This window comes from Melospiza melodia, chromosome 29, assembly GCF_035770615.1.
Source record: "Melospiza melodia melodia isolate bMelMel2 chromosome 29, bMelMel2.pri, whole genome shotgun sequence".
Classification (NCBI taxonomy): domain Eukaryota; kingdom Metazoa; phylum Chordata; class Aves; order Passeriformes; family Passerellidae; genus Melospiza; species Melospiza melodia.
Window position 1 is genome coordinate 7,660,773 of NC_086222.1, and position 285,213 is coordinate 7,945,985.

Consider the following 285,213-nt stretch of genomic DNA (forward strand, 5'->3'; position numbering starts at 1 on the left):
CTTCCCTGTGAGGGTGGCACAGGGTGCCCAGAGAAGCTGTGGCTGCCCCTGGATCCCTGGCAGTGCCCAGGGCCAGGGCCTTGGTTGGATGGGGTTTGGAGCAGCCTGGGACAGTGGAAAGTGTCCCTGCCCATGGTCACTTCCAACCCAAACCATTCCATAAACCTCTCCCATTTGTATCAGGCACGGAAATCTGCAGGGAACCATTGCTTCCTTCAGCACTCTCAGCACATCCCACCCTCACAAAGGAATTCAATAAAAACGTGGGGAAAGGGGCAAAAGTGAGGAACCAACACAAGGAATTTTGTTCCACAAATAGGGAAAGATCTTGAACATGCCACTGGCGTGTTGCTGCAGACAGCTTAAGCCGAGAGAAAATTCTTTGGCAGTGACATCAATTCAGCAGTAAGTAATGCATTTTCTAGGGCTGAGATTCAATTTAAGGTCTCTGCAGTGAATGGAATGTTTGAATGGTACTTGGAAAAAAAAATAATCTAACAAATGAGACTTATCGTTAAGCTATTGTCAGCCCGTAATTTAAAAGTGGAGGTTTTTACCCTCTTTTTCCACTTGAACTGTGGTTTATGTAATGAAGTCTGCTAGAACTGCCTTGAACTTGGTTTCTCTAGAAATCACCCCCATTCACCAAACATAGAAGTTGACAAGAATGGGTTTAGTGCTGGGTGACATCCAAGGCTCTGAGGATCTTCAGCCCCTCCACACTCACCCCTTTGACTTACATGCTGAGACCCAGTGGAAATTGCAGATTCACTGAGCACCAAGAAAAGGGACAATTTTGGGCTGTGCATCTTTGAGAAGTATGGCACGAACAGTGCTTTTTTTTTCCTTTTTCTGGTAAACTGCAGTTTTCAGCAGTCAGTGTTTTACAGCCTCCCTAAACTGAAATCTGCCTGCAGAGCTCCGGGTTTAATAACCCCAAGCAAATCTCTTCTCCAGAATTTGTCTCAATTTTTCCCTCTACAATTAAAAAAATTAGAAATTGATGTAATTTTACAAGGAGCTCTCACTGCCTATTAATTAAAAACTAGCCTGAATAATGCTCTGGCAAAAAGGCAGTAAAAAATAATTTTGTACTAGCAAGGCATGGGCTTGAAAGTTTATTTTCTTGCTGAGCAACTGGAGTTAGGCAAAGCCAATCCCCAAAGGTTTCCTTGCTGGTGATGCAGCTCTGAGGATTGCCAAGTACATACCCAACAGAGAACTACTTTTCTAAAAATAGTCCTTAGGTCATTAACTCTACTCCTGTGTCTTCATCCAAATAGTCTGGAGTGGTGGCAAAGGATGAGGGGATGCCACTGAGCACTTCTCACAGTTCTGTCCTCTTGTCTCCTGCAGATGAGGGCTTGGAGGGAACCTGCTGTCACCTATTGACACCATCATGTCCTCACTGTTAAATATGGTGTGGTTTAGGCAAAGGGGGGAAATGGGGAGGACCTCAGATTTGGGTTGTTTTGGGATGAATGCATGCATATGATTTTGGCGTTGGATTTGGAGAGTGTGCTGTGCCATGTGAGTAGCAAGAGTCCGCCTCTGGCTGGTAAATGGGGTTTCATCTCATTGCTGTTTGAAAATGAGTTCTTTAATTAAAACTGGTTGTCTTGACTGCAGCAAAGGGAGAGAGAAAGAGAGAGGTTAAGCCAGCAGCACATCCTGGGTCCGTGTGGCCACGGTGAGCTCATCCTTGGTGATGCTCTGTGGGTTTCACTCCCCTGGATGTCTGGTGGTAGATTGAGACAGGTTTGTAGCGGAGTCAGATGTTTTGAGGTGGTGTGCAAATGGATTGAGAGTAGGCACAAGGTGTGCTGGAGGCTTTCCCTCGGCAATCCCCAATTGTACAGCAACATCTCTGTCACTTGACCTCTGAGCAGTGTGAGACCTGGCTTCTGAAGGCTTCTGACCTTGCAAACTGTGCCTGAAAAATCCATAATCTTGGTCTAAGTCAGAACCAGAAGTCTTTCAGACAGGTTTCAGAGGGTCTGGTTCAGAGCCTCTGCCTTTGGAGAGGGTAATGTGAGGCACAGTTGGAATGATCTCTCCCAGACATGATCCTTCAGGCTGAGGTTGGAGCACTCCGTGGGACAGGACGTAGAAGCAGTTTCCACAGCTGAGCTGCAACCCACTCCCAACTCCCATCGTGCCTTATCTTCATCTCTCACTGTATCTATTCACATGCAATCAAAAGCAGAGGGGTTAGGGATTAAACCTGCTCTGACTTACCCTGGGGGAAGCAACAGCTGGGTGTAGAGTGTTTGTTTTGGATGTTTGTGCCATGGCAGAGAAAGGCTTCAATGTGAAGTGGCTGTGAGGTAAAGCACAACCCAGCTTCATGTCAGGGTTCGGCTTTGTTTGACAAATCATCTCACTTTGGCTGCTATGACCGCTGTAAGTGGAAATTCTGGGCAAAAATTATAATGCTACTGCCAGGCTTAGATCAAAATAAAATAGGAAAACCCAATTTAGGAATCAACCACCACTTGTTAATTCATCTTGTTGCCATGGACCCCATTTTTCCTGCCTTGTGCTTCAACAAATTAAATGTCCTGGTTTGCGGAATAGTTTGGATAAAAAGGGGATGGGATGAGGGAAGAAGTTTGTGTAAAAAGTAAGTCAAAGGCTCCAACATGTGTTCTTGGCCGGTTAAATTCAAGATGAGGGTTTTAGGCTTCCCCTGGGACCTCTCTTTCACAGCTCCCGCCTAATCCTCTGGAAATCGCCTGTTACCTACAGCTGTTGGGTCACCAGATGAACTATTTGTTCAATTATTCTTGGTCGTGCTGGCCCAGGCTGCCTCAAAGCTGCCGGCCCCGGCCCCCGGCCCACTTCAATCGCGTCCGGAGGAGCCCGGCCCGTTTGAAGCCGCGGTGCCGCTGCCGCCCCCGGCCCTTTTCATCCCGCCCCAGCCCCGCGCGGCCGCGCTGCTCCCGGCGTGCACCGCGGCCCCGCCGCCTCAGCGCCGGAGGAGAGCATAATTACCAATGAAAGAGAGAAGATTAGCAGAGGCTGCTGCGACAAATGCTGCCGAAATGGTTTCTGGAGCGCCGGCGGTCCCTTCTGACAGGAGCGATCGGCGGCAGCTGCCGTCCCTACGGCGATGCGGAGAAACGAGGGTCCCGCTGGGATCCCGGAATGAAAGCCGAAAACCGGGCAAATCGCAGCTCACGGGTATGAGATGACGGACCGGGGCAGCTTCACGTCATACTAATGGACTGGTAATTAACACCAATTTTTCCCCACCTTTGTGTGCCCCCTCTGCCTCCATCCCCGAGTCAGAAGTGTTCAAACCCACCTTATAAATGGATCACAGCTGCTGAAAGATGGCTCTTGCCTGGCTCTGGGAATCCTCAGAGTTCACATTGCAGGGGATCTGAATCTTCAGCCTGTCTGAGATGTCATGAAGTTCCTAAGTGGTTTGTCCTGGCTTCAGGAAAAGCCCCATTTCAGTTTGCCAAACTTCTGTCTATTTAACCAGGACAGCTAATCACAGTTATCCAGAAATTCTGGATGTACAGGACATACAGAAAAAAATGGTCTTTAGATGAGACCTGAAATTGTTGATTATTAATGGAAGGACAGGAGCTGGCTTTAGGAAGCCATGCCTGGTAGGTACAAGGCTGAAGGCATCCCACACCTTTTCCCCATGCATGGAGTATTTGGAGGTACAAGAAGCACATGGACAAGAAGAGTTGTTCTACATGAGGCTGTTCAACTCCTGGGGTGGCTGACTTGGAGGGTAAATGCACCACGATGGCCAAAGCAGTGGTACCACATAGTAAAGAAGAAGGTCACTGGGATGGATACACTGCTGAAGGTCACTGGGATGGATACACTGCAAAGCTAAATGTGGGAACCATGCAGGCAATGGGCTTTAGTGGCTTGCAGAGAAGTCATGGAAAATAGGGAGCTGGGTGATAGATCTGGAAGAGTTGCCCCAGCTGAGCATCCCCTTTTTAGCAGGCTGATGCCCCATGCCTGGAAGCGCCCAAGTTTGTATATGGCCTTGAGCAACCCAGTCCAGTGGAAGGTGTCTCTGTCCAGGGCAGGGAGGGGAATTAGATGATCTTTAAGGCCCCTTCTGAACCAAACCATTCTCTGGTTCTGTGATTGAGCTCTCCGTGACCATGCTGACCCTGGGAGGACAGTGCTGCTCACATGAAGGCAGAGCAGCAGAACAAGAAGAGGCCAAAATGACAACAGAATCCTTGTCTGAATCCTTTATGACTGAGAAGTCATAAAGCCCTTCACTAACCAGATGGAATGGCAGGTTGGGCCCTGATAATACTCCAATGATCAGCTCTTACATTAGAGGCAGCATCAAAGTTTTACCTCTTCTCCTGGAGCTATGGGGAAGCTCTGCCTGGATGGCCGTGGCATGGCCAAAGCTTGGTTATCCCATGGGACTGTGAGTTGTTAATGTTCCTCTCTTCTTCCAGACTCTGAGCTCTGCCCTGGTGAGCAGAGGTGTCACCTGTGTCACTGTCAGAAGTGGTACAGGACAAAAAGAAATATTTTGATGAGATGTGCTTCCCTTTGGGTTCTACAATAGAATCCTAAAGTGAATAGCTTGGGTTGGAAGGGACCTTAGAGATCATGTTCCAACTGCCTCCCCTGGACAGTGACACCTTCCACCAGCAGGGACACCTGCATGCTTCCACCAGCATCCCAGGATGCTCCAAGACCTGTGCAACCTGGCCTTGGATACTGGCCCAGCTCCTCTGGGCAACCTGTGCCATGGCCTCACCACCCTCACAGGAAAAAATTTCTTCCTAGTAGCCAATCTAATCTTCTCTCTTACAATTTGAAGCCTGTATTTCTCTGTTTGCCCAGTTTGGGACTTGCAGCGCCAGAGCTCAGGCACTGCAGCACTCCCTGCTTTGCTTTCTTCCCGCCCCAGTTTCTGAAGTCAAAAGAAATGTACAAGTTCGCCATGTCTGCATCCCCCTCCCCACTCCCCTCCTGCCTCCCACCCCTTCTCCCTCCATCATCCCCCGGTCTCTTCCAGCTGCTCCCCACATCTCCCGAATCCCAGCAATTGCTCCTGAAACATGTCAAAGCACCATTAGCCGGTCGCGGGCCGGCCTGGCTCCTTTCGCTGGTGGGGTGGCCAGGACAGCCTGGCGCTGTCACATCCCGCCCGGCGCTTTGAAGTGCCGCCCGCGCCCGGCGGGGACAGCTGGGCCGTGCCGCAATCCCCTCGGCCCTTTGGGCTAAGCCGGGCGTTTTAAAATAGTCCCCCCTCCCCTGCCGGCTGTGACAACTGCACAATTATTTCAGACGCTGTTTGTGGACCCGCGGCGTAACCGGAACCCGCGGAGGAGGAATGGAGGTGAGGGGGGAGAAGGCGGCAGCCCTAAGTGGGTTTCACCCTAATTAACTGCGCCTTGTTTCTCACCGTGCGCTTGAAAACTCATCTATGCACAGAAAATCTGCAGCAGCAAAGAGATCCGTGGTGAAAACTGGCATTTTGTCACAATCCTTAATTTTTAAAGGATGATTTCAACCCTTTGTGTTTGTTTCAGGGCTCCCCAAAAGGCAATTCTACCTCCTTTCTGGAAAAGAGATGCCGCCGGTGGGTTGGGAATCGCCTTGGGTAATGCCTCCCTTTTTGCCTCAGTTTTCCCAATGGCAAACCAGGGATGTGATGTCGGGTGTAACCCCGGGAAAGAGGGAGAAGGAACTGGGACAGAGCTGGTTTTCCTGAAACCAGGGCAGCTGCCCAGCTGCTGGCCAAGTGCCTTTGGAGAGGGAGGGAGGTGACAAAGTGACACAAGGAGCTTCTCATACCTGGGCTCCCAGCCAACCCCCAAATGGGGGTGCAGCCCCTGCCCTTTCCCCGCCCAGGCCTTCACCGTCGCACCCCGGAGCATCCTTGTGTGACAGAACGGGATCCGTTCCGTGAGCCCTCAGCACCACCTAGTGTTCCCAAACATCCGGGACGTGTCTGGTCCCCGAGGCTGGGGAGGCGCCCCGCATCCCTCCATCCACAATTAACCCTTCCAGCCCCAGTTCCCACCTCTCTTCAGCCGTTTAGCAGTACAAATCCCCAGTGCAAGCTCTCGGGTGTGAAGGCTGCTCCCAAAAACTTCAGCAACTGCTTCCCAAAGCATCCTCCTCTATGGGGATGAATTTATAGGGAAGGCTAGGTTGCTTTGACATCCAAAGTTGCTTCTGCAGAGAGTGGGGGAGATGCTGGTTTGCACCCTATCAGAGTCGTGTTTCCATTGCTTAAAGGTCAATAAACGGTGGGGTTTGAACTTGCTTTTCTTCCCTGACCCTAGGTATAGTTTTCCGTGGTATCTTTTTATGGTGGTTCAACTTTTTGGATTGAAAATTAAATTAAATGTAGCAGAAGTGATAAATGTTTACTTGGGAAATATAGTTGGAGCAGGAGTGCTGGAGAGAAGGATAAGAGGGAGGAAAATTGTGAAGATGATGACTACAAGAAAGAAAAACAATGAAGTATCAGTGTGAATGACACTTCCCAATTCTAATTTCAAAAGCAAAGGGCTCAGTGTTAACATGTCAAAATGATGAACTGATTTTCTCTCTTTTCAGATGAAATTACCCACCACATCTGAACCTTCTGGCTCCTCACAGCTTTATATCCCCAGTAATCTCACTGTCACTCAGAGACATTTCTTCCAGCTCCAGGTGTTGAAGATGAACGGATTCCTCTGCCCAAATTCCTCTTGTTTTATTAGGTGATCTGGGTATGAGTAGCAAGGCTGAGCCTGGCTGGGGAGGTGATATTCCTCCCTCTGCCACCGAGATGTGCCCTTGCTCCATCATTGCTGAATGGCAGCTGGATGGAGGGCAAAAATCCCCAAATCAAACCTCCCACATCAAACAGGATGTGAAGATTTAATTTTGTCTGGCTCCCAGAGACAATGTTGATGGAACAACCCTGAGGGTTGCCCAGCTCCCCTGCAGCTCTTCTGGATGGGTCACTCTCCATCTGAGGTGTTTTAAGGGCACATTTCCTTGTGTTCTCATTTATTTTTTTTAACTGCTCATCAGCTGTGAGTTATTTTTTTATCCTGTTAAAATTTCCCACAGGTTGGCCACTTTGTGCTTCTTTTTAGGTGCCGTTGTTTTCATCTTTAACCTTCACCACCTCTCCCTGAACCTCCCTCTCTGTTGCCTGTCACTGTTTTCTCATGCTCTGCCTTCTCTTTCTCATCCTCTTCTTTCAGCTGGCTACACAAATTTCCTTTTCTGTCCCTTATTAATGCTTTTGCCGTGTCCAAGCATGCTTCAATTCTGGCATCCAGCTGGGACTGATGCAGTTGGAATCACATCAGGGCTGAGCCCTCCCTGCTTTTATTTCATTCTTGCCTGTTCTTACCTAGCTGGGCTCTCATCACAGGGCTGTGAGAGAGACATTTCTGGGGTTGTCTTTGCTTACATCACCTTTCCTGCCCTGTTCTGCCCCTTTTCCTCCTGGCTGTGCACGGATGCTGTTTGCTCTCCACAGCTGCAGTTGTGCCATTATTGGATTTATTCACCTCCTCCTTTTGTCATCTGGCAAACTCCTTCCTCAACCTCTTTGCATGAGAACAGGGCATTTGCAAGAATTAGGTCACATTTTGGGGAGAGTCTGGTGGGTCCCTTGTCATCTCCCAGGGCACTTTTTTTACACTCCACATCTTTCTCTATGTGTGGACTGAAGTGGCCCATAGAAAGGAATGAATTTGAGTGATGGTACCATGGAGCAGCTGCAGGTCTCTGCCCCTTCCCCTGTTCCAAGGCACTTCAGCACCACTGGAAGTCTGGCTTGCACACGATGGGTTAGCACTCAGGTGACAAACAACACTGAGATGGGAGGATGCTGTGAGGGATCATTCCCTGGGTACCAGGAGGGCTTAGGGAGGTGCCACCACGAGGTGGCTTACTAAGAAATGGGAGCATCTAAGTACAAAACCTTTTGCCTTCATTACACAGGCAAGCTTTGTGGGTGCAGGAGGAGGAGAAGGAAAACGAGACATCATCGTTTTGATTGGAAAATACATCACTGTTCCAGCAAGGGCCCAGAGAAATGTCTGTGTGTGGCCAGTGTGCCAGCTTGCTTTCCCATTTTCCTGCCTCTTAAAACTGCAGGTAGCCTATGCAGCTCCTCTCTCAGGATATGTGGCCACGTGGCAAATGACTCTTTCCCCCGACCCCTCTGCCAACACAGGAGAATGCAGTAACTAATTTCCTGGCTCTGACACTCCATCATTTCCCCCATTTCTCTGAGCTGTTATTTCTGAGCTCCCTCTGAGCATCACTTCCACGGCACGCACCAGCCTGCATCCCAAGCTGCATCCATGGAGACTGCAGGTATTGTCTAACCAGACAGCATTCTGAGATGATTCCCAAAGAAGCAAACTCCTGTTTTCTTGGTCACTCCTACATTTGCATGTTGATGTGAAGAGATGTTCACATCAGGGTGAACACCAGGGTGTTCTTTGCTGCCGTATCTCCTGTGGATATGTTTAGAAGCTGCAGCTCTGTGTGAGATAAGCAGAGAGAAAATAGACATCGGAGGTGGAAAATTAGAGATCGGCAGAACACAGAAGAGCTTTTTTGAGGCCTCAAAAATTCCTAAAATAGGAATTCTGAAATTTTTTCAGGACTGATTTCATGGGAAGGCAAGATTGAGACAAGTTGCTGATCAGGACAGGTTTTACAGGCTGGATGCCCTGTGCTGGCCAGAATGCCCACCTCCAGTGGTAGCCCAGTGCCTGTGGACAGAGAGCCTGAACTGGACACGTGTCTGAAGATTTACAGCCTTTACCTGTGGTTTCAGGGCTGTCTAAGGAACTGTGAAGGTTTTAAGAGTGGCTGAGCTCTAGGAAGGAATGGGTATAAGGTGGAAATGACATCAGGTTTTGGTGTGTCTTCTCAGGAAATGACTTTTCAGGACCACTTGGAAATGAGACATTCTGCATAACCCCAGATCAGGGAGGATCTTTTCTACAATAAATACTCCCAGAGAGGTTATTTGTTTCCTTAGAGTAAGATCCACCCCCCTACACACCCATCATTTTGTTCTGCAAATATTTGAAGGTGCAAATTTCCTGGTAGCCAAGAAACACCAACATGACTCAGCAGAGCTTTGGGTGGGAGCAAGCTCCCATTTCAGAATCACATTTAACTAAAAGTTTTGTTTTTAGCTTAATTCAGTCTTATGTAACAGCAACAGCAACTTCATCACTCATGACTAAGACTTTTCAATGGCATTTTTTGGGTCTCATTGGTATTTTTGGACATCTCTCCGGGTTTTTTCATGAACTTGTAGCAACTTGAACCACTTGTAGCAATAATTTTTCATTTTTCCCAAGCCCTCCATCTCAACAGCTGTTTTCCTTCTCTTTATTCCTCAGTTTTGGGGGTAGTTTTCTGGGTAAATCGGGTAATTTCTAGTAAATCCTTCTATGTACCTGGAGCAGGGTGAGTGTAAACCCCTCAATTAATTCTGATTTATTCCAGGGTTTGTGGGATGCAAAATGTCATCAGGCTCCTGGGACATTTGTGAAGCAATTTAATGAAGAGATGAAAAATACCTGCAGCTTGGCTTTTGCCTCTAAAAAAATTAAATTCTCCCACCTGAAAAACACAGAGGGTTTGGGCATCCAACCCCATCACTGATAAAGGAGAGGATGACTGTGGGATGCTTCCTCCCTTCCAGCAGCACTTATCTCTCTGGGTGGTGAGAAAGATGGATTAATTGATAATTATTTATTATTTAAGAGCTCATCTGTTTAAACAACACTATGGGACAAGGAGAGGGAATAGATTTTATGTCAATGAATCAAAATAGTAATATTATAATAAAAGAAAAAGGGTTGGCAGACAGCTCTTCTAAACCTCAAGTCATTTATAAATCAGGGTGGATATATTAAAAAAAAATAAAATCCAGCTTTCTTACTACAAATTCCCTGTGGCAGGTGTAGTTGCTCTCAATGCTGTAAGTAACTGCACTGCTCGCTAAAAGTGAGTAAAACCCAGGGCTGGAGCACAGAAGGCCCTGTCAGAGCTTCCTTTACAAATAGCCATAATAACGCTTCTCTCCCTCCCAAGGGTGTCATGAGGGTTAATTATTTAACATTTGTAAAGCACTTGCAAGACTGGAGATGAAAGTGGAAAGTATTATTCAGGATAAACTCAGCTTTATAGGAGGCTTGGTCAGAAAATTGCATTTGGAGTTGAAATATGGGTTAGGAGTGGGTATCCTAGGAGAGGCATCCATCAAACCTGGGAAGCATGGAAAATGGAGAATGAAGTGCTTTGAAGGAGTTAATCCAGTTAATAATTAATGCAGTGTTTTAGGGATGAGGGGTGCAGGCACCTGGGAGTGGGGCGGGGACGTAATGCCCCACACAGCTCCCCTGTATCCCATCCTGCATGAGGGGGGAAATGGGGAACTCTCACTGAAGGAAATTTCATCATTATACAAAATCTGAGAAAATTAAGATCTGGAGAAGAAAGGCCTTGAGACAGCCAGAATTCAGCAAATCATGGATTACCTTTGTGGGAGAAAACTGCAAATTAAAGCACCTGGTGTGCCCAGGAGTGGGGTGTTTCTGTGCCCAGGTCACCTTTCCCTCCCCGCTGGGGTTTGGAGGCAGGGAGGAGGCAGGCGAGGCGGGTGCCACGGGCAGGGGAGGAGCACAGATCACCTGGGAGCCGGTGCAGCACCAGGATCACCGGGACAGGTAAGGCTCTGCTGCCATGGGCAGGGGGAGGTCACCCCACACCATGGCATGGGAAGGGGTCCCCTGGATCCCCTGCCTGCCCTTTATGGACCCTTTAATGCCATGGGGAGGGAAGAGAGGGATCAGGGTGAGTGTACCACTGCTTCCCTTAAGAAAGCCAGTTTGGGAGGGATTGAAGTGTTCTCAGCCCGCCGGGGGTTGCCCTGCCCTGAGGTCCCCGTGCAGGGGCTCACAGGGGACTGACTGCTGTCCCTGCTGGGCTGGGAGCCGATGGGACAGCCCAGAAAACCTGCAGCAACCTTTTACAAGGAGGAAGTTGAAAAATAAACATGATACGTGGGGCCCCAAAGCAGGCAGAGGTGAGAGCAGGGCAGCCTGGGCCAGCAGAGCCCCAAAACCCCCTTGCCACTCTGCAAGGAGCCCTTGCTGGCTCCCTGCTCCACTCCCAGCCAAATTAAATGCAAACCCTCTGCCTGAAAATTGCTGCTGCGTGCACTGAACCAAAAACTCCCTCCCCACTCCCTCCCCACCAAAAACTCCTCTACCCACATCAATGCCCAGAAAAGTCACTTCCAGTGCCTAAAACCTCACAGTTTGGATTTGTAGAGCTCCAGAATGGTTTGGGTTGGAAGGGACCTTAAAGCTCATCTCATGCCATCTCCCTTGCTGTGGGCAGGGCCACCTGTGCTGCAGAGAAAGGTTTTTTCCTTCCTTTTTCCATTCTTCCTACCAGCTTATCATTAAAAACTTACCAACCCTTCACCTTGGCAGGACAGGGTGTGACAGCTGAGGCTTGAGGAGCTTGTGGAGGGGGATGCTGGGGACCACAGCTCTGGGGTACCCAGAGACAAACTGTGGTACTTGGCAGGCTTAGGGTTATGTGTTTTATGGGTACTTTGGGTATATATTGCAATGGAAATGGTTTTAATCCTTTGTCTTGGATAGTTTTCCTGGAGGGATGTTGAAGACACACAGTGCTTAACACAGTGCTTAAAGGTGTCACATTGTGGGGCGATTGGAACAATTTGAGGACAAGCATTCATCTCCTCTTTGGAAAATGCCCAGAGAAGTTGTGGAGTCCTGCAAAATTGTGGCTCTCCCACCCCTGGAAGAGTTCAAGGCCAGGTTGGAGGGAACTTGGAGCAACCTCAGCTAGTACAAAGTGCCCCTGCCCATGGCAGGGGGTGGAACTGTATTATCTGGAAACTCCCCACAACCTAAACTGTTCTGTGATTCTAGGATTCTGGAAATACTGATTTTTGTTGCATTTTTGATGGTGATAATGCTGGGTTTGAGCTTATTTTGGGTTGGTACCTGTGAGGGGTTATTGGAGTCAGGGCTGCCCCATCACACATCATGGAGCAAGGGAGGCACTTCAGGGCACAGATGGCATCCACTCCTTTAGAAAGCATTTTAATATCTTTACCATCACAGAGAGGCAAAGAAAAATGGCTTTGGAGATGGTAAAGTGCATTTCCCCCAACAGGTAATTTTTAAAGTCAGACCTCACTGTCTTAAAATCACAAATAAACAAATGCAGGTCACAAAGGAGTGACAGTGCCTGTTCTGAGCCTCTGTAATTAGGCCTTGACTAATTTATTTTATTTCTCAGCTTTCTTTGCTGGGATGTAGCTTCTTGCTGCTTCCCTGATGCCAGGGCTCAGAGCAAGAATAGGGGTGGAGAATCCAAACCAGGGGCTTATAGAACAGGAGACAAATGGAGACAGCGTAAGGAAGAGGAAGCAGAGAGCTGTATAACCTGTCCATCATCAGTTTTTGTATCTCCCTCCCTCAGTGTCTCTTTCCAGGTGGATCCATTGTGTCTATTAAATAGACCTCTAGTCCAGCAGCCTGAATTTAAAACTTTCATCCCTGTTTGAACTTTCATGTTGAACTTTCTCATTTCAGGAGGATGGATTATCTCAGTTTGTGTTCTCTGTCTGCAGCCACTGCAGTACCTGATGGTCCTTCAGACACTTCCTGGCAATTGAGCCTAATAGTGTCCTATGATGATGATTTTCCAACCTAAGTCCAAGCGCCTTAAGGATCCTTTAGAGGCAGAAATGTTGCTTTCCTGCTTTTCCAGCAGCAGCTGAGCTCACCAGTATGAGGAAGATGATTGTTCAGTGTCACTGTTAACACTCCCTGGTGCGGGCAGAGACAGAGGGAAAAGAGAGCCCGACAATAATGAGATGAAATGGTTCAGAGTGGGGTTTTAGCCTGACATTAATGCATTAGAGATCCAGCTCCCGTGGGAGCTAATGGAAGTGCTGCTATGATTATGAGTGCCCGTGCAGACAAATAAGACAGTGCTGGTAATGAGTGAGGCAGCATAGGGTACAGGAGAGCTTATCACACTCAGTGATGCCTGTCCTGATACCTTTCAGGTGTGTCCTGCCATCTCTCTGTCCTCAGAGGCAGAGATGGCTCACTCCTGTGTCAGATGATAGCTCACTCACTGCCATCCCCATTGGGTTTGGGCAGTGGGTTATGTTGTATTCAGGGAGACACGCAGAGGACATGCAGGACAGGGAAGGGGCTGACTGAGGATGGTTTTTTGAGCACAGCACCTCAGCTGCTGTCAGTCTGTAGGTCTGGATTTGATGTACTCCTGCAACTGCAGATTCAACACAAGAGCCCCTCTGGAAGGCTGGAACTAGCTTTATTATTTCCAGATACACATCTCAGTGGCATTCCTCACCTCAGCCTGGGCTCAGCTTGGGTGGTTTCACCACAAGTCAAGACATTTGTCCTCTTCCCTGAGTCAGCCTTTCCCTGGGGACCATCCCTGTCACCCACATATGCTCTGAGACCCAAGGACAGGTGCAGTGAGCAAACCAGCTCTGGTGTGTCTGAACTGCCTGATTCACACAGGTTGAAGGGCAAAGTTAATTGTAGGGGTGATGGCTGTCAGCTCTGCCCACTGGTGAACTTTAGACTGTGATTTCCTAGTTGGGAAAATGGAAATGATGCCTTGACTGATAGACTATCAATGGACTAAAAAAAAATACAAAAAAAAAAAAAAAAAAAAAACAAAAAACCCACAAAAAAACCCCCAAAAAAACAAAAAAACAAACCAAACCAAAGCAAAAAAAAAAAAATCCCTCAGGAAACCAAATATTTGGAATAGTAAAATGGCCCAGGTTGTGGCTAAAAAGACAGCTTGTGGCTACCAGAATAGTGTGAGAAGAAGGAGGTGAAAGCCTAATTGGGCTGTCAGACTCCTTACCATCCTCCAGATGCCTCTCCTGGTAGTTGGGTGCATTAGCTATAAACCAAGGAAAACTCCTCTGGGAAGTGATAAGAGCAGATGAAACAGTAAATCATTAAGCAGACACAGTGTAGGGCACCATGATAAACAGGGGGCAAAGAGCATGAATGACAAGCCAGCAGGGACACAGGGGTGTTGCCAAACATTTCTGGGTGATGAGGGAAGGGACAAAGTCACATTCAGCAGGGATGCCCTGCTATGGTGGCTGTGGCCACCAACACCAGCACCCACTGGACCTTCAGCTTGTTCTTTTCCCTGCTGATTGTAAGCATGTCTCACTTCCTTTGGAGATACAGGGATAAACAAGAGCTGTTTGCCTCAGGGCACAACATAACTGTGGTTGGTTTTTCCCCTGTGCTTACCCATTGCATGTTTTTCAGAGGAGGAAGAGAAGCAGGAGAAATAGTTTTGTGGGTCACATGTCCCAGCTGAGCCATGTGCTCCCTGCTATAAGGCAGGAATGGAGACCAGCAACCACAAAAGAGTCCCCATGACCCCCTGAGCTCAGCCCAGATCACATAAGCACTGTAAGGTGGCTGTGCATACCCCCCTTAGCTGATCTTTTAATTGTGATTGATCGGTGTATCCTTCAGGTCATCTCAGTTTGACTGCATTGATCTCAGCTGGAAAACCACCAGGCCCCGCATTATATCAGCCTTTAATATGTAACTGCAAGGGCTACATCAGTTAAATATTTGAGTATATATTGCTATGGTCGTGTTATAATTGTAGCATTAATACAACAGGGTATGGTAGCAATCCTTCTTGTTGTGATATTCTGGGATAGGTTTGGTTCTGCTTCCAGTCATTACCCTGATATTTCACCCTCCCTCCTTGTTACTGATCTAAATTTCCCCTCTTTCATTTTAAAGCCATTACCCCCATTTCATGTATATGATGAGATTCTATACTTACCCAGAAAATACAGATTTTTTCAGCCCTCTCCATGGCTTGGGAATGCCGCTCCCTTAATCACAGGGAAACAGTTGGATGCTCCCATTTCCCAGTCACCCCTTTCAAAGGACTGCAGAAATGATTGTATTAACCCACTGGACTGTGCTAGCCCTGCTGGCAAACAGCATCTTGGTTTGATTTTCTGTTTAATTACCCAATGCACCCTTTGTCAATAAATCTTTGCTTTTAAGTCATGAAATAAGGCAGAACCCTGCACTGCTAATAGTGACCTGCAAAGCTGCCAGCTCATACCATGGCCTTTCCACGCACAGCTTTTCCATTCTTGGATTAAGTCCCCCCTAAATTCACCTTCATGAACCCACTGGGATAGGTTAGAGGTGCTTGGTGAGGACAGGATGGAAACCAGCCTGGTGGCACTGCAGGAACATCAGCCCCCTGTGCTGCCCTGTGTGGCTGCATCTACCAGGGTGATGTCTGCACATGGAGCCAATGTTTGCTTTGCTCGACCTGTTGGATTAGTTGTTTGGTTAAACCAGCTTGGATCGGTTGCAGGGGTTTAGGAGATCAGTTTTAACCCTGTGGATTTTCCTGCATGGGGACAGAGTCCTCTGGGAGATGGTATCTGCACCAGGCATGGACTTCCAGAGATGAAACAAGGTGTCCCTGGGAGAAACCAACCTGAAATTAGATAGTAATGAAGCCAAAGAAACAACTCCCTTTCTCCAAGGCTGACAGCAACAACTCATGTTTCACCCCACACACAAATTATCCCTTGTGCAACAGCAGAATAAGAATATTTTTGGTTTATATTTTCAGCAAGTGGGGACTGAAGCCCAAAATGCTGCTGGGGAGGGCAGTTTCAGGACAACCAGGATGTCTGGGATGGGGAGGTCAGATCCAGCACCAAACCATGCAACATCTGCTGTGTGGAGGGAGAGCATTCACTCCACAAGGGAGATGGTTTCTGCCCACGGTGATGTGTGGATTGTTACAGAGAAGCTACTAAACAGAGAAGGAAGTCCTGGGCACCAGCAGCACAGCCTTGTTATCAATTAAAACATTCCTAATTGCCCAGTCTGACACTACCTCGCACCAAGGCAGCCCTCAAACATGTGGTTGAGCCCACATGAAAGAGCTGATCATTTCTCAACCTAACTGAGCAAAGGGCAAACAGGAGCTGGCTGGGTTTAATTGCTGTAATTCTCCCAGGAAATGGGTCCCCCAGCATCCTGCAAACCAGAGTGCACAAACCACGTGTGTGTGCATACTCTGGCACAGAGGCTCCAGCAGCTTGGTGCAAGTCCTGGTTTAGGGATGCTCAGGAGAAGGAAGGAGTGTCAGCAGGTCAGGATGCAGGGAGCGACTTGATTGGTTTGCCCAAACCCACAATGTTTTGTTTCCAGCAGCTTTTAGGGTATTTTTGAAGGTATATTTTTAACAAAGTGCTTTGGTTTGTGGAATAGATGCAGGATTTTTTCACCTCTTCCGTGGCCTGAAATAATTCCAGAGATTTAAAACATTTTGGACTTAGCACACCACTTCTGTGGCTGTTCATGAAGCTAAAGAAACACTGCTGTTTACTCCTAGACATTCCTGTTTTCCCTATGTATTATCTCTCCTGCCTGGTCCTGAAAAGCCCTGGTCAGCAGCAGATCCTTACGCTAATACTTTCAGAAGAGCAAGAAAAGCAGGCCCTACTGCTGAGAGAGATCCTTGGAATTAAAGGTTCAGGCTGGGATGTGTCAGATACTGCAGAACATTTGGGGTTTTTTTGAAACAACTGTGGCTTTTTTTGACATTTCCTAATCTTGGGGCAAGGACCTCAGAGAGGTCCCAGGGGTTCCCTGTGCTCCTTCCTATTCCCATGTGCTTGGTCAAGCCCACTCCAGTCTTCCCTGAAAGGAAATCCTATTTTTTCCCAGTGTTATGCCAAATAACTTGTGTAAATTGAATAATTACATTGTTTTTCTTTGCCTTGTAGTCAGAAGAGGTTGACAGGATGGCAAATTTTAAGGGTCACGCGCTTCCAGGCAGCTTCTTCCTGCTCTTTGGACTCTGGTGGTCTGTGAAATACCCACTGCAGTATCTCAGCCAGAAAGTAAATAAAAAATCCCACAGGGCTTACTGTTTCCAGCGTGTGGATGCCATTGAAGGGGGAATCAAAATCTTCTTTTCTCTAACAGGTAAGGGTTGTATTTCACTTGCTATGTCAGTATTCACCTGGCCTGCACTGATGACTGTACAGGAGACCTGACTCCATAGAAACTGATCCAGATGTGGAAGGATCAGAGAATTTTTAAGGCTGGAAAAGACTTCTTATATCATTAAGTCCAACCACAAACCACTGCCACATCCACCATTAAACCATGAACCTGAGCACCCTATTCACGTATTTTTGAATCCTTGCGAGTATGGTGATTCCAGCACTCCCCTGGGCAGCCTGGATGCATCCTTGATGTCCATGTTGACGTGATCTCTGGTATAGTTTGATATGGGAAAGCAATTCTCACACAGCTTCCCAAAGCTGAGCTGCCATTAAGCACAGGCCTGATTTTTCCATCCGGTCTTTTCTCCCTAATGCAAACTCACCAGTTCCTGCTTCAGAACCCCCAGCAGCAAGGAGCAGTCTCAACCATTGCAAATGAAGCCCCAGAAACTGCATGCTCTTGGTGTCCTGCAGGGATGCTGGCGGAGCAGTTTGTCCCCGATGGTCCCCACCTGTACCTGTACAGCGGGGAGAAGCACGACTGGGTGAAGCTGATGAACTGGCAGCACACCACCATGTACCTCTTCTACGGCCTCTCCGGGGTGGTAGATGTCTTCACCTTCTTCTCCCAGCTGGTGCCGCAGGGTCTGGATCGCCTCATGTTGGCCGTGGCTGTGTTTGTTGAAGGTTTGTAGAAGGTGGTGCTTAATTAGGGGAAGGATATTGGGCACCAAGTCAGAGAAGAGCTAAAATTTGCCCGACTGAGATATGGTTCCAGATGCCTCTGGAGATAGGACACATTGTAGGGGATATATTATGGCAGGCTGGGATGGAATGAGATGAGAAATACAGGCATGGATAGGTTCTGGTTTGGGATTTCTGAAGCTACTGCAGTGCAAAGCAGCAGAATGAGGTTCCTCATTATAATAAATGGCTGGTGAACTCTGCATTCCTCTGCCATCCACAGGCTGTTCCCCTGCCCCATGTTCCCCTGAGAGCCATTAATTGCACTGCAGGCATCATTAGCCTCATCTCCTTGCATGGCACGTGGCAATTTGAAGTGATTTATTTCAGCTTCAGCACATCACAAATACCATTCTGTCCTCAGGCTGCCTTGCAAGTTGCCAGCCAGGATTCCAGACCCCTTTTGGATCATATAATCATATAAAGACTTGGTTTGGAAGGAAGCTTAAGAATCATCTAGTTCCAACACTCTCCTATGGGAAAAGAAGGTCTTGTTTATATAGAATCCTCCTTAATGAAGGCACGGCTCCTGTTAATTTTCCTTTCCTGATCACAGCAGTTTTTGAGGCGGCAGGGGCAGCTCCACATGCACATTTTGGCATGTATGACCAGGAAATCTATCATTTACAGCTCCCAAAAAATGATGAAATTTAGCAATAAGAAGGAAAGACACAGCAGAAGCCTGGCTAGAAGGGAAGGGTCATCTGAAGAGGTGACAGATGTAGGAAGAAAACTACCCTGTCCTTGGTCATTGTATTGTTCAGATCCTCCTGCCCCTGGTTGCCCCCAGGATGCTGGGATGCCAGGAGGCCTAGGGGATGGTGCTATGTGGAGTCCCCTCTTTCCATGATGGCCTGTCTCAATTTGCCATCCAGGCAGGTGATTCACTCAGCTCAGTGGCCATGGCTGCTGTTGTTAATGCTGCTCCAAGCAGGGCTCGTGTTTTGGCAGGTTGTCTCTTCTATTACCACGTCCTTCACCGCCCCATGTTGGATCAGCACATCCACTCCCTGCTGCTCATCACCATCTTTGCTGGGGCTGGAAGCATCCTGCTGGAGGTTTTCCTGCGTGACAACATTGTCCTGGAGATGTTCCGAGCCCTCTTGACCATCGTCCAGGGAACGTGGTTCTGGCAGGTCTGTTCTGCCTCCCCAGAGCAATGAAGCAAAGAGAAAAGAGGGGAACAAGTTATACATCACATATCAATCACACATCTCCCAAGGATTATTTTGCCAGGCTCACTTCATAAATAGCTCATAATCCAGAATGAAAATTTACTTATCACAGGTCATCTCTGATGGCTGCTCCTGCTGCAAGAGCTGTTTGTTTTGGCTTACTGCTTCTCCAGGGGGAAGAGAAAAAGCAAGTGAGCAACATTTTACAGTACCTAACAACCAAGTACTAATTGCTTAATGTGTCTAATGCTCCCTACAGCCCTCCCTCTGGTTTAGTGAAAAGATACAAACTCCACCAGCAATAAAACAGAGTTAAAATACCGCCAGCTGCTTACTTTGGTAGGAGTTGGAAAAGCAAAGAAATCAGTTGGAGATAATTGCTCTCAAAACTAAGCTATCAAAAAAAAAATCCAAACAAAAAAAGAAACCAAACCAAACCAACCAACCAACCAACCAACCAAAAATAAATAAAAAAACAACCAAATTAACAACCCCAAAACCAAACCACTTCCCTTCTCTTTTTCAAGGCTGTGCTTGCTCAAATCAGCCTTTGTTCAGAGGTAAGAAACTGGTCTGAGCTGGTAAAATACAAAATCTGGCGTTTTTAAAGGATGGCTTGGAGTTTGGAATGTTGAGGGAAAATTGTTCTGGATATTGAACAGAAAAAGACATATCTTGGGCACAGACTTACTTTGCAAAGATGAACTTCACTCTCAGCAAAAACATCTATCCTGGTCAGGGCTCAAGTTCCTCGGTCACCACATGAATAAAGGTAACTCTGTGAGGATGATGAGGCTCTGGCACAGGTTATTTAAGGTCCCTTCCTACCCAAACAATTCTGGCATTCTGGGATTCTATAATTTTTTTCCCAATGTAGTTGTTCCAGCAACTTCTTGTTCCACCCAGATCGGTGTTGTGCTGTTCCAGCCATGGGGAGGTCCCGTGTGGGATGAGAATGACCACAGCAACATCATGTTCCTCACAATGTGCTTCTTCTGGCACTGGGCAGCTGCTGTGGCCATCCTGGCCGTGAACTTCAGCCTCGCTTACTGGTATGGCTGGGACAGGGCTGGGACAGGGATGGGACAGGGATGGGACAGGGCTGGGACAGGGATGGGACAGGGATGGGACAGGGCTGGGACAGGGATGGGACAGGGATGGGACAGGGATGGGACAGGGCTGGGACAGGGATGGGAGAGGGATGGGACAGGGATGGGACAGGGATGGGACAGGGCTGGGAGAGGGACTGGGACAGGGATGGGACAGGGATGGGACAGGGTTGGGACAGGGGCTGGGACAGAGCTGGGACAGGGATGGGACAGGGCTGGGACAGGGGCTGGGACAGGGGCTGGGACAGAGCTGGGACAGGGCTGGGACAGGGGCTGGGACAGAGCTGGGACAGGGCTGGGACAGAGATGGGACAGGGATGGGACAGGGCTGGGACAGGGTTGGGACAGGGCTGGGACAGGGATGGGACAGGGGCTGGGACAGGGCTGGGACAGGGATGGGACAGGGGCTGGGACAGAGCTGGGACAGGGCTGGGACAGAGCTGGGACAGGGATGGGACAGGGCTGGGACAGGGCTGGGACAGGGATGGGACAGGGCTGGGACAGGGATGGGACAGGGATGGGACAGGGATGGGACAGGGATGGGACAGAGCTGGGACAGGGATGGGACAGGGACTGGGACAGGGATGGGACAGGGATGGGACAGGGATGGGACAGGGATGGGACAGAGCTGGGACAGGGATGGGACAGGGATGGGACAGGGATGGGACAGGGCTGGGACAGGGATGGGACTGGGCTGGGACAGGGCTGGGACAGGGATGGGACAGGGGCTGGGACAGGGATGGGACAGGGATGGGACAGAGCTGGGACAGGGATGGGACAGGGGCTGGGACAGGGATGGGACAGGGATGGGACAGGGCTGGGACAGGGATGGGACAGAGCTGGGACAGGGATGGGACAGGGGCTGGGACAGGGATGGGACAGGGATGGGACAGGGCTGGGACAGGGATGGGACAGAGCTGGGACAGGGCTGGGACAGGGATGGGACAGGGATGGGACAGGGCTGGGACAGGGATGGGACAGGGATGGGACAGGGTTGGGACAGGGCTGGGACAGGGATGGGACAGGGATGGGACAGGGCTGGGACAGGGTTGGGACAGGGCTGGGACAGGGCTGGGACAGGGATGGGACAGGGATGGGACAGGGCTGGGACAGGGATGGGACAGAGATGGGACAGGGATGGGACAGGGATGGGACAGGGCTGGGACAGAGCTGGGACAGGGCTGGGACAGGGATGGGACAGGGATGGGACAGGGTTGGGACAGAGATGGGACAGGGATGGGACAGGGCTGGGACAGAGCTGGGACAGGGCTGGGACAGGGATGGGACAGGGATGGGACAGAGATGGGACAGGGATGGGACAGGGATGGGACAGGGCTGGGACAGGGGCTGGGACAGGGATGGGACAGGGGCTGGGACAGGGGCTGGGACAGAGCTGGGACAGGGATGGGACAGGGATGGGACAGGGATGGGACAGGGTTGGGGTAGGCAGGCAGGGCGGGGTGTCTGTAGTGAGACAGGTGGAACCCAGCCCTTCCTGCAGTACAGAATCACAGCTGAACAAGCAGCCCCAGACTACTGCAGGTTTTAAGGCACAGTATTTGTTGAGTGTACAGAATGCAGAATAGTGTCAGCAAGAGGCATGGGCAGTAAATGGGAAGTCAAACAACTGAGTCCCTAGAGGTGCTCCTGGAAGTCACACTGCTTATTTTCCTCTGCAATGAATGCTGAAGTCAAACTTTAGTTTGACAGAGACATCAAAGCATTAGCAGGACCCCTGACACTTCATCCTCTGCCTTGCAAGGACTTCAAAGCGGTTGAAGGTCACTGAATTCTTAGAGGTACAAAAACTAAGACATTACCAGTCCCCAGTTTGGCTTTTCCAAGGGGATGAGAAGATTATCCCACTTTAAGGGATGTTCTGAGGGATGCTGTGTAAGCTACAGAATGGATAGTTCAGTCCATGCCATCAAATAGACTTTATTCAGAACAAAAACCACTCAATCCCCCATCAATAGCAATTAAGGTTCTGGTGAGTGGCATTAGGTAGGAGTTTTTCCTAATAATGATTCATTGCTCCTGTGCTGCAGCTGTCTCCAGAGGCTCCGCAGAGGCAGTGGAGAGCCCTACATCAGCCTGGGGCTCCGGCAGCAGAAGGGTGACAGCAGCTCCCAGGCTGCCTTCTTGAATGGCTCTGATGAAGAGTGAAGAGGATGCAAAACTCCTGCTCCAAACACATGAACAGTCCCTTTCTCAGAAGAAACAAATCTAATTAAATATTTTTTGTTTTGGACGAGAGGTGCCCCCATGGTGCTGCTGGGAGGAAAGCTGAGCACACAGGGGTGGCTGCCCTCCATCCATACCCAAATATCTCTGGCTCAGACATGGGCACAGCTTGAAGTGATTTTTAGCAGCAAAACAAAGCACAGAAATTCAGCATGGCGAGATTACTTCATCCTGTGGGCTCCCCTGTATGCTCCCATATGGATGGAGGGCATCTTTTGGCCAGCTGACTTTTCCAAGAGCCTGAAGGCTTTGACCTGCTGTGACTGAAGTCAGGGAAATCTCCAGGCTGAGGTCATGCACCTCTGGAGCAAGGCATCACCCCAAGGAAGACGAGTAAGAGAGTGCTGAATGTGAGATTATGGCAATTTTTGCAACACCAGGGCTTGATTGCACACAATTCAAATGTCATTTCTGAAGCTTTGAACTAAAGAGGGGTTTTGTTAATAATTTTCATGTTCACTTAAAGGCTAAGAGAGTAAATAAATGTAAAATAAAAATCCTTACTGAGCTGATATCCTTAAATTTAAGACTGATAAATTATAGAGTGTGTAATAATAGCTTGGAAAAATCCATCTCTCAGACCTGCAAAGCCTAAAGGACTGTAAGATACATGGCCATGGAGCAGGGATTCATGAAATGTCCCAGTTTTCCATTGAAAATAAATCCCCTCAGCTTGGAAAGCAAGATGAAACAAGCACATGGTTCATTTTAGGCTGCCTTTACTAGCTAATTTCTTGCAAAAAGTGACTGGAAATGTCATCTCCTAGACAGGAGGAAAATATGCTAGTACAGGGATTTAAAAAAATTGTATATATACATTTATATATATAAATATATAAAATAACCACCAGCACAAGGTAAATTACCATTCTTTATGTCTCAAACCCCATGGCTGGAAGGATGCTCTGCACTGAGATCTTCTCCCTTCTGTGTGGTGGGGGTTTTGCAAGAGATTTTTGTGCTCATGTTCATGACTACACAGGTCCAAGGGAAGGCAAAATTTGTCCTTTAACCCTTTTCCCCTTGTGCAAAGGGGCTGTCACAGACTATAGAGACTGCAGCCTGGATTTTATTGCTTATTAACTATGCCAAAAAGAGTAGCTTTCCTTGAATGCTAGCATTCCTGTATATCCACTTCCAAGCTGGTTTGTTTTGCAGGCCTGGACACGGGGAGGTGCAAACAGACTGGGCATGATGAGAATGAAGCAGCAGAGCTACATCTTCATAAATGCATCTCATAAACTCATGACTGGGTCTCATGAGTCATAACCACTGAACATGAGGAGCACTTTGTAGATATCTTTTTTTCTGCCAAGGCAGAATATTTTTTCCAAACATCACAAATTCCTCTGGCTGCTATGAGGAGACACAAACCACTCTGCAGTTGGCCCCTGCTAATGGCATAGACCCCCTCGCCCCCATGAGGAAGGGGACAAAGCAAGTGAGTGCTGCAGGACAGGCACGGGTCCATTGAAGAGCAAAAAGGCCTTCTGTGATGCTCTGAATTATTTCTGGTCTTTTGTGAATAATTGTCTTTTAGGAAACAGCCCAAGCATTGCCATTGCCATTAAACAGCCAGGGGAGGGCAGCAGCTGCTGTTGGACTGGGAATGGGTCCAAGCTGGATGCACTCATGTTCCTCCTACCCACCCTCGAAAGCCAGAGGTTTTTCCATTCCAGAGCACAATGAATGCACAGGGCACAAATAAAGGCTGACTTTGGTTTTAAAAGCGTTCTTTCCTTTTGGAATTGGGATAGGGTTTATTTAATTCTTCACAGCTCTTAAGTTGTTGTCTCCTTTCCCCCCTCCTTTCTTTGGTCCCTATCACTGTATGGCAATAAAACACCTTTTTCCTCCACAGCCCCGGTGTCTGGAATAGTTTCTGTTTGCCTCATTAACTCCCTGCTCCCACAAACATCCCAGGACTGTCAGCAAAGTGCTCACTAATTTGTTTTCCAGCTCTGGAGCACATTCTTTTCCAAGGTATGAAGGTCAGGAAAGGAGAGATCCAGCCTATGATTAAGGAAGGAAATACAGTTTGAGTTCATTTCTGCATGAGAATTAATGATTTTCATTTCAACTAAAACCAGTTTGTAAATAGTTAGGGTACTCAAACAAAGTATGAAGGTTTCTGGATCAGAGGTACAGAGATTATTTATTATATAGAAGTGCAACCTTAAGCCGTCCTCAAAATTATTTCATGAGTGATGGATATTTTAGAACAGTCCTAGACAGAGAGTTGCTTTTAATACAACATTAATATCAATCAGTTGTTCTGGATCATGTTTTTCAGCATACAATATTTGGACTTGATGATCTTGGAGGTTTTCTCCACCTGAACCATTCTATGATTCTATAAATTGAGTTAAAGTGTCTCTGTACTGGACCCATTGGCCACACAGCTGGTGTGGGCTGGGAGTGTGCTTGGATCCATATCCACACTGATTCAAAAAAGAGTGGGATCCCGAGGTGGTGTCTCAGGATGTTTTTTTCTTACAATGTAACTGTAAGATTACAGTCTGATGTTTGATTTTGTCACTCAGGTGTCCTGCTCATCCACGGCCGGAAGAAGCTGCTGATCCTGCCCTTCTCTTACAAAGGAGCCCAGACAACACCCCAAAGCACCCAAAGGTCCTGGCAGCTGCTCTTCCTACAGCTGGAGAGGCAAACCCTTCATCAGGAGCCAGCACAGCCCATCCATGAGCCACTCGTTCCTGGGCAGAGATAGGATCTCCTGCTGCCACCCGCACAGCCACTTTATGTGAGGCTGAAATGAAGGCGTAGCAGCAGAACAAGACCTGCCTCTGCTTTTACCACCTGCTTTACCTCCTGTTGCCTGTTTATGAAAGCTGGTGTCAGCATTCGTCATAATAACAATAATAATAATTATAATAATACCTTGCACTTCCCAAACAACCATCCATCTGCAGCACTCGAGCTGCTGGCAAACCTTTAATTAGATTGTGCCTCCCACCACCCCCAGGAAGGAGACAAACATTATCACATTTTTTCGTTAGCACTGAGGCTGATGATGAACCTTCAGGGAGAAGATGTTGCAGTTACAGCTGAGAGAAAGAGAACAAGTAAAAACCAAAAATACAAAATCAAATTCAATTCAGGGTTTAGCTTGAGGAGCTGGAGGGAGTTGGACACACTTCAGTCTTTTCCTAGGAGTAAGAAGGGGTATATTCCTAAAGAATTAAAATGGAATCACATCTATTTGTGCCAACAGTGATTTTAGCATGCATGGAGTTTCAGTGACCTCCTAGGGGATTTGTTATCTTTTCTCCCAACCGCCCATCAGAGTTAAATCCTCATTTTTCTCATGGGGATGGTTGAAAAGAAACTTCCTTTCCACAACTGTTTACGGCACTGAAAACTTCCTTCACTGTCTGCAACTTAACTTGCCCTTTTCAAAGAGTCTTTCTCTTTGGTCTTTACTCTTTACTGGCCCTTTATGGAAAAAGGCACATTGATCCTCTGTGTAGGTACTTTCCAGCTGGGCCTTGCTCTTCCCATCACTCTCCAGCTGCTGGACTCCCACTTCGTCTTTCCCCACTTTCTCCAAGGGCTTTACTCCTACAGCTTGGGAAGCAGCTTCTTGCACTTTGTGGCAGTGGTTTGTAGAGGTAGGTGGTTGCAGAAAGGAAATTTGAGCTCGAAGAGGTCTTCTTCAGCAGATGGTGCTGCTGCAAAAAGGTATGGTTCTCATCCTGCATTATTTTCAGGGGTAGGTCTGTAAGGAAGAACTCCCATGAGGGCTGTGTTTCTCCCTATGCTTGGATTTAATATTGAAACAAGTTCCTAAGCTTAGGCTTGGGTGAAGCTGCCATTTGTGGAAGCCCCTTTGCTGCTGTGAGCCTCCCAGGACCCTTTTACCCATCCCTGTTCCAGCCATCCTGCTTCTCAGGCACCGTTGGGAGTGAGCAGTGATGGGTGTACGGCACAACCTCTTGTTTTCCTTCCTTCCTCCCACTTGATATGAAGATAATGGGAATAAAAGGCTCCTGGATATGGCTTGGTGGTTTTTCTGCTGGACCACAGCCCATCACCCTGGGGAGGCTGCTTTGCTTCTGTACTGCTCCAGCCTTGGGTTCCTGTGGGTCACTGGCTCTGGGCAAGGCTGGTTCTGCAAGCTTGCTTGGAGTGGGTTTGGCAACATGAGTGAGAGAAATATTCAACTTCCTAGGAGAACTGCTGGTTTGGGAATGTGGCTGTGCCAGGGTCAGGGGCTTGAGCAGGGCTCTGGGGTGATGCTGAATGTTTCTGCACCATCACCTCAATGTTTTGGAAGGACATGAGGACACTCGGGTGGCCTGAGGTATTTATTTGGCTGTAGCACTTGCACTGCTCATCTCTGCAGTCATCAGGGAATGGGCAGCACTTCAAGGTGGCTTGTGTCTGTGGCTGCTTGGTGAAGGGCAGCGTTGTTGTATTAGAGAGGAAAAGGAGTGGAAACATGCTGCTGTGTCCTACCTGCCCATCTTTTGGGGGAGAGAGGGCCATGGCCCACATTTCTCAGCTGCTGTGGGCTGGGAGGGGAAGCTCACAAAGGCTCTGCTCTGGCTTGTGAACTTCTGGCCCAAAATCTCCTGTCCTCAGGCAACTTTTATAAGATTGGACCTCCTAAAAGGTTATCATGTCCCTGGCAGCCCAGCTCACAGACTTGCAGCAGAGCCCTGTCAGACCTTAGTGCTGCCTTCTCTGGGCTTGGCTCTTTCCCCAGCCATCCGCAGCCCCATCTAACAACTGAATACACAGGGTTGCCATGGGAACAGGAATTGGCTGCTTATTCTGATTTTTGTGGCAAACTCCAGGAGAGTTGTTGGCTGTTTTTTTAATAGCAGACAGGAGGTGGCCCAGGTTGTGAAAGGTGGTTGACTCAGGGTGCTTTGAACTGGCCCATGGAATGTTCAGCTCCAAACATCCTGTCTGAGGGGTACCTCCCCGTGGTGGCTTCTCCCTTTATCTGCCTCTTCTGAGTAATAACCTCCTTGCTGACACATCTGGAGAGGGAGGAGGACAGGCAGGAGTCACAGGTAAACTCTTCCATCTGTACATTGGCGAGCAGCTGTGCCATGGCTGCTGCAACTTGAAAAGAAGGAACATGGGGAGAACATCCATGAGAGACAAGGGTTGATTGTGATGACAGCTGTGGGTGAGGCTGGTGGAAGTGGTGCTGATGGTGCCAGAAATCTCTGGCTTTAGCCATTTTTTGGGGGGATTATTGTGTTTTGTAGCTGTGTGATAGCAGAGGATGGAAGTCGTTCAGCCTGAAGAGGAGATGGCTCTGGGGAGCCCTTGGAACCCTTTCCAGGGCCTGGAGGGGCCCCAAAAATCTGGAGAGGGACTCCTGGAGTGCCAGGACAGGGGGAATGGCTTCCCAGTGCCAGAGGGCAGGGATAGATGGGATATTGGAAAGGAATTCTTCCTTGTGAGGAAGGTGAGGCCCTGGCACAGGCTGCCCAGGGAAGCTGCCCCTGGATCCCTGGAAATGTCCAAGGATGGAGGAGGAGTTGCAAAGAGAAGACCCTCCCAAATGTCTGCAGCAGCCAGGTGCTGAGCTTGTCCTCTGCACACATGCTGGCTGTCCTGAAATGCTGATGGGTGCTTGTAGGGAGTGCTGGCACATCCAGAGGGACAGCAGCAATCCCCTGCACTAGAGCAGGTGGGGTCAAAATCATGGATGGTGATTGATCTGGAGCTGCAGTGGCTCCAGGGGAGAGCCTGGGAGCTGGGCAGGAATGCTGTCCTTCCCAAGCCAAGGCTGAGGAGTCTGTGAGCAGTCAGGCATGGCTCTGCAAGGACAGCAGGCAGCTCCCGGGGGTGACTGAGCAGGAGCATCACAGCCTGGAAGCTGTGGAGGGAGAAGGGCAGCTCAGGTAATGACTTCTGTCTGCTGCCATATTTCAAGTGCTCTGACAGACAGAGCAGTTCTCAGGAGGAATAAATAACCTGGTGTCTCTGCTCTTTGCTGGCTGCCACTTCCTTGGAGCTAAATGAGCTTTTATGTGAGCATGAGCTCCAAAGCTGGAGTGGGAAAGGCCGCTGGGTCAGGGGTGTCAGGGTTGGGCTTGTTGGGCTGCTGGAGGGGCTCTGTGAATGTGGGGGTTGTTTTTCTGTGCTTCAAATATGTGAGCTGTGCAAGTGGACTGTTGCTTGGAAACGTCTGGTTTTGCTGCAGAATAGTGGTTGTTTTATAAAAGGAGGTGGGATTTTTTTTTTTTTTTTTTTTTTTTTTTTTTGGTGAGCGAGCTACATGCAAAATGCAAACTTCTGCTTGTCTGATGGTGGTTTGGGCCATCTCTGCTACAAGAGGGATGCCCCAAGACATGACTGGATTCTTAGAAGTGTTAGAAGTGTTCAAGGCCAGGTTGGAAGGGGCTTGGAGCAACCTGGTCTAGTAGAACATGTCCCTGCCTATGGCAGGGATTTGTAAAGAGATGATCTCTAAGGTCCCTTCCAGCCCAAACCATTCTGGGATCTGTGGTGGCTGTTGAAGGGCTGTTTCCAGTTGCTGGGAAGCAAAGGAGACTCGTGCCAACTCCCCAGAGCCTTGCTGGATTGGGCTGCAGAGGTGTTGTGAAACAAGGGGGTCCCTGGAGCTGCAAGGAAGAGTGAGGCTGCTCTGCTGGGGAGAGGGATAGTCAGGGTGGGAGATTCCACGGACAGCTCTGAAACAGCAGTTTGGGTCTGCTGGTAACTCACACCAAGGGGGACACAGCAGGTGGATGTGGGGTGACAGACCCCCAGGTTAATCCTGGATGCTGGTGTGCCTTGGAGCAGCCTCTGGGGCTGCAGGTGGGACACGTTTGTCATTTCTGGACTCTGGGATGTCTCTGCTCTCCTTCTCTCCTCCACTTCATCATGCCAAATTAATGTTCCTCACATGTCTCTCAATCAGGGCGTACTCCAATTTCAGGCTGTTGCCCTTGCAGTCACAAGTAGGACAATGGTAAAATTTAGTTATGTATCATGCAGTTGTGCTATGCTTAAATGTGCTTTATTGTTAGACATTTCAGATGTAGATGTCTGTGCAAGGAAGAGAAGTGTCCTGGCTGGAGTGCCCAGGTTATAATCAAGAAAGATGTGGGTTCTGCTGGGGCATCAACCACCTCACCCTAATGCAGGCACCCCAAATAGAGCAGAGAGCCATACGTGATTCCCAGCTCCTGGATGGGTCATTTCTCACCTACTGGAAAGTCAGTTTAGTAATTTCCATCCTGAAAGGAAACCTTAGCATAGATTTGAGCCTTTCCCAGATTGCCTGTGTCCCAGAGATGCCAAGGATGACAATGGTTTCCACATTCCAACCCTGTGTTTGCCACACAGAGCTGAGCCAGTCTGACCCATGCCAGCTCTGCAGCCATAACCTGACCTGGAACGTCGTGCAGAGCTCTCCCTCACCTCAGGCACTTGCCATGCCACATCCTACCCTTGTTTTGCAGTGCCTAATTACTTTCTAGTGTGGGAGGACTCGGAGAACGTGCTGGGGTTGTTCATCCAGCCTTTGTAATTTGCTTTGGTATTTCTAAACACAGTTGAGGATGTGATCTGTGATGCAAGGGCAGGTCAGTGTGGAAGCCTTGGAATGTGTAATGCCTTCCTCTGTGCACATCCCAGCTGCAGAAAAGGACCGGAAAGCCCATGAGGAGGAGAACAGTGAGTCCTCATTAGGTGGTAGAAGCTTACAGAGAGCAAGGAGCTCAAGAGGTCTTTCTGGAGGGAATAAGACCATCCCCAGGTAAAACAATGCTAGAAACACTTTGATCATTATTTATTCCTTTCTGTACTTGCTACACTGGGATTTTTCTGAGGAATCTTTTTATGGCTGAAATACTTTGCAGGATATAAATTTGCTGTATCTTCGCTCCTCTCCATCCTACTTGGTTGGTACTCTGGCATTGGTTTGACTTGGTCAAGGCTTTCTTTATTCTTCTTCCTATGGAGAGGAAATCTCTTGTGTCAAATCATCACTTGTGTGCCACACAAAGGTTGTGTGGAATATGCATAAGGCTCTTTTCCAGATGTTAATGGTTCCTGGGTTGCCTCCTCCTGCACAGCCCAGAAAAGCCTTCACTGGCTGGAGCTCCTAATCCAGCACTGGATTCACACCCTGGTAATTGCCTAGTTTGGAGCAAGTTTATGGTCTAAGGAAATAATTGTCATGTTGCTTTTTATTAGTAAAAACTTTGTTGTGCTTCCTCTTCTAGTGCCTCTTTCTTGGGCACTACTGTATTGTTTTCTGGCATAAAGTTCTGTTGATTTTTTACGCAGCCACATAAATACATACATACACACATATACACAGTGGTGTGCAGTGGCAGTTTCCCTGTGCTGATTTCCCATTTCTGGTATTCCCTGTTTGCACCTCAGCCATGTGCACCTGCTCTGTCGTGCTGTGGATCCCTGGGGATGCTGAGCAGCCCAACAACTCCCTTGGGGAGCTTTTGGTTGGTCCTCAGGCACTGTTTGTCCTTGCAGGTCCAGAGAATGAGCCCAATGCCAACAACTTTTTTGGGCAGTGCTCTCCGGGGCACTTTCTTCTTCGCCTTTGGCCTGTGGTGGTCGGTGAGGTACCCCCTGAAGTACCTGAGGAGGAAAGGGGGCGCTGAGGGCCAGCCGGGCCGTGGGCACGCGGAGCTCTTCGAAGGCGCAGTCAAAGCTTTCTTTGCTCTAGTAGGTAAGAGAGAGTGATGGTGTCTGTGCCCCAATATCTGCTAGCGCAGCAGCAACTCTTCCACAACACTGGGCCTGTTTTAGTGGGACTTAGGAACATGCTTGTGGCACACCCTGGGACAAGGAGATTGCTGTCATTCTCCTGGGCAAACACCAGCAGAGGAATTTTACAGCTCCACACCTGCAAAGAAACATTACCTCAGGCTTGTAATTTCCCCATGTATAAGGAAAAGTGACCTTTTCTGTCTTTGTCCAGGGATACTGGTGGAGCAGTTTGTCCCCACCGGTCCCCACCTGCAGCTGTACAGCCCCAAGACGCACAGCTGGACTGACCTCACCCACTGGCACTACTCCACCATCTACCTCTTCTTCCTCCTCTCCGGCATCACAGACGTGGTCTCACACTCCCCACTCAAGCTGCCCCCCGGCTTAGACCGGCTCTCGCTGTCCCTGGCTCTGCTTGTGGAAGGTGAATTGTACCTGGTGCTGGGGGAAGACACAGAGTAGGGAACTGCTGCAGTGCTCATGGGTGTGACAGCTCCTGGGCAGTCTGGGGGCCACAAAGGCAGACCTGGAGGGAGTGTGGATGCACGATGACACTGGCTTTGTGACAGTCACCCCCCTCCCTGCTCCTCCTAAATATGGATCCAACCATAGCTGGATGCCACAGGGGATGCTTGAGGGATCTGTGCTTCTCCTGGTGGCCAGCAGCTCTCCCACCCTGAAGTTACAAAAAGGTGTCATCCCCCCACCTTGGTTGGATGCAGAGGGACAGATACAAAGCTCCCCAGCATCTTTTGAGCTCGAGGTGCCCATCCCTGTGCTCCTCCTGCAGCCCTGGCTGGGACACAGGGATCTCCCCAGGTAAAGGGGCTCGGAGACTCCCACAGGTACAGGGAGCAGAGCTGAGACAGTGCTGGGGCTGCCTGGTGGTAGCAGAGGGAAGGTGGTGACAGCAGCTGGTGGCTCTCTGGTTCTTTTCCCCAAGGCAGATCACGGCAAGGCCTGGAGCCTAAGAGTGAGTTTTCAGACGATTTTTAAGAGAAAACCCCAGAGTGTCCTTTGCTAACACAGGGTGGATCTTGGCAGGTTTGCTCTTCTGTTTCCGTGACTACAGCGATGCTGTGCTGGACCAGCACCTCCACTCCCTGCTGGCCATGGCCATCTTTGCTGGAGCCCTCTGTGCCCTCCTAGAGGTGTTCCACCGAGACCATATCATCCTGGAGACATTCAGGACTAGCTCCTTCCTGCTCCAGGGCTCTTGGCTTTGGCAGGTCAGTGTCTATCCAGCATTCTCCTCAGATCTTTGCACCTAGGAAGCTGAGTGGAGTGGAGTTGCCCCTGTAGGCACATCTGTTGGGGTTAAACTTCCAGGATGTTCAAATATCTTTGTAAATAAGAATAGGAAATGAGGCTCAGTGCCAGAGCTGCCATCGTGAAGTGCATGTGTAATGTAACAGCATGGACAGACCTGGAAATGAATGGAAAATGGAAATTGGAGCCCACAGGGGAAGGAAATCACAATCATGAAATTTTATTAATTTTATTAGGTCCATTTTCTTCCTCTGTGTGTTCCAAGTAACTGGAAACATCTGGAAATCGCTCATGTAATCTCCAATCTCTTGGTCTAGGGGGAAATGCACAGGCTGGCAATGACACTTTGTGGATGCTGCCCTTTTCCAGGATGCTGGGCTTGCACTGCAAGCCCTAAGGATTATCTGCAGAGAATCCATCCCCTCCTGACACCTTGTGTCAGTGGTTGGGGAAGCCAAGGGCAGTGTCGCAGGTGTTACTTGGGGTTACAGGGCTAGTCCACAGTCAGCTGCAGCAGGTAGGCTAAAATCAGGAGGAAAACAGGAGGGATGTGCTAAAGTCTGACTTCTCTTTCATCTGTGACCAGATTGGGTTTGTGTTGTCCCCTCCGTGGGGAGGACCAGGCTGGGACCAGAGCGACTCCAGCAACCTCTTGTTCCTCACCATGTGCTTCTGCTGGCACTACCTGGGTGCCCTCGCCGTGGTGGCCGCCAACGCTGCTGCATCCCGCTGGTACGAGGGGTCCTGGCACAGGGCACGGGCTGGGCGGCCACGAGCAGCACCCAGATCCAGCAGTGGGCTGGGAAATCCATGCACAGTGTGTCATGGGATAAGGAGTGTGGCTGTCCATATGTACACAAGCGTGGCTTGGCGTGAAGGAGTGGGCTCCGCGCTACCACAGAGCAGCCCTCCCACGCAGGGTAGGGTGAGCCAGTGGGTCTCACTACCCACGAGTCCTTGACCATTGTCACTGTCTCTCCTGCAGCTGCAATGAGTCCTGCCAGCTGAAATTTGGGGACATTGACGTGGAGTTGGACTGTGGCTTGTGCCTCCACAGAGGGAAGAAGAGCTCCGGTGGCGCCTTGCTGCCAGAGAGCATCTTGGATGACAAATGAGGCTGTGGTGGGCATGGAAATCTCTTCCCTGATGGTTTAGAGCTCTTGAGATGAAATTTTTAATTAGTCTTGATAAATTACAGCAGCACTTTACAGTGGAGCATCAGAAGTAGGAGGCAGGACCCTGAGGCAGAGCATGACAGGAGATGCCAAATCTTTCCTTGTGCATCCCTTTGGTAGACACGAGTTCTTAATTCTCTGAGCTGCAGCTCAGGCTGCAGACTGCGGGACTAGTTTGCTGTTGGAGTCCAACTGGAGTGGCAAACCAGACTATTTTTTCTAACATTTCCCTTCTGCTTCCTCAGAAGGGAGCCAAGCCAGCATTCAAAGCTCCTGGTGGCTGTCGTTCTCTCTGGGGTTAATGGAGAGGGTTTTGTACTAAGTTGAATGTACAGACTATCTGTGATCACCAATAAAGTGCTTTAACACTTCTCCTTCATGGATCTCTTGAACACCCTGCTGCAGGCTAAGGCAACGTTGGCTTCAAAATGGTTTAGGCAGTGGAGGAAATACCTGAAGGGTGGGACTGTGTATGATTTAATGTGGATAAATCTGCCCAGGGAAGGAGGGTGGCCAGTGGATGGAAAGGATGGAGGGCAGCTGCTCTCCTGCTTGTTTATCATCAGAAAATGGGTTAGGCACATGAGCCAGGGGTTTGGTGTTCCTGGGAGATGGGATGTTTGCTGAGAGAACCTTGAAGCAAAATGATGGTTCCAGCTGGCTGGGGGTGGGTGTATGGATGGTCTTGGGAAGTGTCTGAGAGCCCTGCAGTGATTTCAATCTTTCTCCAACACCTTTACTCCCTCCTTGGAGCCAGTCACTTCCAAAGGAAACCTTCCAGTTAGAGGGTGTCTGCCTTGCTGTTGGAGTCTCCTTTTGTTTGCAGCAGAACAGTGTGGGGAGATCCTTCCTGAGGAGAGATGGAGAACAAAACTGAATGTAAAAGATAGCATTAGGAGACTTAGTGAAAGAACATCACTAATCATCATCCAAAAGTTCATAATCAGCATCTAAAATGTTTGTGCCATGGCTGAGGGCTGGACTGGGTGAGCAGGGGAGCACCAGCAGCATTGATTTTATTATATTCCAAAACCTTTACTGTATTCCCCTAAGAAATGCAAGAGCCAGTTTAGTCTGAACACATCCCTGATGTGCTGCACAGTCTGGGAGGAAAGAAAAATTCCTCCTGCCTCAGACTAGTTGCAATTCCCAGCCCCATGGGAACTCCCTGGAAGAGTGAGTATTGTCTATTTAATTTTAAATTTTGCATTTTATTTTTATTTTTGTATTTTATTTTTGGGGTTTTTTTGTTTTGTTTTGTTTTGGGGGTTTTTGTTTGGTTTTTGGGGTTTTTTTGGTGGGTTTTTTTTTGTTTGGTTTTTTTTTGGTGTTTTTTTTTTTTGTTTTGTTATGTTTGTTTGTTTTTTGTATTTTCTTCTTTTGGAGCAGGGCTGGAAGAAGACCAATGCTTTGTGTCCAGAAAAAAGCCTTGAGGAGCAGAGAAAACCAAGTAAGGCAGTACTTTGGGCTCCCACATTTGGCTAGCACACCCAGAGGATGAAGCAGGCTGCCTTCCTGAGCAATGGTTTCTCCAGGACCTGGCTGCCTTTAAGTTGGACTGGTGTGGATCTCCAGTACTGCAGTGAGAGCTTGCATTGTGCCCCATGGAGGTGATGTGCTCCCATTGTTAACAACCCTCCTGGGACTAGAAGTGGGGTCATTGTGTCAAGTTGTTATAGACTGGCTGCCACTAATGGGAAGCTCAGTGCAGAGGTTACAACCTGGTGTACTGAGCTTGGATTGAAAAGAAGGGGATAAACAATCTCTTTCCCCTTTGATCCACAGATGTTACTTTTTTCCTGGGTTTTTTTTTCTGCCCAAATGTTATCTTTGCAGTGCTGAATTTCTTACTGAGGGTTTTGGTGCATAAAATGTTGGAGTTTTTTGGTGATGTTTCTTCTTTCTTTGAATAAATATAAGTAAGAGCAAATAGTAATCATCGTGCTGTGTGTTTTGACAGGTTCAGTGGGATCACACTCCAAACCCAAGAAGGTTTCTTTGAGCAGAGCAGCCAAAATTACCTGTTACCATGTTAGGTGATAGAGCTACCCCATATTTGATACATGACTAATGTTCATCATGTCAATAAAGTAGAAACAAGATATGACGTTGTTGAGGCTGTGGCTGTGTTTGTTGTACAGTTCCCAGCTAGCCTGGGAACGGGATTGATATTTCCTGTAACATCTTCTCTCCCAATGAAGCCTGAAGGGAATAAAACTCACTGAGTAGAGAGTCAGCCCATGGCAGGGGGTTGGGATGAGATGATCTTTAAAATCCCTTTCAACCCAAACCATTCTGGAATTCCATGACCAGACAAGATTCAAGTGATCAGTAAAGACCCCGTTGTCCACCCAAAGTGTTGCTGGTCATGTGCTGTGGACACAGGGAACCCTGAAATAGGTGGGAGGTGGACACATGTTTCATTGCAGTCCCTGCCTCTCCAAGGCCGGTTAGGATGTGTGCCTGTGGGAGTTTAATTACAGGGGACCTCATTATTTATCATATGCAGACCTGGCAGATGCTGTTCCTGTTATTTTTCAACAGAACATTCAATTCCTTGTGTAGCTCCTGGTCTGTCTGCACTGTTGGTCCCCAGGGAGATGTAGAGATGTGGATGATTTTCTTTTTCCATGGTCTGTGGGCTGTGATTCCCTGAAAAATACCTTGGTCAGAAAGCAATGCTGTGTCTCTTTGTTGTTTCACACATTGTTAAGCTTTAAATTATGCTGCTCAAACCAGGATTTAAGGTAATTCTTACCTGCATTTTACTCTTTTTCTTGCCTATTGGCACACAGAAACACCAAGACTGGTGGTTTTGATGACAAATATTCCCAGCTGCATAGTTAAATTTGGAGAATTGATTGAGGTATCCAGAACACACATGCTGAAGTGTTTGGAAGGAACAGGGGCCTTTGCACTTCCAGACTGAATTCACAGGTTTTCTCACAGCAAGGGTTGGGAGAATGTCATGGTAAGTTTTCCCATTTCCACAAATCCTCTGCTGCTGGTAAATGTCAGGAACAGGATGTTGTGCCGGAGGAACTGGCCATAGAAGCTTTGGAGGATGGCTGGGTGTAAAAATCCTCTTGCCTCAGCCAGAGGGAAGAGAAACTTCTTGAGATCGTATGGAAAAGTGCTGCTGGATGAGCTGAGGTGCTTTACAAACCCTCAGTACTCAGATCTGTATGCAAAACTTTTATTGTTATTGCTGAGAGATTTGCTGGAGATGCATGGTTTTAGGAGGAGTTGAAATTAGCACTTTAAATGTCACTAAAATCTATTCTTTCAGCTTAATTATTACACTTAGCTTCCAAACTTAATGCAGTTGCTGTTCAGAGGACAATTGGATTTTCTAGGTCACTTATCTCTTCCAGAACTTAAAATTTTCCATTACTTTTTTCCTTTTTTTAATCTTAATGTGTTTCTTGCCTATTAACTCGAGTGATTTAAGAAACAACAGTCAGCAGTACATGGTTATTTTCCTCTGAGGATGCACAGCCTGAATCTCATCCAAGGTTGTGCTGAGGCTGCATCTTGAATAGTGTTCAGGTTTGGGTGCCTCCCTACAAGGAGGACACCGTGGTGCTGGAGCTTGGAGAAGGGAACAGAACTGGAGAAGCGCTGCCAAGGAGGGGGAAGTGTTCCAGCTCTGGCTGGAGTCGTTTTCTTGGGAGGCTGGAGGTTCTTGGATGTGTCTGGGTGGTGATCGTGAAGTGTTAGGTGGAGAGGAGGCTGCTCCTGCTTCAAGGATGCTCTGGGTTCCAGCAGGAGTTGCACAGTGTAACAGGGGTGACAGACCCATTGTTAATTGTTAATGTGTTTCCACTGTACTTCATGAAACTTCAGAGCAGCACACCGTTTGATGAATGCGTGTTTATAAGGAGATGCTCAAATATAATGAATCTTAAGAGTTAGAGTGGCCTTATTGAAAAATATACAGTTTTCCCCTGGGTGTAACATCTGTGAAGTCTCGTAGTGCTCACATCACTCACCTCTTTCCTGACATATCTATGAATTCCTGGGAGGTGTTTCTTTTCCCAGCACTGCTTTGAAAATAGATATCAGTGACTGTGTTTTGTGGAGGGAAATAAAATTTAAAAATCCAGGTGTACCAATGTGTTTCACCAAAAAAATTGTCCTGTTTATTAACCTTAATAATATTTGTTTTCCCTGCAGGCGATGGGAAGGTTCATGCATTGTGTGAGTGCTGAGGCTGGTGGTAGGATGTCTCATTGTGCCCCATTTCTGCTGGTTCTGTGGGATACTTGGAGTTCACTAGGAGCATCCTTTTCAGCACAGTGGATTCTGGTGAGATGGTTATTACCCATCCTACTGATTTTCAGAAAGCAACATGGAAACACCTTTGAGGCAACTATTTAAATCTGGTGAACCTTTTGTCCACAGGACACCTCAGCAAACCTGAGCTTCTCTTTGGACTCTTCAACTGCAACAGCAGCCAGGCTTCTCCCTGCCTTCTTGCCTCAGTTTAAAGTTGGATGTAAAGATAAGAAAGGTTTTTCTAATGCTTAATATCATAACCCAATACTTGCCTTTGGTTTGATTGTGTGTGCTGGGTAGAGATACCCACAAATGGTGATATTGTGATGGGGGCGTGAGTTACCTGGATTAAAAGATTAATTACCTGGATTTGAACCATGAGCTGCCAGCACTACTTGGAAACCTAGCTGAAGCCATCAGTAGTGCAGCAAAACCTGGAAAAGCTGCTCTCCAGAGCTGATGTTGGGATTCTGAAAGAACAGCAGTTGCCTCTTGTTCACCTTCCCGTACTGATTAGTTCAATTGGCCTTTGTTTCTCAGGGTTATGCTGTTGGGAAATAAAGCATGTAGCTCTTGCAGTGATGTGTGAGTGTAGTAGAGAGGTATTATTTGAATCTATCAAATAACATAATTTTTATTTGATTTGCAGCATATTTGTGAATCACCTGTTCTGCTGACCTGATGTGTTTCCCGACAATGTGTTACAAGTGCTCCATCAGTTGCTCCATCACCTGCTGAGTGCTGCCACTGCCATGAAGGGGTGGGAAAAATGTCCTTTCTTGCTGGGTTTAGCTGGCTCTTTTTTTCCCCCTGTGGGCTGCTGGCATCTGATGAACATGGTGCAGCTCTTGCTTCCTCCTTTGTTTCTTCCTCACTGGGAGACTATTGTCACAATGGACAAAACCTAACTAATTCTGCAATTTATCTGAATAAAAATTCTACCTGGCCAAGCTGTGGCACAGCTCCTGTGAGAGCTGGGTCTTAACTGTATCTTGGGTCCCAGCAGTGTCAGAGTAATTAGAAATTTTTATTCTTAAACTATATCAGTTTCACATTTATTTATCCTGAAATTCAAAGTATTTGTTTTAGATTCTGTAATGTTCTACACAGGGCCAGGAGTTTGAGTTTGTTTGGCTTTAAAGAGAGTTTTAGTTGGGTTTAAAAGAGGAGATTTGGGGTTTAAAAGAAGGGGCTTGGGGTTTAAAAGAGAGAGTTTTTAGGTTTAATAAGTTTTTGTATTGTGCTGTAGTTCTGTTTTAACCTAATGTCGTATCAAACATTTTTGTTACAGAAGCCTTTGGAAGTTGGGACCAGAAAAGAAGAGTTGGCCCAAAATCTTTGTATTTCCTAGGGATCCAATAAAGAATGGAAGGTGCTCAGCCGCTAGTTTTAATTACTGACTTAAGGAAAACTAAGTTACTGTGTACATATCTGTGTACAGGCTAAGTTTCCTGATGTTCTGTGGCAAATTCCAGGTAAAATTCGGATTTAAATGGCAAAATAAGAACTGGAGATGCAGTTCCCAGCTTCACTCCTGAAGGCAAAGCTGTAGAGTTTAATTAACCAATTGGTTAATTAAATTATCAGTTCAGCACATGTATTACTTGACTGAGCTTCTGCAGAAACCAGTTTTATATTTTAGACCAGCTTTAACAGCAGAGCTGGAGTCGCAGAGCTCAGACAGCACTGGATGTGTCAAATGACTGTAAAGATGTTTTGTGGGCAAAGAAATTCCTGTTCTTCTTTGGGTAGAGAATGTTTGTTCTGTGTTTTGTGTTTAATTGGAAGAGGAGAAGCTTCACAATAAAAGATGATTTAGACCAAGTGCGTGGGATCTTTGTTCAAGCAAAACTCAACACCCTTAAAATAATTTAAAAATTAAAAGCAAAACTAAAGTAATTTTTGCTTTACTTTCAGTTCTTGTTTAAAGCTTTGCTTACTTTTGTTTTCACTTATTGTTATTGTCCTGGTTTGAAAAGGAAGTGAGTTTATAGGGATGCTGTGGTCAAACCAATAGGTGCTCAGATTCAAATATTGGCACCTGGTGCGGCCAAGGAGGACACGGATGCACCTCTGAGCACACAGGGGGCTCAAAGCAGAGAACGCCCAGGGGAAGCTCTCTTGGTTCCCGTGGTGAAAGAGGTCAGAGCTCCCCTGCCCAGCTGCGGGCTGGGCGGGTGAGAGGAAGCCATGGAGCCGGGTGAGGTAGGCCGGGGCCTTGTACAGACAGGGGAGCTGAAGGCCCCTGCAGGATGGAAGGGTGGAGGAGCACTGAGAGGCAGCAGGCAGCCCCCCGGCCCCCGAGACAGAGAGAGAGAGAGATTGTGCCTATGCTTGTGCCGCCTTGAAATTGGATAGCACTGCCGGCTGAGAAGGAGAAGGGGGATGCGGTGAGAAGGTGCTCAACAGGGCAGCCATGGGAGTTCTGGACAGGCAGAGACTGTGATTTTTAACCCTTTCTTGAATGATGGAAACCTTACAAATGCTGATCCTCCTGGAGATGAATGAGGAGAGAGATAGAGATGAGATAAGAGGAAATGGCCACGAGAGAAGTTGAGAAGAACCTTAGGTGGGAGGAGATGATGGAGTGGCCTTTGGCTGGCCTTCTCTTGTATAGCCATGGACAGAAGCATTTCTCCTGTGACACAGAGACTGCATTTTGGGGGAGGCAATGTCTCGGAGCCAAGAGAGTGTGGTGTTGTTATGTGAAGGAGTGGCGTGAACAGGGACGACGGGTGAGGAGGGTGGTGGTGCCCTCTGTCTTCAGGGAAGAAGATCTCTGTTCTCAAGACCCATCGGACCCAGGGGGTGAATTTGGGGCTGACAGGTGTCCTAAAAGTGAGAGACTGCGCTTTTTTTGGAACTGGGCAAAGCATCCTTAAAAGAGGAACGCTGGAAGCAGCTCAGGTCCATGTGCAGTGGTGAGAGCACTGGGCACGGAAGGAAGATGTCAAGATGGCAAATGATCTCCGGGCGGTGCCACGTGTAACATGGAAACACAAGAGGTCTCAACTGTGTTTCCAGGGGAAGCCTATGGCACAAGAGGGACTCCTCTCTTCTTGATGAACTGAGAATTGATTATCTAAATGCTGGTGATGGTCTGAGAGTCGATGATCTAAGGGGTGGTAACTGGATTGAGAATCTAAGGTTCTATTTCTTCTGGTGCTGGAAATTGGGAGGAGGAGGAGGAGGAATGTTTTTGGAAGGTTTTCACTCTGAGTTCTGTGTGTTTCTTTTATATATTCTAAGTTAATAAAGTTGTTTTTTTTTTTCCTTTATTCCTAAGCTGGAGCCTGCTTTGCCCTATGTCTGGTCACATCTCACAGCAGGCACTAGGGAGAATATATTTTCACGGGGACACTGGCATTGTGCCAGCGTCAAATCAAGACAGTTATTTGCTTTAATTTTCACCTTTTTATTTTTGAGAATTTTTCAGTTATTTTTATATTCACTTCACTTTTTATTTTTAAAATGAAAATATATTTAAATATTAAAGAAAAAAATCCAAACACCATCAGGTCCCCCCCAACTTGTTTCTCCCCAGCCAAAATCCAAAGCACTGAGATAGATTCTGCCCTGGTGTTTACTTCTGTAAAAATGAAAATTGCAGCTCCCCCCTCCCCTAGAGTTTATACATTCAAAACAAAGCCCCCCACCCCCAGGAGAAGAAGTAACACACCAACTACCTGGAAGTGTGGTCCTCTAGTTTATTAGACATCCAAAAACACAGAATATCAAAAATTCTTTCAAATGAGCCAAAATCTGGGTCCTTAATTGTAGAGATCCTGAGGGGCATCCCCTTGGTTAGGGAGACACAAGAAGCTTCCCTCAAAAAGCTGTTGAGATCCCACTGGCTCCTTGCCCTGTTCCTGTGTCCCTGAGCCATCCCTCCCTATTCCCTTGTTGTCCCTTGGCTTTGTTCTGCCCCAGTGCCGCTGTCCAGCCCCTGCTCTGGGCAGAGAGACCCTGCGAGCCCCAGGAGAGTGCCTGGGACCCTGAGCATCTTACTGGGGGGCTGAATTAAACATCTGTGCATACCGTGCAAAGGCCCTTTTTGCTTCCTTACCCTGGACTTCATTAGCACCAATTCAGGCTGCAACACTTAATCAGAAAGAATCACCGTTGATTTCCATGCTGAAGCTCCTTTTTTCAGCAAGATATTCCAAATATACCAGTAAAGTGTTGTGGTAGATGTATATATATAAACTATATACATCTCAGGCTGTATATAGTTTATATATGTATATATACACATATATGTATAGTCTGTAAAAGTAAAGAACACTTGAACATCATCAAATACCCAGTGTCTTGAAAAACTATGAACTGACAGCACAGGAATAAATGCACCACCTAAACCCAGAGTGTGCTCTGTAATTCAGAGCACAAACTGGGCTGTTGGAAATTCAAGTGTTCTCTGCTTTTTTTAAAACAAACTTGAGCAAATAGGCCTGGAATTATATTACAAGGGCTTTTCTCATCTGTGGCTTCTAGTTCTTAATGCATCATCCTGGAAAACAAAGGATGCTTCAAGTTCAACCCAAAAAGCTGGTTTTGGTGTTCACTCTTCAAAGCCAGGAGAAAGCAATTACCAAAAGGCAATACAGAGAACATTCCCAGAACTACGAGCAGAGAAAGGAACTAAACACATAATCTGAACAAAAAAGATTATTAATGAAGTAACTGAAATAGCTGAAGGCTGGATCTGTGACCAAGCCTTGGGATAGTCCCAGTCTAGTTCTTGATTCTCAGTAGCTGGAGTGAGCTCCAGTAGTTTACTTGTGTCACCAGCAAGGGGCAAATCCAAAATTCAGCTCTTAAAAAACCTCAAACCACTGGGAATTTGTGACCGTGGTCACAGGGGTTTTCAGGTGAAGAGAGAGATGAGAATGTTGACTCCATGATCAGAAGGCTTGATTTCTTATTTTATGATATATATATATATATTACATTATAACTATACTAAAAAGAAATAGAAAGCAAAAGGTTCCTCAGAAGGCTAAGCTAAGAATAGAAAAGAATGATAACAAAAGGCAGCTCTCTCGGACTCTGAGATAGCTCCAACTTGATTGGCCATTAATTGTAAACATCCAAGAGGGGCCAATCACAGGTGGACCTGTTGCATTCCACAGCGGCAGATAATAATTGTTTACATTTGTTGCTGAAACTCAGCTTCAGCAGGAAAAATCCTAAAGAAAAGATTTTCACAAAAAGATGTCTGCAACAGGAATTCATCCCAGTAGAGAATGGCTGGATCATTACTTTACCTGCAGTTTATTTATTTTCCAGTATCCAAATACTCACGTGGCCATAAGGAATGTTTCCTTCCTCATGCCTGCTGAAAACACATATCCATAATTGCATCTTCACAGGATAACACAAAATCTAAAACAGATGATCCTGTTGCATCCAAAAAAGTGATACCAAAATGTGCACAGCAAGGGCTAAGCCCCAGATAAAGGGCTGCACACAAATAAGTTTGCCTAGAGTAGGAATAAAGGATGGCATTTCCCTGTGACTTGCTCTCAATGTAAAGATCCCCCTTTAGACTTCCCTGGCCTCAGATAATCACAGTTTTTCCTGCCCCAAAACCCATGGATACAGGCAGGAGAACTGCTGCTGAAAAAGGCAGTGTTATAGTTGACCACCCAGAGACCTGCTCTGACCCAAGCTGGGAATTCAGTGAGATACCCTCCAGAAGTTCCTTCCAGCCTTCACTTCTGCATGAGCCTGCTCCAGCTGCAGGATTATTCCCTGCTGGAGCACCACACTGAGAAAACAATTATTGCTCACTCTGCATTTGGTGAGGCAGTGCAGAACCAGCCCCACTCTGTTCTCCACTGCAGGAAGCAGAGGCCCTGGTCAGCCCACAGGAGAACGGCCCATCCCCTCCCTTTCACACACACACCCTGCAAACCCAGGCAGCAGCACCAAAAGCCCAATCTGTAGGACCTCTATAAGGTTGCTCTAAGAACAGGTCCTCTGCCAGATGTTTGCAAACACACCCTGGGAGCACCAAGCCCAGCTCCAGGATGGCAGCCCTGTGCCCAGTCCCCATTCTAGCAGCCACCCAGGGAGCAGCTGAGGCAGCCAGTCCCTCTGCTCAGAAAGCCTTTACACCACTTTCTCCCTACAGGTGTTTTCTCTGAAGTGCCTGTGCTTTCAGCTAAAAAAATAAATCCACCCTGGCACCATCCAAGAGACCAGTTTCCCTCTTTCTTGAGCTTGCCATAGACAGAGCCCTTCCTCTCAGAGACCTTGCAGGAGGATACACCAAACAGCTGCTATGATGGCATCCAGAAGGGATATTAAATCCCAATCAACCATCTGCATCTCCCTGACCCCTCACTGACGCTTTCTAGAGCACCAGAACAGAAGCACCCTCAGCCTCTTCAACATCAGAGCAATATGTTTTACAGGGAGAGATTCTTCACAGCCACACACACATGGGATGAGCAGAAAGTTCAAAGCCAAGAGTGAACACATTCTCAGGGAGTTCACTTCCTGCTGCACAGTCAGGCAGAGAAAAGCGCCTGGTGTGCAGGCAGGGACACAGAGGAGAGAACTGATGTTCTCCCTGCCAGGGAATGTTCCCAGGGAGCAGGTGAGGAGGAGGAAGGAGATCCCTGCTCTCCCATGGAACAGGGGAGACACTCCTGAGAAGTTCCTGCCTCCAGAGTGGCCTCCAGCCCAGGTCCAGAGGACAGATGTTGCTGTGGAGACTGCAAGGATGTTGAGGATGTCGGGAGGATCATTCGCAGGTAAACTGACTCCCCTTGCTCTTTCTGCTCTCACGTTCAGGGCTTAGATGGGGAAATCTAAGGTATGGAAACAGAACTTTGGCTAAGGCTCCTACCTTCCCACAGCACAGCCAGGCTGTGGGACCCAGAGCTCCATGAAGCTTATACAGGAGAGAATGAGGGAGCATTCAGAAAACTGGGATATCCCCAAGCTGTTTCACAGCAGACACAGCAATTCAGGTATTAAGTTCCACAGACTCTGCCCCATCACCTCATCCCCTTAAGGGTCTTTACCTCCTCCCACTGACACATATCATGGCAAGGTTTTGGGGAGATGGGACCACTTCCCTCAGGCCCAGTCCCTCCCACCACCTTCAGCCCCACACTCCAAGCACCAGAGTCTGTTCAGACTCTGAACCTCCCTGATGCCATCCAGAGACTGATGGTAATTAACAACCAGCTTGTTCAGCCCACAACTTGTTCTCAAATTGCTCTCAGGAACCCAGTGCTGCTGGAAATAAATCTTTTTATAAACTCATCCTGGCAGCACACACAGAAAGCCTCCAGTCCAGGGGTTAAGTGCTCCTGCGACAAAGCACAGCCTCCACACAGGTCACTGGTAAACACAGCAAAATGCTCCCGTGTTTAACCCACTCGCTTCTCGCTACACGTGGAACCACATGTACATGAATTAAACCCTCACCTCTATCAGGTGCTGTGCTCAGCAGAATCTTCTCCCTGCCTCTGCAGCAAAGCTACCAGTGCCTGCTGAGATCAAACTGAATTTATGGAGAGGCACCCAGAAGGTTAAGAATGCTCTGACTTCTGCACTGGAGAAACAGCTTTTGAGCCTGCTGCTTTCCAGTTCCCCGAGACTTCCATCCCACAGTGCTGCTAAGGATCACAGCCAGGTGATCTGCATGTGGTCCCACTGAGACCTGAAAGCAGGAGCAGCTCACTCACTCTTGCTTTCCCTACCTTACTCTACTATGTCCTACAAAAACTGTCTTTTTCTGGCTCATCACTGTTGCCCCTTGCTATGCTTATCTGGCAGCCTTTTTCACCACAACAAAGCCACTGATGCCACTGACTGAGTTGCACCTGCTCTGGAGATCACCCAAATTCCTGTGTGGTGGCACCAACTTTAAGCACCACTCAGTCTGGACCAAAAGGACACCTCACCTTGAGACTTGCAGCTCTCCAACATCTACCTGAAACACCCCAGGTCAAAGGATTAGGAGGGTTTATGTGCTGCATCAGATGAATATCACCTTTTGATGGGGCAACAGGGAAAGAAAGGCTCCAGGCACTGCATCACCACCTGCTTGAGCTCATTGTGGGCACCTTTTAATCTCTTCTGTGGGCCAGGGCTGAATGATCAAAACCACACTTCACACAAGTGTTGCTCTGCACATCAGAGACAAGTAAGGCTGGTAAAATCAATCCACCCACGTTCCATCCACTTGTTCCTGTGCACATCACAGTCCTGATGCACCGACGTTCATCACTCTGCCCTTGCAGGAATGCTACAAACAGCTTCAGGAGAAAGGAGACAAACTGACCCAGCACTTCCTCTGCTCAGCATTCCCAAAGACCCTTCTCAAACATCCTGTTTCCTCACCAGAGAGTGAGGAAAAAAAGTGCTTCCTCTTGAAGCACTTTTTCTTTAAAATCAGTGTTTCTATTTAAATGCAGCTCTCCACATGCTACAAGTCTTCCCCCAGCCAACTGCTCCACTGTGCTCTGAATAATTTAATTTTAAGCATCTCATTGCCATGAAACTGCTGATATTTTCCCAAACTACCTCATTGCCTCTTTGCTGGGATCAGCCCCTCTGCTTGCACAGCTAAAACCAGGAACTCTTGGGACATGCCTTAGCATCCATCTTCAAGCAGCTAAGTTTCAGCATGACTTTTCAGAAACTGTGGTCAAAATCCATCCTAAAGAATTGATCCCAAATGCTTGGCAGTCTGTCCCAAAGCATGGAGCTAACAGACTTTGATTCCAGCCTGATGTATTTATTTTGCAGGACTAATAGAATTTATCAAAGGAAAAATCTGATACCCAAATTCAATTCTGGAACTCAGTCTGCAGCCTCTGTAATTTGTTTCACTTGCAGGTCACCCTACCTGAGGGTGCAGTTCAAGAATGGCACTGGGCTGCAGATATGCTTTGGCATCATTTAAATTAAATTTAGTTTAAAATCAAAACTCTCTCCCAAGTAGTTGTGACAAGCCAACAGAAGGCATTTTCTAGGACAGCATCTGCTCTTTCCTCAGTGTCTGAATAATTTAACCAGAATATGGAGGTTTCAGTGGAACCAAGGAGCCCCTGTTTAAGGAGAAACAGGACAAGCAAGTGCTTCCTGTTCCAAATTGCTAAACCTTCTTGTTTGTCCTCTCCCTCTCTTCCTCCAGAGCTACTGGCAACTGCATAGATCAATATGGAGGAAAATTAATTCTGTCTATTGACCTCTAAAATGACATTCAAGTGACAGTGACTCTTAGAACATTTCACTGTGATGAGAGAGTAGGAATATGTGCTTGAGGTCACACCTCAAAGGAGAACAGAGAGGAATGACACATGGGACCAGAAATAGCTTTGAGCTTTACAGGCTGTTAGTTTTAGGTGTTCTGGAAGAGAGACTTAAACCAAACAGTTATTTCCCCTCATAAAACAGCAGCAGCAATTCAGTGAGCGCTAACCTTAATTAGCTGATTCTTGCCCTGGGCTCTATGACTTCAATTATTTCAGATCTGGCCATCCACCAGAAGCAACCACAGAAACTGTGTCATTGTGAGGTCTTTATCCATGCCCTCATATCTAGGAATTCTAAGGTTTCCTGCTGCCCTTCTGCCCAGTCCCATTCCTGAGGCCTGTGGATGTCACAGGCTTTGAGCACACAGCTAGCACAGGGTCCCTGTGGCTCTCAAGGAAGTGCAGGTGGACGGCCAGGGACAGAACACCTTGTCACTGCAGAGAGCCTTGGCTCTGCTTGCTCCCACAGAGGGTGCCAGCAGCCACCTGCACCCTGGGAATGGGGAGAACCATCCACAGCATCTTTCAAAAGCAGCCAGAGGCAGCCCCAGCCCAGCTCTCCCCAACGTGCACTCCAGCTGCTGCTTTAACGCTTCTCAGGATCCAGCTGTTTGTTTAGCATCCTGCCTCCTCCACTCCAGAAATGTTATCAGGATCTGGAAATACCTCAAAAGACTCCAGGTATGGTTATACATGAGAACCTGTACAGTTTCCTGACCTTTCCCTGACAGTCTCTCTCACTGTCAGGGAAAGGTTTTGTGAGTTTGGCAGGACAGAGTGGGAGGACAGGGAATTAGAGTGAGCCCATGAATAAAGAGAAGAAGCAATCTGGAAGTTAAAGTGTTTATTGATGTGTTTAAACTTTGTACATTCCCCACAGACCACACTAAGGAGTTTGCAGGTAAATCTGTGCATAGTGGGAAGAAACACGGAAAGGGGAAGAAAAAATAAAGTCACAGGAAAAATAGAAAAAATACACCACAGGTTACCAGAACCCCCAGATTCAAAAAAGCCGTGAGCATTAACACCAACTATACAAGCATTACAAAGACATGATGATGGTGAATGGAACAATGCCCCTTTTGTTCTTCTTGGGGCCTATGCACCCTATTTCCCTTAAAGTAGGCAGCATCCCTTTCCCAACATGTCACTGTCTTCCATCCCCAGCTAAGAGACCTCTCTGTGTTTGTCAGCTCCCAAGGTCCCAGTTATTGCAGTGATTTGTCATTTCTGGCCCCACATCACCCAGGGAGATGCAAAGGCTCAAAAACCTGTGGCTCTTAACTACTTACCATGTTGGTGAGGCAGGAGAGCTGGGGAAATTAGAAAGTAGTAGCAAGAGGGGGCTGTTAATGCCAGGTGAGTACTGAAGGAAACTGGCTGAGAACAGAGATTTCAATTCAATACCAGAACTTCCAACTCTAGAGCAGAACTGAATCTCGAAGAGGAATGTGCAGACCCAAGTATGCACAAACCATGTTCTAACATTCTACTAGAATAACTATAAACAGAGATGCTAGAAGCCTTTTAACTCCTTGCCTCCAGGGAGTCTTGATTCCTAGAGCCCAAGCTGCTGAGCAGCAGGGTGCACACCACTGGTATATGAAGATGGGTTTTTTTTCCTTTTTTTTTTCTCTTTTTCTTTTTTTTGTCTCATTATAGGGAATTTTGCTAGTTACCATTCCCAACTGCTTCTTTGCTTATGCTGTAATAGCTTCTATCCCTAAATTAATCTCTTTGCAAGTCCCAGTGAAATTCACTTAAAAAAAAAAAAAAAAAGGAAAAGAATAATGCATTATATACAAAAGCCAAAATGACCAAAGAGCCTCAACTGTCTCCTTTTTTGAAGGTGGGCTGGTACAAACGACCCTCAATATACAGGTGGTCTATCAGAAATAAAAATCAACATTTCCCATTTTTATATATATAGAGCTTGTATCAGACAACAGTACAACAGAACCGGTATTTTTCAGATTATTAAAAAAAAAAGAAAACTACATCTCAGTCAAATATCTGCAATAGATCAATTTTTCCCATTTAAGGAGATTTATATATCATATTGTTATATTATCATTTCTTCACCCATTTTAAAGAATGGAAATTGCAACTCTACAGTAGTAATTATAGTCTTAATGATCCAGGAGTTCTGAATGTAAGATGAAGTCCTCTTGAAGCAACTGTTGGTCAGTAGTTGATCCAAAACACTGAACCACTTTGGCCCTTCACCCCACACCTTTTCCCATCGGGGCTATTCCATCTTCATCTCTTTTATATCTGCATCTGCTCCAGGTATTTGTAAGTGGGATTCTCATAGCCATGGTTTTGCATCTTGCTCAGATGCCGCTCCTCAGGGGTGAGCATCGGGTCAACCTTTGGAAAAAACACACGATACTGGTCAAGGAGACACTTCCAGGATTGATTCCACAAAACAAGAGGCAACAGACAAACACTGAGGGAATACCATGGTGAGCAGTAAATGGAAAAAAACGTAAACTGCAAAAGGTAATTTGAATAGAATTGCTTGTTCCAGAGCTGATGCCTCCTGCCCACCCAATCCCCTGTGGGGATGTTCTCACAAATCTGTCATGGCTCAGTCAACACTGAAAATCAGGGACTCACTTTTCTCATTGAAGAGGTTGCTATGATCTCCAGCATGGGTGGGGCAAAGGGAAAAAGCAGCTTTCTCTGGGCTCCATTAAGTTGTCATAGAAATGTGCAAGGAAGAAGGAGCTGCTCTTCAGCATTTCGCCAATCACAACATCTTAATTGTCAATTAGCCAGGAGGACAAATTGCTGTGCATTGACTGACTGCCCTGCTAAAGATATTGCCTGAAAAGCTCATTTACTGCTAAATCCTACCCTGAGCCAGCCAGGAAAGCCTAAGTAAATCCTAGTGATAAGCAAATGCAACTCGGGAGTGGCAGGTGCCAGCACAGCACACCTGGGACTGGCACCTGCACACTGAGGAACAAGCAATGATGGTGTCAGCAGGGACAGAGTTAATTCCTACCCAGCCAGAAGCAGAACTCTCCATGGCTTGGCAGCTCCTGCCATTCTCTACCCCCACACACATGTGATTCAACACTGACTATTTTCATCCTCAGTTATGGAGCTGTTTCTCACCTCCACAATTCCATGGCTGATGGTCCCATACTGCCTCTTCCTCAGCATCACCAAGCTGATGACTATAACAGTAGCTATGGCAACAGCAATCACCAACAGCCCAATAAGGGCACTGCTGCTGAAGCCAAAGTCATCACGGAGGGAGTTGTCATTATCCTGGAGGGAAGAAAACAGAGCAGGTTGAGGAAGAGCAATAAGGGAGATGCACTGCTGAACCTAACCATGGCCACTAGTAAGGTCTTTGACCATCTGTGGTACTGAGATATGACTGATTATACACTAGACAGTGTATATATATATCAGCCCTACATATTCCACCCCTACATATTTGACCTCTAAATATTCCATCAAAAGGATAACCACTGCAAAATTCTTTCCCCACTTAGTAGCTCTGGACAGACACTGGCCACATCACTTCCCTATCCCACAAAACACTTTTGCAGTAGGAGTCAAGTTAATATCTAATGTGTGTTCACTGTTTACATCCTTACACAGAAGGGCTGTACTTCACTCTGCATGAGCCCCTAGGCATCCAGGCACCAAATCCTGAATTCAGTAAAAATAGTCATCAAAATCCAGCATTAGGAATTTGCCAGTCCCTGGATTCAGCAGCCACAAACGTACCGGCTCATCCACCAGCCCTCCGACACGCTCTGCGTTGAAAATCATCTCCTTCACATCAAGGGTTTCATCAATTACCTAAAAACGGCCACAAAAGTGTTTTATGGAAGGATCCACACAAAACAAGGAGGAGAAGGAAGAGGAAGACAAACAAGAGACCTTTAATGAACACTAGCAAAGGCTCAGGACCACTTACCATCTCCCCTTTGCTCTTAACAGCAAGGAATGTTCTCCAACTCTTGTACAGCCACCAGAGACAGTATTGAGATAGTATCACAGCTAGTTACCTCCACACTATCTCAAACTAAAGCCCCAGGGAAAAAAAAAAAACCCAATAAAAAAAGTTGCTAACTTTGGACCCAGCATTTCTGTTATGTAAGATGTAACCTGTGTCTTTAAAACAGTATTGAAAGAAAATTCAAAAGGTGACTTTTTAGTTTTTTTAAACCCATGGAACTGAGGCAAAGGGCAGTCACTAGAACCTAGAGAATTCTTGACACTGTAGAGACAACTTCTGCTGGGTTGCTCAACTTCGGAGGAAGGCGAGGCTTCCCTTGCCATGAAAAAAAAGTGGGAGACACAGATGGAACACACCAGCATTCAGTGTGTTCAGACAGTGAACCTAGTGAAAATAAAGGGACATCAAAAATGCTTGGGAAAAGCATTCCTAAATCAGAGCGTTCTCATAATCAGACTGCCAAAGATCTGAAGCTCTCTCCTTCCCTTCCCCTCCCACACTTCTGATGCTAATCAGTATCAAGAGCCTACAACAGTCACCAAACTGACTCCCCCCCGCCATATGGATAATGAACACACTGACATTCTGTGAGCTGGAGCAAGACATTGAAACAAGCCACTGCTATTAATTAGTGTCCACAGCAGGTTTAGCTTCACAAAATAAAGGTGGAGAACTCACCACATTTTCATCCACCTTGTTCTTGCTATTAATCACTTTTTCTTCAGCACCAATCAGCCCGTCCAGCTCAGTCATGCCAGAACCTGCACCAAAAGAGCAAGGAGAGTCCATCAGCCCTTAGGAACATTTTGGAAGGGTCACCTACTCTGTGTAGAGCTGCTTTGGATCGTGTGTTTAACTGCACAGACTGCTGGGTATTAACCTGTCCACATGCCGCTGTGTCAGATGGCAGCTCACAAACTACAGTGACAAGTGATTAGGAGGGCTGTTAATGAGGGGAAATGAGGTGGCAATGAGAGGAGCAGACAAGACTCATCACCAAAATCTGGCTGAGGTGTCAATTCAGACAAACCCGTACAGTTAAGTGCTTCTGTTAGACAGCTCCAGACAAGACATAACACACAGTAAGTGCAGTAATGGCTGCTGGTGTCACCCCAGGCCACCAACACCCCTCTGTGACCCCGAATAGGAATGGACACACCTCCATCTGCCAAAAGCCAGCACACAGGGAATGCTTTCAGCATTGCCCATTCTGCTGCAATCAGGCACATCAGCAAGTGCCTCAGGAATGGGAATTGGAATTCCAAGGTCACCCAGCATGGCTCTGTAATGAGCCTTTGTCCCATACCTGGCAGAAGCCCAAAATAAATAAATCCCAGGACAAGGGAGGAGCAGAGAACTACACCAGCCTTTGTACCAGAACACTACTACCCCATTTCCAGGCTGGAACCAGCATTGGCTCAAGAGAAGAATATCAATTAACAGAAGGCTCTGCATAAACTGTTTTGATCCAAAGCATTTATAAATAGATCAGATCAGTAAGAGAGTCTGATGCAAACTGCCCTGACATAACACAGCATGTTAGAACACCAGTGTTCCACTGGTGCTGGGGACAATGCAATGACCTGTGATGCACTAGTGCAAAAGCAGGACACTGAAGCCTCAAACCTGCAGTGGATCTTTCCAATGACATGGGGGAAATTCTACTACAGCACTTCAGGCTTTGCTGGTGACTGCAAACCCCCAACTCTGCACAAATTGCTGAGCTTGCAAGGTGCCCAAGACATGTCAACTGCTGCTGGAATTGGCAACATTTTCTTTGATGAGCTGCAAGGACAGGCCACTTGGCTTCAAGGCAAGTTTTTACAGTGACAAGTTTGTATTGCCTTGAAATGCCACAGAAATAACATTTCACTATGAAGCATCTCAGGTTTTAGTGCATCACGTTTTTCTTTAGAGGCAGTAATCAGATTCCAACATGGCCAAGACTGCCAGTCTGACTTCCCTCAACTGTCAAAGCAGGTTATGTTATTATGGAATCAATGATTAGGATTTTCAGGAGAAACCAGCTACAAATAGTTTGTACAGAACTACTGTATCAGTTTTGGCCTACGGCTGCTTTATTCCAGTTTCAGGAGCCAACCCAGCACAGTCTCCAGGGCTGAGAGTTCAGCTGCTTCACTGAGCTCTGCTATTTGTCTCAGTGTGCAGTACCAAGTAACAGACCCAGTGCTATGTAGCTCAAAGGCACAGTTTATATTATATACCTCACAGGGACAAAAATCCACAAACACACACCTGCACAAAATCCCCCCCCCACTCCACCAACTCAATACTCCCTCAAAGCCCTTGAGCAATTCAATGAAAAGGAAAGGGAGAGGAAGAACAACTGTAGGACAATTGCTGTCCCCAGGTCATCAGAGACTCTTATATTTACCCAGACAGGGAGAACTAGCACAAATTTATCATCCTCAAGGCAACACAGCAATTGTCCAAAAATTTAATAAATAAAATATTTAACTAAAGTCTGTTCCAGTTCCTGCCAGAGCAGTCAGCACACTGTACACTGTTCCACACCAGGGATGAAGGTGACTTACATTTGCAGAGAAAGGTCAATAATGAGAAGAGTTTCAAGCTATTTGGTCTTCACTGAGTTACAAAACCACGTGTGCTCACATGAAATGGTTATTAGCAAAATCTTTTGCTCTCCTTTGAGATCTACACAATATATTTGGAACCAAAGGCAGATTAAAACACTGGGTTTACTCCACACACAGCTCATGCAGCACTACTCGGCAAGAGCCTCCCTTTTCTACTGGTCCTTCCCTAATTGCATATCACTAATAGAGACATTATTTTATGCTAATATTTCTATGCTGCTCTTAAAGCTGCTTTTTAGTCAGGCACTGAGCTACTGTAGAATTAATCCTGAGTTAAGGGAGAAATGTAAAACCACACACAGTTTGCTAGTATGGAGAGATGCTATGTGTGGGAAGGTGATGCCAAGGAAAGCACAAACATGGAGGAGGAATCTCCTGATTTATCTGTCCAATACTAGCTGCACTCCCACAAGGACATTTGGATTGGAAACAGCCTGTGTCCTGAAGTGTTTTGTGGTGTCATGGGGCATCAAGGACAGGTTCCACAGGAGGCAGAAGAGCCTCTGGACTATTCCCCACCAGCACAGCAGGGTTTAATCTGAGAAGTGTCACAAACGGAGATGCAAAGCACCACTGAGACACTGGCTAAGGCCACCTTTCCAAGGACTAAGAGCCACTCCAGACACTCTGAGACCCTTATGAGCCCATCAGGGAGGAACATACACACACAGCTGGATGCTCAGACTACCTGGCTTCTTTAACACTAGGCCTAAACAAGCAAAAGTGAACATGACTGCTCTAAGTGAAAGGAGGGAAATGAAAATCAAGGTGAGTATGGAACTAAAATGAAGCTATCAGACACATGGAGGAGGTAGGAGTGTGATCAAAAGCACTGTGAGGGAGCAGCTTAGAACCAACCTTTTTTCATTGGATGGTACAAATCCGGCTGAGGATCTAGCAGGAGGGAAAACAAAAACAAAAATAGCAGAGAAAGGAGATTAAGAGAGAAAGGAAAAAAGGTTTGTGCATGATTTCTGACTCAGACCCTGGGAAAAGCTTTTAGCCTACAGCTTTAGGCTCAGGACTGATCAAGCGTTTTTAAAATAAATACACGCACACACACCAGCTGTCAACATCCAATGATACAAAAAAATAGATATACATATTTAAAAAAAGAAAGAGAATTCCTTCAGCCCTTCAACAGGCCACAGCACAATGATTTAACATTACACAAGAATTCTGTTAAAGACTGAAAATTAATTCCAGAGTCAAGATGCACTGTAAAAACTTAACATTCACTGCAAAATGAAAAGAGAGGACAATTCTGCAAAGAGAAGAATAAGAAAATCATTAGAACAGCTCAGCAGACATTACTTGCAGCACTGCTTCTCCAGTGAATGAGGGGTCCTGTCAGGGCGACTGCTTTACTCTACATCACCCAAAGAGATTGGAGCTTTTTCTGTTCCAGCTGAGCCTACTGTCTAAGGAAAACCACCAGTAAACCCAGTGTTCAGATCCACATACCTTCACTTTCAGGCAAGGCTGGGAAGGTTTTCACCTGGAACGGGTGGAAAGGTTTGCCATCCAGGGGAATTTCTTCACTCTCCTCAGAGCTCACTCTGACATCCACCTGGGACTCAGAAATGGAGGATGTGAACTGATCCATGTCTGCACGCTGCTCCTGAAGCAGCTCATCTGAAAGGAATAAAAGGAATTATTACACAGACTGCATGAAACCTGGCAGTGAAAGAGAGAGGCAGATGGTTTGAAGCAGGCTGAGGCAGGACGGCAGGGAAACACTGCTCTCAGGGCTGCCAGGTTATTTTATCTTGTGCATTTCATCTGGAATTCTCAGTAAAGGCGTTGGTTAGAAATGCATTCAAATAAGGGCCAAGAGGTTTGATGTGGCAAGAGGATTTGGCAAGATGAGACTAACTAACCCATAAGGGGAGAATGCATTTGCATTTTTTAAACGGATCTTTTAAATCTCCCTTAGAGAGACAGCTTTGCTATTCTGAACATTGTTGACTTTTTCTTAAAGGGACAGTGAAAATTCTTGGAACAAGCTATTCTGACTGGCTATTTTGTAACATCCAGACAGTATCTTCCCTGAGCCCAAGTGCTTGTTGTTGTTTCTCTCTCAAAGGAGGAAAAATCTTTTGGGAGCTCATTGGATATAAAAACTTGGGAGTCTTAACACAGCAGCATAGGGACTGGCATATACACTCACCAATCTCATCCTGGATTTCTTCAGCCACATATGGCACCTTGTAGAGCAGAGACAAGCTTTGATTCATCCGTTCCTCAATCACATGAAGATGCGTCATCACCTGCAGATGTAAAAGAATGCGTTGGAGTAAGCAAAAACTGTCAGCCACTTCACAGAACCAGTTCTTTCCTTGCTCAATAAAGTATCTATTAATGATGGATCTGCCATGGCAGGCAATAGGGGACACATATCCATCCAGTCCAATTCTGTGACCAACGCTCTCACACTTCAATGGAACTGGCCATCTGCAGACGGTGCTCTCAGGAGTTTGGCAAATGCTGGGAGTAAGAGAGGATTCAGCTGACTCTCACTGTAACCAACTCTCCACTGCAAACACTAAAATGCCACCGAAGCTGGTATTTCTCATATGCCCAACACAGTCATAATTCATCTCCTGTAGCAGCGTTATTAAATGGATTATCATTCCTGACTGCTAGAAAAGATACAGGCAAAAGGAGCAGACAGGATATTTTATCAGCTCTGGTTTCAGAACAAAGGTGCCCTTCAAACCAGCTGTGGCATTACATTTGTCCTACACCCACTCGTTGGCAGCAGTATTCTCCCTTCCTTTGAGCAATACATTCAAGCTCTGGGCAAGCTCAAATCACTCCTCCCAAGCACATTAAATCCAGCGGTGAGGTCAGGCCTGACCTGAAGAGGGTGCTGCATAATCGGGGATCAAGGAGAGCAAGGAAAACCTTTATATAGATGGCCAAACATTGCAAAAAGCTAGAGTCAGATGGACCTGTTTCACAGTCTGATGTGTGCCTGACCTTTAAGGGAAAGGATGAAAATTTAATTTTGCATGTGGCAACTTGTCAATCCAAGAAACGGACTGAGGAGCTTAAAAGTGCATGTGAAAAGTAAAGTGAATGGAAATTGAACTGTACCACCCACATCCCTCGCATGTCGATTTGTTGACACTGCAGCCTTCGGAATGAATTGAGAACTGTTTAGGGTTTAGCTTAAGAACACAGTTCACACACTCTCTCCTGGGCTGTGGCAGCAGCAGAACAAAGCGCTGGGCCAGGCTGTGCTTGACATGTCTGAAAATGGGACCACGAATTCCACAAGGAGAGCCAGGCACCATCATAACCACCACAGTTGCCACCACTCCTCCTGGATGTGCAGCTTAAGAAGAATCCCATAGGCAGTGGAAGACCAGGAGACACAAGGTGAATGTGCACTGCCAACACCCAGAAAACAGGTGGAATCCATGGAATCTGCTACCTCCCAGTGTGAGGTTTGCTTCTGGAAAATCATTCTGACACCACTCTGCCCCTCACCAGAAGTGACAGCAACAGGCTCCAGATTTTTCCTACCCTTAACCCAGGACATTTCCACCTCCTGGTTATACAGTTTTTTATGCATTTTTTCCTCAGTGCCTACTTCTTCCTCTTGGCAGCACTAAATGTGCTCCACTGCACTGTCCCCCTGCAGCTCTCCATTCTTCTTGTTTATCTTTTGTGCACTGCAGAATTCAAAGATACTCCAAAGCAGCATACCAGCCACAAACTGATACTAGGAAAACATTTCTAAAGCTGCAAAAGGACAGTGAGCTCTCTCTCAACCTAAGGGCACATCCTTCCAAACAGATCTTTCAGTGTTAACAGACCATTCTTGATCTGAATTTTGAATTGGCCTTCCAGCACATCTTTCACTATTTTAAAACAAGTGAAAACAAGTATCAAGATAATTCCAAAGACTTCTGGAGTATCTGCAAGTACTCATACAAATACAAAAGCCAGATTTGAAGTAACATATTCACATACACTATCCAGCAGAAGGAAAAGGATTTCCTGGCTGTTCAGAAGTAAAAGACAGTGTAGTGGTGTAGTGGGTCTAATGCAGGTCAAATGCCAGCACACCCACCAGAATTACTCATTTTCTGCTTTGAAAACAGGGATTACAAGGAGAGCAAAGAAGGCTCAGAACTTTCAAAGAAACTTTATTAACAGAATTAAAAGAAAAAATAATTAAAAAATCAAAATAAACCTTCAGAACACTTCTCTGCCCTCGCAACTTTTCTTTTCCCCACTGACAACATAAAGAGATAAATTTGGTATTTTCAGTCAATTTACCACTTTTAAAATAATCTTTCTTTAGTCTACTTAGGGAGAGGATTCTCTCCTGCCATGCCATGGAGACTTTTCCACAAGAAACAGTTTTCTTGTGGTTTTAATTTTCACAATTAGCCCCTTCCCAGAAATCTGCAATCGTGAAGTCCCTACCACATTTTGGTAGTTCTCCCACAACCACCACCATGGGCCACTTCAGCTTGTTAGGGTGCAATTTTAGCGACGAGCTGCTCTAGTATAGAAACAAAAGTTCTCTTCTTTTATCCCTGGGAACAGAGGTTTTCTTCTTCCATCCCTGGGGCGAGGTTTTTCACCTCTCTCATTTCTCTCTCTTCAAGCTTCTCATTGGATCACAGCTACTTCAACATCTGCTTGCTTCAACACAGGTGCCTCTGCTCACAGTCATGGTTAGAACGCTACCCAGATCGCCCCAGTGCATTCCACGAGTTACAGGGGAAAAAACCAAAACTCTGCTGTATCAATTATATCTTCACCACAGCCTTACAAGAGGATTTTAGCCCAAGACTAAGGCATCTCCTCATTCTCCTCCCATCTGGGATTTGACTCTTTCTTCACTGACCTTGGTGTCTCCATGTTGTTTCCTTTACGTGTCCTCACCCTTTCCTTTTCTCTCACTCAGGAGAGGACTGATGTCTGCAAGTTTCACCTGTGCACTGAGAAGAGTTAATAACTCATCCAGGCCTGCGGATGGCCACGTGATCTCTGTGGGGCAGGGCCGCTCTGGCTGCACACCTGGTTCCTGGCCCCCACAGGGTCAATCCCAGCCCCGGGGCTGCAGGGCCGCCTCTGCTCTCAGCCATGAGATTTTCCACGGTGCCAGCGGAACGGCTCGGCAGCCCTCAACCGGAGCCAAAGGGAGCCGGCCTGGCCCATCAGCCATGGCTGAACTCAGCATGGCAGAATGTGAGCCGAGCCCCAGGCTGAGCCAGCCAGGCCGCGCAGCACAGCAAGCCCGGCTAGCATCTAGTTACCTGTTCAAAAGCCAGAAGGAAGAGGGTTTTTTCCAGGGTTTGTTCATTTTTAAGTGTGATTTCACAGAGGTGTGTTTAGTTTTAAGTGGTTTGACAGGGTGCCTATATTCAAAACTAGCCAGTTGATTGGTTCATTTGGGTCTGGATGAAGCTGTTAGCAGTCCACACAGAGAATCACTTCCATAACTAATGGATTTCCTCTTACAAATGGTACAACATAAACCCATCAAAACCAGACTTTCTGATAAAGCTACAACATTGATCGAGTACTTGGAAATGGTTACGATTTACGTGTTAGAAACCAGGCAATAACGCTGCAGAGGCACGAGAGAATTCCCACAAACCCCAAACACAGGCACTATGAAGATCAAGCCTAAGGAAGGAAACACACAGACACTTGGAAGAAGTCAGGAACCCTGTTCAAGAACACCAAGTCCCCAGCAAATACATTACAGGGGTGCTTGATAAAAGGAAATGTAAAACTGATAATGACCTAGGTCTAAACCCCTCAACTTGCCACTGTGACCAACAATGCATAAAACAGAGCTTCAACTTTTAACACTGTCAGTCACCAAGGAAAACCATGCAGCAAGCACATCTGGTGACAGGAAGTAAGCATAGGAGAGAGGGAGAGCTCCACAAGGATGAAGTTGCAACACATTGCTTGCAGAGCCTCCAACAGCCCCAGGGCTGGACAATAATGGCTCCCTTGACAGAAACCCCCTCATACCTGGGATTTCATCTGTGCAGCCTTCTCCGGATCTACCGCCAGGACATGCTGGTAGTGGCGGATGGTGTGCAGCCTATCCTTGTTCTCGGCACGCACATAGCGCTTCAGGGCCTGCAGGATGCGGTGGGGCTGCAGGACAGGAGCAGGGAATAGGTCAAACCACTGGTGTCAACTCCAAACCCACAGCTGAAAACAGCACTTCAGGTGTGAGCCTACTTTGGTGCTGGACAGATCTATCACCTGCACTCACCCTCCGGATTTTTTATTTTTATTTTAATTAAGCCGGTTTGATTCAGAACACTTAAAATTAAGTCAATATAACTCAGAGCACCACATCTTATGAACTGTGCTTAATGGACACCAAACAAAGCAGAGATTTTTTCTCCCCAGGCAGGAAGGAGTGGGAGTCAATTACAGACCCACTGCTAAGTCTGCAGCACCAACTTCCACAATGAAGAAGCTTTCCTAGGAACCAATTCCCAGTTTCTGCAAGTCACAGGCAATCTTCTCATCAAGACATTCCCACCTGCCATCCTACCAGAAAAATGTGTAGGGAAGAAACTCACACGTGGTGGGTCAGCCTGCAGGGCAGCCAGGTAGTTCTCCAGGGCAATGCGACGGCGATCGTTCAGCATGGCTTCCACACGAGCCAGGTGAGTCTCCACCAGCTGCTGCTTCTCACTCGCTGCTTCTTTCTCCAGAGATTTTACCATGGCCTGGAAGTGCTAGAACAAAGAAAATAATCTGGGTGAAATGCACTGTGTGATCAACACCATCTGAAACTCCTCAGAACTAACAAAGACAGTAAAACTCCACATTCAACCCATTTACAGTTAGGAGAGAAAGGCATGGAAAAATGCTGATGCAGATTTCATCTCTGCAAATTCAGAACACAAGCCATTTCAAAGGTCTGAAGAGTGAAAAGGACCTTGCACATAAAGACTATGCTGGGGATGGGAGATCCAGGCTGTGCTGAAGAACTGACACAATATTAATTCTTTCCCTCAATCCTGCAATACAAAAATAGGATTGATCCCTTCAGCCTGAAGCCATTAATTTGAATTTGCAAAAGTTTACAAAGGTACTTCATAGCAAATTTTCCATCAGCGTGCCTTCAGATCAAATCTCTCTGTATTCTTTTAGAAAGGTCATAACCCTCATTTCTAAACCAACCAGAACAGTCCACGTTATGTTTCAACAGAGATAATGACAAACTTCTGCATTTGTGCATAGTTCCAAATAGCGACTTATATTAAAAATGCAGAGAGAAAACTGTGTTCCAGGATAAAATCCAAAGTGGGCTTAAAAACTGGAGTCAACCACTTCATTGCATACTGGTTTGAGACAAATTCACAGAGTTGTCACTGCCAGAAGAGCCTCGCCCTAATGATCCCACACTGCAATCTCTCATTAACTCCACAGTCCAACTGAACCCTCCTCATAAGGCACAAGATTAGCATTTTGGCAGCAAATCAGCTTCATCTGCTGTCTAAGCTGTTTTTACTAAGTCTGGCCGAGCAGGAAATGTGTGCCCAGAGAGCCAGAGCTGACTCTGAACCAGGCTCTGAGGCCAGTGTTAGTGCAAAACAGGCCAAAGGTCTGAAATTACAATTTGGCTCCACTGATGCTACGCCTGAGGTGCGAGATCACTTCCTACTAGTGTGTGTAGGAAAGGACTTGGCATAGTATCAGATCATCTCCAGTTTAAGGAACAAAGCAAACAATTGAATCAAACCTCCTCTAAAAGGCAGCTGTTGACAGAGCAGGAAGGCTGTTCTTGCATCTCAGTTGTCTTTTAGCTCTGAATATTGCCCTCTCTCTCAGTAACTTTCCCCTTAGGATCCTTCCACTCTTACCTGGATCAGAGTCTGCCTTTCTGCCTTGGGGAGATTAACAGCCTGGTGCTCTGCTTCCTCCCACTCCTTTTTCACCTGGACAGGAAAAGGACAGAACACATGAACAAGACGCAAATTTACATCTTATCTTTATGAGCTGCTTTGCCTTCACAGGCAGATCCTAGCACAGCCTGGCTGGGTTTTGAAGGCACAGAAGAGCTGTTGTGGGGTTTAAGCCTAGCACTTAATCCCTCTGAGTAACAAGCCAAGCTTCACAGAATCCTGTAAGGGTTTAGGCTGGAGGGGACATCCAAGATGAGCTGGAAGGCTCTACTTCTACTACACTGGATGGCTCCAAGCTCTGTCCAACCTGGCCTTAAACACTTCCAGGTATGGGGAATCCACAACCTCTCCAGGCAACCTGTGCCAGGGCTTCAGCACCATCTGAATAAAGAATTTCTTCCCAGCATCAATGTAATTTCTCTCTCTCAACACTGGAGAAATAAAAATCTGACTCCCATGGTGTGGTCATACTGAAAGAAACACACAGAAGGCTGCAAACTGGAAAGCAAGTCACTTCATCACCAATTTTTCCAGTAAAACAGGCAGCAGCCGACACACCAACAAGCACACAGCAAAGCCTGCAGGCTGACGCTCACCCGGTCCATGCGGTTGTGGTGCCTGACCTCCAGCTGCTCCTTGGCCTTCTGGAAGCGGGCATGCTCATTGTCATCAGCAGGGGTTTCAAAATAGACATCCACATCATCAGTTGGCACTGCATGAAGAGGGAAGGGTAAACACAGTCAGACACCTGCAATCCTGGATTGTGGAGTGCAAGGAAAGGACTCTCCATGCCTGCCTAATTAATAGTCTGGCAAGCTGAGCCTACTGAACCACCACCTTCCAGAGTCCGTTTTAGAATCTTTACAGTGCCAATTTTCTGTCCAACATCAGCTCAAATGGCAGTGATGACCACAGCTCCCAGCACTGCTTGGCCTGTGCAGTGCTGAGGTGAGCAGCACTCAGCTCCAGAAACACAGTGCCTGGCGTGACAGGATAAAGAACTACTTTTGCCTTCCCTTCCACATTGGCCTTGGATGGTTTAAGTGACATTCTGTGCATTAGCTGTTCGCTGACAAGCTGGCTCCAGACGTCATTAACATGATTAGGGAGTTTGACAATATATCTGCACAAAAGCAGGATTTTACACTTCAAACCTACCTTCCCCTACCAGATGCACCATGCAGGACTTACAGGCAATGATATTAGACAAGACAGCAACAGAAGGAGACTCAGTGTGACAAAGCGACTTGTCCAGTACACTGGATGGTTTGTAAATTCAAGACATTCAAATTCGACAAGGGGAAAAACAAAGTTTGAGAACTGATAAACTTCAAGCATCTACAGAATTCACATCAGGGGCTCTGTATTTCTTATACTGCAGTTCAGGAAGTGCTGAAAGTGCTCCTGTGCTATGGTTTTAGGAACTACACATCCCAGAGCCTTTCTGAAAGATCTATGGCAAACATGATGCACTCTGTTGTTACCCTTCACCTGAGGGAAGGCACAAAGGGACAGTTAAGGCAACCTGTCATCCATATGAGTTATTTGGGTGGAAAAACCTCCAACATGTCATTAAAGACAGCATACTTCAGAAAAAAATTACCTGGCATTTCAGCACGAGCACTGAATAAGAATTCAACATGCACTGCACCCTTCCCTCTGACTAGGGGGAAATAATGACAACATACATCACAGGCACTATTGTTGCGTGCAACGGACAATGTCGTATCTGTTCCATATTCTGGCCCTGCTCCTGGCATTTCTGAACCAGGCTCGGACACAGAGAACTCTCTTCCCAGCCCCAAATCCTTCTGTAACAGGACAATCTTTTGTACAAAAAGCTCCTGACATCCGCATCTTTTCTTTCACCGCCTCAGTTAGATCAGCCCAATCTAAAGCACTTGCATGAAGCACATTTTGTAAACAGGATTATGGCTGTATAGTCAGGCTGCCAAGCCCCAGATAACACAAAAAGCCTTTCAAAAGCTTTAATGGTAGCTGAAGTGGAAGTGCTGGAGTTCAATAATAAGATTAATAAAGAGGTTAAAATGTTTTTAGTAGTTTTATCATCTGATATAAAAGCCAGTTGAAACTGGTGCCAAAAACCTTAAGCACTCAAAAACACAGGCATTGAGATGTGATTTGTATTTCATACCAAGCCAAAAATGGTAATCTGAATTCTATACTACTGGTCTGACATTTTCCAAAATCAAAGTAGCAAGAAAATGCCTACTACCAGGAGAACAGTAGCCCACTTTTCAGGACCTACTGTCAAATGTATGCATGGTAACATGACTGGGGAAAGCAAGGGCTTCCTTACGTATATTTTGATTAAAAAGTCAGTTAGGCAAGAGGCCAGATACAGCCCCTGGTCCCTGTTATAGATCAGGAAGAGGACAGCTGAGCCCTCAGCAAGAGCTGCAAGTCACCAGGGAGCACAGACAGCATATGGCGAGGGGCACTTTCCCGAGGAACAATCACCCTACAGACCTAGGGAAGCAGAGACAGGAGGAGACTGCTGCAAAGGGACAGACACCAGAACCAAAGGAATAAGCTACAGACGGGTCCTCTATTGCCCAAGGGAAGGAGGAGACACCACACGCCAGACAGACAGTGGCCTGCTGCAAAAGGCCAGTGGGAGGCAGGACTTACTCATCTTTTTACACACAGCCATACAATACTCCTCTGACTCAAAATTGTTCCTGTTGCCTCCGCAGCCTCCATATATAAAGCGAATGCATTTTCTCTTGTTAGGATCGAAGTACCAACGAGGCATCACAGCCCGGCAGGGCCCTGTCATGGCCTCCTGGGAGCAGACAGCTGTGTGGAGATGGGTGAGAACATGAGCTAGTGAGGAGCACAGGCCTTGCTGAGCGATTTACATGATGCAGAGGTGGCTCTATTTCACCCCTTCCTCTGAGGCACTGGCCTCAACATTGCTGCTGCACCAACCCAAGGGCTTCTGTCAGTTTTGGGGGGCTTAACATTCCAACGCATCCATTACAAGCTGGTCAGGGAGATGCCTGCACGTGGTGCTTTGGATAGCCAAGCAGCTCACTCTGTCTCTAAATTGAGCTCTCATCTGTGAGAGATTTCTCCAGAGCCAGGGGCTGAGACAACAGGAATCTGTTCTGCTGATACCACAGAATTATGCCCCAGCTACCCCAGTAGGAGACCCTCCACTCTATAAAACCAGAAGCATGAAAAGCCAGTCACAATTAGGGCTGCTTTAAAGCATCAAAGGATGTTCAGTTCACTGCACTCTGCCTGGACAGACATTCTACATCTCACAGGGCAAGAGTAGGAGTAAGTGAAAAAGCAGGCTAAACAAAGGGACTGATCTCCATGCCAGCCTCAGACACTGAGGTTTTAAGGTTTGAAACATCTATGCACCAAATATTAAAACTCCACATAGCCATGGTATGTGGAATGCTTCATGGTGAGCCAGCAATAGCAGCTGGGCTGTTTTGAGGCAAGAGAGCAGATAATAGCGTATAAATTAGCAACTGTTCATAGCACTTCAGGGAAAAAAAGACTGCATACTCCCAAAACAGACACCCCAATCATATTCCTCCAAGCCTCTTACAAAACCTGCAGATCTGCAACAGCCCTGTACACATATGAGCTAAGCCTTGTCTCAGCAAGGAAAATTATCTGCAGCATGCTGGCATTTTACCAAAAAGATGCGAGAACTGCTGGCAATGATTCAGTGATCTGTAGCTAATTGAATTTCTTTCCCTCTCCGCTCCTCCCTCCTCTGTAGACACTTCTACATGCAAAGTGCAAGACATCACATAATGCTAAGGCATCACATCATGAGCCCTCTGCAGAGGCACCTACCGCTCAACAAAAGCTGCCACCAGCACAGTAGATTATACTACTGCAGAAAGTCTATCTTAACATATAACAAAGTTGGGGCAGTTGTGCTGGCTTTCTTTTGTGGAAGTGTTTTGCAAAGGCCGCACCAAGGATGTTCCTCACCCTTAAATGACCAGATGGCACATCTGCAGAGTATGGCCCACCACTTCCAGCTTCCTCATTTTAAGGTGGTATAAACCACCAGATTTTAAATTTACAGTGTACCCCAAATGTCCCTTTAAGATTTTCCAAAATTTGCAGATACGACTTTTCTGACTCATCACTGCACCTTCACAAGGTGCTTGTTCAACATGCCACACACTGGGCTTCCTGCCAGCAGAACTGCTGTTTATCTGGAAACATATGGCCCATGCTCTAGAGAGTTAATTTCAACACTTGAAACAAGCATCATCAGCTTTCCTCTGTTTGCTAACTTATCTGGCAAATAAAACTTCCAAGTGGCACTTATCGACTTGATCAAAACCCCATCACTAACAGACAGCCAACAGGAATGATCTCAAGGGAGCGGGAGGCCTGTGGACTGGAATGTGTCTTACATTTCATGTCACTGCTCACTTCTTTTTCAGACATAGCCTTGTCACTGCTGGGCTCTGTGGGTGTCTCTTCATTGTAGTCATCATCAACCTTGTAGCTGTCATAGTAGTAATCACGGTCTTCCACCACATCCTCCTCCTCTTCCCCTTCATCATCCTCATCCTCATCTTCCTCCACAGCTGTTCCTGTGAAGTCTTCTACACCCGCCTCTGTAGGGAACTCACTGGAGGGACACAGATAAATTAGGGAGTAAGGTTAAGGCTAATCACTTGGATGTACCTGAATAATGATTCTTTCCATCTGTTCTAGAAACAATGGAAATGGGAAAAATAAGTGTACTAACTACTAATTAGCCCATCACTCACAGCAAGGGGACATCCCTTATTACAGACACTCCTGCTGTTGCAAGCAGAGATTCTCCATGGCTCTGCCTTCATGCAGCCTCTTTCCATTTTTCAGTAAGTGAAAGTCTAACCCTGTTGAGTCAGGCTCCTACTATAGAATCCCAGAATGGTTTGGGTTGGGAAAGACATTTAAGCCCATCTTGTTCCACCCCCTCCCCTGGGCAGGGACACCTTCCACTATCCCAGGTTGCTCCAAGACCCATCCAACCTGGCCTTGGACACTTCCAGGGATCCAGGGGCAGCCACAGCATCTCTAGGCAGCCTGTGCAAGGGCATCACCATCCTCACAGGGAAGAATTCCTTTCCAATATCCCATCTAACACTCCCTTCTGGCAGGGTAAACCCATGCCCCTGTAGGCCCTTGTCCAAAGACCCTCTCCAATTCTCCTGGAGACTGCTTAGGCATTGGAAGGGGCTCTAAGGTCTCCCTGGAGCCTTCTCTTCTCGAGGCTGAATGACCCCAACTCTCTGGAGGTATGAAGGGAGAAGGGGTATTTAGCTCCTCCAGTAAAAGGGGGACTGCAAAGTCATTTGTCCTCTTCAGGCTTAGGACACTTCTTTCGCAAACTCAGAAGTACAGAAATTTGCTCAATCCTCGCAACAAGGGAGTTGCTGTGTGAAATATTCCCAAGCAGCAGCTTCATGTGCCAAGCTTTCAATATCTATACCAGTAAGAACTCTACCTCTTGTAGAGGTCATAGTCTTCATCCTCATCCTCATCCTCTTCCTCTTTGGACAGAGCCTCATCCACAACCTTAGTCTGAGGACAGCACACATATTCTGTGCCGTGGAACTGGTCCACTCCGCAGGGCAGCAGCATCCCGTAGCTGTGCAGGATCATCCCTTCTGTCAGACAGGCCTGAAAGGGAAGCCCATTCACGTCAGTCCAGCACCATGCTCTTCCTTTGGATGAAGCTCAAGTTTGCCTATCAGAGATCTCAAGAATGGCTTAAGTTTTACAGCAAGAACAACAGTAATATATGACCTAAATCTGAACATTAAAGGAGAGTGGAAACTTGTAGCATTAAAAAAAAAAAAAAAAAACCATACAAATGTCCCAGATTCAGAAACACCCAGTACTTCCTGGTGCTAACATTTCACACCCTGGCCCCAACAACTGATGGTCTGTCAACCTGGCAAAGTTCAGGAAAAAAAAGCCCTAAACATTTTGTGCCAACTCAAGGGAGAACACTTGAAAGAGTCAGAAAGGGTGTTTTCTCTTCTGGGCTGGCCATTTCAGTAAACTTTACCTATTAAACTTTACATTGTAGTAAGTGAATAATTGCTCAAATGGACTTTGTGTCAAGATTTTTTTACTAACTGTAAGATTAAAATCAATCAGATAATTCAAGAAAAATTTAAATGTAAAGTACACTTAGACATTATGTCTATATACTTCTCTTAAGCAAAGGAAACACTTGGCTTAGAGGTGCCCACAAAAGAATGAAGAAAAGCTTTATTATGCCCATCAGAACCCTTTTACGCTTTACTCTGTTTCAACACTGTTTTTAAATGTGCCAAGTATTGCTGGAAAAGTTCTACAAACACATTAAAAGTAAATGATTTTTCAATTTTCTAGACATTAACAAGTTTACCCTCAATTAAAAGACATTTCCTCTAGTATAGCTTTATTTAGACAGATTTTTGCTCACATGATTTTAAATAACAAGGAATTTTAAGTGGAGCATTCTTAACTGGTCATTGTATTGCTGTTTCTACAATTGTTGCTTCTACAAAATGGAAAACAAGCACATACTGTCATGATCTTGTTTTTATTATCCCAGCTTCAAATGGGAGCGCAGAGCTTTTACAACAGTTCAGCTAGCCAGATAGAAAAAACACAACCCCCCTCCCTCGCCAAACCATGGGCTAGATTTATTCTGAGAATATAATCCATCTCTTATGTAAAACCTCTACTCATCAGTCCAACAAAACTCAGATTTCTCCCAGGCAAGCCCTCCCAACCAAATCCCCAGCAGCAGAACGTACATTAAAGCAAAATGTCCAAGAAAAATATGAACTATCCTACGCTCACTGTAACTCCCTGGGAGAAAAAAAAAAAAAAAAAAAAAAAACAAAAATAAAGAGGGATGAACCATTGGTTAAAGCAGTATTGCAGAGAGCTGATTTCAACTCCTACCTCTGTGAGATGGATAAGCTATTTAGGAGAGTTTTTAATGAAGAATAACTCAATTGCTAGACAGGTTTTTTATGTCACTTGAGTACTTTTAAATTTTCATTTCCTTGCTGTCAGCCTCAGTTCATTGACTAGAACACAGGAACAGCAATACAGAGAGAAACACTGCTATGCTCCAACACCACAAACATCCGAGTGGACAGACCCAGAATAAACACTCCTGTCCCAGTGGCTCCATTACCTCCTTTGCCACAGTGTGCCAGTGCTGGTGGCTTTCACACACATCCATGCGCTCCTTGTGGAAGAACCGGCACTTCTCAGGCACCAGCAGGACATCACTTACAAACTCACCCACTGAAAAACACAATGGTCACAGTTCACATGCGTCAGCAAATAAAGCCTCCCAGAACTCCCCGAAAGGGCACTCCGTGCATGTGTCAGCAGTTCCAGTTGAACCAGGCAGAAATACCAGTTAAAGTGTAGCCATTTTTGTTCACCAAGCCGAGTTTCTTGGCCAAAGCACCTTTTAATGGGGTCTAGTGCAGGTCAAATGCCAGCACACCCACCAGAATTACTCATTTTCTGCTTTGAAAACAGGGATTACAAGGAGAGCAAAGAAGGCTCAGAACTTTCAAAGAAACTTTATTAACAGAATTAAAAGAAAAAATAATTAAAAAATCAAAATAAACCTTTAGAACACTTCTCTGCCCTCGCAACTTTTCTTTTCCCCACTGACAACATAAAGAGATAAATTTGGTATTTTCAGTCAATTTACCACTTTTAAAATAATCTTTCTTTAGTCTACTTAGGGAGAGGAGTCTCTCCTGCCATGCCATGGAGACTTTTCCACAAGAAACAGTTTTCTTGTGGTTTTAATTTTCACAATTAGCCCCTTCCCAGAAATCTGCAATCGTGAAGTCCCTACCACATTTTGGTAGTTCTCCCACAACCACCACCATGGGCCACTTCAGCTTGTTAGGGTGCAATTTTAGCGACGAGCTGCTCTAGTATAGAAACAAAAGTTCTCTTCTTTTATCCCTGGGAACAGAGGTTTTCTTCTTCCATCCCTGGGGCGAGGTTTTTCACCTCTCTCATTTCTCTCTCTTCAAGCTTCTCATTGGATCACAGCTACTTCAACATCTGCTTGCTTCAACACAGGTGCCTCTGCTCACAGTCATGGTTAGAACGCTACCCAGATCGCCCCAGTGCATTCCACGAGTTACAGGGGAAAAAACCAAAACTCTGCTGTATCAATTATATCTTCACCACAGCCTTACAAGAGGATTTTAGCCCAAGACTAAGGCATCTCCTCATTCTCCTCCCATCTGGGATTTGACTCTTTCTTCACTGACCTTGGTGTCTCCATGTTGTTTCCTTTACGTGTCCTCACCCTTTCCTTTTCTCTCACTCAGGAGAGGACTGATGTCTGCAAGTTTCACCTGTGCACTGAGAAGAGTTAATAACTCATCCAGGCCTGCGGATGGCCACGTGATCTCTGTGGGGCAGGGCCGCTCTGGCTGCACACCTGGTTCCTGGCCCCCACAGGGTCAATCCCAGCCCCGGGGCTGCAGGGCCGCCTCTGCTCTCAGCCATGAGATTTTCCACGGTGCCAGCGGAACGGCTCGGCAGCCCTCAGCCGGAGCCAAAGGGAGCCGGCCTGGCCCATCAGCCATGGCTGAACTCAGCATGGCAGAATGTGAGCCGAGCCCCAGGCTGAGCCAGCCAGGCCGCGCAGCACAGCAAGCCCGGCCAGCACTGCAGCAGAGCAGGGCCCAGCCCAGTCCCACCCAGCCTGGTGCAGGTCCAGTTACCTGTTCAAAAGCCAGAAAAAAGAGTTTTTCCCAGGGTTTGTTCATTTTTAAATGTGATTTTACAGAGGCACCTTCATCTCTCTTAATTGGTTTGACAGGGTGTCAATATTCAAAACCAGCCAGCTGATTGGTTCCATCAGGTCTGAAGGAAGCTGCCAAGGTCTTTACAGGGAATCACTTCCATAGGTCATGGATTTTTCCTTAAATACATTAAACCACAATGTATTGTGGTTTAATGTATTTAAGGAAACAATGTGCCTTGGGGGTTTGGTAAATTCTTAAAGGAGACAAGTCAGACCAGCTATAAAAATTATTTCTGAGAATCTAAAGAAAAACAGAGCCTCAGAGAGTCCAATGTAAAACGATGAGCATGCTGTGATTCTGCTGACCCCGAAAGCTGAATGCAGAGTTTACAGTGCAACTTAATCAATAGTTGTTCTTCCATGAAAGGATTGGCTGAAGAGATTTCACTCAAATCTTTGAGAAGACTGTGTCTGCACTAAGAAGTTTCAAACTACCAAATCACCTATTTTCAAATGAGCTGCATCATACCAAAGTTCCTTCATGCTGTCTGCTGCTGTAACAGCCTGGAAATTTTTATATGCTGAGAGCATTATCTATGTTTTCAGTATTTGAGCAAGTCTTGTTTGGTTTTCATTTTTTTTTTTCCAGATGGTTCAATTCAAGATCAACCACAGCACATTCACTGCCCTAACCAAAACACAGAGAGCTGGAAAATAAAAACTATACAGCCTAAATATCAGAGTACAACCAGAGTCAGCAAATACATTGCATTCCAGTATCTAGATAACCTCAACCTCACTAGCATGAGGAAGCTTTGGTACAATCCTTGTGCCAAACCCAGACTTTTGCTTTTGGAGAAGATGGGAGAGAGAGACTCTGTCTGCTGTACAGACTCTACTTTTTGGACTTAGAAGCTATTTAGCCTAAATTTCTATCATCATTTAGCCTGGTACCAACACACATGAATTACAGATCAGAAGCAATTGAGGATCATGTCCAGTTCTTACCCAAGAAGTCCCAGCAAACACTGCCACTGGAATCCAAACATGAAATCTGCTCCAAGCCAAGGTTTTTCTTTCTTGCAGATTCAAATGCTGCATTCATTAACTTTAAAATAAGGAGAGAGCTAGATGCTCTGAGAAGACCAGGAAAAGATCTTCAGCTCAAGTGTTTTAAAGCAGCATTCCCTGCACACATGACCAGCAGTATTAGGAGCAGCAGCATTAGGAGTAGCAGCATTTGTTAAAATTGGAGAAAAGCTTGTAAGTCAAAGACTTCTGCTCACAGGAAAAGACTTTTGGAGAAGACTTTTCCAGAAAGCAGAATTCTTTGTCAAACCAATCTTTCACACCATCTTTTCAAAATATATTTTAAATATTGTTTGCATGACCGATGTTTTTGCAGATCCTTACTGTTGATACTAAATGATCATGGATACATCTACAAAGTACAGAGAAGTTAGTTTAGAGTTAGATTACCTGATAACTGAAGACAGTGAAATCAAATGACCTTCACCATCCCTTTGCAATTACTTATATTTTAAACTAAAAGAGAGATTGTATTTTCCCCATTTTCTCACCTCAAACAGGCCAGTTAGATTTTTTTAGTTAATAGTCTTTCATCTAACTCTATCAGGAAAAGTTTAAATGCTTCTGATAAGAAAAGTAAAACTGAGCAAACTTTAAAACCAAGGGACTCTGGTTCTGGGTTCTTCACTTTTCAAATACAAAGGAGTTTGCCTTGTTGGGGTAGGGGCAGGGAAAATTAAACAGTGATGGTGACAGGATCCTACCTCAAGGTCCCCTGTATATTAATGCATCAAGGAAAACACAACTAAGAAAGGGAACAAAATCCCACAGTTTGACTATAATCCCAGAGAAATGCATAATCCATTTACAAGAAGCAATTTGTGGAGTGCTGAAGATAGAGGTTTTATAGACATATGGCCTCCAGACTTGCAACTCAGATCTGAAAACCAAGACAGCCTCACAGGCTGGGGCCTGCAAATCATGAACACTGTGAAATATACTAATGAAAAACCTGAATAGTTTAATGCTAATCAAATTTTAGGGCAGTGTCAGTAAAATCAGCTTATTTTTCAGCTGGAGAATAGCCTAGGGGAACGATTATTTCTAAAAGAGATGACTCCTTGTAAATCCAGGGATCTTGCTTCCATCCTTATTTCCATCAGAAGTTTTCCTTATGATCAAGAGATGATCATAAGGAGATCCTTATGATCCAGTTTGGCTTGGTCGTTTCCCAAACCTGAATTTCCACATCTATAAAGACAAGCACCTTTCTCCCAGGATGTGTCCACAATAAATTCTGTGTTTAATGAAGTGCTTTATGATTGTCTTATGGAAGGCATTACATAAAGGACAAAGCACACACATGGTTCTGCTGCTTTGCTGGTATTATCCTTTGTCAAATCACATGGTAACTTGAGATACGGACACAAATTATGAAAACTGGTTCCTACTCAATGCTCCCAGCAATCAGTTGGGAGCATTCAGCAGGAGGTCTCTCCCAAGACCTCTTATAAGTCTTTTCCAGTGGATAACTGAAAAGAAAGCCAGCTGAAACTAAGCTCACTCCTAAGAACATGCAGTGCAGTGGGGCAGCGCAGTGACACCCACAACCCACAGGTCAAAAGTCACAAGTTAACGAGTTAAAACATGCTGCCTGATTCCAGGGGGTGGGGACATTCTGGAAAGCACCATGAAATCCATCACAGTTTATCTCATTCTTTCACAGTTCAAAATGGGGAAAGGAGATACAGCTGTAAGAAAAAGAGCCTCTTTGAAACAGCTAAGTTTAAATATAGCCATTGAAATAAAATAGAGATCTCTTGCCAAGACCAAGCAGGAAGCCTGAGCACACAGAGCATTTAAGTCTCCAAGGCAACAAAATATTAAAGCTTCACAAAAATAGGATCAAAGTATTAAATCCCAGTGTTTTTGTGGTACTCAGATACAATAGTCTTCAGGTTTTTATGGCATTTGCAGAGAGAATGGGGATTTGTTTCTCATGCCAGGCACCATTATTCTACCACAGCTGTTACCAAGCTGTCGATCTGCTCCAGAAAGGCAGAGTTCCATCTCGTGGGAAGAAAAACATGTCAGAAAGAAAAACAGTGAAAGTTGTCCTGTATCAGGTTGTCATTTCCACAAGTCTAACAAACTGAGCTGCTCTCTCTGTAAGAATCCAGGAGGCAGCCCCTTGCTTCTCCCACAGGAAGGCACAGCACACCCACAAGCACACACTCACCCAGGCACTTGTACGGCACAACGATGTGAGTGTGGTCCTTGCACTGCTTCTTCCCACGCTTGCACCAGCTGTCAATGCTGACGGGCTGGTTGGCTTCTACCACGTTGGTGATCTGAAGGTCTGGGTACATCTGGGGAACAGCACAGACAGAGAGGTTTCTCTCCAGAAAGGACAGAGAATGTGCAGAGCAGCTCCTACCAGAGCTGTAAGACTGATTCTCTACACAAGAACAACTCCAACTTAGGAACAAGTTGGAGTTTGCACATGGACACACAACTCTGCTCTGGATCAAGCTCAGGACAGCTAGAGACATAAAAAAGCTCCAGCTGTCTGTCACAGAGGGCTTCAGAAATAGATATGCCACTGCCTTGAGGCAGGAGAAAGCCACATCAGGGCAAGAGTCCTCACTGGCACTAAGCTGAGAGGTCTGGATTGGCACAGCAGTGAAGGAGGAGTATTTGGGTATTTGGCTTTGGAGGAGATGTAGCTGTTTAATTCTTTCTGGAGCAGTACAATACCCCTGGAACAGCAATCACCAACAAAAAGAGTTTAGTACCATCTTCAGACTCTCTTATCACTTGTCAAAATATGCACCCACCTCCTCAGGTTTCCTCATGCCTGGTCCATTTATGATGTATTAATTTGATCCTTACACCCTGGTTCTCAAGTCCAGACACTGACTTATATATATGCTTCTACCACATGAAAAAACTGCAGCCCCAGTTATATCAGCCTTGTAAAACAGTTTAAAAAGTTTTCCAGTCTAGACACGGTACAGTCTGTTGCTTTCCCATTAATAAAAATACATTCCTTGTGGTATTTTACACGCCTGTCACCTCACGGGAGCAATTAAAGACACTGGACAAGACCAGTATGTTACAGTATATTTGGAACACACTAGAAGATGATTACATGTTTTTCAATAAAGTCTAAAGAGCTTAAAAATACTGACAAAATTTGATTAAAGTATTTTTCTAACATTCTGCCTGATCTGAGCACGTCACTAAAACAGCATCGCTGCATTCTAACTAAAATAGGTGTCAGGTTCCATTTTATGCAACAGAGAGCAGATACTGGTTAACCAGCTCAGGGGAAGAACACTGGGGTAAAGCCCTGCAAACATATGAAGATACCTCTGACTGACAGACCAAGGACCTTCTGTGGCAGTAGGAGCTGATGGGAGGTAGCTTCTAAACCCCGCTGCAGTGTCCTCCCTGCTCTTCCTGGACAACAACACAGCAGGATAGTGCAGGGAATTGGACTAGGCAAAAGCAAGCGCATCACCTACAGGGTTAATTTGCTAATGAGCAGCTAAATTGGAATCCAATTCCTTCACAGCAGTGAAGATTCAGGATCACACAGCAAGTCTCACCTCCTGGCAGTATTGCAGAATCTCCTCCTTTCTTCCAAAGCAGCTCTTGGTCCCAGAAGTGTCAGGTTCCCATTTCCCAGTCTGGATGTTCACATGCATATTTAGCTTCCCACAGAACATGGCAATTTGAGGTTCTGCCACTGCAAACCCTGTCCCAGCATTGGCTGCAAGGGCCTGTGAAGACAAACCAAAACAGAACACCTTGATTGTATTATCTGATCAACAACTCAAAGAACCAGAAATCCTCTGGCATCTTCTTAGACAGTTCCTGCTTGATCCAGAATATCAGTGGAGTCTTGCAAACTATTTTGTAACAACATTCCTTGACATGGTGAGTCCATCACAAGTTTTCACGAGCAAAGCGTTTGTTTCCCCAAATCCTGTTTTTTATAACTGAAACAACAACTTAGCAAAACCAAGAGTAATTCCCCCTAAAAGACTGCACCCACATGGACTAAAACAGATTCTGAAAAACTTACCAAATAACTAATACTAATAACTTCTGGCAGAAGGACCTCTGTGAAGTTATGCACAATACACAGGTATTACTACCACTAATAAAATAACTGTCTCACTGCAAGAATTCTGCTTTTTTGATTTTTTGCTCAAACATTAAAATAAAGATAATTTCTACTGAATCAGAAAAAAACAGCTGTGACAACCAGCTTCCCAAAGCCTTGTATCCCATTCAGTGCACTCATGGGGAGCTGTTTAACACGTGTATTCTGTGCACTTCCCAGACTGCACCAACAGACAGGAACCTTACAGTCCAGGCCCACATCTGGGTCAAACTGCAGACTGATAATGAAAACAAGGTCAGACACCTTTCTCTGAATTCCTGCTGGCTGATTGAAAGAGGAAAAGAAGAGTAAATTAAATTGCAGACTTTTTCTTTTTCTGAGAAGACAAAGTGGACTGCTGGGAGCTGAACATGCCATGCTCTCCTTAAACTACTAGCTGTTGTAAAACAGAAAGAGGCATAAGGCAAAAAAAAAACAAACAGATGAACTCCAAAGCTCTTTAAGCTGTTTAGGGGAATGGAATCAGTTTCAACTTCTCCAGGTAGAAACAGCAATGCACAGTCTGCTGGCCTTAAGCTGCTTTTCCTGGCAGGTAACACAAACCCCAGGCTACCAGTCCTGCCTTCATATTGAATTTTTTGTGAACAGAAAAATGTATTAATTACTGTGGGCACTGTTCACTCCCTACAGCCTGCAGACCTCCATCAACTCATATCAACAGCTGTATGTTTAAAAGAAATAAAGGAGTAAAGAGTAGAATTCAACTGGACAACTTCTTTTTGCAGCTCTTAGTTACAGAATATTAGGAAAAAGAATAACTCTTTTTATAACTATTATATTTTTCCCCCTCCCCTTATCTCTCTGCCTAGAGATAAGCCATTTCAACACTCAGGAAGTCAAGGTTTGTTTAGTGCTGAACAGAACATTAGTGCTTGGGGGAGAAAGCCAATCTGAGGCACAAAAGCATAAATTCAAGTATTAACTGAAGAAAAATGACCCCCTGATTTTTAAGTACTATTCACCCCTGCATCATTTAAGAGAAACAGTCTTATACAAGTGGTTTCTACTTACTCTGACCCTCCCAACCAACAGATGCTCATGACAGCATGTTTTAGCACAGACCACAAAGTAATAAAATACCAAACTACATGTAAGAGATAGCAGCATTTATGTCCCAGTATCAAAATCCTGCCAAATTCACATATATTTTCAAGTTTACTATGGGTACGTTTGTCGTACTCTCTGTCCTAAAGAAAAAAGAGTCACGGAGTCCTGTACCTCCAGCTACAGGAGGAACTCTGAGGGATAGACTGGGGTTGGGAATATGGTGCAGTAACTCGGTTCTTGCAGAAATCAAGTCTTTAATAAACATCTTACAAGTGCACACACCAGAATCTGCAACAGGTCTTGCACCACCCTCCTCCCTCATGTCTCTTCAGAAGAAAGAAACAAATGTAGAATGATCCTTCAGAACTCCCAAACACACACAAATTTTTCAAGAGGCCATTTTTATCTCTCTCCAAACAAACAACACTTTGGTACCAACAATAATTTTCCGGAGACCACAGGACCTAACATGCAGGAAACAATCCCCAAAACAATTTTGTTTGATGGCAACATTGCAAGCACATCCAAGTTCCACCCCTGGAAAAAACTGAAAAGAAATGCAAGATCAAGAACCCAGGAAGCATTAAGGGCATTTTGATGCCCTTGTAAGAATACAGGGCATCAAAAGCAAATAAATGTATGTGCTGTGATGGCACTGCTGATGCCTGAAATCTGACTCGTTCAAAGCAAACTTAAAAAGTCTGCAGCAATAAAGGAACTTTGTGAGCAGGAGAGGTGCAGGATCCATTGAGAGGCAGAAACAGTCCATAAGTAATCCACTCATCACACTTCTTGCATGAGCAAAACTCCTGTTCAAACACATACCAACCTCCTGAAATCATGACCACCCGCTATTTACATACCGATTCGAAGCAGTGTTTGTTTTTGCTGCCTCTCCAGCTTGCTCCCTGCAAAGGTATCATTCCTCCTTCTTGGATTGCTCACATAGCTTACATATCAGTCGAGTGCTGTTGCCATAGCTACCAGAACATGCTAAGCCCCAATTCACAGCTGACCAAACTATGCTAATTACTTGCTTGATTTTATCACTTTTAATCAACTGACAGAAATCTTCTCCTGAATTGTGCTGTTGGGCAAGTTAATGAAGTTTGAGATACATGAGTTGATTCTTTAACCCCAGGACTTGCAAGGCAAGATTTTTGTGCAATGGGCTTCAATTTTTCCTCCACTGGCAATCCACTCCAGGCCTCAATCATACAAGTCTTTTAATTTAGTACTTTAATCTCATTTTAGCTGTAATGAGAGAATACAGCACCTCCAAGCTTCATGGAGGCCACACCTTTAACACTGACACTTAAACAGGGAAAAAGATCACCTTTTGGAACCAAGTAACTTTCTGATGTTTTCCACAATTGCCTCGAGTGTATGAAAACTCGATGCAGATCCCTCAGGCTACACTCAGGCATCACTCTGCAAAAGGAAGGCTGCAAAACATGTAAACAGGCATGGAGCTTGGGATAAAGCCATGTCCTTAGTTAAGCTCTTTAGTACTTCAGAGAATTCACCCATTGCACATTGCAAAGGGACGAACAAACTGACAGCACATTTTTCTCTGGGAATTTCCCAGCCATAAATGGAAGCAGCTGCTTCTTTTAGTGCAGGGAAGCAGCTATTCAATCCCTTAAATAAGCAGCCTGACAGAGCAGGAGGGACAACATACACATGATGGAAGAAAGTTCACCCAGTTGTATATGTCCTTGCTGAGCATTATTTTAGTAGCTATTATCCTGTTAATACATATACGAAACATGAGAGCAAGACAAATGTTACTTGGGAAAAGACTGTTCCATAAGCCATTACCTTCCTCACTGGAACTTGCATTTACAAGATGTCTCAGGAGAAACTGGGCTCTGCCTTTTGGCATAATTCTGTAATCCAGTTTGCTTTCCAAGACCAAATACGTTCTTCATTCCATAAACACATAAATCTCTGGCCAGTTAATGTCAGTTAAATTCCTCACCCTGCCAGCCAGTGCCCAATTTATGGCCCTGAAACACTGGAATTCAAGCCTCTAAATCTTCCTTTTCTCTGATGGAAGTGTCTGCCCGAGTATCCTGGCTTTTATTTACTAGTGGCCTCTTCAGCTTGTGACAACAGTTGGATGTGTGAGCTTACCCACCTGGAGGCCTGGGCCCCAGGTGCTAAAAAGGGTCATATGTGCTCTTCCTGCAAGTATCCCCCATCCCAAAGCAGGGACACAAGGTTAGAGACTTTAGTAAGATAATTTTACATCTATCCCTGAAACACAAGCAGGACATTGCAGTTCTGGTTTTTAAAGACAAACATGAAAACGACATCCATGTCCCTTGCCTTTTATTGCCAGGATCTGTTAAACATCATCACAACATACTTCATATGCTGTCCATACAGCTCCCTATGGAATACTATCCTGGAAAACCTTCTGGCATGCTGATGGGGACTTGAGGATTGAAGGGTGATTGGAACTTTTCTCGTGTGAAGAGAAGCTGATAATTATAACTCACAGAAATTACTTCTGGAGAGCTTTCCTGAACAGCACAAAGGTATCTGCAAAATACCATATTTAACTGAACTCTGCATTTTCAGTGAGGTCAAACATGACCAGAGCCTCATCCATCTGATCAGATTAGCCAGAATGAACCTTTATTCCAACAAAACCACAGTGGATGGGAGCTTGAGAAGCATGGAGAGCCTGTGAGGAGAACCCACACCACACATGCCTTCCATCAGGCTCCCTCTGCAGCAACACAAGAGTAGCTCTCTGCATAAAACCGTGGAAGATTAAGCTGTTCTAAGACTGAAACTCCAGCCGCTAGAATTTATGAGCTGCTGAGGAAAGCTCCAATAGGGAATTGCATTGACTTGGTGGGCAGAGAACTGGCTGCTGAGGGCATACCCTGCCTTAACTGACAAGGCAGAGGGCCCTTTGTAGGATTCTCTACAGGTCAGAGCAGAATTCCTGCTCCTGAGAGTTACACGCATTCCACAACCAGTTGTTGCTACACTGCCAAAAAAAAAAAAAAAAAAAGCAGGGCAGCACTTGGAAAGATTACTTGTGCTGTTTATTTTTAATTAGGCTAAGGCCCTCAAAAGCAACACTGGTTACTAAATCACGGTCCACATGAACCACAACCTGAGGGACTCTGGAACACGAACACGCTGCTCAGCACTGTCCTTATTCAGATAAATCACACTGCCCACCTTAAAATTAAGAAAGAACTCTTTCTGTTGCTTTTTTTTTTTTTAAATTACATTTCCTACTCTATCTGAGCAACTCTGCAAATCTCCCTCTGTAGGTGCAATACTCACAGATATTGAGGATATAAACTGAACACTTTCAAGACCACTGAGGAATTCTAACAGTTCCTTTGACACAAAAATGAGCCCTGTTACCTTACCAGCCTTCCTGTGAACAAAACCCTCCACAGCAGCTGCTTTTGAATATGTGAGGATTACTAACATTTTGCCTGACTGAAAAACTGGTGTGAATGTTTGTGCAGGGACTCAAACTGCTTCAATTGCATCCCCCATAAGAGGGTTGCCTCCAACTGATGTCCATAGGCCTTTTCCTTTCCCCAAGAAGAGGCCACTCCTTGAAAATGGAAATTAAGAAGAGCCACAGTCACAAACTGAAGCTACTGGAAGGAGAACAGCTGGGCTGGCATTGCAAAGCCCAGCCCTCCTGGATTACAACATGCAACACAGCCCTTAAATCTAAGATTCATTGCCATGAATCTCATCTGGGAATTAATGCTAAGTCAGTATTCAGGAAACCAACACTTCAACTAAAAAGTGAGAGAAGCTGGCAGAAGAACTTTACACACAAGAACTTCTGGACAGAATACTTAAAATTCCCCTGGTTTTGGATTGATAACTTGTAAATGCAAGCAGAGCTCTCAATTCATGCTTCAAATGGTGCTTCATGCATTGTTTTCCTTAGCTCCTCTTCCTGCTTTTATTCAGCAGATAGGTGGCTTGAACCCAGGAAGGGGAATGAATGCCTGACACAGCAGGCAGTAAATCTACAGACTAGCAGCTCATCCTAGCTTTATTGCTTTATTTTTTTTTAAATTGCTGATAATTACAATAATGCACATGGGCAGGGGTCCAAGACAGGAAGAATTACTGTCTGCAGGCAGATCTGGTGTGAGCTGATAATACCAGCCTAGGTTTGCTTTTGAATTTAAATGGCAGAAATCTCACTAAAGCAGTCTTTGGCTTGCTTTAACTTGCTGGAAAGGGTGGAGTTCTCATCTGCTTGTCCTTTATTGACACTTTTGGTGGAGGAGTCTGCACCAGCAGAGAAGTGGGAGCCAAGGCAGGAGCTGCAGTGGTAGCTGGGGTGCAGTTTATGTTTAGATGCCTGTGTGTATGGCCAACTTGAACACTCAGAAGTTCAGTGACAATAATCCACGTACTTACACGTGTGCCGACAGCAACTGTAGGATTAAAAACCTATTGCAGCCTGAAGCATTCCTTACTGCCTTGCACATTCCACTGCCTTTCCACAAGGAAAAAGGGAGATTTCTAAGTACCCTTGACTCATAGGCAGCTATTTTGCCCTTGTGCTTAGGAGGTATGAGGTTATTTCCCCCTCTGGTTTATCATGCTCCATAAGGGCCTATATGAGTAAAAGAGCACATAATTTGCATGTGAGACATTTGCACTGTGAACTGCTGCACTCAATAGGGAGTGCCACACTGCAGGCAGTGCTAGGCTGGGGAAGAGGTGATCAAATGCAGGAAAGCCACAACTCAGCACTTCCTCAGCTTCCTGAAGTTGCTTGTGTAACACAGTTGCCTTTGGCATCCTCTTTTCTATCCCTGGAGAGACAAAGTTCATAACAACCGCACTGGAACATTTCCTGAACAAATGTTGCTGTACCCAGAACTGTGTCCTTTGAAAAAGATCAATTTCAGGGCCTCAAGCTTGAAAAGTACAGCTTGGGGATAGTGGCTGGGACTAGAACAGTTTAACGCAAAGCCTCCTTAAAAATAAGGGCAAGAGAACAGGAAAGCACAAACACTGATAATCCTCACAATGTTCACAGGTAGGTCCAAATAGGTTTAATCAGCAGGTCATCTTCCACGTGCCACAAGGAAGTCAGGGACAATTTCCAAGCTGTGTCAGATAGACACCCTCACGGCCACTTCCCTCCCCTCGCAGCAGAACACTGCCACAGCACTATTTCAAAGTCCCCTTTTTATGGCACCACCCCAGGTCCTATCCCAGCACAGAGAGCCAGGCCTATTTATCACTGGGCTAAACTGAGGCACAAAGTCAAGAGACTTGCCTAAGGTCACCCAGCAGCAGGCTCAGCTCGGTTTAATGCTGTCTCCTAGCTCCAATCTGTGTCATCACTCTGTCTTGCATGGTCCAACTAATTACTGCTTTCTCACATTAATTATTTGGGCATCTGAGGCACAGAGACCCAAGATGTCTTGTTTGTTAGTCAGTCAGCAAGCAAAAACTTGAGTGCAAGTTAATGTTTTCACTTTCACTAATATTCTACCGGAGAAATGGCCACAGGGCAGTTTTGCCTTCCTGGACTATCAGAACGGAGATCCAAACTGAAGCCTAAGGACAGCAGCTATGGCTTAACAGTGTTTGAAAAGTTTAACTCTCAGGTCTTTCATTTCTGAACTGATTATTAATATGAACCATACTGCCGATACCACAAAGGCATCACTGAGAGCAGCAAATGTGGAGGAGTACTGAGAGATGCTATTTTGTAACTTCTCCATGGTTTGATAGGAGAGTTCGAGCCATCTTAACGCACTTGAGCTACGCAAGAGTTTGGGAATATAATCACTGTAGTTACCAGGAAACAGATTCCATAATACACAGGAAAGTACATTCAGAAAATCTTTCATAACTTCAAAGCAATTTGTTCAAGGCAAAAGTAACTCCTGGACTAAAACTAATCCAAGTCACACACCCACACGAGTTCTCCACTAACTTCCCTAGTGGCCAAATCTGGCAGAAAGGAGACAGAATAATTTGTTAACATCAGGCAGAGAAAAATAAACCCCTTACTACTGCCTCAAAGTGATTTAGCATTCCAGGAGGGGACAAACCAAAATTCCTTCCTCAAAACAGCACAAACATTTGTTTTACAGATCTTGTGAAGCTCACTGGGAGTTGTGCACAAGGGCCACTGCATGAACCTGTGGCTTCTCACTCCATCTACTTGCCTAACCACTCGGCTGACTCCAGATAAAAAGGCTGCATTTCTATCTAAAACACAATGATCCAAAAGGCAAGCAGGAAACTGAAGTGTGTATTTTAACAGAGAATTTGAAGTGGCAAGGAAAAATTCCTGAGGGGAAAAAAAAAAACAAGACAAGGATAAAGAAGGATAACAAGCAGGAATGCAGTTTGCAGTGCAGTCTGAGTTTGGTTCAAGTATCCACCCCCTAACAGATGTTTTTCAGCATCACAGATTGATTATTTATGTGCACAGACTGCATGTGTTTTTGAATATGATAAAATACTTCGAATTTTCAAGTCCTGCAATTAGGCTACAAAGCAAGTTCCCAACAGCACACAGGCCCTGCTCTGACCAAGCTGGAGCTCTGCAGGTCATGCCTAATGCTTTCCACCTCTAAATTCACAATCTTCTGTTAAAAAAACCCAGAACTCAACACAATTAATTGGTAATTCTGTCCTCCAAACAATTCAGATGAAACTTCAAATCTGCAGAGGAAACCATGAAGTTTTTAAGTCTTGGCTTTCCAAACCATGCTAATGACCATCTTTTGATAAAATATAGGACTGCTTTTATCCTTGCTGCTGCTCCCTGAGCTCTGCCAAGCTTATGCTGATCCAGAACAAAATTAACGAGTTAGCAAAAAATTATGGAATACCCTTGTTGTTTCCAGAATAAAAACTTAGGGTACTTTTATATTTTAAACTTTAAGTCCACCCAAAAGCACAGGCTACTTCTACAAATTTCAAGCCTATGAAAACAGTCAGTAGTAAGTATCTGCTACTGAGAACAGGTAGCAACTCTGGCTCTTAGTAAATCTATTTAAAAATATTGGAAATTGGAATTTTAAACCAAAACCATTTTCCCATACACCTCCTCCTGTTATTTATTCAGAGTTGTTATGGAGCATCTTTCAGGCAGCAGCTTACATGACTGCTCACATACAAAACAAAATATTTTAAGAACCTTTAATGTCCAGGTATGCAGAAATCAGTGCTTTAAAGAGATTCCTATATTGGCTCAGTAAGTTTATTCAGGTCTGATAAACAACATCTTTTTCCTTAAAGAAAACTTCAATGTGAACATTGTGCCAAGAAAGTTTAGTTTACAGTTAGCTGCTGATTAGGAACAGCTCCTACCACTCCACTAAAAATATTTAAAAAAAAAAAGGCAAGAGAATTAATTTAGCAAAACCATCTCAAACTGTCACCAAAAGAGTCTTTCATTTTCCTCACTGCAGCTATTTCTTATCCCAGCAATGAGAGTGGTGAAAGGCTGCCGGCTGCCTTCCACTACTGCCAGCAAACTGAAGGTGAGGGAGCAAGCCCTCAAGCAAGGGTAGAATGAAGAATGGCAAGCACCACCCTGGCTAAGTATGGAGTGCTGGAAGAAGGCTCAGAGCAACACTTCTTACTTCCAAGAGTCTGAGGGCAAAAGCTTTATTTGCTCATTTTTAAGCTTACACACACAGCCAACCAGTGCTCAAAAGATCCTGTGACTATCAGCAGAATTCAGGCTTGAATCTTCCAATTCACCTTCTTCCAAAGCAGAGGATGAAAAGTAGACTTCCATCCATTCTCTAGAACTCAGACACCTGGATTGAGCAGTCTGACACATGAGAAGTCACATGACAAAAAGCCTTTTGAAGCACCCCCAAAATTTGTCAGGAGCAGGGTCACAGAAAGTAAAGGACCTCAGCAATGGCTTAATGTATTTCCATTTTTTCCACTCTTTAAAAGCAATCCTTAGTAATTTAGCAGCATTCTATTTCTAAAGCATCAATTCATCAGCCGGGGTTAAACAGTCACAGCACCACCCCACAGCTAGCCTTGCACAAAAGCTCTAATGGACATATTAACCAGCTCCTTCACAGGAACCAGCAGAGCTCTACTTACAACAGCTGCCTAATGCTATTAGAAAATTAAGTGGTAATTTATAGAACAGACTCAAGCTGGCTGAAATGGCCATTACTGATTTTGCTGATCCAGAAAGTAAAACTAGCTCCACAGAAGCAAGCCTAGAACCTCTAATATTTCAGGACTGTCACTGCAGAATATTTACCTGGCTTTGCATGTTGAACACCTGAATTTCTTACGCTGAATTTTATACCTCTTCACCCTATTGAGCTGTATCAGATTGCATAGCACTGCATGGAAATAAAATGGGAGAGGGGATTTTTATCTTTGATAAAATGAGATTTTAACTTGTTAATAATCTCTCCCAGGTTTCAGTGGGAAGCATGAACTCTCTGTACACTGATAATTATTTCCTTGACGTTTCTTTATTCATTTTTTGAAAAAATTTCAAGGTAGGGAAGAGAGCACTATTCTTTTCTGTCGGCTTAGTTAAAATGCAATTGACCAGACGATTAGTGGAAGAATTCACATGCTGCAGCTGCACCCACCTGATGGGCAGGTTCTTGATGAGTTTTAAGTAATTTGACACTTCACTGAGGGCTTCTAGCACAAAACAATCAGGTGCTGAAAGCTTTACTCCAGAGGTGGAAGCAAAAACTGCCTGTTCTGCAACAGCAAGGGAAATCACTCCCTGAAAAAGAGCAGGCAGAACAGTTTTAGACCATCTTGTTATACCTTGAAGAGACACTATCCACCGAGCATTTCCATTACTTCAACTGATATTCCTCTTCAAGGTCTCTGAATGTACTAGTATTTTTATTTGGTTTTTTAAACCCTTTTCCCGGGCTGTCCATCACAGCAGCTTTTTTTTTTTTTTTTTTTTTTTTTTTTTTTTTTTTTTTTTTTTTTTTTTTTGTATAAAGACCAGCTGGAGGAACTGTAAAGAAAACTGTCAAGATACGTTATTTTGAACAGATGCATTCCAAACAATTCTTTATCTTCCTGCTTGGAAAAGGCTATTAGGCAGGGAAAGAAGTGACTATTGACTTTTACTTAGAGATGCTTTTCTTTCTCCTGCTCAGATGCTCTTGGAAGACACGCTTGAATGAGAAAGAAATAAATGGTCAGCCTTCTAAACGAGTTTTGCTTTCCTTGACCCCACAAGCAGATAAGGACAGTTATGGAAATGTTGACTTAACATGCAAATCTGATCACAGTGGTTGGAGGGTAGATTGATCTGCCTATTGATGCAATTGGCCACTCATCATTTTCCTAGCCATGGGCGGAGTCATTTCAGTAGTGCTTTCAGCAGTTGCACACAGTTCTCACCCTGGGGAATGGTGGTTTTATGTTTCACTGGTTGACTTCAGACATGGCCCAATAAGGTGTTTCTCAAATTCAGAAACCCAACTGCGCACACATCTCAGCTGCAAATGAATCTGGCAAATCCCTGATGTTGATTAGCCCCACAGAATCTACTCAGATGTCTCAAATCATAAGAGAGCAGCACACAAGAAAGCTATAGTAAAATTATAGCCTGATATGTAATAGCACGAGACAGCCAGAAGCATATCTCATTCTAATATAATTACTTTGGATATCTTACAAAAACAAAATATCATTGAGAGCCCAAATAAGTTCGATGCTTTAATTATCCTGGAGGCTGCCTCTCCCTGCACAATTCCCAGCCAGCCTGGACAGCAGTGGGACCAGTACTACGTGGATTTGCATTATGAAGCTGGGAACATTCTGAGAATATTGCACTGAGAACTTTCGTATGTCACTGCAGTACCTGTTGAAAGGGGGAAAACAGGTTTGGTAACCAGCACAAAATGGATTTGTGGGTGCCAAGGCTGCATGGCAACTCTACAGCCTGGACAACAAAGGCAAATAGATCAACTATTCAGTCACAGTCATACCTGTCAATTAAAGGCTCTGAATATTAACCCAGAGAGGTGGAAATAAATAAGAACAGTCCTCTGCTTTGGGTTGTTCCCATAGTTAATTCACTGCAGGAAGCATCCTAACAATAGTGCCAAGCAGACCATTTTAAGTGGCACTCAGGAGTCAAGGTGGGGCAGACAGGACCAACTATTCACTTAAACACAACAGAGAAAAATGAGAGCAAGAAAGTGTCTCTACAGACAGCACTAGGCCAAGAGTTTCCATATGCAAACTAAGCCCTGGTTTCATCTTTCTGTGATACAAGCATTTCAAGTCTGGCTCAAGTTAAAGATGTTCCCATCCTGATGCATTCCAACAGACTGTATCATTCCAGCATGTTCACTATCTTTATTTTGTACTTAACAGGACATTTGGTGTATTCAGCAACTTAATGACTATTTTAATCCCCTTCATCAGTGAAGAGCATCATCCTGGACATGTTGTAGGTAGAGACTGTGAGATGGATGCTGCTCAGACCTATCTGAAGAGCCACTTCAAGGCAGAGCAGTCATACCAAGGCAAATACGATAAACCAAAAAGAAATCTCTGCTTGATCTGGTGTACCTAAAGCTTGCTGTTATAAACAGTAAAAATCAACCCTCTTTTATGAACTGAGAAACAGCTTAGAGCAGGTCAGCAGCATCCTCTTAAAAAAGACAAAGGACTTTCAGAGGCAATGCATCTCCAAGTCAACACCAGGGGAAGAGCTGCTGAAAGTTTAGCACATTAAACCTATCTTAGTTAATGCTGCTGCCAGCTGTGGCTAAATGTTTGTTGTGCCCCCAGTTATAAGATAAAAATAAATGGTGTATTTGGTCACAGCCTAATAAATAAAACAACAGAAAATTATGAGTAATGCTATCAGCCACTCAGATAATGAGGAATAATGATTCAGATTTTTGCAAAAATCTTAAAAGACAATGGCATAAAGCTCAAAAAGCCAAACTGAAATCAAGGACAGCAAAGCAAATGAAGTAAAATCATCTTTGCTTTTGCCTGGAGCAAAAGGCCATTTAGGGTCTTGGAAAACAGTGCTCCCCGTGTCTCTGCTACAGCACACAGGAAGCTTGCAGCCCAAAATTTTCCTGGTGTCTCCATAATAATTTTTCCTTGGAGTACCAAGTATAGCAGTTTGCACACACACCACTAGAAGTATGACAGCACTACTCCTGAAATCCATCAGCATCTATTACCAAAGGACTACAATGCTGCATTCTACTCAGAGCCCTGCAGTGAAAGAGGGAATTAACATGCTGTAGATGCTCTGTGGAAAACCTCTCATAGTTGTATTTTGAAAAGTATTCTCCTCATCACGCTAAGTCCCATGTGAAGCAAGTTGCAAAAGCTTGCTCAGTAGAATTGAGTGCAACAAATCTATCCAAACCCAGAAATTTCAGTCTCAACTGCAAAATCCCTTTTGTCTCTACTGTGGATTTTACATTTTAGCAAAGATTTCCTGCCATTTAAGAGCCCTACTATGTGAGGAATCCAGCTCTTCTAGTTCCTCTACCTGGCAGCCAGGATGCAAAGGGAAGGACCTGTTGTGCAGGGAGAGATCAGCTGGCTTATGTTTATTTCTTGGTCTCCCAATCTGAGAAACCAAGATATACTCCACAGCAAGACACAAGGATTTAAAATTAAGGATTATTTAAAAACACTATGCATAAAACACAGCACTATGGATTCAAACACAGGTAACAGGTTTCAGCTCCTGTGATTAGTGCAAGTTCTTATTCACAAACTCAAATGCGTATACCATGAAAAAAAGACAAAAGTGCATAAGCACATAGGCAGGAGAGGGACAGAACAGGTGACAAGCTGTGATCCAGCCCACAAAGACGGCTGTAGACAAGGCAGGGATAAAGCAGTGCAAATCCTTCCACCCCATCCAGCCTTTGCTCTGGGAGGTCATCCATCTCTGCCTCAGCTATTGGAAAATTGCTTCCGAGAAAGTGGTTGTGCCCTTAACAGGACATCCACAAACTGACTGCCTTTGTTGCAGGGCAAGTATTGATGCAATTTGAACAAGACAGCATTTATCAGGAGTGACAGGGGCAGGAACATGTTTTTGTCCCCCCTTCTTTCCCCAGTGTCTCTTGCAATGACACAATGCTCTGTCCCAAGCCCAAACTTCACACACTCAAAGGAGCACCACAACTTCATTCTGTGACCTCCTCAAGAATTCCCCCAGCAACTCCTGGGATCTGGGTCTTGCCCAGGTAAGCCACAGCATCACGTCCATCCATGCCCAAAGGCTGAGTTCTAATACATCGATACACTGCAAATGCAAAATCTCAATTTTTTTGGCTGGTTACTAAGAGAAAACCTTCTCCACTGCCTGACATTTCCAGCACTGAGGCTTTACTTAAAGCCTCTGGAAATGAAGTGGTTATTGAAACCCTGCAACTCAAACTACTTGGAGGCACTTAAATCTCATCCCAAGTCCAAATGGGAGCTGAGAGCATCCTGCTCCATTCAAGAGTAATAACCTGTTTCCACGATAACATACACCCTCAACAATTTCTCAGTTTCCTTTTTCCCTGGCAGGCAGCACATTTCAGTTCATGCACAAGCACTGCTGTACCCTGCACTTCAGAATTCATCTTTGACCAAGGCTGCTAAGGCAGCTCTGCTTGGATCCTGACACCATTTCATTCTTCTTTAGCGTTTCTAAACATGTTTGTGATCTTGCAGCATAAAATAAAACACCTATCAAATTCAATTTCTTCAGTGAGGGCTTTGATAAATTATGCAGGGAAAGACACATGCAAATGCCAATACACTCTCAGGGAGCACTAACCACAGGTTTGAATCAACATTCTGCATTTAATCTTTGAGAAGAATACTTATGAGATTAAAGCAAATCTGTCCCTCTCTATTTCAGGCCACAATTACTGTAAGATGACCACTGTAAGAAGTCAACCAATGCTTGGTATTAGTGAATTATCCTAATTCACACAGATTCCCCTAGGATAATTTCTGGCAAGTTACTAGGCCTGATATGAATGACAGAAGATTAAACACTGATAAAAAAACCAACTAAACTTAGACCTGCAATGTGTCATGTCAAATCCAAAACCATATAGAGAATTTGGTGATTAAAGGCTTTATGCTAGAGGGTACCATAAGTCTAAGCAGAGACCAGCTTCTCTTGTAAATATGCAATCCAAATCCGCTTGGAATCTAATGGGAGTGCATAATATTTACTGTAACAGATGGTATGGGTTAAGATTTTTCTTTTTGTTGCTGTCATTTCACACCATGCAATGACATCATAACTAGTGGGATTCATCAACACAAAATCCAAAATAAAAGGAACAAAGCTTTTGGCAGGAAGCTGGAGCTAAAAATAACATAAGAGCCTTTAAAGAAACCCCCAAAGATCAAAAATGCTAATGTTTGGCTTTTGATTTAAGCATCTCAGTACTGAAGCTAGCATAAGGCAACTCGTGGAAAATACCAAGTAGTTTGCTAAACCTCTGTTTCATCTCTGCAACATCATCACCAGATGAAGATTTTTGAGTTCACCTCACTGGCTCTATTTAGATGTTTATAGTGATGGGTTCAAGAACCCAAACACAACATCTTCATGAGAAAACACAAGCTCTATTACAGTAGAGCATTAATAAAATAATACAATTCTCACTAATGCAAGAATTGAAAGAAACCAACCCCCTGACCCTCACCTCAGAACAGCTCACACATTTGAAAATATAACCAGAAAATATTTGTTGGAGGAAAAGAGACCTAAATGAGAACAGGAACTTTCAACGTTGAACACTGCACTTATTTAAACATGAAATCATTCACAAGGAGATGACAATTAGCTACTTTTAAATGGAAATTTCATTGAATATCAGCCTGCTGTTATAGTCAAGTAAAGCATGGCCTCAGCCAGCTCACTGTGCCTGTGAGTGTCTGCCTGTCCCTGTCCTTGACCTGGATCAAAATACACTTTGCACTGCTATAATTTTGTTAGAGAGAAGCTTACTGTATGAAATTACCTAAATGCATCCTTGTCACAGAGCCAGAGCCTGGGATCTGACTGCTGAGGCACATTTATCATCTGCTGCACCTCGGCACAATACCACAGGTTGGTGACACTGCCAACAGCTGTAACACACCAATGACTCAGTGCCTTACCCCAAAGCTTTCTCCAGCACAACTGGGAACCAAGGCACAGCTCCCACCTTCTGTGGATTCTGCTGGGGTTTTTTTCAGGCTGCACCTAAGTTATACTGACAATTTTAATGCCCTTCATACTTGATAGTCTGAAAAACTTGAGCTCAAAGTCATCCTTTGATAATGATCTTCAGTTAGTCTCAAAGCACAGTGAAGCCATCCAAGCAAAACAATTATTGACTTGTCTCCTCCATAAGCTTCTCTGAGGCTCACATACTGCATGGAATAACTTCAGACCCTGCTTCATCAACTGAAGGCCTTGTCTAGCCACAGCATTCTACCCCACAGCTCACCTGTGCAGGAGTCCTAGCACTAGAAATAACTGGTGAGACTTTTGAAGGTTTAGAGGAGGAACCCCCCAAGAAAGCCCTGGCAAAGAAGGTTAGACTGAACTCTCTAAGCAGCCACTGATCTGCAGGTTGAGAACTAAGAATTCCCTCAAACCACTGCTAACAGATGTTACTGCACAGCCCAACAGAGTCATTTTGAGAAACAAATCATCAGGAAAAAAACAGCTCAAGTGAAGCCACTATCCTTGCAGTAAACACTCCAACATCAGGATAGTTCAGCTGCACCAGTCCTCACAGACTACTGGGGCAGTCTCACCAGGAGAAATCTCTAAATCTGATGAAATGCACATGAACCAGGCTTGCCTGTAGTCCAGAAAGCCTTTTGTTCCCTACTATGCCTCACCCAGCAGTGAGTCTTCCTCAGGAAACAGAGTGCCAACATGTGATTTGACTTCCCATTGTCACCAGCAAAAATGAAAAGTGAAATAAATCACCAAATGCCACAGAGATCAGCACCATTTGACTGGGCATACTAGTTAAGAGTGACTAGGAGGCTATTGAAAAAATAAACTAAAATGAAGATCTGCAATACATTCATTTGTACAAGAGCATTACCACAGCAGGCAAACATGACAACATGGAGTTAGAACTCAATTTAGTACATCTACAGGTTGATCTTTCAAGAATAAGGAGTACATCCTTTTCCCCGCTGGCTGTGTACAAAACATCCCTGTAATACCTCCAAATGAAAAGCTGGTAAGCAGCTTAGCCACATGTGCTCCTGATCAGGTGGACACCTGATTACATAAAGCCAAGCAGGCTGGGTTTGGCTGCCAGGGAGATTAGTTTAACATCATTTGCAGAACATTGGTGTTTTGATCATTCATCTTAGGTTGCAACTTAAAACTCCTACAAATGCACATAAAGACAGAATTTTGTGTTTTAAACATCAATCCTTCAGAGCAAGCATTAGAACCAATGGACATTTAAAAGCTAGGCTAAAAGGTGGATTGCACTGCTGTATTCTTTGGTACATGTAGATTTTCCATGTCCTCCCATAAGGTAGCATAGCTTAGAGAACACTCGATCACAAATATATATTTAACTCCAACTGAGAAACTGAGAAGGCAGACGGAGGTGGAAGTAGTAAATCTAGTGCTGAACAAGTTAAAAAAAAAGACTGTCATTCACAAGCTAGATCTCCATGTGAAGTGTGTGTGTGTGCATGCATATATATCTCCCTGCTTACAGCTGCAGAAATTCATAAATTAAAAAAAGTCAAGAAGAATTTCTTCTCATGTTAAGAAATTAGTCTCAAAGACAACCCCAGCCAAATTATGCATCCCAAAATGCACTTTTCCCTGTGCACTGCCCCTCAGGAGCGAGAGTGCTGCTCCTACAGCACCAGCCACTTGCCCTATACAAGTAACAGTATTAACAGGCTAAAGTTACTTCTATCTTATTGTATCTGAGGAGGAGCCATCAACCCTTCCAAACCAGAAAAAAACAAGTCATTTTGGATAATTCACAATAAAAAGAACCTGACAATTAACTGACATCTTCCTTCTTACTACTTTGTAACTCACACTAGTAAGCACATAATAAGCATATATCTACATATGGAAAAGTTTTTATGCACAATATTGTCAACCCATTTCTCCCCACAAACCTGAGACTTATTGGCACCTATAGGAAAAAGGTGAAAAGGGAAATACCCAAAAGCAAATGATAACATTAATATAGTTAATGCATAGTCACAAAGCCCTAAGTACTCAATTTAAGATACCCAGCAAGTAAAACCTGTGGTAGGAGATGCCATTTCACTGTGATAAACACACTGCAAGTAGAGAAAGCAGAACATGCCCATAATGGGTGCAGACAACAGTTTGGAGGGGGAAAAAAAAAAGGGGGGGGGTCAATCTTGCAATTTCAAGTACAATTCTGAATTAAGAGTCTCACCAGAAGGCTTTCTAGGCCATTGTGAATATTGAAAGGCTTCCAATTAAGAGCAAGTATCATCTTAAATTAACACCATGTTTCAGAGGCGCTGACTGCCTGAACTTAAAAACAATGACACCAAGTTTTGCTGCACAGAAGAAGCACAAGAGCAAGAGCCCCAGGGACTGCATCAATTTCGAAAGCCTGAGGAGTTAAAGAGCAGAGTGTAAAATGCCAGAGTGTAAAAAAAGAAAGGGAAAGGCTTTGCCTTCTAACAAGAAACAGATGGGGATGGTGTACTTCTCTTCAATTTTCAGCTGAGGAACAAGGCCTTGGTTTAAGTACATGTGTAGAAGCAGAGGCTACAATCAAGTGACTTATTCTTCCAAGATTGAGCCCGTACACCTCCAAGACACACACAGGGAAAAGCAATGGCAGAAGTTTTACAAGGCATATCTAGAGAGAAGCACAACTGAAGCAGAGCACAAGGAACTGCACTAATCCTTCCCTGGACTCCCAGGAGCTGGAGGAGAAGCAGTGTGTAATTATAATACAGCTAAACCCACCTACAGAACAGTTTTTGAGTTACTTGCAGGTGATGAAACGACCACTTTAACAAAAAAGTCATTCAATCCCTGGTAGAGCTATTAATGACTAAATAACATTTAATAGAAGTGATAATTATTTCACAGGTGAAACAAGGAGAGCTGAAGGCATCCTCCAAAAAGAAGCACTTATCACGTGCCATCCTACAATGCAGCAGAAAATCCAGAGCCTCCCCGCAGTATCAGATTTACTTTATTTCCATATCTTTGTTTCAGAGGAGCTTTTACTGAAGCTTAGAAGAGGCACTGCATATTATCACCTTCACAGGAAGCTGTATTTCCTAACACCACGAAGCAAAGTTTTAGGAACTGAGAGCAAACTAAAGGCCACAGGCTCAAGACTGGAATTTTCCTGAGCTGCTTCTGCTCAGGACTCAAACACCGAAGTGGAAATTTCCCTAGGTGGAGTTCTTTGTTCGATGCCGCAGGCAATTAGAAGTCCCCAAGGTCTGCAGAAATGGCACAAGGCTGATATTTTGCCAGGGAGAATTTAAGCAATACAAGACAAAAATAATAGCATGAAATTCTGCTGCAAAACACAGCCTTCTTTTCCCCCCTCCCCCAAATCCTGGTGACTTGAGCAGGCAGGTAACAGATGCAAGCATACAAGAGAGCTTTGGAAAAAGACCAAACATTATTAAAAAAAAAAGCTGTATCAAGTCTGCATTGCCTTTGATTTGATTACACAAAAAAGTCAAGTAATAAAAAAAAACTTTGCACCTTCAAAGGTCTTGAGGGCACAGCAGAAGTAGTTCATCATTGGAATACAGATCTAATTAGCATAGATTTATTGTCTTTTTCCAGTTGGCATCAGTGTCCTGTTTGAGTTTCTTGGGGACTTCACAATCAAAACAAGCAAAATTCAGACACATACTGCTATGGAAAGAAACACATTAATTGCTGGGATCCATGATTTCTCTAAACTCTTCTATTCATATTCATTTGGAAGAGAGACTGTCAGAGGTTATCAGCCATCCCCACACTATGACCTGAAAGGGAGACCGACTGTCACCAGCACCAACCCTTGGGAACGCCCTAGTCAAGAGTTCAGATACAATAATTTAAGAGAAAAAAATAAACTGCCACTCCCCTTGCTCTGCCCTGCACAGAAAGAAAAACAGATTGTAGTTGATAAGACGATTACCGGGTGTTCCAGGGACAGGGAATGGGAGCTAAGATAATCAAGAGACAGAAAATCCACCTAATGGGACCATGCCAATCCAGCCGAACTAATAACTGCAGACATTGTTACATGTTCTCCATAACTTTCAAATGACATCTTGATTATTTACAAAAACCAACTGCTTGCATATTTTTCATCACACTAGCTGGTAAAATCCAGTAATGACCACAGTGTAAAACCCAGAACAAAACCATTTACTTCCTAAGCTCTGCATCGAGAGTGGTTCTTGAGCAAATCTGACAGCAATAAAAGACTTGAGAGCTGACTAGCCACCGACAAGACAATGAGAAAGAATGCAGCAAAAATAAGGATTAAAATGCCACAGTTGACATTTTATGCCAGCAGACGAAGGTGGCTATCATGCCTTCAGAGGAAGCAAACTGAATTGCAGGAACCTTTTCATTTTAATCCTTCTCTAAAAGGACAGTGACCCCCTCTCTGGGGCCGCTGGCCCCTCCTGGAGTGTCAATGTGTGACACAGCCACTCTCCCTCTCTGCCAGTCCTGGGACGGGCAAAACTTGGGATCTGTTTCATCGCACAGACACCACCAGGCCTTGGAATAAAGTGACAGCTAGATTTGTTTTCCAAGCTGATTTTTCATGGCACATGTCCCTAAGCAGCAGATTCCAGAAGGGATATGCATAGCAGCCAAATTTGTCTCGGATGTAAGAGAGGAAGTGACCTACAGCTGGAGGAGTTGCCAAACAGGTGCAAGAGATTGGATGCAGCACCAGGCAGTCCCCTGCCGCCAAGGCAATGCCAAGGAACCTGATCTGGGCATTAGCTCCATGCCCTCAGAGCAGCTCCACCATCCTTCCTGCAAGATAACCTCCCCACGAGTTGTTCCACAAATCGTTATCAACCATGTCCCATTAATTTACAGAAATTTAACAGAAAGATTGGTACAAAGTATGTGGAATAGTATTCCTCAATAGCAACCAAACAAGCAGAAATCACAGACCAGACCAATTTTGTACAACACATATTAAAAAGATCCAAGTTTACTGCCACTTAGGAATTACCACCAGCTTAGAGCATTAGATTTTTGCATCACACTGAGGTAGATGTTCTGCTTAACCAAGCTTGCTAAAATTTACTGTAAACTCTCAAATCAAGCCATTCACAAACAGCCACCAGCCTTTTCTTTATCCAGCCCTACATAACCCAGAACCTCCACAAGACTGATGCAGCTGTTTTGCATTTCCAAACAACATTCAGGCGTAGATTATTAAACTCTGTTTACGTGCCATTTCTCAAGCTCAGCACATACTTAGCTCCTTGTTTTTCTCCTTCCCTCTAATAAGACAAGTTATAGTATCAAGTTTTTAAACTCACAAGATTTTCTCCTACTCATCTTGTTGTTTGGAGAGCTAGATTATACTGAGTTTTAGATTTAGGAAAAAGCTGGAATTTCCTCTGTCCAGTTATTTTCATATATACAAATACAATACGCGTTTCATACATACAAAAGTAATATATATTCATTTATGTGTGCACAAGTGTGTATTTATATATACACACACATACAAACACAGACTCCTACGGGCATCTAAGGCATTTCTATTTGAAATGCATAGCCTTTACACTTGGCTGAAGCACCTTCCCCGAAAGCCGAGGTACCAGTTCCAACACAAAGATCTATTTTGGATCCATCATCAACCAAATGGATTCGTTCAACCGAGATTTTTCTGTAGGGAATCGCCCTCTAACAGTCTTCAATGCTTCTGGACCCATCTGAGCTGGCCGCTCCTGTTCCCGTGCCAAGAATGCCGAGGTCACGTCCCCAAAAAAACAGCCCCAAGCATCCCGGTGAGACGGAGCTTCCCGTCCAGATGAGCGGCCTGAGGGACACGGCTTTCGCGAAAACACCGGTAAAATACGAACTCACCACTCCGGGAAGGTCTCAAAGACGCTGGACGATCTCCAGGCGGCTCCACACCAGCCGAGACACCCCGAATCCCGCTTACCTCCCGCCTATGCATCGGGTACCCCGGGGGAGCCCTCCCCCACAGCCCTCACACACCTCGATGTATCCGGCGAGCGCGGCCGCGGGCCCGAGAAGCGCCAGGAGGGGCAACATCGCGGAGCCCATCGCCGCCGCCATCACCCGCCGCCGCCCGAGCGCAACTGCGGCCGCAGCGCCCCTGCGGGGACCCGCCTCGCCAGGCCACGCCTCCGCCAAGAGTGACAGCCGCACGCGCCAATCGAGAGGCGGCAGCTAGCCGCACCTCCGCAACGCTACCAGCCAATGGGACGAGGCGCACGGTCGGTGGAGCCGCCCCCCGGCGGGAAATGGCGGCCAGCGCTGACGGGAGCCGTGGGGGGACAATCAGGGCTGGGGCGTGGCCTGGTCGGGCCTTGCCGCATCGGGCCCGCGGGAGAGCTGCGCATAGCGAGCCCCGGAAAAGGCCGTGGCTTGTATGGCCATTTGAAGGCTAAACGCTTCACCTCACCACTGCGGTGAGCAGGAACATTCTGGGGTAATAAAAGCCTAATGAGGCGTTTTCCTCATCTAAAAATAAAACTATGTTTCCCACTCAAAAAACCGTCTCTACATCTATCCCCGATTTCTCAAAGCTCTCGACCCATGTGCAAGCATCAAGTTCCCAGCCATTTGGGTTTCATAATAAAACTCAGCACATATGTCCTTCTTAATTTTTTTTTCTTAAAATACATCTGTTGAACGATAAGAACGATAATCTTGATGGCTTCATCCTTCTGCCAACACCAGGTGCTCACCAGACATGACCTGGGAGACATCACATATGCTGCCACACAAGCTGCTCTGTAAACACAGCACAGCTCTCCATAAACTTTAAATAACATGCATGTATTTAATTAAAAAACAGACGCATCACCATTACCACCTTCAGTTTGTGTTTCTTTTCAATCAGAGCACAGCAGCAGTTCCTTCCAGTGCAGATGTTCTGCCACTGCTAGTGCTGCTATTTCAGGACACATTTCTGGCTTTAAAACCAGGTTTTTGTGCCAAATTTGCATTGAGGGTATTTTAATTTCATCATGCTACTTTAAAAATGGAAATTTAAAATAATTAGAATTTTAAAATAAGCAAACCCTTCAGGAAAAAAGCAGATCTACCAAGTGCAGTTGCTGATACCACAGACCTTCCATATGTGTGCAGAGCATTTATTAGCCCCTTTTTAGTACTTTCCTTGGTTTTCCCAATGGAAATGTAGGTCAGTCAGCTCAGGGATGACAAATGACCACCTTGAAGACGCAACTGCTAAAGATCCCACCTGTTTAAAAATACCAATATATTTTAGACTTGATGGATTTTTTTTCACACTGACGTGCAGTGAACCCATTGGCATTAAGTTAGAAAAGCAATATAATGGAAATCACAGAATGGTTTGGGTTGGACAAGATCATCTCATTCCAGGTGCTTAAATGGGATTGAAAAAGATCTCCGCAGAGAACGTCCCAGTTACAAAACATTTCCATTCTTAACTTCCGTATTCTTTACTGGCTCTTACAAGTGCCGTTTTCTGAAATAGGAACATTGCTGAAATATTGCAGATGGGGTAAATCTGTATGACAGATCAATAAGCAGCCCTGTATTAATTAAAATTGCTGACTGTTCCACTGGTCACTTACTATAGCCTCTTTCTTACACTATTTGAAAACCCTTAAATCTCTTTTACTGCAGTCCTCTGGCATATATAATTCTCTTTTTAGTCTGGCCAAGTTCAGTTGAAAAACAGAGTAACAAGTTGCTTTTGAAAACTGACACATTTTATGTAAGTATTTTAATGTGCAATATGAATACAGGAGTAAATAACAAGACAATTCTGAGTTAGGCTTTTCCCTTTACTTAAAAAGGAGGGATGGGGTTTTTTTCCCCCAGTCTAAAATGTACAAGTTCTTTAAAAATCTTTGGGATGGGACTTTCATTTGAGGTTGAATTTATATAGTATTTAAAGTGCTACATAAATTAATTTACTTTTAATATTTATATAGTGCTTGGTGAAAATTTATGTTCACAGCACTGACTCCAACAGTGTGATCCTTGTTTCTCTGAAAAACTTGAAATCTAGTGACTCTTGGAGAAGTCTCTCTGATAAGTATGAGGTACAAACTTTGCTGCATCCTCACCTGCTCCTAGTCCTGAACTGTAGATACACCAGGGTGTTAGAGCTGAAGTCCTGCAGTGAGGCTAAAACACAGGATATTCCTCTTCAAGAGCCAAGGCCATCAGTTCTCAGTTCATTGCCTAAAAAGCAAGTGAGAAATCAAAGTTTGAAGAATAACATATTTCCCTTCATACAGAGAGATCAGTCCTACCAGGACAAAAAGTCCCCAGAAAAAAAGGTTTTATCTCTCAGACCTTGGTCATTCCTTGGTGATGATCAGGAGCTCTACATGCAACTAAATTCATATGACTGCAGGATGGCAGGGAGACAGATTGAGATAAGAGCTTCCAGCAAGATGCAAATGGAATTCCATCAGTTGGGAAAACCACAAAGGCTTTTAGCATGGAAAGGATTTGGGAATGGCTTTTTTCAGCCACCTGTCCACACAGGTCACTGCAGGCATAGTGGCATGATGGCCGTGTTTAATTCAGTGCAGAGGTCTGTTTCAGGTGAGCACTGGTACTTGTCTGTTGCCTGTGACAACAGCACCAATTTGAATCAACGCTCCAAGGCTGCAGCATTCCCTAAGACACCTCTCCTGCTGTTAAACCTGCTAAGTAAGCAACAGCTTACATTTACTTCCAAGAATCGCATTTTACCCAAGTTCTGGAGCTCTTAGTGCCCTTTTCCAGGACATCTGGGCTACTGAAGCACTGAGAATCTCATCCTCACCTTTGGCTGCCAATGCTTATTCTGTAAGAAATGTTTCAAGTGATCATCTCTGCCCCTTTTGACTTGCAAGACCATGATTGTGTAAACAAAAAGAGCATATTTGTGATTGCAAAAATGTACTCTGAAAGAATAATGTTAAATTCATGATATAAAGAGCAAACAGAAGTCATCCAGGAATGCACCTGGTACCATTAAATTCTCTCATTAAAGCAGCAACTGTACAAAACTTATGCATTGAGATCCTTTCAGTACCTGGAGAATGAGTTCAGAAGTGAGGAAATCTTTGAAGATTCCCACCATTCTCCTGAATTCCGAAATTAAAGTGTAATATTAGTCTAACCAGTGAATTGTAATCCTGTACAGCTAAACTTGATTGAAGATTTAAAAGGGGGATCACATCATTTGTACTAGTTCTGTGTGGCAGGTATGTGCAAGGTAGAGCTTGCAGAGGTAGAATTGAGTCAATCTGCATTTTAGGAGGTAGAATGCAAACTGAAGTTATAAACAACTAAAGAATATATTATTGGAGTATCATAATCATACTCCAATTGTACTACTGCTGAATACAATTCAGCAATATAAGAAATACTAAGCAGTGCTTCTAGGAAAAATATAGTGCACAAATGATGCCCACCTAACTGCCCCAACTCATCTGGAGCCATCCTGCCCTTCAGGCAAGACCTCTACCTATCATCAAGGCTGTGTAAGGGGCAGAAAGCAATGCAAAACTGTTACTAGCCAACTCAAACTTGATCCAACATCCAGCTATTTAAGTGCCTGTGGGACATAATCCTTCTCCAGACTCAAAAATAACATCAGAAGGTTGCCAACCTCATCTGGAATTGGACATCTGTATTTGGCTACAGCACTTCTGTGTGGAAGTCCAGGGTTCTTGCAGCCTTGCAGCTCAGCCTTCTATTTGTCACTGAAAATGACACAGTGGGGACAAGACGTAGGAGGTCCAGCAGCAGTGAGATGAAGGAAACTGCTGAAGAAACTGGGCTTAAGATATACAGTGAGAACAAAGATGCTCCATAGAAAGATGGTAACAAAAAATGCAGAAACGTTGAGAGGCAGACAGGAGCTTAAAAACAAAAAGGTGATTTCTAGAGGAATACAGTGAAGTTTAGAAGAGTGAAAGGATGGAGAATAACAGGGATAAATGGAATAACTGCAGACGCGAGAAAAACAGCACAGAAATCTGTGAAAAGAAGTGACTCAGTAAATGGTGATGGACAGTAAGCCTTTGTTTCTGCTCAGAGACTTCTTTAAAAGGGATTGGCAGGGAAGGGAGAAAATCTACCCTTCATTATACCAATAAATCCTTAACTCTTGCTAGCCATTTTCCCATTGCTCTGGTCCATGCCTGAAACAGTGTCATTCATCTGGCTTCCACTGACGTGTCTGAAGTGGGCAGATCTGCACAGGAGTTTGTGCTGTATTCACCTCAAACAGCACAGTCCTTGCCTGCAGCATGTAACAGACTGTTAAGGAAACAAGCCTGGCATTAATACTCCTGTAACTGAAATCTTCAAAATAACCCTTTTGTTAGGTTTGGAGATATTACAGCTTTGCTGAAGCACCAGCACAGAAAGGTTCAATTGCATTGGAAAATGAAAAATGCATCAATCCAGGATGCTTAAGGGCAGCACAAGAGAATGGCTGCTAAGGAAAGCTGCTGCTCCTTCAACACTCTGCATATGAATCTCAGCATCCAGAAAATGTGCTAAATCTATGATCTCCTCTCATTTCTAGATGGGGGGCAAAACCATTGGTGAATTTAATTGGACAATTTGTTTTTCTGAAGACTAGCCAAGGCAAAAGCAACATCTGAGAGACGGGAGGAATCCATTTTGGAATAGATTTGCATGTATGTAGGATTCACTTCCCAGGAAAAGAAATTACTTCTGATATATAATTCAATATAGTAATGAGCCCACATTCAGACTGAGGATCCCAAATACAGAAATAGCAGAGACTAGCCACCTTTTTAGCTAATACACAAACTGGGAATTTATGCTGCTCATTTTCTCTCTACAGATGGATCTGAGGCTTTGAGCACTGGCAGCAATGCCTGATGCTTCTCCAAGGAACTGAACACAAACATTGAACGTGACACTTCAAGAGAGAACTCAAAGATTGAGGTTCTAGAGGTCTACAAGTAAAGGCACAGAGAAGACGTGGTGGGGAGAGAGGAAGGAAAGGCTGCTTTGCAGAAAATATTTAGTGAACTCTCATCCTCTTGCTCAGTGAGACATATCTTCCTGCAATGGCATCCTGTCTCCTTTATCTCTTCTAGTCCACCTGTGAAGACTGAAGCAATGTTTAACCTCTGAAGATAGTAGTCAGTCGTTCATGAATCCAAGCAACCAAACCATTCCAACCTAAATAAGCTGAGTCCAACAGCTGTGGTAGAGAAGACATCTGAAAGAGAAAAAGCCCACCATTAAAAAGAATCCATCAACAACTGATATTGACTCATGACAGTGCTGAGATTTCTCCTGTTGTCCTTGGATGTTTCTTCCCTCACTCCTCCTCTGCTTTCCTGTCTCAGTCATTTCAGCAGTGTGAAAGGTTGTTCATTTTACAGAGGTCTTTAATGAAAGATGAAAATTCAAATATGTTATAATTAGCTGCAGTTCCACATAAGTCAGTATTATTGCAGCTTTTATATTAGATCCTCATTTGTCCCACAAATGATTGTGTCAAATATTACAGTAGAATGATTAATGACATCAGACATAATGGAAGGATTAAGCATTGATACAGGAGACTTGCTTCAGAAGAATAATTTTAACTTCTTTTCACTTATAATTTATTTTTGTCCTCTACTGTAAAAGAAACCTGAAATTGAAAATAAAAATGGCTTGTGTTCCTGGGAAGTAACAGAAGAGATCTGATTCATGATTTAATTCTTCATTCAGTATTCATTGGTAGATTAAAAGCCAAATCATCGTAACAAAAGGCACAGCAATGAACAACATGGAATATAAAAACCTCAGGACTTGTCCTGCTGAATAAATGTGGAATCATTTACATCTTTGAAGATAAGTGTAATTCAACAGCAAAAAATTGATTGCTCCCTCTGCAATCAGGTCTGATTCAGCATCTGTTCCATCAGGCATCATGGAATTGCCTGTGCTAACAAGCTGTTTCACGGCACACCAAAGTCACCTTTTATTTCACCCCCAATCACTTGTTTGAGCAGTTACTCAGTTTGCAAGAACAGGGTGTATGAGGAAGTTATGACACAGGAACAGACAATAAGGAATTTAAAATGTCTAGAAGACACATCATGTCTGATAATACAAATTACTGAGAACTGTAGTTTTCCATCAGCTGCAAGGTACCTTTAAATGCTTTTTTCCCCCTGTTGCACTTAAAAGCAGAATAACTTAAAAAATCCCCTCCTTACTTTAATTTGGTATCAGCATAGAAGGCTGCAGTTTGAATCATTCTATTTAAACAAATATTAAGACATTTCCTGTTACAATCATTGGGGCCTCACAGTTCTCAAACACCGAGTCATCCTTCTTATTTCAACACATGAATATTGACTTTAGGTGCTCGAAATGCACACCTGGAGACACAGGACCTGCAGCTTTGCCTCCAGCACTATCACCAGACTCGACATTGGGAAGGAGCTGTAGGGTCTTTTCTGAGCAGCAGCCTGGTCTTCCACTGATAGTCAGAGGAAAATCAGTGGGATACAGGAATTCCCATTCACAGGAATTCATATTTGCAGACCTTGCTCTACAAGTTCTTTATTTCAATGCTCCAAATACACCCAGGGCTCAACAGCACTATTGACTTACAAACTCATTCAAGAGAGAGGCTTCATATTGTGCTGCAGGGTTTTTATAACCTTTGAAACAGAGTTCTTTGGAGGGCCATAGGAAGTGAGATGTAGCAGTGCTTTGGCAGGTTTTAAACTCCTAAAGCAGCAAGAAGTTTGAATATAGGTTCTCTTGGTGATAAGAAATACAGAAATACATGTATTTGAAGTCAGTGTCAGTTGAATAAAGGCAAAGGGCAGGACACAGCTGAAAAGAACTAGGACATGTAAGTAGAAGCTGAATCCCAGTGTCTCCAAGGGAAGGAGGGGGCCGCCTACGACTTCCACCCCAAACCCATGGCCTGAGGGGGAGAACAGGCTCTTTCTGAATCACATTTTCACAGAAGCTGAGTCAGCTCCTGAGAGATCTTTAACTAAGTCTCTGTTCTGCAACTTTCCAATAGTCTTTTCCCATATCTTGCAAAAGGCTGAATTTGAACTTGCTCCTTTAATTTTACCATGATTTTCCCTCATAGGAGAGAGAACAGCCTGTGTCTTTTGCCACTCAAAGCTTGCCAAGGCTTGAAGATCTCTTTTCTCCCCCAAAATTAAAGACATTGTGCCCCACAATACTGAAAAACACCATTTTGAAGGAGAGCTTCACACTGATATCAGTGTATTCAGTGTTTTTGGAAGCAAATTACTAGGCTTCCTCCAACTCTAGGTGCTCCTGCCTTGTCCCAGTCACTTGGTTGACTCCCCAAGGTCTCCACCAAAATGTAGCTCATTGGCTAAGTTATAGAAAAGGAGTCTTAAGTAGAGCACTCTATTGAGGTTTGAGTTTTCACTTTAAAATGCAAACGGATGGTAGTTAATTCCCCTTTGGGATTTAAGAGCTTAATTTAAAATGGGAAATGATGATATAAAAATATGTATCAGAAAGCATTGCAGTGTGAGAATGAATCCTTTGCCACATGAATGCAGATTCTTAGGGTCAGCAGACATCTTCATTTATCTGTATTTTAATAGTTTCCCTCAAAACTCCTTTTGGTAAATTCTTCCTCAGTGTACTACTTGGTAGAGTCTCAGTGGACAACAATAAGGGCAAAATTTGACCATGTTTTCTATTTTCTAAAATCTTATAGATCAGCATATTTAAACACATCAATATTTTGCTGGGTATGATAAATAACACCCTCATTTCTGTTAAGATGTCTAACAAGACCTTTTCCATACTTACTGAAAATACAGCTGGATGACAGGCCCATTTGCCAATTCTTTGTCAACTGAGAAAGCTAAAAAGCAATAAAAAAAAAAAGGCTGCTTAGCAAAGATGTTAAATCAATGTTTGCTAACCAATTGCAAAAGTCTTCCATCTCCCTTTCTTTTTCACAGCTACCATTTTACTTCTAACAGGGGAGAAAATAAGCATATATAATTATGTCTTTAGATCAATTTATGCTTAAACACATATACACAGATACACCTCTGCAACCTTACAGGGACCTGGTGATGCAAGTACTGTAGTTAAAATTCAGAGTGCTCCAATCCTTGCATGATAAGAACTTCAGTAACTCAACCAGCTTCCTTCTATTTGTTCTGTCTTCTGGAAGATATATCTGTACATAACCCTTCAAAAGAATCACTTCTATGCACACAGACACTGGCTAAAACACATCCACTGGTTTTCATAAACCTTATCCCAGCAAAGGATGGAACTGCATCAGCATGAGATAAAAAATACAGATCACAGCAGGCAACTGCAAAGTTCCTTGTCTATGTTTAGAAAGGTGCAAACCTGGGGTCAGGGTGATTATCTAGAAATTATTTGTATTTGGATACACTTCCTTTGGCACATGGGCGCAGAGCTGTGGCCAGGAAGCACATGTGGGGTGGTAAAAGGGGAGCAGCCCCCAAGCCAGGTGTTCCCCTGGCCAACACCATGTACTGATCCAGGATCATCTAGAAAAAGCACATGGGTAGATCTCTTGGCAGGGTCAGTAATTAAATACTTGTATCACCTAAAAAACAACAATGACTTACACAAGCCTTATTTCAAGCTTTCCCTCTTTTTGTACAAGAACGTATCAAATAGTCAAACTTTTTGGTTTTGCCCTTCTTTTTGTTTCCATGTTTTTCTTGCATATTGCAAACTGTCCAATTTCTCCAGGCTCTGTTCTCTTTTTTTTTTGTTGTTGCTTTTGTTGTTGTTGTTGTTGTTAGACTGACTTCAGTCAAACCCTAGATCTGAAAGTCCCCAAACAATCAACAAAGAACGTATTTCGGTGTGGTAAATTTGAGAAGTCACAATAAGGGCTGTGGTATGGTACTATGATATCACTCACAGAGGACTGTTACTTCATTGTGAATAGAAACAGCATCTGGCACGGGGCAGGAAATCACTTACCAAAGGAGAATCCAAGAAGTACAGCAATGAAAAATAAGATTCAAATGAGTTTACGGCTAGGTAAGTTGTTGTCTTTGTTGGGAAGATGTTTCTTTAAAGTCAGGGAAGGAAAAATATTGCACATGATGTCTTTCTGCCACCTTCAACTCCAATGTTTGTCAATAGCTTTTTAACAATTGCATGATTCACTATTGAGTGTTCCACACCAAGAGAAGTCAGCATTCTGTACAGCAGAGGGCTCTTTCATTCCTTTTTATTTCATATTTCTGTTATCAACCAACATGTCAGCTTTGAAATAAAACCTGGAGAAAAGCTTTGAAAGGAGATAAATTCCCAGCAGGTGTCACAGAAATATTGAATTGACATTTAGTCTTCGTTACACCTTTTGTGGGGTTTTGCTGTGTTACAGTTGCTCTATACTAAATTAAATAATAGAATTTTAAAATACTTTTTTCTACACTGAAAGAGAAAGTGTGCAGGTAAAAATAAAACTAGGTAAGTTATGGGAAAAAAAGAGAAACAGGCATCACCAGCACAGTTCCTAAAAGTTCTGCAGGGAATTAATGAGGAAAGAGCAGAAAAGGGGAGCCAGGATGTGGAATTCAGTGCAAAGATGAATACAGGAAATCACAGAATCCCAGAATGTTTTGGATTGGAAGGGACCTCAAAGCCCATCTCATTGCACCCCTTCCATGGGCAGGGGAGACTTTCCACTCGACCAGGTTGCTCCAACATGGAGCATCCAACATGGCCATAAACACTTGCAGGGATGGGGCAGCCACAGCTTCTCTTCTCTGTGCATTTACAACCTTTTGAGGTTGAGGAGAACAACTAGGATGTGAAGCAGCTCATTCAACTTTTAGGGTGTTCTTGGGTGAAACAGAACTTGCCAGAGACAATAATTCAGCCCATATTAAGCTGATCCAAGTAGTGAAAAATGACCTTGTCATCTTAGGCCTATTCCTGTTCTTTGCCTTCCTGAATACCTCAGCAATTATAAGAATAACTTTCAAGATAATCTTACCACAGTGGCAACGACATTTCAGTGTAAAAATCAGCTTCTGAGGGACTGGGCCTGCAGCTGCCAAGTTTCTTGATTAAAAAATACTCAACATTTGCTTTGAGAAGTGCCATTGCTATTATCATGCTCTATTATTCAGGCAAATTCACTAAGCAGCATATTTTGGAAATCAGGGATCAATGTCTGGGCTCTTTTGATAAACTTGAAGAGTCCAGATCCTACCTGAGCTCCCAGTGGGGTATACTGGCTTTAGAGACAGTCTTCCCAAGCAAACAGATTTAAGAGCCCTGGGAAATACCAGTTGTATTCTAACAGCAAAACTCTGGAAACAAGTCTCCAGGGGGATCCCTGCAAAATGAAGGCAGAGCAGGCAGAGCAAACCCAACATGATGCAGGACACACTAGCACTGTGAGCTGGAACTGCAGCAAATCTTCTATTGTGAACGGCAGCCTCATGTTCTGGCAAGCAAATCTGGAATTTTTTCACTATGTGCAGGCTGGAGTTACAGGAATTCAAAGCAACAGTTTAACAATTCCATAATAACAGAGAAATGCAAAGTCCTGTCCTAACTTAACCATGTAAATCTGCTGCTTTGAAAAAAAAGCACCTTTGTTTTGGGTCAGGCTTGCCAGGTGCCTGGGCACACCTGGAGTACATAACATTTGGGTGCACCTGGATAACATCACCTGAACTTTGACAATGAGGATTATTTCCTGAAAAAAGACTAGTTCAAAAGGTTATGTTCTATTCACTAAAAGATTTTGGGGAAGCAACTTTTTATTTCTTCCCAGGCTACAGTATCTGCATTCTTGACTGAAGCACAGCAGAAGCCCTGCCAGCATTCCCTGCTCTGGGCAGCTCTGTGCTTTCCCTCTGAACAGCACAATCTTTTGTTTTTCCTGTCTGTGTGACTACAGAAGTTTCTTATTTGTAGCCATCTGCACCGAGGCAGAGGCCGCAGCTTCAATCTTAATGGCTGTCTGGAATGATATAATTTGTTTTTTTATCAGCTTCAGAGATAAGGCAGCCTTAACTCCCTGAAAAATCCTGGCACTTGCTCCATTTGATTCCTCCTGTTCTCCTAAACCAGGTGTTTTCAAAGCTATTCATATACCTGTCTACAGTGTGGGTGGAATATACTTAACTTCCAACTCAGTTAAATTGGAAAACATTCCCTCCTTTTAAACTGATCACTCACTAAACAAACATTTCTCTTCTACCCAGACAACTACCCTCTTGAAGGACACATCTGACTGCAAAGAAGCACACTGCAAAAATACTTTGAATGTAGTCCAAAATGACACCAGTCCTAGGGTCTGCTCAGACAGCACCTGCTGCAGGGTCAGAACTCACACAGGAAACCCCAATCCCCAAGTGGTGACAAACAACACAACCCCACCCACAGGCCACAAGGGGGGTTTCTTAAAATCTCAGAATGCTGTAAGAAAATGTCAGCAGTGTTTTTCTTTCCAAAGATCTAATTTTAAAAATGTTATGATAAAAAATAAAATAATAACTTAAGACCAAGTAAGTAAAGGCTTGAAATTAAGGGAAAAAAAATCCAACCACAACTGCATTTTCCTTTTTTGTGCGCCAGTCCTATAAGCTGTTAACAAATAGGGTAATAATACAAATATTAGATTTAAGACTGACTCGATTTATACCTTTATGAAAAAAAAAAGCCAAACCAACTTCTCCAAAACCCATGGCTAAATCAGCCCTAAGATCTACCTTTAGCACCTGAGCAGCAGTACACTATTAAGTTAGACTTCAGAGGCCACTCATAAATCCTCCTGATCCCAAACAGCTTCACCTGGGACTATCCCCCCATCCCCAAGCCCACGAGTCCTACTTAAGCCAAGTTTAGGGCCATTGCTTCTTGTCTGAGTAATTCTAGAGGAGTCTTGGGTTTTAGCTTAGTATCAACTGTAACTGGCTATGGATCTTGAATCTGTGCTATTGCTGTAGATTAGGTAAGTTACTAATGGATTTTGTCCTACTTTCATTACCAGCCTACATCATGACATGCAAATTTGGTTCTAATTTTGGACTCAGGTGTGCCTTGTCCTCTTGAACTTGCCTGCTGATCTGTATTTTTGAATGCTCTCTGGATGTCGTCTCTAGATGAATCTTAGTTATCTTCTATAGGTGCTGAAGGATGGAATGGGAACTGGTGAGTATTTCCACAAGCTTGGACATCCAGACATTTAGATAAGAGCTGGGGCTATCCCAGTGGATGTTTTTTGCCCTTAAAAATTAATCACTTTCTAAAACTGCATCACCTGTAATGAAATCTTGTCTGTAAAAGCCCTGTTGCCCCACTAGAGCAGCAGGGCTGGGTAGACAGCAGGAAACAAAAGGAACATGGTTTGTGTAGTCTGACAAAACAAACCTCAGTGAGGATGTGATTGCTGTCTATAAACACATCAGGAGAGTAAACACTGCGAGTAAGGATAAAGACCCTACTTAAAAGGCATGAAATAAGTAGAAATAGACTTTAGAAAAAAGAATCAACTTGTCTTCAATGATGTTTTTAGTTTCTTGTTCAAAACTGCAAGAATAAACATCTCAGTTTCTCATCAGGGAAAGCCTGCTCAAGTTATATACTGAGGTGTCTGTGACAGAGAGGATTTGGTAGCTTGGAAACCCTCTGCCAGCTCCTACATCCATCAGAAGGTCAGACTTCTAATTTCTAACTCCTGCAGAAGGAGAAAGACTGACCATCTGACAGAAAAATATTTATATCTTTATACATCCTGAAAAAGGATACAGAGTTTTCCCAGCTAGGAGACTTACTTTTAGCTCTTCTATAAAAAGCCAAGATAAACAAGAGTCTAGAGTTAGTACATGTACTAAATTAAATCTCAAAATACAATTTTTTTAAAAGAAAATGTGGCTGCTGTCTAAACATCTACCATAAGTTATCACTGAATGTGGTTTTATGTTGCCCCTTTTATTCATCTACCAAATGTATGCAGAAGCAGGAGGAAGATCTCTGAAGATCCTTCTTTCCTGACAGAGGTGGAGGAAAGCTGACTGTCATTGCCACATTTTGAAAAAGGTTGTCAAAGGCTGGATAAAATCCTTTCCCAGTGCTGGAGACAAATCTGGAAAAATTAAAAATCTTGTATAATGTGCTATCATTTCAATAATTATTTTATAATTTTAAATAGTGTAATAATTTTAATAGAGACTATTAAACCTTTATTTAGCTTTCTAGTGAACTCAGAAACATCAAAAAGCATGGAGAGTCATTCTGGCCTGATTAATGGAAAGGAAACCCAAACATCCTCTGTGTTTACTTTGCAGTTGATGCACAAATTATTTTCTACTAATGACAATGCTTCTACACAGCCAGGGCTGAGTAACGGAGACATCTCAGCTCCAGTGGGAAATCAGCTGGTAGGGTTGGGTGCTGGCAGTTTAGGGCTGTCAGGATCATGGGAGCTGAGATCCTTCCCAGAGAAGAAATGTGTGCCCTAAACGAACAGTAATCCCAGCTAAAGAAGTAGCTGACCTGGATTTGAAAGTGAACTACATCTGTCCAGCACAGATTTCTGGGAAATGCTCCAAGAATGAACAAGTCTGGCAATGCAGAGAAGAACTGGGTTGCACTGGAGTTACTGTACTTGCCTGAACTGGGCTGACTGGAACCACGACATCAGGCTGGGCCTCCACAGGAGCAGCTGAGCACAAGAAGGAAAAATCCCTTTCTAACCCTGCAGAATCTTGCAAAGAGACAGTTTGCAGCAAAAGCTATGATATGCCAAGCTCCCAGATGATTTGTCTCCTTAAAACCATGGGATGTCAAGGCATCATCAGGAGCAGCAGCTGCCTTTATAAATATTGTTCTAATGGAGTCAGGGAGACGTTGGTGTATGAGGGGCAAAATATTTTCTCTGCAGGCATTTTGGCATCAGGACTTACTTTTCCTATCCCAACATCCCAGTAGAGCTTTGCTAAATAGATTTTCAGTGAACTGAAAAGTTGCCTTTTCCTAAAACTTGCTGTATCTTTTACCAAATGACCAGTGAAAATTAGGGGGACTGGGGGCAGGGTGATGATGCAAGTTGTTTCCTGACTTATTTTTGGGCCTCTTTATTATTAACAATTGGAAGAGAAATGCCACTTGGTTGGGTACAAATCAGGCAAAAAGAGAGCCAATAGTGAATACATGAGGTGGATGCTTCAGCTAATGGTATGTTTTTCATTTAAAATAAAATTTAGATTTTTGAGTTGATGTAGGTACTATTACAACACCGTCAAACTTGTTTTAGTCATTTTGCAGTTAAAGGGATTAATTCAGCATGTTTAAAAAACAGACAAATTTTCTGGGGGAGGAGTGATCCTGAGAACCAAAATAAAATAACTTTATTGTACTTGTATGTGTTTTACATGAGGCCATTTTAATTAAATTTATTGTGGCTTACTCGAAACTAGCGAATTCATGTTTTGTATTCTCTGTGCAGGATGGAAAAGTAATTACATTTCAGTTGCATTATAATTTAGCAGGTTGTCACAGACACAGGGACAGGGCTAAAGTTCTTCCATCTTCTCAATTGGAGTTTTAAATCACAGCCAGCTGCTGACTTACATGAGGGTGGGAAGTGGGTGCCACAAAGCGTAGCCCAATTCCATGTGCAGTTTAATTTAGGAATCTAGACCTAAGTACCTACTTGTCATGCACAGAATGAGACTGGGAGGTCACCAGGACCAGGAAGGCAGTGGCTGCTTCTATAACTCAAATGAGTTTAGAGCACTTGAGCATTTTTCTTTGTCATATTTAATCTATATGTTGCTCAAAATGGGATTATGTCATGGAGAAAAATCCAATAACCCAAACAAAACCTGAAATATCCATATGGATGGAAAAAAACCAGAAAATCTGTCTAGGGGTCTGAGAGAGGCTTGGGGAGCAGCTTTAGGGAGTAGGGTCCAGGGATGGGAGGCTTCTTTTTATGGCAGAGACTTAGGAGTGGCTTTTCTAGGTGAAAGGAAGGGGTGAGTAGGTCCAAGGAAAAGAGGGCAGAAAGCTATTCATGAGTAAATTAAATGGAGTGGAGTTCCAGTGTGCTTTTCCACCTGGAATCTGAAAAGGGGGGGAGAAGCCAGTCAGTACACTTGCTTGCATCTAGAAACTAGTGGAGAAATGAATGTTGGAGTCACCAGAGGGAAGAGACAGAACTGGTTTCTGTCAGATGAGAGAAATTGCTGCAGCAGCAGCATCCAAACAAGATGATGCAGGCATGGAGACAGGGATCTGATGGCCTGGGAAAGCTGAGCAGGGAAAGGAGGATTTTCAGGAGGGTTCCAGCACCTTCCAGACTGGAGGTGAAGAGGGGTATTTCATGACCTACCCTTGAACTATGCAGATTAGAAATAAATAAATTAACCTCATGTGAAGGCCTCTCTCTCTGCCAGCACAAGGCTGTGGGGGAAACAAAGCCTGTGCTGGAGCATCAGAAACAACACATGAAATGTGGGAATTACAATAGGCATTACATCAGATGCCGGATACTGCAGGGTATGAATCACACCAGCATCTGGCAGCTTTGGTGCATCCACAGCAAACTTGCATTAATTTGACTACAAAGGGAAAAAAAGTAACCTGTGGAACAACTTTCAATGTGAGCCCTGTTTCAGGAAAGGGCACTGTTCTGTATTTCACCATGGGGCTACATCTCTTGTGGTAGAGCCACCAAGTCTTTAAAAATGTTAGGGAGACTTTTGGAAAACGTAAATAAAAATACACTTTGATTTTTTCAAAAAAAGTGACACATGCAGGTTTTAAAATTTATAAGAAATAAAGCAGTTTTGATTACTTTTATGTGTTTCCTTGCTGTCCTGAAGTTTCATTACAGTACAATGAAATTGAAGCTGGTTCTATGGGACAAAGAAATAAACTGGCTCCATGACTCCCACAATTTAAATTAAGAAAACTGCCCAGAAATGTAAAGAAGTATAGTTAGGGGGAAAAAAATGAACAAACTTCTAAATTAAGCTAATTCTGCTGACTTGAGATGTAAAACCCATATCTAACATTTTAATATCAAGTTCATAAACACAATTTAGAAAATTTGTATCTCTGAGGGCTGTTTTTGAAATTTTGATTGCTCGTGGAAGGGGGTCAGTACAACAGGGGATGATTTCAATTCACAACAGCAGCTGTTAATTTAAAAGACTAGTCCAGGCTTTAAAAAGACAGACCTAATGGAGAATTACATTTAATGGCACCAAGATCTGACCCTGTCACTGGTCTTCCAGCACAGAGACTGAGCAAAACCAGTTCTGTAAAAGTAATGATTAATATTTAACCCAAATTTCCCCTATCTGTCCTCCTGGGCTTTGGTCAGTTGGCCACAATGGCCCATTGAGGGATCAGTAGCTGTCCACACTGCAGTGAGCAGTGCTTTCACAGTGGTCTCACACAGTCCATGAAGCCATTTAGAATAAAACGAAAAGGTCCTAAACACAGGGATTGTCTGGCTTAAATATCTACTGAGCTACTTGGTTAAAGAGTGTGTGCTAATGGCAAGTGAGTGATAAGAAAGGGATGTTTTTCCGTGCCACCATAATACAAATAGATAAATACTAAACACAAATATGGCAGTAACCACACTGGAATGACCAATTACTTACATTTTTGAACAATAGTATTAACCTTCTTTGAACAGACATTTAGGACTCAGACACATGTACCATGAAAATAATTGTTAGAGCACTATTTAGGGACGTTTTAGGCAGAAGGAGCCCTTTAGTGGGCATTTTCTCGTGGGTTGACCTTCATCAGACATTAATAGCTCACATTTCAGCTTTAAGTAAAATTCCAGTGGAATCCACTGGTTTTGACACAATTTTAGGTAATTATGGTGCAAGGGGCTGCCAGATAGCGCTGAAGGCGCTGCAGAGCATTGCGGATAGGATTTCACGAGAAGTTTGGGAGTCACCTCCTTGTCCAGAAGGGAGCGGGGAATGGGCCCGGCCCGACCTGTCCGGGAGCATTCGGCGTGAGGGACGTCGGAGGTGTCGCCGCTCTGCCCCTTCCCGCCACCAGGGGGCGCCCGGCGCCCCCCGCCACCCCACAGCAGGGGGCCCTGCTGGCGGCGCCCACACCCCCAGTGCGGGGGCGGAGCGCCGCGATGAAAAGCGCGCTCTGATTGGCGAAGATACCCCTGGCGGGGATGAGAGAGAGGCTCTGATTGGCGGGCAGCAGCCGAAGGTGAGAGTAAAAACCTGGGCAGAGGATTCCTCCCCAACCCCCCCCCCCCCCCCCCCCCCCCCCCCGCGGATCGGGGTGTGCGTCGTCGTCCCAGCCCCCCGCCCCCCGGCGACTCAGCCCCCTGACCTGGGCGCTCCAAGCTTTTCCTTGGGGAATTCTGTGCCCCACCGTGGCCGGCGGAGGAGTTTCAGCCAATCAGCGCGCGACGCCGCGGCTTGTTGCCAGGCAGATTATGGTAATGAGCCCCGGGCGGCCACCCACCCCTCCCCCCCCCCCGCTCTGCAGCTACCATTGTGAGGTGAGGACAGGTGGGGGGGTTCGGGGCCGCTGCAGGGCCGGCGGCAGCGGCCGGGGCGCGGCGCCCGCACGGGACCCCCTCAGGTAACGCGATGGGACGGTCCGGGAGGGCAGCGCGGCCCGGGGACGCCGCGGGGACCCGCCCGGGGTTTTAGACTTGTTGTTTTAGTCGCACCCAAGATGGCGCCCAGAGCTGGCGGTGCGGGGCCGGGATAAACCGTTCGCTCCCGCCAGTGGGGGGGGGGGAAGAGGAAGTAGGGCGTACTTGTTCCCTTCCCCCCACACCCCGCGGGAGAGGTACAGTCCGCTTTCCCCCACCCTAGCCGGGATCTCCCACCCGCCCCGGACACGGGAAGAAGGGGGTGCCCCCACCCGTGTTCTCCCCTCCCTACGTGGTACGGTCCAGACCCCGGCACCTGAGCGGCGGGGGGGGGGTGCCGGAGCCATATTTTGCCTCCCCAGCATTATGGGGGGGGGTCTTTCATCTCTCCGCCATAATTCTGGGCCGTTCGCACCGCGCTCTGTCCAGCTCCCCCTCCCTCGGTGACGGGCCCGGCCCTGCCCAGCCCGTCCCGTCCAGTCCACTCAGCGACCGCCCTGGCCGCCCGCCCGTGTCCCTCCTCGGCGCTCAATGGTTGGGGCTGGCTGGCCGCCGGGCGCTCTCACGAGGGGCTGATGGCGCCGCTGCCCTTAGGCGGGGGCGGATGGGGGGGCGCGGCGGCGGGAAGCGGGCGGTGTGAGGGAGGGGGTCACTCATGCCTGCCGATTGGCCATATGCCTCGCGCCCCTGCCTCCTATTGGCCTAGTTAGGGGAGGGGGCGACTCACCCCGTCTTCGGATTGGCTGTTGGTGGCCGTGGCGACTCTATCGGGGGTGTGGGTGCAGGTGCCCCAGTGGACCCTGTGAGGGGCCGTGGTGCGCTGCGTTCTGCCCGTTCCACCCTCATGAGGGTCTCTTGCCCCAGCGGGCCTGTTGGGCATCTGTATGGCCCCAGCAGGCCAAGGCTCCTGGCTGGGTGGCCCTGAGACTTGGTCTTGAGGAAAGTTAGGCCCTTCCCCGCTGCCCTGAGGGAGTTCCATTCACGAAGGCCCTGGTGCGAGTAGCAGCAGTTGAGGCAGGTGGAAGCTGTGGGGTTCACGGGTCTCCTGACAGTGGTCTTGGTGCCAAAAAGCCGGTTCCTGTGGTCTTGGTATGGTGGATACTTGATCTGGTGGCTCTCTTGCTTTGTGGGTGTTAGTGTTGAGTTGTCCTGTTTCCCCTCCTGTGTCCCAGTTCATTAAAAGTGAGTTTACGTGAATTTGTTAAATAGTTGAGTTGGAATGGAAGAACGAGGTCCTGATGCTGTGCGTGTCAGAATTACTCATCCTGAAGGGATAATTCACATTTTTTAGGGTTATTTCCCTGTACAAGAGCTATGTGTGGTCACCTTTTACCTCTCAGCTGGACATTGCAGAGCCTCAGGAGGGCTCTTACAGGATCCCTAAATTGCAATTTAAACTTGCTTTAGGCTTCTGACAGTAGTCATAGTCCTGACAGTGAAATGAAGGGTCTGTATTTGTGATGCACTTTTTTTGTACCTCAGCATCCTATCTAGTGTATCACTATATGGTTATATATTTATGGTTCTTACAGGCCTTTAAAGAATGATCAAAGTGCCAAGCTGGGTGTGTGAAATACCTATCAATGTTTCCCTGTGAGTTTCAATGGAAATAGAGACTATACTGAACTTTTGCTTTCTTCTGTCAGATTTTTAATAATTTAGTTTTTTCTTTCTTATAGTTCAGTTAGAAGATGAGATGCTAATGAATCACCAACTGATTTCACAAGAGGGTTCTTTGCATCTTTTGTGGATACAATAAAATAATTGGCAGTCTTGAGCCTTCTAATGCCTTCATTTCTAGAAAAACTAATACAGGAGTGTGTATTGCTCTAGTCTGTCCTTAAATGGAAAACTTCTCTCTGAAATTGTGATGGCTTTTGACATATTTGCTTCATGGATGCTTCTCTTGTGCAAAAAGAGACAGCTTTATTATCTTTTTTATAAGATAAAATATCAGAGTAGTTGTTATTATTGTTATCTGATAGAATAATTGACAATTTGATTTTAGAGAGAAATGGGTCTGTGGTATTGTCTGCTCTCCTCTGGCACCCTTAGTCCTATCCTTTGCAGAAAATCCTTGGATGAGCTCTCCTGGGGTAAACTGCTCTGCAGTGAGCAGCCGTTCCCAGTGTGGTCCTGGCCACCTGCGCTGCTGGCAGCTATGTGCACTGAATTCTAATGGACTTCTAAGTGTATCTGATTAAGTGGGTTGGTTTTGTATGCTGAATTTTGTTTGGACCTGACCGTGAGATTGGGTCTGTCACTTTTATCTCCTGCTAGTCAAACATGCAGTTGTTGTATTGTAGCCCTGAAATGGCTCTATATGTCAGTGCCCACCTGTTTGAAGGAGCAGATAGTCCATTGGTTCTTTGGGGTAGTGCAAAGCAGCAGCTATTCTGAAGGAGCTATCTCATGTATGTGTTTTTATGCACAGAAACAAAGTAGGTTTATTTTTTTGAATTTTATGACAGGTGATTTAAATTTTAAGGAGAGGTGCAGGGAGGTGGGAGAAGGAGAGAGGAAGCACCACCCACTTGTAGGAAAGGAAAGAATCCCCTTCAACTGACAACTCTTTTGGAAAGAGTTTACTGGAGGAGAAGGGATGGAAGACAAAAAATTGTCAGGAAGAAGCTGGAGGGGAATGGTTTATTTTCTTTCAGTAACCCCTAATAGAGCCATCTTGAAGGTTGTGTGGGCAGAACTGTAGAAGACACTGATACAGACATTTATCTTCCTTTTGTGTTGTCCTATACTTTAAATGCATGTATTCCATTTCCTTGCTTTATCAGACTTCTCTCTTTGTGATTTATAATCCAAGTCCTTTAGGAAGGCACGGTCATTGTCTCGAGCAGCTGGAGCCCAAAAGCTGTAGTATGTGATTCAACAACCATGATATCACAGGGACCTCAGAGGATGAAACATTGGGAAGACAAGAACATGAGGAACATGGCCAGAGATTCAGGAAGCTGAGAGTGGGAGGAAGAAATCAGTTGCTGGAGTGGCTATGTAGATGTTGAGCAAATGGGAAGAGAGGTGACTAAAGAAGAGATTTGCATATGTAGAAAGTAATGAAGTTGAGTCTTTGCCCTCTGAGAGAGAGGACAGTGTGAGAAATACTTTATTATACAAAAATTAGGACTCAAGAGAGATGTCCTTGGAGCATCTCTGAGTAGGTGTCTAAACACAGCCTAGGTAGCTCCCAGGAGGACATTAACCTGTGCTCAGGCTGGATTCTCTCCTGTGTTCTCTGTTAGAAATGGATCTTCAGCTACTTACCCGATAAGTTCTGAGAGAATAGTTACATCAGGCTGTTGTGCTGTCCCCTTCAGTGCCTGGGCACTGTCCCTTTAGGAAAAGGGCTGGAACTGCCATGTCGAGCAGTCTGGCCTTGGTCTAAGAGATCTTTTCCAGCTCATTGTTGCTTTGATGATGGATGTGCCATAAGGAGATAGACTCATTATGTACGATGGCAGCAAAGAGTAAGTTGGTGTTTGGCTGAGCTCTTCTATTTATTATATGACAAAATAAATTGAAGCCAGTTTTCCCTTTGTGGAGATAAATAATTCTCGCTGTCCCAGCCCTAGTGTGATTTCCATTTTTATCTCTCCAGTAAAACATAAAAAATGTGGTTTTACGTGACCTGATTGATACCGTTCACACAAAATGCACCAGGACCAGAGCTCCTTGAAACAGCATGTGCCTGTGATGGATGGGAATGCAGAAGAGGTGACAACAGTCCTCCTCAATGAGGTTAGAAACCGTCTTGCAGCAGTGAAAGCATGTTCCTTCTAAAGGATCTCAGGAAATGCACTGGCTCTGCCTTCTAGGCAAACTAGGGTAATTAAGTGTGGGTAAAGCTTTTTGCTGGCAAATGTGATGTTCCTTTTTAGCATCATAAATCATTTTCACACTAAAAGCTGGAGGAAGACTCAGAATCCTAAAACTCTTTTTGTACTAGTCTTGGTGCCCTTGCACATGGCTGGGGTGACACACAGTTGTCAGTGAGCTCAGTCATGGGAGGATTTAGCCAATAGTCCCTGCTGTTATTGCTGCAGGGAACCTCAGGCTATGGCAAGGCTCTTTTACACTGGGGAGTAAATCACATTAGCTGGCTTATGCACCATTATTATAAAGTGCATTCTCATTTGAGATCCTGAGTGGCTTTATTCCTCCCTGAGCAGGGAGGTGGTCTTTTCCCCTTCCTCTGCTTTAACATCCCCCTTTCTCATCCCAGAGAAGGGGCACAAAAGAGTGTTTGGCAGCCACTGGCTTGGATTTTTCAGCAGAATGCCCTCAGTGAACCTCACAGAGGTTGCTGCAGATAAAGTCCCCAGAGATTTTGTCTCTGTACATTCTTGCGTAGTCATAGCATTGAAAGAAATTGCCATTCTTTAATAGCAAGTTTGCCAAGAAAATACGGTTATTGTTGATTCTAATTTTTTTTGGTGGCGTTTTTTTCTGACTTTCAGAGCTTACCTTTGAAGCCCTAGATGAGTTCACTGGGTTTAACTTGTGTTTAAAACACTTGGATACCAAACACAAACCAGCAGTGACTTTGCTGTTAGTGGTTTTCTCTTACAGCACTGTTCACTCTTGAGTGTTTGTGGGGGGATCATGCGTGCATGTCAGGGGACATACGTGGGGCTGTGGTGGCTCAGGGTGTCTAATGCTGAGGCAGCAGAGCTAACAAAGACATTGCTGTTGCCTAGGCAAATGAGGTGCTTTGCCCCTCTGAGCAGTGCTTTCCCATCCTCTGGAACTGAATGCAGTTCATGGGGAAGCTGCTGATTTAATAATGCAGCTCCAGAGAAAACACCGTCCCACAGGAGCAGGAGGGAGGAGTTGGAGAGTGTTGCCAAGGTCAAAAGGAGGTTTTAGGCATGATTTCAAAAAAAAATAAAGAACTGTCAGACAATGACACCAAGATGCTTTTGAGGCATCAGGAGCAGCAGAGGAGAAATTTTGTCATTAATGACATTTTCTGGATTGGATGTAAAGTGTAAAACCTAAAGAGAGATGGCTGTAGGTCTGTGACAGCAACAGGTCCCAGAAGGTGTTGAGAAGAGGAAGGTAAATGTGAATGGTGTTCTGAGACAAACCTGTGTTATCCTGAAGGGATGGTTAATTTACTTGAACAGCTCAGAATGAGCTGATGTTCCACTAGAGGAGATATTTCAAAGTCAGAGGAGCTGTGCTGGTTCTTCAATCGTGTTGTGTCGTGATTCACACAATATATAGTGACACAGGCCTGTCACTGCCTCACCACTGCACTATATTTGTACCCTTTAGTTATGCCTGTGACTGTTTCAGCTTGTGTCATCACCCAGCACAGACAGGGTGAGGCATGCCTGTCATTTGGGGAGGAAAATGCTGCATCTGCAGTTACTGCAAATGTTTTAACAGCTCCCACTGGCATTGCTTATTGCTCATGTTTGTGATGCTCATTGGATTGTATGAAAACATTGGGGTGCTGGTGGAATTTTGGGTGATTATTGGGTGATGTTTCATAATTGACTAAATCTCTCTACTTCCAGAAAAGTAAGAACTTACAAAAAAATTTTGAATTATATTTGAGCCAGGCCTCTTATAGTGGAGAGAATATAGCTGTGACATACATAGCATGTAAATTTAACATGACTTTAAGCAAGCTGTTTGGATTACTGTTTTACTAAACTTCTACATGGATTTTTCTTACAAAATGTAGCCTACTTTCTGAATACTGAGAAAAAACTGAGTTCATCCTATTACAATGCCTTTTATCTTTAATTATCTTTTTTTCTTTTAGGATTTCTGCAATTGACTTTCAATTTCTGTTACACAGATTCTTATGGTAATCCCTTTGACACAGCAGAGCTTCCCATTGAGGTGCATGTCTTGGTGTTTATTTAGCTTGTCTGAAAATGTCTGATGTGTTCAATACAGTGAGAAAAATCAACAATTGCCAAAGATAATCCATGGGCAAAGAGTGTGGAGAGCAAGCAGAGAGCACTCCCTGCATGCCAGTGATTTGGCAATGCTTATGTCCAAAGTTTCACATTTATTTCTGCTAAAAAACTACCAAAGCTGAGAGAAGACCACAGGGAAATGGTTAACATTTCGAGACACTGTGGGCTGTCAGTGTCAGGGCTGTAATTGAGGGGGTGTATCTAGGGTAGGAAATAAGATTGTGCAGGATTCATGAGGAGGAGCATCCTATGAAAGATCAGTGAGCATTGTTAGTTTGGTCTTCTTGTCATTGGTGTCAGAAAACTTGCTCAGGTGTTGGTGTTTGTGGCAGTTCTGTTGTCAGTGACTTTGGGTAAGATTTTTCCAGCTCCTGGCCTTGTTTCACAGCTGAATTTCAACACTTGCTCCTGCCTCCTGCCCCGCTGGGTCCCTGTGACCTCTCTGGGACACAGCCTGTCTCCTCCTGCATTGTCTTCTTTCTCAGCACATCCACGTTTCCAGGAAAATGTGCTTTTCAGTGTGTTTTCATGATTACAGATGTACTGAGGGAATGCATCCCAGAGGTCAATCCTAGGATGAATTTGGAAGTACAGAAGTTGAAAACATCAGCAAAGCCTGTGGTTCTTACTATTGTTCCTTATTGCTGCACAATTGGCTGGGCTGCGCTGTTTCTTATTTTCATTTCTGTCAGGAACAGCAATAACTGGACTGTTTATAGAATCTGCAGCACTGGGACACTGAATTTGGTTCAGCCTTGCTTTATTTTCCCCCAAGATTATAAGTTAGTGCTAACTTTCAGAACCATGAAACGACTGTCTTCTGCTTTCCTTTGCAACTTTTTGGGTACTTCTTTTTTCAGAGATGATTCTTGATAAGACTCTGCCTGAACCCTTTAGTCTCCTTTGTACTCCAGTTGTAAGTTACCTGTGCCAAAATGACTCTGCAGGAGTGAGTCAGCATCTTCCTTCAGACCTTCATTGTCTGCTTGTGGGGAAGGTCAGCCAAAAATTCTGCTACAGGTTGCACCCTGTGGAATTAGCCAGAACTGAGCCTTTCTCTTAATTCAAATAGTAGGTAATGTAATTGCTTACTTTTTAACAGGATAATTATATTTGTTTTAAAAAGTCAAACTACCCCAAATTGAAACCTCTAACGTTTGTTTTTTATTTTTAGTTTTCTAAGCAGCTAGGTAATTGATTAAACTACTGGCTACTGTTAGTGCAATTACCTGAATTGGCTCTTGATTAATACTGGCTGTCTAGGAAAAGAGCTGTTGTGGATAAACCAGCTGAAAAATATCAACAGGATAGGTGTTAAATTTTGCAAAGAAGTTGTTCACAGTGTGTTACTGACATAAATGCTGTTGTGTTTCGCATGGGTAGAGGTGATCATATACCTGATATATGTATATATTTATATATTCTGAATAAAGAACCTATACCTGATAAAATGAGTGAAAGAGATCAGTGAATGAGGTAGGATTAGATATGGGAAATTCCCAACTTTTTAATCCTTAATAACATAACAAGTAGCTAGGAGAAAGGTTCTGTGTAGGGATGGATGGTATTTATTTATAGATCAGAGCATGTGTGCCCTTGGATATATAAATAAATAATATTTATCTGTAAATTGCCCTTCCACACTTTGAAGACAAGGCTGGTCTTTATCACTCGTGTTTGCTGCAGTTAATTTGTTCATACTAAGCTCAGGCATTGAATGCTGGTACATAGATTTTATTTTAATTTTTCTCCTAAGTGCTTTTTGGTGATGTTTTGTATCAAGCAATATTAATGGAGATGAGGTTTCTGTCCCTATATTCCCATAACTGGAGATGTTCATATATAAGAGAAAGTCAGAACATTTCCTCAGTGTCTGCTTTTGTGGGGCTCCCATGTGCTGGGTTGCTCAGCGTGAGACAGCAAGCGTTAACTCCAGTCACCAGTATCAGCAAGACTTGATGTCTAGCAATGCCCAGAAATGTCTTTCCCACTGTTTTTCTTCGTGTATATGTAAGTAATGTGATTTTTTTGCTCCACCGCACAGTTCAGTGACATTAGCCTGAGATTTCCCTGCCCTGATGATTTATCCGTGCTGGCCAGGCCCAGTGGAACAGTCAGTGCTCAGGTTTGCATAGCTTAATCCTTACTGGCAGAATTAGGAGGATTTATAAAGTGCCTGCTGCTTTTTTTGCCTCTCCTTATCTATTTTTCAGTTTGTCAATGACAAGCCGAATGCTAGCATTTATAGGGATAAATTATGACTAAAATAATTTGCATTTAAAATGCAAATGAATGAAAGCATCAGCAAGGAGCCTTCTGCTTCCTTCCTGGTGCACAGATGGGTACTGGCATTGGATCAGCCCAGCGAGGCACTGGATATAAAATAAAGTTAATTGGAGTAGCTGAGAAATGAAATGGGCTCAGCCTCGTGCTAATTCCTGGCCTATGATTTAATACGACATTAGAGACGAAGGATTGGGAGGGTGCTGAACCACTGACTCAAACAATCATCAGAGCTGTAAACTCCCCTTCTGGGATCACAATGGCAGATTGAGAGGCCCCAGTAAAATTGCAAGAGGTGAATAAAACCAAGCTTGGAAGCAGTTTGTCGGGATCTTTGAGAGTAGAAGTTTCATTGTTCCCTTTTAATAGCTGGCTCTTGTAACACTCTGCTAACCTGGGACTGAGGTTTTGTCCAAAGTCAAATCTGTCTGTACATGGAAAACCAGTTGGTGATCAAACAAAACATCATTCAGGCAAACTGAGGAACTGGTGATGCAGCTCTGAACATAGTGTTTTCTTGTTGGAAGCCTCAGGTCCATTTTTTGCATTATTTATTGATTTCTAGGCCTGTAGGTGCCAGAAGGACAATGAGGAGAAGGTGATGTGGATGGTCTGTGGCCAAGGAAAGAGATGAAGGAAGAATTCAGTGTAATCTTTCAGTGCAAGTGGTGCAATGGTTGATTTGTTTCCTCCTTAATGGGATATGGAAAGTGGCAAACAGTAGGACTTGACCATGCTCAGTGAGATCAGATTTCTGTTCCCTTGCTTCCATAACTTAAGGTATTTGGGTCTTGTAGGAGGTGTTTATAAAGCCAAACCTGCTTTAGTCTGTGTTACTGAAGTCTGCTAGTGGATAATAATAAATCCCTCATAGCTCCATGCCATGTGTCATGCTGGTTTTAATGTCTCTGATCTCTGGTTTTTTACAGCCATGTTGCTGAAGATCACCTTGAAGCAGAAACACAATGAACAGATGAATCCCTTCAGCCAGATATTACTCCAGTAGGTCTCCTTCTCCTCATGGAGCACACAGGCAGGGAGGAGATGGACTTGAAAGAGGAAAGTCCTCAGGTGTGGACTGAGTCTGCAGGACAGGAACAGCACACTGCTCAGGTGATTAGCCAGAGCTCCACCTCTGCTTGGGCTGGATTGGGATTAGTGGGGCGGGTTAGTTCCCATTCAGCCCTGATTTAGAGTCTAGAAGCTCAGCTTTCATTTGAGCAGAAATACAAACATTTCTGTGGTGATTTAGGGTTAAAGCTTCAGAAACTGAACTGTGCAAACCGCAGCAGGGAAGACACAGAGCTCTGAAATGAGCTGAACAAAACTAAGCAGTGGCTGTAGAAGTTTGTATCCAAATACATTTATTACCATGTGGGAGAGTAAAGGGTGTTCAGAGTAATGAGCAAAATCTTGCTCTATGGCAGCCGATTTTGGTGGCATCATTTGAATCAGATGGAACTGTGGGTGGACCCTGGGGAAAGTAATACGAGTAATTTTTTCCAAACAGACATCTGGATAGTGAGGAAAGGAGAAATATTAATTGTAAGTGACTAATGCAGTTTTAATTCTGCAGTTTTAATTCTTTCAGGTTCTGCAGTATACAGCTTGTCCCTCTGCCTCTGAGACAGCACAGCTGGGAATTTCTAGAATTCTGTAAATTGATTTACTCTTTTAAGATAGGAAAAGGGTGCTGCATGGTATTTGACCCACAAGCTGAGAAATTTGGCCTCTTGGTAATTTCCAGCTTTAAAATTTGCAGAGAAAGGCATTTTTCAATGGCCTGTGTTCCCTTTTCTCTGCAGTGGGATAACCATGCTGCTGTTTGCACATGGCAGTTTTAAGGCTTAATGAGTATTTGCAGAGGGCTTTCCAAATGTGAAATTATAGTGTTTGTGAGAAGATCTATTGTACACAATCCACACTGAGCATCCACGGAGGAGTACCAGGTGTCTTCTGAAGCATAAGCTAAAAACTGAAACAAAATAAAATATGTAACTGTGGTATCATTTTATGTGAAAGAATTTTATGTGACTATGAATACTTGTATTCAAACTAGATTTCCTGCTCACTGTCCTATTTTTCCCATGCACTGAAAATGCTTTTCAGCATGTAAATGATGGCAAGAGCCTGTTTTCACTGGAATCCAGTATTCTGGCTCATTTTATATACATATATATATGTGTATATATATATATATATATGTGCATATATATGTGTATATATATATATATATATATATATATATATATATACATACATATATATATATGTGTGTGTGTGTGTGTATATATGTATATAATTTTTTATGATCATAATGTTCTGGTAAAATTGACTTGTTTAGATTTAAAGTTCAGCCCTAGACATAACTTGTTCCAGTAGTCCTTGGAATCTGTGCTTAATGTTTTTAGGTATAGGTTTGTCCGTTTAAATAGTTGAATTTTCTACTGATGCTGCATACATACCACAGAGAAGCAGTCTAATATGCCCTACTGCTGACTTTGAGAACTGCAATACTATATCTTGAGGAGTATCAGAGTTAATAAATTCCATTAGCCTCTCATCAGACAGCAAAAATTACCTCCAGCTACAGAACTAGCTGAATGAAATAATTACCATAAATCCTGAAAGAGATATGAGCATAAAGGGAAACAATAGCCCAATACATTTAATAGATACATTAGTTCAAATATGAACTTGTTCCCTTACAAATTTCTGAAGCATCATGCAAGAACTAAGTATGGGTGGGTGCCCTTTGTAGCAGTAAAGTAAAACCAGGCACTGATGGGAGTTGTGGCCAGATTTCTACTGATAGAATAATTGAGTGAGATTTGAAATCTGTGTTTTTCACTGCATTCAGATGAGTTGGGACACAAGTTGTCTCTGCTTTCCAAGGCACCCCGTGACTCTGGTGCTGTGTCCCACTGGCTTGTGTTGGTGCGAGTCCAGGATCTGTTTGTTCCCCAGGTGCACTTTGTCCCCGAGGGGGGAGCGGTGGCCCAGATCATGTACAGTGACGAGCAGGAGCGCGGCCCTGCCCAGCAGGTGGTTTACACGGCTGACGGCACCTCCTACACCTCTGTGGACACCTCGGAGCACACCCTGGTTTACATCCACCCCGTGGAAGCTACGCAGGCACGTGTGGTTCTGAGCCCACCCTGGTTTTGGCACCTAGAAAACACAACAATCTTGTTTGGGATGAAGGCCAGTTACCAGCCAAGTGGTATGACTGGAAAATAGCAGGCAGTCGCTCCCAGCAGTTTTCTCTGCCCACTGCTGAGCAGGGACTTCATGCTGTTCATTTGTCTAATGTGCAAATCTGCTTGTCAAAGGATGGTGAAGCTATGAATAATGAAATGCTGGTTATTTCACTGAAGGTGGATGAGATTATAATTTACTCAAAGGTGTTTTCCAGAACATGGATAATTCACCAGAAGTTCTGCCTCTTGTATCCAGTAAAAAGCTAAGAGCCATCTATAGTCCTTCTGCAAGAGTCTTTGTTTTGTGTAGTACAGTTGTCATAATTGATAGTTACAATAACAGTCATGTCTTTTTGCAGAGCATCTCTGTTTATTCAATGTAATTTTGTTGTCTCTGCAGAGTTGCTGATTTTATAGATCTTTTATATTAATTTTCTTCTGCATAATCATATCAAACAGCCTTTATTCCTTGCAGTATATGTTTATATGGGGTCAATATGCTATGCATCTCTGCTTCTGTGTGGACAGATTAAAAAGGAACAGGCTCGCTTTGTCCAGAGTGTTTTATAATATCTTTGCTGACAGAGCAGATGAGCTGTGCTGCAAAGTGCACGTCCCTGGCACCCCTGTTGTCCTGGCAGGGCCTCATGTGGCACATTGTGTCTTGTGCACCTGTCAGCTGTCCCAGAAAACCAGCTTCTGTGTGAAGGGGTGTTCTGAGAGGATATCTATCAGGAAGTTACTGGCCAACTAACTCCAAAACTCTAAATGCAGCCATTGTCTCAAAAGATATGTAGTATTCAGACACTCTTCCGCATCTAAGATGAAATTATCACAATGCTAAAGGAATTTGAATTATATCATGCTTTATTTTATTGTAGCCAGGCTGCTTCAAGCTCAGATATTTCAAGTTTTGGCTAAGGCAGGCTGGCCTCAGTCAATCCTTAGTCTTGCATTTCCTGGGATTCTGTCAGGGCTGTTCTTGCAGAATACTGAAGTTGGCATGGCTTCTCTGAAATTAAACAGCATCCTGGCCATATCAAATTCCTATATAGGATGTGCATGATAGTTGTAAATTTTCAGGAAGAAAAAGCTCACAGTTACTTTCTATCCTGCTTTTAAGTGTTACACATTAAGGGCATAGATAGAGCTATTGAATTTCATTCTTTTATCAAATCATCAACTGACAAAGTGATTTTGGTAAATAAAAAAAAAAAAAAATTCGTGAAACACTTCAGCTGTACAGATGCAAAGTGCCACATAAATACATTAACTCTTAATGGAGCATTTCCTAATTTTAAATTTCCATGTATATAGGTTTACTTGGATAAGTTGAAGTAGTTTGCGGTGGTAACGGACAGGTTAGAAGCTGCTGACAAAGGCTCGAGTGTGGGTTGTTTCATAATGGCAGGGTAACTTTTGTGTGAGTTGGGAGTAAAAACCCCCATGGCTGGTTTGATAAACCTTTTTCACTCTGTCTAGACTCTGTTTACAGATCCGTCCCAAGTGGCTTACGTCCAACAGGATGCTACCACCCAGCAGGTAAGGAAGAGATATTATTCATTTTGGGCCTAATATTGTGAGGGAACAGTTAGGGAAGGTAAAGGGACATTCATTTGATGCAGGAGGGTAATGAGCTGTTTTTGAAGTTGTCCAGTGACAATCTTAGTCTTGTACTGTTATCCTGATCAAGGCCAATGACTGCCTTGAGCACAAGTGACAGTAAAAGTTATGAATTATTTTGAGTTTATTCTCTTTAATTCATATTCAGCAAAAATTATAATTTACTGCCCCAGATAGCATGAAAAAAATCTTTCAGCAGTGTCCCTGCAGCAGATTTGGCTGTTGTCATCTGAATGTGTCATTTTGGAAAGGTGGGGTTTTTAGTTGTCCTCATACAGGTTCTGATCCAAATGCCTTGGAGTCCACAGAAGGCTTTTGAGGGATAGAAAAATTAGATTAAATTCTAGATTTACTAGAAATGTCACAGGAAATTAAGTTTGAAACCTGAAGAAGTTCAGTGACTGGCTCCCCTGTCAGGTGAGGTGGGCTTGCCAGTGTGAGGTGGGCTGGGAAAAAATAAAACTGCAGCCTGTGTTTATAGGGTTATGATGATTTTTCCTATTCTTTTTACATCCATCATGGATGGGGAAGTTGTTATTAACTCTTACTGCTATCTTTGGGGACTGCGCTGTGATAATCAGCTGTAGATAGGTGCTTTCAGATCTCTGGTTGGAATTCTCTGCTTGTCATAGACTTAAAATCATTTCTGCTTGGTGAGTCTTTAATGACATGTGTGAATGGATGTACTAGTTCTGAATCATCACCAAAGCCATCATTAAAATGTGTGTTTATTGACAGTCTTGGGGCAGAGTGAGATTGAATCTGTGCTGAAAACAAATTTTCTAAATAGTTGAGGCACAGATGGAAAGCAACGACTAACACAATAAAGGTGTTGCCTGTCTTCTCATTCTACTTATTCTCTGGAGTTTTGCTCTTGAAGTTTTTCTCCATCAATTTCCCTGCATTAAAAAGCGAGAAATTCTTATTTAATTGTCTTAAAGCTCATTTAACAAATGTTTGATTAGTTAGAGATTATTTGTACACAGTGCAGATGGGAGTTCCAACACAGGTGATCTGCTGTTATTACCCCAGCAGCACTTGCCTTGTCCTCAGGCCTTGTCCTCAGCCTGTCCTCCATTCCAACACAGTCTGATAGCAGTCCTAACATAGATATTAATTTTTTTGGTGAACAGTTAATCCCTCATTATATCAACTTCTGCCTGTGCAGCTGTTTTTACAGCAGCATTTCATGTGGGACATCCCTGAACTGACAACTAATGATAAAATAATAATTAAAGCTCCTCGTGTCTTTCAGAAGAAACTTTATTGTAGAAAGAAAGTGAGAGTTTTTTAAAAATAATGTCCATAATCCATGCAGTGCCTGACATGGAAGTGCAAGTAAGGGTATGTTTGGTGTGATTAGTAGTAGGCAATGCTAATAGGGGGTACTAATAGATCCAGATCTGTATGACCCTATCCTTGCTGGCGCACTGGAGGAATAATGATGCCTCTTTGTTGCCACTTGGCTTCAGAAGTGTCAGTACCAGACTGTCATGGTGGTTTCATCCTCACCGTTGCACCATTCCTTGAAGTCTTTTTGCTGTTGTTTTCCAGGAGTTTCATAAAATACTCTTAATACCTCTTTAAACTAAGCAACTAGTTTGGAGTACTAAGACCGAGTGCTTACATTATGAATTTTGTTGTCTGCTCCCTTGCTACTGGCCCAATGCACTGTTCTCAGTTTTATCTGATATTTATTAAGCACTCTGCAGAGAGGCAAGAGCTTGGATTTCAGCAAAAAAGCTGCTTCACAGTCAGAGACACAGACTAGAAGCCACACGATATCAGCTGTAGAGGAGGATGAAAAGTCACATGAAATAATGGTGCAAATTCCAGTATAGATAAGCAGGAAGCAAAAGGCAGGAAATGTGATTCCTAGGGATTCAGCAATAAAGCAAAGCACAACTAAGGTGATTCCTTAGTTGTGCTTTGTTTTATTGCTGAATGGATGAGAACAATGTAATATGCATTAATTTGCTTGTTACAGCACCAAAAAGAAGTATGTAAACAAAAATATACAGTTTGACCAAATGTAAAGAAAAATAATTGTTGGGAACCTCTTTTTTGAGAGGTTGATCATCTCATGAGGTCAATACACCATCTTGATTTTTATGGAGCCTGGATCATAGAATCACCAAATTATTTGGATTGGAAGGGATCTTAAAGCTTATCTACTTCTAAACTCCTCAGCCATCAGCAAGGTTTGGTTGAGGAAAGAAAAAGTCAAAAAATGAGGAAATGTTTTTTAGTCCTTCTTTACCTTTTCCCTTGAAAATGAAAGTAAATTTGGGTGTAGAGGAAAAGAGACCCCAAATCACTGGTTTTACCAAGAGCTAAAGAGCTCCTAACATCTGTTTTTAGTGCAATTGAACCCAGGACCTTAATTTAAAAATATGTAATAGGTAATTCAGAAATTGCAAAGTCTATAGATTTTAAGTCTTTCCCTTTGTCCGAGGAGCTGCAGGTTCTGTCCAAGCCCATTATCCCTATTTGAACCCCAAAAATGATGGGAATGCAGCAGTTTTTGAGTAGAGTGCAGGGCTCAAGGGAGCTGTGCATGCTGGGCCCTGCCCATGTGTTAAGTGACTGATGGAAATGCTGCAGTGCTAAAATGAGTGCCTGTGATTTTAGGTAACGGTGCTCTTGCCTGCTGCTGCTCAGAGCATGAATCCCACCAACCTGTCTGTGCTCGGCAGCGTTGCTGATCCCCCCCAGCCAGTGGCTCTGGAGCAGGGGCCACAAGCAGATAGAGTAAGTTGCCAGGCACCCTTTCCTTTTCATGTACGAGCGCACTGATTCCATTGCTCCATCATCTCTGGGGATGAAATGCAGCTGAGTGATCTGGGAGGAGATTTGAGAAGGGTGTAGTGCAGATTTTACTGTCTTCCCTAGTCTTGCCATGGAATGTATGGGGGTTTAGGATATCATATATTTAATATACAGAGAAACCTGTTTCAATGATGGTTCTGTGAGCAGCCCCTTTAAAAGTCTGTCAGTGCTGAAAAGTGAAGTTAACAGAAGGTGTAGTGCTGACTGTCACAGTAACATCCACTGGGTTTCCTTGCCAGTGTTTTCGAGCAGCTCTGCTGTGTGTACTATTTCTTGTTCTCTACCTGAGAAACCTTGTGGGTGATGAAATATGCGCCAAATTTCAAATGTTGCAGTTCTTTTAAGGAAGGAAAGGGCTAAACTTGAAAATTAGTGGAAGTGTGCAATGGCCTCAACTGTTCTTCATGTCCTGTGCTTTATATCCAGTCTCCACATTACCTCACCCCCTCTTGACCTCTACCTTTGTACTCTGGAGATTGGTTTTGTTGGATTGTCAAGAGAAGATGGTGTGCCAAAGTGCAGGATTCTCTCACTTGTACAAAAGAAATTAAAATACAGCTTTAGGCACTAGGTAATATCCACAGAGCCTGGACTTGGTTTTAAACTTTCTGCAAGGATCAAGAACTTCTCTGAGTTCAGTTTCTTCTGAGAACTGAGTCCTTGGCAGGGTATAGCCAGGGAGTAATACAGGTGTTTTCGGTGAGGCCATCAGCAGCAGCCAGCCATGCAAAACATCCTTTGGCAGTCATTTAGCACCTTCTCTTGTCCTCCTCTCCATTACCATAGGCAGCAGGAAGGGTAGGCTAGCCAGGACCTTCATTACTTGTCCTTGTGGTTTGCTTATTGAATCAGCTTGAACTGATTGTGAATTCTCTCCTCAGGCATCATTACCGGTGCATAACCAAGTGTTACCTCCTATGGAGGCTGTGGATGGTTCTGATTCTTTAGCACCTCTGCAGAATCAAATGGAAAGGATAGAAACAAAAGAGGAAGATGATGAGGATGAAGATGAGGATGAAGATGGGGAAGACACTGACATGGATGAGTGGGATCCAGATCCACCTCGACCCTTTGATCCCAATGATTTGTGTAAGCATGTGCAGTCATGTGTAGTGTACTACCTGCCCCCCCTTCTTTTCTCCCCTCTCCATTAGACCTTTAGTAAAGAGAGGCAAAAACCATTGAGATTTTCGCAGTAATGAGTACATGTGAGTCTTGATTCACAGAGAAATGTGAATTCAAATTGGGCTGCTTGACTGAAAAGACAAAATTCTGTCTCTAGTGAAGTCTCTGAGCTGATTTGTTCCTATTTTGCTGGACACTGGCCTGTCTAATATTTTGAAATATAGACAGACTATTGGCATAAATGTTCCCACAGCTGAGCCAAAGATGTTTAGAGAGAGATAAGGCTGTCTCTGAGCTGGTGTGTGAGTGTCTGCCTGAAAGTCATGTCCTCTCTGCCTTTTTGTTGCAGGGTGTGAAGAGTGTAATAACGCACATCCCTCAGTGTGTCCAAAACATGGACCTTTGCATCCCATCCCAAACCGGCCTGTGCTGACCAGGGCGAGGGCCAGCCTTCCCCTGGTGCTCTATATAGACAGGTTTTTGGGAGGTGTGTTCTCCAAAAGGCGCATCCCAAAGCGAACACAGTTTGGGCCTGTGGAAGGACCTCTGGTCAGACAGACTGAGCTCAAAGACTGCTATATCCATTTGAAGGTAAGGGTGAGAAAAGGGGAAATCAATTTGTGCCTTAGCTTTGATTTTCATTAATTTGTCACTCTACTTTCATCAATTCACTAGAGATATTTTGTTACTTCCATCTCTGAATGTAACTAAGAAATACCCAGATAGTTTTGGCTTCAAGTTTGCTCTGTTATTCAGGGTGACACACTAGTCCCCGTGAATGTTTTGGCACTATGGTGGTAGGCTATATATATGTATATATAGGGTGCATAACATGGAAGGCTGTGAATCACTATCACATCAGCTGAAGCAGCATCTGGACATAAAAGTAGCAGCCCCTTCTGAGGAAATTCTGCAGCCATTCTTTTATGTCATGTTGTAACCGCAGTTCAAAATACGTTTCTTACTTTTCTATTCATAAGATGTAGGGGTGAGGAGATATTTTTATGCCTTTCCTCTTGCCAAGTAATTGTATGGGGTAAAATGTATTTGAGAGACTTCTATCCATTTATCCATGCTGGTTTCACTAGGAAAAATTGGTCCTTTATTTGTTGGAGTTTAGATCCACAGTCTTAGGAGGGCTCTGATGGTCAGTGTCTGACAAGCAAGTTGTGACCATAGGCAGATTCAGCAACCAAGAGAAGTTGAGCTAAAAAAAAGCTGTTTCCTGCTTGAGGCAGTGTCATGACTCAAGAAATGGAAGGAAAAGTGGGTCTGCCAGTTAGAAGCTTCTGACTGATGTTTCTGTAGCCTACTAAAGCTACAGCTACTTGTCTGTCATTTGTTATAGTCACTTGTTCATACTGTGCCTGACCCCTTTAATGAATGATTCTTGTCCCTGAAAACCTTGGAAGGATCCATTGTGCCTCCCTAGTTAATCTTTACCTGTTGCTAAATAAGTTTCTGCTTGTTTCTGGATCTCTGTTAGTAAAGAGAAAATGAGCTATGTCTTCATTGCTCCCCTAATGTAACAGTTGCATGGGCACTGTAGTTTCCTTAGTAAGTCAAATTCTTTTGAATGTGCTGCCAGGCAGTTACAGTCACATGTAATTGGATTTTGCTACAGGTTTCTCTTGATAAGGGTGACAGAAAAGACAGAGACTTGCAAGAGGACTTGTGGTTTGAGCTGTCCAGTGAGGCTCTGTGTAACTGGATGATGTTTGTGCGTCCAGCTCAAAATCACCTGGAGCAGAACCTAGTGGCCTATCAGTATGGCCACCACATTTATTACACCACCATTAAAAATGTGGAACCCAAGCAGGAACTCAAGGTATGGCATTGCTTGTGTGTCAGGATTCTGTCTTTTTACTGGTTAAATAGTACTTTAAAAGTTGATGCCTATTAAGTGCCAAAAACTACTGATGTGAATAGTTTTAGAACTTTTTTCCTCTGAAAAAGCCTGGCCTGAATTGAATATCACTGAAGTCAGTAAGTAGTTAGTCACCAACATATGCGTTTTAATGAGCTTTGGTTCATGAGGAAATTTAAAATAAAATTAGGTAAATTACTTGTCTCTCCCTGTCATGCTTTACACAGCATATATTTTGCTGACACAATCTAATTTTTATTGCAGCAATTGTATTTTTTTAATTCTGGATGCCCTTTCCAGTTAGCCCTGTGTGTTCCTGGCTTGTTTTCTGGTGCCTTAAGTGAATGTGGTCTCTCCTTTTACCTGGCTTTCCTGGAGCTTTTGAAACTTTGCATGTGAAAAATGATAAAGGATATTGTGATTTCCCTGTAGTTTGCTTTTTGTTCCCTCTGAAAATTTATTGATTATCTTGAGCTCAAAGCAGTGTGGCTGGCTGAGATGGCCTTAATTTTCAACATTTTCTGGGCACTGGGAGGAAGACCAAAAAAATTTGATATCAGGAAATTTTGTTGTTCTTCAAATCTCTTCTTGAATGTAGATTTCAACAATTTGTCTGGAAAAACAACTGTTTAGTAAGTGCACTTACTGAATCAGGGCAAAAGCCTACTTGTACCCTTTAAGAGCAGGACTATCTGAAATCAGTCCTTAATGTTTTAAGCTGAATTACTAGAAATCTTACAAATCCATTTTAACTGTATTCAAATACCATTTTCTCAACAGTTTTTAAAACAATTCGAAATAAGACTTTAAATCTGTACAGACCTCCATGTAGGAGCATTATTTTTCTTACTTTGTGTTAATAGTGTCTTTTGGGGTAAAATGGCTTGCTAACTGGAAGGCTTAGTGTCCTGATTTCTTCCCCAAGTGGATATAGGGCATTCATGCACATTTTGTCCAGAGATTAAAGTAGTTGAAGCTGGGAAGTTTTGATTTGCCTGCCAGGTGTGTAGTCCAGGAGCTCCAGGTTTTTGTCTTTGTCCAGCTAGTGAGATTCCTGCAGAGTGATGCACCTGCTGGATAGTCCTTGAAATCCTACTCACCTCTGCCTGTGCCCACTGCAAGTTCAAACTTGTTTGAGTTTTTCCTGATGAAAATCTGTTGATGCCTTCTTTGAGAAATCTTTTCTAAAATCCACTCTTTTTCATCAAACAAATGAAATGATGGAAGAATTCTCATCGAAATGTGAGCATCTGCTTTTAGGCTTTTATAAACTTTATCTCCCTGCCTCGTGTGGTTGCCTTTGCTGAAGGCTTAAATTCCTTGTATGACAAAAGTGGGTCCATCATGCTAGCCTGGCAGATTTTTGTTCTGGGAAGCATAACCATATTGTTCCAATCCTTCTGAAGCTCAGAAGCATTTTAAATGAGTCTATGTGGATGGTGCTACCTATTGTCTAAGTAAGGAGAGCAGGAAAGAAATGGGAAATCCCCCAAGTTAATAACATTTCCATTCCTCTTGGTACAAGTATCAGTACTCTGATGACATCCTTCCTTTACAGTCATATAGCTGGATTTGAAGAGATATTAATCTTACTTCCTTTAGAGCTACTGGAAGCCATGTGCGAGATAAACATTTGTGTTAGGAAGCTAGACCTTAAAATTAAATGGATGTACTTCCTGGGCAAAGCTCTTACATTCCTCAGTGGGGCCACATTGATCTTACCAGACTTTATTATTGAGGGTGGAAAGAGAAATAAGAGTTAGTGGTTGAGGCAAGTGAAGTAAATGTGTTGCTTAAAACCCATTTTAAAACAAAATTCCATTAGTTTTGGCTCCACTTCAGTGTCCTGTTACCTTGTGCTCCTGCTGCAGGTGTGGTATGCTGCCTCCTATGCTGAGTTTGTGAACCAGAAGATCCATGACATAACTGAGGAGGAAAGGAAGGGTAACTTGAGATCTTCTGCTTTCAGTGTGGTGGTGGTTGCGAGTTGCACTCCTTACTTTCAAGTATATGGCCTGTATAATGCTCCCAAATTTCTGCTAGGTTAGGAAAAGTTAAGCCACATCTTGATTGTGTTATTGGGGCTTATTTCCAATAACTATTCTCATAAGAATATTACCTTAATTTAAGCCTTTTCTTCAGTTTCTGGGAAGTTTTAGGTTACTTCCTCTGAAGAAGAGATCTGTTTCTGTACTCACTGTCTGCTGTGTGACTGCTTTAGATTTAGAAATTTCCCTTGATTTCCCTTAACTTACACCAGAGGCACAATCCTGTAGATGCTCTTCCACACAAGGGTGAATTTTAGAATCCCCCTGAATATCTAACAGCGTTGATATTCCATGAGAATTGTCCCCAGTGATCTTTGTGTCTCTGTGATGAGCTATGGTCTTGGCACAGTACAGAGAATATAAAGGCAAAGACCAGCAGAGCAGGGCTGGGTATTCTGCAGCCTGTCTAACCTTCAGGGGAGAAATCTGGCCCACAGAGGATAGAGAGGCTGGGGGTAAAAAAATGAGGTGATGAGTGAAATGGTGTTACTGACGTTTCCGACAGTGCTCAGGGAGCAGGAAAAGAACTGGCCATGTTACGAGTGCAATCGGCGTTTCATGAGCTCAGAGCAGCTCCAGCAGCACCTCAACTCCCATGACGAGAAGCTGGACTTCTTCAGCAGGTACTGACAGCCTTAGCTTTGCTTGTGGATCACTGTGGTGCTTCCCCAAACATGCAGAAAGGAGGGGCTTTGTCCTGCAAATCTTAGTGACCAACTCAGGAGAGATCAGGTCAGCACCAGAATGGAAAATCGTGGCAGCAGGAGGCTGACTGGTCTAAGACTTAGTGAAACACGTAGCTTGAGAGAAATAAATAGTCTGTTGAAATTAGTGAAGTTTTTTTTGTTTTGTTTTTCTTTTGACAATGACTTTAAATATTTGTAATGCTTCAGCATTTCAATCACAGTATTGAAATACTATGTTTCTCAGAGATACAGAAATAACAGAGCTTGGAAAACAAGGCTTCTAGTGTCTCATTGTGCCACTGGCAAGATAGTTTATCCTGACTTACTGAAAACTGAATCTACAAACACCTGTCACAGAGCAGAAAATATTGGTGCCTTCTTTTCTCCTGAAATGTAGCAAGTGACTCTGTTTTGTTTAGCTTTTTTGACACAAAATTGTTCCCTTCTGTTTAGTGCCTGACATCAACAACTGAGTGCTTTTTGGGGAGGAATGTTATGGCTTCAAATTTCAAATGGGTGTCCTTGTGCACTTGTTCCAGCATGCTGAAAATGCTTCTCAGCACAACATAAACTGGGGTGTTAGAAGAAGTCTGCCATGGCAGAGGGCTGGATGGAAGCAAGTAGTCCTCTTGGTCCCATGATTACTGATAGAAATTTTAATGTATTCTGAACCTTGGCTTCTCATAAAGCACAAAATAAATAGATACCAGGCAGAAACCCATTGTTTTTGCTGCCAGAATTTATTCAGTTTTTATTATTTACTGTATTTTATTATTTACTGCATCATTGTTGCTGAGTTGAATGGGTGAGTAGGAATGCTGAGAAAGAAAGCATAAATTCAGTGGAGAATCCAAATTAGTCTTTTTTTTTGTATCTTAACCTGGAGCACTCCTGTATTCTGCAGAACCAGAGGCCGAGGTCGTGGGCGAGGAAAGAGAAGATTTGGACCAGGCAGACGCCCTGGGCGCCCTCCCAAATTTATGCACATAGAAGTAACCAGTGAAAATGGTGAAAAGTGTGAAGAAGGAACACAGGTATATTTTTGGAGATGGAGGGAAAAAATAGCACATGGAATGTAAACTCTTGACTAAAAGAATTTGGGGCATCAATGCAAACTGAAGGTATGCTTTGGACTTACACATGAATAATTCTTGGTTTCTAGCTGGAATGCTCTGCCAGGAGAGCACACTACTTCCCTACTATAAAACCTGTAAAATCACTTGGATTTCTTCATCAAGTTTCACTTCAAAGCCCTTAGCAGTGAGGTTGGGTTATTGTGACAGTTTAGCAGCCTCACAGAAGTAATTCAGACAGTAAAACTGTAATGGTAGTTTAGGCTTCTATTTGTCCTTTCTGGAATGTGAGGTCAGCCTGCTCTTAAAACTGTTGCTGGTAGAATTAAATCAGTTTGAGATATGATTCTCCATGATGTTTTAATAATAACAGAAGGGCCTCCTGTAGGCAGGCTTATTGCAAAACGTTCTTTTGCTTATAGCTGTTGGTTATATTCTGCAGGGATGTAATATGATGCATTTAAGTAAAATCTAAATTCTCTGATGGTGACCATGCTTAGGTTACCACTAAGTTCTTTTATGAGCAGTGACAAAAGGAATCAGTGTTCTGGTTTATGACTTAGCTGAAAGCTGGTATTTGGAGGGGTAATTTTCCTCTGGCTCCTCACTGGGTCATGGCTCTGTGCTGACTCAGATGGAGGAATCTATACTCTGCCTGTGAATTCCTGCTACAATGCCCTAAATGCTGCAGGCAGGTGCAGGCAGTTGTGAGCTCACCCTCTCTACAGGCTGACATGACACATGCCAGCCTCATTTAGACAAATAAACCTAATGCTGGTTCCAAACCCTTCACTCTGGGGAGATGGCGCTTGCTGGGCACAGTCCAGTGTGTGAGTGGCCTCTGGACTGGAGGTAGCTTGTGTCCTGCCAGCTTGGAGCATGGCACAGAGCTGGCTCACGTGTGTCTGTGCAGTGGGATAGGATGATGCCCTAAGCCCTTGGAGGTCTGCTCACCTCGCTAAAGCTGGGCACGAGTTCTGCCTGGGAGCTGGAGAGTCAGGATGCTGAGAACACAGCTGAGTGTCAGCAAGGTGGAAACTTGCCACCCAGACCTGGGCTGGACACTGAGATTGTGTATTGTTTACTAAGGGTCTCTTTCTGGTAAGCGCTCACAGTCTGTAAGGGCCTCATTCCTTGGTTTTCTTCTCCCACACCCGCTTTTGTGTTTTGACAACACCAGCCTTCAACTGACATAATTCAAAATTAATTCTGGTGTTCTGTTTCTTAGCTTGTGCTTTTAAGTTTCTTCAGTTGCATTATGTGGTGTCAAATAAGGATTTGTGGGGTTTTTTTTTATGTAATAGAAGATAATTCCACTCCAGAAGAGTTATTGGAACTCACAGGGAAAGAATGTAGACTTCTGACATGTGCTTCCTGCTCACAGCACCTCCCTTTTATGCTAATGCAAAAGGGGAGGAAAAACAGCTTTGTGTGATGTATGGAAGTGATGTGTGCAGAGCTTGAAAGTGGATAAAAAAACCACACAGTACTCAGTATGATCACCTTGTTTGGTACTCCAGATAGTTCTTTAGAAAGGAGGAGACACTGCAAAATGACACACAGTGTTTCAAAGTGACAACAGTTTCCATGAGACAGAAATTCTCTCTTTTCCTGGGTCTGCACTAGTCTATTTGGTTAAAGCAGAAATAGTCCTGAGTGCAGAAGAGCCCTGTTGGCTATTATCCAGCTAATCAGCCAGATAATGCTGATTGGTTTTGCTGCCAGAATTTATGCCATTTTTATTATTTATTGCATTTTATTATTTACTGCATCATTGTTGCTGAGTTGAATGGATGAGTAGGAATGCTGAGAAAGAAAGCATAATGACCATGGCTGGGCAGAGAGAGGGATGGCCCATGGAGAGTCACCCGCCTGCAGCACTGCCTCCCTGGAGCTCTGGGTGACACTGCTGTAGGTGAAGGTTATTATGCCAAAAGCAGCAGTGGACACAGTAGGAGAACTGTAGGAGTTAGTATAGACACTACACTATGCTGTTTTATTTATAGTTTCTGATTAAATATGTACAAATCTTGTTGTCTGCTGAATACTATCAAAAGTGTTTTTCAGTGGGTGGGGGGAATAATCACTGGTTGTATGATTTGCGATTTCAGGACTTGCTGCATTTTTCCAGCAAGGGGCAGTTTGATGAGGCCGGACAAGCCCCACTGAATGGGCTGGAGCAGCAGGAACAGACTCCGGTGCCAACAGAGCCACAGGGAGCGCTGGAGCAGCAGGAAAACCACGTGCTCCATGTACAGCCACAGCACGAGGTGAACACGGTGTCCACACAGAGCTCCGTGACAGCAGATGACATGAGGCGAGCAAAGCGCATCAGGGTAAGCACAGAGGATGAGGGATCACGTCCACTGTAACCCAGGGAATGCCAGGCCTGCCTGCCAGGGCCAGCTGGTCCTCCTTTCACTGTCAGATCCATTTCCAAATCCCAAATAAAGTATCTCATTCATAGCAGTTTTCTTTGCACTGAGAGGAAGACAAATCTCATATAAATGACTCAAAGGTGTTAGTGAGAGTATCTCACTAACAGTAGCACAGTATCTCACAGGTGTTAGTGAGAGCTGGTCAGGAGCTGGAGCTGATTGAATTCCATCACAGTAATTCTTGCATGGAAACACAGTCCATCCAAACTGGTAAGCAGGGGTGCTTCAAACAACTGACAGATCCTGGTGCTGTGGCACATACTAATGACTTGCTCACAGCACCATCTGTGTGTCTCAGAACTCTCTTGCAAATAATTGCCGAAGAGGAACCACAACATCAGTTTGGATCCACTTAGATGATGATGATACTTAGTGATAAAGTCCTTTTTTGGGGAAGAAAACCCTGCCTTTGAGAGCAAAACCTGTGTTAAAAGCAAACACTTTGAGTCTGAGCTCTATGTCAACTGGCTGAGCTGGTTTTTCTCTGTGTGGGTGGGAAATGATTCAAGCACAAATTCAAATCCTTGAATCTTTGTAACCGGGAGATCAGTTTATTTAGCTTAAAATCTTTTTCTTCCATGTGTTAACTTTGGATTAAGGAAAGAAACAGCTGCAGTGGGGCCAGGGTTCATTTTTAGGGGATGTAATTTTTAGGGGATGAGGAAGGATTAGAAAGGAATTGAGTATTCTGTGTAGGAAGAGGTTGAACCAAATTTTGCTTGCAGTTTAGAGTAATATATATGCAAGACCAATGGTGGTATTACCCCAGAAATGTTGTGGCATGTCTTGAAGGAAGAGTTCGGTTTGGGCACATTAAGACTGCACAGTTTTTAACCATACAAAATGCTTGCAGTCTCTGAATGACAAGTTTCTACCAGCGATTTCATTTTCATATGTTAAAATCTTGTGGGATTTTTTTATTGAATGTATTTTGAAGGGTGTATAATAGAGTACAGAGAGAGATGGTGAAGTTTTGACAGAGCATGGGGATGTACTGCTTACAGTGTGCTACAGCATCCTCAGAAAAGAAAAGAAAGCATTGCCCATTTCCCTGAACTTTTGAACCCAAGATGTGAACTTAGGATCCTCTGAAATAATTAATGTAGGAAGAAAATGACAGAAATTCTGAAGTTACTTCTTTGTCTTGTGACTTCGCTTTTGTTCTCTGTAAATTCATGACAAATGGATGACAGCTTAGAGGAGTGCAGTGGTGGTTCAGTGATATGTTTGTATCTCAAGTCTTCCAAACTTTCCCTTTATCTGGCAGCTCCTGTTCAGCTGAGTCCTGGAGATGTTTCAAGCCAGTAGCACTGGCAGAATGGCAGATGGAGGGTTGCACAGACCTTTCCATATTGCATCAGACTGTGAGCAATGAGCACTTGAGATAAGACTAAACCAGCAAGCATCATGTTTTAAAAAATCACCCTTTTAACACTCACACAGCAGCTGCCTACAATAACATGCACTTCATAATAAAAGCAAGCAAACATTTGATTTTTAGATATGTGATACATTATTTTAAAGAACAGGTAAAAAGTCCTGACTTCTGGTTATGATTCTGAAACCTGTGTATTTCTTATTCTTCCTTATTAATTTGATAGGATTTAGTTTTCAAAACCAGTCATTCTTTGTGAATTACTTCAGCTTTTCTAAGGCTTAAGACAGTGGTGCTCTGAGAGTGTTTTCATGCTAGGTGGAAGCACTGATTTGTCCTGCCCTAGGGTTCAAGTCCTGATAGGATCAGTTCATTTTTTAGCCTCTGCTTTAGAGTCTGTGGGATTTCCTTGGAGATCTTTAACTATGGCAGTTGGAGGGGTCCTTAGTATTGAAAAGAGATACACGCACCCTTCAAGAACTCTTGTAGAAAATTAGAAGAACACTGTGGTCCACAGCCAGAATGAATCTTTGTTTTTAGTTCAGTTCTGGGCAGTATGTAGGGTGTCTGTGTGCTAATGCCAGAAACAGGAGGGATAGGAATACGATTTGGAAAGCACAGTCACTTCCTTCATGGTGAAAGAAATGCAAGTACTTGTGTAAAAAGGACCACAGCCAGTAAAATGAGGTTAGAAAAAGTCCCTTCTCCTTAACTTTTTTACTCTCCTTCTCCCTATCCTGTTGTCATCCTGATGTCATCCATCATAATTATTCCCTTTTGCTGAAAGCATTCTGTTCTTACTATGGTTCTACAATGCACATTGCATCCCTGTTAATGAGCCCTAGGAAAACAGGAAAGGTCACAAAACCCCTTCAAGATTAACTGTGGTTTTTGTCTTTGCCCTTTTAACTCCCCAGTTACTAACTACAGACTAAACCTGGAAGATCTGTTTAGTGTTTCCTGAGGCAAAAACCTCAAAGCAGTAAACTCTATTTGGAAGAGCCCTTGTAGTGACCTGCAGAAGTCAAGGCTTCTGTTTTCTCAAGTCCATTGCATAACATAAGTATTTTTTTCTCTCTCAATGCTGCCTGCTCAGCTGGAGCTGCAGGTAGGTTTGGGTTTTTGTTTCATTGGGTTTCTCTTGTATCTAATCCAATGGTACGTATCAACACTGCCTTCCATGTTGTTTGGTCGAACTCCTGTTTAGTGTTTCCCTGATTGATCCTGCACCATAAATCGTCGCATTCATTCTTCTTTAGGTAACCAGTGTCCAGAACTGTTACCTGAGTAACAATTTGCATTTCTCCAGTTCTTTTCATGCCACTTCTTTGTAGATTTAAGGCGGATTTTATAGGAGTAAATTGCTTGGATGAAGAGCCATAATATCAGTGTTAAAATTTTGGAAGATATATTTGCACAATTGTTTGTGCCGGATCAATACTACAAGTTAATGTGACAACACTTAGTTCTTTGGTTCTGTTTTTGTAGTTGATAGATTACCTAGGCAAAAAGCAGTAAAACATTTCACATTCTGTAGCCCTTGAGGGCTATGTTGAGTCTGGCCTGCTGTATTAGCAGTCAGCTCTCTGCTAAGGTACCAGTAATCAAAACTCAATAGTGCAGTTCAGGACTTGAAATACATCTTTTCACCTATGTTTTATTAGCATCTCCCTGTGGTTAAGGGGACAGTTACATCTTTTGAACTCCAAGCAGCACATCAGATTTTGCACAGCACATGGCTGTCTTTCCAATTCCCAGTGTGGTTTAGAGCAGATCCCTGTTTCCCATTCTCCACTTGTAAAATGGAGAATAGTGATGATGACAGCTCCTGGGAAGCCCTATTTGGAGCTCCTGTATTAAAGTGTTAATATTTTTTTTTTTGTAGCAAAACATTTGCTCTCTTGTTCTTTTCTGGAATGAAAGTCTAGGTTTCCCTCTGCAGTTCAGATGGTGAAAAAGGATCTTGAGGTTCACAAATTTTATTCTTAGCACAGCATTTCACAGTATTCCCAAGCTGTCCCCTCATTCCAGCAGAAGAGCTCATACCTTTATTAAATCAGTGTCAGCTGTTGGTGTGCGCTTAAGAGACACAGCAAATGTCAGTTGTGTCACCTGCCACATTCCCACAAGCAAAGGAGACAGTAAACCAGGGAAATCTGTTTGCAGAAGTCATGAATGGGTCATATGGAACACATGTGCTCAGAAGTGTCAGCAATATTCTAGTGGAATCTGAGTGGTTTGGGCTGGGAGGAACCTTAAAACTCATCCAGCTCCACTCCCCTGCTATGGGCAGGGACATCTTCCACTATGACAGGTTGCTCCAAGCCCCATCCAATATGGCCTTGAGTGCTTCCAGGGATGGGGCAGCCACAGCTCCTCTGGGCAGCCAGTGACAGGGCCTCGACACCCTCCCAGCTGAGAATTTCTTCCTAATATGCAACTTAAATTTATGCTCTTCCACATTATTTCTCTAACTATCATGATGTAGATTCTGTGTGTAATGTGAAAAAAGACATCAATAAATAATGATTTATAGAAGTATTTGAGAGAAGAGTGGCTATTGCTTAGACTTCTTGCAGAGGAATAGAGCATTGCAGTATACATGGAGTGCAGTATGGGTGACAGTGTGCTGGGGGATTTCATAGGACTCAATTCCAGCTTTGCAACTATCCAACATGAAAGTTCTCATCCAATATTGAAATGCAGGTGCAGGACCTCCTTCCCTCTTTCTATAGGCAGTGCATCCAACAGCATCTGTTCATCCAGCAGAGAGTACTGGGTCAGGACTGGGATGGCTCTATAACATTTATCTGAAGGGTAGGGAGAAAACAGAGAACGATCATTAAATGTTACAGAAAAGGCAGAGTGAAGGCAAACACACACCAAAAACATAGGGGCTGAGAAGAGACATTGTGCACAGTAGAAGTGGAGAATTGCTCACAAGGTCTTATGTGCTGCTGATGAGGCTGCCATTCTGCCTTTGTCATCATGTTTTGAAACTCTGTTCTTCTTTGTGGCAACAGTAAAAAACAGTTCAGACCAGCATTTCTGGAATGCATGTTCCACTGGAAGTTCTCCAGACAATGCTAAACCACTGCTGCACATCTCTGTGGTGATATTTGATGCAAAAGGTGATCTTGTAAAGGGCTGTGGAATTTCATAAGCCCTGCTCCTGAGGGAAACACACAGTGCTGGCTCACCATTCCTTTGTGTGGTGGCTGAACTTATGACGTGATGCCAAATAATCAGCTGGAATTGCAGCTTTTCTCAGGCCCGGGTCTGTGCTTCAGAGAGGACCTAATTTTATTTTACAGAAAAATTGCATGTTTAAAGAAAGTCAGCTAAATCAGAAGAAATCAGGGATGTAGAGGAAACTCCTGCACTGTGTTCCGCTAGCTCAGGGTGTAGCTGCAGATGTTTCTCCTGACTTCTGCCTGTCACAGCCTCCCCTGCTGTAAACTGGAGGCCAAATATGATGGAAAATAATTTCTTGAAGTTTAGGTTCACTAATCATCTGATATATTTAATTCTGAATATATATGGATGTGGAATCTATACATGGTAAGGAAAGCTAACGGTCTCTTGGATGCTTCTTTCAGAATGCAGCTCTGCAGCACCTGTTCATCCGGAAATCCTTCCGCCCGTTCAAATGCCTGCAGTGTGGGAAGGCCTTCCGGGAGAAGGACAAGCTGGACCAGCACTTGCGGTTCCATGGGCGGGAAGGGAACTGCCCTTTGACCTGTGACATCTGCAACAAGGGCTTCATCAACAGCGGTGCCCTTGAGAGCCACATGAAGTTCCACATGGACCAGAAAACGTACTCCTGCATTTTCTGCCCTGAGTCCTTTGACCGCTTGGATCTCCTTAAGGATCACGTGGCCGTCCATGTCAATGATGGCTATTTCACCTGCCCCACCTGCAAGAAACGCTTCCCAGATTTTATCCAGGTGAGATGCTGTACTGATCTGAAGCGCTGCTTTGGGGGTCTCTCAAAAAGGCTGTGGGTTTCTCAGTGCTCTCCATGTGTAACTGCACAGCAGTTCATTCTCACAAGGTGCAGGGGTCCACCTCAGTCAGAAATTGAAATGGAAGAGTGACCAACCACTGCTAGATATTGTCTTATGACACTGAAGTGCTCTGTCCACTAAATCATCAGATGTGATGCTTCAATCTGTCATTAGAAGGCACTGAGTGCAGAAGGGTGGATGCCTTATTCCTTAGAAATTCCTGAAGCAGAGGTCCTGACTACTACATCTCCCTGGCACAAAAAGGAATTGTCTTTTGTTGCATTCAGCTTGTACTTGAACAGACCTTGCCCTTCTTTATTAAAACTCTGAACAAAAAAAATGAGGGGTTTTACATCTTTAATCCCTTGCCTACTTTCTGTCAGGATAATTCATTTGAACAGCTCGAAGAAATGCCAGAAAAGATCAGGATACTCTACTTCTGACATCCCCCCTGAGCTTCAGTTGGGCACTTTATTCTCCTTCCCTGCACACTGCACTGGAGCAGTGAGTAATGCGGCTACTCTGCACTATGCTGAACACTTGGACAAGGTCATTAGTAGAATTTAAAGATTCTATTTCCACTTCCAGTAAGAAAAAACTGAGATGGACTGTGCACATATTCATTATCCTTCCCAGGGACAAAGCAATTGACGTCTCTTACTGAGCTGCCTGAGTGAAAATGAAATGTAGAAATCCGGTTTAGGTCAGTAATAGGAACAGATAGACTACCCACTAGACTGAAGAGGAAAGGATGGGGGAAAGTGATTTCACTAATATAATTCCATCCTGGAAGAAGTCCTTTATCTTCTGTAAATGTTCAGCAAGGAAGAATGTCGATGATTCAGAAATGCTGTACTGCAACTTAATTCACTGTAAACTTTCCCATGCAACTGACTGAAAGTCCCATGGCTTTTTTCCCAGCTATTCTGTTGTATTTTTGCCATTTAACAATAATTTTTTTTCTCTTCTTGCTGTGTGGATAATTAAGACTAGTCACTGCTGCCTACTGAAATACTTCTGTGTGGAACAGGTAGAGATGCCAAGTTGTTCCGTGTATGATCAGTATTAGAAGACGGTAAGGATTTAATTAGAGATCCATTTCTTGAACAGTGCTTTCATTTCAGATGTCAAACTTCATTAGTTAATTATTGGAGGGAGGAAAAAAATACCCCTCTAGATGTCTGAAGAGGTGAAGGATAGTCCCTGAGTATGAAGAAGTAATTGCCATTCAGGAATGGTGTGCAAATGCTGTTCTGAATAAGTTTTTTTCTTCTTTGCCAATTATAATTGCAAGCTCAGTTTTGTCTGATTGAAAGGAATTAGTCCCTATGTTTTGGTTTCTTATAAATGAAAGGAAGATAATGAACTTCAGATGAATTTGTTTACTCAAGGGCGATTCTGTGCAAATGGTGCATTTTGGACTTTTGCTGTCCATTAAGTGCAACTGTGCAATAGCTGATGCCTTCAAGATTCAGTCTTGAGGAAATCAAATCACCTATCCAGATGAGTAATAAAGATGTTACAGTTTCATAGAAACTATTGCTGAGATATCAACTGTTCTGATCAAATACTTTTTAAACCAAAGTATATTACACGCCTTCAAAACCTTTTCCTTCTCTTTCATATTGCGAAGAGTTTCCTAGTGTGTTACAACTCACTTCTCTCTTGAATAAACTTCATTTTTCTGTGATCTGCCATTTTAGGTCAAGAAACATGTGCGCAGTTTCCATTCTGAGAAGATTTACCAGTGTACAGAGTGTGACAAGGCTTTCTGCCGCCCCGACAAGCTGCGACTCCACATGCTGCGGCACTCGGACCGCAAAGACTTCCTGTGCTCCACCTGTGGCAAGCAGTTTAAGGTGAGGTGGCTCTTGGCTGGATCATTAGTAGTATAAAAAAATTATTCCTTACCCTCCTTCAAGGAAATAAGTTCATGTTCTCAAAGGTGAAAGAAAATAACACGTGTAAACACACTAGACTTGCCTGTGAGTTGCATGCATTTCTTGGTGTCCCGTGTGAGCTATGGCATCCATTTCTGAAGGACAAGAGGCAAGGTCACCTCAGCATCTTATTTCAAACAGATCTTATTCCTAATAATTTAATAGCAAAGGAACTTTCTATCTGCTCATTAAGAACTGGGACATCATACATCTCCATTACCAGGTGTTTGGGTTACATTGTTTATACATTGTCAGTTAACTTGCTGGTGCCAGTGGATTAATAATGTTCCTGGCCGAGATGCCTGTGTCCATGGCATCCATCTTGTCAGCACATGTCATCCAGATGCCTTTCCAAATCCCATTGGAACAGATGGAGCAGACTGTGAGCCAGGTAAACAGTGGTGGCAGCAGCCTGCTCCCTGTCACTGAGTTTGTGATGGGACACTGAGGGACTGGATACTTCTGGGTGAAGGAACACATTTTTCTGAGAGGAAAATTTCCCTCTCTGGAGAGAGATCCCTGAACAACTCAAACTGTGGCTCTTATGCATAACAGGCAGTATGGCAGTTTCTGTGATGTTGCTGACATTTTTCCCCCCAATTTCTCCTTCCCAGAGGAAGGACAAGCTGCGAGAGCACATGCAGAGGATGCACAACCCAGAGAGGGAGGCCAAGAAGGCTGATCGGATCAGCCGCTCCAAAACCTTCAAGCCCCGGATTGCATCCACTGACTATGAGAGCTTCATGTTCAAGTGCCGCCTCTGCATGATGGGTTTCCGCCGCAGGGGCATGTTGGTGAGTGCCTGGGTGCTGTTACAGCCTCTCTACTCTATTCTGATGAATAGGTAAGGAATAAAGATGGAATTCCAGTGTTGGAACACAAGAATCATAAAATGGTTTGGGCTGGAAGGGACTGTAAAACTCATCTCATTCCACCTACTGGCCATGGGCAGGGACACTTTCCACTAGACCAGGGTGCTCCAAGCCCCATCCAATCTGGTCTTATCCAGCCAGGATGCTATGAAACAAATTTTGGCAAATTTTGTAGCTGAGTTGAGGTGATCAATCTTTTTTCAAACCTGTGTGTTTTACATCTTCAGCAAATTTGCACATGTTTACTGCCTGCACTGTCCATCTGGTTGTCAGTACCATATTTCAGCACTAAGTAATGCTGTCTGATGTGTACTGTATTTAACAGGACATGAGCTGAAAATACTGCCTTGTTCAGCCTTAGAGCCTCGTTTTCCTGGCGGTCTTTCCTGTTTTTTGTTTCTCCCCCTTCTCCAAGTCCTCTTCTGGCCATGTCTTGGCACTGCCTCTGGATAAAGGCTGTTCTGCAGCAAGAGATTGTTTGCTAAGGTTTCATGAGGGTTGTGATTTGGGCAGAGGCCCTTCACACTACCTCACTCTCAGATATCACCTACAAGACAGTTCTGGCAAACTATTTCACCCCTTCCTATCTAATTTTGGTTAGAGAAACTGTAAATAAGACCTAGCAAGACCACATTTACCTTCAGCAGTTAAATATGAGTGCACAATAACCCTTGCAGCAGCATATGCTTCCAGTGCTGCTGGCTTGCATCGTTCAGTTTTGGTTTGGCTGTTACCCATGTCTGGGAGAAGCACCAATCGTTCGGCTTTCAGCTGTAATATGTTCTTGTCCTCTGTTTCTCTTAAGGTGAATCATTTATCAAAGAGACATCCAGACATGAAAATAGAAGAGGTGCCAGAGCTCACGTTGCCCATCATAAAACCCAACAGAGATTACTTCTGTCAATACTGCGATAAGGTGTGTGGGAAGCCACCCCTCGGAGGATAGCTCAGTCCCAAGTCCTGGATGCAACCAATTTGTCTCTGCGTAGAAATCTCTGGCAGGGTTTGTAGCTTTTTTGAGGTGCTTGCCAGCAACATTCCTGCAGTACTGTAAATAAAAAAAAAAAAAAAAACGACAAAATGCACTTAGGTCAAGGCAGTGGAATGCTAATTGAAAGCTGTAGTTTTCCCCTTTCTGCTGTGTTTGGCATTGGAAAACTTGAGTACTATTATCCTGCAGACAGTCACTGACTCTTAGTCTTGTGTTTGCACAGGACTAAGTATGCTTCTGCATATAATTCCTGGCCAGTAAGTACTCTTGCATTTCTAAAAGTTAGTCTTTAACATCTTTTATTGTAAGCTGCTTACTAGGTCATGTCCCAGTGGTTAGTGGAGCCCGAAGTTGCTTCTGCAGTACCTTTGGGTTCTTGCTTTTATTCTGCTTTGCCTTTTATGCCTGGGGACCTTTATTTACTAGGGAGTGTATTTTTGACTGTCTTTATCCTCAGTATGTCTTTCTGTGATGCCTCTTTTCCTTTTGTTTGAGGGGAGAAAAAATAGTTTTAATTATTAGATAGTGTTTGTTGATGTGCCTAAAAAGAATTAAAAGGTATGTTCATCACTAAACTAAAGCAGTTTGATGCTCTGTGTCAAGTAGAGACATCAACCATCATAACAAACTAACATTGGGCATATGATCTTCAAATATGGCAAGAAGAATTTTCCTCTTACCTCCTTGTCCTGCTTTGGTGTTTGGTTATGGCATGCAATATGTTCTCAAAAGGCTTCTCTGCTACACAAGGAGTCAGTTGCTTTTACAGGTTGATGAAACACTGGAAGGTGTATGTTCATGCCTTTTGTTGTAATTGTTTGGGAATTTAACTAAATGTATTTTCTAAAGCAACATGCAGACCTTCCAGATCAAGATAACTGGGATCTGTTTCCTGTGCAGACACCAGGGTTGCACCATTTTAATCCAGATCTTTGCCCTGCAGGTGTACAAGAGTGCCAGCAAACGCAAAGCACACATCCTGAAAAACCATCCTGGTGCTGAGCTACCTCCAAGCATCCGGAAACTGCGTCCTGCAGGACCGGGAGAGCCAGATCCTATGCTAAGCACCCACACACAGCTGACAGGCACCATTGCCACCCCTCCAGTGTGCTGCCCTCACTGTTCCAAGCAATACAGCAGTAAGGTATGGGGGGGTCCGGCCTCAGACAGCCTCTCCCTGGGGATGCTGTTTCACCATGGTCTTCTGTCACCTGTCTGTCCACAAGCAGACCTCTCTTCTTCTCAGTCAGGGTGCTGGTTTTGTGCTGTGTGCTGACAGTGCAGGCACAGTCTGTTGTTTTAGGGCCAAGAGATTCCATGAATAGAGGGTTTGTGCTGAAAAGTTACCAGAGCATGAGCATGAATGGAAGGGCTTGAAAACTGCTCTCCGGTAGTTACAGGGGAGATGAGCAGGGAAACAAAACACAGAAAAGATGACCTTTGGAAAAAGTCATAAAACATTTGGCAATATTGGGGTAAAAACCTGCCGAGGACAATACTTCAGTGTCACCTCTAATCAGCAGCAGGTTTGTGATCCTTGTTTTCAACTTTGTTGACCAGAGGATCTCATAGTATCAATCTGGAGGCTGTTTTACTGAGAGAAACATAAAAGCTGTGTTTGGGCAGGCTGTTGTATTTCACGTGGCCCTGAGCAGAGTTACTGACCGTCCTTCCAACGCTCCTTTGCTTCTCTCTGCAGACAAAGATGGTGCAGCACATCCGCAAGAAGCACCCAGAGTTTGCTCAGCTCCCAAACACGATCCATGCACCGCTGGCGACGGCCGTCATCAGTTCCACACCAGCTGTTCTCACCACGGACAGCACGACTGGAGAAACTGTTGTGGTAAGGACTGGAGGCACACAAGGGCAGTGCAGGGAAACACACAGAACAGGAGCCTTCTGGTATTAGTAACCCTGGTTTATTTGGCAGACACCACTTTTAAACCCGTATTAGGACATTATTTGAGATCACTTCTGGTTTTAAACCTGTGTGGTCCCGTTTTGCACTGTCAGGAGCTGTTCATTTCATTCTGGAGCTTTAGGGATTTGTCTTTTATCCCCAAATCCATTTTCTTCTTTCATTCAGACTTACTGACTCCACATAAAGAACTCAGGGATATACATCTTCTGGATTTTCATTGGGAATTTTCTCATGAAGTGAGAGATGCAGTTCCTGGCATCAAGAGGACAAGCTTAACACTGACTGGGGACTGGATCAAACTGTGTTCAGGGAGTCAGATCTTTTTGTAATCCTTTGGACAGCATAACTCTGAGAAAGATGAATCTCCAGTGGCTGATCTCTCCATTGTTAATACATCAGCTGCCACTGAAGTGAAAGCTGAGATTAGAAAATGTGCCCTTCAGTGTTGTGGGATACTATGTAGTTTTAAAAGTCCTATTGATCACGGTTTAAAACTTCTTATCTAAAGACTGACTAGATAAAAGACTGTTTTGCTTGAAAATTGAGAGATTTAATCAGGATGCTGTTGGCTTCATAAACCTGATTAAGTTATGTACTAAATGTCTTTACACAATAGAAATACAGTTGTGACTCTGACAGGGGAGGAGGAAAGGTGGAATATATCAACAAATTACTTTTTGACTTGGAAACCAAGTCAGCTCTTCACAAATACAGGACTTCCATTGTTTAACAGAACACTGGTATGTCACAAGATGAAAATAATTATTTCTATTATGATATATTAAGTTAGCCATTACTAGTCCAGAGTAGGATTTAGACAGAAGACAGCAATTCTAGTTGATGATCCCTGGTGACTACTTATGACCCCAACCTCTGGACATGAAGCTCTTGTGAAAAAATGACCAGATCCACATAAATGTAGATAAAAGAACTACAGCCCTGAAGAAGTACATCAGTATGATGATGATCTGTATCTCTCTCTCCCTGCTCAGACAACAGATTTACTGACCCAAGCAATGACAGAGATATCGCAGACCCTCACTACAGATTACCGGACTCCCCAGGGAGATTACCAGCGCATCCAGTACATCCCTGTGTCTCAGTCCACAACGGGCTTGCAGCAGCCTCAGCACATACAGCTGCAGGTTGTTCAAGTGGCCCAGGTGAGTAACCTGGTGGGGATCTTGCTGTGCTTTTGATTTCTTCCCTCCCAAGCCTGTGTGTTCCTGGGGCTCTAGCACACAAAAGTGTGGTAAGGAGTAGTTACAAAAAGTGCTGTAGCTACTTTTTACAGATAAATCAACTGATAAGGCATAGAGTTCCCTTCATAAGCACTTGTACTGGGCATAAATAGTCCTGCCAGCCTTGGTCAGCTTGCTGGAGACACATCGACGCTCTCCAGACGTAGTTCTACCCATCTGGGCAGCTTTGCTCAAGTCTGCTCTAGGAATGTTTTCCAGCTACTGGAAAGGTGGGTCAGTGGGTGACCCATTTTCTGCAGTTCAAGAGTGATTTGTACTTCCTTGTCCTCAGTTAGTCAGAGCCAAAATTTGGGAGTACAGAGAGTGGTTGCTTGTTCCCTTCATAGCGTCTATTAGCATATTCATTCTGTTAATGCTCATCAACTTCCTAAAAATGAAACCAGAGTGTAACTAGAGTAACTGGTCTGAGGAAAATATGTCAGGCAGTTGTAAGAAATCTGTTACCCACTGGAGGAAGCTGAAACTACCATGTGTTTATATTTTAATCTGAAATTCCATGTTATCAAATCAGATTATGAATTTGGTTAATAAAGGCCTAAGCAATGGCCCCAGTTAATAGTGTCTGTGGCTGTTGTAACAATCCAAGAGCATGACCATTGATTCCTGCAGGTAATATTAGCAAGATCTTAATTTTATAAATATCCAAAATTTGTAATTCAATTACTGCAATTGGTATCATTAGCAAGTGTTGTTCAGAAAAACCTTTAAAAACCTCTGAGCACTTGTATTGATGCAGAACTGTGTCAAACTACAGAATTGAGTATGTATACGTTGTACAGAGAGATGCTTACAGAGAAGGGGTTAATACTAATCCTGGCTTTTGAGCCCCTTTGGTTTAGTCCAGCCACTGCCACAAACAGCTTGAATGATGTTAGGCAAGTCCTTTCCATTGATATCACTGAGATAGAACATCTCTGTGCCATTACATCTATTACCTTATCTCCTGGGGTGCAAAGAAACTCAACAAGGCTCAACAGGTGTGCTCCACGAAGGCTCCTACTTCATTATTCCAGACCTTGTGTCCCAGAAGAGGTTTGCATGGCTGCCTTTGTAAAGAATTTGAGGTAAAGAATTCTGTTTAATTTTTTTCCCCAGGCTACCTCACCTCACCAGTCTCACCAGTCCCAGCACTCCACAGTGGATGTTGGGCAGCTCCATGACCCCCAGACATACACTCAACATGCCATCCAGGTGCAGCACATCCAGGTCACAGAGCCATCACCAGCACCTCAGTCATCATCACAGGTATTTCCCTCTTCTCATCAGAAAATGCTTTCCCTACCAGCCTGCTCAGCTGGCATATTGCATGTGCTGATGCAGGGAATAGTGTTTTCTTTTTCATTTAAAGGACCACACATGAAATTACTCTTGCATTGAGATCATCAAGCAGTGCCCAGATGTCTCAAGGTGTATGGGGGTGTTTTGTTGTGGGTTTGTTTTGGTATTTGTTGTATGGGTTTTTTGGTGTGGAGTATTTTTTCCTCTCAACAATATGTACAAAGGAGAGATAAATGATTGGAAACAGACATACTTGCAGCTAAATTAAGTTTGTCAGTTGGAAGATGCAAGTGGAAACTGGCATTCCTCAAAGAATTGAAGTGCAGTTCTTCATGCTCTTGGGTAGAATTTAGCCTCTAATCTCAGGTCTCTGCCACAGACTCACTTTGGCAAGCAGCAATATCACTATTTCAGTTTCCTGGTCTGATCTTATTTACCATAGAGTGAAGCAAGCTGGAGGAGAGAGAGGTCAGTTCTTGTGTTCAGTATGCTCTGGAACCCATCCTGTGTTTTCCTTTAATGAGAAGGCTGTGTTTGTGACAGCATAGAGCTGTGCAATCCTTACTACACCAAGAACACTTGCACTTTGTTTCCCTGTAGGCTGGGGGTCAGCCTTTGAGTCCCTCCGCGCAACAACCTCAGCAGGAGCTCAGCCCTTCACAGATACAGACAACTACATCGACACCAAACCAAGCCCTCCAGCAGCAGCAAGGCTCCTCAGTCCAGCACACATATCTCCCCAGCAACTGGAACTCATTCCGGAGCTACTGTAAGTGTCAGCAGTGGCTCTAACTACTTGTCTGGCAAGTGTGTCTGACTAACAAGTGCCCCATGTCTCCAGCTACCAAATGGGACAGTGTTTTCAGAGTTCATTCAGCTTTGTGGTTAATATTCATAGATATCAAGAAGATAACGCTTCAGACAAATGTAAATGGTTGTACCAGCTCTTCCACTATCATCCATACTGATCCAGTACATAGTTTGGGCAGGCACACTGGGCTCCTTTATTCCAAGAAACTTGCATACAGCAAGAATCCATGTGTTGGATAGCTACTTGTTCAAATTTGGATGCATGCTTGAAAGAATTGTGTGGAAAAGGAGCGTGACATGAAGATGATTTCTCATGTTCATGCAGTTCTGGATGGTAATTCTGTGACAATTTGAGTGAGAACAGGATGTGTTTTCTCTGCATGAATTGCCAAATCTCTATCTGGTGTTAACTGGCAAAATTCTGCTGAGGCCTGTAGGGTTCTACAAGGCCTCATATCACCTGAATTCTATTCAATACCCACTGTTCAGACTTTAAATCTTTCTGACATAAGATATGATCTTTGAAGGTTGTCTTTGAGTTTGACTAAAGGTCTTGATTATCCAATTTGCAACTTTTTAGCATCAGAAATTCAGATGATGACCATCCCCCAAGGGCAGTATGTGATCACAGAGGCTGCTGTGGGTACCCCAGTCACCACTGTCAACACAGGGCAAGTAAAAGCAGTTACTCAGGTAAGGAAAATCATCATGGCCTTTTCTTCATCCAGAATATTACCAAGCATAAAGCTCTTCAACTTGAAGGCTTAAAGAATGCCAAAATCATGAGTGGGACACAGAGTACCTAAAGGAGGTACCTAAAGAGATGCAGACTGCACAGTATAGTCTGCATTGTAACCATTTACAAGGCTCATGCTATCTGGCCCTTGTACGTGTGACTCCTTTCAGTTAACATCTTCACTTAATCACATTTGCAGAACAAAATTATTTAGTGGTACTGCTTAGTCTTAAAAATATTTATGATTAAGCTGTATCCATTATACCAAATTTCAGAACAGCTTCTGGAAACATTTCAGTAGCTTTCTGTTATATGTAAGATTAAAAAATAAGAAGAGTTCCTGCTATTCCTTGTAAGCAATCCAGCATAAGGAGACAGCTCATTGGCTTGTGTTGATCTTAGTCACTGGGAATGCAATCTCTGCTACAACATGTGGAATACAGCAAAAAAACCTTTCAGAATAGTGCAATTGAAAATTGCTATTTTATTCTGTAGTGAATATCTAATTGTGTAATGAGTTTAACCACTTGTAAATTAACCAAAAGCCAAGTAAGTCAAATGTCCTTTAAATCAAAAGACAGGCCTTATGTTGCTGTCAAATATGTTTAAATGAAATAGAGCTTATTAAATAAGTTCCTTGTTCACACCAAAATGTCTGTGGGCGGACTATTAGAAAAGTTACAAAAGATACAGTGTTTATTAGTTATTTTCTATATTCCCCATGCAGACTCACTACGTGATATCTGAAGGTCAGCCTGATCTGGATGGTAAACAAAACTCTTCACTCTCCAGTGAGGTTCAGGTGGGCATTTCCCAGCCCACAGCCCACACAGATCCCTTGGAATCCCAGACGAGCAACCAGCAGCAAACCACCCAGTACATCATCACAACCACCACCAACGGGAGTGGCGGGAGTGAAGTGCACATCTCCAAAACCAGGACTTTCTCAGCAGAGCATGAGTGAAAGGGCCTCATGGTGCCATTTGCTTGTCCTTGTCACCTCCCTGACAGCCCAGATGTGGGGGTACCCTGGGGCTCTGTATGTTTTAATGTATATGCTCACTTACCTTCTACTAAAATCTTGGAGCTCTTGTTAATGCTTTAAGAGGGTTTAATTCACAGTGACCATGAAATACCCTCAGAATCCTTCTGGGATGCTTTTTATGCAGCTTTTAAGAAAAAGGACAAGAGAAGTGAAACCTCTGCTGGCCCTGGACTTTATTTTTGGCATGTCTGCTGACCCTTATTTTTCCTTTTTGGAAGTGTGTCCAGCAAACAATATTATTTCAGCTGTATGGCAGAAAGCCCACCTAACTGAAGGCTTCCTGGCAGATTGTTGTATGTATATTTTTAACAGGAGCCATTAAAGAGGAGAGCATCATGTAAGTTGTTAGAATATGGCAGAACTGCTTCCTGTGGCTTCTAGCAGCCAAGGTGAAGGGGAGTGTCCCTGGGCCATATGAGCAGACTGCCTGCAGGAAGGAGCAGCAGCAGCCAAGCGGTGGTTCGTGGTGTCCCTTTATGGGGATGGATTGAACAATGAAGCTGTGAAGATGTGCCGAAGCAGTCCATTAAATTATTATTTTTCCAGCCCTCCAGAACTGTTTACGTGCTGTCTGCCCTGCCCTGTTTTACCCAGCAGTTTCAGAAAGCAAGAAAAGCGCAGTCTTAAACCCATGTTGTTTGGAACAAACTGACTGAAGTCCTAGGAGCACCTAAGGGTAGTACAGAGCCACTGTTACTTCTTTTCCCTCCAGTGTTTGCAGGGAAAATTGCTTTTTTGCCTAAAAACAAAAACAAAAAAACAAAACAAAAAAAAGCAAGCAGCTCAGCTAAACCTGCACAGTAGCTTCTGCTGTGATCTAAGATAGTTGTACAAGGAGAAAATGAGGATACAGAGCACTCCTCTGAAGGGACAGGGTCGCTATCTCTGTGGCCACCTCAAAGTAAACATATTTCACCTCTTCAAGACTGGATGGAGAGTTGGTTTCTTTTTTTTTTTTTTTTCCAAATAACCTTGTTAACAATGTACTGTAATTCCTTTCGACAGTTCCAGAAAACAACCAACCATGGACTTGGGAAACATACAAGAAACATGCTAGAGGACCACTGTTTATGGGACATGGAAAGCCATCCATGAGGGTTGCCAGATGTGATGAACCTGGTCTACATACAGAATTCATGTTGCATTTAGGGACCAGGAGAAAGGGAAAGAGAAGGTTTATCTTTTAAGGCCATGTAATATGTTTTTCCTTACATAGTTCTTCACAGGTTGTCTTGGTTGTTTAAGGCATTCTGGTGGTTGCAAAAACATGACTACAACTCCATTGACTCCTGGTGGGATATACTGTGTATGTCTGAATTTACATTCTTTGCTGGAAAACTCATCTGTGCATATCAGGATACATTTATTTATGAAACAGACACAAAGAAGGATGCTGTCTCTTAGAGGTCCTTGAGACAGAAGAACTTGAGAAGTTTTTTTTTATTTGTTTTCTCTTGTACTGCACTGAGTGTGATTATGGGACTCTTCCATAGATATTCCCATGGATTCAGATGTGAATTACCCACATCAGTAAGCACTACACATTGTGGTATCAGGTTTTATGGAGTTAAAGCTCTTTGGCATGAGGGAACTCCACACTCAGGCTGCACAAGAGCAAATCTGGTTCCTTGTGGGCAAAGCCTTTTAGCAGGCATGGCTTTCATAATTAATGTGTCTGTTAATGTGGCATGGAAATAGTATTGAGATAAATCAGTTGGCCAGTACTGGCCAGCTGAGAAGTGACTTGCCAAAATGTGGGTTACTTTTTTTCCTAGGATTTCTCTTCTCTTGCTGTACCACCATACTGAGGCACTAGTGAGCAGGGTAGAATTGACATGAACCAGAGCTCCCATTTGGTCAAGTGCAGTGAGTGAGTGACCTTACGTTCTGTGGATTTGGCAGCCCAGCCACTGTGGCAATGTGGAGAAACAACCACAATGCCCAGTAACTTGAATTCATGTTGCTGAGGACTTTGGAATTACAATGTTGAGTCTTGCAATGTTGTTTATGTGGGAAGAGAGTAGGGAGAATTTTGTCATAGCTTTTTTCAGGCTGCTGCTAATTTAGTAACAAGCCAGAAATGCTACAAGTAGTAGGAAAATAGCAGACTTGGAAATGGAAGACTGGGATACTAGAGGACTGTGGGAGCAATTTTAAGAATCTTAAAAGTTTGACAATAGACAAACATCAGATATGTTCCCATTATTGATCTTGCACATGTGGGGTTTAAAAACTACTTTGCTCTATTCACCTTTGTTGGAATGGTCCATGAATGAGGACAGTTTTACCAGTTATTTAAAAGTGAAAGCTATTTAAAACAGAAAACCATTTTAAAACAGCCTTTTTGAACTCAAATCTTTCCTCATCAAAGTTTCTCTGCCCTGCAGCAGCACCCTCCGGCCTATTGGCCTGACTCCAGGTGAAGTAATTCCTAGTGTCACGAGTTGAATGAATTGCCTGTGAAAGAAGCAAGTCTGGAAATGGAAGTACCACAGAATTTCTTTCCAAAATAAGGAACTACAGTGATTGCACAGATGGCAAAGGTTGCACGGATTTTTTTTCTCCATTTCTGCAGTGCAGAAGGAATGGGATGTATTATTATTGTTTGTAAACCAGAGCAACCCAAAGATCTCTCTAAGTTGTATCCCACAGAAGTGTAAATCCAGAGTCCTCTCAGTTGCCTGGAAGGTCTGTGTTTTGTTTGGAGATGCTGTCCCTTGGAGGCATTCTGGGTCAGATTCTGTATTTTCCTGGAGGAAAAAGAAAACAATCCCAGCCTGCGCACCCTGATCTTGCACCTCTTGGACTGCTCAGGCCCCATCTCTTATTTAACTGTGTATGTTTATTGTACATTTGGTGACTGTTGTTGTGTTCAGAGTCTTGTGCAGCCTGGCAGGTATAAAAAAAAAACAAACCAAACCAACCTGAAAATAATAAATGTTTCTCTTTTTTTTTTTTAAATCACTCGCGATGACCAATCTGTTCATTGGGCTAATGTGTTCAGTGGAGGGTGAGTGAGGTGGAGTGTGGATAGATGGGATGATAACAGTATAGCGGTTACAGGGGAAAATACATTTGCTGCTCTCTGGATGGATCACAGAATTTCTGACCTCCCACAACACAGTCCAAGGGAGGATAAGTGGAGAGTGGACTGGTGTGGAGCCCCTGTGTCTCTGTTGAAACCCTTGTGAAGTATGGAATTTTAAAAACTATTTTTAAATTTAAAGGTAAAGTTTAAAAGTTCTTTCTAGCTGATCAGCTGCACAGCATCTGAAAACTGAGGGAGGTGAGAATGATGTCCGTTGAATCAGCAAACCATGACAAAATCCCTCTAGGAGCAACTCCTGTCCCCATCCCAGGTGATTTCAGGTACTATCCTGAAATATCCACTCCACCACTCACTAAGAGTCACTCAAGCTCCACCTAAATGTAAAGAAAGAACAAAAGCAGGGAGAAGTTAGGGAAGAGTCCATCCTAAGTTCTGCACTGAATCTGTCTTTTGCTCATTGGGTAAGACCTGCACTCTCATTTCTCGCGTGCCAAGTTGTGGCACAGATTAGTTTGTGAGTACATTGCCTTACTGTCACCTGCAATCCTGCACCTTACCCCGTCGAGATTTTATTAAACGAGTGTTATTCTGCAAATTGTTAATGTGCGTCCTTGGAGGGGGCTGGCAGTGGGTAAAGGCGTGGAGAGACAGTAAGAACCTCCGTTTGCTGTATGAAAATTTGCATTAAAATTCAAAATATTCAGCCTTTCAACACTTCATTGTAATATTACCACAGCATCTCAATGACTAATCCACTGCACAGGACTGCAGTCAAGCCGTATAAATCTGCCACTGATGGGTGGCTTCAGCATTCCACAACTACCGTATTTTCAGGGGAACTTCCACACTTGTCCTCTGGTACGCCACTGCACTGTCGCGGCCTGTCGTGACTGCGAGGCCGTGCGCATGCGCAGTTCGGCAGGGCGGGGCGTTTGCGCAGGCGCGGCAGCGCCGCCGCCTTCCGCCTTCAGCCGGGCCGCGTGAGGGGTACGAAATAAACCTGTTTTCCTGTTTTCTTCGCTGTGCCACCCGTTTCATTGCGTGTTTTTATTCCCCTTTTCTTTATTTCGCGTGTTTTATGCGTTTCTTCGCATCTCAGAGCGGTCCGGCTGCGTCGCGCCGGAGGGGACGGGGCTCCTGGCCCTGTCACACCTTCAACCTGAGGCAAACCCCACCTTAGACCTGACCTTCGCTTCTGCACCCTAAAACCGCCTTTTGGATTTAAATGTAGTCTGTCCTGGTGTTTAACAGTGTTGGAAAGGGTTCCTGCTGGTGGGAAGCAAAGTGTGATGGGTCAGCTGTACTTCCCATCTACCTGTCTGGAAAAGCACTTCTCCATTGGCATGACCATGCTTCTCCATGTGTGTTTTATATATATATATGTGCGTGTGTATGTATGGGTTTGATATGTATACATATGTATGTGTGTGTATACATACATACATATATATACAGACAGATATTGAAGGCCCACTCCATAGCTACCATTTAAACAATCACCCATCAAAGGTGGGTCCTCCATCATTCCTCACATCAGGATGGATGTATCTGGGTTTGGGATTTTTGTTTTTTGAGGGTTTTGCTGTCGTTTTCCAGGAGCAGGAGGGCTTGAGGATGGATTCCCTGGATCACATGCTCACAGACCCCCTGGAGCTGGAGGGCAGTTGCACACGGATTATGGAGGACTGCATGCTGGGCACCACCCGGGTCAGTCTGCCTGAGGACCTCCTGGAGGATGTGAGTAGTGCTGAGACACTTCACCTTATCATAGCCTCTATATAAATAATGTGTTTAACTCCTTTTTTTGGGGCTTATGGAGGAAACTGGAAAGGGGAGGTGTTTTTGACTGCCTTGGGAAAAGTGTCGAGTGTTTGATTAATCTCGGGATGATATCTTTCAAATCAATTCTGTTACATTCTTATTATTTTTAAATTGCCATTAAGAAGATTGTTGCAAGCTTTGAATTTGTTTTCTTGTTAGTAGTATCAATTTCTTGACCTTTCATTTTTATGCTCTGTTGTTTCCTGTGTCTTATAAAACAGTGTCTCATGACTGGTGTCACTTAAAAAGCTAGAAAATTGTCAAAAACGTGGCTGCATTTTCTTCACTGTTGTTTCTTGCTTTCTTTAGCCTGAGATCTTCTTTGAGGTTGTCAGCTTGTCAACATGGCAGGAGGTCCTGACAGATGAGCAGCAAGAGCACCTAAAAAAATTTCTGCCTCACTTCCCTGAGAACAACCGAGAGCATCAGAACAAACTCATCTCAGCGCTGTTCAGTGGGGAGAACTTTCGGTTTGGGAACCCGCTGCACATTGCCCAGAAACTCTTCCGGGGTCAGTCAGCCTCGTGAGCTTCCCTGTGGGTTTGGGGCAAGATCTCAGCTAGCAGTTGAAAACCCATTGTGTGTTTTGTCTTTGTTATTACAGATGGACACTTCAATCCCGAGGTGGTGAAGTACCGGCAGCTCTGTTACAAGTCGCAGTACAAGCGCTACCTGAGTGCCCAGCAGCAGTACTTCTACAGGCTGCTCAAGCAGATCCTCGCTTCCCGCAATGTGAGTGTGCTCTGGGATGAATAACTTGTCTTTATTAAAAGTGTCTTGGTGCAGTCACAGTTCTCTGAGGTCTTTCCTCTAATGAACTGAATGAGTAATGCTTCTGGATTTTCCAGTGGGCCAGATAGACTCGTTGCTATATTTCAGGCTGTGTAACTCTCATAGCTCTCACTTGTGTGACCTGTCTTCTTTTCGTGCCCACCTTGTTCCCACTTCCTGCATTTGCACCTTTGCAACTTATTATTTTCTTAACAAGTCATTCTACCTTTGTTTGTTTACCATTTCTGAAGCAACTACAGTTAGAAAATATGTGGATCCAAACCTCTGATTCTCATTCCTGCAAATCCCTGGTAAAGTCTTCCTCTGTGGATACTTCTGTGAGCAAATTTTTGCCAGCTGAAGTGTGTTTATTGGTCATTTATTTTCATTACACTTAGACATTGAAACATTTGGTATGTAGGGATGAAGAAGAAAATGTGTCTTTATAAAATGGCCTACAATGTTGTGGAAAATAGAGAATCCCAGAATGATTTGGGTTGGAAGAAACCTTAAAGCTCCTCTCATTCCAATCCCCTGCCATGGGCAAGGACACCTTTCATTAGACCAGGTTGCTCCTGGCCTTGAACACTTCCAAGGATGGGGCATCCACAACTTAATTGGGCAACAATATGGAATACATAGGAAGTTATTTCCTCTGTAGCCATGAGAAGTAAAATGGTTTTTTCAAAGGTTACATTGTTACATACTTGTGTGGAAACTACGCCTCACAACAATGATTTAAGTTCTTCTCAACAGTTCACATAAAATGACACATAGTGTTACATGTGGAGAAGAAGGTGTAGAAATTTCACCTGTTTTTTTTTTTCTCCCCTTTAAACGATGGTCTAAAATGCTATGTTTAAAATCCTGTGTGTGGCAGATACTGATTCTTCCTAAGGTTCCCCTTGTACAGATCTGAGGCACTGATGGCACCTCCTGGTAATCTTGCTGGAAGTTATCTGAGCTGGGCTTACCTGTCCTGGCTTACAGCACTGTAGCTGACATAGCTAATGTCACATGAATCTTTCCTTTCAGCACTTGCTGGAATTAGCCAGGAAAGGAGGCCCTGACATGACCCTAAGGAGAAAGCATTTCCCACCAACATATGACTCGGAAGAACGAGACAGACGGACACATCGGCGCTACTTGAAGATCCTGAGGGAAGTGAAAGAGGAGTGTGGAGACACTGCCTTGTCTTCTGATGAAGAAGGTAATGCCCTGGGCTGAATTGAAGACTCCAGGTGTGAATGGAAAATGACACATTTTTGATTCTGGGCTCTACTTCCACTGGCTGGGATCTAATGAACACATGGTAATAGTTCAGCAGATTGGTGTCAGATCTTGCAGAAGTAAATTTATACCTCTGTTTTAGATCTAATCTCTTGGCCTCCACGCTCTCCAGCACGTTGTTCAAGTCCACCAGTTCCCCTGAGAGTGATCCCCACGTTGTCAACCTTGGACATGAAAACTGCAGGTGAGAACCAAACAAAGGGGGTCAGTATGGCTAGAGGGGAGAGAATTGAGACCTTGCAGGAAATCATCTTTAAAATCTATTGCTTGATGGGAAATCGTGTGATGCTTCATTTTTGCAGTCTTCAAAATAGTTGACTCTTTTCCCAGTTTAATCTTTTTCTTCTTGCAAGGCCAGTATTTGAACACAAGAATCATAGTTTCTGTAATATTACTGATTCCTCTGTTATATTTTAGATGTTGAAGCATTAGCATAGTCCAGTTCAAAATACTTGAGAATTCCTCCTATAGTGACTGTAATAAATTTTTCAAACTGTTCAAGCTGGTTCTGGCTTCTTTTCCATGCTTGCATCAGCAGTGAAGTCTGATGACTGAATGAAGCACTGAAATGAATGGATGAATGAATGAAGGAAATTCATATATGGAGAAATTTGTTACTGAAATTTGGAGATTGCTGGAAGTGTAAATGGATAGAAAATGGCATTCTAAGAAGTGTCAAAGGTAACAATAGAGGAAAACTGCAAATAATTATTTTCATTGCAGACAAGATAGAACTTGGAGAAAGTGATTTAAAGATGATGTTGAAGAAGCACCACGAGAAACGAAAACGTCAGCCTGTAAGATGTCAAAAAGTCTTGGGGGGTGGGACTACATTTTAACTTGGATGTTTTTATCTCCTAGCCATAAAGATCAGGGTACTTCTGGGTGATGAAATGATTGCTATTTTTTGTGTGCCCCTACCCATCAGCTCGTTGTTGTAACCTGGGTTCCATTGTCAGTGTATAGATGCAGCTTCTGGCCATGTTCACCTCGATAGAAGGATTTTATAATTTTATGTGTTATGTGTTTTGGAGGGACAAAGTTTTGGTTTTCAGGGTTAGAAGACTTCCCAAGTTTTATTGCAGTAAATAATTTAGTAAGCTGATCCTGGTTGAGTTTGGTGCATTTTTGTACTTGGGTACTTCTTCACTTTATGGCTGTCTTAAGACTTTGTCCTTTCTCAGTTTAATTTCTGTACTATTTTCCTGTGTAGGATCACCCGGATCTAGTCACAACAGACCTCACCCTTGAGGACATCATGACTCGAGTGAATGCTGGCAGGAAAGGTTCCTTAGCAAGTCAGTGGATCCTTTGCTTTTTTATTTCATATATGTTGATTTAAAAACTAGAGGTTTTCTGTTGAGGGGAAAAGTGAAGATTTATGACAGCAGCTGGAAAGGTGGAATGGTTGATGTGTGAAAGAGTGCACACAACATACATTTCTAGATACATACTTTAATAGTTTATGACTTTCATTAAGGTATAGTAAGAAGCTAAGTATTCTTCTTAACTTCTATCATATCTGAAGCCTTATTTGACCTCGCAACCCTCAAGAAAAAGGTGAAGGACAAGGAAGATAAGAAAAAAAAGAAGCCAAAGATTATTAAATCTGAGGTGGAAGATTTGGCTGACTCTCTTGGCAATGCAGATGGACTCCCATCAATGTCTCAGGATTTTTCCCCGCTCCCTCTGTCATCTGTCAAAGAGGAGTAAGTGTTCCAGAGGGCCCTGAACACCTAACATGGATGGAAAAAGCAAAATGTTTCAGCTCACATTTTTGTGGGACTGTTGCAGGCTGCGTTTTCATGCAGATTGGGATGGGTGAAATATGTGTTGTTCATCTTTGTATATGGAGGTGAATATTTACTCAGAGGATTTACTCTGCGTTCTCTTTCTTTTGAAGACCTCTTGAAGATATGAAGCCATGCCTTGAAGTAAATGAAATATCATCCAGCTTCTTTTTCCTTCTTTTGGAGATACTGTTTCTGGAAGGACCTGCTATTCTCTCTGTGGTAAGGAACAACCCACTTACTAGGAATCTTTGCAGGAAGCAAAGAATAGAGGAGCTTACAGCTTTGTAATAGTGACTTTTCTCCAGACTTACTTTGCTGTAAATTATAATAAGATTTAGATTACATATTAAAGAAATTAAACCCTGTGGGAGTGCTACCACTTTCTGGTTTTAACATGTTTCATGAGTTTAGTCAATTGAATCTGTGAGGTTTTCCATACCCATTCTATAGAACATGGTTTGATATATTTTCTATTTTAAGGGCAGAGATCGGGAAGTGTTTTCCCCTTCTTTGGTGCTGTGTTACTTGAAAAAGTCAGGTGATTATTTCACGTACATAAAAACCTTTTTGTCCCCTGCATGTGTTCAGCTGGTTTGTTTTCTATGAAGACAGTCATAGTTTAAACTTGTGAGATCATTAATAAAATAATTATCTTTCCTTTTCAGCTTGAAGATAAAGTTCTCGATTGGCAATCTTCTCATGCCAGTGCACTCAATAACTGGTTCTCCTTTGCCCCTAATTGGTCTGAATTGGTTTTACCTGCCTTGCAGTATTTGGCAGGTGAGAGCAGAGGTAAGAAGAGATGTTAAAAATACTAATTGTGCTTTTTCTCTGTTCTAGTTAGTCTGGTTTGCAGTATAGCTCAAATCAACTTCTCATTCACCACTACAAGAAATCCTTGTATTGCTTGCAGTATTTCTGTGATAGGCTGTTTGGTTGACATGCCTTGGTTGTGGTCAACTTGTTTTGCATGTGGATAGTACATAAGACCTAGCATGATTCCCAAGTATGTGAAAATGTCTGTGAAATTGTCTCTAGACAGTTTCTCATGTTCTGATCATGGCTTCAGGCAGGGTATTTGAAGCAGGAAATAATTAGTCTCTTCCCCCACAGTGTTAAGTTGTAGTTGGGTTTGGAGATAATAAAAATCAAACTGGATGATGCCCTGAGCAATCCACTGAAACATGAGGTTGACCCATCTTGGGCTTGGGCCAGTTGAGTTTCAGCCATTCCTTTCAAACTGAATTATTCTGTGGTTCTGATTTTCTTAGTGAGAAGTTTTAAAGGTAGAGACAGAGTGGTGGCCTTGTGGTGGCCTTGCAGCATATTGTCCATAATGCTGATGAATGCTGTAAATCTCAAGTTCTCTTCCCATGAGTCCATGAATTTTCACTGTACAATAACAGTCCCTGGGGCCTCATATTTCTTTTCCCTCTTCAGCTTGAAGATAAAGTGCTCAGCTGGCATTTTCTCATCCCGGTGCACTAAATAACGGGTCTGAACATGGTGAACAGCAGGAAGAGGCTCTTAGCTGACAGCCTGTTGTTGGAAGGCTCATTATCCTGTTCTGTTCTTTCTTTGTGCTTGCCGTTATACTCTTGAGATGCTCACCTTCCCAAGGTGATAAAGGGATCCTATCCCCTTCCCAAGGGCAAGAATAATTTTAGAGATGCACTTACATAATAATTTAAAATGCTCTGTCTGTCAGTGTGAGTCTTTAACTTGACATAACGACAGTATGATTTTGAGGTTGGATAATGGTATAATGTCCCTGACATGTACATTTGTCATTGTAGATGCTCCTTCCAGCTTTTCACCTTTTGTTGAATTCAAGGAGAAAACTCAGCAGTGGAAATTGCTTGGTGAGTACCTTGTGTTCTTCTATGATATGTACTATAGTAAAGGTTTGTTGTTTTCTCCAGGACTTTACTTTTCGTCTTTCTGCATCCTGGAGAGAAACACAAACAGAGCTGTTAATTCCATGGTTAGGCATTTTCTTTTCTTTTAGCTGAGCTAATACATGTTTTGGATTTGAGGTGTTGACAAGACGTCAGTATCAGCAGCAGACAGAACATAAATGAACAAAGGCACTGGGCTGTATTTCTTTCTGTTGCTGACTTAACTATGTTTGTCAGCCTTCAAATTTGTCTGAACACTTTCCTATTTTCCCTTCTGTAGAGCATACCTTCTGATGATTCAGAGTAATTAGTAATTATCACAACTGCAAAGGAATTAAGCTTCTCTGTAGAGCAAACTGATACTATTCTCATTTTTAAAATTGGGAACCAAAGAGCAATTTAATGATCAGTGTGCTTAGGCTCATACTGATTAAATTACAGATGTTCTGTGTTTATGTTCATTCCTTTAGTTACTACACAGAATTTTTCATGCTTTACTATGGTGATTCTAGTGATCACATTTGCAGGCTTAAACTGGCAGAGATTTGGAGTCAGGAAGCTTTTCCTCTGATCCCTTTCGCAATTTATGGTGGAGGTTATGTAGGCCAGTGTTTCTGCTCATGGATTCAGTAACTGGGATTACTTTGGAGAGTGGGAACAGGGGACTGGGTCCCAAACAGCATCTTGCCTTCTGTGCTAGGAGTTGAAGCACCATCTTTTTTGTACCACCAAAATCACTGGGGATTTAGCATTTCCTGGGAATCACTGGGATTTAGCATTTCCTAAGCCTGGAGGTGTTCAAATATTGCAGTTTGAACATCTGTGACTGGTTATGCATTGAGGAGAGAAGGGAACAGGAGAGGACTGGGAATTACAAGCATCTGGCTTCCTAACAATTACAAAAGTTCTATTTTTACATTTTCATTATTTCTTACTAGGTAGTTACCAAGATCATGAGAAGGAACTGTCAGCACTGTTTCATCTCTGGTTGGAGACCAAAGACCAGACTTTTTTCAAAGTGAGTGAGACAAAAATCACCTTCTAGGAGCATGAAACCTGACTGAGTTCTACCCAACATTGACATTTCTTTCTCAATAGGAAAATGAAGACAGCTCGGATGCCATGCCACTGCCCAGAGTGTAAGTGTGCAACACTGCTTGAAAGCCTTTGTAGTGCTGCTGAATCTGTGGGATTTGGGCCTTGTGCCTCTGGACCTTAAAATAAAACAATTTTACATCATGGGGCAGGAGAAAATTTAATAGTTTGATTTTATAAGTGCAGTAACTGGACTTCATGAAATCAACTGATTTTATCCAAATTCACGTATATTATCAGAACAAAGCTGCAGTCTAGCTTAGGTTTTACTAATGAGATAATTTATAGTCCTTGCTTGCCTTCAGGTACTGCACATAGCATACTTTAAGATTTCTGCAGGGCTTGCTTTTGTTACCATAAATATTTTCAGGATTTGTTCAGAAGAATTTGCAGAATGATAAGGGGTTTTATCATTTGGGACTGTTGTGGGCTTCTTGTGCTCAGAACTGATGGTGCCTTTGTTTCAGAAGGACTGACTATGTAGTCCGGCCTAGCACTGGAGAGGAGAAACGGGTGTTTCAAGAGCAAGTAAGAAGAGACTCTTTATTTTAAAGGCACTTGTTAAAACAGTTGGCCGCTAAATCAGGAGAATTTGTGTAGGACCGCTGTTTTACACTGTACACAAATGTAGTTAATGTGAAGAATTGATATGTTGCTTCTGCCTTGAATTCAGTATCTTGGCCTTGCATAAAACTTGCTAATGACATAGCCTTGTTTCAAAACCATCAGTATTTCCAGTGGGTATTTCAGTGGGTAAAATTAATTTGGTAAAAACTAATTGGATAAAATTAACGGAATTGATAGTGTCAGTTGGTTGTGCCAACCCCTCTGTTCCTTTGCCATCCCCCACCATCCCCCCACTTACCTCTTTATTTTTTGGCCATGTATGTGTGCAAGCAAAAAATAAGTTTCAGTAAGTGCAACCATCCACTTAGTTATCTTATCTGTAGTAGATGCAAGTGGGAATTAGAGGGCAAACACATGACAGGGATTCTTCTCCCTTCTCTCCAAGTGCTATCTACAGGACAGAATTTATAAGTTAAATTTTGGAAATCTCTCTTTAGCCAGATAAAAGGAAGGAAGGGGAAGGGGACAGAAGGTGTATCTCTTGTATTTCTGGCACCTCTCTAGTCTGTGCAGCTGCTTGACAGTGAATGCGGTGCACTTGCACAACTTGCTTGGGTGGAGCATTGTACTTTGCATGAAATAGTTTGTGATTTTCTTGATCTAAAATAAGTCTATATAGCAGTATTTGAGCCTTTAGTTTTAAAAGGCTTTCTCTAGAGAATGATAACAACTTACTTGGTAATATGACATGAGGCTTTGGTGTATATTTCCTGGTAAAGTCAGTGCTCTTGTGTTCACCTCCAGGAGCGTTACCGTTACAGCCAGCCCCACAAAGCCTTCACCTTCCGGATGCATGGCTTTGAGTCGGTTGTTGGTCCTGTGAAGGGAGTGTTTGACAAGGAAACCTCCTTAAACAAAGCCCGGGAACATTCTCTCCTGCGCTCAGACAGACCAGCATATGTCACCATTTTATCTCTTGGTAAGGTCATGGCCAGAAAAACTTCTGTAAAGAAGAAAAACATTCCTCTGACCCCTAAAACAATGATTTCAGGAATCTACATTGGGGTTGAATGCTGGTACCCAAGTTCATCACTATTAGCACAAAGTTGGCACAGTTGATGTACTTTAAAATGATCCTTTATAATCTCTCCTCGTATTTTTGAGGGATTTTTGGGGCTAGATTTTAGTAAGCAAGTAGACACTGTGAGAGCAAGGGTAGTAGAGCAGTCCCAAAATTGATCTGATGGAGTACCTGAGTACTGCTGTCCAGTTACAGCTGGAAGTTTAAGCTCTGTTTTTTTGTTTCAGTTCGTGATGCTGCTGCTCGCCTTCCTAATGGAGAGGGAACTCGAGCTGAAATCTGTGAGCTGCTCAAAGATTCCCAGTTCCTAGCTCCAGATGTTACAAGTGCTCAGGTAAGTTGGATGTCTTGTCTGGCCTCAGATTCTCATAAAAATACACTGCTTGGTGCCAGGCAACATTCAGTGGCAAAGCCCCAATAGTTTTTATGCTGTTGTGATGAGCAAAAGGGAGCTGTGTACTACTATGATGAGCTGCTGCAAATCTGCACCAACTTTGGATGATGAAAACCAGCTAGAAAAGCCATAGCGTTAACACTGTTATGGAGCTGCTCACATTTTAGATTGAGGAACAGTCAATTTTCAGAGATTTGGTGGAAGCTCCGTGTAACCCAAGGTGGCAAACACCATCCTGTGATGCAATATCTGCCCTCAGTCACTTCTCCCTCAGGTGGAGATTGCTCGCAGCTTACTCAGGTTTTATACCAAATAGGATCATGTTGCTATTCATCAGTTTTAGCTAGTCCAGCAAAGGATATCTTATAATCTGTGACTTCTGAACTTCAGGTTAACACTGTTGTTAGTGGTGCTCTGGACCGATTGCATTATGAGAAAGATCCCTGTGTGAAATATGATATTGGGCGGAAGTTGTGGATCTACCTGCACCGGGACAGGAGCGAGGAAGAGTTTGGTAAGCCTGAGTTGGTGATCTTAAGAATTAAAAATGTTTTTAAAGACGGATAATGAACACTGATTTGTCAGTCTAGCTTTTTTCCCTAGTCAAATTGCTTATGTTAGTCCTTCAGCACTTAAACCCAGTTTTAGAGAGCAGTGTGTCACTTTGAAGCATTTGTTGGAAAAATACCATCCCATGTGCAATAACTGCAGATATATGTTTTTATGTGTCTTATTTTCAACCTTTTTGGCTAATTTTCTAGATGTTTTTCTTTGCACCGTTACATGACTGTGTGTTTAATTCCTTGTCTGAAGAAGAATCTGCACCTCTTACTTAGCCTCTTCCTTAAATCTGTCTGCTTGTGTTCAGGAGCTCTAACCATTAATTCGTCCTTGCAGAACGGATCCATCATGCTCAAGCTGCTGCAGCAAAGGCCAAGAAAGCTCTTCAGAAGCCAAAACCTCCAGCTAAAATGGTAGATTTCTTTGCTCAGGGTTGCACAGCCGGTTTTGGGATTGAGAAGGAAATTAGTCTTAATTTAATCCATAAATTCTGCATCCATAGCAGGTGATGAAAATGACCATGTTTGAGTTAGTAATTCATGATGTATATGAATGTCAGTGCACAGCTTCCACTATTATCCTCTCATTTGTGCTCCCTATCAAAGGGATGGTCTTTCAGATCTAGTTTTGAGGTTAATTTGTAACAGAGTGTGTGGAACACGTCTGTTCTCCCCCTTGCTCTGCTGAAGCCCTCAGGGTTTGGATGTCTGATATTAAATATTTCTGAAGTACTTATCTATTGGCACATTAACCAAGGTGGAAATCTGCATGTTCTGAATGTTTGTCACAGCTGAGGTGCACTTTTCCTTGAGAGCAAGAGCAACCAAACACACCAGTTCGTCCAGGGTTGCAGCTGGGGAAAGGCAGACAGTCAGTCATGTTGGATTTCAGGATTTAACAGCAGAGCATCATTCACCACCATATAAAACTCAGGTTGAAGTGCTCAGCCTACTGTAAGGTGCAGCAATTAACCCCAGATTTTGTGATGCTGAATGTGGTTTCTTTGTAGAAGTCGAGTAGTAAGGAGGGTACTGTGAAAGCCCTCCCCACCAGCACAGCAGATCCTAGTCAGCTGAGCCTCAGTGACTCCAGCATGCCACCAACTCCTGTGACTCCTGTGACACCAACTGCCCCTGCATTGCCAGCAACACCCATCTCACCCCCACCGGTGTCTGCAGTCAGCAAGAGTGTATCTGGTGCTGGGTCAGAGCCAGCAAAACCCAGCCAGAGGTACTGCTCCTGTCCCCTATGTGACTTGGGAATGCTGCTGGCTGTTTTTCAATAATTTGTATAATTCACTAGTGAGGGAGTTGGGATTATTTAGCCTGGAGAAGAGGAGGCTCAGGGATGACCATACCACTCTGCAACTCCTTGAAAGGGGGTTGGAGGCTGCTGAGAGTTGGACTCTTCACCCAGGAAACAGCAGCATGGTAAGAGGGCATAGTCTCAAGCTGTGCCAGGGGAAGTTCAGCTTGGGCATCAGGAGGAATTTCTTCACAAAGCATAATTAGACATTGAAAGAGGTTGCCCAGGGAGGTGGTAGAGTCTCCATCCCTGGAGGAGACCAAGGAACAAGTGTACATGGCACTCAGTGTTCTGGGCTGGATGACAAGGTAGGGATCAGTCACAGGTCGGACTCGATGATCTCAGAGGTCTTTTGCAACCTCAGTGATTCTCTGATTGTGTGAATGTCCTACATCTTTGCTGACCTATTGGCTCTGTCTTTCCTTAGCGTTCTCCTGGTGTCTTCTCCCACCATGCCCCAGCTGGGGACGTTGCTGTCCCCAGCTCAGAGCTCACAGGCACCGCCAGGGCCAGCGCCCACCCCATGTGTGGTCAGTCACAGCAGCTCCTCAGGCCTGCCACAGGTCCGTGTGGTCACTGCCCAGTCCAGCCTCCCAGCTATGTCCCAGCAAGCCCCAGTGGTCACCCAGCAGCAGCAGCAGCCCACGTCAGTGCCTCAAATCCGTGTTCCAGCTACAGCCACACAAACCAAAGTGCTCCCTCAGGTGAGTTGGAAGAGGTAGAGTATCTGACATCTGATCTGACTTGCAGTGTTTTTGTGTGATGCGCAGGCATTCTGTGCTCATTTGAAACATGCACTAACTGCATTCAAGAGCACAGAAACAGTTTTACATATGCAATACTGTTCAGTGCTCTGTTTTTCACATATTTACCTGGCATCATTAAATTGTGCATTACATAAAAAGTCCATAGAACTTAGAATCACAGAATCGTTAAGCTTAGAAAACACTGTCAAGATCATCAAGTCCAGCCATGAACACAGCAGCAACACTGCCATGTTCACTACTAAACCATATACTTAAGTTCATCATCCACACATTTTTTTGAATGCTTCCAGGGATGGTGACTCCACCACTGCCCTGGGCAGTCCGTTCCAATGCTTTACCACCCTTTCTGTGAAAAGAAATTTCCTAATATCCAACTTAACCTCCCTGGTGCAACCCTAGGCCAATTCTTCTTGTCTTGTCATTTGTTACCTGGAAAAAGAGACTGACATCTACCTCACTACAGTTCCAAGCAGTTGGAATCCTTGCAAGGGAATTCTCGTGAACTTCCCTGAACCTGCAAGTTAACACAATACAAAGAAGAATCACTAGACTGTTCCTATTGTAGTAGTCTGCTCATAGTCTTCCTCCTCTCTTCTGTAGGCTGTGATGACTCTGCCTGTAAAAGCTCAAAGTAGCCCTGTGCAGGTGCCAAGAGCAGGAAGCTCCATGGCCAGCCAGGCAGGTATCACTGTGACGGGGCTGCCTGCAGTGCCCAGCCCTGCTGTGAAGCCAGTGACCAGCTCTCCAGGCAGTTCTGCTGCCAGCACCTCCTCCACCACTATCATTCAGAACATGGCTGGCCAGAACATCATCAAGCAGGTGAGAGGGAGGGAGAGACTTGAAACTGGGCTCCACAACCTGATTGTTTTCTGTTGTGCAGATGTAAACATCTGAGAGCTGTAATGCTGTGTATGTTGATGGACTGTGCGGGCTGACACAGTTGCTAGTTTTGTATGTTTGAGCCCTGTTTTCATGTACAGATGAAAGATGTGTTAGTGCAGGTTCTTTTGTGATCTCTCCTTCATTTTGTTTGGAAAAGAAACTAACCCCACAAGTATTTCCTATTTCAGATGGGATTGAGAATGCCATCTGATAAACAACCAGAACTATTTCCAGTAGTGTACTGAGTGCTAGTCTTATTCCACTTGCATTCTAGTGGGAGCAAACATCATCCTGTTGGGAAGTTCTGCTTTGAGTGTGCCTTGGGCCTTTTCCCAGTTTGACAGAACCATTTCTCTGATCTCTCCCAGGTGGCTATTACAGGACAGCTCGGCGTGAAGACCCAGGCTGGAAGTGGCATTCCACTCACAGCAACCAATTTTCGGATCCAAGGGAAGGATGTGTTGCGCCTGCCCCCATCCTCCATCACCACAGACGCAAAGGGACAAACAGTGCTGCGCATCACTCCAGATATGATGGCCACCCTGGCCAAGTCTCAAGTCACTACTGTCAAACTGACTCAGGACCTCTTCACAGCAGCTGCGGGAAGCAGTGCTGGTGGGAAAGGCATCTCTGCGACTTTGCACGTGACATCCAACCCTGTCCAGACTGCTGAGTCTCCAGCCAAGACAAGCACGGTGTCTCCTGCCTCTTCCAGCCCAGCCGGAGGCACTGTGGTTAAAGTGACTCCTGACTTAAAGACTGCAGAGCCAACAAGTTCTGCTTTCCGCCTGATGCCTGCCCTGGGCATGACTGTGGCAGATCAGAAGAGCAAAGCCATAACCACGGTGGCATCCACAGAGGCCAAGCCAGCTGCCACTATCAGAATTGTGCAGGGGCTGGGTGTAATACCCCCCAAAGCTGGGCAGACCATCACGGTAGCCACTCATGCTAAGCAGGTGCCCTCGTCCTCGGCGGTGAGCATTGCTGGCACAGGCCACACCTCCTTACCCACCATGAGTGCCACAGTGTCCAAAGCAGTTGCCGTGGCCTCAGGAACTGCGGGAACCCCCATCACCATTGGTACAGGAGCCACGGCTGTGCGGCAGGTGCCCGTCAGCACCACAGTGGTATCTACATCCCAGGCAGTGAGTAATGCTGAGCTCTCACTGGTGGTGGGTAAAGAAGGGGGTGCCAAATACACTGATGTTTTATGGCTGAAAACTGCTCTTTGCATCCACAGAGACTCACATTAATGTGGCAGTCATGCAATGGTTGTATTTAGGTTCTAAATTTTAGGTTGTAAAGGACGTTAAAGTTCATTCAATCCCATCCCCTGCCATGGGCAGGGACACCTTCCACTAGATCAGGTTGCTCCAAGCCTCATCCAACTTGGCCTTGAACAGTTCCAAGGATGAGGAAGTCACAATGTATTCTGGGTATGGGTCTGCAACTCATTTCATGGTGTTGAAATTGCAGCTAAATGCCCCCCAAAAGTCAGATACTTCCCTTATGTCCTTTTGCAAGTGAATGAAATAAACTTTGCATATCTGAAGTCCTGCCTCATGCAGCTCTGTGTCTTGCCCCACACCCTGGCAATAATTTCTCTTGGAATGGTGTCATAGAACATTCAGAACTACAAGTGCTTATTACTTGTATTAACTTTTTTACTGATTTCATCCTTGAATGCTGTTTTAATACCCTAATCTGAAGGCACCATAAACTGTATTGTGGTTACATAAGCTAAATGACACTATGGTTGTTTCCTAAGGATAAAAATCATGGATCCTGTGGTGCAAAGATAATGTGGATTTTCAGGGTTCAGACAGCTGTGTAGTGAATGAGAGGGACATGAATTTTAAGAAGCCTGAACTGGAGCACAAATTTCATCAGCAAAACTGCTGCTGGTTTCTGCTCACAGGACTCTCACAAAGCAGATGTTGTCGACTAGTTTCTCTGCTGAGCTCTCCATGGCTCCTCATGTGTTCTTCCCATTCCCCAGGGCAAACTTCCAGCACGGATCACAGTACCCCTGTCAGTGATCAGCCAGCCAGTGAAGGGCAAGAGCGTGGTCACTGCCCCCATCATCAAGGGCAACATCGGCGCCAAGTGAGTGCTTTGCATCTCATAGTTCTGCTTTAGAAATTGGCTGAGGAAGGTCTGTGTTCAGTGGGTTTCTGGGGAGCAAGCAGACAGAAGCTGGAATGGGATTGCAGTCTGTTAAGAAACTGAGTGGATATGGTGTCTGCAATGAGATTGTAATTTTTAGTTATTTATTTTGAGATGCAGGTTCTAGCAAATACACCAAAGAAAAAACATTCTATGCCTTGAAATCAGCTGTTCAATTAGTTCTGTGTGTTTGAGCAAGAATTAACACACTGAAAAATATCTGTAATCTGAAGCTATCTCTCCATTCAAGAGAAGTTAACTGCCTTAGTGAGAATTCTTCTGGCATTCAGATATTGAAGGCTTTTTGTTTATTCTTTCATAAATTCTGATAGTGTCTCCCTTAGTTAATATTTCAAGTGCTCAGCTGTTTTCTGCATTGTGAAGTGTTCAGGTCTGATCAGGCTAACCCAGTGTGTGCATGGTCCAGAGTTAATGGGTGTGATTTGTGTGCTAAATTAATTCCCTGTCATATTTATAAAAACTGACATAAACTTGTCAATAGGGTATTTGCCAGTTCTATGGGGGGGGAAAAAAAACCACTACTTAAAATGGTTAGTACATGTGGTAGAACTATAATCTACTAGCAACTGAAGAATGGTTTGGAGTTGGAAAGATTGAGCCTGCTGTGCTGTTTACTAACCTTTCAACAATTATTATTCCTTAGCATCAGTGGATTAGGCAGAAATATCATTCTGACTACAATGCCAGCAGGGACTAAACTGATTGCTGGGAACAAGCCTGTGAGTTTTCTGACTGCACAGCAGCTACAGCAGCTGCAGCAGCAAGGCCAAGCCACACAGGTAAGGGTGCCTGGAATGATCATTCTATTTGCTTTTTAATGACTTAACATCTCCATTAGGACATTACACTGGATACATGGGGTTGTAGTGTCTGCATTAAGCACATGGAATCTGTCATCACCTTTACATTCTCTCCATCCAAATAAAGTTTTTAAATGTTTTTGAAGCACTGCCAGTATAATGAATGTAAAACCAAAGGTCCTGTCACGATTTTTCTATACATGCAGCAGTCTTTGTAGTGCTTTGTACTTTAGCTTTTGTGGGTCACTTTTTCTTGAAGAAGTCACATAACTGATTTGCATATCCATCTTTCTGTCTGGAAATTTAGTGTTCCATAATTCCAAATCATTAATCTGCATCGACAGCTGATATTAACAAGTCTGTAGAAGTGAGGTATCCAATGGATCCAAGTCCTTCTTCTGAAAATGTGTAACAGCAGCTGACATACGGTTTTTTATTCAAACTACTTTTCAGGTCTTCCTCTCTAATCTGGAAATCTCCTGTCACCATCTCTCATGGGCAGTGGGTGGAATGATCTTCTTATGATATATTCTGTTCTGGCAGTGGTTTTGGTGCTTGGTGTTGTTCTAATCAATGAGTTTTTGTTGGCAGCAGAAGCAGGTACTTCACCATAGCACAGTGCAGGTGCAGTCATTGTGTTATTCTTGAGATGAGGTTATTCTTGAGATTATTATTGAGGTTATTCTTGAGGTTATTCTTGAGGTTATTCTTGAGGTTATTATGAGGTTATTCTTGAGATGAGTTATTTCTTTCCATTTCACACAGGTGCGAATTCAAACAGTTCCAGCCTCCCATCTCCAGCAAGGAACAGTCTCTGGCTCAACTAAAGCAGTGTCCACTGTGGTTGTGACAACAGCTCCATCTCCAAAGCAGACTCAGGATCAGCTGTGACCTCTGGTTTTAACATGGATCACTTTCTAAGAACTTCCCTGAGCCTATTGTCATACTCCATCCAACCAAACACCTGAGGCTGCATAACCCGAGCCATGGCTTGGAATTGGACTGGGTTCTGCCCTTGCTTCTCCAGGGTCAGCACTGCCATGTCTGGGTAGAAATTCCACAGAAAAAAACATGCTGTACCTGCAAAGCAAAATGTTTCAATTCAGATGTGAAAATCCAGGTTCTGTGGATCTGTTGTTTTAAGAAACGTCTTGCTGTTTTTTGTTCTTTTTTCATCCAAAGAACTTTTGGCAAATACAAAAAATCCTCTGCAATTTCAGTTGTAGACAAAGCAGTTATCCTGGATCTTCATTAAGCAGGGAAGGTTGCTTGGAAGGGGTTATTCAGTGGCTTTTCAAAGTCATGGAAAAGATGTCTGCTTTCACTGGAGTCTGGCTGTCACCACTGTTACCTAGTGACTCAGGATGGTGTCTTTGACACCGGAGTTATTGTAACTTACATCCATGTCAATTTACTGTCAAAGACAGGGTGAGAGTCAAAGTGGGTTTTTTGCTGTAAGAGTGAGCATGGGGGAGAGGGAGATGAGAGACAGAAAGTCACTGTGTGAACAAGTCTGTCAGCAAATGGGACTGTAGTGGAAAGGAAAAAGGTGATGTTCACAAGAACAATCCTCTTTAAGTTTTCTTCAACATAGAAACCTTTTTATCAGTGGAAACAAACTGTACCTTGATTTAAAAGGTTGGAATATGTTTTCAAATACACCCAAACTGTTGTCTCTTGGGTTCTGGAGAAATACTTTACCCCGTGACCCTGGCTGTTAGTTTTGGTTTTACTTTTGTAGTTTTATCTGTCTATGTAAATATTTTTGAATTTTGCACATACTGGAGATGAATTTGTGACTGTTCTGACATGACCTTGAAGCTTAATGAGATCAAAAGATGTGCTGAACCAGGAGAAGAATAAAAGTGTAGAAAGCCTTATAGATCTCTGCTATATCTTTTTGGTTCTCTACAGCGTGTTTTGTGTACAGTCATTGTCCAGCTTGCCAAGGGCTGTCCATCTTCCAATAACCTGTCCATCTTCTTGATAAGATGGTTCTTTTTAACCTGTTTTTTTTCTGTAGGCTTTTTTTTAAGCTATGGTTTACTCCAAGTTATATATAATAGAATATAATATGCTTAAAGAACCAAAATGTACAGTTCGGGACTGTTGTGGTTGGAGCTCTGTGTGTGTTACTGTTTTGCTGGGCTTCCGGCTGGGGCTGTGGATCTTCTGTACTGCATCTAACCCACTTCCCACTTTGAAGGAAAACAGCTATTTCAGTAAGAAAAGAAGTGACTGGATATAAATGCTGAGTTAGCAGGACACATCAGTTCAGCATTTGAAAGCAAGTGCTTGAATTGTGGTCCATATGCTTCACAGTATGGAGTGAAAAAGGTTTTCTGTCCTGCTTTGCCATGTTTGGTACGTGTTTTGCACATTTATCAATCAGGAGCCAGCAGAAGGACTGTGGTGTGGGAGGGAGGTGAGGACATTCCAAAGTCCTTTAAGTTGTGAAGTTAAAAGACTAAATTAAGCAGGCAACGAGCAATTTCCTACTATTGCTTATGTGAAAGAGCCTTTTAAATTCAAGACATAATCAAGATAATCCTGCTATGTTCTGTTCATAATTAATAAATTATTAAATAACCTACAATCAAGTGCTGAAAGATGGTTACATTGTGAAGACCCTCTAATTTCTGTCAATCCCCATGACTTTCTTGCTGGACACAGGAGGCTTTGGAAGTATTAAGCTTAAGAAAACAAGAAACCTGCATCTAATCCAAGAAGTTTAGTGTGTCTCAGGTGGTTGCTGCTGGTTTTAAGTGTCTTGCTGTTAAACACCGTCCTACTTTTGAGCAACATTTGCCTCCCTGTTGCTTCTCTTAGGTTTATGCTCTTTTATTTTGAAGTCTGGTTTTGGGAGAAAAGAGCATCAGACACTGGATGGGCTTCTGATTTTGAATGGCCATGTGCTGGCTTGGGTAGGAAGTGTTTATCCTAGCTTTCACAAACAAAGTACAGCCTGTTGTGATTCAGCTACCACCTGTCTGATGAGCTGCTCCACTCTGGTTGAAAAATAACCCCTAAGCTACTGCAAGTCAAGAGCCCTTGTTTTTAATAAGTAACTTTGAACTATATGAGGCAGAAGGGCAGAGAAGGGCTCCTGTGGTTTTGTGGGTGTGCTGAGACTGGGGGAGGGTATCTACAAACTAGACTGTGTTCCAGGTGGTGTATGCTCTCACATCCTCTTGCTCTGCAGCCTGAAAGCTGTTCTGGATGAGTCCTGCAGTAAGAGCTGCTAGGGCAGCATGCAGGGGAAGAGGGCCTAGAGAAAGTATTTATACTGACATTACCCATTTTCCACCTGCCCTGCCTGGAACTAAAGGGCCATTCAGCCTGATGAATCTTTGTCAATACCTTTTCTAGTTTAAAAAATAAGTTCAACCTGTTTTTGTCACACTGAGATGCTCACTAGTTATCAAAGAGCCTTGTTTATCTCCTAAAAGCTGTGAATTAGGAGTTTATTTCCACAAAGAGAATATTGTGTAAAACCTGCTTTAAAAAACTGAGCAGGCTACACAAACAGCCACTAGCCATTTAAAACCTTTCTAAACTTTATTTTAACAACTGTTTTGTTTTATTTAAATCATGGGGGAAATCTGTATTTACATAATTCAGTAGGACGCCCTCATAACCCTGTGAGCTCACCTCAAGTGTTCTTTTCAAAAGAGTCATTAACTGGACATGTTTTAACAGTTGATCTTCATTTTTCCAATACCTTTGAAAATCCTAGCATTGTTTTTAGTAAATGCAAAAACCTTGTTACTTGTTTGTCACATGGCAAACCTGAACCACCTCACAATAGACCCAATTCTTGTGCCTGCCACAAGTTGGGTGCACAGTGTCTGAACTCAGGACCTTTCTGGCTGGGTGCTGTTCATCCTGTAGGATGGCATTCTGGAATTCAGACTTTGCCCCATAGCCTAAACACTAAACACAGCAGTTTCGAGCTGTGGGGAAGGGAGAATGTGCTGCTGGGTCCAGGCTGGAAACATGCTTTGGTAGAAAAATTGTTTAATCCTGTACTTAACCCCTTTGCAACTGACTCATCTCAATCTGAGATTTATTGGACCCTAGTTATGTGGATAGACCAGATGTGTGTAGATCCAGAGGTGGAAAGCTGGAATCATCTTTCTTGTGCTTTGAATTTCTCAATAAATAAATCTGAATTTCTCACCACAAGACTGCATTTTCAGCTGCTGATCCCTCTAGAGGAACAATTTATTTGACCTCTCTCCTGTTCCTGTACGGTGAATCACCCCCTGGATAGAGCCATTTGGTTTTGTGGACTATTAAAGAAATTCTGCATGAGTAGTGCAAATTTGAGCTATTGATGATTTAATTTAGGGATGACACAGGTGATGACACAGGTTATGCCAAGTGACCCATTCAATGTGGATTAGTTCATTTGGGCCTGGATTAATCTTGTACACGGCATCCTGTATTGAGGCCTGAATACTGAAACTCAATCAGAGGTCAGTATTTTAAGAAGCATCTTTATGTCTGGAAGTGTTCACCAAACCAATTTGGTGAGCCTTGCACCCATACCTCCTAATGTTACTTTTTCTCACTGTCCTGCAGTTTGCACCTGGAGCAGAATAAGTCAGCTGCCAAATGCAAGATCCTTGAAGCAGAAACATGCTGGTCCTTCAGAGCTCCAGAATCACGAGGTTTTGCAATGACACTTAGAGAAGGTGCCAACCAAATCCCAGAGGAGCATCAGTAAGTGGCTGTGCTGACCCACAGCAAGGCCATCAGGGCCTGGAAAGTAGAGCAGAGAAAGAAAAGAAGAGAAAACCTGCTGCAGGTCAGGATGCTCTCCCTGCATGCTGACACTGCTTGAAGAGTTAACAGGGACCTGCAAGGTGCTGGCATTTTTTGGAAACGTGGCAAGTGGCTTTAATGTTTCTATTTGTTATTCTGAAGCAATTTATGGAAACTTTTTGGTTTGTGCTTGGGGAAGCAATGGCTGCTTGATATTTACAAGACATGCATACAAAAATATGCTTCTATATATATATAAATATGCTGGATTACTCAAAAAAAAAAAAAAAAACCCAAAAGGAATTTGCACTGAGGGCTTTTAAACTGCTTAAGGAGAGTTCTTGTAAGTCAGCCTGTGGTGAGAATTATTCTTGTGTACTCAGTTACACAGTGAAATTATGGATATGAGACAGTCACAAGCCCTCTAGTCACTGCGGCTTTATGAATGACTGACCTCCCTTTGCACTCCCTTTGTTTGTGTAAGGAAGTAAGTTCTGTTTCACTGGCTAGGAATGTCCTGAGTACCTTAATGACAATCAGTAACTTGGTAAGCTGAGCTTTTGGGTCTGCCAGTGCTCCTGTACTGAGAGTGGCTTCCAAGTGACTTCCAACTTAGGATGGCCCCTGAAATGGCTGTGAAGGTGTTGGTGCAAAGGTTGTTATCTGTCCTGTCACTTTTATAATTGCAATGCCATATGCAGCCTCTGTACTTTACCAAAAATCCTAAACTTAGCTGGGCTGTTGTTCCAGCCTCTGCTAGGACAGCTGAGAGGAGGGAACGTGTTAATGTGCAAAGCTGAGTATTTCCCAAAAAGCCCTAAGTATTTTTTGGCAGAAAATTAGCACCCTGTTCCTTTGAAGGGCAACAGGAAAGTTTAGTCTGTTTTCAGGCAGTTGAGACCAGGAGAGCCCCCAGTCGGAGGGATGAGTCCTTTGTAATTATAATTACAAAGCTGAATTAGGGTGGTTGACAGGATTTATTGTATTCTTAATTTTCAGCTTGTGTTGAGGTGAGTCAAAGAGATCTGGGGGAGGGTGAAAGGGCGCTCTGCTTTAAGATAAGTCAAGGCCTCAGTTTACACATTTGCAGCTCGTTAGAAGACAAACTTTACCTGACTTGGAGCCTTGGGCGTGCCCAGTGGTTTCAAAACACACAGTGCCAGAAACCAGGCGGTCAGGCCTGTCTACTCTTGCATGAATGGCTGGCAAACACTGCTGCTGATTCAGAGCTCACAAAAGAGTTTCTCTGCTTTCTAGCGTTGAAGAGCTCAAGGAGACCTGGCTGTCTTTATAGTCCCGGCAGCAAAGTTACATCCTAGTGTTTCCTAGTGCTTTGTATTCCTTTGGGAGCCCCGTGGCTGGCACCAGAAGCAGAGGCACGGGAAATTACCCTCCTGGATTTTGGAAGAGATTCTAGGAGCTGTCTGGGGTGTGTTGGAGGCTGCCCTTATGCCCATGACATCCCTGAGATGGAGCAGGGCACTAGACCCCTTAGTTCTGGCCAGCTTTCACGATCTCAGGAGGGCAAAGCTACTTCTGATCTCTGCCAAAATCATGTTTTGGGAGCAGGGCTCTCATTCCTGAGCTCGTGAGAGAAGCATTTGAGATCAAAGGAGAAGTTTCCATCCAAATGACACAGTAACCCTTGAACAGCTTTGGGAAGGGGAGTGCCACCTCCCTGTTCTGCCCCAGAGCAGCATGAAGCCAATTGAGAGCAACTCGCTGCACCTTTCCAGCTCCCATTCTCCGCAGTCAGTAATTATTCCCTTGCGTTGCAGATAGAGAGGCTGGATCAGCCCAAGGTGGCTGTGCCCATCTCCAGCCGTACCCAGCCCTTGCTCTGGGGGCTGCCTGTTCAGCTGGAAAGCACAGCGCTGCTGGATGACGTTTTCCTCTCCTCCCACTGAATCAGCCTTTTATTTACTCTTTGGAATGCAAAGTAACAGGACACCCTGTGAGTTTTATCTCTCTCCCAGTCTTTTGTAATGCTTTAGAAGTTGCCGGACCGGATTGAGCTGTGAGATGGGGTGGTTTCAGGGTTGCCTGGCAGGAATCTGGGTGGGAGGGCACTGTCGCTGAAATTTGAATTTGGGAGTCGCGCTGAGAGTACAATCATTGAGCCATACTACGGGAAGGAAAAGCCTTCGTCCCTTACTGAATCTGGCCCGTCGCTGTGTGGATGGATGGTGCTCCTTTGCTAGAATTCCTGGCAATTGCCTTCACCAGAAGACTCCTCTCCCGCCGGCAGCCGGCCTTCATTCCTTCTGTAAGCAGTTCTTCCCTTCTTTCACGTGCATGGTATTCCCAGGGCTGGGAGCTGATGCGGAAGGATCCTGCCTGCCCCGACAGAATTTGCTGCTCCTGCAGCTGATCCTTGTCTGGGGTTCGAGCTGAGGGCGATCTAGCTCTTGCAACTCGCACAGATTCTGACCAAGCCGGACTTGGTTCTCAGATTTCAGGGCTCGCCTTCCTCCGAAACCTCGTCTCTGCTCTCAAGATGCTGTTGTGGCTACATTGAGACAACGCGAGGAGGAGGACGTGACAGCTTTTATTGGATAAAGTGGTTCCAGCGGGAGCAAACAGAAGCTTTGCGGGTGGCTGCTGCCATTGCATGCAGGTAAGTGCCTTGAACTTTATGCTTTATTGCGTTTTCACCGTGCCTCGGCTGCGCTCAGCGTCTTTCAGTCAGACATGGAAGTCCCTCACCAAAAAAAGCACGTGGCAGACAGGTTGGGAATTGTTATTGTATGTTTTGGGGTTGTACCCTGCCCAGGAGGGGACCTGCTCCCACCACGGTGACTCGGTAATGGCTGCAGCACAGCCACGAAGGAATTCCCTGTGCTCCAGCAACAGAAAAACCGGAATCCTGGCATTGAGGACTCGAACTAGCCACCTCCCAGCTATATAATATTTACATTTTGCACATATATTGCTTGCTGGCTTTCCCCACGGTGACTGTGTCCCCTTGTTCAAAGAGGGCTCGTGAATTAGTTTGTAAAATGTCAGTGGCTTGAATGACAGGGAACAGTGAGCATTCACAGCTCGGTGTCGAACCAGGGATTGTGGATCTTCACATTTTGCCCTCATCATCTACATTCCTGATGCACGGGTGTTTGCTTGCCATCAGCCTGGAGGAGATCAGTGGATGCGCCAAAGAGGAAGAACGTGTAGAATGTAGGAGCAGTAGTTCAGCTGGGAGCAGCTGCTTTGTACCCAAAATATGCTGTTTCACGGGGGTGTTAAGACAGGCTGCAGCCAGGCAGGTAAGGGAGTGGCTGTAAAAACAGCGCTGGGCAGGGCTGGGCATCAGCAGGAGCGCTGAGAGCTCCTGACATCAGCAGCCTGACTAACACGGCACCTTTTCAAAACGAGTACCTTAAATTCGGGGATGCTGCCTCCTGTGCCGTGTTCTGCGGTGGGTTGGATTCTGGCAGCTGCTGAGGGGACAGGGAAGGCGGTGGTTTATGTGTTTCTACACCATAGCAGGCTCAGAGACCTCACTCCTTCTCTATTTTTTCCCAAAAAAACCACCTACAAAAAGCCTGCAAAACTTCTGCTCCGCAGGAGACCATGTAGAGCAAGGGGAAACAAAGGAGGCTCAGCAAGGTATTTTCTGCGTGTGATCAGCAACTCTTGTTGTACCAGAACAAGAGTTTTGGGCAGTTTTAAGTGTTCAAGTGTTTAAAAAAATCAGTTTCAGGGCAGGATGCAATTGGTGTAAAAAGTGTGGCTCAGCAGTGGGGTGGCCAGTTCAACTTTGAATGGGCATATTGCATATTCATACTGATTGGCACATGTAAGATGGAGAAAGGAAGGACTTTTATGTGAAAGAATGAGTTTGATCTAACTGTTTTAATCCTGACTTGCTCTTGAATGTGAGAAACCTAAATATTGGAATGTGTGTGTATGAATCATCTTTTCAAGAAAGGGTAAATGGTGAAGTAAGATTGAATGAGGCTTTCAGTTTTACAAATTCTTTTAAGCCTGCATTAGAGTTTTCTCAGAACCCCAGTTCCTCCTTTCCCTCTCTGTTTAATATTAAACCAGATTTAATAATTAAAAATATTAAACAGGCCCCAGGGGCTGTTGCTATATGAGCATCCCCTGAGTGCCACGTTTGGGTGCACAGCAGTTTCTGCAGCACTGCTGTGTTGTTCACGTTGCATCTGATCTCTGTTAGCCAAGAGAAAGCTCATTCCTACACTGATGTAGCCTTGCTGAGGGCAGATTTCAGGCTGAGGAAAGGTAATATTTTGCTTCTGAGTGTACCAAATGTGTTTGGGAGCACGAGGCTTGTCCCTGGGGTAAACTATCTGTTCGTGCTGAGAGCGCCCTCTTTGCAGCAGGGTTTCGTAGCATGATAATGCTGTCACCGGAGGAGGGATGAGACCCTGGATACACAAAGCTTTTCTTTAGGAACTGTGCATCTCTGCATGCCAGCCAGCCCTCCTACCGATTGCAGGGCAGCCTCTCTTAGAAGACAAGATTTTTCTGGTTTCATTTGCTAAAGCAAAGCTTGTGGCTGAAGGATCTCTTGGATGTTGCAGAGCTGATGCGGGGCTTTTGGGCACGGTGTTTTCCCGTATTTCTGTGGAGAGGCGAGGCGGGAGCGGCCCAGCACCTGCGGGCGTTTCCGGCTGCCCGCACCTGCAGGAGCGCCGGGAGGAGGAGCCGGGCACGGCGCCCAGGCCGCAGCCACCCGCCATGGCGGCCTGAGCCGCGCCGCGCTGCCCTGGCCATGGAGCAAGGCCCCCCGGCCAGCGGGGCCGGCGTGCGGTACAGCGCCCAGCTGCAGGTGAGGGCACACCTGGGCAGGGGAGCTCCCACAACGCCTGCCAGCCGTGGGCCGAGATGCCTCGTCCTCTGCTCGTCTGGTTCCTTCGAGCCCAGTGGGTTCAGGGCTGCTCTGGATCCCTCAGGAAGGGGGGATTCCAGCTCACCCTTGGGTAAGGTCAGGAGAACTTGTTTGGGGGACGTTGCTGAGCTCAGCAGAGCAGAAAAAAACCAGCTTTGGGGAAGTGGAGATCGCCTGTCAGTGCCGGCTTTGGATCTCCTCGGTGTTGGTGCTGCCGTCGCTCCAGGGCTTTTGGTTTCGGCTTCAGCTAAAGCAGTGGGGTTGTGAGTAAAGGTAAACTCCACGCTAGCAAGCTGTGTGCAGGGCCTGGCTCTGGGTTGTTTAGCAACAGATCCAACTAAACCTGTTCAAGCCTCGTAAAGGGAGGGCTGTGGGACTTCAGTAATTAACCGCTGCATAATCAGTGTGTTCTGAGACTTGAGTGAACTTCTTGTGTAGATTTTCCTGGCTGAGGGTCGGGCTGGGATGGCTGAGTTTGGTTGCACCTCCAGAGCCTGTTCTGTGCCACAGAGCTGTTCCAAACCCAGGGTTTTGGGTTAAAGCAGGACAACAGCATTTCCCACCCTACCAGCAGGCTGTGTGGTGTCTGTCTCTGAGGCCTGGCTTTAGTAGTTATTATCTCGCAGCGACATAGGAGCTGCTGGTTCTGGCGCTGATCAAAAAGCTGGCCTGCAGCAAGAAATTTTCCCTTGCCTCCAATCCCACTGTCCGGTGTGTGCCATGACTGGGAGTGGGAAGAAGATGCTCTCGCCGAAGCACTTAAGCTCAAGCTCCTTGTCCCTGGGGTGTCTCCTTGTCCCACAGGCTGGGGTGGCACCTGTGGGACACGATCTTCCCTGCCTCGCTTGTTCTCCTGGCAGAAGGTAGCTTTGTGCTCTGATTTGTCTTTATGCAGGACTGAGGGCTCAAGCGGGTCCCTTCCCTAGTTCTGGATCAGTTTTCCCCCTGTGTCAGTTTAAGAGGGACAGATCTGATCCAGAGCAGGTTCCCTGAAGACAGTACTTGCCCTTCTGGCAGGAAACAACCCAAGGATTTTGTCACCCATGGACTGTTGTTGGACTTGGCCCCTTATGAGAGTGGAGGAAATTAGTGGTTTTGCAACATGTTGTGTCTCCTCCTGTGCTGGTAAAGGAGCTGCTGTAGTTCTTGGGCTGAGGAGAAGCTGCTGCTCTTCCTTGGAAAGGTGCAGAGTTTCCTTGGGGTAGTGGCTGGCAGGTGAGCTGCTGCTTGGGCCAGTTTGGCTGCTGTTGGTGCCAAAAGCAAACAGGGATAAGGAAGACACAATGAGAAAAGGGCTGAGGCCAGACCTTTGCTCAGCAAACGAAAGATCACTCTGTAAAACCCTTGAGGGAGCAGTGAGAGTGTTTTGAGGGCCTGGCTCTGGGGAAGGTATCGGTACAAAGGTTCTCTCCTCCCCTTGCCCAGGGTAGAATGTGTCATTTCCATCCAAAGGCTGCTGGGGACAGACCCGGAGCTAATATGCCCTGCAATATCCGGGCCATGGGCTGGGATGGGGAGGGAGCAGCCAACAGGGATGGGTTTGGCAGACGGAGAATTTCCTGGTTGGAGGTGCTCATGTTTTCTTTGCTGTTGGCTTCAAACATCAGAGACCCATGATCCTGATCCACCTCAGAACTTCAGGAATGAGTAAAGTGTCACAAGGATTGTGGAGGCTGAGGTCTGGGGCTCAGCTGCTTTGGTTAAGCTGCTGGAGGCAGTTCTGTTTTCCAGACAGTTCTGTCTGTACCAGGAAAGACATACAAGTGATTTAAATGAGCTGTTTGCATCTGTGGCATGTTTCTCTGCCGCTCTTGGGACATCAGTGTGTTGCAAGGAGGAATTTCATGGCCCATAGGTACACAGATCAGGGCTGTAGAGTACCTTTATTCCCAGCTTCTCCCCAAGAGTTGCTAAGATTTATGTGTAAAATCCTCTAGTACCACAGAAAAACAGAAGCATGGTAGCTTTTTCTGAGCTGCTGTGATGCAGGACAGAGCTGCACCGATCAGCCTGGATGGGACAGCAAGCCAAGCCTATGCTATCTCTGCAAAAATTAACATTAGTTTCTTCTATAATAAACCTAAAGGAATTTGTTTTCTCATATGACTCAGGGTGATCACAAGACAATCTGCTGTAGAGGGTTAAGCTCAAACTTGGTATGTGAAATAGGTGTGTGTGACCTGTATCTTTCACTATTGCACCTGCCCTCTGCGCCTGGAAGGTGCACAGTCTAGAGGACTCTGTCCTTGAGCTCTTGTCCCATATTCCCTTTCTAGTTTTGATGTCATCATTTTATAGCTCCATTGCCCTTAATACAGAACTGAAGACAAAAAATAATGCACCGGTAAAGTTTCTTCAGTGTTTTGCTGCCTGTGGTGGGGTGGCACAGCACGAATACGCCTTACGTAAACTTCGCTTCCCATGTGTGCTGTTTCCATCTATTTCTTATCAAGAGTGAGAAGATTATTCTTATCAGATCTTTTTCCAGAGGAGTTATTTGGGTTTGCAGCAAAAGTTGGTGAGGGAGTTGATTTAAGGATGCTGTAGCTGTACTTGAGCTACTTGGGTGAAGTGAGTTGCACATGCTGTTTACGTTCGTTTTACTTTTTCTGATGGGTAACAGGCTGTTTTCACTCGTACCAGCACCACAAAGCTGGTGTGGGCTTTCAACATGATCCAGGAATTCTCAGCTTTTGAAAATACAACTTTTTGCCACACAAGCCCACTGTGTTGGTCTCCTGAGCTCTGAACTGCCTTGCTGGCTATGTCCTGAGACTGTGGCCCAGTTGACAGGTTTCATTCCTCTCGTTTCTCATGTGGTATTTGTTTTAGTTTTTATTGAACACCACCCGAGGCAGGTGTGGCTACAAAAGGGGAGGTGGGAATTGCCTCTTGGATACACAGGCTGGGATCTGCAAGTTGTAATTACCCTCAAGAGTCTAACCATGCTGTCCAATGACTCTGCTTCATCTCTGACCTCCCTATGCCTCCTCCAGCCTGGCATTTTATGGGTTCCTTGTCTTGGTTGTGTACATTGGTGTCAGACAGTGACCTTTCTTTGCTGTGAGATTTTATTTGTTTGCACGCTTGCTCTTACCTTGTATGATCTGGGCAGCTTTGGTCCTGAGCAGTCCTGTGGCAAACCTGCAGAGTCTGGAGTTGGGAAAGTCAAAGGAAGTAGGTAAATCTCATGTCTGGTGCTGGATGAACAAATTATCTGGTGTTCATAAAGGACAGGTGAAACTAATGGCCAGGAGCCCAGTCCTGTGGGTCAGAATCCTGTAAACAGATGCAGAAACTGAGGGAGAGATTGAACAGCTGTTTTGGAGGAGAGGGGAACAGTAAGGGGGTTGGTGCCTGGGACACATCACCATCTGGGAGTGCCAAAAAGGCAGAAACCAGCCTCATTGGGGGATGCTGATCCCAGTGGGACCCCTGCTTTGCACACATCATGCTGGGGAGCCGTATTCCATGGCGTATCCCAGCCTTTCCACGATCCCCCACTGCAGGAGAATCTCTACTTTCCTGTAAGATCTCCAGTGCAGAGCTGGTTCCCACCACCCCCTTGTGCCAGCTGAATTTCCTGCTGACAGAATTAGTCACTTCTGCATCTGGTTTGTCCAGTTTGACAGAGCACAGTCACTGTCTAAAAATACATTGTGTGGCTTAGAGAAGGAGGAGTGGGAGGTCTGCTCTCCCCAGGACTGAGCTCAAATGCTGTGCAGAGGAGCAGGAGCCTTCCAAGCGCTCTATGAATCCATCTATGTGCACTTCTTTTCAAAATTTCTTCATGGGGTTGGTACTCCAGGGGAAATTGAGGCATGAGAGAGCTGGGGCAGTGCCTGTCTGAACTTTTCCCTGGATTGGTTTTGCTGCCACAGCTGATGCTGTGACCAGTGTGGGTCACACTCCCTGTGTGGGGAGCCTGGCTGTACCGGCAAGGACTGAGTGAGGAGGAGCAGAAGGAAGTACCTGCTGCAGTGACTAAGGCAGAGAGAATATCACGGGAGGTTTTCTGTTAATAATGTTTATTGGAGCAGTTTCCTTGAGAAGGGTGAGACAGTCAGACCTTGAGTCACTTGGGGCTAGAGACGGTTTCTGGAGGAACCATGGAGAAGGTGAGCCCAGTGCGTGTTCAGCTCCTCTCTAGTTTACAGCTGCCACTGTTCAGAGCACGCGAGGGAAATGTGCAGCAGCCATCAGCTGAAGGAGATTAACATTGCAATTGTCTTTTTCTTGATTTAACCATAATCTTTGAGCCTGTCTTGCATGTGATTTTGTCTGGTTTCCGTCCAGCTTAGAGAATGGTGACAGGTGTTGGGCGCGAAGGGCATGTGGAGCACAGGGAGTGAGAGGGGCAGAGGCTGAGCTGCACCTGTGGGACACAGGCTAGTCTCATCCTCAGGTCAAACTGGTGGTTTTTGTGCAGAGTGTGGGCAGGGAGGTTTCAGCCTCTTAGGGTTCAGGACACAGGGCCTCATCTGAGACCTTCTGCATGCCCTGATTCATCATTCCAGTGCTTGGGAGAGGCTTCAGATTCTTCACTGGGTATTGGGAAGAGTTTGCAGGAATGGCTGTTCCTTACCCAGGCTGTGATGGGTGAGGACTCTTCACACAAGTGTGTGTGTTGGCTGAGGAACATAATGGCATTCATAGGGTATGGGAATGGAAGAGGATGAGAGCTGGAATACAACAGAGAGGGTGAGTAGGGAAGGAAACCTTTTTGGATCGTGCCTCCTATCTGCTTGTAGTCACGGGATAACATCTGGCAAGTAACAGTGCCAGTGGCTGCTTGTGCACCTTGTACTGGAGGAAAAACAAAAGTAACCTTCCCAGAAGTCCCTGAACTCCTGTCACTTCTGTGTTGCTGCTGGCTCAGCTTTGGAGCAAGAAAAAACTGATGAAGGCGCACTGTAACCTCCCAGGTTTAGCTTTTTCATACTATTTTTTTTCCAAGGAAAGCAGAGAAATTGCCTAAAGAGAGTGCATGGTGAGTTTTCCTGTCTAATTTCCTTGCTCCCAGGAGCCGTGCATTTGCCTGTGTGTGCTGGAGGTAGAGGGGGGCTCTGTTTACCTTCTGAGTTAATCACCTCAATGATTTTCTCCCTGGGAGAGTTTTCTCTCTGCAAGGACACAATCTTTAGCTTAAAGGGGATGTTAAAATGCATCAGCCACATTGTTGTGCAGTGTCATACAGCAGGAGCTCCTGCTTGCTGCTGACTCTCATTTTTTCCTGGCAGTTTGGTGAAACGGAAGTGTACGAACTCTGCAGAGGGCTGAAGGTACCCACAGCTGAAGAGTTTTCTTGTGGAAAATTGGTTTTCTTTGCAGTTCTTCCTCGCTGGCTCCAGGAAGTCTGAGGAAACTGATAGATCATTTAAGTGCCTGAGAATGTCTTCTTGCCATAGACTCCTGCAGGTGTTGATAAACAGCAGCAATGTCTTGGAAGTCCTGAGAAGGCTCTGCATTGTGAGCAGCAATGTGGAGGGAGAGAGGGTGTGTTTGCAAGTTTTGTGGCCAGTTTCTTTTCTTTACCAGGTTTTGGGAGGATTTATTTCATGACTGGAAAACTGGTAGGAGCTAGTTTGGAAGACTGTGTGTCAAATTCCAGGTAGTCTTGACTTTGATTGAAGAGTTTCTTGATTTAGGATGTCTCTGTGTATTTAAGCTTTATTTTGTGTGCCATCTGTTTGAAAGTTTCCTTGGGTTATATCTTCAAGCTTTTCCTGTATGATCAGAAGCCAAACAGGATTCAGAGCATTTCCCATGGCATTGTCCTCTGCAGCCCTGCTAGGTCTCTTTATTTTGGAGGTGGGTGGATTTTGGGGATGGAAACAGTTCTTTCTGTCTAGCCTTCGGCAGTGAAACTCAAAAATGAATGAAGGCTCCTTCCCTGTACCGCCAAATAATAAACTGAGAGGATTCTGAGAGCAGGTGATGTGAAAACTGGTGAGTTGCTCTGGTCTTGGTGGTCTTCTGGTGTTTGCAGAGGATTAAACTTACAGAGTCCTTGACAACAACTCGGAGTAAGGTGCCTGCCACTTCCCTTTTTGTTCTGAAGGGCCCTGGGCAAATACTGCAAGGAGGAGAGGCTGCAATGGGGTGTGGAGGGTGGGAGGAGAGTACAGGCATTGGGTGAAGAAAAGGGCAAAAGAAGTGGGGGAATAGTTCAAGTGGGAGCTGGGCTTTCCTGCCAGGCAAGGCTGAGGAAAGATAAGATGAAGTACCTGCTGAAAGTTCAGTGAGGAAATGCAGTGAAGATGGCTTTTTCCTTATGTCTGTACAGCAGGCTCAGAGATCCCTGTGTTAGCAGGATTCCATTTGCTAGTTGTTTTTCATAGAATCCCAGAGTGATTTGGATTGGAAGGGACCTTAAAGCCCATCCAGTCCCACTCCCCTGCCATGGGCAGGGATGCCTTCTACTAGACCAGACTGCTCCAAGCCCTGTCCAATCTGGCCTTGGACATTGCCAGGGATGAGGCAGCCACAGGTTCTCTGGGCAACCTATGCCAAGGCCTCACCACCCTCAGAGGGAAGAATTTCTTTCCAGTATCCTGTCAAGCCCTGCTATCTTTTTGTTTCAAAGCCATTCCCTTGTGTTCTATCAAGCTATATCCCCCTTGTACATATTTTTCCTTAATTTAGGGGCTTGTGACATTTTCTTCAAATTAACCCAAGCTGTTGGAGTAGGTTTGTGTGAGCCCTGGGCTGAGAGAGGACAGGCAGAGTCTGACCCTCTGTTTGTGGAGACAGCTTTACCCTTCTGGAGCATGGGGCACATGGAAATGCCACAGATTTGTGTGAGTTGGCACTTTGTGCCGTGGTGTCCATGCTGAGGTTCCAGAGCCCAGGAAGCTGCCGAATGCCTGCTAAGGAGAAAATGGGAAGGTGGTGAGCAGAAAGGTGAAGGATCCTCCTGTTTCGGGCCATTGCAGCACGTGCAGAGCCCTTCCTTCCCAAGGGAGGCACAGATCAGAAGCAGATGTGGTGAGCTCTGGCCACACCACTGGCAGTGCTGGCAGGAGAGGAGGTGCCAGGGTAGGTGTGGATCTGGGCCCCCACGATGTCCAACAGTACCAAGGATGCTGTGTGGGATCCTCAAAAAACATCTGGGTCTGCAGCTGTCCAAACCTTCCCCCCCCGATCCCCCCCAGGTGAGAGGTACAGATGCACAAGCAGGACAAGGATGGAGGAACAGAACAGAAGGTGTGAGAAACTGAAACCTTGGGATACCAATGGTTTTACAGCTGATATAGAGCTCAGGTTTTACAGCTGATACAGAGCTCGATGCTTCAACACATCTTCCTCTTCCTCACTCAGCCCATTATGATGACAGCAAGAGCTGTGTCATTCCTCATTCCTCTCTTCCACGTCTTGTCCCGGGAGCATGGCTGCTCGTGGGTTGTGGGGATGTTTTGTGTGTTCTTCTTAATTTTTTGGTTTATTTCTTTTAGTAAGTATTTGTGCTGGATGAGAGATTCTAAGCAGAAACACAGGAGTGCTGCTGGTTCAGGAGGCATGACAGAGAGCTGTGAAAAAGCTGTAAAGGAAGGAAGCAACTTGATTTCTTCTATTAGGGAAATGCTATTTATAGCATGCTGTGCCCCATGAGCTCTGGGTGACACACCTGCACAACACGAGCACTTTGTGGGGGTGAATTTTTCTCTGCAGTTTCATCTGCTGAGGCAGATCTTGGAGCTTGTGGGCTTGTGACCTGCCATGGTCACAGGAGGGTGTGTGGACTTGCCCCTGAGTGTGCTTGAAGTCATGACCTTAAATTAGGCCCAGAAAGGAATTAGGTTTGTGCAGAAGAGCAAAGAAGAAACCTTCAGAAGAAACCTTATCCTGTCATGGCTGTGGAGCTGCCAACACTGAGGTTTGCTCTCAGTGCTGCCGCATTCCTTGTCCCCAGACCTGCTTCAGGCTGCTCTGTGGCTGGACCTCCCCAAGCCAGGCTTTGAGAACAGCTTTCTCACTGTCCTGCCTTCCCTCCTCTCCCAGGACATGAACAACCTGGATGAAGGGGTGGAGTTCCTCCCTGCCATGAACTCCAAGAAGATGGAGAAACGCGGCCCAAGGCGGCAGGTGGTCATCACTGTCCTGATCATTGTTTTTCTACTTGTCTCCCTCACCACTGGCCTCCTGTTTTGGCACTTCAAATGTGAGTGTGACGTCTGGTGGGTGGTGACATGTAGGGTAACACCCTGGGAACGTATCCCTCCACATGGAAAAGCTTTGTTACCCGGTGTTGCTCACATGTGTCCTCTGAAGCTCTGGAGACACCAATTCCACCTCCCTGCCCCAATTGCTGTCACTGGGGATCTGCTGTGACACGAGTCCCAGCTCTGATTGCCCTTCCTGACCCTGAGCTGTTCTCTTCCAGATAGGAACACACCTGTCCAGAAGGTTTTCAATGGCCACTTGCGGGTTCTGAACTGGGAATTCCTGGACGCCTATGAGAACTCCAGCTCTCCAGAGTTCAGTATGCTGGCCAAGAAGGTGAAGAGCACGGTAAGAGATTTCTTGCCTCCCTCCTTCTACAAGCAAGGAATTTTCCTCTTGCCCCATGGCCATGGGGATATGCCATGTAAGATTCCTTGGAGCTTTCCCTGCTCACTGTGTCACACTGGCTGGGAGCAGGGACCTTCTTTGGAGCTGGATGTTGACATCCCAGCTCCAGCCCAGTGCCATGGCATCTCCTGGTGTCATAGGAGCTGCCAGGGCACGTCCCAGACTCACTGGATGAGTCAGGGCCAGGAACTGAGCTAAAAGGGTGTCTAAAAGAGGCTGAAGCTGTGCCTCTTCCCTCAGACTTGGGGATTCACCTTCCCCAGGGAAGAGTGGGTGAGCTGAGTCAGAACAGGCTGTGATGGGCAGCTCTGTGCTCTTCTGGGGCTCTCAACTCTCCTTCTTTCTTTCTTTGGCTCTGCAGATTCCTGCACACAGGAATGCCAGGGATGTGCCCTGGTTTTCCTTTGCAGTCTTGAAGCCCTGTCTATCTTCAGCCTTTCCCTTTTCCTCACTTCTAGACATGCTGAACACCTCTTAACCCTTTCAGGTGGAGGAGATCTACAAGAATCATGCTGATATTGGTCCTTATCACAAAGAGACAGTAATCACTGCCTTCAGGTGAGTGTTAGGCACTGCCTGAGCCCCATCTAGGATGCCAGGATATCACATCAGCCATTTACCCTCCTTCCCAGGATGCTGGGATAGAAGTACCCCCATAATCACCCTGAATGACACAGGAAAGGGTGAGCAGTAAAAAGTGACCTGAAAATACATTTTTTTTTCTGCCAGATGTCTTGGGAAAAATCAAGTGAACTGCAGTGGGTGGTGCCTGGCAGCACTGAGAGAGATTGCTCAGGCTGGCAGGGGCCTTTGCTGTTTGCTTAACTTGTAATGAAACTCTCCCTTCCTTGTGGCCAGGCTCCAAAAACTGGCTAATCAAGTAGTTTGGCCCCTTCTAGTGGTATTTGAGTCCTCCCATGTCTGTCCTTGCCCTCATCCCACAATTACCCTTTCCACAGTGAAGGCAGTGTCATTGCCTACTACTGGTCAGAATTCCTTGTGCCCAAATACCGGGAAGAGAGCCTGGACAGGGCGATGGCTGACAAGCAGAGCCTGGTGCAGAGGTGGAACCCGCGCCTGAGAAACCCCATGCTGAAGGTGGAGTCAGTCATTGCTTTCCGTGAGTACCGGTCCCGCTGTCCCTGGGCCTCTGCATGGGATCAGGTGGGATATTTCTCTGGAAGGAGAAGGTGCTGGTCACAGCCCTCTCATGAGAAAGCCAGCCCTGAGGGTGGTGTAAGGGCCTGGATGTCACAGCACAGCTTAACGGGATGTAGAGTCTAAAGGGGGCTGCACGGACCTGTTCCCTTTTGCTGAAATGCTCTGTGTTCTCCTCTGAGCCCAGGGAAGAGGGACAAGGATGAGTTCTCCCTCTGTAGAGGGAAAGTTTGCTCCCTCAGCTCCCAGAGGCCAGGAAAGAGCTCTCCTGCCAGTTTGCAGGGAGAGGTTCCACAAGTGAGGCCAGATCAATGACAGTCTGAGGAACAACCTTGGCTTTGTGCCCAGGGATTTCCCATAGCCCAAAGGGTGATGTCAGCTCTGTTTTTTCCTGCAGCTGTGGACCCCAGCATAGCTCACTCTGCCCGGGACAGTAAGTACAGTTCTTCTTCCATCTCAGTGGTCTCTTTAGGGTGGTGTTTCTCTTGCAAGATGGGGAAGGGTCTGGAGAGAGGTTCTCTGCATGCAAGGCAGACCCCAGTGTGATTCTTAGAGCTGTTTTGGGGTTGGACAGACTGTGGCATAGGCCTTGCTGTTATCCAGGAAGAGGTATCTGCCCTGGGATAGCCTGCAGGAATTACTCTCTGCGTCCCAGGGAAAGGCAGGGCAAGGCTTCTTTGCCTTGTTAACTGTTCTCTACTCTCTGGGCAGACAGCTGCATGTTCTCCCTTCATGCCAAGGAAGGGGAGGTCACCAGTTTCACCACGCCAGGCTTCCCCAACAGCCCATACCCCAACAATGCCCTCTGCTACTGGGCATTGAGGGCAGATGCCAGTTCCAGTATCAGTCTCACCTTCAAGACCTTGGAGCTGGAGCCATGCAGAGATGACAGTGACTACATCAAGGTGTATGACTCTCTGAGCCCCGTGGAGCCCCATGCCTTGGTTAGGTCAGTGTTCCTGTATGGCACCAAGTCTGGGGTGATCCTGAGATCTCCTGCTCAGAGCTGAGCTGTGCTGCTTGAGGCTCCCTGTGCAGTAGTGCCTTACGAATTCTGTCCTTTGCTTCCTAGACTTTGTGGGAATTATGCCCCATCCTACAACCTGACCTTCCTCTCCTCCCAGAACGTCATGCTAGTCACATTGGTTACCAACAAGGAGGGACGATTCCCTGGCTTTAAAGCTGAGTTCTTCCAGCTCCCAAAGATGAAAGGTGAGCAGAGGCCTTGGCCTGTTTCCCCATGTCTCCCTGCCATGGGCAGCTGAACAGGGAGGTGGCTGTGGCTGGGGTCAGTTTGCCAGGGATGTTTCCAGGGCTGGAGCACCTGGGAGCAGGTGCTTGCCTTGCCTATGGTGTTCTTGACTGCAGTAAGGATGTTCCCCAAGGAGGCAAAAATGAGAATTATGTTGGATTAGACATGCAGATTGATGGAAGCACCTAATTGATCTCCTGGGTTCTCTCAAGCCTTGGAGCAAAGCTGCTCTCTCCAGAGAGTGACTTAACCATGTTAGAGACTGTTGCCACTGCCTCCAATGACAGACAGCTGAGGCTTGGAAAAACCACATCTAAATCTCTAATTTGTTATTACCTTCCTGCTTGATTTTAGCCTGTGGTGAGACCCTGAAGGGAGACAGCGGCACCTTCACAACTCCCTATTACCCAGCACACTACCCCCCAGACATGGACTGTGTCTGGAACATTGAGGTGAGATGGGCCCTCTCTTTCTCTTAACAAGTCTGTCAAATGACCCTGGTCATACAGGACATGATGCAAGGGAGCTCACAGCAACTGGGGCCCAGAGGCTCCAAGTCTGGCATGATTGAGGGAGCCTTTAGGAACTGGAGGCAAAGGCAGAAGAGGTTGTAAGAGGCCTGAACCCCACAGAAGACCATGAAAAATCCTGTAACTTCACGCAAGAAGGATGAGAGTGTGGGCTTTGGGACATGCCAGTTACTGGCTGTTGACCACAGGTCTGGCTTCCACCCCTCTGTATGCCTGTTCCACTGGGGATTCTGGAGCCAGGGTGACTCAGGGACTTTAATGAAGCTGTTTCTTTCCTACTGGAAAACTGATTTCCCCTTTTTAGTTATCTTCTGTCCTCCCTCAAGCACAACCCTCTTCCTGTGAAACTATTCCTTTTTTCTTGCTCCAGAAAGGAACATCCCACTGACGTGCTTCCTTTTGCAGGTTCCCTCTAGAAAGAATGTGAAGGTGCGTTTCAACATGTTCTTTGTGCTGGAGCCCGGGATCCCAGTCAGCTCCTGCACCAAAGACTATGTGCAGATCAACGGCACAAGGTGGGTGTTGGGTGGCTGAACCCATGGAGTGGCTTCATTTACTTACACACTAACTGGTGCTTTCCTTAATCTGCTGTGGGAACAAGTGTGCTGGTGCTCTGAGGGCTGGGAGGAGGCAGGAGGGTGCCCAGTGTAGCAGGCACAGGACCTGCTAAGACAGGAAATGCCTAGTCATGATGACTGGACCAAAAGAAGCCCCTCTTCCTTCAGACCCTTGTTATCTCTCTGTAAGACTATAGGTCACTTTTGCCTCAACCTTTACTATTGGACTGTTTCCTAAAACTCCTGTACCCTATATAAACCCCTGCTTTTGCCCAGTTTGGCAGAAGAGCTGTCACTGAGACCCTTTCCAGAAGATACCAATAAAGACATCTCTGTGGAACCTCACACAGAGCTTCTCCTCTCTCTCCCTGCATCTGCCAAAGGCACTTAACAAGCAAAAGAGCTGAAAATCACTAATGAGCTGAAAATCACTAAAGAGCTGGGCTCACTTAAGAGCTGAGCTTGCTAAGACTGCCTGCTGCCCTGGAGCCTGCCTGAGGGGCCCGGACAGGTTGTGCTTAACTGGACTTCTCTGTTTGGGAGGCCCACGGCAGTCATTTTCGGGGGAGACCCTGAAAACCCCACAGCTGCCTCAGCCCAGGACTGCCCCACGATGATTGGGGAGTCCCACACTTGGTACTGTGGTGTGCTGCAGCTGAACCACCCCTCAGATGCTGTGGAGCATCACAGCACATAGCTCATGTGTGGGAAGGCAGGAACATCTGGGGTAGGTTTGCTTGAATGAGAAGCTCTCCATTCTCAGGGCACTCATATCCTGTGATGCATTTCTAGATGCATTCCTCAGCCTGATACAAGCTGGGCCAGAGAGAAAACTTAGAATCTCAGAGGCAGGTGATTAATTTTGTTTCACAATGTTTTGGACAAGGGAGCTGACCCTGCCTCAGAGAGAGGGTATCAAAGTCAGCACCTGCCTCTGCAGTGCTGTTCACGTACGTGATCCAATCTGCCCATGGTGAGATGGGATCCTGCCTGAGTCCAGTGTATCTGAGATCAGACACATTGTAGGGCAGGCAAGGATGTGGAAGAACTTGTTCCCAGTCATTCCTAAAGTCACAAGTTAGTGTTTACAACTGGCCCAAACCTTCTGCCAGCAGCAGCAGCAGAATTCGGACCCTGAGGCCCAGCAGTCTGTGCTGGGATCAGACCTGCTCCCTGCTCTCCTGCCCTCTCAGCTTCCCAAGTGTGGAGGGAGATCAGGGATAGAAGGAGGTTTTCTTGGTGCTGACCTCGAGCCTTTTGACTCCTGTTTGCTCTCTCCCTGCAGGTACTGTGGGGAGCGCTCCCAGTTTGTGGTGGCCAGTACCACCAACAAAATCGAGCTCCGGTTCCACTCAGACCAGTCCTACACAGACACAGGCTTCTCTGCAGAGTTCCTGTCCTACGACTCCAGTGACCGTGAGTTGAAACCCTGGGGCTGGGGAGGGGAAAGTCATTTCCCTGAGATGTGGAGCTGTCCCTCCTCTGTGTTTACACTGCCCTGTAAATGGGAAGCAGCCTTTTCCATAGGGGCATAGCAGCCTGCCTTGCTTTCCTGAAAACCTCCTGGTCTTCCTGTTGTGTTCTGCTGTAAGCAGGCATAGGAAACTCTGCAGAAGGGATGTGGAGGGGACACCAAGAGGGCTCATGTGTGGTTTTGTCCCTTTCTCCCTCTCAGCCTGCCCTGGTAAGTTCACTTGCAATACTGGCCGCTGCATCGACAGGAGCATGCGCTGCGATGGGTGGCTGGACTGCGTGGACGGCAGTGATGAGAGGTCCTGCAGTAAGTCCAGCCTTTGGTTTCTCTTTGGCACAGCATGGAAAGGCCATGGTGCCTAACCATGGGGTGGTTAGGCTTGTTCTGGGTAATGTGACTCAGTGCTGGCTGGAACCAGCACTGCCGCCCTCCTCCAGACTGGAGTGAGACTCGGTGCACAATTGGGGATCCTTTCTCAGCCTAAGAGCTGTGGGCTGCTGCTAATCCTGCCCTCTCCCAGTGGCATCGCCCTCTCTTTCCAGTTCTTTCCAGCTGGGAATGTGTTTTTCTGTTTAATACTGCTGATTGTGGGTTTGGCTGAGCTGAGTGGTGTGGAGGGACACATTTCATTACCCAGCTGGGCAGGCTTTGCAGAGCTCATTTGGAAAACCCATGGGACACATAGGAGTTGTTTCTTTGTGTAACAGGTTTTCCTCTTGGATTAGCACAGCTGTCCTATAGTTAATGTTATTGTCCAGGGTCTGCAGTTTATTAGAGAGGATGAGGTGCCCTGGTTCGGAAGGAGCAGTTTTCTGGGGAAGGATGTGCTGCTGCCCCATGATCCTGGTTTCTCAGGTGCTTTCCCACTGCTTGCAGCAATTGCTTTCCTTCAGTATTGCCTCTGGCTGTCCGGCTGTTGTGATGTCAGCTTCAGCCTCCACTACCTCAGACACAACAGCTCCAAATGGCTTTGTTCTCCAGAGAAGTGGAAATACTGTGATGTACTGAGTGTGTAGTGTATTTATGTACACGTGCACGGTCCCAAGCTGGTTTCTGGGGTTCCCAAGTGCTTGCACACCCACTGGGAGAGCTGCCATGGTGGGTGGGTTGCTGGTGACTTCACAGGTGCCTTTGCAGGCCTCTCCCCTAATTTCTAGCATTAGAACAGCCTTCCCAGGGGAGTCCCCATCCCTGGAGGTGTCCAGGGAATGAGTGGACTTGGCACTCAGTGCTCTGGTCTGGTTGACAAAGTGGTGATTGGTCTCAGGTAGGACTTGATGGCCTTGGAGGTCTTTTCCAACCTAAATGATCCTGTGATTCTTACTCTGCTCTTCCAGCCTGTACGGAGCAGCAGTTCAAGTGCCAGAATGGCTGGTGCAAGCCCAGGTTCTGGGTCTGTGACAACGTGAACGACTGTGGTGACAACAGCGATGAGCTACAGTGCAGTGAGTGACTCACCCTGCAGGCACAAAGGGCTGAGGGCTCAAGCAGGCACACAGGGGGCGACTAGGGTGATGGAGGCTCGTGGGGTGGAGGGAAGTGCTGTGCTGGAAATGAGCAGGCAAAAAAGCCCAGGCATGATGAGCGCTCACCTGATACAGGTGAATGAGAGCTCAGAGGAAAGAAGGATGAGCAGTGGTGTAGGAATAGAAAGGGCTGAATAACTGCATGGTGGTGTGCAGTTTGGAGAAGACATTGGAGACACAGTATTTTGGAGCTGCAGAGGCTTTACCTGGGGAGGGGAGCTGGGCACAGCCGTGTGCTGAGGTGCTGCACGATTCATGCCCAGCCCTCAGGAACTGCTCTCTGTCCCCAGGCTGCCCAGCTGACAGCTTCAAGTGCGACAACGGGAAGTGTGTCCCCAGCACACAGAAATGTGATGGCAAGGACGACTGTGGGGACGGGAGCGATGAGGGCAGCTGCAGCACAGGTGAGGGTCGGCTGGAGGGCGACTGCCAGCAAACGCAGCCTCTGATGGAATTCCTTGGGGCTGGGCACCCTCATGTGTGTGCTTGCATGGGGTGTAAATGCTCTGGGGTTGGGCAGAAGAGGTGGACTTGATGTGACCTCCCCAGAACTGGGACTAACCCCTGTGCCTCCATCCTGCCTGCAGCAGGCCAGACCGCGGTCCCCTGCAAGGAGTACACGTACAAGTGCCGCAGTGGACACTGCATCAGCAAACAGAACCCTGAGTGTGACGGGGAGCAGGACTGTGAGGACCATTCTGATGAGGACAACTGCAGTGAGTGCCTCAGGAATAGGGGAGACATGGGACTCTGGGCTGGGTCTCTCAGAGAAACACCCCAGTGTGGCAGAGAGAGCCCCTGTGTGTTTCTATACAGGAGCTTGATCTGGAAATATCCAAGCCACGTTCTTTAGTGGCCTGTGGGGTGTCTGTGTTATTCAGGAAGGCTTAGATGGGTAATACAGGGGCTTATCTCCCCTTTATAGAGTTGGCCAGTAAATGTTGTAGCTAATTTAGCATCTGTGCAGAGAACATCAACCCTTCCTGACATGGGTAAACAGGGTATTTGTGCTGTCAGATGTCCTGGAGGAACAGAGGGGAGGCGTGGGATGAGAACAGGAGAAACCAAGCACCCATTCTCCTTCTCTGCCCTAGACTGTGGTCTCCGCTCCTACATCAGGAAGTCGCGGATCGTTGGTGGGCAGAACTCGGACGTGGGAGAGTGGCCCTGGCAGGTCAGCCTGCACGTCAAGGGCCAGGGCCACATCTGTGGGGCCTCGCTGGTGTCAGCAAGCTGGCTGGTGTCGGCAGCACACTGCTTCCTGCCACTGCAGGGCATCAGGTACTGGCCTCATATCCCTGTGCTTCCAGGTATTTCACAGAATCACAGAATAAGCTGAGTTGGAAGAAACCCTCAAGGATCACTGAGTCCAGCTCCTGTCCCTGAACAGCACCATCCCCAAGAGTCACACCATGTGCCCAAGAGTATCATCCAAATGCTTCTTGAGCTCAGTCAGGCTTTATGCTGTGGCCACTGCCCTGCATCAAGTGTTCCAGTACCTGACCACTCTCTGGAGGAAAGAGCCTTTTCCTGATACCCAACTTAAACCTCCCCTGACACAATTTCGGGCTGTTCCCTCTGGTCCTGTCACTGGGCACCACAGAACAGATATCAGAGTTTACCCCTGTTCTCTCCCTCACATAGGAAGTTGTAACTGCAATGACGTCTCCCCTCAGTCTCCTCCAGGCTGAACAGACCAAGTGCTCTCAGCTGTTTCTTATACGGCTTCCACTCAAGGCCCTTCACCATCTTCGTTGCCCTTCTTTGGAAACTCTCTAATAGTTTAATATTCTTATATTGTGGCGACCAAAACCACAATATTCCAACACTGACTCGGAGAGGCATTCCTCAAGGAAACTGTTTAAGGTAGTAAGCAGTGCTGTCTCCAAGGTGAGGTCTCACCCTGTATTTCATGGCCCCTGTGCAGGTATTCAGATCCCAGCCTATGGACAGCCTACCTGGGGCTGACTGACCAAGGTGACCGGAGCGGCCCCAATGTGCAAACCCGCAAAATCAAGCGCATCATCTCCCACCCCTTCTTCAATGACTACACCTACGACTATGACATTGCTGTGCTGGAGCTGCAGAGCCCTGTCACCTTCACGGCTGTTGTCCAGCCCATTTGCCTGCCCGATGCCACCCACAACTTCCCTGTGGGCAAGGACCTGTGGGTGACTGGATGGGGAGCAACTGCAGAAGGAGGTGAGCACTGGCATGTGATTTGGTGCTGCACTGATGTATTTTAAACAGGTTTCCAGGAGAAGCTGTGGCTGCCACATCCCTGGAAGCATTCTAGGCCATTTTGGACAGGGCTTGGAGCAACCTGGTGTAATGGAAACTGTCCCTACTTGTGGCACAGGATGGAACAAGACAGGCTTTAGTTCTCTTCAAATTCAAACCGTTCTGAAATTCTACAAGTGTATGATTTCTGTGTTTCTTGAGGGAAAAACAGGGAGTTGTTAAAAAATGTGTATTTTTACTTAAGATGCTCTTCCATCTTGGCAGGCACAGGAGCCTCCATCCTGCAGAAGGCAGAGATCCGGCTCATCAACCAGACTGTGTGTAACCAGCTCCTGACAGACCAGCTGACACCACGCATGATGTGCGTGGGGATCCTGACTGGTGGTGTGGATGCCTGCCAGGTAAGGCAGCACCTGGATTTAGTGCTGGTTATTGGTTATTAGGCAGGGAGACAGTCCTTTGCTCATGTGCTTCCACTTATATTTACATTTTTAACATAAAACAAATCTATGGGAATTCTCCTGGATTCAGAAAATGAACAGATTACAATGGGCACCAGCAGCAAGTTACGTTGATGCATGACTTACAGCTCAAAAACTACAGCCCAGACTCCATCTCACCAGATACGATATACAGCCATACTTAAATTTCTGGCTTTTATTCAGAGTCTTAGTTAGCAAGCCAGGCTGCTTGACTGGTATTTTATAGCTCTTTGTTCTGGCACTGTGGTTCTTACTGCTGTGCTTAAATATTTGTTTCAGGGAATGGCCAAAAAATTGTAATGACAGCTGACTTAGACAGAGATTTACTGATTATTTCTTGCTCAGTTTTTGTGAGTGACTTGAACACTGTGCACGAGAGTGATCTATGGGGCTGGTGCTTATTCTCCTGTGTGGTTCTGTGCAGGGAGACTCTGGGGGGCCCCTGGTCAGTGTGGAGCCCAGCAGTCGGATGTTCCTGGCTGGTGTGGTGAGCTGGGGCGATGGCTGTGCCCAGAGGAACAAACCTGGGGTGTACAGCCGGCTCACGAGCCTGCGAGACTGGATCCAGGAGCACACAGGCCTCTAGGGATGGATCCCTGCCTGGACACCTCTTGGACAGCGCTGGCTGAAGACACTTGGCAGTGCCAGCCATGCACAGCCTCTACTGTGAACTTCAACCCTCCCTCTACCTCGCTGTGAGCGCCTGGGACTCCATGTGCAGCCAAAGCTGATGGTTGGGTTTAGGCCTTAGTCTGAGAAATCTGTGTTTGGAGAAGTTTCCCTTGGGGGGGTAAGCTAGTGCAGCTCCCATGAACAATTTGAATGAGCCGTCATTCAAGATTTCATATAGTAATAAACTTTAAAAAAAATCTAATTAAAAAAAAGACAAACAGTTTGTGTTTAGAGGCAAACTTTATTGGACAAGTTCAAAAACAAGGTTTCAGCATATATTCTAAGTGGTGCATTTGTTTTCAAACAGCCGTCCATATCCTTTCTCTGGTTTTCAGCCGTAATGGAGGTCTTACCATAGTTTTGGGGGAGATTCCCTTTGGAATCCCTCCCTTGTCCCACACCATGGTCTCCTCCTTCTGTCCTCTGTCCAGCTCTGCTTCTGGCTTGGCCAAGTCCAGGATTGGGGGCCTGAAAGAGAGATGTTGGGCTGAAACACCACCACTCACCCTGAGGGAAGCCACAGGCAGAGCTCAAAGCCATCACTCACCCCAAAGAAAGCCATGGGCAGAGCTCAAACACTATCACTCGCTATGAGAGAAGCCACAGGCAGAGCTGCTGGCACATGTGGAGACCCAGAGCCATTGGCATCACTGCATTGTGCCTTAACATCATACTGAGCTGAGTTGATACAGCTTCTGCTGAGCCCCAGGTGCCTGGAATCACTGTGAAGAGCACAAGGGCTGCACTGAATTTTTCTTGGAGTGCTCCCCACAAGGACAACACCAATGAGCTGTGCACACCAGCCTTACACCTGTCTTACTTTTGTAAAGAAAAATGTGACTTGTGAATGTGCTGATTTTCTTCTTTTTTCCTCTGTAGTCTGTTCCTGCCCCAGCAAAGCACACTCCAGCTTAGTCCCTTCCTTACCTGTAAATACATTGTTTTGTAAAACTCTCAGAACTGAGATGCTGCAATAAACTGGGATATTTTCTAATACTGTGGCTGTGTGGTTCTTCCTGAGCTTCTGTGCCAGTGTTCCTGAAACAGAAGCCTATAGCACAGACTCAGTGCTAAGGGGGAAGCTGAGCCTCTCCCAGTAAAACACTTCACTGCTGTTCTGCACAGCAGCGCCACTGTGTGGACAGAGATGCGGAGTCTGGGGAGAAATCTTAACCAGAAACAGCTGTGAGGGCTCATAGTGATAGTGGAGCCCTGGAAAAAGTTAAAGATAGAATCTAAAATGTTAAGCTTTGTGTTTTCCCAGATCACCTGCATAAGCAGTATGATAAATTATATAATTGTTAGATGTGATGATTGTTTAGTAATTAAATATAATTATTATATAACCATAAGAAGAATAATGAGAAACTATGTTGGAAATTCAGAGGGGGGCTAAATCTATGTATACAATAGAACAATATAAGTTTAATAATTGACGTGAAAGTTATATAACAATAGAGTATAAAAACACGATCATTTTGGATGTATGGTCGGAGTCAGATTTGGGTTGAATATACCCCTGGTACCCAGAGCTCTTTAATAAAAAAGCACCGCATATAATCCCCCGTGATTATGTGTTTTTGAACGCTAACAATAGGAGCATTGTTTGTGCCTCAGCCCTCCCTGCAGAGTTAAGGAACATTCTGAGATCTGTTCTTACACAATGCTACAGCAACACAAAAGGAAGCATTTACTGTGGTCATTCTCTTGCCCAGGGAGCATCAGCAGCACTTTTGCAGCACTGAGCACATAAAAGTAGAAATGTTTGCATTCCAGTGTCCCACAGTTTGCAGTTAAGCTCCCCAGACACGTGGCCCACTAAAAGCTTCCCTAAACAGGAGTTGTTATGGATGATGGTCCCCAGAAGATGCCTGGAATAACAGGATGCTAAAGGATAAAACAGTTAATGAAAAGAGGCCAGCAGTTGGGCCCCAGCACCTGCTCCAACAGGATCTGCAGTGGGCTGTTCCATCACCTGAACACCAGATCCAGTGTCTACTCTCTCTCCCTTGTGCCCACATGCAGTCTGGGGCTCCTGCCACAACCGGCAGGATCATGGTCAAGCAAGAAGAGAGCAGAAGATGATTTTCCAAGTCCAAGTTTGAACCTTGTGCAACCAAATCCACTGAGAAGTGTGTTCAGACAGGTTTTGTTTTACTGAGCACAGTGACACCTACCACAGCACCTTTCTTCCCATAAAAGCCCTATTCCACAGTCACTTCCCTTTGTGCAAGTAAGAAGAGAGAAACAGCCCATGAACTGGCCACCAAAGGTCCACCTTGCCAGCATGCTACCAGGACAACGTAAAACCTCAGTTCCTGCTCCTTCATAATGATTACAAATTAATAAATAAAAATGCAAGAAATATTGACAAGCCCCAGGTCCCTGAGCTCCAGCCCCACTAGATGTCCCTCTTGGCTAAGGCACAAGGACTCCTGAAGCAGCACTGCCAGGAAGGAGGTTTGGCAAGTGGGAAGGGACGGGCTGCAAATCCCAGATCCCTCTGCTATAGTCCAGAGGAAAGGGACCCAACAGGAGAAAGAAAGAATGAGAGGGAAGGGAAACAAGTGTAGGCAAGATGGAGAACTGAGCCAGGCAGCTCAGAGCAACTGGCCTTGCCTGCAGGGTACCCAAGTGGGGTTCTGTGGGGGAAGAGCAGTTTTGAATCACCCTGAAAAGTTCTATCCCTTAGGAAAAGGTTCACGAGTTGGCTGAGAGCCACCAGTCCACTTGAGTTTTATTCCCTCATCAGTCTATCAGCAACTCCCTGGATTTCCCCCCTGTGCCTCAACATTCAGGCATCAGAGAAAACTTCTTTACTTGTTTTATGTGACAAAGAAACCCCTTAGACTCCAAAAACTGCATTTCATGTTGATGCAGCACATTTCTGACAATTCAGGATTCTGGAAACACAAACCAGCCCAAATTTGTGCTCAGTTCTGGTCAGGGCAAAATACCACTGAACTGAGAATGGGAAACTCAAGAGTCCCATCAAATGATGGCAATGCCAGGGGATTGTGTAATCCAGCAACAGCACTGGCTTGCCCCTTGAACAAAATACAAGGGGTTGACATTTTTGTCTCATTATACCCATCTTCTTAGAACCTGTAAGAAAAGTAAAGAGATCAGGGAGCCAAATAAATTCATCAGGGGAAACCTCAGCCTAGGAACACAAAGAACAGGGTCAGGGAAGAGAGAGACCCAAGTGTTATGGGCACTCGAATGCTTGGGTGAAAGGAAAGGCTGCATTCCTTGAAAGGGAAACCAGGCAAGGCTGCCCAGAGTTCAGCTCCTGAGAGGGAACAGCTGACTTACAGGAGGCAAGCCATGAGAAAAGCATGTCTCCAGGAGGAATTACAGCTGATGAATCAAAGGAAAACATTTCACATGAGTGCTTAGAGAGCCTTTCACAACCATTAGCTGGGGCAGTTCAGATGCTTCCATGGGTGTGGGCAGTGACAAGCCCAGGCTGGGGGGTTGCCCCTGCACCCTGTGCTGCACAGACCGTCCTGCTTCATCCTTCTCTTTTGGATGCCACAGGCTACTCCAGGCAGCTTTATACCTCTTGGCATCAAAGAGGATTGGCTCTCTTCCTGCTTGACTAATTCCCATTTCCCTGCCTCCTGGCATTCTTGGCTGACCCCAAGCATAGATTCTCACTGTGAGTCCCTAGTTCCTCCATACTCTTTCACTTCCTTATCCAGCACAGGCCTCCAGCCAGTCCAGTGGGGATGGGGAGCCTCCATGTTGCCTGAAAAATGCTAAAGAGGGGCAAAAAAAACCTCTACGGTCATTTTGGGACCTGTATTATCTGGGAGACCAGAGCCTCTTGCACAGACACCTGTGCCTGCTCACGAGTAGAGCAGCAGCTCACACCAGTAACAGCGGCCTGTCCCCTCTACTCATGAGTTCTGAAGAAATCTAGTCCATAAAACCCAAACCAGCTGTACAGTATCCAACATCCATCACAAACCAACTGGCTCAGGTTCTCATCTCCTTCCTCCAAACCATTTTAGGGCTTGCAAGCAAGAAAGCAACAGATTATCTTAGGACTTTAAATCACCACGGGTGTTATTGCCCAGAGTCCCACCCGTGCCAGCAGAAGAATCACTTCACATGCTACTATCTGCTGCTGATTTGTTTTCCATGCATATTCCCCAGCTTGCTGATGGGGAGATGAGCAGGGGAAAAAAAAGGAAATGTTAAACCCAGAACAGCAGCCAGAACTGTAAGTGGACTGCCTCCATGACATCCTTCAACAGCAATCGCTAGGCAGACTCTGCCTCTCAGTTACTCAGATTCTTACCAGGGCTGAAGGCTCACTAATTGCTAAATGACTCAGCCTCACTTCATTTTTCTGCCCAACAACTCCAGTCTGCTTCCAAACTGGGGCTACACAGCCTGCAAGGGCAGGTCCTCCCAGGCCCACATCCTGGAGTAACAGGGCAAACCTGCTCCTGCCTCCCAAGTGCTACAGCATCACCCCAATAATCAGTGGGAAACACCTTTTCTCCCTTCCAGCCCTTGGGAAACATCAGCCAGCCACTATTTACCGCCATGGCAGCTGCCAGAGTTCCTGTAAAGCACCTGATCCAATACTTGCCAGCAATTAGCTGGTGCAGTTGACAGATAACTCGGCAGAAACCCAAGCCTGAGGGAGCAGAGGGGAGAGTCCACCCAGGTTTGGGAGCACAGACAAAAATGCAGCAAGAGAACTGCAGGGGAGCAAGTTTGCAGCAGCTGTCACTCAATATGGAGCACACAAACAAACCATTTCCATGATGAAGGTGAGTTTGCACCTACTACGTCATTTTCCCTCACAGGGCTCACAGCAAGGGACAGGTGTGACTGTAGCAACTCCTATAAATCAGCACCACACTGTTACCCACAGGGTCTTGTGTTGTGAGGTTCCCAGGATGAGGTGAGAGATGAGAATTTGACTCCAAGTTCTCAGAAGGCTGATTTATTATATTATGATATGTTTTGCGGAGAAAAGAAGAAACCTCACAACTTTATAAAAGTTGTAAAGCTCGGTATGTTTATTTACGGCGCCGGACGCATGCAGAGAAAATTCTCCTCAAAAGGCATGTGTACCCCTGAAGACCTCAGGTCTCCTTTTATCCCCCTTCCAAATGCATATGCATACAGTTTCACAATAGGTTCATACATACTCATTCCGCGTGACATTTATCGCCAGTTCTTCTTTATCAAAGGAATTCCTAGGTCGGGGGCAAACTGACCTCGTGGTCTTTTCTGTTTTTCTTTCTCTGTCTCCTTGCTGTCTCGGCATGAGAGTTTTTCCTTCAGCTTTGGCCTCACAGACTTTTCACCTCTCCTAGACACTTCACCTAATTCAGAATGGATCTCTACTCTGTCTCAGATATTATACTAAATGAAAATTATATACTAAAACTATATTAAAGAAAGAGAAAGGATACAGAAGGGTGGAAAAAGAATGAATAATAAAAATCCATGACTGACCAGAGTCCCGACACAGCTGGACTGGGATTGGTCATTAATGAAAAACAATTCACATGGAACCAATCAAAGATGCACCTGTTGGTAAGCAACCTCCAGAACACATTCCAATCAATCAGATAATTATTGTTTACATTTCTTTTCTGAGGCTTCTCATCTTCTCAGGAGAAAAATCCTGGTGAAGGGATTTTTCAGAAAATATCACGGCGAAAACAGGGAACATTAAATGCTTGGGCTGAGACAGCTCTTACTATCACTCCAGCTGTCAGATGGCTCAGCTGTGCCAGAAGAGCAATTCTGGCTTTCTTCCAGGAGATGGGAGTCCTTCACTGTACATCAGTGACCCCACAATCAGGAATATTCAGTAAATTCCTGCTTTCAAGCATATAAAGCTGGTCTTAGGTCCAGGTAAAACCTAACAGGGGGTTCTTCTACATAAACAACATAAGTAGTTTTCCTCTGACATTGCCCCAAAATACAACCCCATTTGTAAGAAAATGCCAACTGCTCAAGAGAAGCCCAGAGAAACAACTCTGGGGCACTGCTAAATTGTTTGCTTACTGTGACCATTTTAGTGCTACAAACTGCTTCAGGGCTGGCAAGTACCTCCTCTGGAATTAATTCTTCCTGAATACCTCACCTCAGCAGAGATCTCCAGTGATCCCCCTGGCAGAACAGCTGGCTACAGACACGGCACACAGGACAAGCAGGAGAGGCTTTGGGACATGAGGAATGGACCGGCAGCATATCTTCAGCAGGCAATACAAGGAGCAGGCAGCACTGCTCCTTGGAGCAGCAGCCACTCAATCTAGAGCTTGTTAGCACAGATAAAGCCTTTCACACCTGCTGCATTTACATCAAGAAGGATGACAGCTTCTTTAGGAACACACAGAGCTTCCAAAGAGCAAGGAGAAATTATTGCCTTGGAGACTATAGTGGGTGCAATGGTGCCAGATGTCTGGTCTCACACCACAGCACGCACTTGCCAGAAGGGTGATCTCAGCTACGTGTGCTGCATTATTAAACATTCTTGGAAGACAGAGGGAAGCTGTGCAGGGATGGCTGCAGATGGCTGTGAGTCAGGCTGCGGAGGCTGGTTCTCTGTTACCCTTTGTTGCGCTCTTGGGCTTTTCCCTCCCCTTGCCACAGCCAGTCAGAGCACTGAAAACTTCTCCCCAAGGAAGCAGCAGTTCCTCCCTGTGCACACAGCGGTTGGCAGGACAGGTGTGTGGTGTGAGGCTGTAAGGAAGCATCAAGTAACGTCCCTCCACTCCCCCGGCAGAGGTGCAAGGGCAACACCCTTCCCTGTGCCTGCTCAGTCCTTGTTCTCTACCCAAGTTTGAAGAGCCCACTGCTCATTTCATAGTCCATGAACCAGCTTCCCAAGCAATTCAACAAAAACGCCCAGAGCTTCCCATCCCACAAGGTATCACTGTTTGGGGTTGAGTTTTTTGGTTTATTTTTTGCTTTTCTTTCCTTGTTACTTGTGGGTTTTTTTTCCCTCTGAGTTGCCAAGAAGCGCTGATGGCTGGGTGCTGAGAGGGAGGGAGAACTCCTCTGTTTTTTTGGGAGTTTCTCTCGGGGGAGGACGGAGATACCATGAGAATGGGGGGCAGGTAAAAAAGACGGTTGGGAGGCAGCCTTGCTCTCTTTTGCTCTTTGGCATCGGAGGAGGACAGCCAGGCTGTCACATACTGTGAGGAGACTTCACCAGCACCGCTGGAGCTCAGCCCTGAGGGACCGATCACCATCTGCTCATGTGCCCTGGGAATCCTGAACCTCGCCTCTCCCTGCCCTGCTCGAGCCAGGCCCCCGCTGCCCCACCCCTGCTGTTTTGTTTGGTACTGCTCTGGCTTTCTCCACACTGTAACCCGCAGCTGGCTGCTTTGCCAGCATGTCCCCACAGTTCCAGCTACCGTGAAACCTCTGATACACCTTGCCCACGAGCCCGGGATTTTTGCTTACTTCTGCCAGCTGTGATGGTAACTGCATCAAAGGGGGAAGTGCCTGCAATCAAGAAGACTGTTACTGGGTCCCTGGTTCTGTTTGTTGTTAATGCCATAGTTGTTGTTTCGTTTGCCTTGTTATACATACTAGTAAAGAACTCTAATTCCTATTCCATATCTTTGCCTGAGAGCCCCTTAATTTCAAACTTACAGTAATTTGGAGGGAGGGGGTTTACATTCTCCATTCCCAGGGAGGCTTCTACCTTCCCTTGCAGACACCTGTCTTTCAAATTGAGACAATTACCCTACCACAGACTTCTTAACTTCTACCAGCTTTCCATCCTGTCCTAAATATTTCCAGAATTCTCGGTGGTGTACACTGGATTTTCTTCTAGTTTTGTCCCCTGCATGGACACACTTTGGAATTTAATTCTCCTTTCTTGTCTTGAGTCATTAAAGCCAAAGATCATGGACAAAGATTATCTAACTAGTCTAAGTTAGAAAGCTTATTAACACCAGTGGGTGGCAGGGGAGTCATCCCAAAAGGCGTGACCACACTGTACAAGGTTCTTTGTCCTCTTTATTTCCCAAGATCTTACATACAATATATATGCATAACCCCAGCACCTCCCATCCTCTGTATTAAAATGAGGTTATTAGTCCTTCACACATGTGCAATTATTCTCTTGAATTAGGTCAGTGGTCTTGAATTGGGTTAGTGTTCCCAGGGATGAAGTCAACAACGTCTTCGTCAGATCTCTGGGACCCTGTGGCACAATCCAAGGTCCCCTGCTGAAATTGAGGTTTTGGGGGTTCACTTAAGTTAGCAATATGAATTAAGCATTTAAATTTTAGCTTGTAGAATTGTGTGTTGAATTTTAATCTTTAACTTAAGAAACCTCTGCCATGGTACAAAGGATATAGGAAAATGAAAATTTCTGAAGCTTCCTGCAATAAAGAACAATACCAGGAGAAGACCAAGGAATGCAAGAAACCCAGATAAAGGGGCTCCTCTGGCTCCAAGCGGATCAAAATCGACAAGACATACTCATGTAAGCACCAAGGCACCAAAGCACATGCACAAAGGAGAAAAGTTCAAAAGTTCAATCATGAGGAAGACCACAGCCTTCAGCCTCAGAGACCACTGAAAGACCCCCATGCGACCACCACAGCAAACAATGCGTGTTCAGAAGGGCATGGATCTAATTACCATGTGAGGCGAGGACAGTTGGTGCTGGGATTCATAAAATTAGAGGGTTTTGAGAAATTGACCAGAGTTTTTTGAACAGTGACTTGTAACTATTGTCAAACATGATTCATATTTCTTTCAAAGACTGAGCCTTCACAGCATTAAGTTGCTGTTCTGTAACATAGCAATGCTTAAGATCAGCGCGAATAGGCCTCCAGCAGATAATAAGCAGAAATTTTACAGTAGAGCTATGAAACGCAAGTAGTAAACTACAAGAAAATGAAAGTTTCTTTCTGAGTGAACAGAGAGGGGGAATTGCTGAGATTCATAAAATTAGAGGGTTTTGAGAAAATGGTTAAAAAGGCAGGCCTCTGAGAGCAGATTTGTGAACATTGCTAATACAGCGAAAAGTTTTCTAAGCAGTACAGCATACGTGAGAAATAGCACAATAGACTTTTGTAATGTGTTTCATAGATTGCAACAAAGTTATTTAATGTATATCTTTAGAAAGTTAGTATGAATGAGTCTCTGTGCTTTGTCTCTTATGAACGAGCCATTGTGTTAACTACCATTACGTGTGTTTCATATGATTGGATAGAATTCTTGTCAATATGTCTTGCTCTATGTGTGATTAGCTGAAACCTAAGCTGACATGGCTTTATGCTATACTGTAATGTAACACCCCCTTAGCATTTCCTTTGGATCAGAGAGCTGTTAATGTAATCTGTCTCCATTCTCCTAACAATGTACTGAGACTGATGTGCTGAATAAATAGCTCACGATACTGGTTCAGAGTGCCCTGTCTCATTCGTGAATGTATATAGTTGCCAGCAGCAGGTGGGGCCAGGGGTTGAATACGCATGGAAAGATTGTGCAATGTAATGTATATGGAACACCTTTGTGAATAAAGATGTGGCTCAGACCAGGGCTCAGGGCACAAGTTTTCATGAGAACTATCTCGCTTGTGCCAGGTGCTGACATACATACCCCCTTCATAACTACATCAAGTTGTGGAGTCCATTTATTCTGCATATCACTTCACTGCTTCATGATTGATTGACATCAAGCCCAGGTGCTAACCATGGTTCTCCTGATTTCAATATGTTCTTATAACAGTTCAGTTCACTTCCTTCTACAAACAAGTTCATAACAGCAAACAATATAACAATCAGCTCTCGCTTAAGCATCTAATAATCATTAACCTATCATCTACCTATCTAACTTACATTCTGATCAATATGAATTGCTTCTAGCCCTCAGCTGAAATCTTAACTTTTTGAAATCATGCTCAGTGCGGGATACATTTGAAAGTATCCAGGGTCTGATACCACTCATCTTTCATGGAAAATGGCATTATCCTGTCATGACTGCTCTGTTTTGCAGATGATATTTTAATAATTACTTCAGCATTACAGTCAAGCTACTGGTTATGCAGCTTTGGCAGCACAGAGAGGATAACAGAGAAAGCAATCCTTGGGAAAATCTTCAGCTTTTTAAGAAAAATCAAGCTTCTTGACTCAATTCTAGGCACAAGCAAAACCTAAAATAAAACCAGCAATTGCCACATCTAGTTGACCATGTAGTTCAGCATTTCAGCTGAAAAGATCATCATGGAAGGAATGTTTATATTCTACAGGTTAAAACCTTCCCCTATGCTTTAAGTCCTAGGACCTCAGGGCTCACACTTGTCAGCCTTCAAGTGATTATGACATTCTCCTTTCAAGCCTTTTTATTCAGAACATGAACCAAAGTAACCCAGAAAGGGTTAACCAGTACTCAAGTACTTCATTTGATTAGCATTAACCCCCTGCAGCTTTTTGCTGACCACTCTTTTAGGTCTGTCTCTGTCTCTCTGGGAGCCCCTCAGGAACCCTGGCCAGTCCTGACACGGCCGACAGCGGGGAGACGCTCTCTGTGCCCCGAGGGTGCTGAGGGCACCTGGGCTGGTGCCTTTGCAGCAGAAGAGACACCAGAGGCATGGGTAGAAGATAAGGGATCGACTCTTAGCAGGGGTTAATCCAAGGTTTTATTCGGAGCTCCTGGGAGCTCCTGCATCTTAAAGGGCCTCCTGCTGAGAGCCCCGGAAGATGTGCCAAGGTTACATTTAAAGGGAGGTGGAAACCTAAAGTAGATAACATTTTACTAACCAATAAGAAAAATTAAGGTATGGATACTGGGAAATGGACATTTAGAACAGCATATGGAGTAACACTTGAGGGGTTGACTCCTAGCCTCCAGCTAATCACTTGACATCCTGGACCAAAAGTTCTAGAAGGAGGGGATGGGATGCTTAGTGATTGACAGAGAGCCAGGGTAGGGATTTGGGGATGATCTCATCCAGGGAGAGGGATTACACAGGTAGAGGGTGGGGGTACAATCTGGGGTAAACCATTTGGGAAAAATGCGGGGATACAAAAACAAAACTATTACAAAGTATTACAAAGTATAAAAACACACTACAAAACAGTTCAAGGCTGGAAACGAGGAGCAGAACACATCAGGCAGAGGCTTAGGAAAGCATCTCATGGTGAGCAGTCTGACAGGCCCCCAAGAGAAACAATGAAAACCCTGTGCTTGAGTCACTGAATACTGGAGCCAGTATAGGAAAATTTAGTGGAGGGACCAAGCTTTCCCCCAAAGGAGGGAAATGGAGAATTAGAAAGAGCTGAGGTCATCCCATCTCCAAATTTTGTGGTTCCAGAAGTTTGCAGAGCTGATGGCTTACACAGCACAGAACAGGTAAGACAGACAACTAACAGTTGCTATCAAACATGCCTGAGTGAGTCAACCCCACCAACACAGCTCATATAACAGCCTTTGGGCCCTGGGCTGCTAGGTCTGCGCTGAGGTGAGGTGAGAAACAGCTTGCAACAAGAAAAGCATCATGAGTATCTTCAGGAAAACTCGCAGCCCATGGAGCAGCCAGGATAACACAGGACCGCAAGGTTGCAACAGCCACCTTGGTGGCCTTTAGCCTTGGCTTGTTAAATCTCCAAGCTCAAACACTTCAGACAGAAGTTATATGACAAGAAATTTACACTTCACATAATAAAAGTGTGATGTTTATGTGTTCTCAGGCAAGTTCTTTCAGTTATTTACTAAGTCTGAAACCTCAAAACCTCCTAATAGTTTAGGAAACTGCCCCAGTACCTCTGTACTGCTGGTCTGGTTGTTGTTTGGGAGCCACTTTTCTTTAGGAACACCCTTATGTGAGCTGGGATGAGGAAGAAAAGTTACAAAAACTCATTCCTTGAGTAATGTCAGCCTCGGTGCTTTACTTCTGCTAATGCCTGTAAAAACCCAGACAGATCATTAGTTTCCTCACAAATCCCAGTACACACAAGACAACTTGAACACACGGTTCATCCATTAGAGACCCACCCTGGCTGCTGCATTCTCCAGCATACTGGCAGATAAACACAAAGCACAACCTTCTGAGCCCTTCTGGATGTCTGGAAGGCAGCAACTGTCCATGCATGGACACCTAGCCTGAACAGAGGCTTGGTAGATAAGACGGGAGGTCTGTTACTCTTGTCAGAAGAGAAGAGAGCCCACCTGCCTGTTAAAACAAGGTATTGGCATCATGAAGAATTCTGATTTCAAGAAAATCCTGTCTGAGGGTTTAAGATGTGGTTTAGGGGTGTGTATTCTATTTCCTATCTATTAGAGGTGGGGTAGTTTTCTTCTTGTAATTGGGCAGTTTACCTCTTCCACAACCAATTCTCCCTCTGGGAAGACGTCTTCTGTTAATGGGCCATTGAGTCTCACTGCATGTCTGATAAAATCACAGCATCCTATTGTGAAATGCTTTACCCAGGGGGAGGAGCCAAGTATTCCTACCTGGATAGACTCTGAGATTTGGAACACCAGAAGCAGCCTTTTCCACTGGATTCCCAGGGGAAGACCAGGCCCATCTACACCACCACTGGATCTCCAGAGGAAAACTATACCCTTTTACAGGATCAATGCTTCAACGGAACCACATCTGTCACTCCAGAAGGACTGCAGCCACCATTTAATAACAGGCTGGCTCAAGGACTTAGTACGCTTTGGCATTATGATACTTCGTATTCTTTTTTCAATTCTGCTTATAGTGCTTGCTTACTACGTTGTGTGCAAAAAATAGTTGAGTGTGCTTTTAAATCAGTCTGGCTTGTGCAAAAAAAAAACCCCGGGGAATTGTTGAGAGTTTTTTGCAGATTGAGGAGTTTTTGTTAGACAATGGCCATATTCAGCCAATGCACAATCCAGCCTGCTTGTAATGATGGACAATGGTCACGTACACAAGCAATGAATAATGGACATATTCAGAAATGGGGTCGGTATATCCTTGAAAAAGATACAAGAAGAAGAGTCATCAGGACTCAGCAAGTTTGTCAGCAAGCTTGGGAAAGTAAAAAAAAAGTGAGTCATGGGTGGGCCAGACGACCACAGCAAGATGCATGAAAAATCAGGTGATCCAATCAGCTAGGATTAGCCTAGCTAGATGTATTAGCTAGAGACGTGTGGACAGTAGAGATTTATTATAAATATAGTCTTTTTAGGGATAATAAATTTGGCTTCACTGTATCATATTAGTTATGGTGTGATGTCCCTGAACCTCCACACCCCCCAGGAGGATGAAGTACAGTGAGTTTCTCTGTACTTCAATGCTGTATCCCCATCTCAGCAGATGCATAAAGAGGCCAGAATCCAGCATTTTGCGTGTGAATTTGGGGTCTTGGCCTTGCCCCAAAGGAAAGACAGGATGTTTCCTGCAATGTCTGCATGGAACAGCCAAAACAGATAGGGAAGTGTTTGCAGGGCTCCTGGGAGGGAATATTGGGGTTTCCGTCAGCAGGATCCTTGTGTAGCTTGAGGCTGGGCTGGGCAGCAGTTCCATCTGCAGCTTCCATGTGCTGCTCTAGCAGCTGCTGCTGGGGACTCTGAGGGAAGAGGCCATGGGAGGGATGGAAATGCTGCATGGACAGCACCAGTCCATGGGGCCAGGAATAAGGAATAAGCTTTGCCTTCCTGGCTGGTGAAATGAGACTCCTTTAGTGCAAGAGGAGGCAAAGAAAAAGTCAAGTTCAACAGTTCAAGGAAAAATGTAGAAAACTGGAAGCCTCTCAAAATGCCACACACATTAATCTGTTAGCTCTTCACTGTCAGTCCTTGTAAAAAGCCTTTCCAGTTTTCCGTTGAATTCCAGGGCCCACAGCTGGGCTTCAGAGTTCAACTGATTTTTATTTTCCAGGTTTTTAAACACAGCTCTGGATTGGGTATCTCTTGTCCTTTGTTCTGCTCTCCTGAGATTGAAAAAGGTTCTGTGCTCCTTTGAGCCACATCTTGAGGGGTGGTTAGCAACCATGGAATCCTCTGGGAAAGCTCTTTATTGACTTCAGGGCCTGGCTGGAAAGCTCATCCTGAGGAAAAACTGTTCCAGATGCCTCTGGCTGTGTCCAGCACCTCATAGCTGAGTCCCTAAACACACAGGGTGGTTTATAGGGATTTATTTTCCCCTCCTGTTCACTTGGAGGTGTATTGGCGCTACAATGCCCAGCGTCTGGGAAGAATGATGCGCAGACCTCCATGATTTCAGAAGGCTAATTGATTACTTTATTACACTATATTATACTATAACTATATTACACTAATGAGAACTATCACTAACTGTTACCCGTGACTCCTGCCCAAGAGTCCCGCCCGAGAGTGCCAATACACACATGTGGATCCAATTGGTCAATGAATCCAAAACACTATCACCAGAATCTAATCAAGCAATCACCTCAAGTAAATGATCTCCAGAACACATTCCACATGGACACAAATACAGGAGCAGCAAATGAGATAAGAATTGTTTTGATCATTCTTTTCTCTGCTTCTCTCAGGAGAATCCTGACAAGCTAAGTCTCTCTTAGGGCATGTGAACACCACAGAGGTGATTTTGTGATCCTTCAAAGAAACATCTGACCAGCCCCTGTCCCCATTTCATTTTATTCTCTGTACTTTGGAGTTGGCCTGCTGGGTTTGACATAGAAATTGGTAGTGTCTACCTTTTCTTTCCTCCAGCCCGCAATTGCAACTTGTATTAAACACTGCAAATGGCCTTATTTATCTGGAAGGGAAGATGTGAGGTGGAGAAAGTTAACAGGATTTGTTTTCAGAACCTTGTGATAACAAAGAAAAATGATGTTTATCATTTTGGTGTGATGCTGCATGTTGGAATTTGGGGGTTGTTTCTTCTTATTATTATTTATGAGTATTACTTTTTATTGTTAAGACTTTTAAATCTTAAACATTATTAACAATGGCTGGATGTAACTCACTAGGAAAATTCCCTTGCTTTTCCCTCCGGAATTAAACTGTACAGTCCAAGTTGCTAGTGGATTCTAAAGATGGAAAATCCTATTAATGGTGGGTTTAGTGTGGTTTGGAGCTGGAGAAGGATCTCATCCCCTCCCAGAGGTGTCCCAAGCCTGCTCTGATACTAGGTCTGCGCTCACAGCTCCTCTTGGCTGCCTTGCCCTGGGGACATGGTGGGACCCCTCTCCTGCCAGGGCTGCCTCATGGCCCCACAGAATCTCTCATGGCCCTTCATGGCTCTTCATTTCCAATCACATCTACTCATGGCTTATCACAGCCCTCATGGTGTTATAAGTTGGTAGTGGAAATAAACTACCACTCGTTAAGTTTAACCAATAGAGAATTTATTGATTCAGAGCAAGTGATAGCAAGCAAGTTCAGCACTGGGTGTAGCCAGGGAGTCACTACTCCACTAATGGCTCACACTCTACCCGACAGTTTGCAGGCTTTTTATATGTCCATTTTTCTTAGAGATGCAATTCTTTCGGTGTTCTCTGCATCTGCGCCGATAGTTGCTAGGGGGTCTTTTTCTGCCTTCTGGTGGTCATTTGGAAGAAGGCTTCCGTCTTCTTCTTCAAGATCTTGATGACTTTGCAATAGTCTTTACTATTTATAGCCGTGTAGCTGCATATAGTTACTGTGAAAAACACCAATCACTTGTTTTTAAAATTTTTAAAGTTTAATAGTAATAAAATAGTTAAAAAGAATAGTAACACAATTAGAGTAATAACAATTTGGACAAACTGAATTAGGACAATATGAGACAATAAAAACAAAGAGTTATGGACGTCCTCCGGATACCTTTTTCTGGGCATCACGAGCCCAGAAAAGGACACCGGTTAACAAAGGATTAACCCTTAAGAACAATAGCCCGTTGCATATTCATACACTTCATACATGATGCATAAATTCCATTCAAACACAGGATTCCATCTGGTCATTGTCAACTTCCTTCTAATCCTAATAGCGCCTTCGAGGTGGGAAGAAGTTTGTTTCTTCTGATAAGAAGACAATAAATTCCCTTTCTCTGAAAGATTTAGGTGTCCTGTGGCTGCTATCTCGCTGCAAGCCCTTTCTGTTAAACAAAGCATCTTACATAGCATAGTTTCTATTTTAACAATTTTTATAACTTAAAACTATATTTAACACAGTACTTAAAGAGAATTAATACAGCATTACTTTCTAACACAACATATATAATATTCATTTTAATATTTGCGAAAAGCCAATCATAAAATGCATGCATTTTTCACAGTTACATATTGCATATCTAGCCTTTCAACATACTAGCTTGTGACATATTGTGGTTTAAGCTTTATGACATTCATTTTGCAACATCTTAGCCCATTATATTTGTTTTGTGGTTTATCTATTCTTGGCTTCCTCCTTTTCACAGACTTTAGCAACTTGATGAACAAACTTGAGACATTAATCCATTACAATGGCCCCTCTTGGCCTCTCACAGCCCTTCATGGCCCCTCACTTTCACTCACAACCCCCACACTCCCTCATGGTCCCCTCCCAACTTCCACAGTCCCTCATGGCCCTTCATGGCCTCCCACAGCCCCTCACAGTGCGTCATGGCCCCTCACAGCCTGTCAGAGCCTTCACAGCACGTCAGGGCCCCTCACAGCCCCTTGCAGCCCCAGGCACAGGGCTCTTCCCAAAGGAGGAGGAATTGGGCCCTGCTTGTTCTTTAATTTCACAGCGACAAGTAAAGAAAGGCTGAAATAGAACCTTTCTCCAGCGTTTCCCTCTGGGTTAATTGCAGGCTGAAGCTCTGTGCTGGCGCTGGCCCCAGTGCCACCATCCCTGCAGCCGCCAGGCCTTTGCTGTCCCCCCCGTGTCCGTTCCCTGTCCCCGAGTCCCGCCCGGCTCTGGCAGCAGCAGCAGCCGCAGCGCAGGGGGCGCCGGCCCGGCCCAGCCGGGGCTCCCGGCCAGGAGCAGCAGCAGCGCCGGCCCCTTCCCGCCTGCTCCTGCCTCGGCTGCCAAGGGCTTCTTCCAGCTCAATTCTGGAGCAGAGCAGCCAGCACCCACACACAGCCCTGACTGCTCAGGGCCGCCTGTGCTGCCCTGAGCCAGCCCTCAGAGAAAGAAAGGATCAGGTTCCAGCACTGTTTTCAGCAGTTTTACTCACGCTGAGGCGACAGCAGGAGGCTGTTGTGGTCTTTGCCTTGAGAATAGTAGATCATGGCTGCTCTTGTCCTTCTTCTGGTTGCCACCTGAATTTTGTTAGCACAACTGCACTTGCGTCTTTCAATCCATGCTACCCACTGTGCTGTTGTGATGGTGAACTTGGTGTTTTTGTCACAGGCATCATGATTAGCAGATCTTGAAATGCTCTCAAGTCTCTGAGCACTAAGTTGAGGGAATTAAAGCCACACTGGCCACATTCCAAGTGCTCAAACACAGCCCTGTCACTGGTGCTGTTGAAATAGAATCAATGTACAGAGGCCATCACAGAACCTGAGCCTAGCCCAGGATGATCCCAGAGTATCCTGGAGATCCTTTCTCTGCATTCAGTCAGGGTTGCATTCCCCAGCAAGTCCTGGTACCAGTCTCCTATTTTCTTGTGTCAGAACAGTGATAATGAAAACTTCACCAATAGCACAACTGCCCAGCCCACGAGGAAAAGAAAGGACAAGTTGTCAGGTAATCTAAACATTTGTCCTGCTTTGCTGCAGAAGTCGTGCTGTACTCACAGTGTGGAAAGCCAAGAGGAGCTGCAGGTGGTGGCACCTCTTGTGACAGAAGCTCAATTTTGTTCTCCAGGAAAGGTTCTTGAAAAGAGCAGACAGGAATGTGGAGAAGATTCCTGGGAAACTGAAACAGCTTGCCAGATGTGAAATGAAAATGGAATAAAACAAGCCGAGATGTTTTCCTCTATTTATTTATATGCTCCCCTTTTCCATGTTACACTACTCCTCCATCCCATTAATTACAAATGGATCTCACCTCTAAGTTCTATGACTTAGCAAGTTTTAGATACACTAAAGTACCATGAGCTACACACAGTTTGCCTTCCCCTGTTTTTCTTGGAAAGCAGTGCTGGATACACAAGTGCAGTGCTTGGGTTGGGAACAAATCCTACAGCCAGGGAATGTGCCTCGACAGTGTCTGAGCCTCAGCAGGGACAATGCACAGCCAATGTTGCTATGCTCAGTTTCCAGGGAACCATCCCAGGAGCAGTTGCTGAGGTCAGAAGCAACCCCAGCCACCACCCTGCTCCAAAGCCCCTTGGGCAGGAGCCAGCCCTGGCTCTGTGTGCCAGGAACCAACAGCGCTGGCTGCAGGGACCCCAGGGAGGGTACAGAAATGCTGGGTGAGAAATGCTGGGGGAGACAGCAAGACGGGCATGGGCAGCTGGCCAGGGCAGAGTAGCAGCACACACAGGGTGGCACAGCCTGCAGGACAGATGGCCATGTGCTGGGCAGGACTGGCAGGGCCAGAGGCACCCAGGGCTTTGTCCCCTGGGCTCGGGCAGTGCCTCTGGAGGCCCCACAGAAGGAACTTTCTTTTGAGGGGCTGCACTTTTGTCCTCCCTCACCCCTCTCTGAGGAGGCTGGCAGGGGTTGCAGTTTTTGGACATTTGTCCTTCTTGCCCCTCACATTTCACTGCCCCACAAACAGCCTCGAGCCACTCATGAGGGACAGGCCCTGCTGACCCAGGCCTGGGTTCAAGGCTTGTCCTTTCTGCTTCCTCCAACCAAGCCAGGGCTCAGCATTGCAGTTCCCTGCTCAGAGCCTTTGGCTCCCTGTAACCCTGGCCTAAAGCACCTGCTCTCACCAGTCCCTGGGGAGGCTTTGGCAGTCCTTGCCCTCAGTGGGGCTCATTGATGCTCCAAGGGACTTGGAGTTTTGCTGCTGACTCCTTCAGCAGCTTCTTCAACCCTCTCTCAGTGCCTGAGGATCCTAGACTCAGCCCCTAATCCACCATGGGGCTAATGAAAATACAGAAAGCCCTTGGTGGCTCTTTGTCTTCCTTGAATTGTCTTCAAGTCTCCAGGGCTTGTGCAGCTGATTGGAGTCAGTTTGGAGTTCTTGTAAGGAGGAAGATTTCAAAGTGCACATCATGAGTTTTTTTCTTTAATCAAGTGAGTATTTCTTTACTTTTCAGTTCAGAGAAGAGGGGATAGAAGCATTCCCCAGGTGATCTTGATGCTGAATGTCTGCTTAGGAGATCTGGGCATGTAGAAGAATGAGCCCCTTGTGGGCTGACCCTGTTTGGACAAGTTGCTCCTCCAGCCCCACCATGTCTGACATTTCCCACCCTGGAGTGACATCCCTGTGCTCTGCATCAGCACCTTGTCTCCTGAGTTCTGCAGCTTCATGTCCCAGCCCATTGCACCATGTCCCACCTGCTCTCCTCAGGGCTGTGCCTGCACACAGTCCTAGGAGAAATTTTCCTGTTTGTAAGGAAGGAATGGAAAAGCCTGACCAGGTTTCCTAAACCACAAACCCCACTCAGGAACCACATGCTCAGTACAAGCTGCCTGGAATGGTGTCACCTCTCTACAAGGGACAGTGTGACCAGAAATGATCTCTGTAAGCAAAATTCTCTCAGTCTTTCAGCTGAATTCTGTGTCCCTTTCCTTTTCCCAGGATCTCTGTTGCAGATGGGAGCTGCTGGTGCCATCCTCACCTTTAACCTCTCTTTTGAATGCAAACAGATGTACCCAGGTGTGTTAAGCAGGTTTTGCTCAATGTTTCTACAAAACTTTTGTGTTCCTCATGGAATGAAGGGGCCATTTTGGCACTGAGGAGGTGACGTGGAAGCAAGGAGTCAGTTGTGACACTGGGGTCCCATGGAACCAAGGGGCCATGGTGACACAGCAGGGCCATGTGGATTCAGTGGTCCATTGTGACACTGTGGATCCAAGGAGACCATGGAGGCACCCCCAGAACCTCATGGAACACAGGAGTCCATTGTGACACAGTGGGGCTGCATGAAGCTAATGGTCCATGGTGACACTGCCCATCCAAGGAGTCCATTTTGACACTGTGGAAGCTCATGGAGCGAGGTAGGCTATTGTGACACTGAAGAACTTCATGGCACCAAATACCCATGGTGACACAGCAGGGCATCGTTGGAACCAAGGAACCAAGTATGGAAAGTCATGGAACCAGGGGCCATTGAGGCACTGCAGAACCAACAGAGCTGCTGGACCTTGTCCCCGGTCCCTGCACACCTTCCTTGGGAGGCATGGCAGGACCACAATTGATTCCCTGGGAGCCTTGGGAATGCCCCTCTGGGATCTGTGACACACTCTGACAGGGTCTGGAATTCCAATTCCCAGCAATGAAAAGATGTTCCTGGCCTTGGAGACAAAGCTCTTAAGAAGGAGCCAAAAGCCAAGTGGAGCAAGATCTTACAATGACATTTCACTGCCAGCCTTCATAACTCCATCCCATGGTGTTTTTAGCTCATGGATTGGGAATTAAATCAGGGGAGGGTGTTTGGTAGGAGCTGCCTGGGTCAAGAGAGACTCTGTGAGAGAAACAGAGCGGCAAAGAAAGGCAGGAAAGAAAGCACACAAACAAAATCAGCTGAAAAGGTGGCACTCTGAAAAACAAACTCTAACTGATATAAAATTATTGGGACAGAAATCAATAATTCTGTAAGTTTTCTGTACTATGAAAATACATCCCACACACCCAGACCCACGCAATCCTGATCCCATATCCTCAAATTTGGATACCAATTCTCCTAATCTCCTTCCAACCCCATCTAACCCAGGTGGCTATGGAATCAAGTAATTTTGGGAGGGGACTGAAATTTTTTGAGGTGGGAGCAAGGCATTTTGAGGTGGGATTGAGCCCTTTTGGCGTAAGATTAAGTTGTTTTCAGTGGGATTGAGTAGTTTTTAGGTGACAGATCAATCCATCTTGGCTTTTGGAAAGCAAAGAGATGGAGACCACCACCTGAAATCCCCCAAGAACCCACAAATCCTCCAGAATAGGTCCCAAACCCCTATATTCCCTCTCAAATACCGGTGAAATGGTGGGATGTTAGACAGCTTTGACGAATTATTTTTAGTCCTGTTTCAGGTGTTTTTAAGGAATGAAGATAAATCAGAAGAAAATTAGGGCCAAACCAAAAGGGTAACCAGACAGGTATCTTCCCAACATGGATCACAGGGAATGTGGCTCACCAGGGCTCTGACCAATGTGGGTCCTTCTATGGGGAATGTTGGAGCAGTCCATGAAGCTATTCCCACAGTCAGGGAACTTGCAGGGCTTCCCTTACCAGTGGCTCCATTGGTGTCTGGTCAAGTGAGAGCTCCTGGAGAAGCTCTTCCCACACTGGGGGGGATACTCGTAGGCCCGTTCCTTGGGGTGGATCCTGTGGTGGTGGATCAGGTTAGATCTCCAGCTGAAGCTCCTCCTACATTCCCCACACTCATAGGGCCTCTCCCTGGTGTAGATGCGCCTGTGGGTGATGACTTGGGAGTTGTGTTTGAAGCCCTTCCCACAGTCAGGGCAGCAGAAGGGCTTCTCCTATATATGAATCCTCTGGTGCAGGAGGAGATGGGAGCTGCTCCAAAACCTCTTCCCGCACTGAGGACACTCACAGGACCTCTCCCCAGTATGGATCCGCTAGTGACGGATGAGGTGGGAACTGCAGCTGAAGCCTTTTCACATTCCCTTGTCTCTGTCCCCCAGTATCCCCCCAGTCAACCTGGAGCTACAGCCTCTACCAAAGGATGTTACACAAGATCAACCGTATAAGCTCTCATAGGGAAAAGGGGCCAGGGCTGTCACCAGTGATGCCTGAAAACTAGGCAAGAAAACAGTATTCCATAGTATAAGGCCTACAAAGCAGGTATTAGTTTATTCAGCGCCAGGAGTGAGGGGGATAGCTCCACCACAAGCTCACTCAGCCGCTCTTCGCACAGTGTAGAGTTAACATTAATCAAATTATATTAAACAGCTCCATGTTATATATCTATAATATATATTATAATAAGCAGCTCCACGACCCAGCCTCTGGGCTGACTGACAGAAGCTCACAGCCAATGGGAGCTCTCCTAAAATGCAAGCATTTGACTGGTTAAGAGTCTGTGGGGCATAGAGTTTAGACCAATGTCCGTGAAGCACCGGGAGTTTTGAATAGTCTATTAAGGGTGTTGGAGACAATAAATGAGGCTGTTTGTCTGAGGAAACACAAGTGAGTCTGTCTTATGTTATGTCTCAAGCATAGGAACACCACGTCACAGGTGGTGCCACAATGTGAGGATTAACAGTCCAAGGACCCGAGGAATTGCGAAGAGACAGAGAGAAAAGCTGAAAAAGAAAGAGGCTGGAAAGAGCCCAAAAATAGGCAGCAAAGGCTGCAGGTGCTAATTTTGCAACAAAGGTTGTGTAAAATCACAGTCAAAGGGCTGTGTGGAAGAGAAACCAGACAAAGCTAGAAAAGGAAGAGGCTTAAAAAAGCCTGGAAGCTGCAGCAAAAGCTGCAGGGATTAAGTTTTACAACAGGTTGCAGAAAATCACAGCCAAAGGGCTGAGTAGAAAGGAAACTGGAGAAGTTGAAAATTGGAGAAAAACCCCACGGGAGACATGGGAAACCTTATCTTTAAGCAGGAAAATCCCATCTTAAAGGTATGGAAGGCTTCCTTTATGGCATGGGACATAGATTGTGCACTAATTAACTGGTTGGAATGCTACAGACTTAAATTAACTAAAGACACTGCTTTTGACTCTAATATCTGGAAACATACAGGTATAATTATCCTGTGAGGAGCATCCAAAGGTGATGAAAATGCAATAAGAGTTATAAAACCATGGAGGCAGGTTTTAGATTTAATAAGACTAATAAATACTGAAAAATATGGAGAAGAAAACACACCGGAGGAGTTTTCAGGGGGAATGCGGACCTTTCAAAGCCCGAAGAGCACGTGGCCTAATACAGGGGCCGGCCATGCCGCCTCACATGGCCGGGCTGCACTGAATAACCCCCCACATCGGCATTGCCTCTGGAAGAACCGTCCTCCGCAGCCCCCCTGCACAGACGGGCACCGCCGCGCAGAGAGATGGAGGGGGCGTCCCGAGCAGCAGCGGGGATGCGCCCAGGCTAAAGTGCCATGGAGAGCTGGGGCGTCCCACATCCCACACCAGTCCCTCGAAAATATTTCCCGACCCCCGGAGCTGTTGCTGGAGCTCAGACTTCGCCGCCGCCGCCGCCTCAGGGACGCAGCCTGTGACCATGACTCAGCCTGACAGGGTATCTCCCACCGAGTAGACGTGCAAGGCCAGCCCACACTGGGATGTGGTGCAGGCGGGGCACCCTCCCCGCGACTGTAGAAAATGGCACGACCCTGGGGGATGGGGAAATCCCAAAAAGCAGTGAACATCCCCAGCCTGTCTGCGCCGTGACTGCTGGCAATGCTCAGGAAGGCGGCGGGATGATGACCACCATGGTTCCAGCAGGCTGTGCAGCCCCAACAGCTCCGAAATATCATCCGGTCACCGGGACCGCCGCCCCACCATCCTCGCTGGGGCTACCCGCGCCCCCCATCCAGCCTGCGTCAGGGGGCGGGGGCCCGCACCCAAGCCGAAGCCCAGAGAACACAGCCCTGCCTCCAGCAGGCGAGGTCCTACCCCAGTCCTGCCTCCATGGGCGGGTCTGAGAACGTCACCACTAAGGACTGCAAGCGCAGAACCCGGAAGTAGCGCATGGGAAAAACCTTTGCGGGGACGTTGCCCGCCTAAAAGCAGTGGAAAAAGACATGCGAAGATTTGGTGCTGTGGGAGCAGAAACAATTGAGTCTGCCCGAAGAAATGTGTCGGACACATGGGATAACTGTCTCAAAGCAACTAAAAACAACACACTCTTTCATCCGGCCAGTGAGGGAAAGCCAGCTTTCCTCTACAAATGGATGATGAAGAAGAAAATAGGCACCAAGTTTCCACCTCTCAAGAGCCTCACAACCACTTTACCCCCTGATAAATCAGGGTTGTCATGTTCCAAAAACTAATGGAAGAATTGAGGGGTTCTCACTTACAAAACTTATAAAAATGTGCAACTGTTTGTGAGATATGCCTTGGAGCTCATAGTACAATATTCATTGTGGATTTTTTGGATTGTTAGGACCAAAATCAGTATCCTTATAGTTAGTAAAGTGTTGTATTTCTGTCTCAAACAATTATTGCTGTTCATCAAGGAATAATTTAGTGTGTGTGTTATTATGTATATTTTTAATACTCCAAGTAATTATTATTGCATTGTTTCAAGAAGGATGAGTAAGATCCAGGGGATATCCGCTATGATACTCATAACAAAATCAATTTATCATAGGCAAATTTCAATTACAAAGTTCTTTAACTGAAGTTCTACCACTTTTCATAATTTTAAAACTTAAAATTCATCTGTTCTGGGCATTGGGCTTTTCTTTAAGTGATAAATGGGTTGCACTATTATTCTTGTTAAAATTCTTCTTGAATTAGATATTAATAAAGTTTTGTTTAAAAAAAAGGGGGGGAAGGGTGTTGGGGTGAGGGTACATCCCCTTCTTTGAGTCTTAGGTAAATAATATAATAGTACAATAACCCTATGATATTCAGCTACCAAAACCAACGGACATTACAAAGCCATGTAACCATAGCAAATAACTACCTCATAGAATCTGGGACTTTAGAAATAACAGTTCATATAAGGACTCTGCTCATTTACTAATTACCTTATTTGTTAAGCTTGTACCAAAGTTGAATGTTTCTAGGTTTTCTAATTTCAGTTCAGAATTAAGGTATAACTTACAGCCTTGTTTACAAACTATTTTTCATGTTTACTGACTGTTTTCTCTTTACAAATTGTTTTCTCTAGTAGATAGACTTTCTTCAACAGTTTTAGGAGTTCTGTGGCTTCTTGTTGTTGTTAAAATAAGCTATAATTTGTTACCTAAACATTAAAAAATTCTTACCTATGGATTCTAAACCAGTAAACTGCACCTTCACTAATATATAAGTCATGCAAATGAAAACCCTGCTGTTTCTGTTACCCTGTTTGCTAGGGACTCCAACAAATACATGACAGAGAATAGATCACAATTTTTAGTAAAGAAACAGGGTGAGATGTAGCATTAGCATTAATCAAGTTGTAATAAGCAGCCCAGCTCAGCTCCATGAACCAGCCTCTGGGCTGACTGACAGAAGCTCACAGCCAATGGGAGCTCTCCTAAAATGCAAGCATTTGACTGGTTAAGAGTCAGTGGGGCATAGAGTTTAGACCAGTGTCCAGGAAGCAGCAGTAGTTTTGAATAGTCTATAAAAAAGGGTGTTGGAGACAATAAATGAGGCTGTTTGTTTGAGGAAACACAAGTGAGTCTGTCTTATGTTATGTCTCAAGCATGGGAACACCATGTCACAGCATAGTACTAGCTTTTATACTTAATGTCCACATTATATTCTCCTAACCTTCATATTGTAACATATTTTCTGATTACATGATTATGTAAGCACATGAACGGTTTCTGCACAAGATGGTAATCCACTTCCTGGTGGTCATTTTGATCAGGGTTCATAAATCTTCGTGCTTGAACTTTTCACCTCTATTTTCTGTACATGCTCAATAAGATTATCTGCTCAAATAGTTTGTTCTGCTAAATTTGCTGATTTCTAAAGAGGCTTCATTCACATACCCTGTTACAAAATAACTACTTCTTTAGCATAGCTTTTTGCATAGCTCAAGCATTATCTTGTTGCCTAGGCATCAAAAGGAAGGAGGGAGGAGAGGGGCTGAACTGAAAGATGATGGGACAACATTATCTTGTTGCCTCAGCATCATTTGCAGAATCACATGCACACATAAGAGTAGGAGTTACCCCCTGTTGGACCTCAGGACTGAATAAATGATGTGCTCTTTAACACAGAATTAGTGTTAAGGAGTCTCATTCTGATAATTCGGAGATTTGGTGGCAGTGGGGCCTCATGGAACCAAGAAGTCAACTGTGACACTGTGGAACCTCATGGACAAAGGCTCCATTGTGATGCAGCAGAACATCATGAAACCAGGGACACCATTGTGACACAACGGAGCCTCATGGAACCACGAACCATTGTGACATAGTGGGGCTACATCCAGCCATGGGGCTATTGTGACACTGCAGATCCAAGGAGACCATTGTGACACTAAGATATCTCATGGAACCCAAAGTACATTGTGACAGAGAAAGGCTTCATGGAACTAAGGGTCCATTGTGACACAGCAAGGCCTTGTGGAACCAAGGAGACCATTGTGTCACAATGGAGCCTCATGGAAGGAGGGGTCCATTGTGACAATGTGGATCCAAGGAGACCATGGTGAAACTGTGGAACCTCATGGAATCAATGTGACCATGTTATACTATGGAGCCTCATGGAACAAATGGTCTATGGTGACACTGCAGAACCAAAGGGACTGTTTTGACATTATGAAACTTCATAGAACCAGAAGTCCATTGTGGACCAGCAAGGCCTGAGGCAACCAAGGAACCATTGTGACACTGTGCAGCCTGATGGAACCACATTCCACTGAGAAACAGTGGGGCCACATGGAGCCAAGAGGCCATTGCGACACTGAGGATCCAAGATCATTGCGACATTGTGGGACCTCATGGAACAACAGAGTAGTATGACACAGAATCACCGAATTAATGAGGTTGGAAAAGACCTTTGAGATCATCAAGTCCAACCTATGACCTAACATCAACTCATCAACTAAACCATGACAGTGAGTGCCACGTCCAGCTTTTTTTAAATGCTGCCAGGGATGGTGACTCCACCACCACCCTGGGCAGAACATTTTGGTGCCCAATCACTCTTTGAGTGAAGAATTTTTTCCTGATGTCTAACCTAAACTCCCCCGGTGCAGTTTAAGACTGTGTCCTCTAGTTCTGTTGGTGGCTGCCTGGGAGAAGAGACCAACCCCCACTTGACTACAACGTCCTTTCAGGTAGCTACAGAGAGTGATAAGGTCTCTTATCACTGGAGACCATTGTATCCATTGGGGCCATTGTAGCATGGCAGGGCCTCATGGAATCAAGGGGACCACATTGACAGTGTGGGACTCTGTGCGACAAAGGGGCCGTTCTGACATCATGCAACCAAGGAGACCTTTGTTACACTACAGAACGTCATGGAACCATGGAGGCCATCGTGACGCAGCAGGGCTCCATGGAACCATGGAGACTATTATGACACTTTGAGGCCTTGTGGAACCAAAAGACCATTGTGCCACTGCAGGGCCTCATAGAACCAAGGGCATAATAGTGACACTGTGGCATTCCAAGGGACCAAGGGGGCATTCTTACACTGCAGAACCAAGGAGACCATTGTTACCCTGTGGGGCATCATGGAGCTGAGGATCCACTGTGACACAGCATGGCCTCATGAAACCATGGAGGCCATTTAACAGTTCGAGGCTTTGTGAAACCAAAGGGCCATTATGGTGTTACAGGGCATTTTGGAACAAAAAAGAACCTAGTAACACCATGGGGCTCAATGGAACCAAGGGGCCATTGTGACACTGTGGGGTCTCATGGAATCAGTGGTCTGTTTTGACACTGCATGGCCTTATGGAATCATGGAGACTATTCTGACACTACAGATAGTAGTCTCCATTGTGGGGCCTGTTGGAATCCTGGAGGCCATTATGACAGTTTGAGGCCTCGTTGAAGGGGCTCTGCAGGACCTCATGGAAGCAAGGAGACTCTTCTGACATTGTGAGTCCCTATGGAACCAAGGGTCCATTGTGATACTGTGGTACCAAGGAGACCCCTGGGACACTGCTGGGCCCCATGGATCCAAGGGAACAGGTAACAGGTCTGGTTGGTTTGGCCTGACTGGTCCAACTGCCCTTGGCATTTCAAGGGTTTCTTCTCATATGCCTCTGAAAGAATGGGGCTTTGGGCTTTCCTTCAAATGGAAAAGAACTGCCCTTCTCATTCAAGCATCTATGGATGAAACAGGATGCTGCCTCTAAAATTGCCTATATCCAAAGATAGCTCCATGACAAAAGCCGCCAGTACCAACAAGCCTGGCTGCCCTTGGCTTTCTGAGAGCTGGGTCTCACCTGCCTTCAAACACTGGTGCTCAGTGTTTTCCTTCCTATGGAAAAGAGCCATCCCTCCTGCCCAGGTACCCATGGCCAAAATTGGTATTTCTCCTCCAAAATTCTGTATATGCAAGGGTTTTTTCCAGACAAAAGCTGCCAGGACAAATAGGTCTAACTGGCCTTGGCCTCTGGTGATCACTTCAAACCTGCACTGAGACATTGGGGCTCCATGTTTTCCTTCGTATAGGAAAGAACCATCCTTCTCCAGGTGCTCATGGTTGAAATTGGGATTCTGCCTGCAAAATTCCATATAACCAAGGATTGCTTCCAGACAAAAGTTACCAGGACAGATGGGTCTGGCTGGTCTTGGCCTCTGGTGGCTACTGCTCAGCTGCCCCTGAAATACTGGGCCTCTATTCTTTCCTTCCAGTGGAAAAGAACCATCCTTCTTCTCCAGGTGCCCATGGCCGAAATTGGAATTCCACATTCAAAAGCCCTTTACCCAATGATTGCTCCTAGGTGAAAGCTGCCATTACAGACAGGTCTGGCTGACCTTGGCCTCCTGAGGGCCGGCTGCCATCTTCCTTCCAAACACTGGGGCTCTGTGCTTTCCTTTCTATGGAAAGAACTATCCTTCTCCAGGTACAAATGGCTGAAATTGAGATTTGACATTCAAAATTCTGTATATTCAAGGGTTGCTCCCAGACAAACCTGCCAGGACAGACAGGTCTGGCTGGCCTTGGCCTCTGGTGGCTGATGAAAGGCAGCCACCAGAAACACTGAAGCTCTGCGGTTTCTTTCCTATGAAAACCACTGTGACACAAGCCTGGTGAAATGAAGGAGCAATTGTGGCACTTGTGGGGCCTTGTGGAACCATGGAGACCATTGTGACACTTAGTTGCCTTGTGAAATGAAGAGGCTATTGTGACACTGCTGGGTACTATGGATCCAAGGGACCGTTGGGACACTGTGAGGCCTTGTGGAACACAGGGGATCTGTTGGGCTGCATGGTCCCAAAGGACCAATGTGAAGCAGCAGGGTTTTGTGGAACCAAGAGGTCATTACAAGGCCTCATGGAGCCAAAGGGCTATTGTGATCCTGCAGGGAACTGTGGATCCACAGAGACCATTGTGGCATTGCAAGACCCCATGAAATCCTGGAGACCATTGTGACACTGTGGGGCCCCACAGAACAAAAGGGCCATTGTGATCCTGCAGGGCCTCTTGGAAGCAAGAGGTCATTGTGAAAAGTGAGAAGCAAGGAGAACCATGTGACACTGTAGGGCCTCACGGAACCAAGGGGATATGGAACAAGTCAGGCTGGCTTAGCCTCCTAGGGGCCACCTGAAAGGTCTGGCTGGTCTTGGCATGTCAAGGGCTGATGCTCATCAGCCTCTGGAGCACCGGGGCTCTGTACTTTCCTTCCTATAGAAAAGAACTGTCATACTCCTCCAGGTGACCATGGTGAAAATTGGTACTCCCCCTACAAAAATGCCTATATGCAAGGGTTTCTCCCAGGCAAAAGCTGCCAGCACAGAGAGGCCTGGCTAGGCTTGGCCTCTGGTGGCCACCTCTCATCTGAAACACTAGGGCTCTGTTCCTTCCTTCCTATGAAAAACAACAAGCCTTCTCGTCCAGGGGCTGTGGCAAGAATTGGAATTTGGTGCCTAGAAATCCATATAGCCAAGGATTGCTCCCAGCCAAAAGCTGCCAGGGGAGACAAATCTGGCTGGCTTGGCCTTCTGAGGGCTGTCTCTCATCTATCACCAAGCACTGAGATATGACGGTGTTCACAGGGGTTCTCGGATGAGGGAAGAGATAAGAATGTTGACTCCATGTTTCAGAAGGCTTGATTTATTATTTTATGATATATATTACATTAAAACTATACTAAAAGAATAGAAGACAAGGTTTCATCTCAGAAGGCTAGCTAAGAACAGAAAGCAAAGAATGATAACAAAAACTTCTGTCTTGGACAGAGAGTCCGAGCCAGCTGACTGTGATTGGCCATTGTCAAGGTTTGACACTGGCACATTGCCAGTGCCCCTATGAGAATACCCTCTCCCTGGTGTCTGCTGTGAGATGTGACCAGGAATAAGCAAAGCAGGCTCCTACTCAGAAATAAAGAAAACTTTATTAACTAAATGACAAGAAAATAACTAAACTACAAGGAAAGAAAAAAATGCATAAGGAAAATGAAAACCTTACAAAAGCATTTTCCCCCTCCCCTCACCAAATTCCAATGCAATACATCTCCCAAATCACCAACTCTTGGTCTGGCATCACCCTTTAGAATACTCAATCCTCTGTTCATCAAGAGGAGAAGGAGTCCTTCTTTGTGCCATGGGCTTCTTGTCACATGTGGCACCACCCAGAAATCATTTGCCATCATGACATCTTCCTTCCATGCCCAGTGCTCTCACCACTGCGCATGGACCAGGGCTGCTTCCAGGGTTTCCTCTTTTAAGGATGCCTCGTCCCACTCAAAAAAAAAAGGCACAGTCTCAACTTTGGGATATCTGTCCCCCCCATATTTTTTCCTGGCTCTGGGGCATTGTCCCCCCTGGATGCAGTCTCTGTATCACAAGGAAACATGGCTCTGTCCATAGCTATACAAAAAAGAGTCCAGCAAAAATGCCACTCCATCTTCTCTATTCCTCCAGCATCTCTCTCTCTGTCCCAGACCTTCATCATTTGCCCATTTCCTTCTTAATCCTCTACTTTTATCTCTCTTCTAGGAAGGGTTAATGTTCTGTAAAGTTTTCATTGTCTACAAAGGATTAAAAGCTCCTTCAAACGGCTGGACTCCTCGCTGCAACCCCCCCCCCCCCCCCCCCCCTTCGCCGCAGGCCAAGCCCTGCCGGCAGCACAAGACATCAGGTTTCAAGATAAGAGTCCCCAGCATGGGGACTCTCTCTCTCCCCCCCCTCTCTCCCCCCGAGGTGGGGGTGGGGGAATGGGCTGCCCGGTGCCTCCCGGTACTTCTTTCTTCCACCCTTGGGCCCCTCAGGGTCAGGCCTACCTCTTCTGGGCCAGGTGGCTTTCCCCTCCCCCGCTCAGCAGTCCACTGCTGGGCAGGGGAGGTCTGACCTGCTCCCCTCTCTGTAAATCCAAAGAGAACCTTTGCCGGGAGCTCTGCTTTTAAACCTGTGTTCTCAGAGGTGGATCCAAATGTGTCAATGGCCACATCAGGTGCCAATATTAAAATCTGAGCACCCATTGGTTTGACTACAGCATCCCACAAATCCCATTTCCGGTCAAACCATCACAGCCATTAATTACAAACAAACCAACATGAGCCAATCACAGATCCACCTGTTGCATTCCACAGCAGCAGATAACCATTGTTTACATTTTGTTCCTGAGGTGTCTCAGCTTCTCAGGAGGAAAAATCCTAAGGAAAGGATTTTTCATTAAAAGATGTCTGCGACATCTGTGACATTGAGGCTACATGTTTGCCTTTCCATGAAAAAGAACTCCTGGTCTTGTCCAAGGACCCTTGGACAAAATTAGGATTTACCTCCCAAATTGTCTCTCCAAGTGTTGCTCCCAGGTAAAAGCTGCCGGGACAGACCAGTCTGCCTGGCCTTGGCCTCCAGTGGCTGTTGCTTATCTGCCCCTGAATCACTGGGGCTCTGCTATCCATCAGATGGAGAAGAACTTCCATTCTTTTAAAGGCATCCATAGCCAAATTTGGAATTTGACCTCCCAAATTCCATCTATCCAAAGATAACTCCCAGACAACAGTAGCCAGGACAGACAGGTCTGTCTGCCTTGGCCTCTGGTGATTTTCTTAAACTGTGAGCGCAATGTTTTCATTTGCCAACACCTTGGAGAGGGCCCAGAGATCTCCCAAGGTGAGGTTTTGAGTCCTCAAGCACATGACTACTATATAGGGACAAAGGAGCACTGTGCTTAGAGAAGTGGAGACTGAGGAGAGGAGAGTCCTGGGAGTACTTGAAGAGTGGTTTCAGAGATGGTGGATCCCTTTGATATAGTAGAGAATAGCCAGAGAAAGAAATAATTAATATCAAGTGCAGCTGGGGGAGGTCCAGAGTAGACACAAGGAGAAGGGAATTTCTCTCCCAGGGCAGTGATGTGGAGTAACACATTCCTCAGAAGGAGCCTGGAGCAGCCCAAAGCTTTGTGTGGGCAGGCAGAGACAGGCAGGAGGCAGAGCTGTCAGCAAAGGAAGGGCCCAGCCAGGTGGGGCAGCCGGGGGATGCCGACAGCCTGCAGGGACAGAGGGGCAGGGCAGGGACACCGTGGGACAGCCTGGGCTGCACAGGGCACAGGGATGGGCAGCAGCTGCAAGACAGCCCTGCCAGAGCCACCTTGGGCAGCACTTTGGCCATGGCTGCTGGCCCTGGGCCTGAGGCAGGAGCAGGAGGCATGTGACCCTTGCAGGCCTGGGGCCTCATTGCCTCCTTGTCCCTGCTCAGCAGCCTGGCAGGGGCCACCCCATGCTCCTGCCCTTGGCATTGCACATCCCCACATGGCAGTGCCCATCCCAGGAAGAGCCCTGAGCAAGGAGGGAGGGACAGGATCTGCCTTCTCATGGCCTGGGGCTGAAGCCTTGGCCCGTTGGATTAATGAAACACATCCAGGTTTGCTCAGCATCGGAGATACCTTTCCCTTGTTTGTCTCCACCCATCATCACTGCCTCTAGTGTTCTGCTTCAACTGGGGAAATCTTTCTCAGTCGTGTCCCTCAGTGGGACCCATCAAAACTTTGAGAAATTTTAGCGTTCCAATCTCACTTTGAATTCTTGAAGTTTTTTAAGCACTCTCAGGGACTAAGACCACTATAAATAACACTAAATCCCAGAGAGGGTCATTAAAGTCCTGGTGTTGGTGTCTGTGCTGCTGAGCTGGCTGGGCTCCTGGCACAGAAGGGGCTCTCGGCAGCCAAGACGAGCTTCCAAAAGACACTTTCCCTGATGAGCATCTTTTCTCCCAGCCCAGCTGGGCTGAGGACACTGGACACATCTGCAGGTACTGGAGAGGAGTGAAGCACAGAGAGGATTAAAGTAACTGGAAGGGCAATTCTGAGATTGTTCATGGAGAAATCTTCCCAGCTTCTGACACAGTAAGTCTCTGGCTGCAGGGATCTTCTAAAGCTGACCCATGGCAAGAGTGACATGACTGTAAGGATGGCTCACCTGCCATTTCTGGTTTGGGGAAGGATGTGCTGCAGAGCGGGGCTGCCCTGGGCACCCTCAGAGGGACAGGGCAGGACGGCTCCTGCTGCCAGGGACAGCTGCAGGGGATGAACGTGGAGGTGCAGCCAGGGCTGCCCAAGGCTGTCCTGCAGAGCAGGTCCTGCAGCCCTGAGGGCTCTTGGCCAGGCCACGGGATCTGCTACCTACCAGGGGCAGCTCTCAGCCTGCCTGGGAGCTCTCAATGGACTGCGGGGAGAAGTTGGAGGTGGAAGGAGCGAACCCCATCAGGGCAGATTCCTCCTGCTGTGGAGATGGTGCTGCATAGCCAGGGCTGCTTTTAGCTTTCTCCTAAAGGGAAGGGAAAGGGGCTGTCTGGTTTGTCTGTGTCACTGAGACTCCTGTACTGTCGGATCAGCAGATCTGCCTCAGATGTCCCTCAGAAAGTGCCTCCTCACACTGCTCTACCTACAGACAGCAGCAGCAGCGCCTTGGCTTGTAGCATCTCTGTTTGTCTGATCTACCCTTAAGGCCCTGCTGCCAGGGAGATGGCCCTGGACAGTGGCCTGTGCTGAGAGGGGTCTGCAGGGCAGAGCCAAGCCGCCAGGGCTGGGCTCTGGCAGCACTGGCAGAGACAAGCCATGGATACAGAAGAACAGCTCCCAATAGGCAGACCTCCAGGCAGTCCTTGGTAACCCTCCCTATTCAGCTGCATAGCAAAAGAGAGAAGGGTTTGGAGAAAATTATTTTTAAACTGGAGTCTTCAAAAAGTCCACTTTATTTTCAAGCAAATTTTAAGTGTGATCACCCTGAAATAGAGGGAGGTGTAATGAACAAAGGGCACCTGTGTGGGACCAGCAGGTCTGACTGCACTGGGTCAAAAGGAGCCCTGTTTTTCCCTCTTGGCTCCGCAGTGTCCAGGCTGAGAGCAATGCTGAAGATGTGGCAGTAACTCAGCAGCACAAACCAAACTCAAAAATAAAAGTGAAGTGAAATTTCCCCAAAGAAAGAGAAGTAATTTTCAGTGAATGTGTAAGAAAATAGCATCATATTGATTCAAGGAAATATGTCCCTGCTTGTCAATGTCTTCTTTCAACAGTCAACGATATCCAGAGAGAAGAAATGTCCAGACACAGCAACTCCATGACCCAGTTCCTCGTCCTGGCACTGGCAGACACTCAGCAGCTGCAGCTCCTGCACTTCTGCCTTTTCCTGAGCATCTCCCTGGCTGCCCTCCTGGGCAACGGCCTCATCATCAGTGCTGTAGCCTGCGGCCACCACCTGCACACGCCCATGTTCTTCTTCCTGCTCAGCCTGGCCTGTGATGGTGGTCACAAGGGTTTTCAGGGTGAGAGAGAGGCAAGAATTTTGACCTCATGTTCAGAAGGCTTGATTTATTATTTTATGATATATATACTACATTATAATATACTAAAAAGAAATAGAAGGAAAAGTTCTCAGAAGGCTAGCTAAGCTAAGAACAGAAAAGAATGAATAACAAAGGCCTGTCTTTCGGCAGAGAGCAAGACCCACATCTGCCGTGAGTGATCAGTAAATCCAAACATCCATGGGAGACCAATCACGGATCCACCTGTTGCATTCCACAGCAGCAGATAACCATTGTTTACATCTTGTTGCTGAGGCCACAGCTTCTCAGAAGGGAGAAAAATCCTAAGAAAGGATTTTTCACAAAAGATGTCTGTGACACTGGCCCTCAGCGACCTGGGCTCCATCTACACCACTGTCCCCAAAGCCATGCACAACTCCCTCTGGGACACCAGGAACATCTCCTACACAAGTATTTCTGTTTGTATTTTTCATTTCAGCAGAGTATTACTTCCTCACTGTCATGTGCTACAACCACTATGTGTCCATCTGCAAACCCCTGCACTACAGAACCCTCCTGGGCAGCAGAGCTTATGCCCACATGGCAGCAGCTGCCTGGGCCAGTGGCTTCCTTGCTGCTTTGCTGCACACAGCCAATACATTTTCTCTGCCCCTGTGCCAAGGCAATGTCCCGGGTCAGTTCTTCTGTGAAATCCCACAGATCTTCAAGCTCTCCTGCTCACACTCCTACCTCAGAAAAAACAGAATTTCTGTGGTTGCTGTCTGTTTATCTTTTGGGTGTTTTGTTTTCATTGTTTTCTCCTATGTGCTAATCTTCAGGGCAGTGCTGAGGATCCCTGCTGAGCAGGGACAGCAAAAAGCCTTTTTCACATGCCTCCCTCACCTGGCCATTGTTTCCCTGTTCCTCAGCACTGCAGCATTTTCCTACCTGAAACTCCACTCCAACTCCTTCCCATCCCTGGATCTGGTGGTGTCAATTCTGTACTCAGCAGTGCCTCCAGCACTAAAGCCCCTCATTTACAGCCTGAGGAACCAGGAGCTCAAGGATGCCCTGGAAAAACTGATGAATGTATCTTTAGAAGCATTAAACTTTCTTTTCTGCTGGAGAGCCTTCAGAATGTAGCTCTTTACAACCTCAGCCTTTCCCCCACTATTTGTCCATTTTTTTCTATTGTAACTTTTTCTACTTTTTTAATGTTTCTTACAAAATACTGCAGTATTACTCTTTGCATTTCTACATGGATATCTACCTTTCTTTTGAAATACAAAGACTTTCAGGAGGCTTGTTCCCTGTGCATGTAAATTAAAAAGTGCCTGCCCTAACCTGTGTGTCCAGGATTCTTCTTCAGCCCTTCTCTGTCTTTGCAAGGGCAGCACCTGTGTGGAGAGGTGAAGGGAAGAGACTACCAGCACAGCAGCACAGCCAGGGACAATGTCCCTGGTTTTTATCACACCTGCTCTTCCCAACTCCACTCACTCCTTCCCAGCCCTTCTGTGGGTTTAAGGCCAGAGTGCTCTGGCAGCTTGGTCGCTGTCCTGCTGCATGAACATGCTATGACTACAGGCAGAGACAGGCCATGGGCACTGCTGGGACACAGCTGGGCTCTACCACACCAGTTCCATCAGCAAAGGGCATCTCCTGAGGGCAGGGCAGGGAGGCTTTGCTCTCCCTCCAGAGTGGCTGGCAGGAATGTGCTCCAGGAATGCCCTGGCACAACAAAGCCCAGTGCCTGGGGCAGGGTGGGAGTGTGCAGGGGGGGCTCACAGCAGTGTCCTGGCACAGCCAGAGCTCCTGGCATGGAACTGAGGCAGCAGCAGAGCAGGGTCTGGGCTGTGTCTTTGTTCTGGGGACAGCCTGGGAAGGTGCCCCAGGGAAATTGTCTGAGACCAGTCCCTGCAACCACCACTGCCAGCAATGGCATCTCCCCCACCTGCAGGAGGTTTTTAGTCCCTGCATGGAGGGACACCAAGTGACCAGGCCAGCAAGCCATGTTTGCTTTGTACTGAGGAGGTTTCAGCATTGCATTGGGGTGTGTGTGTATGTGGGGAGATGAATCTGAGTGAGCACAAACACTGTCATCAGCACTAGGGGGTGGCACAGTTCTAGTGGCACAAACTGTCATGAGGCTGCTTCACTCTGAGAGTAACGTCCTCTGGGAAACCACCTGCATTCTTTGCTGGGCTCTGCTAAGGACTGCATGAAGAGAAACGTTCAGGGAAGGGTGGCTCCAGAGAAACTATTCAGGTGTCCTGGGGTGCCTTTATGATACTGAATTGTATCCCCATGGATCTGTTTAGCCCAGAAATAAGTTCTGCACCTTTAAGACTGGTTCTGAGAGTGAAGCAGAGGAAGGCACAGGATGCAGTTTGTGTGTGCAGAAGCTTCATTTTCAGTCCCCCAGAATTCTTTCACTCTCTTGGTGCATGTTGTTCTGCAGCACAGACAGCGAGTGGGAGAGTTCTCTTTTGCTTTCAGTTGTGTTTTTTTTTTAGCTAGCTGAGGCAGAGAAATTCCCTGGACTGTGGCTTTTCCTTTCCTTGGAACTGTTCAGCCCTGCTCTGGACCAGAAACCCAGAAGAACACCGAGAGCTCGCACCTGTGGCCCACTGGGGTCCAAGATGTGGCATTCCAGTGCCAGAAGAACTGATAGAGATTGACTGACCCAAGCCACACCCCACAAAAGAACTGTCTGTGAACCACAAAAGGACTTTCGGAATTTGACATCTCTTCAGAGCAGAGGTTTCATTGTTTAATATTATTAATTTTCTCATGTTTGTGAATACTTTGCCTATTAAATAAACAGTTTTTTCCACTTTTCTCAAAGGAGATTTTTGTCTCCCAAACAGGTCAGGGGAGGGGCCACTTGAATTTTCTTTCTAGAGGGGCCACTTCAGAGATTTCCTCCATAAATTTGCCCTAAACCAAGACATTAAGACAGCCAAGGACTGTGCAGAGACCATTGGAGTGGAGTTCTGTGGGGAGAAATCAGAGCTGCCTCCCTTCTTAACCACCCTGAGGACCTGGACAAGGCTGTGTTGTGTTCTGGGCACTGACCTGGAACTGAGGGATGTGGAAAACGCCTTTGTTGTCAGGGATGTTGAGAAGCCTGGGCAGTGTAGTAATTTTGATACCTCTCTCAAACCCCTTGGAAAGGCCAGAGATATCCCAGAGTTCTGGGATACCTCCTGGGTGCATGGGAGGGGCAGACATGGAACCAGCCTGCAAACAGGGCAGGGAGGGAGACGGGAAGAATCACAGGCTGGTCAGGTTCAGCAGAGAAGGGGACGTGGAAAATCCTCCTGCAGCCATCCCAGGCACTGGCAGGACAAGGCAGGGATTGCAGAACCCTTGTGGGAGGGAAAAGAAGGGGATGTTTGTAAGCCCAGACTTTAGCCAGGCCTGTGACATGGTCTGCTGTGGTCTCCTCAGAGCCAGATTGGAAAGAGCTGGGCTGAAGGAGTGTAACATTGTGGTGGTAACAACTGGCCTGAAGGCCTCACAGTTATAAATAATCCAAAGTTTATTACTGAAATATAACTAATTATATTACTGCCTTAATTATATAATATAACTACCTGAATTACATAACTCAACCAGTCTGGACAGCTGGGGAGCAGTCTAGGCCGTTGGGGGTAGGGCAGCTATTGGCTGGATGGCCAGGTGGCAGCTGGTTCAGCCAATAGGCTGGACTAACCATGCAGACCTTCAAAATTATATAAGGAGAATAGCACTCAATAAAATTGGCTGTTGTTGCATGAACCTCGGTGTGTTCTGTCTCGTGCCTGTCTCCAACATCAGTGACAAGCCAACATGATGAAACAAGCTGCCGCAGGTACTGCATGGAGACAGAGTGCAGCAGGAATTGCTTCCTGCAGCCTGCAGGGCTATGGAGAGCAGTGGGGAAAGCTGGGGTGGTAGTCCTAGCGGATGAGCGGATATAGCTGCATGCAGCAGAGAAAGCTCCAGAAGGTGGCAGAGAGAGCCACGTTGGTCTGGGCTTTTTGTGAATAGCAGACATTATTGGGAAATATGAGAGCGGGGGCTTCTGTGCAGGAAGACCCTGTTGTCAAGTTATGGACTCCTTTTTTAAAGAAATGGGGGATAAAATATGATGAGTGGGCTTTGCTAGCCTTGCTAATGTGGTTGGAGAACCACAGATTGGATGTGACTGAAGGAGATGCTCTTGACATAAGAACATGGAAGTGGTCTGGAAGATTTATAATTGAGGCAGCCTCCATAGGTGATGAGACCACCATTAATATAATGAAGCCCCGGAGACTTATTGTGGACTAATTAAGGCAATTAAAGACCAACTTTGATGTGAGGATGATGGAGGGGATGCTGCAGGCACTGCCCGCCGAGGCAAGCGGTGAGGACAGGATGCAGGACATCATGGATCCTGCACCAGGCATGCAGGAGAGGAGGATGGGCAATACAGTTGCATCAAGCTGCAAAGCCGCACAGAGCCACACCGCTGGTCCATGCTGGGATGTCTCCCTAAGGAATGTCCTGCAGCTATGTGGAGCCATGCTGCTGGCCCGTGCTGGGATGTGTGGCCAGCAGAGCCTGCTGATCACACTGCAGCTGAGCCAATCTATTGCCATGTCATGCCTAATTGCTGTGAAGCTGTGTCAAGCTGTGGAGCCACATATGCTGCTGAGCCATGCCATGCCGCTGTGTCAGGTGAGCACTTTCGAAACGTGGCATATTATGCTAGCCCTGCAGTCGCAAGGCAGCACATGGATCTTGCAGAAGTGGAGCACCCTTTAACTGCACTGAGTGTGCCTGCATGGCCATTTGAACTGCACACACCAGAGCTGCACATGCCCCTTGTCTCCATGGACATGCTCAGACTGCCTCCTCCCAGAGCTGTGCCAATGTGCTTATGTGACAGTGTTCACAGGGGTTTTCAGGATGAGGGGAGAGACGTAGATATGACTCCATATTTCAGAAGGCTTGATTTATTATTTTATGATATATATTACATTAAAACTATACTAAAAGAATAGAAGACAAGGTTTCATCTCAGAAGGCTAGCTAAGAATAGAAAGCAAAGAATGTTAACAAAGCTTCTGTCTTGGACAGAGAGTCCGAGCCAGCTGACTGTGATTGGCCATTAATTTCAAACAAACCAACATGAGCCAATCACAGATCCACCTGTTGCATTCCACAGCAGCAGATAACCATTGTTTACATTTTGTTCCTGAGGCGTCTCAGCTTCTCAGAAAGGAGAAAAATCTTAAGGAAAGGATTTTTCATGAAAAGATGTCTGCGACATGTCACCTTTTTTTGTTTAGTTAAATTAAAAAGAAAAGTGTTTGTCATTTTCTCTGCTGGGCTCATGCAGAGGAAAGAACAAACACTTGACAGGTTATCTGTTGCCAATCAAAACCTCAGTCAAGTGCTGATGTGGAATGTAGAACATAAAATTCTATCACATCACTAAAACAATTTTACAATATAAGAAAATGCAAAAACAATGCAAAGAAAATTCAAGTCCAAACAGCTGAGTTTCAGGAAAAGTCCATGGACTGAACATGTTCCTCTTTGATAGCTCTGAAAATTCCTTTTGGTCCTGAAACAGGCTTGCTACAGAAAAATCCATCAATAGTTATCAAAAATTCATTGACAGTCATCAAACAATTTCGAGAAAATTTCTGGAATGTCTTGGCCACAGCCCTATTGAACAACTTGGGCTGAGGCTAAGCTTTTTTTGCCTCTTCAATGCTTTGAGCTGCTGCCAGCTCTTTCAACCCTTTTTATTTAATTTTTTCTTTTTTTTTTTTTTTTTTGGAAAGAGCAGCAGCAGCAGACAGCCTGAGAAGCCCTGGGGGGCCCTGGCCCTCTTGGAAGGATCAGGAACCCCAGACCTGGCCCACAGAACGGTGGCCCAGGACCTGAAGGGGGAAGCGAAGCCCCCAAACCCAACAGGAGGCTGGGTGGTGGCCCTGGCCCAGGAAACCGATCCGATCCAAACAGCCCAGGCCCAGCCCGCCAGGTGGGCTCTGTGTTCTCATAGCCCGGCACCACACTGCCAATGCAATGGCAGAACAAGTGACCAAACGCTTCCTTCCCCCTGAACCAAGGCATGCTAGCAGTGAGGGAATAGAAGCTGTCCCAAGAATCTTCATCTTGGTTCTAGGAATGTTTGTTCTCCACAGCAAGCAAGCGATGATCGCTTCCCGCTGTGCCCTCTGCCTCTGCAATGCAAATGCAAAAGGTGTTCCTCCCATCTGCCTCACCGTAGCACACTCACCCCCTCTGGGCTGAGGACCAAAGGCAGAACTTTTGGGAGCCACCACCCCCTCTCCACTGGGGCGTGTGAGGGGCAGCAGGGATTGCAACCTCCAAGGGGAAACCACCGACCAAACACCCGCCAAGAACGCTGAGTTTGAAAGCAGGCAGCCGGGCTGCACCTGCACTCAGCTGTCGGGCCATGCCTCCTCCACGGAAGGAGAGCCTGACGCCCTCTTCCCCTGTTCCAGCTCCTCCCACAGGGGCAGCCTTGGGACAGCCCGAAAAACTCAGGGGGGAAGACACACTGGTTGCAGGAGGTGCCGCAGCAGCTGCCACTGGGGGTGGCGGGACCGCGGGCAGCTCCGAAGACGGTCCCGTGGGCTCGGGGCCGTTTTCAGCATCATCTTGAACTGGGACTGGTTTGGTGGAAGGTGGCGAAGCTGCTGGGGGGGCAAAAGGGGGCGTCGAGGCTGGAGAGGGTACATCCTCTGGTGGCCCGGAAGCAGCAGCCACGTCGTCTCCGGGTACCGGAATCTGCAGCGCAGGCACAGACTGCAAATGCGGTGGAGTCAGCATGGAATGCGGCAGGGGGGGCGGTGGGGACAGCGCCGGGTCGCTGTTTTCAGCTGCAACCTCCAGCATTGGCGCTGCGGGCGAAGGCGGGGCTGCCCTCACAGGCTCTGCTGGAGCAGCGACCACGGGTGGGGCTGCAGGGACCCACACGGGGTGGGCCCTTGGCGCATCCGCAGGCGGCACAGCCTCGGACACATGCTAGCGGCAACCGCCATTGTCGCTGAGTGTGTTGCCTAGCAACACAGCTGCAGGAAGTGGTGTTTCTGAGATCGCAGGCGGAGCTGCCGCCGCCGGAGCACCCACAGGCTCTGCCGGAGGGGCGGCCACGGGAGGGGCCGCGCGGGGAAGCGCCTGCACCCGCGGGGAGGGTTGTGTTAGTGTTCAAAAACACATAATCACGCGGGATTATATGCGGTGCTTTTTATTAAAGAGCTCTGGGAATCGGGGTATATTCAGCCCAAATCTGATTCCGACCATACATCCGAAATGATCATGTTTTTATACTCCATCGTAATATAACTTTCATGTTAATTATTAAACTTATATTGTTCTATTATATACATAGATTTAGGCCCCTCTGAATTTCCAACATAGTTTCTCATTATTCTTCTTATGGTTATATGATAATTATATTTAATTACTAAACAATCATCACATCTAACAATTATATAATTTATCATACTGCTTACGCAGGTGCAGTTGATCTGGGAAAACACAAAGCTTAACATTTTAGATTCTATCTTTAACTTTTTCCAGGGCTCCACTATCAGCTGGGGCGGCCCTGCGAGCTCGGGAGTTGGCCCCGTGGGCCAAGGAGGCAATACCTTGGAGACCGATGCCGCCCTCAGCTCTGAGCGGGGCGGGGTCCAAGAGGCCGGCGGGGTCGGGCCTGCAGGCCTCCCAGGGGTAGCGCAGCCCACTCAGAATCCACTGGAGAGCAACGGGGGGGGGGGGGGGGGGGGAAGACAGCTCTGTCTGAACATGCTCTGAAAATGCAGGAAAAAAAACTTCTTCGGCTGCGGACAAAACTTTGCCCGCCCACTGCAAGTCAGAGGGGCTCGGAAGCAGCAGATCATCCCCCTCCAAAGGGTCTTCTCCTGCTGGGGACTGGGGGGAATGGCACCTCCCTCCTGCAAGCAACAATCCAGGCAGCTGCTCTCCGTTTCAAGACTGGGAAGAGCGTCCCAAATGCTCGATAAATCCGGAGGTACACCAGTCCATGGTCCAAAACAGCTTGTTAAATGGATTCCATGAATTCCCATACGAACATATGAAGGGCATAGAGCACATTCGTAAAAAACCCATAGAACTTTGCCCATCAAAAAAACTCATAGAAATGTCTCTCCACCACGGGAACATTGTCCTCTTCACTCCATTTTCACCAGAGAGCAGTAAGTTTCTCCTCTGAGGGGGAGAAAGGAACCTCCACCTCGGTGGGGAGCCCCCACCACATTTGCAGCCACCATCTGCAAAGGACAGCATTGTCAGGAAGGGAAAAGCTAACAGTATGTTGTGACAGTGTCCACCAGGCTCCAGCAGGCTGCTTGGTGCTGCTGAGCTTTCCAGACATTTTCTCTGGAGGCTTTTCAGAAGGTTCTCTTTGTGGTCAGCCTTGATGTGAACTCTGTCCAAATCAGGATCTTCAGTTCTTCAACTCCTGGCTAGAATTCACTGCTGTGGTCACTTGTGAGGTGACTTACAAGGGGATTTACACAAATGTAGCAATGCTTCTCTGGGGTCTCGCCAACTGATGAATTTCTTCCTCAGTTGAGGGTCACCATCTGTGACAGTGGTCACAGGGGTTCTTGGATGAGGGAAGAGACGAAAATGTTGACTCCGTGTTTCAGCAGGCTTGATTTATTATTTTATGATATATATATATTACATTAAAACTATACTAAATAGAAATAGAAAGAAAGGTTTCCTCACAGAGGGCTAGCTAAAAATAGAATGGAATGAATAACAAAGGTCTGTGGCTCGGACAAAGAGTCCAAGCTAACTGGTCTGTGGTTGGCCATTAATTGTAAACATTCAAGATGGGCCAATCACAGACACACCTGATGCATTCCACAGCAGCAGCAAACCATTGTTTACATTTTGTTGCTGTAGCTTCTCAGCTTCTCAGCAGGAAAAAATCCTAAGAAAAGATTTTCACAAAAAGATGTCAGCGACATGCCTATTACACAGATGCCGTTGGGCATGCCCGCTCACTGCTGTGATTAGTGGGCAGACCCTGGAGACACGTGATTGCAAATGCCTGGATGCCAAAGCCAACATCATACCTGGAGGAAGTGGCGGGATGGAAGACCGCCAAGTTGCAGTGACACAAGCGTTGTCACCACCACTACTGGAGTCAGAGCAGCCCCTGGGATATATACGGACTAGGGATTCGACAGACACCCGTGGAGAGAGCCAGAACCATTGCCTCTGTGGAACCCTGAAGGAGCTCCGCTGTTGCTTGTGCTTTCGACGGCTACACCCAACCCGACCAGCATCTGGCAACAGGTAAAGCAAATTGCAGTCAGAAGTAGGGATTTCACAGAAGCAGACAAAATTGATGTGCCCCTATCAGGTGACTGAGAGCCTGGAGGCGAGACACTTGAAGTATACCCAGTACTAAGAGGCAGTGGACCTGTGCCTGATAAATATACACCCATCCAGTGGCCAGTTCTTTCCAAACTACAGCAGCTCATTGCCAAACATGATCTGGGGTCTCCTGTCATTGCTAATGTGCTGCAATTTTTAACCATTGAGGAAGTAACACCTTTTGATATCAAGCAGCTGGCAAAATTGATCTATACCCCAGTTCAATATACATTTTTTGAATCAACATGGCAATGCAGTGCTGAACAGAAAGAGCTAAAAATCCTAAAGGTCTCACCACAAGACTCATTGTTGTATTGCACAAAATAGTTTGTTTAGTTGTTGTTTTGCACTGAGTTTTGTATTTTGTACTGAGTAGTATGTTTGTATCCTCTCTTATCACATGGTCTTCTCCCTCCCTGCCCTAAGCCCCAGTGGTAGTGGTTCGTCCCAGGTTTACTCCTCCCCTTGTCCCCCTCCTCACTTGTATCCCATTGGCTGTGGTTCTTTTCCTCTGTCCCCATTCCCTGAGTTTAAAATCTCCCGTTATCACACAATCAGTCTATTTTTCCTCTGGTCCTCTTGGCCTCCCTTGGACCCACTGGTTTGACTTACTGATTCCACAATAAAGCTGGGGGATTTTTGGTACCAAAGAGAAGAGCGCCTCGAGTCTTTTACTTTTGTTCTTGTAAGACTGTGAGGGGCCAATGACTAGCTGCCACAATACCCTGGCACATCCTTGCCTTCACATGACTTTAAAATCATATTGAAATGGACAGCTGCCAGGAGTTACTCAGTCCACAATCTTTACGAAAGATTTGTGGGAAGATCTGAGAGTTAAACTGTGGCATTGTATGATGAAGGGAGATAAAGTGGCTGCAGAAATGCTTCCCTCTTGGAGGGTGATTTTTGAGGTCCTAAAGGCCCAAGAAAAATCCCGTGTTAAGGGGGATGCCTCTTGCCCTCCCTCCCTCCGTGGCACAGCCTCAATCTGAAGAGACTGTGTTCCCATTGTGTGGGAAATGGATTTGTAGAGAGTTCTCAGGGTCTGACAGAAGGCCCACAGAGTATGCATCCATATGCAAACTCTGAGACAAGAAATGCTGACTTAGAAATGCCATGGAATAGGACAGATATTGTTGAGAGAGAAATGGATCTAGAAAAAAGTTTCAAAAGATGGCCTTGCAAATAAGACTAGATACTTTGGAGAAATAGAACTATGAAAGATGCATTGTATTGGGACCCACAAGGGGTGGGTTTAGATGATTGGCTTTAAGGCATTTACAGCATGGCATGGCAAAAAGCTGATAGGCCAAGAAACGCTTATAGTGTACTGTAATTAAGAAATAGTTGGCTTCTGATTGTGATGGCATGAATTATAACATCTGTATTGTCTCACCCTTCTCATGAGACTGAAAATGGAATAAAAGTTTTTAAAATACCTCTCAGTTGCCCTGTCTCTGGGTCAGGAAAAGGGTATTGTCCCACACTCTGGGAACAGCCCATGGCCTCCCCCCTCTTAGGAGCGAGAGGGACCCCTTGCAATCCATAGGGACATTTGCTGCTGGCTACTGCCTGGAGGACCGCAAGGATGATGGAGGGGACCTCTTTGACCCTGGACAGGTCAACTCTGAAAAAGAACCACATCTTTACTCCCTTGACCCTAATGATAATTTGGTTTGCCTGAAACAGCAAGCATTAGGGGAAGGAGAATTGGACATTGCCAAAAGAATTGTGGCACCTGTAATTTACTCAGGTCAGGTAAAGTGAACTGCCCAATGAGAATCACTGTCCTTTCCAGTGATTAAAGAGCTCCGATGGACAGTGACAGAGTATGGTACAGGCTCCCCGTACTTTGCGACCTTGTTATCCTCCATTTTTGCTGCTTACATTATGACACTGAATTATTTAAAATCGCTTGCCCAGTTGTTAACTCCCACTCAATATGCCCTATGGGAAGTCAAGTGGCAAAAAGGACTTCAAGCTATCTTGATTAATTAGGTAGGTCATGGTAATCAGGTGCTGGTGACCCTGACACTTAATCATCTCACAGGAACAGGGGCCCACATAGACCATGCTGCCTAAGTCCCAGACTGCCTGGGGGAAGCCCTTGATTCTGTCCATTAGGCAGCGCAGCTAGCCTTTCTTAAGGTCCCTGATGCACAGGAGTCACAAAAGGCATTTATAACTATTGTGCAGCAGCCTCGAGAACCATACATGCAATTTATTGACCACCTTAAGCAAGCACTAGAACCTCAAACTGATCATCCTCAGACTTACAAAATTTTGATTTTAAAACTTTGCCTAACCAGGACCCAAACTTAACTGAAATGATTGAAGTGTGCAACTGCATTGGCAGAGTGGAGCATGAATATGAGGCTATAGCTGTAGATTTTGCAGCCCTTAGGGGCCCCTCTGGAACTTCAGGAGTTTGTTTTGGCTGTGGTAACCCTGGCCACCTTAGAAAAGACTGCTTTGCTCAGAAAGAAGCTAAGTCTAAAGCCCCTGATATATGCCCACCGTGCTGTAAAGGTCATCACTCTGCTAACCAGCATCACTCTAAGCATGATTCTGAAGGTTGCCTGATACAGGGAAACTGGACTCAGACCGCGGGATGGCACCACGCTCAGACACAAATGCTTCAGCTGCACCCACAGATGCTGCCCCCATAGATGCTCAAGGCGGGGTCTCCTTAAGTCTGCCCAGCAACTTAAGGAAGCAGTGCAGGACTGGACCTGGCAACCTCGATCATAGCAACATTGCTAGACTCTTCTGCTCTTCTACTTCCTACAGGAATTTTTGGCCCATCAGGATCCCAGAAAAGTGCTTTGGTGTTAGGGAGATCTTCAACTGCGCATTTAGGAATTTTTGTTCTCCTTGGGGTCATAGACTGTTGTGGCGTGCTGTAATGTCCCATTTTGGCCTTCCAGGTCACTTCCCCAGGTGTGCCTATACCTCTCTCCCTTCCCCCTTGCCCCCATGCTGAGTGAGTCCTGTCAATCAGGCTTAACATTCCAGCAAGGCGTTGTGTGGTTGGTCAAGATCAAAGGATGCCCCTATGCCCAGAGGTCATTGGCCTTTCTGGGTGTCATCTTCCCCTGAGACCCTGCCCCTTTCACCTGGTTGGTGGCTCACCTGTACCTCCCCTCCCCCTGTCCCTGAGCTTAAAAGGTGAATGAGACCATGCGGCCGGAGATTCTATTGGAGCAGTTGCTCACGTTCAGACCTCTGTAACTATGGAATAAACCTCTGGACATTAAACCCTCCAGCAGAATCCTCTCATTTTTCTCTTCACCATCGCTTGAAGCTATTCCTCCTGAGGTAAACGGGGTTCCTAACAAGCCTGGACTTGTTCAGTGCCCAGCTGCAACCACCAGCAAGCCAAGGTATCTCTGGGGTGATACACCGCAGTTGCTGCCTTTGGCCCAGCAGCGAGGGTCAGACCGGCCCAGGCACTACCTTACTGGTAATACTGGGAGCCGTATTCCAATATTTGGCGTTCCTGGGTGGGCTAAGCGACTCTGTAGCCCGAGACGGACCTGCAGTACCTCGGAGAAGCTTCTGGCAGCCGTGTATCCAGCTGAAAAGGGCTTTGGTTGCATCGCCCTCAGCCAGAGACTTTGGGAATATTCCCAGAAGAAGTTTCGTGGACTGTTCGGCGCCTCTGGAAAGCCCAGCTCCTTTCTGGTGAGCAGATTTTCCAGAGGGAGGACAGGGGAGCCTCTCTCGCCCACAGAGAGGTCCTGTTCCGGTGAAGAGACCTGCCTGTACCCAGCCAGCTACAGCTTCCATTTCGGGTGAGTATGTCTGCTCTCGGTAGAGCAGGAGCTCAAAAACAGACTCTGCCGTGAGTTTTGTTCCTTTTTGCCTTTGCATTTTTGGCTGCGCAGCCCCGCAGATGGGAATTCATTGCGTTCTAGCTTTTAGCTTTCTGCCGCGTGTGTTACTCTCTTTTGGAATTCGCGCCAGAGCGGGAGCTCTCTGCCCTTCCCCCCAGCTCTGCAGCACAGCGTGCTCGGCTCTCTCCACGTGGTCGGGGGTTCTATCTCTCTCTCAGCTCTCTGTGCGGGGGAGGGGGGGCTCTCGGCTCTCTTGCCGCGGGGGACTCTCTCTCTCTCTCTGTGCGGGGGAGGGGGGGTTCTCTGCACACGCGGCACGGGGGGGCCCCGGTTTCGGCTTGAGCCGAAGGCCAGGCCTCCGGTTCTGATAAGGGATCCGGAGACCTGGCGGATGGAAGGGCCATATGACCTGGTTACCTGGGGGAGGGGATACGCTTGCGTGTCCACTCCCTCAGGGCCGAAATGGATACCATCAAAATGGGTCAAGCCCTTCCTCCCCAAGCAGGCAAAAACATCCGAGGCTGTGCCACAGGTGCAGGAGGCATGTTGGCGGCAGAGGAGGAAACCTCCCACTTTCTCTCACCTTTATTTTCTCCACAGGTTCCCTCCGACCGGGTCCCCTTCCTCTCCACCATTGATTCGCGCCCCTTTCCGAGTCGTTTTCGATTCCCGACCTTCCTCCCCTGTCTCAGATTCTTCCCCCGAACTTAATTTACTTTTTGAGACAGAATCATCTTTTTAAGAAAATATTTAAGTTATAACCATGCTTGTTTTGTTTTTTCAGTTTGTCTCCCTTTGCCTGGCCCACACCACACCAGAATGGCCCAGCTCAGCCCTCAACTGTGGCAGCGCCCAAGTGCTCCTTTACATCTCCTGATCTTCTGCCTCCTCCTTCCACCCTGGGCAGCGTGGAAACATCACATTGGCTGAGAGACATTTTTAAGGGCTGGGGCTTGGGCAGTTGGGCCAGTTCTGTTCTAGAATCAGTTATGAAAGTTGTTTTAGTTTTATTTTTACTTTTGATTTGCTTTTCGCTGGTCCGTGGGCTAGTCCAAAGACTTGTTAATAAGATCACAGCTCCAAGTGTCAACCAGGTGGTAGCGGGAGAGTCCGCAGAGGGAGACACCTATCCTTCGGAGGCAGAGGAAGCCGCAGATGAAGAAGAGCCCGCTGCGCCTCCCTCATACCACCAGGAGCTGTGTTATGAAGAAGAGGACGCCTGGATTGATCAGCCCCGGAATCCAGCCTTTTGAACCTTTTAGTACAGATTTTTCCGTTCTTTTCAATTTCATTTAACAAAAAACGGGGAGATGTTGTGGTGTGTTGGTATGTTCTGTTTCTCCCCCTTTGTTTATGATGGTTCTGTCCTCCCAGTTTTCCCCGCCCTAGTTTCTGTCCATTATTTAGTTACTATGGTTGCCCCCTTTGTCATGTAATTTCCCCGCCCTGTATCTCCTAATATGTATAATTTTCCCTCCTCTCTGGGCCCAGTCAATCACTCCCCACCACTCCCAGTCTTCCAGAATGTTCCTCTCAGTGAGAGTAGTGATGGCTGCTCTCTCTGCTCCGCGGGGGGGCTGCATTCCACGGCCGGGGAGGCTTTGTTTCTGCCTCAGCTCGGCAGGGCGTGCCCTGCTGCTGCCCGGGAATTTTAAAAGCAGTATATACAGCTGCATTGTGAAGCTTTTGTCTGCTCGTTATCGCTTTCCAATCTGTGGTTTTTTTTAGAAATCGGTAGCTGATTTTAGCTTTGTTTTTGGTCAGGCGGGATTTAGTACTTTGCTTTTTTACATCTAACATGGGTTTGAAACTCAGCATTGTACAAAAAGGAGTGTATTGTAATATTGTTAGCATTTTAGACAGTAGTAATGTGAAGTTCTCTAAGGGAAAATTGAAACAGTTTATAAGATGGCTTTTCCTCCACTTCCCACAAATCTCCCCTGAAGAAATCCACAATATTCAATTCTGGGATAAAGTTGGGAATGAATTGATAACCTTAGGACAATCTGGCAATGCACCCTCAGCTAAATTTGTGTTCTGGAGTTTACAAATTCGAACAGCATTGCTCAAACAAAAGGAAATGGAGAAAAAGCCAAATGTAAAGCCATGTACCTCTGCTCTCCCTGTTTCTCCCTCTCCTAGCTCTAAAACCCCTAAACCTCTTTACCCAAAACTTGGTATTTTAAAGAGAGCACACTCATTGGGAAGTCGACTTCCAGAGTCTGTTGAAATGCCTGAGTTGTCCTGTCCACAAGGCCCTGGCCAGGCTGCATGGAACCTTCCCCAATCCCCTGTGTCCCCTCCTCTGAAACCCACAGCACGTGTTAGCTTTCCAGAGAGCAGTGATGCCCAAAATGGCCCCCAGTCCCTAGGGGGTCCACAAGATGGTGGATGCCATGTGGCATCTTCCCAGACCTGGTCTTCTTCTTCCCAAAATCCCCTTAACCATCCCAAAACTCCATCCCCCTCTCCTCCTGTTCCTCATGATACCTTCCCCCATCCCCCTCCCTTTCCTGCAATACCCTCAGCTCCACCCCTCTACTCCTCCCAGGGGGCGTCTGCTGATGTGATGTCACCAGGTGTCCCCGCCCCCTGCCTGCCCCTTGACCCCGCCCCTTGTTCCCACGGTGTCCCCTCCCCCTGCTTGCCCCCTGACCCCGCCCCCTGTTCCCACAGTTTCCCCGCCCCTTGCCAGCCCCCTGTCCCCGCCCCCTGTGCCCATTGCGTCCCCGCCCTCTCCCCAGGTTCCCATGTTGGGGACACACCCACTGGCATTCCCCAAACCTGTATCTGTGATCCCAATGCTTCTGATTCAAGGGATACAGAGCAGGGCACAGCAGATTCAATGCATAGTCCCATGTTGTCACTGGCTCCTGTTACCTTTCAGCCTGCAGCTCAGGGGGGAGCAGCTCTAACTGCTAATTTGAGTTCTTTTAGACGACAATTGATTAAAGAGATCTGTAAGTCTCATAAAGAATATGGTCCACACAGTCCATATTTCCGTGGCCTTTTAAATTCTGAACTGAGTAGGACTGTGGTGATTCCACATGATTTAAAACAGCTTTTTTCCTGTCTCATGACCTCCACGGAATTTAAATTATGGGAAATAGCATGGAAACAAATGCTGAATGATGCTCTCCCAAGCTTGCATGCTGATCCAAACACAGCCAAAGACAACAGTGGTAACCCTATCACCATTGAGCACCTCTGTGGTGAGGGCCAATGGTCTTCACCCCCAATCCAAGCTACTGCAATTCCTGCAGAAACACTCGAGAAAGTAAAAGAAGCAGCTGAAAAAGCATTCTTTTCCCTACAACCTGAGGGGCCTTTTGAGCCTTATAGTAAAATTAAACAGCTACCATCAGAGTCTTTTTTGAAATTTGTAGAAAGGTTAACTAGAGCTATTGAAATACAAGTTAAAAAGGAGTATTCTAGAGAAGCAATTTTAGAAGAAATGACGTTTACAAATGCAAATGAGCAGTGTCAAGCGGCAATCCTGAGCCTTCCTATTCAACCTCCCCCTACACTAAAAGACATGCTTCTAGTCTGTAACAGGAAAGTGCCTCTGATGAGTGTGGCTGAAGACACCAGACCAAGGCTGCTGCCAAGACCACCCCAGCGTGTCGCCGTTTCCAGCCCTGCGCCTTTCCCCTCAGCACAGCAGTACCCTGGGCAGCAGCGGAGACCAGCACTGGCTGAGCCCACAAAACCATGCCTGCTTTGTAACAACCTAGGGCACTGGAGTAACCAGTGCCCCCTGAAAAGGGAATTTGATGAATTTAGAAATGGCAGGGGAGGAGAACTACAAGCCCTCCCTGGGGGTCAACAACAACAAAAAAACTGAAAAGGGAGCGCTGGCCTGCCAGGCGTGCAGACACAAAAAGAGCAGGCCAAGGGAAGAAGGGTAGCAAAACAAATCAAGCGCGCGATAATATTAATGTTTGTGTAAGTGAAGCAGGTGCTTCAAAGACTGTGTATGATTTAAGTGATCCTGTGTTAACCACGTCTTCTGTCAATGAGCCTTACAGGTTGCAGCTGACTGAGTCACTCCATCTGGAAGACACTGATTGGCATTTTGTGTCTGTAAATCCTGAACAGAAAGGTACTTTGAACCCAATTCATTGTAAGTACATCGTCATTGGGGACAGCAAACAAACACCACAAGAGATCAGAATTGCTCCAGGAATGACAATATCAGATCCTGAGCAATTCGTTCTCGGCCTGCATTGTTTCCACCCACCCCTGTTTCTTCCCAAGGGACAAATTGTTGCACAAACTATCCCTGTGCCATCTTTACCTGAAAATATCAAAAACCAAGGGCCCACAGTCGCCCGAGTACAAATTATTGGGAAAGACAAACCCAAATTATGGTGTAATGTCAGTGGGGGTGGAGAGTCTAAACGCATTGAGATGCTTGTAGACACAGGTGCAGACTGCACAGTGATTCCAGTACAAGACTGGCCAGCACATTGGCCTTTGCAAAATGTTGCAGGTCACCTTCAAGGTGTAGGAGGTCTGCAATTGGCAAGACAATCCAAAAGCATTATTCAATTTGAGGGACCAAACGGACAATTGGCAAATATCCGTCCATTTGTGTTAGATTATTCGGAACCTTTGTTAGGGAGAGATTTGATGGCCCAGTGGGGTGTCACAATTGATATTCCAGACTCTCCACAGCATATTTGTACAGCAGTCATTGAACAACAGCGCCCCACCCAAAAACTGAAGTGGAAAACAGACAAACCAGTTGATGTAAAACAGTGGCCGCTCAGTAAACAAAAAATAAAGGTGCTTGAGGAACTAGTGGAAGAGCAACTAAAAAAGGGCCACATTGTGGAGACCATGTCCCCATGGAACTCCCCAGTGTTTGTCATCCAAAAAGCTGACAAAAAGAGATGGCGGCTCCTCTGCGACCTCCGACAAATTAATAATGTAATTGAAGATATGGTTTCTCCCCAACCTGGTATGCCATCCCCAACAATGCTTCCCCAAGATTGGAAATTAGCTGTTATTGATATTAAGGATTGTTTTTTCCAAATCCCCTTGCACCCTGACGATGCACCGCGTTTTGCATTCTCAGTTCCTTCTATTAATATGGAATCCCCTATGAAAAGGTACCATTGGACCGTTCTTCCTCAGGGATGAAAGGTATCTCCAGCTATCTGCCAGTGGTATGTCTCTTCCCTGCTTTCCCCAGTATGTGCAGCCACAGAGAAGGCCATTATCTATCATTATATGGATGATATCCTTGTGTGTGCCCCCAATGATGATTTACTCACGCATGCGCTTGACCTAACGATCGATGCATTGATTGTTGCAGGGTTTGAGCTCCAGGAAAAGAAAATTCAAAAGATGCCACCTTGGAAGTATTTGGGCTTAGAAATTGGAAATAGGACCATTGTTCCTCAAAAACTAGAAATCAATCCAAGGATCAAGACCCTTGCGGATGTCCACAAGTTGTGTGGGTCCTTGAATTGCGTAAGACCATGTCTTGGTCTGACTAATGAAGACCTTGCCCCTCTTTTCAATTTATTGAAAGGGGGAGAGGACACAGGTGCTCCTAGGTCTATTACCCCAGAGGCACGAAAAGCTCTAGAAAAGGTTCAGATTGCAATGTCCACAAGACAGGCCAACCAATGCCGGCCTGAACTGCCATTCAAATTTATCATCCTAGGTAAGTTGCCACACCTCCATGGAATTATTTTCCAGTGGGAGGAAAAACAAACACCTAAGGCAAAGGACACACCAAAAAAGGACCGGGACCAGAGGGACCCTCTCTTGATCATAGAATGGGTTTTCCTCAGTCACAAAAGGTCCAAGAGACTGACAAAGCCTCAGGAGCTGGTAGCGGAACTGATCCGGAAAGCAAGGACCCGGATCAGGGAGTTAGCAGGATGTGATTTTAAGTGCATTCACATTCCAGTTGAGTTAAAATCAGGTCAAAATACTATGAAAATACTGGAACAATTGTTTCAAGAAAATGAAGTGTTGCAGTTTGCTCTGGATTCCTACTCAGGACAAATTTCAGTAGCGTGGCCCGCTCACAAATTGTTCGAACAAGATGTTCAATTTACCTTAAAATTGAGAAGTGCTCTAAGTAGGAGACCTTTAAAAAGGGCTCTAACTGTCTTCACAGATGCATCCAGGAGGTCCCACAAGTCCATTATGACTTGGAAGGATCCTCAAACCCAGCAGTGGGAGACAGACATTGCTGAGGTGGAAGGTTTACCTCAGGTTGCTGAATTGGCTGCGGTTGTTAGAGCCTTTGAAAGGTTCTCAGAACCATTTAATCTGATTACAGACTCTGCATATTTGGCAGGAGTAGTATCCAGGGCAGATCAAGCAATACTGCAAGATGTGTCTAACATCTCTTCGACAACTTTTCGAATTGCTCTCAAAACTGGTAAAGTTAGTCACTCGCCGAGAGCAGCCTTTTTATGTGATGCGTGTCAGGTCACACACTGACTTGCCAGGGTTTATCGCTGAAGGCAACAGAAGGGCAGATGCTCTTGCTGCACCTGCAGTGATGGCCACTCTCCCAAATATTTTTGAACAGGCAAAAATCAGCCACCAGCTTTTCCACCAAAATGCACCTGGCCTGGTTCATAAGTTTAACATCACTCGAGAACAGGCCAAAGCGATTGTGGCCACATGCCCAAATTGCCAACAACATGCACTCCCTACAGTGAGTACGGGAGCAAACCCAAGGGGACTGAACAGTTGTGAACTGTGGCAAACAGATGTAACACACAAACAGTTTTTGGACAGCAGAAATATGTTCATGTTAGTGTAGATACCTTTTCTGGAGTGGTCTATGCTTCTGCCCACACAGGAGAATCATCTATCGATGCTATTAAGCACCTCTTGCAGGCTTTTTCTTTCATGGGCATCCCCAAGGAGCTGAAAACTGATAACGGGCCTGCTTATAAATCCAAGGAATTTGGGAGCTTCCTGCAGCAATGGGGAGTAGAGCACAAAACTGGCATCCCCTACTCCCCTACAGGTCAAGCCATTGTAGAAAGAACTCACCGTGATATTAAAAGGGTCCTGGACCAGCAACAACAGGTTCTGAAGGTGGAACCTCCCCACATCCGGTTATCCAGGGTGCTATTCACAATCAATTTTCTGAATTGTTCTTTTGACAGCCTGGACCCACCCATCCTACACCACTTTGGGGGGAGCAGTCATAGGTTAATGAAAGAAAAACCTCCAGTTTTAGTAAAGGACCCTGAGACTTGGAAAATGGTGGGACCTTACAAATTGGTTACTTGGGGACGTGGATACGCCTGTGTGTCCATCCCCTCTGGTTTAAGGTGGGTTCCTTCCAAATGGGTAAAGCCCTATGTTCCCAAGGTCTCAGAGAAATCTACAGAAGCACCCCAGGTTGCTCATGCTGCCTGGAGAAAAAAACGCCGCACGCGTTCTCTGGAGGAAATTCCATTTAAGCCTCCTATCTGGAATAGTTTATAATATATGTTTGTTTCAAGTTTTTGTACCAGTTTAGATCCCACTGCTCGTGTGTAGCCTCGAGACGCCATGAGACTGAGCCTGCTTCTCGTCCTACTCGTGATCATCCCACCTGTGATCTCCTGCATAGTCCCTCAGCCCAAACCACATATGGACTACCTTGACAAACGTTCTCAGACATCAACAGAGAAACTGACAACTGGCTGAATGGACTGTTCAAAAGCTGGGGACTCTCGGGCTGATTGGGATCTATTCTGAAAACTGTGTTTTTAGTGCTGTTTATTTTAGTTATAATAGACTGTAATGATGAAATTAGGATTGTTGCTTGGAGCCCTTTTCCATTCTGTACTGTACTTAAAGTGACCCATATTGCTCAGGTAAATCCTTTCCCACACTATTCTCCATCCCCTGTAAAAGAATGCAAAACAAGGGTGGGAGGATTTGGCTCTACAGGAACCCCACAAATATTATGGGTCTAGGGAATTTCTGATAAATGCCCTACCTGCAAATGTACCTTTTTTTTACAGGAGCTACAGATAACACTGGTATTTTAGATACTGGAGCTATTGTCACTGTTACTTCCCAGGGCTTCCCACTTGTGCCCTTATGGAGGTACCCCAAGCCCTCACTGGGACTGGGGCAAGCAGCTGCAGTTATCAAAGTCACCATCTAATTCAGGTGACAGGACCAGAGGGTCACACAGCTTCCTTCAAGCCATTTGTTTTACCTGTACCATGGTGTTGTGGGGACTTTCTCAATGGGATTTCAAAATTCAGTCTGATTTTTGATGGGGGCCATTGTAGTGCATGACACCCTAAAATTGACCTGGAAGACTGATACATCTCTCTGGGTGGATCTATGGCCCCTGCCAGTCCCTAAATTGCATACACTCACTGAACTTGTCCAAGAAGAACTTCAAAAGGGGCATTTAGCCACCTCCACAAGTCCTTGGAATTTGTCTGTGTTTGTTATTAAAAAAACAAACTGGCAAGTGGTGCTTGCTCCGAGACCTCCACAAAATTAATTCTGTAATGGAGGACATGGGAGCCCTGCAGCCTGGTCTGCAGTCTCCTGCCATGATCTCTCAAGATTGGCATTTGACAATCATTGACCTAAAGGACTGCTTTTTCAACACTCCTTTGCATCCTGATGATGCTCCTAAATTTGCCTTTTCTGTCCCAAGCACCAATATGCAAGCACCTTTGCAAAGATATCACTGGGTTGTTCTGCTGCAGAGAATGAAAAATAGCCCTACTATTTGCCAGTGGTTTGTTGCAAGGATCCTCAGCCCCATTCGTCATAATGTGATGCTTTCCTATATTACTACATGGATGACATTCTGGTTGCAGCAAAAAAGCCAAGAGGTTATGGAGGAAGTCCTAGCCCTTATCATCCCTTCTGTAACCCAGGTGTGACTTTGTGTTGCTCCTGAAAAAATCCAGAGTCAACTCCCTCAGAAATACCTTGGCTGGCGTGAAGCAAAGTAGAAATTTTCCAAAGCGGAAATCTATTTTGATGTAAGTAAAATGAACATCTTTGAGTTAAGTCTGTAGCTTGCTGTTTAGTCTGACTGCCTGTTCTCTCAAAAAGCCTGTGCTTAGAAAGACTGCTTCAGCTGAAGGACAAGAGATAGGGGGGGAAGAGGGAGGCAGACAGAGCAAGGCAACATGACCTAGGAGTTCTTTCTAAAGAATTAATAGCAAGTGTCACATGAAATCAGTAGAATGAATATGTATGAACCTATTGTGAAATTACATGCATATGTATTTGAAAAAGAGATAAAAAGAGATCTGGAGTTCCCAGAGGTACGCATGTCATTTTAAGAGAAGGATTCTCACATGTGTCCAGTGCTATAATAAACATACCAGCATTACAACTTTCACAAAAGTTATGGAGTTTTGTTTATCTCCGCAAAACAGGTGCATTAAGACCCAATCTATTTCTCCTCAGCCTTTACAAATTCAATCAGACATATTGTTCATATTTGGTTTTTTTATGCTGATGAATGCTTTGCCTGATAAATAAATATTTTTTCCACTTTTCTCCAAGGATATATTTTCCTGAACCAGTTGAGGTAGGGGCTGCTTGAATCTGCTTTTTAGAGGAACCCTTTTAACCCAAATTTGCCCTAAACCAGGACACTGACAGACACTTTCTCTGGATGGCTGGAAGCTTTCCCATGCAGAACAAATAAATCTAGAGAAGTTACTAAAGTACTTTTACACTAAATTATACCTCACTTTTTGGTATCAGCTACAATATCTTGTGACAGTTGTGTACATTTCCTTGCACAAATAGTCCAAGTCAGTAAGGCCCTAGGATAGACTGGCAGCTACATACCTGATCATCCAATGGCAGTAGACCAGTAGAGAAAATGAATCATTTAATCAAACAGCAATTAGCAAAGATCTGTTAAGAAACAATTTTGCATTGGAATCAGGCACTTCCACTTGCCCTACTCAGAATTAGTGTCAAACCACAGCTTAAGGAAGGCCTAAGCCCATTTGAAATGTTATATGAGGCCTTATCAGACTCAATATGGGGGAGAAGACATCAGCCAAATAGGAGAAGAATATTGGAGATGGAGTATAATAACTCTGGAAAAACAAATGAACAAAATTAATGAGAGAGTTTTTGAAACCAGAGCTAGAGGTTTGTGTCAAGCAATTAATTGCTTTAAACCTGGAAACTGGGTATTTGTTAAGGCTTTTTCAGGTCAGTGTCTGGAAAAGAAGTGGAATGGATCGCACCAGGTGCTTCTGACAACCTTCATGCCAATCAAGATCAAAGAAAAACCTGCCTGGATTCACTATTCATGAGTGAAGAAGGCATCCAAAGGAGTATGGACATCAGAGCCAGTAGGACCAATGATCTTCAAGTTCTCCTGATGCTGACTCTTAGGATTCTGATAAGTATCACAATTCTGACTTAAGTTTTTACTTTAGATTGGCCACAGTCCCCACACTCACATTAGATATTCCAGTATGGCTGCGGAAAATCTCTCAAATTTTAATTTGGCCACTGTGGTTATGCACAGAAATGCATCAAATACTGCAAACATGATGGGAAGAACAAAAAACGCGACTAGTAGTCTAATTGAATAATTGGGGAAGAAATACAAATAAGGTGCAGAGGAATCCATACATCCACCCATGGAAATGTAATTCCTTTAACTCAAATTACTGTAAGGGATTTTATAGAGCACAATAAAGGGAAAATACTTGGTGAATCTGTTTGTGCATATGGTCAATGCCAGTACAACTTTACCATTGATAAACCAGTTTAATTGTATGTTTTTGGGCTACAGTTGCCATAGTGACACTGTGGGGCCCTATGGAACCAGGGAGCCAGTATGACATTGTGAGGTCTCATGGAACCGTGGAGACCACTCTGAAACTCTGAGGACTTGTAAAACCAAGGGGCAATGGTTTTCCTCTCCTTGGCACTGTCCTATTCAGCCTCTCCCTGCCCCACCCCAGCAGAGCAGGAGAGTCAGGTCTGACCCTGCAGCAGTGTTGTCAGCTGATTGCAAAGCTCCCAAACCTTCTTGGTGAGTTCTCATGGGCACCTCCTCACAGCACTGACTCCTCTACCTCCTCCTTCACATCACAGCAAACAAACTCCAGCTCCTTTCTCAACCAGCTAACCCACTCTTTTATAGCACTCATCCTCATTGGATACAGCTGTGGCCTGTTAAGGGCAGGCCTGTTCCTTATCTTTGGTAATTAGTACAGCTGCAACTCCTCAGGGGTGAGATTACCTTGTGCATTATCTTTATTTTCTTACATTCTGTCCCCACACACTGCAGGAACTGGAGGTCCTGGAGGTCAGGGACAGTGATTCTGTGTCTGGAATGCTCAGGACATCCTCAGTTTGGCCAGCTCCTGCAGCCCCAAGGCCAGCCCCACTGCCCAGTGCAGCAGCAAAGATTTGGCCCTGGGGCTCCTCAGGGCAGCTCCTGCTGGCCCAGGGACAGGGAAGCCTCTTGCTAGTGCTCCTTTGCACACCCATGGGCTCCTGCTCTTCTCCTGGCACAGGCCAGCTGCCCACAGAACCTTTCCCAGGGGAACATGTTTGTACTGGCTGCAGCAGCACCCCTGAGCTGGGGCTGCTGCTCTGCAGAGCACGCGGGCTGTGCTCTGCTGGGCTCTGCTGCTCAAGTTGGGTGACAGAGGCTGCTAATGGTGCTCTCTGTATTGACCTCCTCCCACACAGGCTCTGTGGGGCCATGGAGGGGCTCAGAGGTGCCTGCCTTGTTCCAGGGCTGCCAGAGGGGCTCGAGGCTGCCCTGGATCCTCCTAGGGAAGCTCCCTGAGGGTCAGAGGAATCAGTGCCCAGACTCCTTTCCCTGTGCCTGCTGAGCTCTCCTGGCTCACAGCAGACAGTCAATCCTTGATCTCGGGGTGACCCCACCCTGCACAGGCCGTGCCCAGTGAGCTCCACTCCCTGCTGATCCCTGGCACACTCTGTCCCTGCAGGTCCCCTGTGTTCTCCTGGCAGCTCCCAAGGCCCTCTAGACAAACATTCCCCTGTCATCAGCCCTGGCACAAGCTGCAGAGCCCCAGGAAGGTTCAGCACAGACCATTCACCATGTGATGGGCACTGGCCCCCAACAACCAAAAGCTGACCCAGACCTGAGTCCCTTGAAGGCCATCCTGGGACCCTGATCTCATCCTACTGAGCCTTGGGAGAACAAGGAACACAAGGAGTCTTTTCAGAGTCTGTTTCTTTGGTCTGTTCCTGAGAGTGACTCTGGAGGAGAGCAAAGCCTTCCTGCCCTGTCCTCAGGAGATGCCTTTGCTGATGGAACTGCTGTGGTGGAGCCCAGCTGTGTCCCAGCAGTGCCCATGGCCTGTCTCTGCCTGTAGTCACAGCATGGACAAGGAGCAGGACAGTGACTGAGCTGCCAGAGCACTCTGGCCTTACAACCACAGGAGGGCTGGGAAGAGCCAGGGCAATTGTCCCTGGCCATGCTGCTGTGCTGGGGGTCTCTTCCCTCCATCTCTACACAAAAATAATTATTTTATTCAGGTGAACAGGGAACAATCTTTTTCAAAGTTATTGAGATACAGAATAATGGCAGATATTCATGTGGAAATACTGTGAGTAATATCCTTTTCTGGAAAACATTACAGTAGGAATATATTCAGACAATGCAAAAATGGGAAAAGAGAACAAAAAGGCTGAGATTGTAATGAGTGACAAAGGGTTAGGGCTACAATTAGGGCTAGGGACAGGGTAGGGGTTTGGTTTAGGGTTCTGTAGAAGAAAAGAGGCAGTTCATGGCTTCTGAAATCCACCACTTTCCTCATGAGCTCCATGAGTTCCTGGTTCCTCAGGCTGTAGATAAGGGGGCTCAGGGCTGGAAGCATCACTGAGTACAGAACTGACACCAGCAGATCAAGGGATGGGGAGGAGATCGAGAGGGGCTTCAGACAGAACAATGTGCCAGTGCTGATAAACAGAAAGACCACAGCCAGGTGAGGAGAGCACATGGAAATAGCTTTGTGCTGCCCTTGATCAGAGGGAATCCTCAGCATAACCATGAACATCTGCACATAGGAGAAAAAAATAAACACAAAACAACCAAGGATAAACAGGAACTAATGACAAGAATCCCGATTTCCCTTGGGCAGGAGTGTGAGCAGGAGAGCTTGAGGATGTGTAGAATTTTTCAGAAGAACAGGCCCAGGGCATTGCCCTGCACAGAGGCAGGGAAAATGTACTGGCCATGTGCAGCAGAGCAGTGAGAAAGCCACTGGCCCAGGCTCTGATGTCCATGAGGGCCCCATAGTGCAGAGATTTGCAGATGGACACATAGCAGTCATAGCACATGATGGTCAGGAGATATAACTCTGCTGACATAAAGAGGAGAAAGAAAATTTCCTGTGCAGGATATCTCTGTAGGAGATGTTCCTGGTGTCCCAGAGGGAATTGTGCATGGCTTTGGGGACAGTGGTGCAGATGGAGCCCAGGTCGCTGAGGGCCAGGTTGAGCAGGAAGAAGAACATGGGCGTGTGCAGGTGGTGGCCGCAGGCTACGGCACTGATGATGAGGCCGTTGCCCACGAGGGCAGCCAGGGAGATGCCCAGCAAGAGGCAGAAGTGCAGGAGCTGCAGCTGCTGAGTGTCTGCCAATGCCAGCAGGTGGAAGTTGCTGATGGAGCTGCTGTTGGACTTTTGCTGTGTCTGGCCATGGGGATCTGTTAGTGGAGGAAAAAAGAGTGGCAGGTTAGGGAAAATTTCCCTCAGCAAAATCAAAGCCTTTTCTGTTAGACCCTTCTCCTGTAACACAGGGACACCCTTTTGACTTTCTAAAAGATTTTCCTTCATGTCCAAGGCACCTAGTTGCTGCTTGCTGAGTGGGACTTCTGGTTCAGGGCAATTATACACAGGGTTTTTATAATTCAGCCTTGCTTTGCAGAAGAGGGAGGGGGACAGGGACCTGTCCTTGTGTTCCACTTTGAAACCCCAGCTAACACAGAAGGCCTTGTCAGCACTCCCAGTGTAAATAACAGCAATGTTAAAGGCTCTTCTAAGTGTTCTAGGGTTTTTACAGCTCCTCTTCCACTTCTCCTGCTGACTATTTTGGATGTCAGAAGCTCTCAGCATTTCTGCTGCTCTCAGGGACAAAGTGAGTTCTGTGAGGCAAGGTCATGAATGGAGAGTGAAGGCAGGTAGTCTGTCACACTGTCTTGTTTCAAGATTCTGTGGACTTTCACCTTTCTTAAACAGAGGATGATCTCACTCCCATGTTTCCCTTAAAAACCATCCCAACACTGCTGAGAGCAGATGGATCCACCACAGTCCACCAAATGTCCATCCCCTTCTCAAGGTCTCAGCCCCACATTTGTACCCAAGGTCACACAAGGCTCATTTCACCAACCCAACATGATGATTTTCTCCATCATAGAACTTCTGTGTCTCACTGAGGGGTTTTCAGATAACACAAGAATGATATGGACAGGTATGCATCCTGGATTGAAGCTCCAGCTTGGACTGAAATCTCAGAGAGACTCCCAAGTGTCCTTCTGATGGCATTGGATGAAGAGAGATGCAGGTGGAGATCCTTCCCTGGCTGCACTGACAGCATTGCCCAGAGCCGGGCACTGGGGACAGCGTCACCCTGAGCCAGCTGTGCCCCCTGCCAGAGCCCCCAGTGCCGGGCAGCTGCTCCCAGCCCTGTGCTCTGCAGAGGCAACTGGGCCCAGGGCTGCAGAGCTGCCCCACGGCTCTGCTGCAGCTCAGCCTGCACAGGAGGGGCTGCACGCCTTGGAACCCCGGCCCTGAGGGCAGAGGCTTGGCTGGGGCACAGGAGGGAGGGGGCTTGTTCAGAGGGAGGGGCTGCACTGGAGGGGATCCTGTGAGCATCTCTAAACTCTCCCTTCCACAGCATTGCTGGGGTTTGTTTTCTCTCATTCCCTGATCTTCTCTCTGCTTCCTGCAGGTTTTCCTCCTGCAGGTGTTTCCCTGTGCCTGATCTCTCCCTGCCAGCACTCACAGACCCCAAATCTCTGTACACTCTCCTTGGCCTGACAGAACCCTGCCTGTTTGCAGGGCACTGGCTGGGGGCAGGTTCTCTTTGCAGCTTGGAAAAAAGAGAGCTCAGACTAAGGCTGACGGGTCCAGCAAAGGAGATGCTGGTGCTGCCCATGGACAGTGGAACATCTGAAAGCGCTTTAAGAAACTCCTGTAGATTTACAGAGCACTCAAAACTACAATTCAGGTCTTCCAGATACTTGTCAAAATTAATAATTTTATAATAATTTATCCTTTCCATTGCACAAGAGAAGGAAGTTGGAAACAATCTCAGGAAATTTCCTTGTCTTTATAAAAATCTTTATCTGGGAAATATTCTGGAAGTGAGCGGAAGCTCTCAACTTGTCCTCTTCTGTACCCAAGATATTGTGATTTGTACTTACAGAATATGTAGTCAGTGGGATGTTCCAGCTTCCGGAGATCACTGCAGGAGCTGCAGCTGCATTGTCCTGCAGTCAGAGGTTCCTGTGCCAAGGGCTGGCAGTGATTCTCCCCCAGTCACTTCTCAGCATCTTCCTAGCTCTGTCTGATTGAAGCTCTCTGTGCCTCTGTGCTGTGCCCGGGGTGGCTGCAGGCAGTGTCCCAGCCCTCCCAGGAGCTGCCTCTGTGCCAGGAGCTCAGCCCAGCTCAGCAGCACAGACACAGCACCAGGACTTTAATCACTCTCCTAGGGTGATTTGTGCTAAGGCCCTGAACATCAGTCCCTGACGGGGAGTTGAAGTACTCTCACAAGAATTCAAAGTCAGATTCAAATTCCAAAGTTTCATGAAGTTTTAATGGGTCCCACTGAGGGACACAACTCATGTGAAAGTGTCCCCGCATTCCAGTTAGAGCAGAACACTAGAGGCAGTGATGACAGGTGGGGACAAACAAGGGAAAGGTATCTCTGACACTGAGCAAACCTGAATGTCTTTCATTAATCCAATGGGCCAAGGCTTCAGCCCCAGCCCCTGGCCAGGCATATCCTGTCCCTTTCTCCTTGCTTCGGGCTCTTCCCGGGATGGGCACTGCCATGTGGGGATGTGCAATGCCAAGGGCAGGAGCATGGGGTGGCCCCTGTCAGGCTGCTGAGCAGGGACAAGGAGGCAATGAGGCCCCAGGGCTGCAAGGGTCACTTGTCCCCTCGTGGCCTCAGGCCCAGGGCCAGCAGCCATGGCCAAAGTGCTGCCCATGTTGGCTCTGGCAGGGCTGTCTTGCAGCTGCTGCCCATCCCTGTGCCCTGTGCAGCCCAGGCTGTCCCACGGTGTCCCTGCCCTGCGCCTCTGTCCCTGCAGGCTGTCGGCATCCCCCGGCTGCCCCACCTGGCTGGGCCCTTCCTTTGCTGACAGCTCTGCCTCCTGCCTGCCTCTGCCTGCCCACACAAAGCTTTGGGCTGCTCCAGGCTCCTTCTGAGGAATGTGTTGCTCCACATCACTGCCCTGGGAGAGAAATTCCCTTCTCCTTGTGTCTAGTCTGGACCTCCCCCGTGGCCTTTGGTGGCATCATTTCTTTCTCTGGCTTTTTTATACAATGAAGATGAGCTCAATCATCTCTGAAACCACCCTTCAAGACTTCTCAGGCTACTCCTCTTCTGTCCTCAGTCTCCACTCCACTGAGCCCAGGGCCCTCAGTCTCTGTGGGTCATGTGCTTGAGGCCTCCAAATCCCATCTTGGGAGATATTTGTGTCCTTTCAAGGTCTTTTCAGATTAAAATATTGTGATCATACATATATATATTAAAAAAGCCTGTGATTATTTTTCAGGCCTTTAGTGTCAAAGGAAGGGGCAATGTCTTTAAAATGGTCAAGGGTAAATTTAGATTGGATAATAAGTAAGAAATATTTTATGATGAAGGTGACAAGACAGATAAACAGGCTGTCTTTAGAAGTAGACATAAAAAAGTGTTCGATATCAGGAACTAAAAAGTGTTCAACAAAATGTGTTCTACATCAGGAGCTTTGACCATCTGTTCCAGTGGTGGTTCTGCCTTCCCCCAGGCAAGAGGGGGAAGTAGATGATATTTTAGGGCCATTCCAATTTAAAAAAACAAAATTAAAAAATTGATTCAAGGAAAGTTCTGACACTTCTGCATTTAAGACTCACCAAGGGGCTCAATGACAGAGCTTTCCAGCATGACCTTGCCAGCTGAGCATTGGGAGTTCTACATCGAGGTCTGAGACTCATGATGGAAATCCACAAAGGACATTTGGGGAATGTGCAAGATTTCCCATAGGATATTTAAGAAGGGAGTCCAGGAAGTGAAAGGATGGACGATCAAGGTCATTTGCTGAGGAAAAGGCATGAGAAAACAGAGAGAAATAAGGATGAGAGGAGATAATAATGTTTGACCAGGGTTTACACTGAGAGGAATGACAGATTTTTCTTTACAAACAAGCTGTGGGTCTGTTGTAGATAAAATTAACTCTGAGAGATAAAAGAAACAATAGGAAGGATTCCACTGATTGATGAATGGACAAAGATATTTGCTTTTACAAATAAACTATAGGTTTGCTGATAAATGAAATTGGATATTGAAAGATGAAAGAAACAATGGGGAAAACCCCTAAATTCCATAAGAATTGAAAATTAAAAGGGAGAATTATACATTACAGGGAAATCTTCAATATCAGATGTACCGGGAAGTCTGTGCCTCTTAAGTACCTCAGCCAATGGTGAAAGAGAGAAGGGAAATGCGGCTGTGAAATTAGGATAAAAAGGAGGCTGCATCCTCCAAAAATTGGACAGACCCTAGGGAAATGCCCCATGGCCTTTCCCTATATTGGAATAAAGTAAAAGGACTCCTCTGTCTCCTTTTTGGACATAAACCTCTGATGTTTGTGGATTAATTTTCCTAACAGTGTTTGCTGGTGAGGACACTGCTTTGGCAATGCCCAACAGCTGATCCCCACAGCCTGTGGCATTTTCCTAAACCCTCCATTGCCAAGAACTTTCTGAGACAAGGCAGCTCTCTCTGCACTGGGTACAGAGGGATGTCTGAGTGCCAGATACTGGAGTGAGGACCACAAATCATCAGGTCTTGTATCCTTTGGGGGCCCAGGCACTGGTGAGACTGGCGTGTGTGTGCACCCAGCACTGGTGTGTGTGGGGCTGGGTGTAACCACCGGGGAACATCAAACCAGTGCAACCAGTGAGCAGCAAAGGCCTGGGAACCACTGTGTGAGATCAGCTCCTGCAGGGATCCTGCAGGGTGTCTCTGTAGCTCTGCATTTCATTCTGCCATGGCAGAGCTGTGTTCTTTTCTCCACTGACTGTGCTTTGGGTTGGTCTGGAAACCTGCTGTGGTCCCTCCCAGGAGGAGTCCTTGTGCATTTTCCTCCCCCAGGGCTCTACCCTTCCTGATCCAGCAGCTCTGGAGCAGCAGAGCTGGGGCAATGCAAGGACAGGGCTGGCTCTGGCAGGGACCATGAAGCCACTGCCAGGAAGTGACAGCAAGGACACTTTGCAAAGGGGAAATTGAGATATGGTGTCTGAAATAAACACAGGCAGGAGACTTTTCTCCTTTTTATTGCCTTTATTAAAAGTGATCAGCTCTGGGGGGAGAACCAACAGGTCCACGCTCATGCCGCTGCTGCTCTCAGTTGTGATTTGGGGAAGACGAAAGAGAAGAGTGTAGCTTTGTCCACTGGTCTGTGTGCAGAGCTGGGGATTCCATCCTCACAAAAGCATCGGGAAAAATCCCTTGTTCCCCTTTACGGTTTGACTCCCAGGGTCCTGCCTCTAGCCGAGGTCCTTCCCTGGCTGGCGAGGGGCAAAAAAGGGTCTCAGTGTCTCTGCAGGCTCTGGACTTTGTTCCTCACATCCAGACATCACTTTGATTTGTCAGTTTTGTGTTGGCTCATTGTTTTAGGGGTTTTTGGCTAGGTTTTTTGGCCCTTCCCCTCCACCTTCTGGGTGTAATCTTCTAGGAAGCAGCAGGGTGTCACTCTTACAAAAGGCGGAATTCTTAACAATCAACAACAGGTAGTTAACAGAAACGACTGGTGATTACAATAACAAATGGAACTCTACCCTGGAAGCAACTGGTCCATCCTGTTCACTCTGCAACCTTTTAAAAAAATGGGTAACTTTTTTTACTCATAACAGTGATTTGTTGTATTTAGGAAGTGAAAGCTTTGCTGGAGGATGTGAGAAAGATGAAATACAAGGTGTTATAAACAAAAATTTGCCAATTTTTTTTTGTGAGAAAAAAGGTACCACTGTTGCTGCTGGGGTGCTGCTTGTGTGTTATGGTAATTATGGGTCGTTGTCATTAATAGTTGTTTTTGTATCAGTAAAAGCCTGGCTGGGGCCAAGTTAATGGCTCTTCTCTGGGACAGTGAAGGGTGGGGACCTCCCCAAACAGTGAAGAGAAGAGACTTGGGGGGGGGGGGGGCAGACATGCAAAATAACTCCAAGACCAGCATGCCATGAGAAGCTACTACTTCTAGCTTGCTAAAAAAGACCCCCAAAACAACGAACCAACTAAGAGTTAAGAGATTGGAGTGATGTTGAGACGTGAGGAACGGAGTGCTGAGCCTGCAGAGATGCTGAACACCTTTATAGTCCCTCACCCTGAGCACGGGGTCATCCAGAAACCAGGAGCAGACAGGGCAAAGCTGGGAACACCAACATCTGAGGGGTCACCACGCCCTAAAGGCTCCCACGAGGACCGGACCCCCAGCTCTGCCCCTAGTGGACAAAGCTGTGCATATCCTCCTCCTCCTCGTCGCCCTGGGAGAGATGATGGGAGACTGCAGACCTGTCAAGCTGCCCAGTCCTGAGCTGATCACTTTTAATAAAGGCATTAAAAAGAGAAAAAGTCTCCTGCCCTGTTTATTTCAGCTGGGGTGCTCGTCCGGGATAGCCACACCGGAAGAGGACACCAGGACTGGCCATCTTAGACCTCCAGGACAGCTGGCTACCAGGACCAGAGGGACCGGCTCAGGAGCAGCAACGCAGAGGAGCACCAGAGCACCGGACTGGTGAGAAATCCGGTGGCGGGAGTGGGAGACGAGTGCGCATGTGTGTGAGTGAGACGAGGGCAGACGAACCTTTGATGTGAGAGGGACCCCTCAGTACCGTGTTTCCGAATTTCTGCGAGGAAGCTGGCCAAGAACAGGGGGAAGTGAGTGGAATTAGCGTGAGTGAGTCATCTCCTAAGGGGGAAAAAAGGGCCCCCCCGCCTCTGGCGTGCGGAGGGAATAGTTGTATGAGTGGCACACACCCCCAAAGTCCTGACAGAGGGAAGTCAGGCAGATTTGTAAATCCCGAGAAGGATTCGGGTAAGATTTGTAAGTCCCGAGAGGGATTCGGGCAAGCTCACAAGCCCTGCAGGCAAAGTAAGTCCTGACAAAGGGGTCAGGCACAAATCCCAGCAAAGGAGGCTGCAGTTTGTTTTTAAGTCCTGATACAGTGAAGCCTAAAAATTGGCGGGTTAGGCAAACTAAAAATCAGGCAGTTGTTTTTCCTGACTGAGGGAGTCAGGCACGACCCGGATTCTTAGGCCGAGGTTTCGTGTGTTCAAGTCCCGATAGATGTAAAACCTGACGTTGGGAAAGTCAGGCAATCAAGAGATCAGGCAGTTGTTTCAGTATAAAGTCCTGAGCATCAGGCAGAAATTTGAAGTTCGGTGGAGGAGGCTGAAGCTCCTCAAAGGAGGTTTTTTTTGAAATTACCGGTCAGTAGAGGCACCTTTGAGACTTTTTACTATTGAGACCTGTAAAACAGGAGGGTGTAATAGTAAAAAGACCAGCAAGAGGCTGAGGAATATACCTCTCAATAGTCCCTTAGGAGAACTGTTAGTAAAATGGGATTCTATAGAGGCCACGGAAGGATTAGATAAAGTGAAAATGATCCACTACTGTGTAGAAGTCTGGCCAGAATTAGAGGTCCAAGGAGGATGGCCTTGGTGTGGGACAAAGGACAAGTGGATGTGCCAACAACTAAATCATTATTTGACAGCTCGAGGAGATACCGATCCTGACCAATTATTGTATGTAGCTTGCTGATTAAAGAATGCTATTGGAGATGAAGAGGTGCAAATTTGTAAGGTACAGAAGAAGAAAGAGGGGAATGAAGGAAGGGATGATGGAATTAGTAAAAGATGGGACCCCCTGGATTATTTGCCTCCTTCTGCCCGTCCACCTTATAATCCTCTTCTTCAAGCACCTCAAATGGCATGTCCGGTTCTTCCCCCGGCTGCCATCTCATTACCACCTGCTCAAATTCCTCCTTCTACCTCTTCAGCTTCCGCTATGATAAAACCAGTATCTCCTCCAGTTCCTTCTGCACCACCACAAGTGCCTACTCCACCTGCTGCATTCTCCACCCCTTCTCCAGCTCCACTTAATATCCACTCCTATTCTTCTCCCCCTCCTATTGCTGTCCCTTTACCTCCTCCGAGTTGGGACAAAAATGCCTCCTTGCCCAGTAAACAGCCATCACCAAATACACCTGCTGATGTGCAGAAAGTTCAGGGTAACACAGATATCCCTCAAAGTAGTTTGGCATCTGAAGATGGGCCGTACTGTAGCACCAGATCCAAGACCTCCAAGGCAGAGAGACTCTTTCCCCTCAGAGAGGTTCCTATGGGAGGAGTAGCAGGAGGTGTTGGCTTTGTGAATGCTCCCCTAACTGCTTCTGAGGTGAGAGGATTCAAGAAAGAGTTGGGGCATTTAGTTGAGGACCCAGTGGGCATAGCCAACCAAGTGGATCAATTGTTAGGTCCAAATATCTACACTTGGGGAGAGATGAATTCCCTCCTAAATATATTATTTTCTTCAGAAGAGGTCCAGATGATTAGGGTGGCTGGCATAAGAATATGGGAGAAAGATAACCATCCAGGACCCCAGGTGCCAACAGGTGAACAAAAATTGCCACTAACAGATTCCCAGCTGGAACCCTAATCAGGAGGAGGGGAGGAAGGCCATGATGGAATATAGGTCTTTGATAATACAGGGGATCAAAGAGTCAGTTCCCAAAGGAACTAATACCCAATTGGCTTTTGAGAGTGCACAAGAGAAGGATGAAGCTCCTGCTGCCTGGCTTAACCGCCTAAGGTGGAACTTCCAGTTGTATTCTAGAATAGACCTAGACACCCCAGAAGGTCAAGTGTTACTAAAAGTCCAATTTGTTGCCAAATCTTGGCCAGATGTATGGAGAAAACTGGAAAAGATTGAAGATTGGCAAGAAAAGGACATTAATGGATTATTAAGAGAAGCATTGAAGGTGCATGTAAGGAGGGGCGAAGAAAAAGCAAAGGCTCAGGCTAGGATCATGGTTGCTGTAGCTAGAGTAAGTGTGGGGTGGGCAGGACCACCACCAGGAGGAGGCAAGGATAGGTCAGTACTGTCAGGTACAAGAGGGATGGAGAGACCTCAAGTCCCTTTGAGAGAACGACATTGCTCTTACTGTGGAGAGGCAGGACACGTCAGGAGGTTTTGTAGAAAGCTCAGTCTCGATGAGGCAATAGCCAGGGAACAAGATAATTTAGGGAAGACCCTTAGAGGTGATGAATAGAGGATCAGGGGCTTTACACTTTAGGGGACCCGATGCAACATCTAGAAGAGCCCTTGGTAAACTTTGAGGTGGGACCCTTAAATGAAGAATTAGAGTTTTTGAGTAAATACAGGAGCAGATGAGTCCTGTCTCAACAAAGTACTAAAAAGTATAGTATAGTATAGTGAAAAAACATCTGAAGTTAGACAAAAACAGCTAGGTACAAAGGATATCCAGTAGCACCAAAACTGGCCAGTAACACTAAACTTGTAATAAGTGATGTGAAAGTAAAAGGTACCTTATTGTTGTCTTGTTGTGTGTGTGAGAGTGAGTCACAAAGTCAGCCTCAACTTCCTGGGCAGGTAGGAAGGGGGGCAGTGGAAGTGTGTGTGTGACCTGGAAAACCAGGATACTGTTCCCCGGGTGAGTGGGGGCTGTGGCTGAAGTGTGTGTGTGTGTGACCTGCAAACCAGACTAGTGCTCCCCAGATGTGTGAGGGAGCCGTAGCTGTAAGAGCGTGAGTGACACGCAGACAGCCTCACAGGTGAATGTGCACCAGAGGCAGCCAGAGTCAGGGCCCTTCCAAGAGACCCAGAGATACTGAGACCTGTGGGCCAACCCCAAGGTGAGGGGACCCACAGGGACCTGTGATTTTCTAGCAATAATGATCCAGTTTGTGTCTTGAGGGTGTGAAGGAATGTGTGAAAGTGAATAAGAAATAAAAGAGAGTGAATGTAGATGAATTAAAATAGAGCTAATGTAGAATGTGCATTATAAGTTTTACCACATCTCCTTAAAAGGAAGTGTATTGTGTAGAAGAATAGTGTGAGAAAAAAAAAAAAATTAAGTGTAAGAGGTTGAAAGAAAAGTAGTATTTAAGCTGTAAGTGAAAGTAAGAAACAGAAGCAAGAGATAAATAGATAAGATCTTGAAAATAGAACAGAAAACCAGTAAGCTAAATACACAGAAAAATAAGAGAATAAAAGCACTTTGGGAGTTAAGTTAGCTAACAGAAATACAACTCCTTGCAAAATACAGAGTATGCAGAAGTTGATGAGAGAAACATGCAAGCTATGGAAAAAGAGAAATTAACCAATAGCATTAAACAGAGAAAATGAGTTTTTATAGAATCATTAAATAGCAGACCATTAATGCCTATATTTGAAAGCCTGTTTCAGGTACTCTTCATTACTAATTCGACTGTGCAGACCAAAAGAAAAAGGTTGGACCCACATCACTCTCACCCCCTGGCATTGGACCAGGATTCAACATCAGTTTTTTTTTCCCTCTGGCATTCTAGCATTGGACCGGACTCCACCCCATTCTCCCTCTGGCATTGGACCGGACTCCACCCCATTCTCCTTCTGGCATTGGGCCAGAGTCCACACCACTCTCACCTCCGGGCACTGGATAAGGATTCAACCACATCACAAGTTAATTTACCTGAGTATACTGTGATTTAAAGTTGACTCTCAGAAAGAAGAGTCAAAAAGACTGAACTGTATGGAAAAATAATTGGTATCAGAGCTCTAACATGGCTTAAAATGTTTCAAGACAGTTCTGTGTAAAATATGTTGGTAAAAAGTTTAAGGCTGTAAATAAGTAATTCTGGTTAAGTTCCCCAATTTAGTTCTAAAGACTCAGGTTAATCCTCTACAGAGCACTCCCCTAAGAGAAACCAAAATTGGTAGGGAACAGACCAAGAGAGGTTTAACCAGAGAAGTGGGTAGAAGGGACTCTGAAGAGCTTGGAAGCTTCTTCTCAGTAAAATTCCCCAAGAGGCAAGGCCAGGTGGGCAGGCTGTGCAAGATGACCCATACCGGACTCTTGGGAAGGGTAGTACTGATGGCTCTGATTGCTGGTGGTGCTCAGGGGAGCCCAGGAGAGCCGTGCAGTGAGTGCTACCAACCCCTCTGTGAGGAGGAAGAAGTGAGCTCCTTGTCTAGAGTCCCTATCAGTTCTAACCCTGATTGTGTTAACCTCTCCCAATTGGTCCTTTATCAGCAAAATAAGAGAATGTATTGGATAGCCCACAATATTGTTACTTTTAGGCAGCCACTCCTGGGAGAGTGCCCTATAGGGGAAGCCTGGTTGTGCTTTGAATGTAATGCTGCTGAAACAAGCTTAGAAGATCTAGTAAAAAGAAAAGAAATTGTAAAAACAGTAAGAAAGATGGTTTGTAACAAGTATTTAGCAGTAAAGTATTCAGCTACCCAGTGGATCCCAAGAGATCCAAATAAATTAGAGTCTGTTGAGAAAAGAGAAGGAGACAAGTGTACCCACTATGAAGTATATGAATCTTATGAGTATACTGAAAAAGGGATAAACCCTCTTGGAAAATGAAAGAACTGTGTAAATATAAGGAATGCCCCACAGAAACTGATAACACATTTCGGGAGAGCTCTAAACACCTGGTTTTGATCTCTAGTACTACAGCATACACTAAATTGTCAAGAGACTGGTCTGGCAGCTACACAGCTAAAATAATAAAACCGGCTTTCTTCTCGTTACCCAAAGAAACTGGATCAAGTTTAGGAGTTCCTGTATACAATGATTTAGGAGAAACCAAACAGAAGAAGCAAAGTGCAATAGAAATTGAGAAAATCCAAAATTGTAAAAGCCAAGTTCAGACTCCAATATCTATGTTAAACAGAATAATCAGGCTCCAGGGAGTATTAAAAATAAATAATGCAATTATCAGAAACATTTCAAACAAAATAAAAAAATTAGCATGTGTAAATAACCAAGAACAAAACTCCTACACTTGATTCCAGTTGGTAGGATAACCTATGGATTTTCAATAAGAGTGTATGGGAAAAAGTTTTTCTCACTGTGTGTATACTTGGAGGATTGCTCTTTTTACTATGCTTGTTTTCCTGTTTCATTGAAGTTGTATTGGCCATGCAGACCAACCTAAAGAAAACAAGAAAGGTAACGAAGTTAAGTAACCACGATTACCAGGGTGCTCAAGAAATTTATAATCAATACAAAAAATTAAATATGAAGCTCATGAGTAAAAAATTGTAAGTTGATGCGAGCTTAAATTTAAGCTCGATCAAAGAAAAAGAGGGGGGACTGTTATAAACAAAAGTCTGCCAATTTTTTTGTGAGAAAAAAGGTACCACTGTTGCTGCTGAGGTGCTGCTTGTGTGTTATGGTAATTACGGGTCATTGTCGTTAATAGTTGCTTTTGTATCAGTAAAAGCCTGGCTGGGGCTAAGTTAATGGCTCTTCTCTGGGACAGTGAAGGGTGGGGACCTCCACAAACAGTGAAGAGAAGAGACTTGGGGGGGGGGGGGGGCAGACATGCAAAATAACTCCAAGACCAGCATGCCATGAGAAGCTACTACTTCTAGCTTGCTAAAAAAGACCCCCAAAACAACGAACCAACTAAGAGTTAAGAGATTGGAGTGATGTTGAGACGTGAGGAACGGAGTGCTGAGCCTGCAGAGATGCTGAACACCTTTGTAGTCCCTCACCCTGAGCACGGGGTCATCCAGAAACCAGGAGCAGACAGGGCAAAGCTGGGAACACCAACATCTGAGGGGTCACCACGCCCTAAAGGCTCCCACGAGGACCGGACCCCCAGCTCTGCCCCTAGTGGACAAAGCTGCGCATATCCTCCTCCTCCTCCTCCTCGTCGCCCTGGGAGAGACAATGGGAGACTGCAGACCCGTAGAGCTGCCCAATCCTGAGCTGATCACTTTTAATAAAGGCATTAAAAAGAGAAAAAGTCTCTTGCCCTGTTTATTTCACAAGGGGTGTTGGGTGAAACAGGAGGTGTTCATCCTGGAGATAAGGAAGGATTTTCCCCCAGTGACAAGGCTGGTGCAGAGCAGGATCCCCATGAGCCTGGCTGGGCTCCCTGTGTGCCAGCACTTGTTGGGTTGTGTAAGAGAGGTGCCCCTAGAATCAGAGCCCAGGAAGAGCCTCTCCCTCCTGCTTCACTCCTTCATCTCCCTATGGATAGAATTCCTGTTGTGTGGATTCTCTGATGTGCTTGGGTGACCTTGTTGGCGATGGAAAGAGACAGGGAGACTGACTCAGTGATCAGAATCCAATTTTATTGTGGGATACAAACACTTATATAGTATTTCAGGGAGACTAGTAATGTGTACTACAATGATTAGGTTAAAATCACATAAACTTATGCAAATGTTAGCGTTCAAAAACACATAATCACGGGGCATTATATGCAGTGCTTTTTATTAAGAGCTCTAGGAATCGGGGTATATTCAACCCAAATCTGACTCTGACCATACATCCCAAATGATCATGTTTTATACTCTACCGTTACATAACTTTCATGTTAATTATTAAACTTATATTGTTCTATTGTGTACATAAATTTAGCCCCTCTCTGAATTTCCAACATAGTTTCTCACTATTCTTCTTATGGTTATATAATAATTACATTTAATTACTAAACAATCATCACATCTAACAATTATATAATTTATCATACTGCTTACGCAGGTGCAGTTGATCTGGGAAAGCACAAAGCCTAACATTTTAGATTCTATCTTTAACTTTTTCCAGGGTTCCACTATAATTCTCCCCCCTTTGAAAGCATTTTCACTTCACTATAGGTGTAAATGTTTTCACTTGATACAGTCCTTTATTCCTCAGTTCGTACTTTGTTCTTCAAATCCAGGGTTGATGTAAACGTTGTCATGGATGCTGTTACGAACTGGAGAACCAGAAGATGGTGGGAGTGGATCTTGTGTTAGTGCCTTTATTATCCTCTGGTTCCAGGATGTTTTCTTCTGTATCTCTCCCTTTAAGATGCTGTAAACTAACCAAAGTGCTAAGAATACAATTAGTAAGATTATCACACTCTCAATGATAGATTTAATCCATGAACTCACATTCCACCCTAATCCTTTAAAGATTTTTCCTAAGCAGCTTGTAGCCAAATCCTTTTGCTCTTCTTGTGCTTCATGATCTATTTGTTTCAACTGATTGATGTCATATTCTACATCTGCAGTTACATTTGGGATATGAACGCAGTAATGATCAACTTGTCCCTTTAAAAATCCACATACTCCATGCTCTTTCATGAGTAACATATCTAGGGCTAATCGATTTTGTAAAGTCATTTTTGTGGTAGCTTGTAATTGTATATTTAATTCTTTAAATCCTTCCCGGGTGACTCTTGCCAGTCTACCTACCTGACCTGTAAGTTTGTACAGCATTTCTCTGCTCTTATAGTTTGCTATAGGACCAAGCAATGACTCTAGGGCCCATCCAAATTTCACTCCACTAGAGGGTTCTTGCCAAGTGTCATCTGGATTTTCATTGTCTAGAACTTCTTGTCTTGCTCTTATCTGCAGAAGTTCATGTTTTCCATTAAATGGGGACTTTTTCCAAATTGGACGTGAGGTTGGGAGGCCTAAGGTAATCTCCTTTACTTTCCTGTCTACAGGCAGATGTGTTGTCCAGGTACCATCACTTGCTGCCCATACAAATTGTCCTGGACCTCGGATTGTAGTCCTGGTACACCCTATAATTACTTTATAATTCACTCTGCCTTGTTTATGTTTGATCCCTCTGCAAGCACAACCAATTTGTAGGGCTGTTGCCAGGGGTGGCATCTGTTTTATCTCTTCATCATCTGAAGTGCAGTCGTAAGTTTTATTACATGCCCACCAACTTACTTTGTCTGCCTCGTTCTGCTACTAGTGTTCGTGTTTGTTATTGCTTGATCTGTTTCATTCTCGGGGCCTTCCCACTTAATACACCAAGGGGTGTTTGCCATATATTGGAATCTTTGAAGAATACTCACAGACCACACGCTGTCCCAAGGTTCTATCTGATCTTTCCTATCCTTGGCCTCACATTTCCATACCAGAGTTGTTTCTGTAACTTGCCTCGATTCGGGTACCAGTTTACATGTAATTGTTTTGTTCTTTTGTATTTCAGGTAGTTTTGATGTTATGATTCCCCAATTTACTGGGTCTCCTGCTGCCTTTGGTATTGGCAGACAGGCAGTTATTTGGGTGGTGTTTTGCATTTTGGCAAAATCTTTGACTAATCCAATCATTATATTCTCAGCCCGAACTGCATTAGAAACCTTTATCACCTGTGTTTCCGTTTGTACCTCTCTCTTCATTGTAGAAGCTGAAGTTTTCCCGAGAGACAGAACATAATTATACACTTCCTGCTTTCCTGTGACATGTGCATTAGGGTTAGGCTCAGGAGATTCATATGGTTTCCCATTCAATATCTCGTAAGGACTGACTGACATCCCACTCCTAGGCTTTATCCGAATCCTCAACAGTGCTATTGGCAAAGCCTGGGGCCACTGCAATTTGGCTTCTTGGCATATTTTACTGATTTACCTTTTTAGTGTCTGATTCATCCTCTCTACCTGTCTACTTGACTGGGGTCTCCACGGTGTGTGGAGGTCCCAATTTATCCCCAGCAATCTACTTACCTCTCTTACTACTGTAGCTATGAAATGGGGTCCCCTATCTGATGATACCCCTAGGGGTACCCCGAATCTGGGAATAATCTCCTGTAGTAACCACTTAACTGTTTCCTTTGCTTGGTTTGTGCGACAGGGAAGGGCTTCTGGCCACCCAGAGAATGTGTCAACCCCCACTAACAGGTATTTGTATCCTCGAGTCCTTGGTAGCTCTACAAAATCTACCTGCCAATAGTGTCCTGGTTCTATTCCTATCCGAATTCTTCCTAGCTGTGCCTGTCGCCTGGCCACTGGGTTGTTTTTCAAGCAGATATCACATTTTGACATTACTGATTTTGCCATTGTTAACATCTGTACTGAAATTAAACTCTGCTTTAGCAATTTTACCAATGCCTCTGCTCCCCAGTGACATTCGTTAAGTTTAATTTGTAGAACTTCTCTCATTATTAAGGGGGGTACCACTATTTGTCCTTGTGCAGTTACATACCATCCCTCTGAATTCTTTTGTGCATTTAGCAAAAGTGCCAGTCTCTCATCTTCTACTGAATATTTTGGTTTTGGAGGCAAATTGAATTGAGATACATTAAGCTTCAAAGGTATCAATGCCATTGTTGTTCGTACCTCTCGAGCAACCTGTTGGGCTGCCCAGTCTGCCTTTCGATTTCCCTCACAGATTTTGGAGTTTCCTGATTGGTGTGCTTTGCAGTGTATGATTGCCACTTGTTCAGGTTTTTGTACTGCCTTTTATCAATTGCAGGACTGCATCCTGATGTTTAATGTGCGTACCCCGAGAAGATAACAGTCCTCTTTCTTTCCACAGTGCTCCGTGTACATGCACCACTCCAAAAGCATATTTTGAGTCAGTCCAGATATTTACCTTTTTCCCTTCACTTAATTCTAGTGCCCTGGTTAAAGCAACCAGTTCTGCCTTCTGGGCAGATGTATTTGGTGGTAATGCCTTTGCCTCCACTACTGTATTGACTGTTATTACCGCATATCCAGCGTATCTGGTTCCGTTTTCCATGAAGCTGCTCTCATCTGTAAACAGCTCCCACTCCGGCTGCTCTAGTGGGACGTCTTTCAGGTCTTCTCTTGCTGAATAGGTGTACTCTATTTACTTCTACACAGTTGTGTTCTAATGGGCCTTCTTCAGTTGTGGTACCTAGGAACAAAGCTGGATTCAAAAGGTTAGTTGTTTTTAATGTGACATCATCCTGTTCAGTCAGGACTACCTGGAATTTGATCATCCTGCTGGGAGATAGCCAATGGCCCCCCTTTTGTTCTAAGACAGTGGTTACCATGTGTGGTACACAGACATCTATGTGCCTTCCCATAGTAAGTTTCCTGGCTTCTTGTATCAGGATCACAGTAGCTACAACTGCCCGCAGACATGGGGGCCACCTGGCACTTATGTTGTCGAGTTGTTTGGAAAAGTAGCCCACCGGCCTTTTCCAGCTTCCCAGACGTTGGGTCAGGACTCCTAGTGCTAGGCGCAGCCTTTCATGTACAAACAGCTGAAAATCTTTAGACAGATCAGGTAACCCTAGTGCTGGAGCAGTTGTCAGTGCTTCCTTTAATTTTAGGAAGGCTTCTTTCTGTGGTTTGCCCCAGGTGAATGGTTGCATCTTCTGAGCTTCATACAGGGGTTTCACAATCAGTCCATAGTCCATGATCCACAAGCAACACCATCCTGCCATCCCAAGGAAGACTCGCAGCTCATGTAAATTCTGGGACTCTGGAATAGCACAAATAGCTTGGATATGGTTAGTACCTAGTTTTCGTTGCCCTTGTGAAATTTCACATCCCAGGTAAATCACAGTCTGTAGCTATTACTATATCATCAACATACTGCAAGAATAAGTATTGCTCTCTTGGTACTTGCCCATTTTTGGTCCAAATCTCCAGTTCCTTTACCAGTTAGTTTCCAAATAGGGTCAGCGAGTACTTTTCGTGTCCAGGTGAGCTGGGTCTTTCTTCCGTTCCCTGGGTTTTTCCCACTCAAAGGCAAACAGTTTCCTACTTTCTTTGTAAAGGGGGATGCAGAAAAAGGCATCTTTTAAATCAATTACGGTAAACCATTTATATATCTCCTTTACGGATGTTAGCAATATATAAGGATTTGTTACCACTGGATAAATGTCCTTTGTTATTTTATTTATTGCTCTCAAATCCTGCACTAATCTATATTCACCATTTGGCTTCTTTACTGGAAATATTGGTGTATTAAATTCTGATTCACATTCTTCTAAAATTCGGTATTTCAAGAATTTCTCAATAATCTTTACTATTCCTTGCCGTGCTTCTGGTTTTATGGGATATTGTTTGACTTGTACAGCCCTTGCCCCTTCTTTTAACTCTACATGCACTGGTTGTGCCAATTTAGATTTCCCTGGTATATCTGTCTCCCCTACAGAGGGAGTCACTGTATCTTCTACCTCCCTAGGGATAGAGGGAACAGGTTTTTCTTTGATCATTAATATCTGTCCTGTCTTTGATTCAGGTATTTTCATTATAAGCTCTCCATTTTCAAAGGTTATTACCACATCAAGTTTTGCTAGCAAATCTCTCCCTAAAAGCGGAATTGGACACTCAGGTACATATAAAAATTTGTGTGCTATAACCTTGTTTCCAAAACACAAATCTAGGGGTTGCAGGAAAGGCCGTTTTTCTTCTTTCCCTGTAGCACCAACTATTGTCGTTTCCTTGTCCCCAATTTGTCCTTGCAAATAATTCAATACAGAAAAAGTAACTCCCGTATCTATTAGAAATCTGACCTCTTTATGCCCTAACTGTATATTTACAACAGGTTCCTTAACTTGTTCTACCGGTTCTACGTCTAGTCAGCTGGTATACTCCCCCAGGACCATCTCCTTGGTAGCCTGCTGGAACTGATTGCCCTGGTCAAACTGGTTATTCAAACTTGGGCAATTTTGCTTCCAATGCCCCTCCTGCTTACAATATGCACATTGATTCAGGCTTAACCCTTGGGTAACTGGTCTCCTACCCCAACCATTCCTGTTACGCCCCCTGAAATTTGGGTTCCCTCTCCCCTGTATTACTGCCAAAAGATTCTGCTGCTGCCTTTTACTAGCTTCTTTTTCCCGATTGTTATATACCTTCCAAGCAACCTTGAGTAACTTATCCAAATTCCTTAATTCTTCCCCTTCTAATTTTTGCAATTTTCTACGAATGTCATCCTGTGATTGACCCAAGAATATGAGAGCGAGCTGAACCTTTGCTTGCTCTGTATCCATTTGAAGGTCTGTATATTTCCTTGCTACCTCCTTAAGCCTGTCCAAAAACGCAGTGGGAGATTCCTTCTTTTCCTGTTGAACCTCATATAGTTTGGACCAATTTATAGTTTTGGGCAAAGCATTCTGAACTCCTATTTGGATCCACTCTTGGTACTTCCGTAATCTCCTCATATCGCACAATAAATTAGGGTCCCAATTTGGATCCTCAATTGGGAAATTCACATCTAAATTCCCTGTTACCAGCCCATTTCTAATATCTTCTCTTGCCCTCTCTTTGGCTGCCTTAAGTACCATTTCTTTTTCAGTAGAATCCATCAGAGTATCTAATATTACTTTATGTCATCCCAGTCAGGATTTTGAGTTTTCATAACCATTTTTACTACACGTGCCACTTTATCAGGATTTTCTCTATAAGTTCCGGCTGACTGTTTCCAAATGACTAAGTCTGCCGGGGAAAAAGGCACTTTTACAAATACTGGCCCTTCCACTCCGACACCTTGTTGCAAGGGGGCAATCACAGTCCGTTTTTGTTTCCTTATGCCATCTCTATGCACAACTGGAGCAAGCTTTGCCTGACGCCAGGTTCTATGGGCTATTGGGGTCACTGATTCATTACCATTGCTATCTTTTTCACTCGCATACCTCTTTCCCCTTTCTATCACAGTTAGGTTTTGCTCATCTTCCGAGGAAGAGGGATCGGGTGATGATGGGAGAGGAGGATAAAGAGGAAAAGGTGTACTAGATGAGACAGGTTCAGGGGTAAGTGGGTGAGGAGCAGGTAGTGAGATAGGGACAGATGAAACAGGTGGGATAGAGTTAGGTTCTCTTGTTCTTATTGGAGCTACTGGTAAATCAATATCTGTATAATTTTCCCTACTCCAGCTTTCTCTTAACGCCAAGTGTTCTAAACAACGTTCCTCACAAACCCCAGACTTTCCCCGTAAGTAGAAAAACAGATTAACATATGGGACTTCATCCCATTTTCCTTCTTGTTTGCAAAACGACATTAACTGCGAAATGGTGTTATATTGCAGAGTACCGTATTTTGGCCATTTTTCACTGTTCTCCAAGGCATATTCTGGCCACCATGAATTACAATAATCAATCAAC

The 285,213-nt window shown here is 45.4% G+C and overlaps 6 protein-coding genes and 1 long non-coding RNA gene across 25 annotated transcripts; 6 read left to right on the forward strand and 1 right to left on the reverse strand.

The window, feature by feature from the left end:
* Positions 1–10,630: 10,630 nt before the first annotated feature.
* Positions 10,631–22,901, forward strand: TMEM45B (transmembrane protein 45B). Its single transcript, XM_063178472.1, has 6 exons — positions 10,631–10,715; positions 16,883–17,084; positions 17,582–17,794; positions 18,803–18,987; positions 19,933–20,078; positions 22,184–22,901. The coding sequence occupies exons 2-6, from the start codon at positions 16,901–16,903 to the stop codon at positions 22,299–22,301; spliced, it is 846 nt and encodes a 281-aa protein (XP_063034542.1). The 5' UTR covers positions 10,631–10,715; positions 16,883–16,900; the 3' UTR covers positions 22,302–22,901.
* A 4,479-nt stretch (positions 22,902–27,380) lies between these two features.
* LOC134430643 (transmembrane protein 45B-like) lies at positions 27,381–33,919 on the forward strand. Of its 5 annotated transcripts, XM_063178465.1 has the most exons (8): positions 27,381–27,418; positions 30,003–30,123; positions 30,443–30,498; positions 30,864–31,062; positions 31,315–31,527; positions 32,148–32,332; positions 32,959–33,104; positions 33,358–33,919. In XM_063178465.1, exons 4-8 carry the CDS (start codon positions 30,873–30,875, stop codon positions 33,485–33,487), a joined length of 864 nt encoding a protein of 287 aa, XP_063034535.1. In that variant the 5' UTR covers positions 27,381–27,418; positions 30,003–30,123; positions 30,443–30,498; positions 30,864–30,872; the 3' UTR covers positions 33,488–33,919. The 5 variants fall into 5 exon arrangements, with proteins under 5 accessions (XP_063034535.1, XP_063034531.1, XP_063034532.1 ...); XM_063178461.1 differs by lacking the exon at positions 30,443–30,498; XM_063178462.1 differs by lacking the exons at positions 27,381–27,418; positions 30,443–30,498 and adding an exon at positions 27,430–27,537.
* A 2,470-nt stretch (positions 33,920–36,389) lies between these two features.
* LOC134430658 (uncharacterized) lies at positions 36,390–39,649 on the forward strand. Of its 2 annotated transcripts, XR_010030889.1 has the most exons (4): positions 36,390–36,518; positions 37,724–37,855; positions 38,475–38,585; positions 39,117–39,649. It is a non-coding gene; the product is annotated as an uncharacterized LOC134430658 (long non-coding RNA). The 2 variants fall into 2 exon arrangements; XR_010030890.1 differs by lacking the exons at positions 38,475–38,585; positions 39,117–39,649 and adding an exon at positions 37,952–38,055.
* An 8,283-nt stretch (positions 39,650–47,932) lies between these two features.
* On the reverse strand, positions 47,933–97,005 carry APLP2 (amyloid beta precursor like protein 2). Of its 3 annotated transcripts, XM_063178504.1 has the most exons (18): positions 96,897–97,005; positions 75,039–75,212; positions 73,667–73,796; positions 68,806–68,918; positions 67,111–67,286; positions 66,026–66,246; positions 64,263–64,430; positions 62,207–62,322; positions 61,569–61,643; positions 60,279–60,437; positions 59,713–59,841; positions 55,874–55,973; positions 55,168–55,338; positions 54,562–54,597; positions 51,764–51,846; positions 50,851–50,925; positions 50,227–50,382; positions 47,933–49,473 (listed from the first exon to the last, which is right to left on the reverse strand). In XM_063178504.1, exons 1-18 carry the CDS (start codon positions 96,975–96,977, stop codon positions 49,372–49,374), a joined length of 2,265 nt encoding a protein of 754 aa, XP_063034574.1. In that variant the 5' UTR covers positions 96,978–97,005; the 3' UTR covers positions 47,933–49,371. The 3 variants fall into 3 exon arrangements, with proteins under 3 accessions (XP_063034574.1, XP_063034575.1, XP_063034576.1); XM_063178505.1 differs by lacking the exon at positions 54,562–54,597; XM_063178506.1 differs by lacking the exon at positions 64,263–64,430 and having other exon boundaries at positions 96,897–97,004.
* A 16,998-nt stretch (positions 97,006–114,003) lies between these two features.
* On the forward strand, positions 114,004–158,830 carry PRDM10 (PR/SET domain 10). 7 transcript variants are annotated; one of them, XM_063178499.1, is made up of 25 exons: positions 115,200–117,995; positions 118,127–118,266; positions 120,302–120,381; positions 123,674–123,857; positions 125,712–125,879; positions 127,427–127,486; positions 130,199–130,318; positions 131,278–131,485; positions 131,871–132,112; positions 133,146–133,349; positions 135,260–135,332; positions 135,942–136,059; positions 137,027–137,156; positions 139,307–139,531; positions 144,608–144,955; positions 146,719–146,874; positions 147,570–147,749; positions 148,633–148,743; positions 149,762–149,962; positions 150,518–150,661; positions 151,732–151,902; positions 153,097–153,246; positions 153,880–154,048; positions 154,670–154,782; positions 155,553–158,830. In XM_063178499.1, exons 4-25 carry the CDS (start codon positions 123,765–123,767, stop codon positions 155,787–155,789), a joined length of 3,621 nt encoding a protein of 1,206 aa, XP_063034569.1. In that variant the 5' UTR covers positions 115,200–117,995; positions 118,127–118,266; positions 120,302–120,381; positions 123,674–123,764; the 3' UTR covers positions 155,790–158,830. The 7 variants fall into 7 exon arrangements, with proteins under 7 accessions (XP_063034570.1, XP_063034572.1, XP_063034571.1 ...); XM_063178500.1 differs by lacking the exons at positions 115,200–117,995; positions 118,127–118,266; positions 120,302–120,381 and adding an exon at positions 114,004–114,119; XM_063178502.1 differs by lacking the exons at positions 115,200–117,995; positions 118,127–118,266; positions 120,302–120,381 and adding an exon at positions 114,248–114,354.
* A 1,017-nt stretch (positions 158,831–159,847) lies between these two features.
* NFRKB (nuclear factor related to kappaB binding protein) lies at positions 159,848–178,011 on the forward strand. Of its 2 annotated transcripts, none has more exons than XM_063178596.1 (26): positions 159,848–159,906; positions 160,516–160,656; positions 161,050–161,251; positions 161,345–161,472; positions 162,547–162,721; positions 162,884–162,985; positions 163,525–163,598; positions 164,015–164,099; positions 164,330–164,510; positions 164,705–164,813; positions 165,260–165,386; positions 166,391–166,456; positions 167,431–167,510; positions 167,591–167,631; positions 168,055–168,115; positions 168,959–169,133; positions 169,463–169,569; positions 170,020–170,143; positions 170,527–170,603; positions 171,200–171,420; positions 171,923–172,199; positions 172,863–173,081; positions 173,513–174,289; positions 175,144–175,250; positions 175,975–176,110; positions 176,897–178,011. In XM_063178596.1, the coding sequence occupies exons 2-26, from the start codon at positions 160,534–160,536 to the stop codon at positions 177,020–177,022; spliced, it is 3,900 nt and encodes a 1,299-aa protein (XP_063034666.1). In that variant the 5' UTR covers positions 159,848–159,906; positions 160,516–160,533; the 3' UTR covers positions 177,023–178,011. The 2 variants fall into 2 exon arrangements, with proteins under 2 accessions (XP_063034666.1, XP_063034667.1); XM_063178597.1 differs by having other exon boundaries at positions 168,058–168,115.
* Positions 178,012–182,744: 4,733 nt separating this feature from the next.
* Positions 182,745–205,210, forward strand: ST14 (ST14 transmembrane serine protease matriptase). Of its 5 annotated transcripts, none has more exons than XM_063178377.1 (20): positions 182,745–182,852; positions 183,351–183,515; positions 193,755–193,914; positions 194,137–194,264; positions 194,812–194,882; positions 195,284–195,444; positions 195,880–195,915; positions 196,194–196,431; positions 196,555–196,694; positions 197,089–197,186; positions 197,670–197,779; positions 199,107–199,237; positions 199,497–199,601; positions 200,633–200,740; positions 201,112–201,225; positions 201,409–201,537; positions 201,916–202,102; positions 202,749–203,023; positions 203,327–203,463; positions 203,969–205,210. In XM_063178377.1, the coding sequence occupies exons 2-20, from the start codon at positions 183,510–183,512 to the stop codon at positions 204,128–204,130; spliced, it is 2,496 nt and encodes an 831-aa protein (XP_063034447.1). In that variant the 5' UTR covers positions 182,745–182,852; positions 183,351–183,509; the 3' UTR covers positions 204,131–205,210. The 5 variants fall into 5 exon arrangements, with proteins under 5 accessions (XP_063034447.1, XP_063034446.1, XP_063034448.1 ...); XM_063178376.1 differs by lacking the exon at positions 182,745–182,852 and adding an exon at positions 182,871–183,164; XM_063178378.1 differs by lacking the exons at positions 182,745–182,852; positions 183,351–183,515 and adding an exon at positions 185,031–185,143.
* Positions 205,211–285,213: the final 80,003 nt, after the last annotated feature.

Excerpts from the sequence above, each read along its gene's own strand:
- LOC134430643 (XM_063178465.1), top strand. The coding sequence starts at position 30,873 with ATGAGCCCAATGCCAACAACTTTTTTGGGCAGTGCTCTCCGGGGCACT. Across the intron at positions 32,333-32,958 it reads AGGGCTCTTGGCTTTGGCAG|ATTGGGTTTGTGTTGTCCCC; the intron begins GTCAGTGTCTAT and ends ATCTGTGACCAG. Across the intron at positions 33,105-33,357 it reads AACGCTGCTGCATCCCGCTG|CTGCAATGAGTCCTGCCAGC; the intron begins GTACGAGGGGTC and ends TCTCTCCTGCAG.
- TMEM45B (XM_063178472.1), top strand. The coding sequence starts at position 16,901 with ATGGCAAATTTTAAGGGTCACGCGCTTCCAGGCAGCTTCTTCCTGCTC. Across the intron at positions 17,795-18,802 it reads CGTGGCTGTGTTTGTTGAAG|GTTGTCTCTTCTATTACCAC; the intron begins GTTTGTAGAAGG and ends GTGTTTTGGCAG. Across the intron at positions 20,079-22,183 it reads AACTTCAGCCTCGCTTACTG|CTGTCTCCAGAGGCTCCGCA; the intron begins GTATGGCTGGGA and ends CCTGTGCTGCAG.
- NFRKB (XM_063178596.1), top strand. The coding sequence starts at position 160,534 with ATGGATTCCCTGGATCACATGCTCACAGACCCCCTGGAGCTGGAGGGC. Across the intron at positions 160,657-161,049 it reads CTGAGGACCTCCTGGAGGAT|CCTGAGATCTTCTTTGAGGT; the intron begins GTGAGTAGTGCT and ends TGCTTTCTTTAG. Across the intron at positions 162,986-163,524 it reads CTTGGACATGAAAACTGCAG|ACAAGATAGAACTTGGAGAA; the intron begins GTGAGAACCAAA and ends TTTTCATTGCAG.
- APLP2 (XM_063178504.1), bottom strand. The coding sequence starts at position 96,977 with ATGGCGGCGGCGATGGGCTCCGCGATGTTGCCCCTCCTGGCGCTTCTC. Across the intron at positions 60,438-61,568 it reads AAAGGCAGACTCTGATCCAG|CACTTCCAGGCCATGGTAAA; the intron begins GTAAGAGTGGAA and ends TCTTTGTTCTAG. Across the intron at positions 55,974-59,712 it reads CTGCACAGATGAAATCCCAG|GTGATGACGCATCTTCATGT; the intron begins GTATGAGGGGGT and ends TTACATCTGCAG.
- PRDM10 (XM_063178500.1), top strand. The coding sequence starts at position 123,765 with ATGGAGCACACAGGCAGGGAGGAGATGGACTTGAAAGAGGAAAGTCCT. Across the intron at positions 131,486-131,870 it reads CTTTGATCCCAATGATTTGT|GGTGTGAAGAGTGTAATAAC; the intron begins GTAAGCATGTGC and ends TTTTTGTTGCAG. Across the intron at positions 154,783-155,552 it reads AAGTAAAAGCAGTTACTCAG|ACTCACTACGTGATATCTGA; the intron begins GTAAGGAAAATC and ends TTCCCCATGCAG.
- ST14 (XM_063178374.1), top strand. The coding sequence starts at position 185,637 with ATGGAGCAAGGCCCCCCGGCCAGCGGGGCCGGCGTGCGGTACAGCGCC. Across the intron at positions 195,445-195,879 it reads GGAGTCAGTCATTGCTTTCC|CTGTGGACCCCAGCATAGCT; the intron begins GTGAGTACCGGT and ends TTTTTCCTGCAG. Across the intron at positions 203,024-203,326 it reads GGGAGCAACTGCAGAAGGAG|GCACAGGAGCCTCCATCCTG; the intron begins GTGAGCACTGGC and ends CCATCTTGGCAG.